We start from the raw sequence: 250,483 nt of genomic DNA, 5'->3' as shown, positions 1-250,483 counted from the left end.
ACTGAAGGTTCATTCACTCCCCCTCACCTTTCCCCCTTCCTCTCAAGTACAAAAGTTGTTTTCTTGCGTTTTTTATGTGAGATAACAGCCCACACACTATCTCTCCTTTCCCTTTAAACAGTACATACATTTCTTGCTTATTAACTCTGCCTTTAAAATCTATTATACCTCCATTTTCAATTCCCTCCTGTGCCTTGTCTATATATACACCTTATAACTGCCCTAATAAATGAGAAGGTTCATATGAGTGATCAGTGTCATCTTCCCATGCAGGAATACAAGCAGTTCAGCATCATTAAATCTTTCATAATTTGTTCTTTCTCTCCACCCTCTCTGTGCTTCACCTGAATCCTGTACTTTAAGATCAGACTTTCTGGTAGTTTCAACAGGAATATTTGAAAGTCCCCTATTTCATTGAATTTACATCTTTTCTCCTGAGAGAGTGCATTCAGTTTTGCTGGGTAGTTGATTCTTGGCTGTAATCCCAGTTCTTTTGCCTTCTGGAATATCATATTCCAAGTCCTATGAGCCCTTAATGTAGACACTGCTAAATCCTGTGTAATACTGATTGTAGCTTCACAATATTTGAATTGTTTCTATCTTGGTGCTTGTAATATTTTCTCTTTGACTTGAAAGTTCTGGAATTTGGTTGTAATATTCTTGGAAGTTTTTATTTGGGAAACTCAGGAGATGATTGTTATATTCCCTCAATTTCTAGTTTACCCCCTGCTTCTGGGATATCAGGGTAATTTTCCTAGATTATTTCTTTTCTTGGTCATGACTTTCAGGTAGCCCAATAATTTTCAAATTATCTCTCCAGGTCTACTTTCCAGGTCAGTTGTTTTTCCAATGAAATATTTCACATTTTCTTCTAGCTTTTCATTCCTTTGGTTTTGTTTTGTTGTTTTTTGATTTCTCACAAAGTCATCAGTTCCCCTTAACTCCATTCTGTATTTGAAAGAATTATTTTCTTCAGTTTTTTATCTCCTTTTCCATTTGGCCAATTCTGCATTTTAATATATTTTTCTCCTTGGCCTTTCAGATTGCTTTTTCCATTTGACCTAAACTTGTTTTTAAGATGTTATTTTCTTCAGAATTTTTTTCTAGCTCCTTCACTAAGCTGCTGACTGGTTTTTCATGATTTTCTTACATTGCTCTCATTTTTCTTCCTAATTTTTCCTCTACCTTCCTTACTTGATTTTCAAAATCTTTTTTGAGTTCTCCTAGGGCCTGAGACCAATTTATATTTTTCCTTGGAGACTTTGGATACATAAACTTTGACTTTATGATCTTCTGTTTTGTTTTGTGTTGTTTTTTTGTTTTTTTCATGCAATAGGGTTAAGTGACTTACCCAAGGTCACATAGCTAGATAATTATTAAGTGTCTGAGGTCAAATTTGAACTCAGGTCCTCCTGACTCCAGGGCCAGTGCACTATCCACTACTCCATCTAGCTGCCCTGACTCTGTGATCTTCTGAGTGTATATTTTGATCCTCCATAGTACTAAAGTAGTTGCCTATTGTTGGATATTTTTTTCTTCTCTTGTTACTCATTTTCCCAGCCTATGATTTGATTTTAACTCTTTGTTAAGGTGGAACTCTGTCTCCAGAGTGGAGGACAGACTGTCCCAAGGTCTCAGGGGTTTTAGCAGCTGTTTTAAGGGACAGCCCCCCCCACCTCAATTCCTTAAGGTCTTATGAAAGACTCTGACTGCTCTCCTGACATGTACTCTGGTCTGTGGACTAACCTCAAGCACTCCCCTCTGCCCTGAATCTTTGAGGAGAGTCCTTACTCTGCTATGGCAGTAAAGCTCCTTTTCCTGTGACTGGGGTTCAGACTGCAACCTAGATCTGAGTATGGGCAAAGCAATAGAGTTCCACCTCAGGGAAAGAAAAGAGACCTTTGTAGTCTTTCCTGACCTCCTTGACATCAGATGTACTCTGTAAGCAGCTGCTAGGAGGCTCCCTGCCAGTTGGCTTCCTAAGACTACTCTTGGTTCCTGGGGCTCAGTCTGCACTGAAGTCTTCACTGGACTGGGCTTCACACTCACTCTGGTGCTGAGTTTTCTTTGGCAATCTGTGGACTGAAAAGTCTGGAAACTGCCTCCACTGCCATGGGCCCAGATACTCCCCAGGACCTTTCAGGAAATTATGAAGTAAGATTGTCCAGGAAAACTAGATTAGGAAGACAAAATAGTCCTTGAAATCTTCAGAAAGAGAGCTCAGGATAAATCCAGAATTCTCAGATAAAGGAGAAAATATCACAAACAGCTCAAAAGAAGCAATTTAAAAGGAAGCACAATCAGAATTACACAGGACTTAGCAGCTTCAGCATTATAGGATCAGAGGCCCTGGAATATGATATTTCAAAGGGCAAAGGACCTTGTACTACTCCTTTTGAAATTTCCTGATAAGAAGACCAGAACAGAATAGAGAATTCAATCTTCTAATCTAAGTCTCAGGAAATGCATTAAAAGGTAAACAGAAAAGGGGAAAAAACCAACAAATGTTAGCCAAGGACATTAAATTATATACAACTCTACAAGGGAAGATAATACTTGTAACTCTTAAGAATTTACTTCTCTTAGAATAGTTAAAGGGTTGAATATAGTCGAAGAAATTGTACTGAGAGGATTTGGGTAATGGCTGGTTTTTATCCTTTGTTATAGAAGAAGACCAAAATGACATCACTTTATTTGAGACAAATTACAGTGTTTCTGACTGTGGCTATTTAGACCAATATGAACTCAGAATGCTCTACTACAGGTTGAGCACAAATAGTCCAGGTGAAAAATCTGAGGTGTTTACTCTAAACTTAAGTATCTCATATTTTCTTTGAGCTACTTTAATTTTGCCTTGCTCATAGAGCTTAGCACTTTCTCTGATAAGGGTACCCTGTGCTGGTTGGTCCTGTGCCAGTGTCTTCCATACCTTACAATCAACTCTAAAGTTCTTAAGAGAGACCTTCAGGGTGTCTCAGTTCTTAAGAATACTTTAAGACTCTGAACATAGTTAAATAAGAAGTGACTTTATTAGATACTTAGAAGTTTATAGTTCAATAGGGGCAGTAGGAGGGAAAGTGCTTAGAAGGGTTGGACATAAAGAGATTAGGAAGTGAGGGTTTTAGTAACATGGTTGGGGTGAGGGTGTACTTCATACTTTGGTTGGGGAGGGCTGTAGGGCTATGATTGAAGTACTACTGGAGGGAGAGAAGGAAAGGACAAGAAAGGACAAGAACATCCTGAAGAAATTTGTTTTGTTTAATACTTTGCTACAATTGGAGGTGGGGGAGGTATAAATGATTCATGAAATGATTTGGCTTTGTGTGATGCTTTGCCTCATGAGGATTGTGTGTTTATGGAGGGTACTTGAAAAAGGGGTAATATATAAAGTGATTATAATTTGATGTGATTCATGACTCTTGAGAAGTGTATTTCTAATGAGACAGAAGAGGGGAAGGTACTTAATGACTATGAGACAATGCTGCTTATCAATCAATCAATCAACTTTTGAGAATAGTACTTCTATCAGGTCATATAAAAGTATCTTTTGACAAAGAGGATGTAAGTATAAGACAGGGTTAAAGCAATAAAAACATAAAAAGAAGGACTGTATTAGGAGAATGTAAGCATTATTTGACTCAGAGAGGGAATAACACACATTCCCAATTGGGTTTAAAACTCTATCCTATTCTACAGGGAAAGTAGGGGGAGAAAGGGAAAGAAATGGAAAGAAAGGACTGATAAAAGGGAAGGTAAAGGTATAAGTGAAAGTAAACTTATAATTAAAATTTAAAAGAAAAGTTAAAGGGGAAATGGAGCCAAACGTTAGTAAGGAGTAATAAAAGGAAAAAGAAAGAGAAATGTACAAATGAGAAAAGATAACATGAAAGGAAATAAAGATTTAGTAATCTTAAACTGTAAATGTGAATATGATGAACTCTCCCATGAAACAGAAGTGGATAACAAAATGGATTAAAAACCAGAATCCTTCAATATAGGAAATACATTTGAAGTAGAGAGGTACATACAGGATAAAGATAAAAGGCTGGAGCAAAACATGGTATACTTCAGTAGAAGTAAAAGAAAAATCAGGGGGAGTGATCCTGATTTCAGACAAAGCAAAAGCAAATATAGATCTCATTAAAAGAGGTTAGGAAGGAAACTACATCTTCCTAAAAAGGCAACATAGGCAATGAATTTATATCATTATTAAACATATATACATCTAGTGGTATAGTATTCAAATTCTTAGAGGAGATGCTGAATGACAAGACATAGACATATAATAGTGTGGGACCTCAACCTCTCTCTCTCAGAACTAGATAAATCCATTCACAAAATGAACAAGAAGTAAGTTAAGATGGTGAATAAAATCTTAGAAAACTTGGATATGATGGACCTCTGGAGACAAATGAATAGGGATACAAAAGAATATACCTTATTCTCTGTAGTACATGGCACCTATACCAAGACTGAATGTGTATTGGGGCATAAAAAACCTCACAATCAAATGCAGAAAGATAGAAATAATAAATGCATACATTTCAGACTATGATGCAATAAAATTATATGTAATAAAGGGTCATGGAAAGATGAACTGAAAATTAATTGGAAGCTAATAAACTTAATTTTAAAGAACAGATGGATCAAACAAATCATAGAACTAATCAATCATTTCATCCATGAAAATACTAACAATTAAACGTCATACCAAAATTTATGGGATGCAATCAAAGTAATTTTAAGGTAAATTTTATGTCTATAACTGCTTATATTAATAAAATAGAGAAAGAAGAGATTAATTGGGTATGCAACTAAAAATGTTAGAAAAGAAGAACAAATTAAAGATCACCAATTAAATACCAAATTAGAAATTCTGAAAATCAAAGGAGAGATTAATAAAATTGAAACCACAAAAATCATTGACCTAATAAAATTTAGAGTTGGTTTTATGAAAAAACCCTATAAAACAGAGAAACCTTTGGTTAATCTGATTAAAAAAAAAGAAAGACACCAAATTATCAGTATCATAAATGAAAAGGGTGAACCCATTATCAATATGGAGGAAATTAAAGAGATAATTCAGAGTTATTTTGCCCAATTGTATGCCAATAAATTTGACAATCTGAGTGAAATGGATGAATATTTACAAAACACAAACTCCCCAGATTAACAGAAGAGGAAGTAAAATACTTAAATAACCCCATTTCAGAAAAAAGAAATTAAAGAAGTCATCAATAAGCTCCCTAAGTAAAAGTGTCCAGATCCAGATGAATTTACAAGTGAATTCTACCAAACATTTAAGGAGCAATTAATTCCAATTCTACATAAACCATTTAAAAAATTGGAGAAGGAGTTCTTCCAAATTCATTTTATGACATCAATATGGTGCTGATACCTAAACCAGGAAGAGATGAAACAAAGAAAATCATAGACCCATCTCCCTAATTGATGCAAAAATCTTAAATAAAATTTTAGCAAAGAGATGATGGCAAATTATTATTTAGGATAATACATCATGATAAGGTAGGTTTTATATCAGATAGGCAGGGATATTTCAGTATTAGGAAAACACTCACCATAATTGAACATATCAATAATAAAACCAACAGAAATCATACAATTAGCTCAATAGATTCTGGAAAAGTCTGATAAAACACAACATCCATTCTTATTAAAAACACTATAGAGTATAGAAATAAAATAGTAAGCAATTTCTATCTAAAACATCAACAAATATTATATACCATGGGGATAAACTAGAAACATTTTCAATAAGATCAGGGATGAAACAAGGAAGTCCATTATCAACATTACTATTCAATATTGTATTAAAAATGTTGGCTTTAGCAATAAGGAAAGAAAAAGAAATTGAAGGAATTAGAATTGGCAACAAGGAAGCAAAACTTTCACTCTTTTCAGATGACAAGTTGGTATACTTAGAGAATCCTAGAAATTCATCTAAAAAACTACTTGAAACAATAAACACCTACAAAAAATCATCAGCATTTCTATATATGAGCAAAAAATCCCTGGAAAAAAAGAAATTCCATTTAAAATAGCTGCAGACAACATAAAATATTTGGGAATCTATCTCCCAAGACATAACTATAAATTATATAAATAAAATTACAAAACATTTTTCATTCAAATAAAGTCAGATCTAAACAACTGGAAAAATGTCAGTTGCTCTCAGGTTGAACTAATATAATAAAAATGACAATTCTACCCAAATTAAATTCCTTAATGAGTGCCATACTTCAAACTACCAAATAACTATTTTACTGAGCAAGAGGAAAATACTGTATTTCTCTTTGTATAAGATGAAAACTTTTTTGAAAAATTTGGGGTTTAAAAACTGGGATGGTCTTATACAGTGGTTGTGGATTTTTTACTTGCATTTCCTAATTTTTCTACACTTGCCTTTGTGCTCATTGTTTCACATTTGTTACCAGTATACTACGTTATGTTTTGTCATGTTCTGGCCAGAAATGACTCAGAAAAGATTTTCATGTAGTGCTGAATTCAAGTTAAAAGTGATCCAGTTTGCAAAAGTGAATGGAAATCATGCTGCTGAATGTCAGTTTGATCCTTCTCCAACTGAGAAAAACAATCTGAGACTGGCTATTGGAACCCTACTGAAGACACCAGATGAAGGCCATGAAGGGCTAGTCAGCAAAATGGCCTGAGTTAGAGAGGGAATTGAAGAACAAAGGGCCATTGGAATTCTTATGTCTACAAGGATGTTTCAGTAGGAGGCAAGAAGAATTGCTGATGAAAAAGAATTGACTAATTTCAAAGGAGGACACAATTGGTGCTTCAAGTTCATGAAATGGAATGGACTAAGTATGCATACATGCATCATACTTTCCTAAATGATGCCTGAAAGCTATGAGCAGAAGGTTCTTGAACTTAATGATGAATAAAAATTGAATTCAATAACTCTTTGCAATACATTTTTTCCCCAAATTTCGGGCCCCAAAATTAAGGTGCATCTTATACATGGGAAAATAAGCTAGTAACAAAATTCATCTGGAGCAACAAAAGGTAAAGAATATCAAGGGAACTGATTAAAATATGTAAAGATCTGCTAAAGTTCTGCAAACACATGAATTGTTAAATAAGTTGTTTTTTAAATTATACCATAACACAGGAGATAGGAGATGTGTGTGTGTGTGTGTGTGTGTGTGTGTGTGTGTGTGTGTGTGTGTGTGTGTATCTAAGTAACTTGCCTCAAGGTCACTCAGCTATTAAGTATCAAATGTCTTGGTTGCATTTGAACTTAGGTTCCCCTAATTCCAGGGTGGCTGCTCTATTCACTGTGCCATCTAGATATCCTTATATATTTTTATTTTCTCCCCTTCCCCAATTTGAGGAATTAAAATTGCAAGGGGATAATAATAAGGTACAACTGGAAACAAGGAACGTAAATATCATGGAAGCATTTTTTTTAATAGCAAGAAAAGGACTTAATAAAAACCTTCAGTTTCATGCACAGCCCTCTTTTCCAGTTCTACTTTGTATATTTTATTTGTCTTTTTTGAGGTCAGAATAAAAAATGGTGTTAAAATATGTGATTTTATTTCAGGGAGTAGCTTGAGGTTATTGAAAGTACTATACAATTTTCCAGATAGAATCTAGTCCACTCTTTTCCTTTTATTCAATCTTGAGTCCATTACTGCAATAACCTCCTACCTGATCTTTCTGATTCTTTTCTTTCCCTGATCCAATTCATACTATGGTTGCCCAATTAATATTCATAATGTACATCTTTGATTATGTTATTTCTTTTTTCCTTTTTTATAGGTTTTTGCGAGGCAATGGGGTTAAGTGACTTGTCCAAGGCCACACAGCTAGATAATTATTAAGTGTCTGAGGCTGGATTTGAACTCAGGTACTCTTGACTCCAGGGCTGGTGCTCTATCCACTGTGCCATCTAGCTGCCCCTCATTATGTTATTTCTTCACATTCTCAATGTAGAGAATGAATGCCTACTGAACCCATTGTTCCTGACAGTTGAACTCCTACCTTCCTTTCTAGATTTGGTTCACTTTTGTCTTCTCCATATACTTCATGTTGCAGAGAAATCGGACTAATCCTTTCCAAGTCCACAACTTTGTTCAGATCTATGCATTTGGTACCATGTCTGTTACTTTCCCCTGTTTCAATTGCTTCAATTCCCCTGTTTCATCTCCATCTTTAGGGATATGCTCATATTCTACCTTCTTCAAGAATCCTTACTGGATCCTTTTAACTGAAGGTCTTTTTTTGAAAAAAAGATTCCTGGAAAATTTTTAAAGAATAAATCAATAAAGTGATACTTAGTAAACATCCAGAAAAGGAAGTGATGGTCATAAAGAACTAACATAGTTTCATCAAGAACAGGCTGTGCCACACTAGTTTTATTTCCTTTTTTTACAACATTAATGAACTAATATATCAGAAGATGTGATTTGCCTATGTTTTAGTAAAACATTTTGATAACATATTTCATGCTATTCTTTTGGAAAAGATGAGAATTTGTGGAATAGTGTATAATACAAGAATTTGGAATTGTTTGAATGTCCAGACTCAAAGACATTTCAGGAGGTCTTCACTGCAACATTGGGATATCTGTAGTTGGTCCTGTGCTCTTTGAATTTTTCTCAAGGACTTGTATAGAGGCATGAATGTTTAGCAAATCTGAAAGTGAAACATATCTGGGAGGGATAGTTAATTCTCAAGATGAAAGGATCAGAATCTACAATGAACTCAGCAGGTTAGAGTACTAGAAAGAATCTGATAAGATAAGTCCAATAGAGATTAATATAAAGTATTCATTTGGGCTCAAAAAATCAACTTCACAAGTACAAGATGAGGAAGGCATGTTTAGAAAGCAGTTTTTTTTAAACAAAAGATAAGTATGTGTCAATAGTGTGATGTGACTGCCCCCCAAAATTGCTAATGTGATCTTGAACTACATGAAGAGAGATATAATTTTCAGGAATGAGAAGGTGGCGTTTATCATTTGTTTCAGTCATGTCCAACTCTTCTTGATCCCATTTTGGGTTTTCTTGAAAAATATACCAGAGTGGTTTTCCACTTCCTTCTCTATCTCATTTTATAGATGAGAAACTGAGACAAACAGGGGTAAATTACTTACCCAGGGTCACATAGCTAGTAAGTGTCTAAGATCAGATTTGAACTTATGAAGATGAGTCTTCTTGGTTCCAAGGCCAATATTCTATCCACTGTGCTACCTAATTGCCCTGAAGATGTGATTGTCTGTATTCCTCCTTGATCAAACTATACCTAGAATACTAATGATTATTTCTGGACACTATAATTTAAGGACATTGATAAAATGGAGAGTGACCATTCCGAGGAGGACAACCAGTTTAGTGAATTTCCTCTAGTCTATGTTACATGAAGATTAAGTTAAAAGAAACTAAGGCTGTCTTTTCATGGGGAAGACTCGGTGAGGATATCATAGTTGTCTTCAATTAAGCCATCATATTTCCATATGCAACTTATTCTTATGCTCCACAAGGAAGAGCCAACAGCAGTGAGTTTTAAGTTGTAAGAAGTTGTTTAGGCTTAATGTGAAAAACTTCCTAACAATTAGAGCTGTTCAAAGTTGAATGAGATGTCTTAAGACAATACATTAGTGGACTCCCCTTCATTTGAAGTCTTCAAACAGAAGCTGAATTATGACTTTTTGGGTATGTCATGGTAAGAATTCTTTTCAAGTATAGGATGGACTGACTGGTCTTTGAATTTCCTTTCAACTACAAAACTCTGCAATTTTGTAAGTAATGATCCATAGCCACTAAGCAGTACAGTGAATAAAGCAACAGATCTAGAGTCTTTCTATCTGTATTCAGATCTGGCTTCAGATACTAACTGTATGACTCTGGGCAAGCCATTTAACCTCTCTTGACCTTAGCTTCCTCAACTATCAAATGGGACTAATAGCATCTCCCTATAAAGGGTAGTTAAGGAGTTCAAATGAGATAATATTTATAAAAGTGCCAAGTTTAGGTGGTTGGGTGTTGTCCTTTGTCATAAAAGAGCACCAAAATGACATCACTATGTTGGATCAAGTAGTACATAATAAGCAATATACTAAAAAACATAACAAAAGAGAATTGCCTTTTCTTCCCTTCTCCCATCTCAGTTGTGCCATTTATTAGAAGAGTGACTTTGGGCATGTACTGTATTTCCCCATATACAAGACACTCCCATGTATAAGATGCACCTTAATTTTGGGATCTGAAATTTGGAAAAAAATGTATTACATAAAGTTATTGAACTCAATTTTCATTCATCATAAAATTCATACAGTTTCTCATCACTGTCAAAATTCCCATCCATTAGCTCATCCTTATTTGTGTTTGAGGAGGTTGGTCTTAGAAGATTGGTCTTAGAAGAGGCTCTGACTGCTCTCCTGCCTATGCTCTGGTCTGTGATCGACCACAAGCTCTCCCTGGACAAGTCTGGGTCATGAACACATGCTTAATTCATTCTGTTTCAAGAACCTGAAGCACCAATTGTGTCCTCCTTTGAAATCAGTCATTTCTTTTTCATCAGCAATTCGTCTTGCCTCATCTGAACCATCTTTGTAGACACAGGAATTCCAATTGCTCTCTACCTCAGGCCCTTTGGCTGACTTGCCTCTCATGGCTTTCTTCTTCCCATAGCCAGTCTCAGATTGTTTTCTCAGTTGGAGGAGGACCAGACTTTGGTTCAGCAGCACAATTTCCATTCACTTTTGCAAACTAGATGCCTTATTACTTGAATTCAGCATTGTACAAAAATCTTTTCTGAGCCATTCTGGTCAGAACATGGCAAAATGTGACCTACTATAAGGGTATGAAATGTGAAACAATGAACACAAAGACAACAAGCATGGAAAAAAGCCAGAAATGCAAGTAAAACAATCTACAACCCTCCCAGTTTATAGACTCCAAATTTTTCAAAAAAAGATTGAGTCTTTTACATGGGGGTAATACGGTAGCTGACTCTGTCTCTCTTTCCTTATCTATAAAATAGGGATAATATTATTAATTATTTTTAATATCACATTATATCCACATAATAACTATAATGTTTATGTGGCCCTTTAAGGTTTACAAAGTGTATTTAAACACATTCTCTCATTTGAATTGTTACTATTATTGACCCAATTTTACTGATGCAGAAAATGCCACTCAGGTAGGTTGTGACCTGCCCAGGATCAAACAGCTATTAAATGTCTGAGGTGGCATTCAAACTCAGGTAGGTCCGCTTGACTCCAAGCCCTATAGTCTATTTTCTGTCAGGCTATCTCTTCATAAGATTATCAAGAGCAAATAAGACAAAGTATAGGGGCAGCTAGGTGGCGCAATGGATAAAATACCAGCAATGAATTCAGGAAAATCCGAGTTCAAATGTGATCTCAGACATTTCCTAGCTCTGTGAACCTGGGCAAGTCATTCAACAATGATTGCCTCCAAAACAAACAAGGAAAAATAATGTATGAAAAATGCTTTCTAAACTTGAAATTTACCCTATCAATGCCAATTATCATTATCACTTTGCATCACAGCTGTTTGAGTATGAGTCATATTCCCTTACTGGACTAGAGACTACCTGAGGACAGGACAACATCTTAATTAATCTTTTCATCTTTCCCAGGTTATTTATACAATATTGATGTTAAATTTAATTAAATCAATTCCTAAACTCTTTCCCAGAAATAAGAACCCAAATTTAAAGATTGGTTTATAGCACCAGTAGACATGCTCAGAAAATATAGTTTTCCCCTAGCATCCTAGGAAGAGTGATGACAAATGCCCAGAAAACAGCTTAGCTTTCCACAAAACATAAATGCAAAACTAAGCATTTGAAGGAGGAATCAAGGAGAAGTGATTTGTGGTGTGGCTTATTTTTAGAATATTTTTCTTTTAACTGAGGTAGATTTAGGGAAAGTGGTATCAATTGTCTTTGTGGTATGTGTGTACTTTTTAACCAGGATTCATGGTTTGGGAAACAAAAGATCCTCTTTGCCTGTATAATTTCGTTCAGTTACTTTATTGCTTTAAATAGGCGATATGTGGTTTGCATTACTTTCAGTGCTAATGTTGTTTGCTTAGTGCTTCAGAACAAAAATAACTTGTAGTTCATATTGTTAGAAAGGTTGTTCAAGGTCCTTACTTCATGAAGTCCATGTTCTGGACTGCAATGGTCTTTGGTACTGTGCATTTTCCTCTCCCTGAGGTAGGAGGGAGAGTTATGTAAAAAACCCACAGTTTATCCTCTTAGACTGAATCTCTCTCTCTCTCTCTCTCTCTCTCTCTCTCTCTCTCTCTCTCTCTCTCTCTCTCTCTCTCTCTCCCCCCCCCCCACTTTTTCCACATCCCCCCTTTCCCACCTCCCCCCATCATAAGAAGAGCTGTGCCTCAGTTCTCACACAGTACCCTTTTCCCAAACAGCCAGTGGTGACCTCCATAAGTTTGACCTCAATAAAGAATTAAATTAAACATGGTGCTAATCTCCAGAATTTGTCCTAATAAGTGACAAACATTAGCCAATAGGACTTTGGTCATGAAAAAGAACAAACAGAATTAGGTTAATAAACACATACATTAAATTTCTCTAAGCTTGCTAATTACACAGCTATGGGTAGAGGACTGGCTAGAAAAGCAGACCCCCAATGGAGTTTTGGAGAGAGATTCTTATACAATTCCATTATCAGAAGGTGGGCATCTGAAAAAGCTCCTTCAAGGTTTGTCCATCAAGGGAATGACTCTCCCCCTCAGGGATGTGCTTTAAGTCAGGTACCCTAGAGGTTCTGTTAAGGTTAGAAATGTCAGTGAGAACTTTGGACCTCAGTGTCTTATCAGTTATGCTAAAGACCTTCACAAAGCAAGTGAATCTTTCACCTCCTGGATGTTGGCACAATGGAAAGATTCATATTTGTTATTAAAGAGGAAGCAGACATAATTTATTTGGTTTTAGATGACATTAATACTAGAATTACCTCTCAGGAAGCAATGACTTGATGTCTGAATTCATTTTACTTGTTTCCTATACCCTCTTAAGTGTTAGATTTGGGGGCAGCTAGATGGTGCATTGGATAAAACACCAGTCCAGAGTCAGGAGAATCTGAGTTCAAATCCAATCTCAGAAGCTTAATACTTACTTAGCTGTGTGACCTTGGACAAGTCATTTAATCCCATTACCTTGCAAAAAAAAAAAAACGAAATAAAAAGTGTTAGATTTGGTCCTGCCTACTTAGCTGTGTACCTCTCTGTCCTTCAGGCTCTTGATCCATAAAATATTTCTTCTACCTGCCTCCTAGAGTTGATATGAGAAAAGCTCTCTATAATGTATAGAATGCTGTAGTGATGTGAATTATCATTGACATCAGAGTGGCAGATCCTTGTAATGGGGGAAATGGATTGAGCATGCTCTCTAGTCATTTGTGGTAACATCTGTTTTGGCCTTTTACTAAAGGGCATGTATTGATTGGTTTGGTTGTGTCCATTGAAGGTTTAGAGGAGGTGGTATGTGACAAAAAGAGCTGGGAAGAGCTGCCCTTTAAGCCATCTTAAAAGGAGAAGACAATCTCTGTGCCTCTCCTCTTTGGAGGCAGCTCTTGTTGGTTCTTAGGTTTAGGGAGGGGCAAAATGGAGAAATCTCTATTCGCTACCCCTTCTTCCCCTCCCCAGGGGAGCAGCTGGGGTAGTGCACATGAAAGCATATGAATTCTTTTCTAAGGGAATCAGAGAAGATCTCATATTCCTGGTTGCCTCTGTGTGAAAGGAAGCTACAGACCTCCATTATTACCTCATGTAAAGGAGAGGATGAAAATGACTGCCTCAATACAAGCAAAATTATCTTTGTGAGAATTCGGTTGTCAAGGATACATGATGCAAAACCAGACCCAATCACAGCTGTAGTCATCAATCAGGCTCAGGACCTCTGCATTCCCCTACTATGAGCCCAATCACCCATGAACTTGAGTGAGGGTCTCCCTGTCAGAAGAGCAATCCCCCTATCCTCCCTTCCTACATTAGGAACAATACCCCCAAAATTGTTGGATGCAAATGCTGGCACTGCCCCCAGCAGGCATAGCTCCTGGCAATTGTTCAGACTATTGTCTGGGATCCTATTTTGCATTTTACAACCTCCTTTTCTTGAGTATTTCTTCTCTGTTCTATTTTGCTTCTTTGCTTTTTAGATTTGTGCTAAATACTTTACAAGATCACTCAGAATTGTTGCTGGACAGGACTCTTGTGCCCCAGTGGAGAACTAGGAACTAAGTCAAACTCAAATGTTCTCGGGGAGTACCTAGGGTGGGGGCTAAAGCTAAGGTGCATTACCATGAAGATTTTAAGGCTGAATTTGATCCAGGACAGCCTAAAGCTTTAACAATTAGCAATTACCTTCAAAATAAAGTTAAAGTGTTCTTTTGCCTGGCACTCGAAAGACTTCTTAAATCTGGTGTTCAGTGTTACTCGAATCTTCCTCTACCAAGAACTCCGTGTTCCAATTGTTGGCCTTTATGAGTTTGGCTTTAATACAGAATTAAGTAAAGTATTAACCTCCAGAGTTTGTCCTGATAAGGAACAAATGGAATTAGGCTAACATGTGTTACCCTCCAGAGTTTGATCTTAAGAAAGAACAAATGGAATTAGGTTAACATACTTGTTTATTAGTTTCTCTAAGCTTTCATTATGCATAAATTGGGTCCAGTTAGAAACCTGACCCAAATTGGGATTTTGGAGAAGCATTATTATAGAATTGAAACAAAGAATAAGATGGGGTCAGAACTGATAATCCCATCAGGGTATTAGTTCTCAATTTAAGATTTTTTTCAGAAATTCCATTAGATTAGCAGGAATGCTCCCTTCTAAGTCAAGACCTTTGTGCCTCATCAATTATGTGAAAGACCTCCACAGAGAATGGGAATTTTCCTCCTCCTGGATATAAGTGCCATACTATGACTATTGTTAGAATGAGAAGATTCATATTTGTTACTAGAAAGAGAGAGAAGCAAACAAAATTTTTATTTGTTTTTCTGTCCTTTTACTGTTGATACAGTGGGGAGATTCATATTTGTTTCTAGAGAGAGAAAAGCAAACAAAAGTTTTATTTGTTTTTAGATGATATCACAACTGGACTAATCTCTGTCTCTGAAGACATACTGGGATCTCAACTCTTTTGCTTTTGATAAGGTTGTTGTGAGGAAAGTATTCTATAAACTATGGAATGCAATAGAGATGAGAATTATCATTGACAAAGTATGGTTAACTGTGTTATCACCTTGATGGGGTGTGCCTCTAGTCATTTTTGTTTATATTTGTCCTGATCTTTTTCTGGTTTATAGAATACTTTCCTTCAAAACAACCCTGCTATGAAAACAATGAAACTATAAAATACTTAGTTTTTGCACAAACAAAAACAATTCGTTCATTTTGTTCAGATGGACCATTTGCCTTGAAAAAACCTTAAAAAAAGAAAGAAAGAAATGCTTCCTCCACCTTCAAGTCTTCCCAGAGAGTAATAATTTTCTTTAATTTCATCTAGTATTTTGTATGTACCTCTCTAATGAAGGCACTTAGCATGTTTAGATTTAGAAGTTCACCTATATTTTACAGATTAGGAAATTGATACCCAGAGAGGTCAGGTAATTTGTCAACTCACAGCTTATGTGTATTTCCATTCATAACCTTTGAAATGAGGGTCAGTTGTATGGTACTCTCTCCCTATTGGTGGGGATTGACCTGAACTTACATAAGAGGTAAATAGAGCAGGTGAGACTTGGAGAGAAAATACAGCTTCCAGCATCAAGAAATATGTGCAAGAAGAAATACACTATAGTAATTTGCTATGTGATAAACCCCCAAATTTCAACTTCTTGGATAAGAGCTCACTCTTTGATAAACACTGCTGAGAAAACTAGAAAATAGTATGGCAGAAACTTATCATAGACTAATATCTCACTCTTTATACCAAGATACGTTCAAAATGGGTGCAAGATTTAGATAAAGGGTGATACCAAAAGCCAATTAGAAAAATAAGGAATAGTTTATCTGTCACACCTACAGAAAGGGAATAGTTTATGACCAAAGAAGAGATAGAGAACATTATAAAAGGCAAAATGGATAATTTTGATTACATTAAATTACAAAGGTTTTGCACAAATAAAACCAATGCAGCCAAGATTGAAAGGAATGCAGTAAATTGGGAAACAATTTTTACAGCTAGTATTTCCAGTTTCTAAAATATAATAAAGATAACTGAGTCAAATTTATAAGACTACTAGTCATTCTACAAATGAAATATAGTCAAAGTATACGAGAAGGCAATTCTCAGATGAAGAAATTAAAACTATCAACAATGAAATGAAAAATGCTCTAAATCATTATTAATTAGAGAAATGCAAATTAAAGCAATTATGAGATAAGTACCAATACCTATCAGATTAATCAATATGACTAAAAAAGGAAAATGATCAGTGTTGGAAGAGGATATGGGAAAACTGGGACACTGATGCATTGCTGATGGAGTTGTGAACTGATTGAATCTTTCTGGAGAGCAATTTGGAATTTCCCAAAGGGAAATAAAACTGTGCATACTTTTTGATCTAGCAATACCACTATTAGGTCTGTATCTCAAAGAGATCATGGAAAAGGGTAAAAAAAAACCACATGCACAAAAATATTTATGGCAGCTCTTTTTGTAGTAACAAAGGGATGTCCATCAACTGGAGAATAACTGAACAAGTGTGATATGTGAATGTGATAGAACACTATTGTTCTATAAGAAATCTTGACAGACAAAATTTCATAAGGACCTGGAAAGACTCTCATAGACTTATGATGAGTGAAATGAGAAGAACAAGAACATTTTTGATACTAACAGCAAAATTATGTGATGATTAACTATGATGGACTTGCTCACTTCAGCAATACAATAATCAAAGGCAATTGTAAAACACTTGTGATAGAAAATACCATCCATTTCCAGAGAAGTAACCGGTGGAGTTTGACTGTATACTAAAGATTACTATCTTCAATTTTTAAAAGTTGTTTTATGTATCATGGTTTTTTCCTCTATAATTAATGGCCTTTTCTCCTTTTTTAATTTGATTCTTCTTTCACAATATTATGAATATGGATATATGTTTAACATAGTTAAATATATTTAAATTAAATTAGATTGCTTTCTGTCAGGGGAGGAGGGAAGGAAAATGTGAAACTTAAAACCTTATGAAGAATGATTGTTGAAAATTATCTTTGCATGTAGTTGGAAAAATAAATGAATAAAATATTTTTGTCTTTATTTATTTACACGTTACTAAAATATTCTTGTTGTAAGAGTAAATATAACCCTTCTTCCCCCCCACCCAAAGAATTTAAAACCTCATGAGAAATAAAGTGAAAGAAAGAGAAAAAATATGTGCTTCAATCTGTGTTTTGATACCATCAGCTCTGTCTCTGGGGTGGATCGCATTCTTTATCATAAGTCCATCATAGAAGTTACTTCCATAGTTGCTGTTGCTGATTGTAATTCCCTCCATCCATTCCTCTCCACTATCATTTATTATATTTTCTCTCTCCTTTCACTCTGACCCTCTTCAAAAATATGCTGTGGGGCAAACAAAAGGCACAGTGAACAGAGTGCTGGCCCTGAGGCCAAGAGGGTCCAAGGCTACATCCCACCCTAGAGACCCAGCAACCACCCAGCCCCATGGTCCTGGACAGGCCACCCAAACTCACCACCTTACAAAAAGTAAAAAAGAAAATGCATTATATCTGATTATCCTCTCCCATGATCTACCCTCTCTTCTATCACCTACACCCCCACACCCCCATCCCCCTTCTCTCCCTTTTTTCTAGATTTCTATACCCTATTGAGGGTGTGTGCTATTTCCTCTCTGAGTCATTTCTGATAAGACTGAAGGTTCACTGATTCTCCCTCACCTTTCCCCCCTTCCACACCATTGAAAAAGCTATTTCTTGACTCTCTATTATGCCTCTCCTTTCTCTTACTTCCAGTACATTTCTTTTTCACCCACTGATTCCATTTTACAATATATATTATACCTTCAATTCAGCTCTCTTCTGTATCTTGACTATAAAAGCTCTTTCTGTCTGCTCTAATAAATGAGAAGTTTCATATGAGTATTATCAGTATCATCTTCCAATGCAGGAATACATACAATTCATCATCTTTAAATTCTTCATAATTTACTCTTCTCGTTCACCCTCTCTATGCTTCACCTGAGTTCTGTACTTGAAGATCAAACTTTCTGTCTAGCTCCTATTTCAACAGGGAACATTTGAAATTCTCCTGTTTCATTGAAAGTCCATCTTGGATGTTCAGTTTTGCTGGCTTTTCAAATTTCTAAGCTCTTTTGCCTTCTGGAATATTATATTCCAAGCCCTATGAGCCATTAATATGGATGCTGCTAAGCCCTGTGTGATCCTGACTGTAGTTCCATGATATTTGAATTGTTCCTTCTGGCTGCTTGTAATATTTTCTCTTTGATTTGGGAGTTCTGGAACTTGGTTATAATATTCCTGGGGGTTATTAATTTTTTTGGATCTCTTTCAGGAGGAGATCAGTGGATTCTCTCAATTTCTATTTTGCCCTCTGTTCCTAGGATATCAGAACAATTTTCCTGTAGAAATTCTTTTAAAATGAAGTCAAGGATCTTTTCCTGATAATGACTCTCAGGAAGCCCAATAATTTTTAAATTTCCAGATCAGTTATTTTTTTCAATGAGATATTTCACATTTTCTTCTAGTTTTTTATTCTTTTGGTGTTGAATTATTTTGTCTTGATTCCTTGCAAAATCGTCAGCTTCCTTTAGCTCCATTCTAATTTGAAGGAGTTGTTTTTTCCAGAAAGCTTTCTTATCTCCTTTTCCACCTGGAAAATTCTGCTTTTTAAGGCATTCCCTTCATTAGCTTAGTTTATCCATTTGACCTAAACTGGTTTTTAACATGTTGTTTTCTTCTGCATTTGTTTGGATCTCCTTGACTAAGTTGCTGACTTGGTTTTCATATTTTTCCTGCATCTCTTTCATTTCTCTTCCCATTTTTTCCTCTACCTCCCTTATTTGATTTTCAAAATCTTTTTTTGAGCTCTGAAAGAGCCTGAGTCTAACTTCTTTATTTTTTGAGGATTTAGATGCAGAAGCTTGAATTTTTTCATCTTCTGAGTCTGTATTTTGATCTTCCATGGGCCAAAGTAATTGTCTATGGTCAGGTTCCTTTTTTTCTGTTTACTCATTTCCCTAGTCTGTGCCCTGGTTTTGGGATGCTTCCTGAACTTTTGAGTATTATTGGAACACCCCTGCAAGGACAGCAGTTCCTTTAATGTCTTATGGGAGCCTCTGATTGCTCTCCTGCCTGTGATCTGCTCTGTGGATGACCACAAGTACACTTCTCTGCCCTGGTACTGTGAGGAGGGTCCCTGCTCTATGACAGGATGGGGCCCAGACTGTGACCAGGGCCTGAATATAGACATAGCTCCAGAGTCCTGTCCCAGGGATAGAGGAGAGACCTCAATGGTCTCCCCCCACCCCCTTACCTTCTGTGGGCTGAGTGCTCTGGGAGCAGCTGCCAGGATGCTACCTGCTGGGGAGCTCTGTGGGCCTGCTTCTGTTTCCTGGGATCTGGGCTGTGCTGAAGGCCATGGCTCCACTGAGGGGGGCCACACTGCCCTGGGTTTCATGTTCACTGTGACAGACCTTTCCTCACTGATCTTCCAAGTTGTGCTTGATGCTCCCTGGGGTGGCAAGTCAGGAAACTGCTTCTGCTGCTGTGAGCTGGGGATCCCAGGGATCAGGTTCCCTGAGGCTGTTCCCAGAAGGCTGGAGCTCCTTGGCTGCCACCCCATCCAGTCACATAGAACAAAGCCTTCTCTCAGGTTACCTTAGGCTAGGGAATTGCCTCACTGGATGTTTCTGTGGGTTCTGTCTCTCAAAAATTTAGTTCATCATAATTTTAAGGTTTTTGAAATATTTTGGAGAGAGCTCCTAGGAAAGGCTGTTCTCCTGACACCATCTTGGCTCCACCCCCCAATTTTTTTTAAAAAGAAAGAAAGATGTGCAATTTTAACCTCTCTTAAGATTGCTAAGGAAGAGAAAGTGTTGAAAGTCTCTGTCATCTCACAATTTCCAGTTTACTATCTTAAGAAACTGGAGAATTTTCCCTTTGGTGAGACCTGGAACTTTTTCTTTCTGAGTGAATTATTTTACTCCTAATAAGAGAGCTCCTTGATATAGTATCTGTCTGGTATTTATTCTCCTATGTATAGTTTTCCTGATTTTTAGTTTTCTATAGGCTTGGAAAAATGAATTTATTTGTTATTTGCTGTGCATGTTCATTATAGAATTGGCATCTGGGTAGGGAAAAGTAGTGAAGCATTGAATCCTCATTTTCCATGAACAAATGGTGAATAGGAGGGTAGCTTGAACCTAAAATTACTTTCTCTACGCTAAATAATATTTAAGGAAGCAGAGATATATAATTCTAGTCCAGTACCCTCTAACTCTATGAAGAAAGAAGAGTTTTCAATCTCTGTCACCATCCTACTATCCATTCTGGCAGAAATTAAACCATTTCTTAGAGAAGAACAGATACTAGAGAGATCTATTCTTGCCACTCTGCAACCCATGTGAACACACAGCCTACATGGATAAATTCAACATTCTACTTAATATTATATCACCTTGGGGAGGCTAGGTGGCGCAGTGGATAAAGCATTGGCCCTGGAGTCAGGAGTACCTGGGTTCAAATCCGGTCTCACACACTTAATAATTACCTAACTGTGTGGCCTTAGGCGAGCCACTTAACCCCATTTGCCTTGCAAAAACCTAAAAAAAATTATATCACCTTATTAATTTTATGAGACTAGAAAATGCAATAAGAAAGTTTTATATCACTGCTAGTAAAAGGCAAAATGTTTTACCTATAGTATGTAATTAATAAAAGTTAATTGGAATGAAAGAAGCACTTGATTCATACTTTCTGATGGTGGTAGCAGTCCCCCAGACTGCCTCCTTTTCTCTTTCCCCCTTGTCTTTGTTTCCATTATAACCAAGTCATCAATTCTCCACAGGATAAATCTTGCATTATAGCTGGATGCAGCAAGTTCATCTAATGAGAGACTCTGACTTCTATACCTGCCCAATTCATTTAACCTGAACAAGGTGAGAGAGGAGTCACTTTTGATTTGAAGAGAAAGAGAAGACATATATATGGCAAAAGAAAGAGCAGTTAACTACTGTTAAGATAAAGAGTGCAAATAAATTAATTCCAATCTGTTTTTGTTTATCTCTATGCTGTGAATTTTTGTTTTTACTCTGCTTGATAGTGCAACTCTTGCTCTGTTGAATATTGAGTAAATTTTGTACTAACAATTCAATTTTCTTTTTTAAATTTTAATTTTTCTCCAATTACATGTAAAAACAATATTTAACATTTTTTTTTTAATTTTGAGTTCCAATTTCTCTCTCAACCTCTTTCATCTCTTCCTTCTCTGAGACAGTAAGCAGTTTGTTATAGGTTATACAACATATTTACATATTGGTCATGTTAAAAAAAAGGCAAAAAACTCAACAGAAAAATAAAGAGAAAAATAGCATGCTTTGGTCTGTATTCAGATAATATCAGTTCTTTCTCTGGAGATGGATAGCTTGTTTCAACATGAATCTTTCAGAATTGTCTTGAATCATTTTATTCCTGAGAACAGCTAAATTATTCACAGTTGATCATCATTCTATATGGCTATTACTGTGTACAATCTTCTCCTTATTCTTCTTGCTTCACTTTTGCATCAGTTCATGTAAGTCTTTCCAGGTTTTTCTGAACTCATCCTGTTCATCATTTCTCATAGCACCATAGTATTCTATTATGATCCTTAATTTCCAATTCTTTGCCACCTCAAAAAGGGCTGCTATAAATATTTTTGATGAAGTTCTTTTTCCTTTTAAAAAAAAAGTCAGTGAAAGTGACTTAGAAAGGCATGTTCTCTGCTTTGTGGTACTTTGTAATTTAATTTTGGAACTTAAATTTTCAAAATCTGCTTTTCTTCCCCAGAGGAACCTAATATATGCTATTATAAAGTACAATGTCTTATGAGCTTGCATTTTGACCCACAGGAAGGAGCTATAGAAAGAGGAAAACTATTTTTCTCCTAAGAAGAGAAATTAGCATTAGTTTATGAGTTGGCAAGAACTATCTTTTGCCTCTTTTTGTATAACCAGCACTTAGCACAGTGCAGAGCAATAAACATTAATAAATGTTTATTGACTAATAGACTAAAGTTAATTAAATGAAAATGAAAGAAAAAGAAATGAAGTCAAAGAGTCAGATGCAAGATTCAAATATTTAAATTCCCATTAGCCAGGCTTTCCTTCATCTACCATCATTGGATTCCATCACCTCTATCAATGTAAATGACTATTTTCATTTTGTGACCTTGGACTAAATCCTTTTTATCTTTCTGTATTTATGTTAACCTCATTTGTCTCAAATGGATAGGACAAATTCTTGCCTGATAGAAGTGGTCTGAGGACTGAATAACATGACTAATTGATACATTAAACTACCAAGGAATTACCAAGGAACATACCAGGAATTAATCCTGAATTCTTTGATTTCTATGATCTCCAACATGAATTTATCAGCAATTAAGAATCTAAAAGTTCCTTTCTAATTTTACATTAAATCTATTTTTTTCTGAGGATTGACTTTCTTCATGGTAGACATTCAAGTGAGTCATGTACTTTCTACTTCACAAAATAATAGAATCTTAAAACTAAAGGAAATCTTAGAGCAGATTCCCTAGCTGATCTCAAAACTGAACAGAAATCCTTTTTATAACAACCCAAAGAAATAAGCATCCAACATGTTTCAAGTAATAGAAAACTAATTTTCTCCTGAAACAGCCCATATATTTAAATGACTATCTATTGGGAAGTTTTTCCGTATAAAGAGCTAAAAATGACCTCCCTGTAGCTTCCACTCATGTTTCATCTTCTGTCCTCTATAGCAAAGTCATACAATTCTAGCCTTTTCTTCATGTGGTAACCCTTAGGACATTTGAAAACATTGGTCATCTCCTCCCACACTTCAAGTTTCTCTTTGCTAAATTGAATATCTTTAGTTTCCTTAACCATTTTTCATACAGCCTATTATTGTAGAGGAATTCTTTTGAAGGACCAGGGACAAGTTAGTATCTTCACTATTACTACTATAATACATTAAATGGTACCACTGTAGCTTAGAGGAGTTAAAATTCCTTTGAAGTAGTAGTCTTTTGGTCTTATACCACTTACCTGGCATTGGTTGGTGATTAAGAGTTTCTTTTAAGTGAATTTCCCAGAAGTAACAGACACATCCTTTTTTACGTGCTAATGTTGTAAAATAAATTTTGAGTAGGCATTTTTTTAAGTATTACTTTCCTGACTTCCTAAACTGAATGTATTCTTCTGTATAATTTGTTTTATACATATATACAGTACTCATATTTAACCACACTTATAATATTTAAAAACAGATGTGTAAAATATATGTATAGGCACACATGTGTGTTGTGTTTATATAACTATATACACACACATAGATGCATCCACACACACATATACATATATTCATGCATGTCTAACTCTTCATGACTCCATGTACCATAGCATGTCAAAAACCATGTGGTTTTCTTGGCAAAAAAATACAGGAATAGGTTGCTATTTCCTTCTCCACTGGATTTAGACAAAAGTTAAGTGACTTGCTCAGAGTCATATAGCTAATAAATTTCCAATGACAGATTTGCTCTTAGGTCTTCCTGACTCCAGACTCAGAATTTTATCGACTGAGTCATCTCTAGAACATATATATATATATATATATATATATATATATATATATATATATATATATATATATATATGTATATATATACACACACACACATGTATATTGTACATATATTCATGCATGTCTGCACATGGTTACACACAGGCACACATACTCCTATATACACACACACTTTTGTAAATTTGTTGGGCAAATCAGTTAATCTCCCATGGTTCTAAGCAATATTTTATACTTTAAGTTTTGCAGAGCAAGTACCAATCTGCACTGGTGGAGGGAATTTGTTGATACCAGGATTGCCTATAAAAAAGAAATTTGAGATCTAGTCTCTAGCTGAATCCCTATGTTCATACTCCTCTGTAATAGAATACTATACTTAGATATTGTTAAAATAAGATAATAAATTCTCAGATTAAAGCTAAAAGACATCTCAGCGGTCATATGGTCTTTCTGTTCTCCTGTCTTGCTAATTCATTACTTAAAAGTTTTTTTTAGGTGTTTTTTTTTTTTTTGCAAGGCAAATGGGGTTAAGTGGCTTGCCCAAGGCCACACATCTAGGTAATTATTAAGTGTCTGAGACCATATTTGAACCCAGGTACTCCTAACTCCAGGGCTGGTGCTTTATCCACTGCACCACCTAGCCGGCCCCTTCATTACTTAAAGTTTTGTGAAAATAGTTTCCACTTGAGAAAATTTCCAATAGAGGGAAAAGGGCATCATGGAAGTAGAGCAAGAAGAATTCATCTTAGATTTGTGGCTGGTTCTGTGCTAAGTGCTTTACAGATATTTTTTTCTCATAACAATTCTCTGAGGTAAGTACTGTTTTCTCCATTTTACATTTGAGAAAACTGAGGCAAACAGTTTTCAAGTTTCTTGTTGAGGGTTACACAGCAAAGAAGCATGTAAGACTGGATTTGGATTTGTCCTTCCTAGCTCCAGGTCCAGCTGTCCATCCATGGTAACACCTAGTTATCTACTTATAAAGAAAAGCAGCAGTTAGAATTCAATCAGAGTAGTCTTCTTATTTGGGAGTTGTGGGGGTATCCACTTTGAAGTTGAGTGTGAACATTTTATATCTATCAGCTTTTCTAATAAAGCATTGGTATAGCTTTTCATGTGTGATGGACTAGTCTCCACAATTATGTCAATGACCTAGGGATTGAGATATGAAATAATGATGGAAAATCATATATATCATCATATCAAATCATAAATAGGCTATACCTCTGTCCCCTTTCCTACAAGAACTGTTATGAATTTCACAGATTTTTGACCCAAATAGTGAAAAATGGTTTTTAAGATGCTATTTGTCAATGTCTAAATTATTCTACCAAGGAATTCTACTATCAGGTGTATATCTTCAATTAGGTCAGTGATTAAAAAATATAGGGAGATCAAAATATTTATAGCAGCACTTTTTATGGTAGGAAGAAATGGGAACAAAGAAGGCAATTGGATAAAACAAATTGTGGTACACGAATGCAATGGAATATTTCTGTATTGTTAAAAAAATGTTGTGTTCAGAGAGGCATGGGTATACTCTAATGAACTGATGCAAAGTGAAATAAGGAAAACCAAAAAAGGCATTTTATACAACAATAAAATTATCATACAAAATTATAATGTTCAAAGTTGGCCCCAAATTGCAGGTGAGATATTCATCTGCCCTCAAGCTCTTTTCCAGAAATGAAGTACCATAGGTTCAGAACACTGTACTTAACATCAGAATTGCTTAATATGCTGAATAATTTTACTGAAGTATTTATCTTCTTTTTAAAAAAATTCTTTATTATAAAGTATGACTCTTTGGAAGGGAGGAAATGTAGATGTATAAAAATAAAATAGATGAATAAACTTTAATAACATTAAATACTATTTGTCCCTTTTGGAGTTTTTTTGAATTTGGAAATCTTCAATCTTTCACAATAATTATTTGCCCCTTTGATACTTTACTTATGGTTAGCACTTTTTCATTTCTGATAATTTTAGAGTTTGGAGGAAAGAACAGGAAATAATCATTTGTGAACAGTTTCTGAATACTTGGACTGTGGGTTAAGAGCCTCCATTCCAATTTACCTAGAGCAGTATGTAATTAATAGACACAGTACATAAGGAAATTTTAACATAGTTTTATTTAGATATTTATATGACCTATCTTAAATTCACTCAAGGAATCTGGGCTCACAAAAATGGGGTCCTATACCTTGGACTATTGTCTTATTATTTCCATTTAAAATTAATTTGAGAAAATGTCCAAAATAGTGTTTGGGTATAGCATGTCTAAATTTCCCCAACTATAGATAAGAGGGATCCTTACTTCCACATAGATACTTATATACATTATGTGGATCAATTGTAGGATTACTATTATGTACACAGAAAATATATGAACTGATGAATCACTAAAAAGCAGCTAGGTGATACAATGGGCCCGAAGTCAGGAGAATCTCAGTTCAAATCTGAACTTGCTACTTTACTAGCTGTATGACTGAGGGTAAGTCATTTAACCTTGTTTGCCTCCTTTTCTTCATCTATAAAATGAACTGGAGAAGGAAATGGCAAATTGCTATAATTATTTTTTGGTTTTTGTAAGGCAGTGGGGGTTAAGTGATTTGGCCAAGGTCACACAGTTAGTAAGTATTAACTGTATGAGGTCATATTTGGACTCAGATCCTCTCTACTCCAAGGTCAGAGCTCTTTCCACTATGATACCTAACTTCCCCTAGAATCTTTGCCTAGAAAACCTCAATGGGTTCTCCAAGAGTTAGACATGATTGATATGACTGAGCAACAACAATGAATCACTAGAGCCATGGAAAGAAATATAAAGAATTCAGCCATCCCTGTGAGAGAACTGAATTTGGAGTTACTTTCAGTGAGTTCCTCTGTCCTGTAGTGTTCTAGATGGTCTCTCCAAGACTTAGAGGAAAAACCTGGATTTTAGATTGCCTTAAGGGGCAGGTGTTGCTGAGTAGCCCGTCTGACACTATTGTGTCCTAATGTTCTCACTCTCTGCTCCTAGGGTAGAAAGAGGTCATTCTCTTTCCTACACTCTTGCTGCACTTCCCAAAAAATCACAAGGGAAAAGTCAATGGGCAAACTAATGAGCAAAAGAAAGGGAAAAAAGAAATGAACTGGCTCTTAAAACTTGTTTTTAGCAGGCAACTATTCAAGAGGCAGTCTCAGTCTCCAAAACTCAATCAGTAGAATGACACTAGGTATATTCATACCCTCCCTCAAAAAAGGTGTTCTTTTAGCTATTCCCCCACTCAATGATCTATATCCTTTAATTTTATTTTTGTTTTTGCAAGTCATCAGGCTTAAGTGACTTGACCAAGGTCACACAGCTAGATAATTATTAAGTGTCTGAGGTGGGATTTAAACCCAGGTCCTCCTGACTCCAGGGTCAGTGCTCTATCCACTGCACCACCTAACTGCTGCCCTTTAATTTTATAAGGCTGATTGGGGAATTCTTGATTACCCCTATTGCATTCAGTTTTGGGTCTATTTATTTTCATATTATTACAATAATCTTGTTGTGAAAGTAAACATAATGCCCCTTCCCAAAAGAGATAGAAAAACCTCAAGAGAAATGAAGTGAGAGGAAGAAAAAAGTGTACTTCAGTCTGTGTTCAGATACCATTGGCTCTGTCTCCGGGATGAATTGCCTTCTTTATCATAAGTCCATCAGAGAAGCTGCTTCAATATTTTTTCTGTTGCTATTACTAGTTGTATTTTCCTCCATTCTATTCCTTCCCACTCCCATTTATTCTATTCTCTCTCTCCTTTCACCCTCTCCCTGCTCAAGAAGTGTGTTGCATCTGAATACCCTCTCCCATGATCTTCCCTCTCTTCTATCACCCACTCTCCTCCTTACCCCCCCCCGTCCCCCTTATCCCATCCCTTTCCTCTCATTTTTCTCTAAAGTATATAGATTTTTATATCCTATTAAGTGTATATGTTATTTCCTCTCTGAGCCATTTCTGATGAGAATGAAGGCTCACTCATTTCTGCTCACCTTCCCTCCTTCCATTCCATTGCAAAAGCTTTTTCTTGACTCTTTTATGTGAAATATCTTAGTCCCTTCTTCCTCTCCTTTCCCTTCCTCCCAGTACTTTCCTTTATCACCCCCTGACTCTGTCTTTATACTATATTATACCATTATGTTCAACTCCCTCCTGTGCCTTGTCCATATATACTACTTCTAACTGCTCTTATAAATGAGAAGGTTCAAATGAGTTATATGTATCTTCTTCCCATGCAGAAATACACACAGTTCAACATCATTAAGTTCTTCAAAATTAGTCCTTCCCATCCACCCTCTCCATGTTTCATCTGAGTCCTGTACTTGGAGATCAAATTTTCTGTTCAGTTCTGATTGTTTCAATAGGAAAGTTTGGAAGTCCCCTGTTTCACTGAAAGTCTATCTTTTCCCCCGAAAGAGGATGCTCAGTTTTTCTGGGTAGTTGATTGTCAGTTGTAATCCAAGCTCTTTTGCCTTCCAGGAATATCATATTCCAAGACCTATGAGCCCTTAATGTAGATGCTGTCAAATCCTTTATATTCCTGACTGTGGTGCCATGATAATTAAATTGTTTCTTTCTGGCAACTTGTGGTATTTTCTCTTTAATTTGGGAGTTTTGGAATTTGGCAATAATATTCTTGGGAGTTTTTTTTCAGGAGGTGATTTGTGGATTCCCATAATTTCTATTTTACCCTCTGCTTCTAGGATCTCAAGGCAATTTTGCTGAATTATTTCTTGAAAAATGAAGCCTAGGCTCCTTCCTTAGACATGTTTTTCAGGTACTCCAAATCAGGTCAGTTGTTTTTTCTAATGAGATATTTCCAATTTTACTCTAACTTTTCATTCTTTTGGTATTGTTTTATTGTTTCTTGATTTCTTGCAAAGTCATCAGTTTCCTTTAGCTCCATTCTGTATTTGAAGGAATTATTTTATTCAGAGAACATTTTTTTAATCTCCTTTTCCAACTGGCCAATTCTGCTTTGTAAGACACTCTTCTCCTCATTTGCCTTTTGGGTTGCTTTTTTCATTTGATATAAACTGGTTTTTAATATGTTATTTTCTTCAGTATTTTTTATAGCTCCTTCACCTAGATGCTGACTCAGTTTTCATGATTTACTTGCATTGCTCTCATTTTTCTTCCCAGTTTTTCATCTATGTCCCTTACTTGCTTTTCAAAGTCTTCTTGAAAGTCTTCTATTGTCTGAGCCCATTTCCTATTTCTCTTGGATTCTTTGGATATAGAAGCTTTTACTTTGTCATCTTCTGAGGGTATATTTTGATCTTCCATGGGACCAAAGTAATTTTCTATGATCAGGTTCTTTTTCTGTTTCCTCATTTTCTCATGACAGATTTATCACATTTTCAAGACTTTGGGTTTTTTTGGGGACACCCCACAGAGACCTTAATTCCTTCAAGGTCTTATAAGAGGCTCTGATTGTTCTCTTGTCTATGCTCTGGTCTGTGGATGACCACAAGCCACCCCCCCCCTTGCCCTGGAGCTGTGAGGAGGGTCCCTGCTCTATGGCAATGGGGTGACCAGGGTCTGAATATGGACAAAGTAGCAGAGTCCCACCCCAGGGAGAGTATAGAGATCTCTGCAGTCTCTCCCCACCCCCTTACCATATATGGGCTGAGCACTCTGGTAGTACCAGATGGATCTGCAGGTTCCCCCTGTAGGTTCCCACTGTAGGTTCCTACCACAGGGCTACTCCAAGGCTGTGCCAGTGGTGCTCCATGCTCACTCTGGTGCTGCTGAGTTCTCTCACTTCCCCTTCAAGAAGTCTCTGGTGATCCCTGGGCCAAGGAGTATGGAAATCACCCCCTCTTCCCCAGACCCAGGTGCTCCCAGGTATCCAGGCACCCTGAGGACTGTCTCTGGAGGCTGGAGCAGGTTTGGTCCTGCCCAGCTATGCTGCTGCTCTTTTCAACCCCCATCCCAGTGAAATAGACCTTTCCTGTGGAACTTCTAAGTTGTCCTGGACTGGGTAATTGTATCATTCAGTCTTTCTGTGGGTTCAGCCCATCTAAATTTTGGCTGGAGTCATAATTTGATGATTTTGGATTTTGGGGGGGATAAATTTCTGGGAATTCCTGCCTTTATTCCACCATCTTGTCTCCTCCTCCTCCTCTTCCTACTATATTTAATTGAAAAATTTACTTTAGCTAGACCATCAGAGTAATGTTTATTAAATGTGGCATGATATCATCATTTCTTCACTTGAATTAGATTCACTATATGGTTGGATCTATGTCTAGTTGTATACAGATGATTAAATTAAATAATCTATAAATCTATATCTTTATATATTAAACAGGCTGCTGTCCTCTGAGTTCTTGTGTCTGCTTTTTATGACAAGTTGTCAACTGTTTTCTCTGTTTAAACTATCACATTCTTATTGGTTACTGCTTTTAATCAGATTTAAGATAAGAAAACTCAACCAAACATTTTAAGAGTTCTATTAAGATAAAGCAAATGGCCTCCGAGTGATGGCTTATTTTTGACAGAAGTGTGGCTTTGTGACATTCATTTCAATAACTTAGAGATCATCCCTGTTTATTTCTCTTCTTGGCTATGGTCCTGATGATTGATATAGTTGGATAAGTGCTCTTTCAATGATTGAGATGTCACTGAAATATGAATTCTTTGCTTTCTTTTGTATAGTCAACTGTTCCAAAACACTTTTATGTCAATAATCTCATATAAACATCATAAGAACTCTATGAAATGGGGAAGTATTTTTATTTTTGTTTCATAGATACCAGTAGTAAGCCTTATTCTGATGTTTTATGGAAGTCTACATGGAAAGACTTATAGGCTATGCTAGTAGGGCAGATTTTATAATAATAATAATAATAATATTTATAATGCCTATGTGGTAAGTGATTTACAAATATTGCAAATATTGTCTCATTTTAGCCCTACAACAGCCCTGAGAGGTAGGTGTTATTTCCCTTCCCTCCCCCCCATTTTACAGTTGAGAAAAGTGAGGCAAAGAAAGATTAACTTTCTTTCTCAGGATCACATAGATAGCAAATATCCAAGGGAAGATTTAAATTCAGGTCTCTCTGTCTCTAGCCTTAGTACTCTATCCATTGCTCTGTCTAGCTGCTATGCTAGCAGACCTAGTATCTAGAATAAAAGTCATGCCCTAGCAAATCCTATCAAGGTAGAGAGTGAGAGTGAAAATTCAATAGGTGGTTTATCATCTAGGAGTCAGTCCTGTTAATTTAAGGGGTTTATTAACAGAGAACTAGTTGGTTGTGGATTTTTCCTCAGACCCAGAAATTTATGAACGTCATCTGCTTAGGAAAGGATGAGGTTGTAATTTGTATGGCTGAAAGAGAATATAAACACTAATGAAATCCTGGAACTTTGTGTTATTGAAGAAAAATTTTCACAAATGAGGAAACAGAGGATCAGAGGAATTGAAATGTTTGCTAGAATTCACACAGCTTTAAAAAATTTTTAATTAACCAAAATTTATTTTTCCCCCTTCTACACCCTTTCCCATTGAAAAAGCAACACAAAGACCTTGCAATAAATATGCAAAGCCAAGCAAAACAAATCTGTTTTCTTGTTTCTTTTTTAAAAGAATTATCTAATGCTTATTAGTTTTTAAAAATGCTTCCATGCTTATAATTTTTTGCTTTCAGCTTTTTTTATAATCTCTACTTTGAATTGCAGGATTTCTATTGTGGTAACTGAATAGGGGGTAGTCCTTTCTGTGTCCTCTTTCATCTTATGAGTGAGTTCATTCCACTAACACTTGCATTTATAATTATTATATATTTCCCTTCCTCACATCTCTTATATTTTACCTTTGCCTCCCAACTCCTCTTTATAAAGAAGTGATTTGTGACTGGAGTATACTCAGTACAAGTGCCTATGCTTGGTACAATCAGTTTTCTCTCCACTCTTGTTTTTCTTTCCCCCTCACTCAAACTCTATCACATGTTCTCACTCTTTCTTCCTTTAAATCTTCATGTTCTAATGTTAGATATTGTTATGCTTATGACTAATCTGTCCCTTAATTATCCTCTCTATTATTCTTCCCTAGTACAAATTTCCTCCTGTTTCCCTGCTGAGATGAATGTATTACACAAAACTGTAAGGAACCTCCAGGGAAGTCATTGATAAGATGTTTGTCCTTTATTCAGGGAGGTGATGCCATGACAAGTGCATGAATTGGATTTGAGGGAGGGGCTGCTATGCTAAGTCACTAGCCTCACTTTCTCTTCCAGAGCCATCTGGGTCCAGTGGCCAGATATGAATCAGGACAACTGGAGATGGAACTGGATGAAAGACAATCAAGGTCAAGTGACTTGCCCAAGATCACACAGTTAGAAAGCATCAAGTGTCTGAAGCTGAATTCAAATCCTGTCCTCCTGCCTCCAAGGTCAATGCTTTATTCACTGAACTATCTAACTGCTCCATTGATAAGAAAAAAAGTTTTTATAGTAACAGAATATTTATAGTAATACTTTTGGTAGTATCCAGGAAATAGAAAAAGGCATATGTCAACTGATTGGTAAATAGCTAAAAATGTGGCATATGAATTTAATGGAATATTGCTGTATAGTAAGAAATGATAAATATTATGATTACAGAAGACTTACATGATACATCATAAAATGAAGTAACCAAGAAAGCATTGTACTCAATCAATACTGCAACAATATCAATTGAAAAAACAACTACCACAAAATAATATAAAATGAATGTCAAAAAATTTTGAAGACCAAGCATGACCTCAAGGAAGAGATATGAAAAAAAACACACTTCTCTAAACTCCTTTGCAAAGGTGGAAGGTCCATTGGATGGGGGGCAAGATTGCATATCTTGTCAGATTTTTTGGATATATTGATTAGATTGCTGATTTATCCTCTTTTTTTTTTTTTTTAGTTTTTGGAAGGCAAATGAGGTTAAGTGGCTTGCCCAAGGCCACACAACTAGGTAATTCTTAAGTGTCTGAGGTTGGATTTTAACTCAGGTACTCCTGACTCCAAGGCCAGTGCTCTATCCACCTCTATCTAGTTGCTCTTTCTCTTTTTTTAAAAATAAGATTTGGTTCTCTAGGAGAGGAAAAGGATAGCAGTGGTGAAATTTAGGTAATTTAAAAATAAATGATTTATTTTTAAAAAAAGATTATCTCCAATCTATTCTATGTGTATCTTAAATCTCTTTTTTAAACTTTTCTTTCTTTGTATTCTCAGTCATTTGTCAGAGTAGTCAGCACATAGTTGATGCTTAATAAATGTCTATTGATATAACTTGATCAATTGCTTCACAAGAATGAGGACAGTGGCTGAGTTTGCCTTTCTTTTTGTCTGCAACACTTATCATATTGTCTGGTATATATAGTAAAAGCTTGCTAAATATTTTTTGATTGACTATGATGGAAGTCAGATACTTGAATGATTATACTTGTGTTTCACTAGATGTCTTGCCTGGATCATAGTTAGATCTTGTACCATTTTGGGGTCAGGATTTAGAGTATGTCTAAGACAGAATCTCAATAGTAATGAAATGTCTGGAAGATTCAATTCAACATTCTTAATCATTTATTATATGCAAGTTAGGTACTATAGTAATAGTATGTAGAGGACTTGGCTTGGAGGCAAGAAGAACTGGGTTTAAATCTTGCTTTAGACCCTTATCAGTATGTGACCCTGAGAAAGTCACTTACCTTTTAAAAGTCTCTGGAAATTCATGTACCATCATAGCCAGGTTTTAACCTGAATTGATGGAAGGGAGTTACCACACCAGAGGTTTCCAACATGGAGAAAATTGCAAGTTCCTTATGTATTAATGTATTATAATTAAAGCTCAGCACTTAATAACAAAGATCACCTTTGAGCCCCAAAACAACCCTCTGAGATGGATATTACTATCTCTATTTTTCAGATGAGGAAACAGATTCAGAGAGTCTAATTGACTTGCTTTTCCCATTACACCATCCTGATTGGTACCATGGGGTATGAAGATGGAAATAATTGTAATGATGATGATACCATTTATATATCACTTTAAAGTTTGAAAAGTACCTTTAACATATGATCTCATTTAATTCTCACAACAATTCTATTGTTTTACAGGTGAGAAAAGTGAGGCAGGAAGAAATTAAATGACTTACCTGCAGTTAGTTAATAAGTACTAGAGGTAGGATTTGAACTCAGGGTTTCCTGACTCCAGGTCCAGCAATCTAAACACTGTCCCACCTAGTCCCCACTGTATTTACAGTACAAAGACCCCTGCCTTGGCTATGGCATGAATACAAATGAACAGGATAAAAAAAATGAAAGGCTAAGAGCAAAAGGAAAACCAGATAAAATGCCATGATAAATTGGAGGAATGGTCATGAAAAGTTACATGAAAGAAGTGACATCTGATTTGGGTTTATATATAGATACCTTATGACTGAGACTGACAAGTTGGAATCATTTTTGAGATATTTGTGACAGAAGGGAGGGCTAAGACGAGGGGAGAATGAATAGGTAATGATGAAGGTGCCTAAGTTATAGAATTCAAATAGATAAGAAAATTTAAGCAAAGCTAGGTGGCACAGTGAATAGAACTTTGACCCTAGAGTGAAGAGGATCTAAGATCAAATCCTCATCTTGGGCAAGACACTTTACCCTTATTAGCCCTGATAAAATACTGCTTCTTGCTTATACTAATATATACTTTCTATTTAAGTTTTTGCAAGACAAATGGGGTTAAGTGGCTTACCCAAGACCACACAGCTAGGTAGTTACTAAGTGTCTGAGGCCCGATTTGAACTCAGGTACTCCTGACTCCAGGGCTGGTGCTCTATCCACTGCGCCATCTAGCTGCCACCTAGCTGCCCCCTAATGCATACTCTTCTGATAAGCTCTAAGACAGTTTAGAATTTATACTGAATTGACAAGTCTCTTCTTTTCTCTGAATCCCAGATTCCTAAGGGGATTGGAATAGGTAATTCAAAGCCCTCACATTCTATCATTGTATGGGATTTACTGGCCCATGGAACTGTGAGTTTCCTGAAGACAGAGACTATGGATTATATTTTGATTAGAGAGCTAGAACACAGGAAAGGCTCCAGAGCATATAATTGACTGACCAATATGCTGGTCAAAATAAGTCTGTGTCTGGGATGTGGGGATTCATCATTTCTTGTAGAAATCACACATAATGGCTTGGGAAGGCCCCAGGCATCCACTCAGGGACTGAGTAGGGGAAATGTAAAGGGAATCAGGTCCTAGAGTTATTGTCCCAATTGGGAGGGGAGATTATGAATTCTTGCCCCTAGGGACTGTCAGTTGATTTTTTTCAATTTTTAAAGAAATCAACTCTCAGGGAAGCCAGAGTAACTCTGAATGTCACATTATATCATATCACAGTGGTGCCTTCCTATTCCTGGAGAGCTACCAGGAAATATAGATGGAATTACCTGGATAGAAATTACTTCCAAGTCCTTTCTCTGGTGCTATTCATGCAAAAGTGTACTATCTCCTGGGGATTTTGAGACATTTCTTAGATATTAATTGCTATTTGTTTTGTTTAGCTTTCAGTAGCATGAAAGGAATTTTTAGTAACAAAGGTAGTTTGAGGTAGTAGTAATAGGTTGGAATAGACTCAGTCTTGACTCTGTTGTATGATCTGGCCAAGTCACAACTTGTCTAAGCCTAAATTTGCTTCTCTGTATGATGGAGATGATAGGTAGCTAGGTCTATAACCCAAAGAGATCAAGCAGAAGGATTTGTATCTACAAAGCTTGGTAAAGATTGCTCTAAAAGAAATGATGAACAGATTTCAGAAAACCTTACATGAACTATTGCTAAGTGAAGTGAGCAGAATCAGGAGAATATTGTATACTGTAACAGCATCATGATATAACAATCAGTTATGACAGACAGCTCTTTTGAGCAATACAGTGATCAAAGGTAACTCTAAAAGACCTGTGGTGGAAAATGTTGTCCATATTCAGAGAAAGAACTGTGGAACCTGAATGCAAATCAAAGCATACTAGTTTCACTTTTTAAAATTTGTTTTTGTTTTTTCCTTGTCATGGTTTTTCTCTTTTGTCCTGATTATTCTTTCATAGTATGACTATTATAAAAATATGCATGCACTATTATATATGTTAACCCATATCAGATTACTTGCTATCTAGAGTGAAGGGAGGGAAGGATGGGAGGGAGGAGATTTTAAAAAAAATGAATGCTGAAAATTATCATTTAATATAATTGGAAAAATGAATAAATAATAAATTTAAATTAAAAACTTAGGAAAGTGCCCATGAATTGGGGGATGGTTGGGCAAATTCTCTTATTTGAATTCCATAGAATATTTCTGTACCAAAGACATGATAAAAGGAATGATTTCAGGAAAATCTGGAAAGACTTAGATGAAATAATTCAGGGAGAAGTAAACAAGACCAAAACAATGTATGTGACAAGAAATAGCTACACATGGTTTAGAACTCTGATCACAATGATTTACTTTGATTTCAGATGTGACCCATTACACATGGGGTCCTGTTACAAATACAAAAGTGATGAACTCAAGATGCAAAATAAGCATGTATTTTTGAATATAGCCAGTGAAGGAAACTTGTTTTTATTCATTATGCAAATTTCTTATAAGTATTTTACTTATTTTCCAATGTTAAAAAAACTAACAGAGACATAGTAAAACAGGAGTACTAACAAGGCACTGATTCCTTCTTACCCTGAGTTGGCTTCTTGTCCAGAGCCCATGGCAGATGTTATAGGGAAATGGCTAATGATACCAGTCTTTACCAGAATGTATGTATAGAAAGCCTTGGGCTACCATTTCTGCATGGACTTTGAGACTTATGTAGACACATCATAAATGATCCCAGTCTGCTGACCATATGGTGAATAGAAGTCTTTTTGATTGGCTATGTAGCTGGAACTGTTCCTTTTATTGACTGCATTTCTCCATGTATGGCAGCATTGTCTAATTCTGTAAGAGGAGATGCAAGTACGGATTTCTTTGGTCTCATTCTCTGAGAGAGACTGGCTACATTTCCTTCTCAGGGTTCTATGGGTTACTCCTGAAAGACTGAAGTTTCTTTTTCTAATATTATCAATTTGAGCTCCCATTCTTGTGTGATTTCCCCTCTGTTAACTTTCAGTGACTAATGTTCCAGTTTTGTTTAATCAATCAATATCAATTAACTTTTACAAAGGAACATTTATTTTGTAGACATATCAAGGGCATAAGTATAAAAACTGCCCTTCAACTGTTCAGCGGCACATGCTTCCCAAGTATTGATCACATCAAGCTCACACACAACCCTGATAGATGTAAACTTGTGTTAACTACTTCTGGATTGAAACTCGAAGGTCATTTTTTGATTCTCAAATTTGGACCATCTGGCTGCAAACCTTGTCACAAACTCTACTCCTGGACCTCCTGGTGGTTAGCTCTATTGATCTTTCAAGAATCTCAAAGCCATAGACATTAATATTTTTCACTTAAAATGAAAACACAAACTAAGAGACATTAACTGAAGCTCATATTCTTGAGGCTTCTCCTCTCATAGCATTGTTTCTTTTCTTAGAAGTCAAAGCAAGAGAAGGGACAGGTTCTGAATAATTAATACCTTTTGAAAGGACTTAAGGTTTCAACTAAGTGACCCATCAAAAAAGTTTCCAATTTATCACATGATTAGTGGAACCCAGCTTCCTTTATATGTCTACATATGATTCAAAAATCCATGTGGGAATAACATCAGCCGTATCAGCTGGTAAGTACTGCTGATAAATACAAGGGTCATTGATCTCTTCCCTTGAACACTTGCCATGGGCTCTCGGCTTCATGTCAACTCATTGCAATTTGACCCAGTTCCCCAATACAAGGACAATAATATTTTTGTTACTTTCCTCATAGTTTTGTTTCTAGAAAGCTCTGAATTTTTTGACTATTTTTGTTATAAGGAAGGAAAAAATCACAGAAGGTCAGGACTCACTAACAGTTCACTTTAGAGATGAAGAAACCAATTAGAGTACTTTGTGCACTATAAAGCATTCTATAAAATGGTTTGTGTGTGTGTGTGTGTGTGTGTGTGTGTGTGTGTGTGTTTGTGTAGAGTGACAACTTCCTCCATTTATAAAGTTTGGCAACTTGTCTGTGACTTACAGGTTTGAATTGTTAAGAATAATATTCACCGGGGGTGGAGCCAAGATGGCGACAAGAAGGGATCGATAAAATTCATCATCTAAGGACTCTAACTAAACTTTCGAGAGACAGAACCCACAAAGGGTCCCAGTGAGGCAGTTCTCTCACTCAAGGTAACCTGGAAAAGAGCAGAAAGGCTCTGCTCCTCGGGATTGAAGAGGTGGCCCTCCAGAGGGGTGGCCCACCAGAGCCAAAGAACCTCAGCCTCCCGGAGGCAGCCCCAGGGCCCTGGGAGTCTCAGCTCACAGCAGCGGGGGAGTCTCCTGAGCTGCACCCCGAGGAGCACTGGGCACAAAGTGAGAGAACAGCAGGGGACCTCTGCCAGAGCGAGCACATGGAGCCCAGCCCTCAGGGCACACAGCAAGCAGATCCCCCCCCCCCACCTCAGCCCCGTGGCAGATGGAGGTGCTCATGGTCATTCACAGACCAGGAGGGAGGACAGAACCTCAAACACTGAGACCCTTGTGGGAGTGTCCCAAAAGCTCAAGAAACACCCCAAACCAGGCTCAGGCTGGGAAAATGAGCAAGCAGAGAAACAAAAAGAAGACTATTGAGAAATATTTTGCAAATGAACCCAAGAAGGACCAAAATACTCAGTCTGAAGATGAGGAAGCACAAGCTCCTGCATCTAAAGACTCCAAGAAAAACAGAAATTGGGCTCAGGCTATGACAGAGTTCAAAAAAGACTTTGAGGGAGTTGGAAGAAAAACTGGGAAAAGAAAGGAGAGAGATGCAGGAAAAACATGAAAATGAAGTCAGCAGCTTAGTCAAGGAAATCCAAAAAAATGCTGAAGAAAATAGCATGCTAAAAACCAGCTTAGGTCAAATGGATAAAACAGTTCAAAAAGTTATTGAGGAGAAGAATGCTTTGAAAAGCAAAATTGGCCAGATGGAAAAAGAGATAAGAAAACTCTCTGAGGAGAACAAATCCTTAAGACAAAGAATAGAATTCAGGGAGATTGATGAGTTTAACAGAAATCAGGAATCAATAGTTCAAAACAAAAAAATGAAAAATTAGAAGAAAATGTGAAATATCTCATTGAAAAAACAACTGATATGGAAAACAGACTTAGGAAAGATAATTTAAAAATTATTGGAATACCTGAAAGTCATGATCAGGAAAAGAGCCTTGACATCATTTTCAAAGAATTACTACAGGAAAATTGCCCTGATATTCTAGCAGCAGAGGGCAAAATAGAAATGGAGAGAATCCACTGATCCCCCAGAGAAAGAGATCCCCAAAAAACCAACCCCTAGGAATATTATAGCCAAGTTCCAGAACTCACAAGTCAAAGAGAAAATATTACAAGCAGCCAGAAGGACACAGTTCAAATATCGTGGAGCTGCAGTCAGGATCACACAGGACTTAGCAGCAGCTACAATGGAAGCTTGTAGGGCTTGAAATACAATATACCGGAAGGCAAGAGAGCTTAGAATGCAGCCAAGAATGAACTACCCAGCAAGGCTGAATGTCCTCTTCCAGGGAAAAAGATGGACTTTCAATGAACCAGGGGAATTTCAAATGTTCCTTTTGGAATGGCCAGAGCTGAACAGAAGGTTTGATCTTCAGATACAGGACTCAGGTGAAGCATGGAGACTGGAGGAGAGGGGGGAAATATGAGGGACTTAATGAGGATGAACTGCATGTATTCCTGCATAGAAAAATGACACTGATAATACTCATATGAACCTTCTCAGTTAATAGAGCATGTAGAGAGAGCTTTTATAGTTGAAGCACAGGAGAAAGCTGAATTCGAAGATAAAATATGGTGTAAAAATGGAGTCAATAGAAAAAAAGGGAAATGGAATGGGAGAAAGAAAAAGGAGAGGGGGAATAGTCCAAGATATTTCACATAATATTTTTTTTATTACAATGAGCTATTGCAATGACATGGAACGGGGGAGGCAAGGGGGAATGAGGGAAACTTTGCTCTCATGAGAGGTGGCAAGGAGAGGAAACAGCAAATATACTCAATGGGGTATAGACATCTGGAGTAAGAAGGAGGGGGGGAGCAGGGGGAAGGGGTGGGGATGTGAATAAAGGAGGAGAGGATGGACCATGGGGGGAGAGTGGCCAGATATAACACATTTTCTTTCTTACTTCTTGCAAGGGGTTGGGATTGGAAGGCCTGCCCAGGACCACAGGGCCGGGTGGATTCTGGGCCTAAGGGGTGGTATGGGGGCTCAGGGCTTCTTGGCCCCAGGACCAGGGATCTGTCTGCTGCGTCACTCAGCGACCCTACAGCAGAGTCAGAGTGAAAGGAGAGAGAAAATAGAGTACATGGTAGTGGAGAAATAAGAAAGGAGGGAGTTGTGATCAGCAATGGCAATGGTGGAAAAATATGGAAATAACTTTTGTGATGGACTTATCATAAAGAATGAGATCCACCCATGACAGAGTTATTGGTTTTGGAACAAAGACTCAAGCACATTTTTTGTTATTATTATTTGGGGGAGGGGGCAGGGCAAGTAGGGCTGGATGGCCTGCCTGGGGCCACATAGCGGGGTGATCTTTGGGTGTCTGGGGCCGGATTTGGACCCAGGTGCTCCTGGCTCAAGGGCCAATGCTCTGTCTGCCACCCAGCCACCCCTACTATTATTACTATTTTCTTTTATTTTGGGTCTTTTTTTTCTTTCTTTTTTTTTTGGTTTTTGCAGGGCAGTGGGGATCAGGTGGCTTGCATGTCACACGGCTGGGTGATTGTTGGGTTTATGAGGCTGGATGTGGACTCGGGTGCTCGTGGCTCCAGGGCTGGTGCTTCGTCCATTGCGCCACCTGGCCATACCTACAATTATTATTATTATTTTTTTTTTATTTTAATTTTTTTCTCTCCCCTTTACTTTTTTCACCCAAACAAGTCTATCTATATTCATGGGGGGAGGAGGGGTAGTTTGTTTACTTGTAAACAAGAATATTTTATTAATGTAAAAAAAACATTTGTACAAAATGAGAATAAAAAATAAATTTAAAAGAAAAAAAGAAAAAAAATTAAAAAGAAAGAATAATATTCACCAAATGGGGTATGGCATGAAGAAGTGTGTGATCAATCTGTGGAAGGGTAGAAAGATTAATTAACATAGTCAATTATGATACTGATCTGCATTGCAACCATATCTAGTCTTATTCACCCCAGTCTTACTATATATATATATATATATGCATATATATATGTGTGTATATATATATATATATATATATATATCTATATATGGCACAGGATTTGGAATTATGAAAGCTGGAGTTCAAATCCAGTAGGGAACATAATAATGCCTACCTCTTAGGGTTGTTGTAAGACTAAAATGAGAATTTAAATTTTGTAATGCATTCTGCAAGCCTTAAGGCTCATAAAAATTCTAGTTATTTATCATCATCATCATCATCATCACTATTATAATTGCTACCCAGGCATCCATAGCAGCAGCTGCTTAGGTATTTCTAGAATAATTCTGGGAAACCATCCTCCCAGTACCCCTGTCCATCAGATCACCTCAAGCTCAGAAAACAATTGCAACTCCTAGGGACAGTAAGTTAAAACTCTGCCCACACTTCTTTTGGTTTTAGGTAGGACAGAATGAATCACAGATGATGAGAAGATTAAATGGACAGATGAAATATCTCATTACATTATCCATACCTCATCCCCAAACTCACCCCTTTTTCCTTCATCTCCATCGATGTAGAGAGCATCACTCTGCTAAGTCATCCTAATTCACAACTCTCATTTTTGATTGCTTCATTTTATTCCACCCCAAACATCCAGTCAATTGCCAAATCTTGTTTTTATATCCACAAGCTTCTCATCTTTCTATCTCCTGTAATTCTTCTTTCTATTCACACAACCACCAACTTAACTGTAAGAATCTCTTAATTGGTATCTCTAACTGTATTCACTCCCCTCCCAAATCCATCTTCTAATTATACCTAAAGTTCAGATCCAACCATATCTTTCCCCTACTTAATAAATTCTAGTCATTTACCACTGACTCTAGAATGAAATATCATTTATCATAATCTAACCTTTAAACTTATCTATTTTTGCATAAATTGTATAATGTCCATAATTATCTGTATCAGTATGGGGGTAAAAACATCATTTATGAATAAGCCTACACATATTGTTGATTTATGCTCAAAAATATTTTATTAATCACATCATCAAAAATTCTAGAGACCGCTGGACTAGGGAACTTAAGAGGTTTGAGTTACTTGCCCATGGTCACTTAATCACAGGTTGTCCAGACCAAGACCTCTATTATCTATACACATGATCAGTATTCAGACTTCTCCCTCCTCTTCTACTAGAACATAAAATCCTGTAGGTCAAGGAATGTTTTTATCTTTGCCTTTGTGTCCCAAGTACCTAATGCAGTGTCTGGCTCAAGTTAAATCATAAATGAGTTTGAAAATTAATTACCTTTTTAAATGTCTTCCTAGGCGTTTGGTATCCTTTAGGTTGTTGATATATCAGAAAGAGACTGGAGTATTGAAAAAAGTTCAAGAACTAAATTAAGAAGATTGGTGCACAAATTCTGATTCTGCTGCTCTCTAGGCATTGGATTTTAAGAACAATATTTTTCTTTTGGGGGGGCTCAGCATCCTTATTTGAAAAGTGATGCTGTTGGTTCTCTAAGGTGTCTTTCAGCTCTCAGTTTTATGATCCCCATAGAATTTGATTATCTGTTTACTGTTAAAATTTGGAATTAATTAATAAGGGAAGGCATGAAGTTTCCTTAGAGGAAGGTGATTTTAAAAGCAAGCCAATTTGCATCTGACAAGTGGTAGTAGAATGGACTAGGTGAATTCTGTCCCTGATTTGGTCTGACTTTATAAGGAAGGTGAGGAACATAATTTCTTTTCATATATACCTGTAATTTCCCTTGATTCAGCAGTCCCTTTCAGTGAGACATGTAGACAGGACAGACAGATAAGCCCCTGTGATGGTGTTGTCTCTCAAGAGTCCTCAACAGCTGGGACATTGGTATGGAGATTTACAGCCTAGTGATTAAAAAAAAAGCATATCTTGGCTGCTAAAATGCTGAAGTAGTCAAGGGATTCCTCCACTTGGAAGACTTAAAAATTCCTTCCCTTTCCCCTCCCCTCTGCCCAACAAGATGTCAGTTTAAAAATATATGTTTGGGGCTGTGAGCATTCAGGCATGTGACAAGGCTCCAAATTGGAAACCCTGTGGGTTACTGCTTTAAGACAGCCTCTGTGTCTAAGGCCATAGGATTTGTGCTGATAGGAGGAGCCTCAAAGCAGCTATGCCAATTAGCAGTGACCCAAGTGGCTAAGATTTCTAGTAATCCAGTAGAGGTAAAGAGCTTCAGAAGAAACCCAAACACGTTTTGTTTACCAGAAATCTACATTTTTGGAGAAAACTCTTGAGTGAATTTGACATCAGATGAGAATATGATTTATTTTCATATTCATTCTCTGGCTGAATAGATGACTGTACTAAGAAATATGGGAAAGGGAAAAAATACAAATCATACAGGTCAGTTCAAATGTTTTGCAGGTCTGCTAATTTTTCAAATATTGCTGCTTATGAGGTTATTTTAACATCTTTTGTTTAAAAAAGTATTTTCCTAAAACTTTCTCCTTCCAACCACAGGAAAAATAAAAAAGAATTAAAAAAATAAAATGAGATGGGAACTTAACTCATGCTTTAAAAGTACTTTTTCCCTATCATATGATATCATTTCACCTTCCTAAGAACCTTGGGGATAGTTATTCTACTCATTGAAGTTAAAGAATCAGATGATATTGTAATACTCATTTTACAGAGGGGGAATATTGAGGTGAGAAGAACAGATCTAAGATTAATTAATTATTAAGAAGTAAACTAAAAAACTTCAGTGATGCACTATATTTACTGTTAGAATAAGAGACTAAAGGAGGTAAACTTGGTTTGTCATTCAAGCTTTTGTATTTTCTATACAAAAGAAGTAGAAGACATCACATCTACTGTTTAGAAATTTATAAGCTACTTTTAAAAGAGACCTCAGACATCATTTAGTTTAGAGTATCAAACTTGATTAGAAATGGATTCCTCTGGTCACATATTATCTCAGAAAATCACAAATTAACATTATCTATGTTGTATTTTATTGATTTTGTTAAACATTTCCCAAATGAATTTTTATCTGGTTCAACAGCATTGTCAGCTACACACACTTATGGATCACATGTTTGTCACCTCTAATTTGGTCTAGCTCCTTCATTTACTCCCAGGATCTGAAGCTTTAACAGGTGAAATGACTTGTCTATGGTCACACAGGGAGGGCATATGAAAGGTGGGGTTAGAATCTAGATCCCCTGACTCTTAAGTTTATGCCCTTTCTTTTTCTTGTTGTTTAGGAGATTCAGTCATGTCTGACTTATCTTGATCCCATTTGAAGTTTTCTTGGTAAAGATACCTGAATGGTTTGCCTTTCCCTTTTCTAATTCATTTGACAAATGAAGAAACTGAGGCAGACAAATTTAAGTAACTTGTTCAGAGTCACACAACCAGAAAGAGTCTAAGGCCCACTTTGAATTCAGGAAGATGAGTTTTCCTGACTACAGGCCTGGCACTCCAATCACTTCACCTATCTGCCCTTTCTACTGTAATGCATTATTTCCTAAAACAGTTAAGGTAAATAAAAGTAGTATAGTAAGAAACTTCTTACAATTTCTGAATTTTTAAAATGACCAAAGAATATATTAAATAATATGTATCAAATATTATATTAAATATACTAAATAACTAAAGTATATACATTTGTTTCTAAGTCTTTTGGATAGAAAGTCATGGGCTTTGAGACATCCATTGGCCTGGTCCCTCAATAGGCTTTTTTCCCTTTTCTTCCTATAGCTATAGTTGTGTTTTAGTGGTCAAAATTTCTGGAAGTCTGACTTCCCGAGAAGTGAAGCATTGAGTAATGAAAGGGGCCCAAAATTTGGAGTCTGAACATCTGAACATCAAATCTTGGATCAATCTTTTACTATCTGTATGATCATGGATGAATCACTTCCTATTGTTGAATCTTTGGCTTTTTGTAAACTCAAAATTTCCTTGTGGATCTAAAACTATGATACTATGAGCTCATATATGTGGGTGACACAAAGAATATAGTTGATAGTAAAATATGGTCATAATTCAGCAATACAAGAAATTAGTTTGGAATGGAATGATAGGGGGAAGATTTTTTTGGAAGAGGTACTTGAGAAAACTTTTTCAAGAGGGCAGGATTTTAAGGGAGAAAACTTCCACAGACAGGGAAGTTTTAAATTGGCTAATAAAATTCCTAGAAAAATAAGGTCATTCTTAATTGTGGAAAGACTTTTAAAGAATTTTTTGTGGTCTAACCTACCACTCAATGCTTCTTATTATATCTTTTATTGTACACAGAATCCTTGCTCCCTTTTCTTGGAAACATTGGAGTAGAACCTCCAGCTTTAACTTTAATACTTCTAGTGATTGAATGATAGATTTCCATGTAAAAAAGATAAGAAGTAGAACCTTGTCATTGAGTCCTTTTGATAAATAGTAATGTAAGATATATAGATAGATCTAAATCTAGATCTATCTAAAGATAGGGAAATAAACATGTTGAGTGGTGGTAGTGCTGGTTTCCCCATTGTCTATGGCTCTGGAAAGATTTTTAGTCCATCATTCTATAGTTTGACCAGTTTTTTCAAAGTCTTCTTTAAAGTTTCTTTTTCTACTCTAGTTTCTTTTCTTTTATCTACTCTAGTAGTGATATGTAAGCCCAGTTCTGGGGTCTCTCTGTTAATCAGGAATCATATATCACTCTCCCTGTACAAAGCACACAGTTTTACAGGGCTGTCCCTCAGGAAAACTTCCACAGGTCTGGATGAAGCTGTGGTTACATTAAAAAATGGAGAGGCACATTTTAGTTGTGAGTACATATAACCAACAAGGAATTCAAGCAGTGAAAAAATGTTTTGTTGAGAGATAAGATGGGTTGATCATGTGGAAAAAATGAGGAGTGAAAATTGAATGGCCAAGTGTTTTGCTGGTTATCTTCAAATCAGGAGAAAGTAAAAACAACATAGTGTGAGAACCTAGAGGACAGACAGTGCAGAAGATAGGCAGGTATGAATGGATTTAAATCTGCATCATTTGGAGGGAGCATTCAGATTGATGAACTTACACTTTCATATGTGTATTTGAATCAAAATTTATTAATCAATCGATACAAAATCCCATTTTTATAATCATGATTTCAGGATGAACCTGGGTTCTCAAAGGTTTTGTTAGTAGTATCTCTTGCAGTTTCTCTCATGCTAGAAAGCAGAAATGTTGACTGAATTAAAAGATGGACTGGTTATATAGCCAGAGATATAACCAATGGACAGTTTACACACATCCTTGTTACTCATACAATGTCAAGTCTAGAGGAAGGCTTCCATGATGTTAGATGGACTCTCTCTGGAAGATTTTAGTGAATGACATGGACAATGGTTGCCCAGGATGGGTAGGCATAAACAATTTGTTATATACATTGTTGGAAGGATTATCTCAATGGGCTCACAGATCCATTGAAACATCAATGTATTATTAAGCACCTGCAATGCTCAAAGCTTTGTGCTAGGAACAATTTCCTAGAGAGGTCTATTATTTGGCATAGTCCAAGAATCCTGGTTATTGAAAACATAATCCAATAAATATGATGGGGGGCTCCTATAGACAATCTATTTCCAGGTGTAGCAAATCCCTTACTCTACAACTTAAGGTCTTAGCTTGTCCTCTCAAACATTTCTGTTTGCTGGGAGTAGATACTTTGCTGAGGGGAGGGAGGCATAGAAGGGGGGACAAAGTGGGGAAGAGAGACAGAGACAGAGATGAGAAACAGAGAGAGACAGAGACAGATAGATAGATAGATAGATAGATAGAGAGAGAGAGAGAGAGAGAGAGAGAGAGAGAGATGGATACAGAGACAGGGACAGAGATAGAGGCAGAGAGACAGCATCTTTCCTCTACAATTACTTCTTTATTCTCATTTGGGGAGGAATCAGCTGTGATATATGGCAACTGTAGAGTACTTACGGAGGGCTCTAGTTTGAAGTCAGAAAACATGGGTTTGAATCTGGTTCTGCTTTTCATGGATCTAGAGCAAGCATACTAACTTTTTTCATACTTTATTGCTATATTGCATTGTTTCCTTTACTTCAATGAAAAGTTTCCATCAGTCAAAATATCTAGACTCCCTTAAGGATAACCCTCTTCTTTTGCTGACCTTTCTATAATTACCCTAGTGGCATGAGTTCTGCATCTTATTAACATCATACGTGTGTAGAGTGTAGAGTACTGTTTTTGCCCACATGGTTGTGTCCACAAGGGTCCCTCTAGCTGTGGTTTACAGGGAAACAAAAAGAGGTATCTCTTATCTCTTTTACTCCTACCCTTCTCCAATGGAGACTTTGATCCCTGCCAGTAAGAAAAATAAGAAGTTGAAATCAAAGTCTGTCCACTCAGAAAGAGGCTAAAATGATATCTATCTGCTCCCTTAAATAGTATAAAAGGATGCAAATTTTAGGTACAAGTTAAAGTCTTGATTGTTTCTTTATGTTGAAAAGAGTGTCCCAAACTATTTATCCAAGGCTTGACCCCCTTTCTACCAATTCCACAACAAACATATATAGAAAATAGCAAATAAACCCATTTATTCAAATTAATAGCAACGGGAATCAGAGAAAATACTAGTTCCAAACAATATATAGAGTATATGAATGAGCTTTTCTTTTGGAACTGAGATAGCTGAGAGAGACAGAGAGGCAGAGGGAGAGATAGAGACACAGAGGAGAGACAAAGAGACAGAAAAAGAAAAGAGAGAGAGAGAGAGAGAGATGGAGGAGGAAGGTCTAGGAAGATGTGGTAAAGGCAGGGAATTTAAATTTGTATATTTATAAAAAGGAAGGCACTGGGGTTCTGATGGAACTAGGTAAGGGCCTGAAGGAGGCGAACTTGTGTTACCATTCAAGCTTTTATCTAGTAGAATAAACAACCTAAAGTAGGAAAGAACCAGATACTAGAAATAAACACCCTTTTGAACTATAGTTGTTTCTTTACTTTTGCTGGTAACAATGAATGATAGAAAGGACCCACACCCAAACACCTGTGGTGGCAGGTTCACTCAAAATGGCCCAGTTGATGATCAAGACTCAGGTGAGACTTGGGACTGGAGGATGATTCTGGATGCCAGTGATCTTCATACCCAGCATCTTCCTCTATAATTAACTCTTTTATTTAGGGAGGAAGCAGCTATGAAATATACCAGCTGTAAAGTACTGCTGAGGACTCTGGTTTGAAGTCAGAAAACAAGAATATGAATCCTGATTCTGCTTTCCTTGGGTAAGTTACTTTTCTTGTGCTAGTAAGGGAATAAATCATGATTTCTAAGGTTTCTTCCAGCTTTAAGACCTCAGATCTTCTGATTGGGCCCTAGGACCTTGGCATTGTCTGCTTAGAGCTGCTCTCCTTGAAAACAAAGGTTTGAGAGAGCCTATAATGGGGAAAAGAAGAGGCAGGTATACCCTGGTGAAGAAGTGGTATAGAATTGGCAAAGGGAGATTACCCAGGTGGCTTCCAGTCCTGCCACTTGAGAAAGTCTTTAAGTCAGAAACCAGAAGAGAAGGGAAGGCTTACTATGAAAACAGGCTTCAGAGATGAAGTCCTGTTCCTGGTTGCTTATGGAGCTCATTTTGAATCTGCTACAGTTTAGTTTTTTTGATAGGTCCTTCCACAGAGGAGATGGAGGAAGGAGAGGAGGAGGGAATGGAATTGAATGCCTTTAAAAATTCATACATGATTAAAGTGATTTTTTTCCCCTCAAATTACCATCCATTGCATAAAAGTGCCTGAAAAATCCAAGTGGGGCCAATGTTCCTTATGCCAGCCTGTGTTTCCTCAGAGTCTGCTCAGTTCAGCATGGTCCTTTGTGAATGCCAAGTTCATTCTGATCTTCCTTTCATCTGGATAGGCCTTTGTAAATAATCATTTCTACCACACTCCACATTTGCAAAGGGTTTGACAGTAGTGCTTAATTAGCTACTTAACAATCCCATGAGGCAGATAAATATTTTTAATCACCTTTTAGAAGCCTAAGTTTCCCAAGCTAATGATGATGATGATGATAATAATAATTTTATTATTATGTATATTTGTATAGTGCTTTCCAAAGCACTTTCCCATATACCTGTCATTTTGAACCTCTAGATGGTGAGTAGGGTAGGTGTGATCACTTTTATTTGCAAAACTGAGAACTGAAGTGACTTTCTCAAAGTGAATTATCAAAGGCACATACAGCTCAGACCTTTCTGACTTCTGATCCACAGTGCTTTTTACTTTATTCAGGGAAAGTTTCTCTAAAGCTAGACATTGCAACTGAATTCTTAGGAATAGTTACAGACTCTGGTTTAGTATTGAAGAGCTCAGACTTTGGTAAGAAAAATTAATCCTTCATTGGTCATTATGACAAGGGATCTGTGTCAAGAATAATTGGCAACTGGTATGAACCAACTCTTCAATTCCTCAGAAAAGAAGAAGTGAGAGATTTTACCTCTATCTTCCTGTCTTTTGAGAGCATCACTTGGGATTCTGCCAACCATCCATTTCTTATATTTCCAATGGGGACAGGGTAGGATTCAGTCAGTGTCTGTTACTCAATATAAAGCCCAAAGAATACTGTTGCTAAAAGGATTAAGAAAGTCCAAGGCATGTCCTGGTTTGCTGGATAATCTAGAATTGCACATTAGACAATGATGAAGATCAAAGGGAAAAGTGAAATATTTGTTCAATAGTGTTAAACAGTTGTCTTTTATAAGAGTATAATAGATTTGTTGCTTCATATCTTAAGTATTTGTCAATGTGTATTTCTGATTCTTTTGTGTTTTAAGCTATGTGTGTATATGTGTATCTACCCTGATATCTATTTTGTATTTTGTACATTTTCTAGACAGGATCCTGTTAATCCCTTTTTGAAGGTGACTCCAGAAATGAGTCATATACATAAGACCTGAGAGATTTTCCCTGGAACTTTGGGGTAGGGACAATGACCCAGAGAGTATGAGAAAAATTGATAATATTTCTTTTAGGGCTCAGACTTCATGAAGAATAAATTTGATACATAGAGTCCAGAGCTGAAGTACCTAATGAGAAGACCTTCTGGATTTTAGGTGATACTGCTATAGTAAATGACCTCTCAAGCTAGAGGGGGACCCTTGAGATGATATTGTCTTGAGTCTTGCCTTTATAGTAGGATCTTATTGAAATTATTCCCCCAAAGAACTTGGCATATTTTAATGTGGTATATTTGGAAATCACCAAGAAAGGCATGCCATAGAATTTCTTAGTAATTTAACCTTCTTTTCTCCCCACCCTGCTTCTCATGCCTCCCCACCCCAATCCCAAGCCCTGAGAGTTAACAGATCAAGTATGACTCTGGGCTAGATCCAAGAAGGTCATTGCTCCCTGGGATTACTGCAAGAAAATTTTCTAGTAGACTCATTGGATTAGAATTAAGGCAGAAAAAGATAATTATCACTGCTTGACCTGCCATGTCCTGAGAGGACATTTTTATGTCTATGATGGTCCAACTTGTACTCAGAAAAGTTGAGGTTCAGGATCTTCCTTCATAGACTTACTGGGCAGTTGCCTCTATAAAAAGACACTATTAGATAATCTGGGAGGGAAGGGAGAAGAGGGAAATTCTCTTTTCTCTTTCCAACAATGGAAGAAGGCACAAGAGAAAAGGTGAAGAAAGAGTCCTGAGAATAGGGCTAATAGCTTACTTATACAGGTCATGAGGAAGGTGGCGCCTCTGATAAGGAGTTCATTGGCTAGAATCTCAATTAATCATTTATCAGGGACTTCCTGTGTCCCATTAGCCAAAAAAAAAGTCCATTGATATTCCTTAGATGTTTTCATGTCTTATAATCTCATCATGTTGAGTAGGGAATTCATCAAAATATTCAGAGACTGCCTTGAGCAATTCCATTTATATCAGTAGATTAAGAAAACTTTACCCTAGCTCACTTTATATAGAAGGGAAGGCAAAAAGAATATGGAACCTTGCAGTAAGTCAGTAGCAAAATCAGTCTGAGAATTTCCTTCCTCCAATTATTCAGCCCACATTACTTCATGGGAGGCTTTGCTAAAAATTTCACTCCCACCTATATTTGAAGACCTGGTTTTCATTGTGTCCCTGAAGGCTCTGCTAACATCAAGCATCCTTGTCTCTCTGGGAGAAAGGTAGGCCCTGAAGTAGTTCATTCTTATATTGCGTGCATTGTAGCTATTTGCAACTGTCTGTCTAGACAGAGTATGTGGTATAATGAAAAGAACCACTCCTAAATTTCAAGTCAAAAAATTTGAATGTCTTCATTGTAACCTACTGCCCATATGATTACAAGGAAGGCCTTGAAACTTGCTGGGGCTCAGACTTTTTGATCTGTAAAAGGAATAGGTTGAACTAGATGAGAGCTTTTGACTAGGACATTATAGGGGAGTAAGCAATGGCTTATGAATTTTGTGAACATGGTGGATCTATGATTTCGTCAGCAAGCCTGGGACAGAACCTATTGATGACTTAGCAGATGTTGGAGAGAGCACTGGTTTGGAATCATAGTATGAATCTTGGCTCAACCACTTATAACCTATGTAATTTTGAACAAGGTAGTTAAATTCTCTAGGCTTTAATTTCCTAATACATTGTTTTTGTATGTAGAATTTGAGGTTAACTTTAAGTTTTTATTTATTATTTATTATCTCATTTGCAAACTCAGTTCTGAGACTGAGAGAGGTGACTTGTCCAGAATCATATAGCCAGTAAATGTCTAAAGTAGAATTGGAACTCAGGTCCTTCTGATTCCAAATCCAGTACTCTGTCTACTGTGCCACCTAGTTTCCTCTAGTTCCTCATCGATAAATTTGAGGAGGTTGGGATAAATAATTCCATGGGTAATTTTTAGCTCTAAAGTTCAACTACCATGTTCCTTTCCAAAGATTTTATCTGACATAAAAGTATTACTCCCCCTTGGTGAGGAACCCTCTATAATCCTGAATTATCTGAAAATGGATAATTCTGAAATGGAGGTAATACACACATTGGGAAGGAGAGGAGACCTTCATTGGACTTTGAAAATCAAACCATCTTGAAGACTCTTTAAGGGAGAGTTTTTATGAAATTAAAAGTCTGTATTTGTTCAAAGCAAACTTTCCAAATGATATAGTCAACTTATCTTTTTCTCTCAATCTTATTTGATTTTCAAGAGCTAGAATGTTGTCCCTCTAGTAATGTCAAAAACAAGATGCCTAGCATCATTGAATGTTAGTAATAAAAGGGAATGTGGAGCTCCCTCAAACTCACTTTCTTCTTAGTGTGTATGAGGAAATCACACAAATAGTCATAGATTTAGGAAAATAATTCAGATTTGACTCTCAGTCTTGAACAAATTTGACTTGTAAGTTTTCTCTAAAATAGAACAGATGTCTATTTGTTAATTTAATTGGCAGGTAATATTCCCTACTCTAAAACCTCTTGCTCATGAGTTTTTTCTTTATGAAAGAGATTCATTAAAGATGCATTCTTTTGGGTCTTGAAAGCTTAGGATATACCCAAAGTCTAGCTTAATACTGCTCAAAGACTTACTCTTTTGTGTAGGATATTGATATGTTTTAGAGTAAAGATATACTGTAAAGAGGACTGTCAGAGAAATTATTCCAAATATTTCTAAACTTTGTGTAGAAAATCATTCCTAAAAAAAACCCTAAAAAAAAGAAAATCATTCCTATTTGCCAAGTCATAATCCTCTTTTTCATAAAAAATCTATGCAACTAAATTTTATATTTAATCAAAATAAAATTATAAATTTATTACAATTTTATAACACATTTTAAACACACATTAAAAATAATATGACATATAAGCTGATTGTAAATAGAATTCTTTATGATTTCCTCATATATTACATAAATAACAGGATCTGGACCTATGAATGCACTAATACAGAGAACTCTTATGTGAAGAAACTGCCACTTACAGACTTTGAAGGTTGTCTAAAGTCATGAGAAGTTAAGTGACTTGTCTAGGGGAGCCTACTTTCTCTCCAGGGTGACAAACCACCTCTTACTTAAATTCCTCAATTTAAATTCCTCAATAGCTCTGTGATGCCCCTAGTCAGTGACTTGTGTTACAGTGTGTATTAGATTGACTGCCTCAATCTGTACCTACCCTTTACTGACAGGTAGAATATGGAACTCCATTAGCAATAGGCAGCAGGAATTGCAATCATTCCTCATCAAAAAGAAATTCCCAGAAAGTCTGGGTTATAACATAAAATAATGATTATATTATTACTAATTTGCTGGCTAAACTATTTTACTGAATCAAAATTTCATGTCATTGATAATAAGTACTATTCAAACTACTTATCAATGGATAGTTTTTTGTTTTAACAGTTATACAAGAAAACCCTAATCTACACAAGTAAAATGTTTCCAGTGATAATAAAATTTGTTTTGCTTTATTTGAGGAACCAGAGAACTCATTATTCCACTGTAGACCAAGCAGAAGAATGTCAGTTTCTTTAAAATAAAAGTGAGAATAGCTTCTGTCAATTGTCAAGAGATTAAAAAGTAGGTCTTTATATTTTCTTCTATTTTCTTTGTGTGGTTGATGTTCTTTAACTTGGGAAAGTAGTAAGAAAATTTTAGAAATGCATTATCCATATAAATGACTTTAAAATGAAGTCATTTTATTTATATGTATCAGAGAAAAAAATCTGAAGTTATTTAGAATATTTAGTTTTTCAAAAACTGATTTGCTTTGTTTTCCTGATTATCACCAAAAAAGGTGACAATTTCTTCTCTTATCTTGAGTTAAGAGAATCCTTTCAAGGATTCTGAGTTAAGCATCCTTCCAAGGACTTTGTCCCAAGAAATCCAGTATTCTTCCCTAATGTAGAAATGCCCTATTTTAATGGAAGATTCAGCTCTCAATCAGTCTTGTAAAGTAGATGTGAATAGTCTATAAGCAACCTGAAAAGATTATAATGATTTGCTCTTTGATCAGGAAAGGCAAGACAACACAACACACAGGAATAATCAGGCATGTATCAGAGCCTATGTATAGAAATGGCAGCTAGTTTGTTGGTAAACTTGGTAAAGAGGTGAACCAATTTAGTGGTGATAAAGCTCCAATTCAGAGGTTTGCCTTCAGAGAATTGGGGATGGAGGGAAGATGAAAGTTTTTAGATAACTAGGTAGCATAGTGAATGAAATGGGTTCTTGGTGCTAAGAAGCTCTGAGTTCAAATCCTGTCTCAGTCACTTATCCTCTGTAGGTCTGAGCAAGTCACTTAATATCTCAGCACCACAATTTCCTCATTTTTAAAATGAGAGGGAGGTTGGAATTGAGGGGTTTCTATACTTAAAATTTATAATAGCTGTCTCACTGATTCACTATCTGAGAAACTGGGAAACAACAAAACCATCTGGGAGAAGAGGAAGAGCCTTCTCATTTATAATTATCTTCCAATACTCCCCCCCCCCCGGAGTTTCCAGCAAAGGTGTATAAGGGGGAATTTTTCTTCCCTTCCCAACCTGCAATGTAAATATGCATTTTCCTAGGTGAGTCTGATTCTCTGATCCTCTTCTACTTTCTGTTTTCTTCTCTGAGCATGTCAATGACTAATGATTTCCAGCTTTGGTGCCTATAACCTGAGTTGAAAAATTCAAGACTTCCAGAGTTGGGTTGTTGACTCCTGCCATGGGTGAAGGTAAAGATCCTTATCCAGATCCTTTTTAAAAAGGGGAACAACCTCTCAGGAGAAACTTGTTAGGGGCCAAAGTTTTGGCAATATTTAATATTCTTCTGTTGGGGGGATGCAGGGGGTGGGGTGGGGGGGTGGGTAGGGGAGAGATTTTGTCAGGTGGGCCAGGAAAGTGGTGATAGTGGTGGTACATGGAGACTCTCAGTATCACTTTATATCCTGGAACAGATTACATGAAAGAGGGCTCTTTATGATTTTGACATACAATGAAGAATTGGTGGTAACTAGAGGGTTACCTATATGTTCCTATACTACTCCTGATCATTATTACCACCTTATATCAAGAAATCTACTGCTATGAGCTTAAAGATTTGGCATCACCAACCAAATAAACCAGATAGTTCAGTTTCTTGAACCCAGTCTTTCCAAAGGGGAGCAGAAAAGGCTAGGATTTGTAGTCTTTGCTCTCTTCCAAATTTCTTCATCACTCCTTCATGTTGTTATTAAAATTACTGCCTATATCAGGTTTCTCATTACCCATGACTTCAGGATTGCCCAGTAAAAGTTATAAATCCATTTAAATGATCCCATTTGCATGGTATCACCTCCCTGATATCATGGTCTTCTTCAAGAATGAACAAACTTCTTCATTGCTAGCAAGGAGTGAGATATAATAGAACTACGATCTACAAGGATCTACACAGGCCCTCTTCCCTTGCCTCTTCTGTAACTGATTAATTTTTTTCCCTTGAAAGGTGAAAAATTGTCCCTGGGACTTAATTATCCCATAGGACTAAGACTCAAGTCTCACTTTCATGGAGGGCAGCTTCCTGGTAGTTTCTGGCAGTGTTAATGTTGCTTCCTGATTGCTTAAGCACATAAAAGACACACTCAGGTGGGATCAAATTCCTTTGGATTTAGTGGATGTCCCAAGACCACCGTCTTAATCTGATGACCAGATACAAGTGCATTTGGAGATGAGAGAGAGGGAGAGAGGGATAAAGGGAGTGAATGAGGCAATCTAAGTGCTGCTGCAGTACTTTTGTTGAATATCTTTAATATTCTTTAGCTTTATAGTCTAAACTCATCTTTTGTAAGTGTTTAATTACCTACCATTTCCTCATTTTGTTTCCTATGTCTAAACTAACTGGACTACCTTTGTCCACTCTGCTCGTCACATCTAGTCATGAGCTGAATATGAGTTTTAGTTGAGAGACAGACAGACAGAGATAGACAGAGAGACAGAGACAGAGATGATCCCTTTTTTAGTTTATCATTACTTCAGGAAGAATACAGATCTGTGTGAATTGTGATTAGAGGAAGCCTCCTGAATTCCCAAGTAACAAAAAGGTCTGTATTTCATCTTGGCATCAATTGAGCTCTATCAGTGCAAAGTCCAATAAAATATTCCATTAGATATCTGCATTTAAAAAATCCATCATTTATATTGAAAATATATATTAATGCAGCATTGTCATCAATATTTTCTCAAAGCTAATTAATTTCAACTGTGTCATATTTATGTAGTCAAGTAACTATTTTTATCTGTATATGATGTATCTTTTACTTTCTTTCTTTTTTTCTTTTGCAAGGCAAATGGGGTTAAGTGGCTTGCCCAAGGCCACACAGCTAGGTAATTATTATGTGTCTGAGGCCAGATTTGAACTCAGGTACTCCTGAATTCAGGGCCGGTGACCTATCCACTGTGCCACCTAGTCACCTCTATCATTTACTTTCTGTTTTTTTAGGTTTTTGCAAGGCAAATGGGGTTAAGTGGCTTGCCCAAGTCCACACAGCTAGGTAATTATTAAGTGTCTGAGACCGGATTTGAACCCAGGTACTCCTGACTCCAAGGCCAGTGCTTTATCCACCATGCCACCTAGCCGCCCCTAGCATTTACTTTCAATGAAGATTTTAGTTTCTTGATTGATTGCAAAGATCTTCAAATATATAGGCAATTCTTCTTTTTACTGTTATTTGCAAATGTATCAACTTGGCAAATTTACTTTGCATATGATTTGCAAAGCATACAAATAATTACCCTGCAGAAAACATTTTTATATTTTGCAATTTTGTGAGCAATCTCATATGATGCAAGAAAATCTTTTGCTTTCATGATTTTTTTTAAAGTTTGTTTTGCTTATTGAAAACATCAAGTTTTCAGGGGCAGCTAGGTGGCGTAGTGGATAAAGCACAGGCCTTGGAGTCAGGAGTACCTGGGTTCAAATCCGATCTCAGACACTTAATAATTACCTAGCTGTGTGGACTTGGGCAAGCCACTTAACCCCATTTGCCCTGCAAAAACCTAAAAAAAAAATCAAGTTTTCTCTGGAAAAGTAATTGTCTTGTTAATGTACTCTGTAATGTATCCTTTTAAGATATTTGGATGTATTTCACGCTATCTGCAGCTTAAAACACTTGCACAACAAAAATACAGGGATCTTTCTCTCTATTAAAACCAGCAAATACAATGGATCTAATTTTCTAGTTTGGAGATATTGTATCTCTGTATTTCTTTTCGTTAAAGTATTTTCTTTTTTTGTACTAGTTTCAACTGTTCAAGCAGAATTTCTTTTTGAACAGGATATTATTTCACTTAAGAAATTAGAGAACAAAATTTTAAGACAACTAAATTTGAATTTAATTGCTGAATATTTCAAATGATTAAAACTATCCTTGTATTATTTCCATTTTTTTAAGTTTCCTTTTTTGGAAACCAAATTATTATATTGTAATTAACTCAAATGAAAAATATCAAGAAATATTCAGATATTATACCTATAACTTTCATACAAAGATTGCTTAATTTTGAGTTTACACATTTCACATTCAAATGAATCCAACAGCATGACAATACAAGTCATCTGTGTCATGATCCAGTTGACAGTGATGGTGGCACATTGTGCCTGCACTGAGATTCACCAATTCAAATTTGACCTTGTTTGCTCATACTGAATTATTAATTACTGGAATGCATTCAGTATAAGTTGGTTGTGAGTACTCTATTAACCTTGTTTTGTTGACTTTGATTGATCTTTATTTTCATTGAAAAGATTAATGGATTTATGTAGGAGTTATGATAGAAAATATCCAATGATTTGGGTCACTGATTCACACCATCCTTTTCCTCTAAGGGTTTTTTTGCCATCCCAGGGTGGATGCTCAATAATTGTAAAAGAAAATTCTGTCAGCATAAGAAGACTTAAGCATTTATTGAATGCCTGCTTTTGCTAGGCACTATATAGGTCCTAGGGATGCAAAGATAGAAAGGAAACAGCCTCTACCTGCAAGAAAACTACATTCTCCTGGAGAGGAACACCTACTAATAAATATAAAATATGTAACACCCTATTAAAATAATTAACATATTAAGCCTAATGGACAATATAATGACTCTAAAGTTACATGTGGTTCCTTCTTCAGCTTTAGAGAGTTTATTTTAGACAAAAATTGAATTCAGTCACAATTGTTCCAAGTGTCCAGTTAAGAAAATTCTTAAATGGAGTCAGAGATTGGACACTTTGCTTAACTTTACAATTACATCTATTTCCAGTTATCCCTTGTCTTCTTTGTGGATGAAGTAAAATTCAGTTTATTGGAAGCCTTTGAGCAATGAAACAGAAGATTATGTTACTGTATCTGTGGATATGTGGGCATTAGAAAGAAAGTTGACCTTTTCTCTAGTTTTCTCCTCTGAGATGCCTATAGAACTGATGAACACACACACACACACACACACACACACAAAGAGATTCTCTCTCTCTCTCTCTCTCTCTCTCTCTCTCTCTCTCTCTCTCTCTCTCTCTCTCTCTTCCTCCCTCCCTCCCCCCCTTACCTCTTCCTCTCTTTCTTCCTCCCTATCCTTCTCTCTCCCCCTCTTTCTCCCTCCACCTCCTTTCTTCACCTTGCTCTCTCTTATTCTGAGGTAGATTCTTTTTTTATACAAATTTCTTAGACTCTGACTAAGTAGTCACACAATGGCTCTGATTGATTCTAGGAGGTATACAGTCTTATTTACAGTCAGTTTTGATTGATTGATTAATTCAAATAGTGGTATTCTTATCTAACAATGTTAGTTATTTTAAAGTGGATGAGCTAATCAATGGAATCATGCACACTCATGCATATATACAACACAAGACAATTTCAGTGAGAATAATGAGGGCAGGGTAGAGATCAGTAAAAGTCCATATGTCTGAGATCATAATTGATCTGAAACTTGAAGGAAGCCAGGGACTCTAGGAGGAAGAGTTTAGAAGGGAAAGCAAAGGCTTGGAAGATGAAATGTGCAAAGGCACAGAAAGGAGACATAATTTTGTGTAAATGGAATAGTAAATGGGCTAATGTGTCTAGAATATAGATTACTTGAAGAGGAGTAGGGTGAAAAAATTTGCAAAGGTAATTTGTTAAGTTCTTTAAATTTGTTAACATCTTCTAGTGGTTACTGGGAGCCTCTGGAACCTTTTGAAGAGGGGAGTGACACATTCAGATCTTTGACTAGGAAAAACAGGTGGGTATAGGTTGAATTGAAAAAGGGAGATTCTTGAGTCATGGAGACTAATTAGGGAGATGTTGCAGTAATCCAAGTCAAAGATGATCAAGAATTCAAGTAAATTAGTGATCATTTGATTGGGGAGAAGACTTATTATGAAAGATTTTGGATTGGTAAATTGACAAGACATGGTAACTTGGATTTATGCTGTAATCTTGACAGAAATAGATAAATTTGGAAGAGAAAACAGGTTTGAGAGGAACAATTACTGATGTTTTGAATGTAGCTAGTTGATGATGAGGAACTAAAGTTTAAGAGAAATGGCTATGTATTTCTGGGAGTCATTTGGTTAAAGATGGTAATTGAAATCATGGAAGTTGATGAGGTCATCAAGAGAGAATCTATAGAAAAGAGAGTTCAGGTTAGGGGTTGGGAAATGAATAACCCAGGAATTGAGTCATAGCTTTAGTAACTGTAATTCTGTAAAAGTCATTTAGCTTCACTATGACTCAGTTTCATCATCTGTTAAATAGAACCTTCTAGGGTTGCTGTGAAGAAAATACTTTGCAAGATTCATATAATAGAGTTAGAACTAAAAAATATGTTAGAAGTTCACTAGTCTAACTTCATTTTGTTAATGAGAGGATGGAGCCCAAGAAGGATTAAGGAATTTGTCCAGTGTCACATGGGTAGAAAAATACAACCTACATCTGAACTCAAGTACTCTAATTCTCAGTGCAATTTCCTTTCTATTGTATCAATAATAGAGAAATGTGAATAACTAGCAATATAATTTATAATTGATATATGAAATTAGTACATGAAATAAAGAGGAAGAAGAACAAAAGTTAGGCATTGTTCACAAATTGATTCAGATTACTCCCTTACAAATACATTTCTTATTACAGCACATTTCACCTTTAAAAAGATATAATTGTTAGAAAGTTTTTCTTTACAACCTCCTTACATGCTTACAACCTCCATCCATTGCTTCTAGTTCTGTCCTTCGGGACCAAGTAGAACAAATTTAATCTCTCTTCCATATGGCAACTCTTCAGATTCTTGAATATAACTATCATGTCTCTCCCAAGTCTTCTCTTCTTCATACTAAATAAAGACAATTTAATTGATTCTCATGTAGATATCATCTAAGAATACAGCAAGACTATCTCCTCACATTATCCACATTTCAGTAATTCTGAACCTTCAGATGCTAAAGTATTTACCCTCTTTTTCATCTCTCCAACTTTATCCTTAGCCCTCCCAAGTGTCTCCAACCCTATCCCCCAAATGTCCCTTTCCAGCTATACTCACTCCTACTTTGTTCTCTGCAACACCTAGTCCATAATTAACAAATTTGCTTTAATCATTTTCATTCTCACTCCTAGTTTTTGTTATTCTCTGAGAACCTTCTTCCTGATGACACTGCATCACTAGACATCCCTATCTTACTTACACTGATGGTATTTTACTTTAGCTCTGTAACTTAAAGGGGAATTAGAACATTCCTTATTCTTGATGATAACTTCCAGACTCTTCCTCTACTATCATCACAACAACCTGTCCTTCTTTGACATTCATACTCTTTTCAAATTTATCACTCAATTTACATCTGGTAACTATTATCTATTGACCCTGCAAGGACAATCTAGTCCCCCCCCCCCCCCCCATGAGTCCAATGTCTGGTTGACAGCCTTTGTCTTTTCCACAAGTTCTGCATTGATAATGGAGGACTTCAGGATAAAAAGCTTATCTTCCCAGTTCTTCAATCTTCTTTATACTCCTTATTCTTCTAATCTGTTACATATAGAGATGGCCATTCCCCTAATCTACAAGTATCACACTTACATGTTTGTGAACTCTGAAATTCCTTTATCTAATTGTGATCCTTTGTCATTCTATCTTTCCCTCTAGGCAGTTAGGTAGTGCAGTGGATAGAGCACTTGCCTTGGAATCAGGAGGAGAGGAGCTCAAATCCTCTGACATTTACTAGTGTTTCACCTTGGGCAAGATACTTAACCCTTATTGCCTTCCATCCAGGGCCAGCTCCAGCCATCTTGCTTCAGATCTGGCCACTGGACTCACATGGCTCTGGAGGAGAAAGTGAGGCTGGTGACTTAACACAACCCCCTCACTCAAGTTCAATTCACCTGCCTGTCATAGTATCACCTCCCTGATGTCATGGTCTTCTTTGAGAATGAAGGACAAACATCATCATCATCATCATCATCATCATTATCATCATCATCATCATCATTATCATCATCATCTTTCCCTCTGGCTTATAATCCTTAACTCTGTTCTCCAATTTCATTGAAGCCTCCAATCCCTCTACCACTCAGCACTTTCCCCAAATCTGCCATGCCTGAGTAGATTGCATTCTTTACCCTTTTCTATTTGAATATCTTGGAGAACCAGTTCAACTCAACACTATACACTATACTTGAATCTCTTGCCTCCTCTAATCCTTAAATCACTCCTAGTATCTGCCTCTACCTTTTGGTCCTTTTCAAATGCTGCTAAATAAAACTGGATCCACTACAAATTTAAGTTGCTTTTCAATTGGCACTCATTACAGCAAGACAATTATTTTATACTTCCTTAATCAATTCACTGTCTTAACACCAAAATAGCTCTTACAAATCTTTTTATCCCTTCCATGGTACCTCCTTCCCACTTTCTAAATAGATGACCTCACCTAGTACTTCACTAAAAATATTGAGGCCATTTGATCTTTTCCCATCTTCCTCTTCTCATATCATCAGATACCTTTTCCCACTCTCTTCCCATTAATCCCTATTTTTCATGAAAATGTAGCCTTTCCTTGCTAAGGCAAACCTCTCTATAGGTATCCAAGATCCTTTCTCATTTGGTCTTCTTATTTAGCTTGTCTCTACTATCATTCCCATTCTGTCAACTTCAGTCTTGGGCTAGAATCAAGATGGTAGAGTAAAGCCAGCACTTTTGCCAAGTTCTCTCAACAACCCCCTGTACAACAATTTTAAAAATTTACAAACCAGTTTTTGAGCAGGAAAGTCAACAAAACGTCACAGGGAGTAATTTTTCTAGGCCATAGAAGCTGAGAAAGACAGAAAGAAAGGTTTGAGGAAACAGGGGAGGGAATGACTGGGAGTCCTGTGCAGCAGAAGTAACACCAGCTGTGGACTGGCCTGAACACCTGATCAGAAAGAGATACCAAGGGACTCCTGTTCTAGCTCTAAGAGCAGAAAAGAGTTTCCTCTGACAGCTCTGTTACCCAGTCAGTTCTGGAAGAAAGTTAAAGGGAGGAGAGAGGAGGAGCAACCTTAGTAATGAGGGAACAATGCTCCAGTAATGAGGATAAGTGCAGAGCATGGTAGTGAACAAAGCCTCTCTCTGGATCATACTACTTTGGAAACACTTGATACTTACAGGCCTCCACTGATCTGTGAAAGCTGCACATGGACAAAACAAACAAATGAACAAACACAAACAAAAGTTCAGATCAAACATCCCCCTCAACCCCAGAGGTAAGTAGAAACCAACAACATAAAATCGAAAGTAAAAAATTAGACTGAAAAATTAGCAAACAATAAAAATAACCTGAAAAAGCTACTATGGCTACAGGGCAGCTGAAGATACAGTTAGAAGAAGCAATGACTTGAAAATATTGAGAAGCAAAAACTCAAAGAACATGCAGATTGGACACAAGCTCAATAAAAATTCCTAAAAGAAATAAAGAGATTAAAGAAGAGTAATTAATGATTTTAAAAATGAAATGAGTGGTAGAGGAAAAACTCAGGAAAGAAATGAGAGTTATGCACGAAAATTAGGGAATGAAAATTAGCAATCTGATAAAAGAGACATAAAAATATGAAGAAAGTAACTCCTTAAAAATTTGAATTGGTCAAGTGAAATTTAATGACTCCATGAGACATCAAGAAATAAAAAAAATCCAATAAAAACCTGGCAAAATAAAAGAAAATATGAAATATATAATAAGAAAAACAATTGACCTGGAAAATATAAGGAGAGATAATTTAAGAATTATTGGACCTAAAAGCTATGATTTAAAAAAAAGCACTTTGACATAATATTTCAAGAAAATGTAAAGAAAACTGCTCGGATATCTCAAAACCGAGAGTTCATGTGTATTGTATATATATCCCCTTCTCTTCATTCATACACATCCCCATTCCAGAATATTACAATAGCAATATTATAATATTACAATTTTACAATACGTAAGGTTTTCTTATCTCAAGTTGCTCCCCAATTCAATTCAGCCTTCATTCATCTATCAATGTTTTTCTAAAACTCAGATCTGACCTTGTCACCCTTTCCTACTCATTCCCAATTAAAGTCCAGTGGCTCCTTATTTCCTTCAGAAGAAGAAAATGACTTCAAGACATCTATCAACAAAGCTTCAAAGAAACATGCTGCTATTTAAATCTCTTCATAACCTTGCCTTCTTTTATCTTTTAGGTATTCTTACACTCTACCCCCTCCGCCTGTCAATGTCTCTTGTTATTCAACCATTTCAGTCATGTCCAAGTCTTTGAACTCTCATTTGGGGTTTTCTTGGCAAATAAAATGGAGTGATTTGCCATTTCCCTCTCCAGCCCATTTTACAGATGAGAAAACTGAAACCAACAGGGTTAAGTGACTTGCTCAGGGTCATACAGTATCTGAGGGTCAGTTTGAACTTAGGAAGAACAGTCTTCCTGACTCCAAGCTTCCTAGATCATTCCTAGCATGATTTCTCCTTCCTTACTTTTCTGACTTTCTTCAAATCTCATCTCAAATTTTACCTTCTGCAGGAGGCCTTTTCCATTGCCTTTTTCTCAATCAGCCCCCCCCAACCAGCATCTAGTACCTTCTCTCTGAGATTACCTACTATCTACTGTGTATATCAAATCTCTACACTTTTACATATTGTCTCCACCATTAAAATATGAACTTCTTTAAGGCAAGGACTGTATTTTTTTGTCTTCCTTTATATCCCTAACACTTTATAATACCTGGGACTTAGTAAAGACTTAAAAAGTGAGAATAATATGCTATTAGTTATAATAGTGGAAATAATAGATAGAAATTGGACCTGGAGTCAGGAAAATCTGAATTCAAATTCAGTCTTAGAAACTTATTATGTGACTCTGGGCATGCCACTTAAACTATGTCTCAGTTTCCTCATCTATACAATAGATATAACAAGGATCTATCTTTCTGGATAAAATGAGATATTTGTAAAATGTTTTGCAAGCCTCAAAGTGTATATTATGTCTCTCTCAATGTAGACCATAATTGAATTAGCTTTTCTAAATGTCAAAAACAGATAATACTGTTAACAGATTGAGTTTGTAATCCACTGAAATCCCAGTATCTTTTTCAGATAAACTTTTATCTAGCTACTCCTCTTCTGTCTTGGACTTTTGAGGTTTGTTTTTTGTACCCAAATATAAAAGATGACATTTATCTCTATTACATTTCACGCTATTCAAGTTAGCCTGGAAAAATCTTTATGGATAGTGATTGTCATCTAATATGTTAGATACCTTTTTTTGCTTTTTATTATCTACAAATAATGTTTGTAGCTAATACAATCATCTACAAACTTAATGTCACTTTATTTCAGTCACTGTTAAAATTGGGCCAAACAGGGACAACTAGAAGGCAAAGTGGATAGGGCACTGGTCCTGGAATGAAAAGGACCTGAATTCAAATCTAGCCTAAGACACTTGATACTTACTAGATATTTGACCTTGGGACACTTACTAGGTATGTGACCTCATTGCTTGGCAAAAAAGGGGGGGGGGATCTGAACTGTATTTTGGGCATTCCATTAGAGACCTCCTTCCAAAAGGACATGAAATCAAAATCATTCCAGACTAATAACTCATTTTCATCTTACCAACCAGTTCCATCTTATTGGTGATAATCAGGTTCACAATTATAATTTACTTACTTGGCTAATCATCCTTTAGAAAGTGTTCAATACTAGTCTACACTCCACTATTCCCTTTATCTGATTTATTTTAAATGAGCAATAGTCTTTCAGAACCAGTCAAGGTGCTATCTAATGAAGTCCCAGTGATAAATATAATGTCAAATTTTCTTCTTCAAATTAGAATCCCTGCATTCTATCCAGTCTTTGTACATTTGAACATGGGCATGGATTTTTATTGCATTTTTGGGTTTTTGTTTTCTGTGGATTTTTTTAAGTGTCTTCTTCTTACTCTCTATGATAGCTAGCTTGATGGATATATGTAGGCAGTTTTCTTCTTCCCTCTTACCTTTCAGTTTAAAGTTCCTTTTGATTAGATTTGTAAGGATCCAGTAAATCAGATTCTTCTTTATGCTTACTTGGTGCTAGTCAGATGCATGCTATTTCTATTATAACTGGTGCCCAGACATTGCTTTCTAATCTATTTAATTTTTATTGTTTTTTCCTCTGCTCCAAGAAAAAATGATAATTTATGAAGAGGAAATGTTGAGTCAAAGGTCCTTTCTTTCATGGCTAGATTGTTGCTCTTTTATTTTGCAATATAGGAAAGTGCTGTCTACTTTGTTGCATATGGGGAGGGGAAGGGAGGGGAGGGGAGGGGAGGGGAGGGGAGGAGAGGGTATTTTAGTATTTATTGTCATGTAAGTCAGGGGAGGGAATTGTTTTGACTAAGTTGTTTTAGTGGAAGATTGGATTGGATGTTTGCTCCTTCCTCCCATATGTTCTTGAGATTTGGATTGGACTTCTTTCTTCAACATAAAGAGGAATGATATTGATTGCTGTATGAGTGAATCTGGGGCACCATCCTCTTGCACTATTACTGATCTGTAAATAAGTAGATTAAAAAAATATAAAGGAGTCTAAGTTTTGGTGGTCCTATTTTACTATGACTGAAAGTATGGGGCACAACTCCATCCTTTGGTAATTGGTATGCACACAGAATTTGAGAAAGTCTTTTCTGTCCTTTGGATTTCATCTTTATCTTTTGTCAAAAGAAGGGTTAACACCAACAGATTTCTGGACCATTGCTTAAAATATAGTGTGACAAATTTGATGTAGGTTGGGTGTGCATTGGGAGGGTATCCCTGGTAACACTTTAGAAACTAACTGTTTTAACATTGCATCCCAAACCTAACTCCTATTCTATTTTCTGAAAGCCTACCCAAAATCATAGGACAGATTAACTAGGGTAAGGAAGTTGGAGTCAATGACTCTAAGGTCATTTTCTGCTCTTGAAATTATGAATCATGTGTTCCTTGTGAACTTATATTTAAGGAAGTTTCACTCACAGAGATTGAACCTACTTAAAATTTTGTCCTTACTCAGTTAAGAAGATAAGAAAAGAGAACTTAAATAATCTTGACCCTAGACTATAGGGTTTTATACTCTTTTTTACACTGCAGCATCAGTCATGTTAAGTCTACTTACAATCACTCCTATTCTTTCACAACTTAAAAACCTATCACAGGTTTTCTTCAAACTTAATCGTAAAGTTTACGATAGTTGATCACTACCTGTTGTTGGCTAAGGGGAACCACCAAGTCCAAGTCCAGAGAACAGAGTCAAGGGAATGAGCAACCAGCTCTCTGGAGCTCTTGGGGAAGGAGCAATGAATGTAGTGGGGGTGATTTTGATGTAGAAGAGTAAACCAGGATTCTCCACTGCTGAAGCTTCTCCCAAAGCTGTAGTTTTAGGCATGGAGCCTGTATATGTCTTAGAGCTCTGAATCCTTTAGTCTGAAAGTAGGACTGATCTATATTTTAAACTCTGTGAGCTTGAGTGCTCCTGAGGAGAATTGTTAGCTGACTATTCTTTGAGTACAAAATACTAATGTTCCCATGTTCTAAATGGGTGGCTCCAAAGACTCAGGAGCATGGAATTCCCAAATTTTTTGCATCAGGAGGAAGCTTATGACACAACTGCTACATTAATTACATTAATTCTTCTTAATAGATTTTAAGCTCCTTGAGGGCAAGAACTGAACTTCATCTCTTTGTGTCTATAGAACCTGGAACTGAGATAAAAGCATATTGTAGATTTTTCATAAAAAAATTATTTAAAAAAATTTAGAGTGAATTGGGAATTTGAGAATGGTAATTATACTTAAATGAATCTATTATCTTATCAATTTGGAAGTTTAATCCAGATTTCAAGTAACTTATGTATGCCCATCATGTGCAACTTTTGTCTAATGGTTTCCTTAGGTTACCCACAAAAAGTTCATCCTTGATGCTATTCTCTCAATTCTTCTTGACAGCACTAAGATACAGTGGAACACTTTGACTATCTAACACATGTTATCCCATGTCCTTCCCTTATAGCTATTCCATCCTTTTTTTTAATCAGACATTTATATCTCTGATGAAATTCTTTCCTCCTGTCCTTTTTTTAGGTTCCTTATTTGTTCTATGTCACGACCTACTCACAGTGATTATGCACCTCTCCATTGCCCTTTGTTTGATGCTCAGTTTCAGTTCTTCAGAGTTTATTGTGTCTATGTTTTACAACTACATAACAACAGTGGGAGAATTTTAATAATAAATACTAATATTAATACATATTTGTTTCAAGAAGAAGTTTGGGGTCATTAAAGGAATATTGTAATTTCTTGAAAACAATCCAGTTTATTTTCTTCCTGTTGTTTAATTCTGAGCTCAACTTATTAATTTGTGTTCTTTGTCTTATGTTTGTATACACATACTGTTGGATGTTATTTCTTATACATATAATGAGAATATTTTTCATAATCTGGGCAATTTCTGTTTTATGTTTTGTTATATTTAAGATCAGTTGATCATTGAACTAGGTTATTCTTGTTGTTGTCTTATTTTTTTTAATTTGATAAGTGTGCATTTTTTCCCTACCTACTTCTATTCCATCCCCAAATAGGAGGTGAGGGACCCAACCTTGCAACGAGTATGCATGATGAAGCAAAACAAATTTCTACCTTGTTCATGTCCAAAATTGTATATCTTATTTGTATATTTAGTCTATCACTTCACTGTCAGGAGGGGGGAAGGGAGAATTCTTCATTACCTGACCTCTGAAATCACGCTTGATCATTGAATATACCAGATTTTCTCAGTGTTTCCAAGTTGTTTGTACATAGTTTTTAAAAATTAAATTTATTTATTTATTATTTATTTTGAATTTTACAATTTTTTCCCTTATCTCACTACCCCCCCCCCCAGAAGGCAGTCTGTTAGTCTTTACATTATTCCAGGGAATACATTGATCTAAGATGAATAAGATGAGAGAGAAATCATACTCTTTTTTTGTTTTTTGTTTTGTTTTTCAAGGCAAATGGGGTTAAGTGGCTTGCCCAAGGCCACACTACTAGGTAATTATTAAGTGTCTGAGACCAGATTTGAACCCAGGTACTCCTGATTCCAGGGCTGGTGCTTTATCCACTACGCCACCTAGCCGCCCCTAGAAATCATATTCTTAAGGAAGAAAAATAAGGCATAAGAGATAGCAAAATTATATAGTAAGATAATTTTTTTTTAATGAAAGATAAAAGTCTTTGGTCTTTGTTCAAACTCCATAATTCTTTCTCTGGATACAGATGGTATTCTCCATCTCAGATACTGCAAAATTGTGCCTGATTGTTGCACTGATGGAATGAGCAAGTCCATTAAGATTGATCAACACCCCCATGTTGTTGTTAGGGTTGTACATAATTTTTAAAGTTGTTCTTATAATATAAACCTTTCTAATGAATCTGCTACCTTCATTCTGGATCAGTTCATACAAGTCACCCTAAATTTCTCTGAAACAGTGTTATCTTTTAAAAGAATTTTAATTGGTTTTTAATGTAAGAATAGGAAATCCCTTTCTGAAAGTGTTTTACTAGGTCATTTTGCTCTATCGAATATAATATTTTTTAATAGCCTATTATAAATAAAGTGGGATCTTGTAATCTCTATAGTATTTAGTCAACTGTATGATGGCAAAGATATTTATTTGTGAAATACTGCCTGTTTGCTACTAATGATGTCATTGAGGTTGCTATGGATATGCATATAGATGATTCTCATAAAATGTTATGTAGATAGAAAAGTAGGTATAAAACTCAGTAATTTATGTTTCCATGGTTGTTTGGAGGATATTAAATAAGTATTGAGGCTTTTTTTCTCAAGGTATCTTCTTTGGTATCTTCTCTTTTAGGAACCTTTTGAATCAATATCTCAATGTTGTCCTAACTGTGTCACTTTAGCATGGTTTTTCTCTACATATTTGCTCAAATCTGACTGTCTTCCCCATATTTGGTTTTGTTTTTTATTTTTAGTGCCTTCTGTGCCTCTTCTGTAAGTGCATCTGAAACTTTGATATTTGATTCGTAGATTGCTGTTTTTGAGAGTTAAAAAATTATTAATACAAATATTTGCAGATTTTTTTTTAGTTTTTTTCCTGCATTTTTTTCTCTCCTTCCATTTTCATTCTCAAATAGTTCTTGAAAGGACTTTGTTTATTTGGGCCTCTCACGAAATTTTCTTTAAGTTTGTTTTTATCCTCCACTGCATTTCTCTGTTTTATAAGGTAACTTTATTCAAAATATTCCACCATTCTTCTCTATAATATTTTACAAGTGAGTTTCTATTCTGAACTTGGGTAACCTTTGACTGTTATCTTTCCTATCTGGCAAACAAGTCAACTGCTGACAATGACACTTGTTAGCCTTCATTACTTCAATGACAAAGTGGGAATATATTAGAAGGGCAAGAAGTATGTTGGAAAACATGGGTCAGGAATAAGGAATGTAAGATCCAAAGGTTTAGAGTTCCAGGAAAATTCCATACATTTATGCCATGAATTCTTTCTTAACAAAAAGAATCAGTAGCCACTGGACACTGAATAACATTACACATGGGTCTTTTCAATGATAAACTTTTGCTAAATTTAACTGTTGCAAGAATTATTGTCAAAGTGACAATGAGAGGAATGGTTATGTTTAGAGTACTGTGAAGTTCCAGGATACTAAGATGCAGTATAGGATAATACTTTTTTTTGAGATTAGATATTATTTATACCAACTTCCTCATTTTATAGATAAAACATCTGAAGAAAAATGATTTGTTTAAAATGACACAGGTGAGATTTGAACCTATATTTCTAGATTCCCAATCCAGTAATGTTTCCATTACTGCATGCTGCCCATACAGATTGCAGAAAAGATTTTGGTAGGTGGCCTGGGCTAGATCCGAAAGTTACTTTGAGAACTGTATTCTATGAAATTCCTGATTCCTATTTCTACAGGCCATCTTGATGCCTTTCTTCCTTCCCCTTTCAATCTGCTCCCTTCTCAAAGTGAAAGTTCCTTCCTGCTTTTTATTACTTCCCTATTACCAGACGGTAGGTTTTCCTAAGTGTGGTTATGTTTGAAATTCAGTTGAAAAACCAAACTTTTCAGAGGTTAAAAATAATGCCAATGCCTCATATGTCCTTGAAAATATGGTATGAAACTCAAAAATGACATAGGCTAGATAGTGACTTAAGGGGTTATGACAGGCAGAGCTATAGCTGGAACATGGTTTGATAGGTGCCATTTAAATAAAGTTACCCTGTCTAGACCTATTGCAAGGCTGACAGATATTCTGGGCATTTGGGAGGTATATTTGTATCTGAATGTCTAGTGCTAGAGTCAATAGCCTCTGGCCCAATGCATTACTTCATTGAGTCTTATTGGATTGGAAGACTACAGACTTGGAAGACTCTGCTTTTGGGTTACTTTGTCTCTTTTTTTTTTGAGGAAGGTAAACTTATCTTTTTATGAGCAATATTTTTATACAGATTAGATGCAGAGCCAAAAGGGTGCAAGAAAAAATTATCCTTTCTAGTTTTCTATTTTGGAGAAAAATTGTTAAACTTCTCTATAGGTGCTTTATTTTCTGTAAAAGGGGGTGGATTTATTTCTCCCCCTTCCTAGGCACAAGGGAAATAGTTAATGAAATATGATGCAATCAATTCTCAGGTGAAATATGGTAGTGGATTATTCATAGGAAATGTTGAATCTCTGGATCTCTTCTCTTTACCATACAATTCACTTCTATACCACCTTCTTATTAAATTAATAAACATTTATTGAATGCCTACTATATCAGAAGGAAAGAATACTGAATAAGAACCAACCCTTGCTCTATGAGGAGCTTATAGTCCAACAGGAGATTTGGATATGGGCACAAAAAACATCATACAGCACATAATCATATAACAATGTAGAAGGTAGTGAATGCATGAGAGGTATAAACAAGATACTAGGGACTTTGAGAGGGAAGGAGAGACAGACAGATCGACAGATAGGGAGAAAGAGTCAGAGAGAGATAGAGAGACAGACAGATGGACAGACAGAGGATGAATTTTTTTCTGTAGATATCAGAAAAGGCTTCAAGAACCTAGACCTTGTATTATGAATATTATTTTACTAGACTGAAGGAGACAGTAGGGGAGCCTCATTTCAGGGAGAATGATGTACACAAGGTGAGAAAGTATGAGACAAATTGTAATGATGTCCTCAGATATTACAAACTCATTTTCATAAAAATAAGTTTGCTTTCTAGTAGAGAAACATATTTGATATGAACCAAACATAAATAATTTGAGAATTAGAACACTTTTACATCAACTATTCATTGTTGTAGATAATTGAAAGCTGACTGTTTAAATCTAAGATATATTTATGGATAACAGGATTGTCCAGAAAGTCAACTATTTACTCTTATACAGTTTTTCCTGGTGGTAGGCTCTAGAGAAATCAAGTAACTATTGTTTATGAGAGCTGCTTAGTTACTGTCCTTGGGGCTGTAGGAGTCAAAACAAAATTCATCTTTTTAAAAAAATTTAGTTCATTTTGACCCCTGGAAGACTCTAATTATAGCCTAGTGCTGGAATGAACACTGTAATTAAGGTTGCATATAGCAGTCCTTTACCATTTCTTTCTTCAGGGAAATTGAACTTTCTTTCAAAGCACTCTTTTTATTAGGAGGTAGAGATTTCCTTCTACATATGTCCTTTCCAAGGAGTCCTTCTTAAGCTTCATTTTCAGACCTCAGGGCAATTTTCATTTGAGTCACCTCTACAGAATATGAGTAGAGGCAAAAGTTGCATGTGATCATTGAATTAGAGATGAAGGAACCTTAGAGATCATCTATTCTAACTCCTTCATTTAACATTGAGTATGCCTCAGAGAATTTTTCTAAGATCACAGAGTTGCTTAATAGCAGAGGTGACACTAGAACCCAGAGCTCCTGATTCTATCAGTGTATCACATTTTAATGTCTTGCAACATTTCATATGGAAAGATTATAATCCTTCATGGAGAGATGTGAAATATATATCTTTCCTCCTATGTCCCTTCCTATAGTCTCATATATTTGATCAACTTTGGGGAAAATGAATTATTAAGTGAATGGCAAGTTTTTACTGTTTTTTTACTGTTTAGGATTGAGGACTCATGAGGAAAAAAATCATGGGAATTCTGAGAGAAGATTTTGGAGTTAAAAAGAGCTAAAATGGTTCTTTTGATCATTCAGAACAGAGTGCATGATACCCAATTGAGAAACTATGATCATTAAATAACAACTTTTTATATTTTTCCTGCATGTTAGCCTGAAAGATAAACTTAGGCATAAATTGCAGGGGAAAATAAGTATTGTCAGAGAATAGGGTCTAAAAATCTCTGACAGTAAATGATTAAATCTACCAGGTACTTGCTAGAGCAACATTAGATAAGGCATAATACAATATAATAAATATTTATTCAGCACCTACTATATGCCTGAACCTTTTAAGCATTGGCTATGTATCCAGTCTTTCTTTGAAGTCCTTCACTGAAAGATAGTTAACATTTTGCATCAACTTTTGAATTCTTGGCATTGATCAGAAAAGGTTGGAAGAAAATTTAGACTTTGCAAGAAGCACAAATTTTGTCCTGTTTGTTTTTTACTTAGAAATGTAGCATCTTGAGTTCATGAAATCTTAGAGTAGGAAGGTACTTTAACATTATCTTGTTCATTCTTTAACTTAATGTTTTTAAGGTGCCCTCAAGAGAGAGTTATCCCCCATAGAAAGCAATTGTTTCCAGGAAGTCCTAACTCCCACAGTTCTTAGTCTTATCACATTACATCATTTCAATTTGAGTTATATTTCAAATAAGTCATTTATAATTTTTAAAAATTTTAATTGTGGCAGAGCATCTCGATCAAGATGGGGAGAACATTTCCTATGAAACCTGGACTTGGAAAACAGTCATTTAATGGGGGCAGGATAGTACAACAGTAGGATGCTTCCTGAAGGATTGCGTGCCTGTGATACAAGTGAATTGTTTCATGATCCTTGTGCAAGTGGTCTATGGAGCTGGTGAATGAAGTGGAAACAGAGCCATGAAGTTGAAATTGCAAGGGGTCTTAAGTTCTTTAAAGGACCAGGAATAGAACTTTGCATTCACTTCAAAGCTTGAAGATTGAACAAAGTATGAGCTCTAAAAATTGTTAAGGTCTATATATAGAAGCTACAGAGAGCATATATCAGAAATAGAGTGATGACCAAAAGGTATAAAAAGCAGGTTCTTATAGCTGCTAAAATGTCATGTTAGTTTGCTAAATTGCTAGCCAGAAACTTAGTGGGGGTTGGTAAGAGAAACATCCACCCTAGATTATGTGGGGGGGGAGAGAATTGGAAGAAGTGTCCTATTTCACATGAAGAAAAAAAAAAGATCTACTCATGTGAGCCATACTTATCAGAAACTACTCTTTACAGTTATATATCCTAGTGAGGAAAAACCAATGTGAGTGCACAAATAACAAATCATTTTAAAAAAATTCATTTTAAAAATTCTTAAGAAATATTATCAAAACTATCTTTCTGTTTATTATAAATACCACTTCAGTGACCCTTTCTCCTCTTTGAAAGCAACATTCTTGCCAGTTTTCCTCCCTAAATCTCCCTGCCATTTTGAAAAAAAAGAAAATCAAAATCTTTATAATAAATAAGCATAGTTAAGCATCACAAAGCTACACTTTAAATGTCAAAAAATGTATGCCTCATGATGAATTTTACCTTGCATTGAGAGATGCTTCATTGGCAGCTCCTCTGGAGTTGCATTGATCAGAATTTGTAAATCTTTCTAAATTGTCTTTCTTTACAATGTTATTGTATAAATTAGTTTCCTCCCTGCTCACCTCACTGAATCAGTTCACATAAGTCTTTCCAGTTTTCTTAGAATTCATCCCTTTTACCATTTTCTAGAGTGTAATAATATTCTGTTATATTCATATGCTATAACTTTTTCAAACATTCCCCATTTGGTGATCACACTCTTTGATTCTAATTATCTGATATTTCAATAAGAGCTACTCTAAATATTTTTGAACGTAGGGTCTTTCCTTCTTCAATATCCAGGGTATAGGCCTAAGAGTTGGATCTCTGGGTCAAAAGTTATATATAATTTAGTGAATCTTTAGGGACAGTCCGAGATTATTTTCAAAATTGTCAGACCAGTTTACAAGTCTATCAATAGTGCACCAATCTACATGTCTTTCTGTAGCTTCTCCAACAATTGTCATTTTGCTTTCTTTGTCAACCTGATGGATGCAAAGTGGAAATTCAGCATTATTTTTACATTTTCTTTCATTTTCCTCTCTCTTTGAAGAATTATTTTTATTTGGCTATTAGTGACTTGGTTTTCTTCCTTTGACAACTGTCTGTTCATATCTTTTGACTATTTATTCTATTTAAGAATGGATACTATTTTGCTCCCTGAGGGTCTATTTCTATCATAATGTAGATCAAATATATCTTTTCAAGTGTGCTATGTCAAAAGTCTATAATCAAGATTGGCCAAAGCTTGGCTCCCAAATGTGAGACACATTTTATCAATCTCTCATAAAACCATTCCAAATGTATTTCAAGTTTCTTGAGCTAATGGTATAGATTTCCTGAGTGCCTCAAGGTTATGTGTTCTTTCCCTAGTTTTCCTCCATACAGTAGGTGCTCATAAAGACAAAAGTGAAACAGTTTCTGTTTCATTCTGAGCTTATATTCTGAGAGAGGTGATAACATGTACACATAGGGATAAAAACAACCTTTACACAATATATAGAAATAACCTTTTGAGAAGATGTGCAGAAAATAGTGACTGAGGATTGATCAGTAATGTGTTACAATACTGGAAAGATACCAAGGGGCCAAGTAGCAAAGAGTTTGAAATTTCAACAGCTGAGTTTATGTTTGAGTGACATGGTAGGATCTGGGCTTTCAGCAAAATAGCTTAAATTGGGGGTTGAGAACAGGCGATTGTTTGAATCTTCATTTTTCTTAACTGTAAAATATGAAGATTGCATTAGATGATCTTTTAAGGTTGCACCGAGCTATAAGAGTCTATGACATTGTTCAGCACAGGACGAATTAAGTTGAAAAGATTTTTTTAGATAAACAAAAATGACCCTGTATGAAGAATTTGAAAGAGGAGGGAGGAAAAAAGCAGGATTGAGTGGCTTCTGTTAAGTACAAAGAAAAAAATTCATGGATACATAAGTCAGGCTAGGTCACTTGAAGACTTTTCAGGATCAGAAGGTTTATTGTTGTTCATCTAGCCTCTTTACTACCCTTTCTTTTGTTCCTCTTCATCTTCTAATAGAAATTCCAATAATGCAGGTTCTACCACTTGAGCAAATTCCTGGTGGCCTGTTGGGGAAATTTCATTCTCAGAAAAAGGTAACCTGGGAAATAAGATGAGTGAAGCCATTCCTTTCCTCTAGTAGGATGACCACCTGTTTGATTGATTTTAAGGGTTACCTGGGTAGTCAGGCACTGCAGTCACTTGGCTTTACTCATATCTAATTTTTCTTGGAACATTACCCAAGCGATATCAGCTATGGAATGGTTGGCGTTATATAATTTTGGAAGTTTGATTCTTTGAGTACTGAGGACTCACTGTCTCCTTACTAACAATGTGTGAGTCCTAGGTGTGTGATACATTCACTTTCACAATGGTAGAAGTTGGGCAAAAAGCTGGATGACAACTCATTTGGATGATTGTTCATGGATTCTTGGTTCAAGTAGAATGTGCTTAGTTATGTGTTGTTCTAAATGATCTATTCCAATCCATATTTTTTTAAAAAAGAAAAAGAATTTCTTTTGTTGTATACCCAGAGAATGATTATCAAGCTTTTGGAGCCTTAAAGTTTCCCATTTTAAGGTCACTCAATGTCTCTTGAAGAAGGCTATTGACTTTTTTGGCCAACTGCAGTCATTAGGAAACTTCACCCTTCCTCCAAACCAAAATCTTCCATTTGGCAACTGTCACCCATTGTTAGTTTTGCTCTCTGGGGACAAGCAAAATAAAAATACTTGAAGAAACTTGATTTTGCTTGAAAGCACCTGAAGACAATCATCATGTTTCCTCATCCTGATGCTCCCTTCCCCTAACAAATCATTTTTTTCAGGCCAAAGATCCCCAGTTCCTTCAATTGATTTTCCTATTGCATGATCTCAAGACCATTCATCACCTTATTTACCCTCCTCCGGATATTATCCAGCCTATCATGGTTACCCAAATCTGAGATCCTATGATTCTAGCTTATCTGGCAAGGTGTTCATGCATTAATATATTTATGGGAGGGAGAGAAAAGAAAAAAGTTCCAAATGATAGACCATAATATTGGGAATGCTATAGAAAATATTTCTGCATTGGGCGGAAAGATTACATTAGATGACCTTGTTTAGGTTCATTTCCAGCTAGAAATTTAAAATGAAATTTAGGCTATGTAGGAAATGCTTTTGAAAGTCACTAGGGAAGAGTTTTTGGGTGGGGGTCTATGGTAGGTTTCATCATCTTCTTAATTTCCAACAAATAGAAAGTGAATAATTTCCTCAGGTCTAGGATAGGAAGCCTTACCAGCCCTGCTCAATCATGCACGAATCTTAGTGCCACATTAAAAAATACCTTGGCACTGATTTACTAAGGGTCTATGACATCACTCTTCCCCCCCCCCCCCCCCACGGCTTGCTACTACTCTGGGTAGCCTCAACCTCCTCCCTTCCCAACCCAGGAAGCTTATGAATTGGATGATTCTGAATAGGAATGCCATGTGAATGCAACACTCTTCTCTCTCCACTCTAAGAGAAGCTGAGTTTGTGCTTGGGGAAAAGCCAAGAAAAGCACAAGATTTCAGCAGAGAATCAAGGAAACACACCCACTGAGGTTCTCATAGCAACATAATTGTGCACAGGCAACAGCCTATTTTGGTGGAAGTCTGTTTCAGCTCCCCCTCCCTATCTGTTAGAGCATGCACGATCTGAGGCAGCATGTTGTAATGGAAAGAACACTAGATGGAATGAGCAGCAGGAGGCCTATGTTTGAATCTTGTCTTTATCATTAATTAGTAGTGTAACTTTAAAATAAATCCCATCACTCCTCTAGACTTTAGTTTCCTTATCCTCAAAATGGTGGGTAATTAAACCAGATGACATTTGGTGTTGTGTGAAGACCCTTAAACTTTACTAGATCACCCTTTATCATTTTGTCTCTGAGAAAGGAAGGTTCTTAGGGTTGATGTTCTTGATTTGGGAAACCACCTTTTCTCTGTCTGTCAACCTCAGCCCCTCTGTGTTGGTGAGATATAACATTTTGACACTTTGAATTATTTTTCATTTCACTGGTTGGGGAACTCCCTTTACCCAATACAGAGTACAATTTCTTGATGTCTGCTTACCCTGTGTGATTTTTCTTTATGTTTTTCCATAAATTCTCCACAGAGGAACCACCAAGTGAACTGGAGATATCTGCTTCTTTCACTATCTTGGGGACAGAAAGAATCAACAATATATACAAGTCAGGCAATCCATTTTTTTTTTTTTGCTTAGATATGGTTATGCAAAGAATGATGTTGGGGAGTGGGAAATAATATGAAGCAAAGGACTTTTATTCCTCCTCCCCCAACATCTAGGCCAACAAGGATCAGAAGGTTTCTTACACTTAATTTAGTTCCCTATCTCCACAAAAAATGTGCTTTTAATTTTAATCCTATTATGACCCATTATCACCTAGCCTTCCAACCCTCACTTGTTCTTTCATGCTGCTATTCTCCATTCTTCTCTCCTATTACTTCAGTCCCTTCCTTTTCCCACTGTTTGTCAGCTTCCATATATGTCCAGATAAAGCAGACTTCAAGGGTCTTCCCCACCTTAGGCAAGGCATCTGACTTGTCACCATGGGACTGAAATGAGGAAGAAGAAAATTCAGTACAGTATTGCCAGAAATGATTTGTAAATCATAATATAAACAGAACAAGTAAAGAACTATTATTCCCAAACACTGGTGGAGAGGAAAGCTGGTGAGCACTTTCTAATTTCATATCATTGTTTCGGGTCTGAAAGCTGTCTAATTTTGAAGACAGTGATCATTGGTAGTCTATTATGATGGAACGGAAGAGAGTTCTGGACTATGATGGTAGTGGGTCTCCCGTTCTCTCAATATCACTTTTTCTCTCCATGCCAACCCTTTTCCAACAGATGGCTTGTGATATGGAAAGATATTTTAAAAGTGAAGACTGTAATGCATTGTATAATGATGCACACTCTTTTGCCCATACTCCTTTCAAAATGAACAAGAGAATATAATTGGTGTACGATACCCTCCCTTTCTCCCAGGGGGGAAAAAGATTCCGAAATCTTGGAGGGGATGGCAGCGAGGAGAATGGGGAAGAGTGTGTGTGTGTGTGTGTGTTTATTGAGGAGGGGTATCTAAGAAGTCTATTGGAGAGGTTGTGTGCGTGTGTGTGGAGCAGGGCTCGGAGATGAGAGGCAAGGGAATTTATATTTAAACTTCCTTCTGTAACTCTCCCCACCCCCATCCCGAGGCTTTTACCCCGTAGTACCTTCCTCTTGGTTTTATAGTGGTAAGGACCCCATCAGCCTTGGATAGAGAAGGGACAAAAAAGAAGCTACAAACCAATTCTTCCCTTTTCTGTCCCCCTAGTTGTAATTCAGTGTAGATTTGGGGAAGGGGGGAACGGGGGGGGGGTTGTTGGGGCGGGGTAGATTCTCCCTCTCCCGCCCCCTGCATATCTTTTTCCATCTAGAAGAGGATATTCGTTCAACTCCGAGAGCCAGACACGAGTCCAGTGCCCGAGATTGCTGATATCTCCAGCTCTATAGCAGGGAAGAGTCCGAGTCTGCTGAGCTATGTCCTCGCCTCCAGCGCAAGTTTTCCAGAGAGCCTAGGCGTGTTTCTTTAGGCAGAGAGAAACAAGAAAACCGGGGGAGGCGGGAACAAGGGCAAAAGATTAGGGGGCGACCAGACCCTGCCCCGCTGCTTCTCGGTGCCCTCGTGGCCTGCCTTCACCACTTCCACCTCCCACCCCACCCCCACTCACCCAGCTCAGCCCCCGAGAAGACGCAAGGAGAAAGGGGTGTTGCTTAGCTCAGTCGAGCTGCAGAAGTTAAGAGGAGTTGCTGGCTGCCTTTGGGCTGCTGTACTTCCCCAGAAGCGGGGCGAGAAGCAGCTGTGCATCTGAGGCTACCTCCTTAAGCAAACCCGCAGCGTGTGTGGAGTGGGGCTGGGTGGGGGTGGGGGGTGGGGATGCAAGAGAAGAACTTGAAAATGTGTGAAGGAATCAGAAGCAAATGAGAAGGGAGGAAAATAAAAGAAAGTGGAGACTGCTGAAAAGACTCAACCGTGATTGATTTTTATCCCGTGTATGCTCCAGAAACAGTTTAGATTTGGGGTTTGTTTTGGGGTGGGGCTTTTAGGGGCCCTTATTTTTAAAGCCACATCAGCTCTCCCTTTCTCTACTATCTATAAATCTCCAACCCCTTGCTGGCTCTTATGGGCATGAAACACTCTTCCCGCTGCCTGCTCCTAAGGAGGAAAATGGCGGAGAACGCTGCCGAGAACACCGAGGTAAGGAGGCGAGAGAGCCAAGGTCCTTGGCGACCCCGGCCGCTCAGATCTGGAACCACTACGCTGCTGCTGCTGCTGCCGCTGCCGCTGCCGCTGCTGCTGCTACCACTACCGCTGCTCCGTTTCAAGTGCCAAACTTTCCCTAGCTCCATCCTGCTTGCTTCTTCTGCTGTTGCTCTCTCTCTCTCTCTCTCTCTCTCTCTCTCTCTCTCTCTCTCTCTCTCTCTCTCTCTCTCTCTCTCTCTCCTCTCTTCTCTCTCTCTCTCTCTCTCTCTCTCTCTCTCTCTCTCTCTCTCTGGGGTAGGAGGAGGGATAAGAGAAAAGCGAGTCAGTGCATGTACCAGTCCCCCTCCCCCTTGAAAAAATGCAAAGAAGCAGTTATCACCCTCTTATACCATTAGCTTGCAAGCTCTCCATCCTCTTCCTTCTGGCTTTGCAGTTCTCTGCAGTTCTTTCTCTTCTCTTTCTCTGGGCTCTGCATCTGTTTTTTTTTGGGGGGGGAGGCAAGGCGGGATGAAAAATCAAGTAATCAGTTTCTCCCTGCTTGTGGTGGTCGAGCTATCTTTCGATTTATCAATTCTGGGTTCTTAGGTCCTCACCAACAGTCCTGCCGCCGGAACTGAATACTCTGGATACTACTTCAGGACCACAGACAGGTCCTTCCCATTCAGAGCCGGGCTGGAAGGATTACAAGTCTGTAATTCGGTATTGGTCTAAAGTGCCTCTGTAAATGGGAGTGATAGTGGGTTAGAGCTAGAGTGGAGCCTCTCTCTTCAGTACCAGGGACAGCAGACCTGCAGTTCCCAGGAACTTGGGGGCTGGGAGATAGTTTGTGACCGCAGCTATAGACTCCATAAACGCTTGGGACCGATGTCCCCTGCCTCTATGCAGTTCTGTCTTTGTTCTTGATTAAGGCCCTAACTCGCTCCCACTCGCCGCCTCTTCTACTCCTCTTAATTTTACCTTTAAGTCGACCCGGAGCGTTAGTCTTCCCTTATGAACCAACCCTCCTCGGCCTGCGATTTCTCCCTACAAGCAGTTCCTAGCTCGAGTGGCGAGCATCGCTGACCTTCACATCTTTATAATGAGTTAAGGGGCATTAAGGCACCTGTGGTCATGAATAGCGTTAGCTTCCTAGAAAAGCGCGGCATAACCAAAGTAATTTGAGTGTGAAGACTGCTCCTTTACTTACCGGCCGGAAAAAGAAAAACAAAACAAAACAAAACTCCAGATTCTATTAATAGCCCGTAATTCAGTCGGACTGCCTCACATTTCACATTTTGCTACCCAAAGGCACAGGCAGGGGTGGGGAAGAGAATGAGAGAACTATTTCTTTATCTCCCCCTCTTATCCCTATATCTCTTGTTCCTTAACACCCGCAGCAGTCCTAGGTAGAACACCCATCTAGATTTCTCCCAAGAGACTGCAAGGGACGCAAAAACCCTTTTTTTCTCTGAAAGATACCCAAAGCAGTATGTATCCGGGAATCGTCTGTCTCGAAATACACACGCTCCGGGGGCTGAAATGTGGGAGGTGGGGGGAGGTGCATGAATGCAGCTGGGAGGTTTGTCAGTAATAAGGTCTTCGTGCAGGGTAGACTCTAGGATACGAACCCTTTTCTCTCTCCTCAACCCCTAAATCCTCAGATAATGAATTTACCAAACGCTCCACCTGCTAAATGGTCGGAATGATCCTTCATGTATGCCCTCTGTTTCCTACATCAAGGAAGCAAAGATCCGTTGGCTCCGTTACTAGCCCTTTAAAGCTCCGACTCTCTGCTTGCCCACCCTTGTCTTCCTGACATTTGTAGCAGAGGTTTCTATAAATAGCGCAGAGCCCGGGACTGCACCTCTGGAAAGTGTGGGCCAGCCAGGCACGTAGCGGGACCCAGCCTCCAACAGGCGGCTGGGAGGGGAGTGGGGGCAGAGGAGGCGGGGCGGTGCGCAAAGAGAATGGGGGGGACGTCAGGATGCCTGAGAAAGAAATTCTCAGAAGCTACTGCCACCAACCTTCCCGCCTCTCCTCGTTTTGTTTTTAAAATAAAGTTTCCGCTTCTATGTAAACTCTCTCCACCTCCCCATCCTGGATGCGCAATGTCTGGCTGGGAAAGGGCGACAACGGCTCCGATTTCCGCAGTCTGCATTGGGTAGCTGACACAAAAGCAACAGCCCACCTTAGTTAGGGGTTACAAGAGGAGCCCGGCTATTTTTACTCCCTCCTCTCTCTCTTTTCTCTCCTTCCCTTCCCTTCCCTTCCCTCTGTCCCTTCCATCTCCCTCTCCTTCCCTGTTCCCCCACCCTTCCCCTCCCCCCCCCAAAAAATTGTGCGCCTTTCTCTTCAGTAGCACATGCTGGCTTTACTTAAGGCTTGGATGAAAACAGCATCTTCTGCATAGAGCCAGCAGATCACTGATGTACCCCAGTGCCAGGGGTTGATGGGTTGACGGGGCAACCAGGGCTGGAGCAAGCTCCAGTGGATTCGAATCAGAGGGTTCAGTTCTTGTCACCTTCTATTGACTAGTGGCAAACTGTCTTCTTTTTTTTTTTATAAGCATAGAACGAATGGCTCATGTTGGGCACTTGGTCACGATCCAAGAGCTAACTAGTTATCTTTCTAATGAGTTGGGTCTGAAGCAAGAATTTCCCAAATGCAATTTCGATGGCTTGTTGTGAGTTCCTGCGGAGTGGGTGGGGTCTGTGAATGTGTTTTTAAAGGGTGACTAGAGTGAATGGAAATAGATCAGGAGGAGGAGCTGTAGGGGAGAATCTGAAGAGAGAGGAAGAGTTGAAAGGAGTGGGAGGGCAAGAAAGAAAGAAAGTGAATTAATGGAGAGGGGGTGGTGAAAGGCCACTCTAAAGTAGTAAAACTCTGGACTTTAAGTTTGGAGACATGGATTTGGATTCTTAGCTCTTTGTGACCTTGGGCAACTCACTGTCTCCGAATCTCATTCTCCTAATTTTAGTTTCTCCATTTGCAAAATTGGAAGAATAATATTTTTAACTACCCACCTATCAAAGTTATTTCAAGGATAAAGGGAATTAATAGTCTTTAGTAAGTGATACAGCTAAATATAACTCTGGTACAAAGAGGAGAAACTGAAGAATTAAAATACCAACAATTTCATCTTAGAATCCTTATCTGATTACTTAGCCAGGAGATTGAGAATTAGTTTTTATATGACTTTTCCATGCCATAATGGGCAAGTTTAAATGAGCTAGAATTGTACATAGTTGACTTATATTTGAATCCTAAATTTGGCTTTGACACTCTTATGTGACCTTGGACAAGCCACTTAAAATCTCTTAGAGCCTTCTTTTGTTATACTTGTAAAATGGGGGTAATATCACTTCTATTTAACTGGCAGAATTGTTTGTAAAATACTTTGTAGAAAATAAAATCACTATGTAAATTCAAAGCAGTACGATATAGTAGATAGAAGTGCTGTTCTGGGAGTCTGGTTGACCTGGATTCAAGTTTAGTCTCTGAAGAAGACTGGCTGGGTAGGCAAGTCAAATGATTTCTTAATTTGAGTGTAGGGTGCTAAATTACAAAGGAATTGCTAATATTCACCACAAAGGAATTTTCTATAAGAGAAATTTCTTTCGCTGTAGAAATAGCAAGTCTACTTCCCTCAAATATAAATGTGAGCTATTACTCTTTTTTTTTCCAGGCCTCAACTCCTCAAGACTTTATTTAAATTACATTTTTCATCCAAACCACCCAAATTTGGAGCTGATAGAGACCTTAAAGAATATTTAGAAAAAGAAGGAAAACCCAGAGCTGTAAGGGACTTGCCTAAGATCTCATAAACAGAACATAATGCTGATCCTCTGACTTCAAGTCAATTTCTTCACTAAACCCTGCTGTCCTCTCCCCTGACCAAATGTACACTCAAGATGAGGAGACAGAAAGCACCAGAGATATCTAGTTTTACTCCGTTTTTGTGTGTCTCCTCCCCTAGACCTAGCACAGAGCTCTAGAGAAGATAGGCACTTAATCATTATTTGCAGAATTGAGTGGAATTGTTGAATATGATCAGAGCTGCCCAGGGTAACACAATGAATGAATGAAAACTCTTTGGTTATTCATACTCCTTTTCAAGATCTGGCAATTACTGACTCCTACTGTGGGGCCCTCATTTGAATCACAGATAAATGGATTAATCACAATCCACAATTTTGAACTATGAGGGCTAATGGCCACTTCTGAGCTGTTCTTTGCTTTACCTAGTCCCAGTGAATGACTGGTGTATTCTTGCTGATGATGACTGCCTTACTCTTTTTCAAGGAGAAAGGAACCAACCCCTAACCCCCTCCAGGGGGTTTAAAACTGGTTTAGCAAAAGAATTGCTATGGAGACCAGATTTAAAAGCAAGTTGAGTATTTTTATACTGACCCTGGGAATTATGGGTAAAAAATATCTAATTTGATGAAAGGACGTTGTACCAAGTGAAATAGACAAAGTGAGGAAAATGGGTTAACAATTCTTTAAACACGTTGAAGGATTCTGTTCTCCCACGGTATCATTATCAACAAGTGACAGCTATACTCTGTGGTCGGCCCCCAGGGAGCACAAATAAGAGTGAGATCAACTCTGTGTTCTCTCTAGGAGTTGTTACACCTACAAAAACATTATTGGCAAAAACAGAATCGCATGTAGAAAATGATAGATCATTAACAAGTGCTTGATCTTACTGGTAGCATGAGGCTTTAGAAAAGTCCCAATCCTTAATTTATAGAGACATCAAAGAAATGACTTGTCCAAGATCACACAGATGGTTTGGCTGAGACTTAAACCTAACTCTTTTGACCTATAGTTCAGTCCATTTCCTATTGAATCAAAATGTACCATAATGAACAGTTTCTAGGCATGTTTTTCTTTTTAAGCTAACAAAAAATTTTTTTTTAAAATGTAATGCATACTTTGGTCAGTTGCTTTGAGTTGAATGGTGTGGGCTTACCCTTGGTTTTAAAAGTTATTTTTTCATGATGGGGAAGACTGAGTCAGAACAACCTCCCACTGGTATTTGATCCATGAGCATTGTTAATAATAATGATAACTCACATTTAAGCGTGGCTAGTTGTTGAAATGGATAGGGCTGGCAGATCCAGAGTCAGGAAGACCTGAGTACAAATTTGGCTTCAGACACTTACTAACTGTTATGATCCTGGGCAAGTCACTTAATCCTGCTTACTGCAGTTTCCTCATTTGTAAAATGAGCTGGAAAAGAAGACATAGAACCTATATAATATCTTTGCTAAGAAAACCATAGAGTCACAAAGTCAAACGCAACTAAAACTTCTAAACAACTAAGCTCATATTTATATTGTACTTTAAGGTTTTCCAAGTGATAACCTCATAAAACCTTTGTGAAATAGGGAGTGATGATATTTGTCCTTTGTTCTCAAAGAAGGCCGTAACATCCAGGAGTTGATGCCATGGCAAGCACATGAATTAGATTTGAGTGAGTGGGTGCTGTGTTAAATCATGAAACTTACTTTCTCCTCAAGAGTCATCTGAATCCAGGAACCAGACATGAATCAAAATGACTGGAAATGGCCCTGAATTCAAGGCAATCTGGGTTAGGAGACTTGCCCAAGATCACATAGCTAGTAAGTGTCAGGTGTCTGAGGTCATATTCAAACTCCCATCCTTCTAATTTCAAGGCCAGTGCTCTTTTCCCTTCAATCACCTAGCTGCCATTGAAATAGGGAGTAAAGTATGAGTAATTCCATTTTACTGATGATATATTGATCAGTATATATTTGTAGTAAAAGAATCTGGTATTAAATTCTAACTTTACTTCTTTGAAATCTTGGGCAAGTCATTTAAGTGTTCTGGATCTCAGTTTTCTCATACAAAAATGGGATTTGACTAGATCACCATGAAGGTCTCCCTTTCATCTCTATGTCTGACTGCTTTTCTACAAGATGACCCTTTCGAAGCCCTGATGTCTTAATCTGCCAAGTAGGTTAATAATACTTATTCTCCCAACAACACAGGATTGAAGTGCCATATAAAAGTGAGATATCATTATCCCTTACTTTCCTATTTCTATTATTGTAATAATCTCCCCATACAAACACTAAAGTTCAAGGTCATTCTCTCTCTCTCTCTCACCATGAGCATTTGTCATACTTCCCTAATGGATTCACAGCAAATGCAATTTTTCAGAGAATTCTTGACTAGGTGATATTTATCAAATACAACACTTCAGTTTCATCCAGGAGGGGATTTGATTTTCTCTTCTTTCCACAATATTGTGTAAAGAGAAAATTTTTTTACATCACATTATATTCCCTACTATACAGTAGCAGAAGAAAAATACAAAAAAGGAAAAAACAAACAACTGAACAGCCCAACAATATATAATCACCAAGATAGTTGGAAACAAACATTATATTTTAGTGTAAAGTGCAAATATGTTTGCTGCTTTTCTATTAATGATGACATGTGATTTTTGGTAGAGGGAATATAATCCTTCTGTAAAGGGAACTTTCAGGTCACATGCATGCCTTTGCCTGCTCACTGGCAACATCTAACACATGATTGTTATGGAAACTGCACTGGATTTAGAGTCACAAGTCCTGTATTTGAATGCTATTAATTTGAATGTATTAATGTATTAAAAGTGTGACCTTGGTAAGATACTCCATCTCTTTGTTTCTTGGGATACAAAATGAAGTGCTCTGAAAACATGATCTCCAAGTCCTTCCTAGCTTGTAGTCTTATGATTGTATGATCCTCTTACAGAATATATTTGCCCTTTTATCAAGAGCAATTTCCACAATCTCAAGGTAACCTACTTACACAATTGTTAAATCAGAAATCTCTGCCTTGCTTCTTTTTTCAAAATAAGTATTTAATCAACATTTTCTGTTTTTTACATTTCCTTAGTATCCTTTGTATTCCTTCCTTCTCCCCCCTCTCAGAAACATATAACATATATAGTGGGCTTTTTGGGAGTAGAAAAACAAAAAAAAGTCAGCATAACTAACACTGAAAAAGTTTGAAATTTGTGGAACACCTGTGAGCCTCCACAAAGGAGAAGGTTAAAATTTTCTTCTCATTTCTATTCATTTGAGTCCACTTGATCTTTATAATTTTGTTCGTTCAATTTTCATTTATTCATTTATTTATCTATCTATTTATCTATTTATTTATTTATTTATTTACTTTTGATGTGTCATTATTCCTTTTGCTTACATTGTTGTAGTTTCTGTGTATATTGTTTTCTCACTCTTTTTAACTGCTTATCATTTCAAATATATCTTTCCATACTTCTGTATAACTATCATATATATATATATATATATATATATATAGATAAAATTTCTTATAGCATGGTAATATTCTATCACATTCATGTATCATAGATTTTTTTTAGGAATTCTCTGATTAAAGATCATCTACTTAGCTTCCAATTCTTAAATATCATAAAAAGTACTCTTATAAATATTCTTAGAGTTTTTGTGGACTTTTTTTCCCCCTATTAAAGCCTTCCTTGGAATATAAACTCAGGTCTGGAATCTCTGGTTCAAAGATTATGGGCATTTTGGTCATTTATTTGCTTGATTCCAAATTGCCTACCAAAATGGTCATACCATTTCATAGCTCTACCAATAATGTATTAGTGGACCTATCTTCCCATGATCTCATCAACATTCACTTGCCATTATTGAGTCATTTTTTGCTAATATATAGAGTATAACATAAAACCTCAGGGTTGTTTGGAGCATTTTTTTTTTCATTTTGTTGTGAATACTTTGAAGCTCTTTTGAGAACTCTTTGTTCATAATCTCTGATTATTTATCTATTGGGAGAATGACTAATAGTCATACTGTTTATGTATCATGATTATCAAATTGTTGTCAGAGAAATTTGATAAAAATATTTTTTCTAATCCAACCACTTCCTTTCTTATGCTAGATGTATTAATGTTAACTGTGCAGAAGTTTTTCAGTTTCAAGTTTCCTCCCCTGATGCAAAAACAGTAACTTTACTTGAATCATTTTTTAAGGTGGTCCCACTCCTACTAATTCTCTTCCTTTCATCTCTAATCACCACTTGTGTGATAGTCTACTTTTTTCTGTCCCCTTCAGCTAGTCTATTCATGAGTTTTTAAATTTGTTTTTTACCTTTTTGCAAAAAGGACTTCTCTTAGTCTCTTCATTATCTCTTTTTAGATCTTTATTCTCTGATTCATGACCTTTACAGTTATCTGGTCTCCTTTCTCCATATTCTTCATGCAATCAGTTTTCAAGATAACCATTTGATACTTTCCTCTCTAGACGTTTTTGTCACCGTCTTGAAGGACTTGTTCCTTGGATTCCTCTTTTCCACTGTGCCTCATTTATAAAATAATGCCATTTATTGGAGGAGTCAGGAGGATATTTCTCCATTGTAAGATCTTTCCTTGCTCTATTTTCTAATTGTATAGCTCGCCATCAATATTCTTTCTTGTTAACCTCTCCCACCCACCCCCCATGGAAATATCTTGCCTATGTCCATGCTCTATCACCCCTCCAGGTGCCAACTACTCCCCACCAGGATAAGAAGACTTTCTAAGCATCATATCCAGTTTGAAGCCCTTATCTTCCTCCACTGACCATCTCTCTCCACTCCTAAAAGTATTCATCAGTGGATTGCATTTCCATCTCCAAAATAAAATGTTTCTGCCCCCATTCTTTTCAGTCTCTCCTCCTATTCACTTTTAGACCCATCTTTTGCTGGAACAAAAGTCACATTACCCTCATTGCTAGCCCCTGATTTGATCTCTGTACATGACTAATTTCTCTCTTTATTCCCCTCCCTTTTATGTACTTCCCATGGTTTAATATATATCCATGCAAAAAAAGTACTGATTCACTTGAAGGTAGAGTGTTATCAGGTTCTGTCTATTTTTTCTGTCCTTTTGTCCATTTCTTTATTGTCATTTGATCAAACACCCACTTTTATCCCTGCTTCCTTATGTACTTTTATAAAGAAGTTTCTTACCAGTTGTCACTGTGTTCTGCTGCATTTATTCATTCTACTTGCATCTCTGTTGTTTGGAGTGTTTGAGAGGTAAATGATCTCCTAAGTTCTGTTTTTTTTTTAATTTACTATTTTATTTGCTAAGTGTAGTTGCATAAAGATGTACTTTCTAAAAATGCTTCAAACTCTTTCTTATTATTGAACATTCTCTTTTGTCCTGTATGTTCAAACTCAAGTTTACAGGTTCGGCCACTGTAGGCTTCATGCTGAGCTTCATTGCTCTTTGGAACACATTCTTCCATTCCTTCCTCCTCTTTTTTTTTTGCCTCCTTCCTCCTTTTTAAAAAAATGGGCATGGAATAGTCTTGTATTTGAATATCCTTTTATCATCTCTTTTCCAAAGGTTTACAGAAATTGTTTCTGGATTTACTTGTTAAATTTAATCACTGTGTGTCTTAGATTTAAGTTTTCCTATTCTATTCAATATTTTTGCTATGCAGGATACAAATTTTGCTTTCAGTCTTCATTTCTCTTTTAAACCATGGTTTCACCAAATTCCAAAGGGCCTTTTTCTCATCAAATGTTAGATTATTTTCCCCATATTTTGCAGGATTTAATCATAGAAGCCTAGAGTCATTTAGTCAATCTGGAGTCTATATTTCTTTCTGTCATTACTGTTTTTCCTGTTAATTCATTAATTCATTTCCTGTTAATTCATTCATTAAGTTCAAGATCTTTGAGTTTTCTTCCTCCTAAAATCTTCAGTACTTTGTCTCCTACTTGCATTTCTCTTATCATCCATTTTCTGAATCCCTCCCCTCTGATTTTGTTTTCCTGGAGAGCAGGATCTCAAAGTATTTCAGTCCCTAGGGTTTTGCATCAAGTGACTTTGGGGTGACAGAATTGACTCTAACAGGTGCTGTGCTTTTTTCTTTAGACTTGATGGAATGCTATACAACCTCCTCACATGCTCAATGTTCTGAATTGGTGACCTGTCTCACTCCTCCTATTCCTTGGTTCTTTGGTTTGGAACAGCAGTTCAGAGCTTGTTTTCCTTGGCACTAGCAGTTCAGAATTTCAAAACATCAATGCTTCCAGGTTGCCACCTCCAGAAGCTTTTTATTTCTGAAGGATAGTGGCCAAGTTGATTGCCAAGGTCTAAGAAAACTTATAGTCTGTTGTCAGGTCTCCCTAGCACTAGAAAGAGGGAAGAGGACAGGGCTGTAAGAGTGGATTTTGATAAAGAATGTATTGTCCTTGGGTCTGCAAGTGCTGTCTCATGACTGGTAGGGTGAGATATGGAGGAAGGGGAGAGGGTGCCAAGTGAGTTTAGGTTCCGTGTGTGTGTGTGTGTGTGTGTGTGTGTGTGTGTGTGTGTGTGTGTCCAACTTTTGGAATTCTGTGTCCTAGAATATGGAGACTGCTGAACTTTCTTATTTTTTGGTGCATAATTTCTGCTCTTTTGAAGAGCTTTAAGAAGTCTTGAGGATCAGGGAAAATATCTACTTCTACATGATCCAGAATTAACTCTGCCTTAGTTCTGAGATCAATCTCTCTTCATATGCAAGTGTGTCATTACTGGATAGAATTTTAGAATAATTTAGTATAAGTCTCTCATTTTTAACAGATGAAGAAATTATATAGCATGCTTAGGGACTAATTAGCAGAGCAAGGAATTGAACCCAGACCTTTTGACTTGTTTAAATGCAAAAAACTGGAATTGGAGGGACCTTAGAGCTTACCTAGTCTAATCTCCTCATTTTGCTGGAAACTGACCAGAGAAGTTAAGTAGTTTGCTCAAAGACCTGACACTAATTAATAATGGAATTATAAATTTAATTCAGATCTCTGGATCCCATCGTTCTTCGACTACTTCATACTTTGAGCCTATTTTTTTTTTCTATTTTATCCTTAAAGGAAATGGGGATCCATTTTTCTTGAAACCGATTGCCATGAATTCACCTCTCAGTCTTCCAGTTTTCTTTTTCTCACAAGCTAAGTATATGAATTCTGTTATACATCATCCATGTTTTTGTTTCTTTTGTCTACGTAGGAATCCTATAGGAGGCAGTGGAGATGACTTATTCTTCCCAAGTCTTTTTTGCTTATTTCACATGGAAAGAGATTTCCTTGTGCATCAGCTATAAGATTTCCCTTGTGTATTGACACTATCTATAGAATATTGGATGACCTATTTGCAAATAGTTCAGAATGATGTTTCCTTCCAGTTTAAAGAAGCCTTTGACTCATAACTTGAGTAAACTAAGTATTCTTCATCTTATAGGTGAGGAAGCTGAGGACCAGAAAAGTCAGGTTACAAGTGACAGAGCAGAAATTTGAAGCCATGTCTTCTTATTTCCTATCTGATCTCTTTCCATTATCTTTGTTCTCTTTAAAGTAGTATAGAGAAGTGGTACGTAAGATAACAAAGATAATAATAAGGATGATGTTGATAGTATTTACATAGCAATGAATTGCTTGGCACTATGCTGAGTACTTTATTTATAATTATTATCTCATTTGATCCTCACAACAACCCTGGGAGATAGATGTTATTTTACAAATGAAGAAACTATGGCAACTGAGGTTAAATAACTTGCCCAGGGTCACATAGCTAGTAAGTGTCTGAGACTTGATTTGACTGGGGTTCATTTTTCTTTATCAGAAGCATTAGCTGGTTGGATCAAATGACCACCCGGTCTCTTAAATTTCCAAATCCATGCTTCCTATTACATCATAAAGACAGAAAAATTCTTTACTGTTTCGATAACCTTTCCAATAGCCAGGATTTTAATGGAAGGATAATCTAATAAACTCAATTCCGGAGTTTCACATTCATTCCATTATTTTGCACTCTTGGGGACCTGGAACACTTTCTTATACAACTTGTATGTAACTTGTACAACTTTTCTGTAGCATGGTGTCTATTTTTTCTTATTCTGCTTCTGTAAAAACGAGACTATTATTATCCAAATGTCAAATATGTCTATGGGTCATCCAATCTGAAACAATAGTATAATTACTTGAATCCACAGAATCATAGAACCTCAAGGATAGAAGGAACTAACCAATATTTGAATATGGCTCACTTCTACAATATTTAGGACAATAGTCATAAAGCTTTTGCCTGAAGACCTCCAATGAGGTCTATAATTTTATTTTGTGATAATTCTAATTGTTAGAAAAATTTTCCTTGCCTTGAACTTAAATATAATCTCTTTATCTTCTATCCATTATTCAGAATTGACTCCATTCTTCTGTCCAAAGAGAAGTCAGTATATGACAAATTCTGACTCTGAAGGGGGTCTCTAGTTGAGTGCTCCAGGGGTTAATCTTGTAATTGTGTTGTTTAATATTATTATATTATTTAAAATATTAATAAAGATACAGATGGAATAATTGTTTATATTTGAAGATAAAGAGAATGTAGGAAGGCTGACTTTCAAATAAGTGTCAAATTTGCTGCCCAAGTTTACAAAACTCTTAGTGCTACTAGAATCAGTAATATAATTGGGAAATGTTTAACAGAATAAATAAAAATACAATAAACCTAGATAATAGAAATGTTAATAATGCTATCTATCCATTGCCAGCACTAAAACTTGAAAAAGAGAATTAGGCTCAAAGATCTCAAGAGATCCAGAAATAGTTTGACTCTAATAAGGTAAAAGTTAATAGGGGTAAATATAAAATTCTGTAGTTGGGTTTAAAAATCAATTCCAAAATTTTAGGATGTGGAAGGATGGTTAGAATTCTGTTCATATACAAAAGGTTTGGGACACATAGCGAACTGCAAGTTCAATATGTTAACAATGTGACTTGATAGGTAAAACATCTAAAATAATTTTAAAGTGCATTAAGAAAGATATTTTATATATAGAAAGTGATCATTCTACTATGTTTTGCCATGGTTAGAACACATTTTAAGTCTTGCATTTTGTTTGGAACACGTATCAGAAATTAATTACCAACATCCAGAGAATGTTGAACGGTATTGGAGACTTTGAGTGTTTCATTCTGGAGAAGAAGAGATTTTTTGGAGGGGAGGGCATGTTAGTTGACTTAAAATATTTTCAGGATTGTCCTTTAAAGGCCAAGTTAGTAGAACTAGAAGAAATGGTTAAAAATTTTAGGTTTGGTATAAAGAAAAAAATCCTAATAGAGGTAAATAAAAAAAGTGAAATTGTCTATCTTAGGAAGTCATAGAATGTTTTCAAGTGGAGCCTGGATGGCACTTTGTTACTAGTCTTAATGAAGTATAGGTTAGATTTAATGGCCTCTAAGGTCTCTTAACCTTATTCTATGAGTCAGCCATCATTGTCAAATATCAAAGGAAAAATTCTCAAAAATTGTGAAAGAAGTTTAGATTGGTGGCACCAAAATGATAATTATGGAGAAAACATCATGAGAGTGAAGACCTACTTGGGATTTACAGAAAGTATACAAAGACCGAGATTCAATTATTGCTTCCTCAATGAATGAAGAAGAGCAGTGGTATCAATTCTACAAAAGTTATTTTGGTTTTAAAATTAATTTGCATGATTTTGTAGCAGTTCCATCAATCACTCTTCTTACAATTTGCTAAGGACACTTTATTACTAGTTTGCATCAGTTTTTACTTTTTTTATTTGGACTAATCAAGAGCTACCATTTTGATTCAGAGAGAATGTTGAGAGATTGGTGGGTAAGAAACTTGAATTTTAGTTCCATCTTTGCTGTTCACTCAGGCAAATTGTTTCCCCCTCTGGGATTTACTTTAGTCACTTATAAATTTAGGGTGTTGATTTAAATTATCTTCAAACTCAAGACTGGTGATCTCGTGATTCTATGATTCCTTGAGCACACATTCAGAAGCAGAGGAAATCAGCTACATGGGGTTAGAGATAAACTGATAATGTGCTATCTGTGTCAACTCAGACATCTCTCTGGGTCTCAGTATCTCTGGAAAATGATAGGATTGGATTAGATAATATCTTCATTTCCTTCTTGCTTAGATTCTATGCTTCCATAATCTTATAATCCTGTATAGTAGATTTTACATTTTGGGTAAGTGAAAGTTTACTGTATTTTAAGAGTTTAGGAGGAGTGAAGGTAGGGGAGGAAAGGAAGAGAAGAAAGCTAGGGAGAAAACATAATATAAGAAACAAGAGAGTTCTCAGAATAGCCTGCTTCTCCTTGCTTTACTCTTCCCATCTCCATTTTAGTTTTACCCTCACTCTGTGACCACCCTTTCTACCATTTCCTTTCCATTTCTTTCCTACCCTCAGAACCCTAACACTTAATCTGGGAAATATCCCAGACTCCAAAGCCCTAGTCATCTAGAAGTGATAGCTGGACCTTTGACCAGCCCCTGCTGGGGCTATAATCATTTGCCTAAGGGCAGATTCATCTTTAAACCTAATTTTAAAGTGGGTTAATTCTTTCTTTGAAGATTTTTGCTCTTCTCTTCTTTGCTCTTGTAATTTTTTTTAAATTGATTTACTTTTACAACCACAAGTAAAGATAGTTTTCCACATTCAATTTTTGTAGGGTTTTGAGTTCCCCATTTTCTCCTTCCCTCCCTTTCCTCTCCATTCCCCTTGAAAGCAAGTAATTACATATATTTTGTAAATGTATAAATATGTTAAATATATTTCCATGTTAGTCCTATTATGAAAGGAGAATCAGAACAAAAGGGAAAAGCATGAGAGGAGAAAAACAAAGCATAAAACAAATTTTAAAAATTGAAAAATAATATGCTTTGATTGACATTCAGAATCCATAATTCTTTGATTGGACATGGATAGTATTTTCCATCACAAGTCCTTTTGGAATTGTCTGTTTATCGTACTGCTGAGAAGAACTAAGTCCAACATAACTGATCATCACACAATGTTGTTGTTAATGTGAACAATGTTTTTCTGGTTCTGCTCACTTCACTCAGCGTCAGTTAATATAAGTCTTTCCAGGCTTTTCTGAAGTCCTCCCCTTCATGAATTCTTACAGAATAGTTGGATTTTATATTCTGGTGAAGATATATATATATATATATATATATATATTATATGTATGTATGTATAGCCTGTACATAAAGCTTAAGGGGAGTTAGAGGGAGACACTAGCAGCTGACAGAACTAAGAAAGTTCTCATGCAGAAGGTGACACTTGAATTGAATCTTTAAAAATAAAAGAGATGCCAAGTAGAGGACACAATTCTAGGCATGAGGGGTGGAGATGGGTGGGGAGAATCAATTCAAATGCAGGGAGATGGGAGTATTTTGTATAAAGAAGGCCACAAGGTATGGATCATAGAATGCACTGAAAGGAAATAATGTATAATATCAATATATAATATATGCAAAGGTAGGATAAAATGAAGGTATTAAATTTTTAAATACCAAAGAGAGAAGTTTATATTTTATCTTAGAGATAATAGCAAGCCAATTAAATTTATTGATGTGGTCAGATCTGAACTTTAGGAAGATTATTTTGTCTAAAAGATGGATTGCAGATGGATGGGGGTTGAGCAATGGTAGAAAGTTAGAAATCTGGGGAAACCAATTAGGAGGATTTTGCAATAGTTTGATAATAGGTGAAGAAAGCCAGAAAGAGTTGTGAGTGGGGGAGGAAGGGGCATATGCAAGAGTGAGAAACATTAAAATTTGACAACTGATTAGATGAGAGTGAGAATGGAGGATCGATCATTATGAGGAGGATGTGAACCCCAGTGACTAATAGAATGATGTTACCCTCAACAGAAACAGAGAAAAGAGAGGTGTGTTCACTGGAAAAGTATTTTGGATGTGTTGAGTTTGATATGCCAGTAAGATATTCTTTTCAAAATGTCTAATAGGCAGGGGGTAATGTGGAATTGAACTTCAGGAAAGAGATTTTGGGTTGGATACATAATCTGGGAGATATCTGCAGAGAAATGATAATTGAAAATATAAGAGTGATGAATTCAAGTGGGATCATGTAGAAAGAAAAGAAGAGCACCCAAGACAGCAGCCTTCTCAGTGCATCTGCAGTCTGTGTTTGATATGGATGATAAGCTATCAAAAGAAACCAACAGGATGTAGTCATATAGGAAAGAGAAGTAGTATCAGGAAAATTCAAAGAATCAGGAAAATTCAAAGAAGAGAAAGTATCTAGCAAGAGAAGATAATTAAATGTGACAAGTACTTCAGAGTCAACAAGGATGAGGGTTGAGAAAAGACCATTCAATTTGGTAATTAAGACATTATTAGTACTTTGGAACAATTTCTGTTGATTGATGGTGTCAGAAGCTTGAACCAACTGGTCCAACTCAATCCTTTTTATGGATAATAAAACTGATACTTAGAAAAGGATTTGACTGTCTAAGGTAACAGGTATACAGATGGAAATTGCAAAGGCAGATTTTAACTTAAGGGAAGACTTTTTATAAATCATACTTATATACAAAAGTAGACTGGACTGCCTTGGGTGGTCTTTGAGTCTTGAGGACAATTGTGAGGGATATTGTAAGGCATACTATTGTATGCCAAACAGAAGCCAATCAAATAAGCATTATGTATGCTGTATTTCATTTTCATATATTTTGTTAAACATTTCCTAATTAATATTTTAATTTGTTTCAGGAGGCACTCTGAAGCTTTGTTGACTGCTTGGGGTCAACAGCTGCATCTCCATTCCAGAGTTTCTAGTTACGTTTGGGTTGGATCACATCTTAAATGTGGTTCCTCACAACTCTGAGATTCCTTGATTTTAGTGGAAGATCCAAGATTCAAATAAATTCAAATCAATACAACAAATATGTAATTGTGTTTACTATGTATAAGACACTATAGTAAACTTTGTGGATACAAGGATAGAAAACAAAATATTCTCTAGACTGAAGGAGCTTTACATTCTTGGAGTGGGTGGAGAATATAACACGTACATCCTCAAAGTATATACAAAGTTAAACCAAAAAATACTTTCAAATGAGAATGACAAATGGCAACTAAAAACCTAGTAAACAGAGACAGAGATGCTGCTGATATGGGAAGGATAGAGCCCATTGCTTCATGGTAGCCTTACCAATTAAAATTGGAATCTGCTGCTGATGTGACCTTAGACAAGAAGTTATGAAACCTATCAGAATCAGATCCAGATTGAGAGCATAGACACTATAGCCTGTCATAACTGTAGTGTTTCAACTCCATTTGTGGACGCATTGAATGTTGTAGAATGCTATCAACCTGCTGTTCCCTGTGTAGAATTGCCTGATACCAAGTCTCACCAAGTAGTATGGACAGGGGTTCTTGGTGATCTACATGTTTCCAGGGAGAAGTGGAAAAATAGGTTGATTTCAAAGTATCTAAGTCTTTCTTCTTTGCTTAATCAAGTTTTCTATTTGGTTTTAAATATTTAAAAAGTTGCTTTTTGGGAAGAGTAAATTTATACATATTGTGACACTGAAAAGGGCAGAGCAGTTTTAGAATAATATAGTCTTAATTTTGTATATGACATATTAAGTCTTTGTTGAATCCAATACCTATTCTCAATTGCCATTCACTCCCCCCACCACACACACACACACACACACACACACACACACACACACACACACACACAAAGACTCAGGTGTCAAATTGTGTAATTGCTAACTTCCCAATATTTCTCATGTATGCTCCCTTCTCTCTATTCACTCATACAGCTACCATCCTAGTTCAGGTCCTCATCACCTCTAGCCTGAATCATAACTGGTTGCCCTGCCTCAAGTGTCTTCCCACTCCAATTCATCCTTAACAGTTTCTAAAAATTTTCCTGGGTCACTTCTTTATAAACTCCAGTGGCTCCCTGGATCCAAACTGTCCTCTCTGTTCCTCACATCTTCTGTCACTGTGCCTGACTGTCCTCTATGCCCAGAATGTGCATTGTCCTCACCTCTTTCTCATAGAATCTCTCCAGCCCTTCAAAACAGTTTTAAGAATCACTTTCTATGTGAAACCTTTTTTCTGATCTCTACCCTCATCCCCTTTCCCTATAAATACTAGTGCCCTCCTCTAACTACCTGGCATTTATTTTAGATATACTTTTATATGACTCTCAGGATAGAATTCATAAGTTCTCAGATAAAAAGACTATTACCTTATCTTTTTATCTCTAAAGACAATATAGGATCTAGTAAACACCAGTGTAGGTTCTCTCTTGTTGGGTTGGTTGTTTTCTTTTGCTCTCGAAGAAGACCAAAATGACATCACTATTTTGGAGTCAAAGGTATAGTTCATTTGGCTGTGACTGATAGGACCAATATGAACTTGGAACGTGCCCCCAGATAGGAAATTATGAATATTCTATATGAACATTTGTAGTGGAGATGTCTCTAAATCTATGAAACTCACATTTTGTTTTAGCTACTGCAATTCTGCTTCACTCATTCACAGTGCTTTCTTTGATGCAGGCACACCATGATAGGTGGGTCTGTGCTAGCATCTTCCATGTTACACAATCAAGTACAAAGTTCTTCAGAGAGACTTTGAGAGTGCAAAGGAGGCTCTTAATAACAGTTTGTTGATGGACTAATTGATGAACCCCATTGTACAACTTCCAGATGATTGATCATTCAGCCTCTGTTCAAAGACTTTGAGTGCTATAGATCTCACTACTTCCAGAGACAACTGCTTGAGTATAAAGTCTATGTCTGATTTTTTTTTTATAACTCTTCTGGGTATATAGAAGTCACTCAAAAATAGTTGATCATTTCTTTTCATAATAAGTCTACTTCTGCACTGGTAGTTAGGAGATATGACTCAAAAATCCTGGTTCTGCCATTTATGAGCTGTTATGATCTTAGGCAGGCTCCAATTTCTCTGAGCCTCAGTTCTGGCAACTATAAAGTGATAAGATTAGCATAGATAAATTCTAAATTCACTTCTAGCTCTCAGTCTCTAATACTTTAATGAGAAAGGAAGCTGAAGAACAGAGTGGGACTTGACCACACTTACCCAGGAAACTGGTGGCAGAATTGGTAACAAAATCCAGTGGTCAGTATTTTACCTTCATATCCATATGTAGGAGGTGTTGGTGGAATGTTGCTGTTGTTCAGTCCATAGAGACTAATGCTGTCCATGGGGTTTTCTTGGTAAAGATATTGGAGTGGTTTGCCATTTCCTTCTTCAGTGGATTAAGGTAAATAGAAATTGAATGACTTGCTAGTTAGGAAGTATGTGTTCTCATTTGAACTCACATCTTCCTAGCTGCCTCTGGGTGTTCACATATCATATTGTTTATGTAAGGAGGCAGCTAGGTTGCTCACTGGATAGAGCACTGGTCTTAGAAATTGGAAAACCTGAATCAGAATCCTGCCTTAGACATTTACTAGCTTATGTGTACCTGGGCAAGTCACAATCTCTGTCCCAGTTTCCCCATTTGTAAAATAAGATAATAATAATAATAATAATAACAATATCTAGGGTTTTGTAGGGAATTAGATGATATTTATAAAGCACTTTGCATACTGCAAAGTAGTATATAGAAGTTCTTGTTGTTGTTATAATATATGTGAGGGCATATGTGGTTTGGCTAAAAAGTCCATCTTTGAAATAAATAAGGAATAGTTCAATAAGAACACAAATAAGGAAGAGCCATGAGCAAGTTAATTAATTTCAGCCTTAGATCACCTTCTTTTTCATCACACAATTGCAAATGATTTCTTAGTTTAAGGAAGACCCTAAGCCTTTTTGAATACCATCATTCAGTGAAAAGATGGAATAAAAGCTGAGAATTGTGTTTAATTGTAGTGTTGTTTAATTAATACATACTTAGAAAATTGAAGTACATTCTCTTTTACTGTCAAGAAGTCATAACTTTAGTTTACTGAGAGAGTGTCAATCCAATGTAACAAGTGAGTATAGTTGGTAATAGAAATTTAAACTGACACTGATTTTTTTATTCATAATTGTCTCCTCTTTACAATCTTAGTAAAGTGTCATCTTTAGCGTGAAACAAACATCTCTCATATTAATTTACTAATTCTTCCCTTCCCAATCAAAGAATCTTTAAAGTATGTGAAGGTGGAGGTTATAACATAGATACATATTGATGCTGAAAACTGTTAACCTTTAATTTTAAGTACTTATTTTTTAGGAAAACTATCATACATGAAGGTAGAAAGTATTATTACAAAGATACAAAGGATTATTCAGTGTTGCTAGATGAAAATAATCTAATGTAACATGACTGGATTGTATGTGCATATGTGGATGTGTAGGAATGAATATCTATATACATACATACATATATATTCATGCCTGTTGGTTATATTTAATAGGTATGGCATATATATCTTGTGCATATAATTATATATAATAAGCAACTATATATTAATATATGGTACACAATAATATATTATCTATAAATATGTAGATAATATACATATACACACATGTGAATGTATATATAATGAAGACTTTGAACTTCAGAATAAAGAAGGATTTATCTTTTTCATAGTATTCTGGGAGTGCCCTTGAGGGGTTTGGAGGTATACTTTCTCTATTGACTTATACTCTCATTTCAATATAGTACTCCCACTGTTAATTCTCAATTATGAATGGCTAGTCCATTTATTTCTTTTATTAAGGAGTATTTTCTTCAAAGACAAAGCAAGACTACTTCAAACATTTCTTTCCAGTGCCTGGATACTGTATCTGAAGAGAGTGAGCTCCAAACTAACTCAGTATCTACACAGCATTGGTTCCACCAAGATGATGTTCAAATGTAGCAAATGATTGGATGAATCTGAGCCTCAGTCTACTGTTGGGTTGGGTCCTGAAGATGGTTTCTCAGAACCTCAATGCTGAAATCTTTGTCTGCAAAAACAGGCTTACCAAATCATACCAATCTCCAATATCTTTTATTTAGAAATGGATTAGACATAACAGAGACAGAAATTACAGCAGAGCTTCCTGCTCTTGGTTTGATTTTGATTCCAGATGAGAAAGAGTCTGAGGTCTTTGGGTCACCAGGATATCCTTAGCAGTTTGTTTTCCTTCTCCAGTGCCCGCAACGTGGAGAGAGTCTAAATTGAGAGACAGTTCCTGAATAGACCAGTGTTATTTTGAAGACTTCTCACTTCTGGTTCTATAGCTAATCAGAGACTCTTTTTCACTATGTGGTTAGCAAAACCAAACCAGTTAGAGAATGCTTTTGAACTCTCCAGAGTCTTTCCATTAGACATCATCATCATGCCTTTCTAAAAGCAAGTCCTACAACCTCTTCCATATGGGGGAAGTCCCTTTCATAATACTTGTATTTTTTTTGCAAATATATATTATATTTATACATACAAGTGTATGTGTGTGTGTGTCCAATAGCTCTGTTCATCTATGTTCATCTAGATCTGCCTTTTTAAAAACTCATGTGTCTTATAATTGGGGTTTTAAAATTTTATGAATGTATAATTTTTAATTTCAAAGAGATCTCATTTTAGGGATATAGCATTTGGTTGGTTGGTTTGGTTGGTTCTTGTTCTTTGTTATTGAAGAAGACCAAAATGACATCATTATGTTTGAGACAATTACAGTGTATCCAACTGTGGCTGATCAGAATAATATGAGCTTCACAAATGTGAACACCTCTTAACTTATGTATGGTGCATTTCCTTTGAACTGCTTCAATTCTGCCTTCCTCATAGAGTGCAGCACCCCCACTGATGAGGGCACACCATGCTGGGTGGTCCTGTGCCAGTATCTCCCATCATGTTCAATCAACTCTAAAGTTCTTCAATGAGACTTTCAGGGTGTCTCAGTATATCACTTCTTCTGACCCCCTTGTGAGTGCTTGACCTGTGTGAGTTCTCCTTAAAATGGTATTTTTGGCAAACGTGTATCTGGCATTCTAAACAACATGTCCATTCCATTGTACTTGCATACTGTAGTAATGTTGGTAGTTTAGCTTGAGAAAAGATTTCAGTGTCCAGTATCTTCTCCTGCCAGGTGATCTTTAGAATCTTCCTAAAACAATTTAAATGAAAGTGATTCAGTTTCCCGACATGGCACTGTAGACTATCCAGCAATGAGGTCAGCACAATGACTCTGTAGATGTTCAGTTTGGTAGTCAGTCTAATACATCTTTTGGAACTTTCTTTTGGAAATTTTCTTTTGGAACTTCCTAAATACTGAGCTAGCTCTGGAAATTCATGTACCAACCTCATTGTCATTGTGTACCTCCCTGGAAAGGACACTGCTAAGATAAGTGAACTTGACCACGCTACTCAAAACTCCTACATTTGCTGTAATCTATGGTTCAACATATGGATGGTGTGGTGCTGGCTGATGAAGCACCTGTGTTTTCTTGGTGTTAACTGTTAGATCAAAATTAGCACAAGCATCAGAGAATCTTTGCTTTCTCAGAATACTTTGCTGCATCTCAGCTTCAGAGGCTGCTTTGAGTGCACAATCTTCTGCAAGCAGAAAATCATGCACCAGCACTCCTTCCACTTTGATCTTGGCTTGAAGCCTTTTCAAGTTGAAGAATTTGTCAGTGTGGTAGCTGACCTTGAGGCCACATTCATCCTCACTGAAAGTGCTTGATAACATGGCTGAAAACATCGTGCTAAAAACTATGGGAGCAAGGGCACATCGTTGTTTCATTCCATTGGTGACTGGGAAATTTTGAGAGCACTGTCTACTATGTCTACATTGTCTACTATGTCTGCATTGTCTACTACTATATGTCTACTACTTGAGGCCTTTGGTAGACTGTGAATATTTAGCTTAGAGAGGATGAGTCTATGATCAGATCAGCACTCTGCACCACACATTGCCTTTGTCACTCTCACATCCTAGCTGTCTCTTCTCCTTGCAGTCACATAGTCTAGTAGACGTCAGTGTTTGCTATGAAGTTTTAATTCATTTAGTTGAATGGAAACCATGCTGATATGAAATTGATGTACAATGTTGATGAACTTTTCCAGGCAACCAAATTTTGCCATAATTTTCCATAAACCCTTGAGACTGATGGTATCAAAGTCTTGGTCACATCTACAAATGTTATATACAGACCCCTGTTCTGTTACTGGCATTTTTCCTGGAGTTGTCAGGCAGCAATTACTATATCAACTTTTCCTTGGCCCTTTCTGAAGCCAAACTGACCATCTCCCAGGTGAAGGATCAGCCTATTGAGAAAGACTCTGGCAAGAATCTTACCAGCAATGACTAAAAGAGAAATTCTCCTATGTTAGAGGATGATGTAATCCCTTTTCAGAGAAGGACAGTGGAGGCATCCTTGAATTCTTCAGAGATAACCTTTTCATGCCATATACCCTGGAAAATTTCAATCAGTTTTTGGATGAGCCATGGAGCCCCCACCTTGTAGATCTCAAATGGAATAGAATCAATACCAGGTGCATTGCCACTTGAAAGGAGATGGATGACATTCAAAGCCTCTTCTTCAGTTGAAACTTCAGCTAGGAACTCATTGATTGACTTCAACTTAGGGTGTGTTCAAGGAAGACTAGTACCTTGATGTGAGAGTTGTCAAGCCATCTTCAGGGTTGCTTTCCACCTTTGATGAACATCTGAGCCACCTAATTTTCAACTATGGCTCCAATAAGCTGTAGAATGCACAGCAGCCATACCCTGGTAAATCATTTCAGCAAGTGGGCTAAGTAACCAAGGACTCAAGCTCATCAATGAGGTGTGTGTGTGTGTGTGTGTGTGTGTGTGTGTGTATGTGTCTACCCAAGCATGTGAAGTTTTCCACTGGTGGAATGGAAGAGAATAATTCCAACAGCCATGAAACCAGTTGAAGCAAGTTCTATGGAGTGCTTAGAACTTGGTTAGACATGGAAGATGCTCAGATCATCCACTGCATCTAGAGCCTTCAACAGTTATCTTGACTCTATCTTGCTATGTGGATCATGATGACTTTGGAGGAGAGAGTGAGATGGATGACTTTGAGCAGCTCTACCTCACTGAAGTCCAATTTGCCCACACAACAAAAGACATCATTCATAACCATTCCTCAAAGACCTGTGGCTCATGACAATGTCAATAGACAGGCTTATGACAATGAGATTGCCACTTCCAGGAAAATGCTATGATGCCACCATCATCAGTGTCTATGATCCCTCCATGACAAATGCTGAAGAAGTTAAAGAAAAATTTTATGATGATATAGAGGCCTTTATCATCAGTGTACAAAAAAGAGGATAAACATAATTCTGGGTGACTTTAATGCTAGAGTTGGCTCAGTTTATCAGACATGGCAGGGAATCCTTGGGAGAAATGGAGTTGGAAACAGCAACAGTAATAGTCATCTACTACTGAAGACTTGTGCACTTGGTCTTCTCATCACAAACACTGTCTTCCATGAAACTAAATGCAATAAAACTTCATAGCACACATTGACATCTACTAGATTATGTGACTGTAAGGAGAAGAGACAGCTAGGATGTGAGAGTGACAAAGGCAATGTGCGGTGCAGAGTGCTGATCTGATTATAGACTCATCCTCTCTAAGCTAAATATTCACATTCTACCAAAGGCACCAAGGCAAAATGAATACTAGAAGAATTAATGTCAAGAGATTAGAATGTCTCTCTGAGTATGAACAGTTAACAAACTAACTTGAAGGGAATACTAAACCATCACACAATTGTCAAAAGTGGAGCAGAAAAAGAGTGGACCGCTTTCAGAAATCTAGCGGTCAGCACTGAATTTGCTTATCTGGGCCAGAAAATTATAGGGAAATATAGATGCTGCTAAATGAAAAATGGGAACTGCACAGGGTCCATTTCTAAGAAGGCAGTATGTAATTCCTTCAAAAGTAAAGTACAAGTGAAGTTTAGAGAGATGCAGGACTCTTGGCTCAGTAAGAAGGCAGACAAAATTCAATTTTATGCAGACAGTAACGAACCAAAATGCTTTTATGATGTCCTGAAGTCTATTTATGGGTCAAAGACACATGATGCATCTCAACTGCTTAGTGCTGATGGAGCCACACTAATCAACAATGATCCTAGAGATAGAGGCTGAATACTTCCATAGTGTTCTTAACAGACCATCATTTTTCAATGTAGAAGCCATTAAGCATTTATATCAAGCCTATATTTGGATCAAGATGACATATGTATATCTCTACTGAATAGCATATTTTCCCTCCATACCTTAGTGCTTTATACTCTCACTAGTGTAGATACAGACTACTTTGGAGATATTGTAAATTTGGTTCTAGATTGCAACCATAAAACAAATATCTCAATAAAGTGAGCCACATGAATCTTTCCCACATGAGTGATTTCCCAGTGTGTGTGTGTGTGTGTGTGTGTGTATACATATATATGTTACATATGCATATATATGTTATGTTGAACTATAAACATATATGTATATATATAAATGTATGTGTGTATAATAGTATTATGTCTAAAAAATGAATATGCTTTGATTAAAAATACTTTGTTGCTAAAAATTGCTAACCATTTTCTCAGCCATCAATGAGCCATTATAGTTTGCTATGTAGAGTCTTGACTTGATGTTGATGGCCACGGACTGATCAGAGTAGTGATTACTAAAGATTTCCTAAAATTTCTTAAATTGTCTTAAATTTCTGAAAATTAGGCAATGAAAGTTTACTGCCTGGTGTGACTCCACCTTTCATTGGGACTCTTAGAAGCCATTCTAAGGTTATTAACTGGCTTAATTTCAATATTGTTGTGTCTCAGGGAATAGGGAGTACTGAGGAGAGAAAAGAGATTGGTGATGGAGCAGATGGGAGGACAGTCAGAACACATACAATACATATTGATTAGGTTTGCAGCCTTATACAGGTGCAGTTTGTGGCACTTTAAAATAATTACAATATTAACATCGAAGAACTCTGATCACTGATTACATAACAGATATAATAATAATAATGAAAAATTTTAAATATTGTAAGAATTACCTAAAGGGGACACAGAGACATTAGGTGAGCACATGCTGGTGGAATGTAATATAGGCAAAAATCTTCAATTTCTAAAAAAAAACCATAATATCTGTGAAGCTCACTAAAACAAAGCACAATAAAATGAGGTAATCCTTTTTATAGGGCAGATTACAACTTATAAAAGCATTCTGAACTTGTGGAATCCTTGTTCATGTCTTTTCATAAATCCTTCATTGAGATTGAACTGCACTACCACAGACCTTACTTCAAAGGCTAATTCTACTACTTGCTGCAATGTAATCTTGCGTAAATAACTTCAGTTTTCTTGGCCTCAGCTTTCTCATTTATAAAATGATGGGATTGAGCTACATTAAAGGTTCTTAAACTGAGATCCACATGCTCCTGAAGTTGGACATACCTGTTTCTAAGGAATCTGTGAACTTGGACAGGAAGAATTACATCTTTATGTTTACTAACTTCTAACTGAAACTTAGCATTTTCTTCAATTATTAAAAAAAAAACCCACATTATTCCAAGGTACCCATAGGTTTCACCAAACTACCAGAGGGGTCCATGATACAAAAAGTTAACAATGTCAGAACTAGATAACCACCAAGGTCTTTTCCAAAAGTCAAGCCTATGATTAGATGAGAATAAGAGTCTGTTCCTAACTCTACCAATACATTGTTGGGTGACCTTGGGCCTTATCACTTCTGGTCTCTGAACCCCAACTTCTTTATTTATAAATGATGAGGTTGAACAAGATGACTTTTCTAGCAGTACGTTTCAATATTTTATATTCATTCTGGGTGTTATAATTTTGTCCCATTTTAAAATTATGAGATCATGGGGCAAGGGATTTCTGGGCAAGAGAATGGACAGAACTCTTTATTCAAAGTATCAAGAGGACTTTGGGGATTTGAAAAAGAAAGAAGAAAAGAAAGGATTTGTGTTTCTAAATTATTAGGTTTATTTCCTCTTTGTTTCCTTGATCATGAAGATGATTGTAATTTGTAAAATGCCTGGAGCAGATTTAACTCCCAGGATACAGACCTGGGCCAGCTTATCATCTTGCTTATTATCACTGGCAGTTAAGATCAAATGAGATAACAAGTTATGATTGAATGAGAGAATATACTACATTGTGCAATCCTTAAAGCACTATGTAAATCAGGGGTAGAGAATCTTTTTTTCTGTTGAAGGCCATTTGGATATTTATAACATTCCTATGCTATATAAATTATCTACTTAAAAAAATAGCCTGCAATAATTCACCTCTAAAAAGTTCTTAGATTTATTGAGTTTCGAGCCCCACCTGTGATTGACATGGCAGTTTGGGGCCAAATAACTTTATGGGTCACATAATCCAACAGGTTGGACATTCCTTGCCTCTGACATAAATGCTATCTATTGTTGCTGTTATTGTTACTATTATTGCAGACTTTGAGATCCTGTGTCCTTGAGACCGTGCAGAGGCAGCCTTCCTACATTGAAGATGATTTGGGATAGTTACTTAGAGGGAAGAGGGGGCAGTTTTCTCTAGGGCTTTCTCTAGAAAGGTATCATGAAGCAGGGAAACAGCAGAAATAAGGGATTGTAAGATGTGGTGGACATTAAACACAAGGTCTGCAGTTAGAGGATCTGGGTTTGAAGTGAAGCTTGGCTACTTCTTATGTGATCTTGAGTCAAATCATTTCCTCTTACTGGTCTCCATTTTCACATCTGCAAAATAAGAAGTGTTGGATTAAATCAGTGGTGTCAAGAGCAAATAGAAATCGATCCCTGGGGATACAAATTGACTTGGGAAACCTCAAATTAACAATATCTTTGTTGTTTTGAATTTTTATTTCATTAAAAATTTCTCAAATACTTTTTAATTTGATTCTGGGTTGCACTAGGGAGCTCTGTGGGCCTCATGCTTGATACATCTGGATTAAAATGTCCTTGGATCCTTGGATCCTCTGATCTTAAAACTTGCCCAAGGTCATCAAGTGAGTTGCTTTTTAATTTTTTTCCCTGATTCCTTATATACACTAAACTATACACTAAAACCTATATTTCCATTTTCCTGCTAGACTCCTGTCATTTTTTTCTACTCTGAAAATTCTGTCTTGTGCTCCCTGAGGAAGAGAGACAAAGAAAGTCAATTTCCTTTAGGGAAAAAGACTTCTTGGTTCAATCTCAGAAGGAGTACTTGGTATCTTGCTCTGGAATTCCTCTACTTTTAAGAGAGTCAGTGCCTCTGCTGTTCCTTCTGTCTCAGGTTGTAAGATATGTCTAAGTTATATGGTATTCATTGAATCTAAGGGTATTTTCATGAATCTTTTAGTTATTAACATTAAATGTTAGTCAGTCTATGAGTGATACTTATTCAACATGAGAAATGAAGTGGGTAAAACATTCCCCCTCTATAAACCTCAGTTTCTTGATTTGTAAAATGAGGGAGTTGAACTAAATGACTGTTAAGGTCCTTTCAATTCCTAACATTCTAAAGATTCCACCTGTTGAAGTTTGGGAAATGAACAAGATGAACTCTGGAGGCCCTTTTCAGTAAAAAAAAAGATCTATAATTGCTTACCCATTTCCCATATGGACACCAAGTAATTTCTTTAAATGAAGTTCATTATCTCTGCCTTTAAAGTGGCCCTTGTGGGGTTGAAATGAGCTCTGTAACATTTCTAGTTACTACTGGGAAATAAGCCACCTGTCAGGCCTACAACATTTTTTTTTTTTTTTTTTGCAAAGGCAGCATGGTATAATGGAGGAACTGAGTTTGAATTCTGGCTATCTTTGGCACTGCCAGCTTACCACCTGTGTTAACTGGACTGAATCAATGACTCCCTCCTTGCCTCAGTTCCTTTATTTGTAAGATTTGGAGAATAATTCTTCTGTTAATTACTTCACAGAGTATTATGGATAAAATGTTTTGTAAATATCATATCGCTATGTAGTTAACATTTATAGAATTCATTACTTGTTTTTCAGCTATATCAAATGTCCTGGGCTCCATAATTTTCTTTGTCTCCCCTTTTTTATATTTCCTCTCAAAACTATAGCTGTGTAGGCTAATGGTTGAGATGAAACAATGCTCATGATTTCTGGTCAGACCACATCTAGAGTATCCAGTTCTACGTGCCTTATTTTGGGGAGATATTAGTATGGAGAGTATTCAGATGAAGGTACTTGGGAAAATATCAATCGAAGACACTAAAACTAGAGAAGGAAAAACTTAGGAAGAAAATGAACCCTGAATTTTCCGTCTCACTGATGTTGGATAGTTGTTCAAATCATAGCCCTTTCCTGTCTTCTCATTTTATGTCCCTAGTTCATGACACATACACCTTTCTCCATTGCTTTTTGTATGAGGTGTAACCTTAATTGTTGAGGGATATGCTTGACTGTGTTGTAGCATCAAAAGAATATTTGTGTTAAAAAGATTGACTTTTGTTCAAGGGATAAGTTTGGGGGCCATTTTAAAAAACCTCATAATTTCCAAAATATGATAGAATTTGCTATTCTCTGTAATTCTGGGCCCAGCTTATCCTTTATGATGTTTTTATACTTTGATGTATGTTCTTCAACATCATTGTAACTACTAATTCTCCTCTTCCCAACATATTTTTTTTTGCTTTGATTCTCCCCCATTATAGTGTAAGGTCCTTTAGGGCAAGGATCCTCTTTCTTTTTGCTCATATTTGTATCCCTAAGTGCTTAGAAAAGTGCCTAACACATGATAAACACTTAATAAATAAATGCTGATTGCCTTGCCTTCTTGCTTTGATAGACTAATTCTATGGGCTATTTATGCTACTGCCTTTCATGGTCTGAACAATAGCCATTCTTCATCCAATTGGGTTTTCTTATTTGTATAATTAAGATTATATTAATGTCTGTTCTTTAATTTATTTTCCATTTTTCAACTTTAATATTTCATTTAAAAATGTTGATTTGGAATTCTTTTAACTGAATGCCAAATCTTTTTCATTTTCATTCTTTTTTTCTGCTCTCAAATTTTGATCTCTGCTCTAGCAAGTTAAAGTTCTGATTGTACATAAAGCAACTGACTTATAAATGACTCCCACATCAGTTAACTATTGTTTCCTCTTTTAAGATGGTGAAACAATCTGAAAACATTATCATAGGAAAATTAATCAAAGGAAGTAAAACTGTTTAACCTAGAGAATGGAAAACTTTGGAGAGGTATAACCACTATCTTCAAGTATTTAAAGGATTTTTCTGTTATGGAATAAGATTCAATTAATTCTCTTGGTGTCAGGTGGCTAGACTAGGGTCAGTGGCTGAAAGTTACAGGGAGGTAGACTTTTGCTTAGTAAAAAAATAAACTTTCTAATAACTAAAGTTTAATAATGAAATAGGCTACCTAGGTAAAGTGGTAGTAAAGCTTTGAGACACTAGTTGTTTTTAAGTGAAGTCTAAATGAGATTTGGAAAGAGCATTGGACTGAGAGTCAGAAGAAATATGATCCCAGAGAATCATATTCATACACATTCATCGACAACATGAAGTAATGATTTGAGTTAGAAAGTTTGTTTGAATCCTGGATCTGTCCCTTACCAATTTTGTAATCTTGGACAAATTGGGTCCTTTTTCTGAGGTATAGTTTCTTTTACAAAATGATAGAAATACACTAGATGAGTTAGGTTACTTCTAATTCTAAAAAATTGGTGATACTTGTACTTGAAAGGTTGTCACAATGAATAAAACCAGCTTATTTTCATTTGGTCCCAGTGGGGCAGAACTAGAAGCAATTAGATGAATGAATGAATAAGAATTTATTAAGTGCTTACTATGTTCCATTACTGAAGGAACTTTTACCCTGACAATCAATGACTCTCTCCTTGCCTCAGTTTCTTTATTTGTAAGAAATGGAGGAGAATGCTTCTACTATCTACTTCATAGAGTTATTATGGTTAGTGCTTTGTATATATCAACTCACTATGAAGTTAACATTTGCAGAATTCATTTCTTGTTTTTCAATTGTATCAGATTTCCTGTACTTGAGAATCTTCTTTGTCTAGTCTTTTTTATATTAACTCTCAAAACTGTAGCAGTGCCAGCTACTGATTGAGATGAAACAATGACCATGTATTGCTGGTCAGACTGATCTATTCAGTTCTGAATGCCTTACTTTGGAAGTTAACATAGAGAGTATTCAAATGGAGGTACTTGGGATAAGATCAATTGAAGACACTAAAATTAGAGAAGAAAAGATTTAGGAAGAAAATGAAGCCTGAATCTCATTGATATGGATATTTTTTCCCAAGTGTCAGATCATAGTAAACAAGTAATCAAGATAGTCCCCAACATCAAGAAGCTCTACATTGTAACAACAGAAGACAACACAAACAGCTAGAATTGGGAAATGAGGGAGAGGGATAGAGAAGTGATTGGAAAGTGGCACATTTGATTAGGAACAAGGAATAGAAGATGTGAAAGGTCATCAGTCGAAGCCTGTAGTAATAATATGAGTGCCAGGTAATAGAAATTGTAGAGACAGATTTCAGCTTGATGCAAAGAAAACTTTTGCATCAGGAAATTTGAGGAGTGGGGGGGATGGTGAAAGGAAGCTTTGTAAACTTAAATGTGAGTTACTATTTTATACCTTTAGAAGTTCAGTACCTTTCTTCTACTATTATTTTTAAATGACTAGAAATTTGTTGAAATGGGTATGCTAAAAAAGAACAAATAAAATAAAACTAAGAAGATTATATCCACTCATATGTGTAAATTGTTGTCATTTTCAGTCATATCTGATTCATTGTGATCACATTTTGGGTTTTCTTGACAAATACTGGGTCAAAATTTGCTATTTCTTTCTCTAGCTCATATAACAGATGAGGAGATTGAGGCTAACAAGGTTAAGTGACTTGCCTAGGGTCATACACAGTAAGTGTCTGAGGTCAGATTTGAACTCAGGAAGGTGAGTCTTCCTGACTTCAGGCTTGGGACTCTATCCACTGTGCCATTTAACTGTCCTCATATATACAAAAGGCAAGTTAAAGGCTTCAACTATAATATACTAACTACATGGCAGAAAGAGTCTATGTCAGAAATTTTGAGAGATACAAAATATTTCTGGAAGATAGAATTTGTCTTCAAGGAGCTTATAGTCTAGACGAGACAAGCAAATATTTGAAGCATTAGGGATCAGGGCTACAATTTCATCACCTCTAAAATAAGAGGCAAAAAACTATACACATAACTAGGAGATGCATAAAATCCTTCTAGCTCTTCCATCTCTGGGTCTATGAGTCTCTTTCTAATCAAGTGCTAAACTGTGAACCAAATTATAAAGCCCTGAAGAGCACAGAAGAATCAGAAATTTAAAAAGTAGAGGAGAGAGAGAAGTGGGGGGGGGGGTAGGTGGGAGAAGAGAGAGAGAGAGAGAGAGAGAGAGAGAGAGAGAGAGAGAGAGAGAGAGAGAGAGAGAGAGAGAGAGAGAGAGAAGTGGGGAGGAGAGAGAGGGGGAGAAAACAAAAACTGAAGCTTTAGAGTGACATTTCAAGGAATTGGCTCAGGGTCAGAGTCAAGAACCTACAAAGAATCAAACTACTAGAGAAGCAGATAATAAAGGGGAGTGAGGGCATTATAAGTAAAACTTTCCTTAGAACTTTATGACAAATAGAAAAAAGGGTGTCTGTGTATAAGTGTAGAGGAGAGGAGGCCAGGAATTTCAGTTGAGAACCTGAAGAGTTTATGTAACCTAAACTTGGAACTTTTTCAAGTTTTTAGTAGAGTGAGGATAGGAGAAAGCATCTGGATCATTCCAAACATCTGCTTACTGAAGGAAGATGAAAAACACTGGGGCATTTTATAACCTTCCCTAGGTCCCTAGTGAGAAAAGAGGCCTCTCCTGCCTCAGGGAGAGTAGAAAGGAGTGGAAAAAGGGGAGGGACAGATGAGAACACGAGGATGTCTGTTTTTTAAGCCCATTAAGGAGGAAGAACCAGGAGCCAAATATCCAATTAACCTGACATCTCTCTCCGACAAAATATCAGAGGATATAAGAAGGGAATTTAATATGTGGAGACTTGGGAGAAAAGTGACTAATAGCTGGAAAACAGTCCCAGTTTATTTTAAAAAAATAGGTCAGGTCGAACAAATAGAATAAGTTCTTTCCTAGCAATTATTGAAAGGGGATATAGTGTAGGTGCAAAACCCCTTTGATTTGAGGCAGGTGTTCCTCATTGAGGTAGAACAGGAAAGACATCTGACCCTTTGAAAGTGTCCTTGGACATTGCAGAAATTTAACCAGAAAATCGCTTTGCCATGATTACAGCAAAGGAACCAGTGTGACCTAGTGGGAAAATGACAGGACTTAAAACTGGAAGATCTAGGTTCGAATTCTGACTCCTTTCTCAGCCAAGTCTACTCTACCTGATTTTCCCATCACTGGACAGCCAACTTCCCTCATGCCTGAACTGCTCTTTTCTTCACCTTGCCACTTGGAATGTCTGACTTTGCACAAGGTTTAGCTCAGGTGGCACTTTCTACACAAGGCCTTGCCTGATCCCTTTGGTAGTTAATTTTCCCCACTTCCAAATTAGTTTTTATCTATTTATATGAAAACTATATGCAAAGCCTTATACTAAGTGCAGAGAATAGAAAGATAAAGAGTTCCTACTCTCAAGGAACTTATAGTCTATTGGGAGAATATAACACATAAGTAAAATATAACCACATATAAATAACTCACAAGACAATATTAATATAATATATAATAACACATAAATTATTAATGCACACATAAGCAATTAATATATATGTCACAATATAACTATATAAACAGATTAAATAATTAATGTAAAAGAGAACATAATTATAACATACAGATAATAGTAAATAAATAATATAACATACATAGCATAATTAACAGAACACCTAAAATATAGCACAATTATTATAATGTGTGTAAACAGTAAATAGTATATATGTTATTTGTATGTATATACCTATATATGAATCAATAATGTGACATACAGAACATAATTAGAATCTAAGCTTCTTGAGGGCAAGAGCTATTTTTGTCTCTCTATCTCCTGGACCTAGTGAAAGACTTTGCAAATACTAGATCAAAGGATGGTATTCAGAGAATCACAGATCTAGAGATTGATATTGACTTCTAATTTTTCTAAAGTGTGGTACCCTAAACCCAATATAATATTTCAAATACGGTCTATCATTTCCCCATTCCAGCCTACTGCTTTTCAGAGAAGCTGACTAATGTCAGTACATGAGGTGATCTGAAAAGGTCAAAAAGCTAGTCAGTGGCAAACCTAGGACTTGGCTCCTGCCTTCCTAAATCTCAGGACAGTCACTGTTCTTTTACCTTGGTTACCCTGCCTTTCAATTTGACTTCTTTAGGGATGTGATGATTGGTTTAGAAAAAAGCTCTTTTGACATTTGGAGAAGGAGGAATGTTTTTTGGCTCTGTTGGCAGGGCCTCTTGTTCTCAGGGAAATCATTTTTACAGCTTGGACTGGTGCCAGCAGGAACCATTTATAGACTCGTTGGCTCGAGTTGACTTCAGTCAGCTTGGTGCAGTGAACAGGCAGCCCTCCTGCTCCCTCTTTCTCCTCCCTTCCCTCTCCTTCCTCACCTACCCTTTGCTTCTCCCTTCCCCTCTTTCCTAGAGGGGAAACCTGCCTCTTTCTCCTGTCTTCTTTTCCCTCCTCACTCTCCCTCTTTCTCCCTTACTATGTCTCTGTTGGTTTGCTTGTTTCTTGATGCCAGTTAGCTCCACAAATGACCTTGATCTTTTACTTTGAGCACCATATCTACCTCTCTTGATTTCAGTTTTCTCCACCTAGCAAAAGGGTTCTGATAACTTCAGAGACGAATATATCAATGAACTACTTTCTAGGCATGTACTTCAGATTCAACCTCTTCATTTTTCAGATAAATAAACTGAGACTCAAAGAATTCATATTAGGGTCGTGAACAATGGAGGCAGCATTTGAAGCTACATCTTCTGAATTCAAACACTATATTCTTTTCATGACATAAGGGATCATAAAAATAGTATGACTATTTGTAGGAGGGGTAAGGTAGAATGCAAAGAAGAAGTCAGAATTTGTTTTTCATGTAACAAAGGACAACAAGGCTCTTTTTAAATATTTAATCTTGGGAGACTCATTATTTATATCACTAGGGATATCATTAGGGTTAATTTGAATCATTCAAAGAGAGGTCTGTGTCATTTGGAGAGAGGCCAGAGAAAACCAAAGGACTATCTTGGGGGAGATCTGATCTGTCTATTGTCACCTTATAGACAGAGCCTGTCCCCTCTTCCTGAGAGGTGGAACAGTGGAAAGAAGCACTGGCCCTGGAGTCAAGAAGACCTGAATTCAAATCTCAGATATTTATTAGCTATGTGACTCTGGTCAAGACAATTAACCCTGACCACCTCACATCCATGGCCATCTGCTGTCATCCTGATCTGTATCTGGTGACTGTATCCAGATCAGATGACTCTGGAGGATAAAGTGAGGCTGGTTTCTTAGCATAGCACCCCCCTCACACTCAACTCCATTTCACTTGCTTATCATGACATCAACACCCTGATGTCATGATCTTCTTTGAGAACAAAGGACAAGCATCAACCATGTAACTATTTATCTAATACCTTGTTTGCAAAACACTTGACATATATTCTTTCATTTGATCCTTATAATATTGCTCTGAAGTAGTTTTTTAAGTTTTTTTTTTTTGCAAGGCAATGGAGTTAAGTGGCTTGCCCAAGTCCACACAGCTAGGTAATTATTAAGTGTCTGAGGCCAGATTTGAACTCAGGTATTCCTGATTCCAGGGTTCATGCTCTATCCACTGTGCCACCTAGCTGCCCCTAATTTTTTAAAGTTTTTATATCCAGATTTTTGTACCCACATTTTACAAATAGGGAAACTAAGGCTTAAAAATATTGAACTATTTTCTCCATGTCACATGACTAGTGTTGTCAGAGCCAGGGTTTCTAGCTCAGGTTTTCTGACCAAAATGTCAACTCTATTTCCATCAAAGGTAGATTACCACAGGTCACCAAGGTAGATGCTCTATTTCCCCCTGTTGAGGGGCTACCCTGCCCACTCCATCCCCAGAATCTTTTTGGGTTTCTGTTTTTACTCTGCTGTCTATAAATCCAATTAAGTGTGTACTGTGTGCTATTCTCAGACTTGTGAGACCTAAAAGGGCAAGGGGTCAGTTTTGTGTAAGGCATCAGACAAAGTCAAAGACAATATGTTTATAATAGTTCTGGACTCAAGAAGCCTGAGTTCTATTTCTGGCTTTCTTCTATACTGGACATATGATTTTGGACAATTATTACAATCACTTTGAATACCAGTTGGCTTTATGAAATGGGAATAATACTAGAATACTAGAACTACCCTGTGGTATGATTGTGAAGCAAGTATTTTGTGGAATGCCATGCAAATATGAGTGATTATTAATCAAGTGGTCAATCAATCAAGAAACATTTATTAAGCTCCTACTATGGTAGCCTTTGAGAATATAAATGAAATAAATGAAACAATCCCACTTACTCCCACAATCACACTTCCTCCTCCCTCCTTTTGTTTTCCCTCTGTCTGCCCCTCTTCCCATGGGCTATCTCTGGGCTATTGGCATCAATGTCTATGAGAACTTTGCAAGGAGCTTACAAATCTAATGGGGAAATGATGGTAAAAGATGTACAAGGGGAATTAGAAATAACACTCAACTCAACTCAAATAACACTGAAAAGAGATTTTGATTCTACTATTTACTAGGTGAGCAACTTCAGTCAAATTACATAATTTCTCTCATATTTTGTTTTCTCATATGTAAATTAGCAATAACAATACTTCCTTTAGCTACGTCTTGCAGTTAATGTGATTAACAAGAAGGGCCCCAAATATTAGAGAAGAAAAATACTTGTAAACCATAATGTAGGATAAAAATGGACCTTGGGATATTTTCTTCCTTGTAGTGGTGTGCTAGTAGATGTTTAACTCTGAGCTTGGGGCGGTGGGAGGAGAAAAATATATCTATATGCATATTTATATCTGGAGCAGCTAGGTGTTGTTAAAAAAAACCTCATCTTCCCAAGTTCAAATCTGGCCTCAGACACCTGGACAAGTCACTTAGTCCTGTCTGCCTCAGTTCCCTCATCTCACAAATGAGCTAGAGAAGGAAATGACAAACCATTCCAGTATCTTTACCAAGAAAACCCTCAAATGGGGTCATGAAGAGTTGAACATGATTGAAAAACAATTGAAGATTTATATTTATATATAACAATATTTATATCTATATAATATATAACATATTTATATCTATATACCTATATCTGTATCACTATATCTCTACAATTCTATCATAAATGTGTATGTATACAAATACACACAGTTTAAAGTTTTAAATTTTAATCTGTATTATAGATTATATTTATTATATTATTATATATCATAAATATTTTCTCCATCAGTTCCTTAGACAATCAACAAAACAAATGAGGTTCTCATTTATAGCATTTGTAATTCCCAGGAGTAAATGTGTTCACTGAAAATTTAACCATTAGTTCTCCAGGGCTAGTATGAGTTGGTTCCAGCCCATTCCTGCTACCAGGACACTTTCCAGAGGAAACTGTGATCTGATGTGTGTGACAACCTTCACAAAGTCAAATCCAAACTGTTGGAATCATTTAACAGAGTTTTTAGGATTTCTGTCTTCTATTTCTTCCTGGAAAAGTGCTCAAAGGGCAAATTCCTCCATAGGTTACAAGCACCTCATCATTTCCTCTGTCTGTCTCTGTCTCTCTTTGTGGTCATCCTGCCTTGAAGGAAGGGAGATGGGGAAATGAAAGAAAAACAGCAGAGAGAAACCTGAAAATACTGCAAAGGGACAGAAATCCTTGTGGTTGGGATTGAGATATTTGAAAAAAAAAAAGAGTTGAACAGGTCTTGCAGGTATCTATGACCTTGACAGATCAGAACCATGGGACATTCTTTTTTTTTCCCTTTTAAATACATTTAAATAATCGAATGGATATTGGGGTCAGTCTCATCTGCAGGCATTGCCAGTGCTCTGAATGCGTGCTCTAGAGGTGACTCCTGCCTCCTGATAGAGCGCCAGCATAATTGACACAGTCTATTTTTAGCCTCCTGGAGACCGTGACCAACCTCCCAAGCGCAGAGTGGCCACACCTGCTGCATTCTAATGAAGCAAGCCCAGCTTCTCTCCCTATTGCCTTTTGCTGCCGGGCCAGGCCCCAGGAACTCATCAGCTTGAAATATGATGTTGCTAAACTGGGAAGCGCTGCTTATTTCCCAGAGGCCATAGCCTAGATATACAGGGAAAATGGGACAGTCACATTTCCTCCTCCCTCCTTTTGTCTTCCCTCTGTCTGTCCACCCCTCTTCCCATGGGCTATCTCTGGGCTGATGGCATCAATGTCTATGAGAACCTGGAAGGGATAGGATGGCAGTGTCAGGAGTTTGGGATCTGCATTCATGTCCTGTCTCTGCTACTTATTAGCTCTGTGACCTTGTGACCTTCTAAGAACCTAGGTCACCTTGAGTGTAAAATTACAGCAGTAATTTTGACACCTATTTTCTTTCTATTTCCCAGTGTGCTATTTTGTTTAAGACTATAGAAATACAATATATCACTATATTAGTTCTCCAGCAAAAGAGTATATTATCTGAATTTCTCACAATGTGATACTCTACTTGAACCACCTTCCCAGTGGTCTTATTGGAATCTTTCTATGCATGGAAAGGGGAGGTCATCTCCATTTATCCTGATGTTTATCTGGTCACTAGACCCAGATGGCTTTGGAGGAGAATGAAGCTGGTGACTTTGTACAACCCTCCCTCATTTAAATCCAATTCACTTGCAAATCAAGATGTCACCTTCCTGATGTTATTGGTCCTCTTGGAGAGAAAAGGACAAACAACAATCTAAGCATGGGATAACCTTCCTAAAAGTTTTAGTCTCACTACTGGTCATCAGATGGTTGTTGTGGCTTTTCAGTTATTTCAGTTGTATTTGACTCTTTGGAACTCCATGTGGAATTTTCTTGGTAAAAATCTTAGTTTGCCTTTCTCCAGACAATTTTACAGATGAGAAAACTAGGGCAAATAGAGTTAAATATCTTGACCATTTTTATACAACCAGCTCATTTTACAGATTAATAAACGAAGGCAAACAGGATTAAGTGACTTGTCCAGGATCACAAAACTAGTAAAAGTATGAGGTCAGATTTGAACTTGGGAAAATGAGTCTTCCTGAACCCAAGACCTCAATCCACTATATAACTCTGCCATCCCATTACATGGTACTCATCCTGTAGACACATCAGTTATTACTCATCACATGGTCAGCTTGCACCTTCTAGTGATGGCACTGGACATGTCTAGAATTATTTCAGGAGAATAAAATGGAATATTGATCAAAATGTGAAAATCTACAAATTGCAATTTATGTAGATAATATATTTTAGAACCCCTTATCTTTCTAGAGCCTTCATCCCATCTTTCCAGGCTTTCCTCAATCTGGTCATAACTCCAATCAGATGCATAATATTCAGTTCACATAGTTTAATCAAAAAGCAAAAAGTGAAAGGAAATATATGGTGTGTTCTTGTAAGGAATTATTTATTTTCTGTTATCTTCTAAACCTCTTCCCACTTGCCCTCCTAGATCTTTAGTTATGGTAGGGAAAAATTCCTAAACCACCTGAACCCATAGAGCATAGAAAATAACAAGGGGGAGGGTGGCTAGGTGGCACAGTGGGTCGAACACTGACCTTGGAGTCAAGAGTACCTGAGTTCAAGTCCAGCCTCCGACACTTAAGAATTACCTACCTGTGTGTCCTGGGGCAAGCCACTTAACCCCCATTGCCTTGCAAAAATTAAAAAAAAAGAAAATAACAAGGGAAAAGTGTTTCTAGGTTTTGAAATTCCTTTCTAGATCATGCTTTATCAGGGCTAAATGAGGAAATTGATGGTGAAAAAATGTGAGAGAAATGAATCTTCCCCTTCTAGCCCAAGAGTCAGAACTTATGATTCTCCTTTCTCATTCTCTGGTGTACCATTGCTCAAATATAGCTTGTCTCCACAATGTGGTCTCTTACAGTCTCAGTCACTAGTTCATTAAATTTTGAGCCAGGGCAGCAGAGACCCCTGTAGCCACAGTCCTGACTATTCTGGACTATATTAAGTAGAATAGAAATGTATTTTTGTGGACCACATATTGACTCTGTGTTATTTAGTTCTTTGAATCATATCTGATTCTCTATGACCTCATTTGGGATTTTCTTGGCTAAGATACTGAAATAGTTTGCCATTTCTTTCTCCAGCTTATTTTAAGATGAGGAAACTAGGGCAAACAGGGTTAAGAATCTTGTCCATGTTCATACAACTAACAAATACCCAAGCCTGAATTTGAACTTCTTGACTCTAGACCTGGTCTCTATTCATTTCATCTTGATTTAGAAAAATCCAATTTAACATTATCTATGTTGCATTGTATTTTTATTTCTTTTGTTAAACATTTTCTAATTATATTTTTCTCTAGTTTCCTGTATGTGGGAATTTTACTGGTTTCATCTTGGGTCACAATTTTGACACCTTTGATCTACTGAAACTCAAGGAAATAGTCATCCTGATAGTGATTAATCCAGCAACCAAACAATAAGTTTTTATTAAATGTTATCATGTACCAAGAGGCAGAGTAGACTAGTGAATACAGAGTTGACCTTGGCATCAGGAAGAGCTAAGTTCAGGTCCTCCCTTTGACACCTACTGACTGAGGTTTGTCACTTCACTTCTTATTTCTTTCTTAAGATTATACATTTCTGAGGAGTTGTGAATCTATACTGGTGGAGGACATTCCTTTCTAACTATGTCACAAATGAATGAAATCACAGATGATTGACTAGCATAGCTCTCTCTTAAGGAGCTCCCATTCCAAGCACTCTCTTAAGGAGCTCCCATTTAAGGGCAGCAGAACTAAGAGACAGAATATGAAAGTCAAAGTGATGCTCATTCTACTTCCTGCTCCAGAGCCCACTTGGGGCTGTACAGCCTCCCTGGCTTCAATCTCTCCTTCCTAAAAAGAATCATACTTTCCAGGGAATATTTCATGTCTCCCTATGTGCAAATGATTAGATCCCTTGAGTCCTTACAGTGATGAAACACTGTGATGTGGAAGCACTAGTTTCATCCTTTCCCTTCCTCCCCTATGTATATCCTGAGCAACATTAAGAACCAACATTAAATATATCAGAGCTAATGATACCATCATCACAGGTAATCATCCCCTAGTACTGTTTATATTATATCCACATTAGTCTTATAGGCAACAAACACAGCACAATGCAAAGCTTTGTCTGACAAGTTCCTTCAGTGACAAGATGTCTAAATCACACGCCAGGCATATCACATGCACCTGTAACAGAGATGCATGTGTACATTCTATGCATAAGCAAATAAGCACCAAGCAGCAATAAAAATACACAGCCAAATTGTGCATGCATAATGCAAACATAACACAATCATCAACATCAAAATAAAACAATAGCAGAAAATGCACAACAATTAAGTTGACATCTATACCAACATATTTGTTTAAATCTGAACTATATGTGTGTGTGTGTGTGTGTATGTATATATATATATATATATATATATATATATATATATATATATATATATATATATATCTATTACATCCATGAACCTTGGTGTTGCCTGGTAACAAGTAATGCTATCTCTCTTGTAGCATTTTAAGCCAATTTGGTAACTGGTGAAATAGTTCTCTCTTTTTTTTGTCCTGATGACTTTTCTGCTTATTAAATTTGTCCTCAGACCTTTAGACACACAACCTATGCTTGACAAACCTATGCTTGTAGCTAGCCCAGGTTAGATGTTAGCATTTTCTCTATCTTTCTTGGTCTCTGTCTCCCTTTCTATCTCTTTATCTATGTCCTTTTCTGACAAGGAGATATTCACAGATATAGCAGAAGCAGAATACCTTCTTCCTTATTTTACCTCATTCCCTTAGGATAATGGGCTCAGACTTAACCCAATTCCTACATAGCATTTGCCTCATTAACTTACAAATGCAGCATGGCAGATGGATAGATGAGTCCATCCTCTGCTCCTGCTGGGGCTGGGTCAAGCAAGTAGCTTGGTATTTTGCTTCTGGCAAATCCTGGTATGGACTTGACTGGCTCTCTGGCAGTTGACTAGCCTGACCTTTCGATGCATACAAGGTCATAACTTCTTGGTCTCCATCTAATACAGGAAAGAGTAAATTCAAAGAGGCTAAGAAGCCTGTGTTTACAGCCTACATAATTCAACTGGACAAGAAAAAGACTGGTAGTCTCAAATGCCATCACTATAGCTGAAGAACTAGGCAGAAAAGAACTGTCTCTGGGTTCCAGTCTCCCCCTATTATTGTCCATGTATAGGATCAGTTATAGTCCAGTATAGCAATCCATTGAACAGCTCCAAATTTTTTCCCCTAGAAACAATAGTATGGTACTTATTTGAGAAATGAAATGGCTCCCTCAGGTGCTTTGTTAATTGTATCATTTTTCAATGTATTTCAGTGTCATTTGTTCTTGATAACAATCAAACAAAGACTGCTGAGGAAAAGAGGGTGTGTTTGGTGAAATAAGGCTTAAGAATGCTACTGGTAAAATTGTCTGGTGAAAGGAGCAGACTTTCAGTAATGCTTTCATTTGATTTCAGTTCAAACTCCTGGATAACATAAATAGTCATTACTAGTTTCATATGGCCCTCCTTGGTTAATAGTCTATTCCGAAATCATAGCTGGATATTATTGCTACCTATTTCTGGTAAGCAGCATTCATTTTGGCACTGGTCAAAATATAGGTCAGTGGATTGTTGTCTGTAAAGACCTGAAACTTATTTCCATGCATATGGAGTGACAGCTCTATCTCAGTAAGATCCTACTTCAAAGCCAAAAACTCTAGTTTTTGTAAAGGACACCAGGGTCTTACAGTCAATAAGTCTTCTGCTGGCACATGTAGTTGTTTTCTGATGATCTCTGCTTTTTTGATACAAAATGCTTCCTAAACTTTCTAGGCTAGCATCCAAATGTAAGACCAAAGATTTGCTCAAATCTGTGGAGTCCAGCTTAGTACATGTGAAAGGCAGTTAATCTTCTGTATGAAGGCCTGTTCACATTTAGTGGTCAAATGGTTTCAGAGGGTTCAGGACAAACTGATTTTTCTTTTCCTTATGTTCTAATTCTTTTCAGTCATGCACTTAGTGGGATCATTCAATGTCCTGGTAAGGATAGTTCAGTTCTTTATAAATTTGTCATCATTACCTCTAAATTCTACAAGTATTTAGGTTTTGAAGGTTCTTTGGATGCAACCAGTTGGGAAATATTCTATTTTTTTTAATTCCTGGCTTTGTGCTCCCTCCTTAATGAAATACTATATAATGTAAACACTTGTTGAAACTTCTGTGAAACTAGCACTTGTCGATTGACAGCTTTAAAGCAGCAATTTCTAGCTGATGCAAAATTTTGATCAGTCTTTTCAAATACAATTAATTTATCTATCCACACCAATACTTTCACATAGTTCATCTCTACATAAATTATTGAAAAATATCAGAAATCAAGGTATACAATCAAATTGGTAAAATACATCTAGGTAGATGAAGGCTGACATATTTGTCTTCCACTGTCCTAAGGATCTGATAGTATCCAATCCACAAATACAATACTGAAAGCTACTAGTTACTTAGCAGACAGTCCAGGGTACCTTGAATTTTTGATATATTATGAAGGAAGAATTTGTATTTGATCCTAGAAATAATAGGAAATCATTGGTATTTATTGAGCAGAAAAATGACATGATCAGACCTCTGAGAAGAATGAATTATAGAGGGGAGATATTTGAAACATGGAAACCACTTGAGCTATTAAAAGTATCCAGTCTAGAGGTGATGAGGGCTTGACTTAGAATGGTCATGGTGTGAATGGAGACAGATAAAAATATGGGAGAGATGTTAGGTAGGTAAGTGGGTAAGTAGGTGGTTCAGTGGATGGAGTGTTGGGGCTGGGGTCAGAAAATGCTGAGTTTAACTCTGGTCTCAGACAATCTTAATCTCTGTTTCCTCATCTGTAAAATGAGGGCAATGATAGCATTTACCTCTCATGTGGTGAGGGTCACAACACAGGACCTGGAACATTGTAAGTGTTATATAAATGTTAGATATCATCATTACTATCATCTACAAGACTTGGCAATTGCTTGTATGTGTAGGTTGAAGGAGACTGCAGTGTTGAAGGTGACATTGAGGTTGCCAACTAGGTAACAGGAAGGAAGGATTTTGGGGTCCTGGAAAATAGCAAGGAAGTTCAGAAGTATTTAGAGGAAAGATAACAAATTCTGTTTTGTATATATTAAATTTGAGCTGATGTTCTGGACCAATGTGATTCAGGTTAGTTTTAGTGATTTAGATACAGATTTAGAACAAAATTAAGACTCATAACAAAATGAGGACTAACAATCAACAAAAGGAAGTTTACTTATATTGGCAATGAAAAGATATTCAGCAAGTCCTTTGAAACCATAATTGCCATGATGGCATGTAGCTGATCAAGCCTAATAAACTTCAACATCTCATTTGAAACAGATGATCAGAGAAGTACAGTTGTTCAAACCTTAGTCCAATGAATCAGTTAAAACTTGAGGATGATTTCATTACTTTTGAAGGGAAAAAGACAGCCTGACTTAGATTGCAAGGATTTTAGTTGATACTACTCTTCCCATAGAAGTCTATGGAGCATCCAATTTGAAATGTCCTATAGAAAGCTGGTGATGTGTGACTGGAGCATGGAGAGAGTACATGAAGACTGAACATATATATATATATATATATATATATATATATATTTATATATATATATATATATATCTTAGTGTTAACAACATAGAAATGATTATTGAATCCCTAGAAACTGATGAGATCATCAAGAAAGAGAATATAGAAAGAGAAAAGGGTCCATGAGCTTTCTGGCAAATAAATAGATATGAGCCAATGCCCTAAGCATTAAACTCCTGATTTTAATAGCTAACTACCATCCCTGGACTTATTTATTTTTAAAAGCCACTCTAGCAATTCTTGCCAGAAAAAAATCAGCATTCACTTCTCAAGATAATCCAACATATGGATGGTCATCTAGACAATGTCTGTAGTGTAAGGAAATTCTATTCTTTGACTGTTCTATGCTGGTGGCATGCTAGAATCACTAGCAATAGTCTCCCTTCTCTTTGCACATATTATTATTTTAGTCATGTTCAACACTTTGAGGCTCCATTGGGGGTTTTCTTGGTAGAGATACTGGAATGGTTTGCCATTTCCTTCTCCAGTTCATTTTACAGATGAAGAAATGGAGGGAAACAGGTATAAGTGACTTGTTCAGGGCTATATAGCTAGTATCTGAGGTCAGATTTGAATTCTATTCACTGAATCACCTAGTTGTCCTTACATGAGTTACGCTAATTTTTTTTCTCTGAAAGATGACAAAGCTGTTCTTGGTACTAAAGTTCAAATTGTACCTCTGTAGACAGCTTCTTGGTAGCCTCTGACCATATTGATATGACTTTCTGGACACCTAAGTGTTTTAAATGACCTACCCCCATGAGGTCAAGGACTTTCACATTAGGAAGAGGTCATGAGACTGCAAGAGTCACTATACCCTGTCCTGATTGACCAGATTATTTTTTCTATTTTTTCCACATGTGTGTGGGGGGGGAAGCTATGCCTACTGAAGGTAAGACCTCCATTATTCTTGTTGACTATCCTTTCTATGCTATAGTGATATAACTTTCTTTTTGTTAGCTGCTGAATGACCTATGAGCATCTCATTTTATTCTAACACTTAAAATATCAGGGTATCATCTAAAACCAGTTTCCCATTCTCAATGGTGTTCTTTTTTTTTAAAAAAAAATTTTCAGTGGTGTTCTTGAATCAAGTTGCTGTGAGTTCTGGTCTTTGAATTCATTATCTCTCCAAGGGGAATAATTTTATCTAGGATGTTTTTTCAAAAGGTTTTATATAGACTTCTGATTTCAAGTCTTGGTCACCTTTTCTTACGGTGGAAAGTTACATTCTCTTTTCTCAATTCTGTGTACCATAATATAATTCAATCAATAAGCATTTATTAAGTACCTAATATGTACCAGCCATTGTGCTAAGTACTAGGGATACAAAAAAAGAGGCAAAAGACAGTCCTTGTCCTCAAGGAGCTTACAATCTAATGGGGTAATGACATGGAAATAACCATATATAGCAAGCTAGATACTGGATAAATAGGAAATAAAAGAAGGAAGGCACTGGAATTAAAAAGGGTTGGGGAAGGTTTCCCAGAGAAGGTGGGATTTTAGTTGGATCTTAAAGGAAGACAAGGAAGTTAATAGTCTGAATAGAGAAAGGAGAGAATTCCAGAGATAGGGGATAACCAGAGAAAGTACCATTTGTAAAATACCCAGGAAATCAGAATCCCTTCAAAGAGAGGAATAAGGTATAAGAAGACTGGAAAGATAGGAAGGGGCTAAGTTCTAAAGTACTTTTGAATGCTAAATAGAACATAGGGAACTATTGGAGTTTATTGAGTGAGTTAGAGGTGTAACGTCAGACTTGTGTTTTTGGGAAATCACTTTAGTGGCTGAATAGAAGATGGATTTGAGTGAGAAGATACTTGAGGGCGGCAGACCCACATGCAAACCATTTTAATAATCTAGATGTGGGGTGCTAAGGGTCTGCATTGAATGCTGACACTGTCAGAGAAGAGAAAGGGGCCATAAGTGAGAGATTGCAAAGGCCCTGGAAGCAGATTGGTTCTAGGGGGTGAGAAATAGTGAAGAATCTAAGACATAACTCTTAGATAGCAAACTTAAGGTTAGTTGAAGGTGGATTTTTCCTGAGCTTTGACCACTCTTCACATGTTGCATCCATTTCTTATAAATAAAACAGTTTCATCTCATTCAGTAATTACTTATAATTTGGTTGTTTATCAGTATCAATAATATTTTAAATTGATTATTTGGCCCAATCTAATCCTGTCTGCTTAATTAATGTAATGCTTCTATTTTTACCCACCTCTATAATTAAAGCCCATAAGTACCACAAAGTAAGAAGGCCTCTCACCTTTTTTGTCAAATAGTATCTATCTGGAGGGGCAATTAGGTGGTGCAGTGAATAGACTGCAGACCCTGGAGTTAAGAGGACCGAATTCAAATGTGACCTCACATGCTTCCTAGCTATGTGACTTAGCTCTATTTGTCTTAGTCTCCTCATCTGTGAAATGAGATGGAGAAAGAAATTGCAAACCACACCAGTGTCTTTGCCAAGAAAACCTCAGATGGGCTCATGAAGAGTCAGATACAACTAAATGACCAAAAAATATTACAGGGAAAGGAATGCTGAATTTGTAATCACTGGTCTTGAGTTAAAATTCTGACTTTGCTACTTACCATCTAGGTAATCTTGGGCAAGTCTTTAAGTGAAATTTCACCTGAGTTTAGTTTCTTCATCTGTAAAATGAAGGGTTTTAGACAAGATGAATTGTATATTTTCTTCCAGGTGTAGAGGTCTGATTCTGTGCTCTCTGACCACAGTGTCCTTCTAATCTTTACAGGCATTGCTGCCATATGATGCCAGGATTTGTGGGTCATTAGGCTCTGCATAAATAAAAACCCTTTAATGCTTTCCAGAAGACAACTCATTTTGCCTGACTCAGGAGTTTGCCAGTTATGAAGTAATTTCGTAGCATAATTCTTACTGGTATTTCTTCCCTGGAGAGATGGGTTTTTTGAGGAAAACTTGAGGTTTGATTTTCCTCCTAAATAGATGATCTAAATCCCGTACTATCTGTGAGAGAAGCTTCTCTTATCAATTCAATATTTTTCAGCTTATCCACAGGAAGACTTTTTCTGCCCATTTAAAAAACTCCTAACTTTTAAAATCACTGCTTCTCTTTCAAATTGGAATGAAGTGATCAGGTTTTAGGTACTATCTTCTTCTGTCACTGTATGAGGAATTTTTGAGTGGCCACCTGTCTGGTAATTCAGACTGATGGGTGGTCAAGTGGGTAGAGTACCAGCCCTGAAGTCAGGAAGCCCTGAGTTCAAATCTGACCCCAGCAGTTAGTAGTAACCTTGGTTTTTTTTTTTTTTTTTGCAAGGCAATAGGGTTAAATGGCTTGCCCAAGGCCACACAGCTAGGTAATTATTAAGTGTCTGAGGCTGGATTTGAACTCAGGTACTCCTGACTCCAGGGCTGGTGCTCTATCCACTGGGCCACCTAGTAACCTTGGGAAAGTCATTTAATCCTGATTGCCTCACATCCAGGACTATCTCCAGTCATCCTGATTCATATCTGATTAAAGGTACCAAATAACTCTGGAGGAGAAAGTGAGACTGGTGACTTAGCAGAGCACCCCCTTATATCCAATACATATCATGATATTGCCTCCCTGTTATCAAGATCTTCTTTGAGAAAAAAGGACAGACATTGTCAATTCATACAAAAACAGATTGAGAAGTTTCCCAGTTAGAATTGGTTTTTGATCTCTGCACATTTGAATGAGTAATTCATAACTTTTTTGATGTTTTTATAATATCCTTATTTTTATACACAGGATTTATTCTAAGAAATAAAAGGTCTCTGGGGTTCTATATCCATTCTTTATATCATTTTTTCCAAAATGTTGCTCTCCATTTTGTTCAAATTCCACTTAAAATGTTATTCAGCAAATCAATAATGCGCAAGCAAAGAATCAAGTGGTGAAATGGTTATTCAAGTTTGATTGACAAAAACTTAATAGTAGATACCAACATTGGCATACCAAAAGAAGCAGTAAGAATGAATTCATTGTCACATGCAAATAAACAAAGATGCTGTCAATAGTACATTAAATCCAAGCAGTGCTGATGGCCAACAGTGCAATTTTACTGTAGGCAATAGGCATAATGCATTCGTAATCAATAATATTCACAAGCACAATACCTTTGGGATCCTGAGGAATACAGTGGGTCAGTTATAAGAGAGAAAAATCCCATGTGGGAAAATGAAATTTAAAAAAAATCATAATCTAGATCAGGAAGAAATGATTTCAGTTGGAAAAAACAAGATGTTCTAAAATCATTCTCTAGTGACATTCTTATTGTTTCCAGGATAAAATACAAACTATTTTTAGTTTTTAAAGCCCTATTCAATTTGTCCCAAACCTATCTTCCCATTACTCTACTTCTCACACTCTGAAATCCAACTGGCCTTTTCCTTGTTCTTCACATAGGGTACTCCAAATGTTTTTTTTTCTGTCTTTACATTGGTCACCTCATATACCTGAAATAAACCTCCTTTCCTCTTCTCAGAGAAGGCCTTTTTTTCCCTTTAGGACTTAGCTCAAGGCTATCTTCTGCATGATGCCTTGGCTGACACAGTCTCTCCCCTACCCCCAACTTCTCTTCCTCCTACATTATTTTATATATAACTTTAAGTATATTTGTATTTATTCACTTTACACTTATGATGTATATATTTTTATATGTACTTGTCTCTCTCATTAGTAAGATCCTTGTAGGGATTGTTTCATTTTTTTTGTATTTATATCACTAGCACTCAGAATAATTGGCCTTATAAGGGATGCTTAATGAATACTTATTGATTAATTGATGGAAAGGAATTTAAGAAAAACCCCTTAATAAAGTTCATTTGGAAAGGAAAAATCCATCAACTCAAAATCTTTTTAAAAAAAAGGTTTTTAAATTCACAGAAATTACATCCCTACATTTTATACTTGCAATGCTGGAGCAGGGAATTTAGATCCTCAAAAACCAAAATAAGCAAATAAACAATCCCATCCAGACTTGTTCATTAAGCCAGTGTCACTGTTTTATTTACTCAGCAAAGAGGTGTTATCCACTACCTGAGTGGAATACCAGGAGGTGATTTACTTGAACTACCAATCAAGTGGTATTATTCTATATACTAGGAATTGGCCTATAGATACCCATTCCTCTCTTCTTCATACCAAGACTGAAACTTCAGTACTTTGTAGAGGACCAAGCTTGTGGATGAGTTAAGGTCTGAGTGATATTTAACAGTACCATCTATCATTAAATTAAAAACTTTCTTCTTCTGAACATATTAACCATTTAAGATGAATGGACAAATGTTGTTGGGTGCAATATCTCAATGATATGAAGCTAGTGTCTTAAAGGTGTCTTGAAGGAAGATCATTTCTAAAAGAGGGCAAACTCCACATGTGTTATATATTAAAACTATCATTTTTTCCTCCCTGATGATTTTTCTTGCATGGAAATTCCCTTCATCAAAGCAGCAAGGTTTTTCGTAATTTAGAGTTTTAGATGGTTGTCTTGAGGCCCTGAGAGATTATATGCTTCTCCCTTAGTCACATTGTAGCATTTTAAGTCATTGCTATTTCTGCTATACCATGTTGCCTTCCAAGGCAAATAATATCATCTCCGTTTTGCAGATAGGGAATAACAAAGAAGCTATGTGACTTTTCCAGAGTCACAAAACTAAAAAATTATCAGGATCAGAATCTGAATCTATGCTTTCATACTCAAAGACCAGTGCTTTCTACAAAGTGAGAAGACATTTAGAAATGTGAGGCTGTGAGAATCTTTTAGGTAGAGACCCAGCTCCTTTCCTCTTTTTCACCTTCTATAATTTTACCTCCTTGAGTCTTTATTTTCTGAATCATACACTTGGAAGAAGTGTGCAAAGTAACCACACAGTGGCAGGCACTGGGCATAATATCCAGGAACTCTTATGAGTTAGATTTAATTTATTTGTATACTTGATAACATCAGTGGTTCTAATTTCATTTTTTTGTTTTGGATTTTTGATTGTTTAATTGGTGAAGGATCTAGGAATATGCTATAAAGATGGAATAAACATTAATTTTGTGCATTCTTGCTAATTTTGGGGGGAAACAGCATCGCAACTCATTTATTAATTTCAGTCAAATCAGTGATCTGTTTTGGTATGATTTTCTAAATATAATTGTGAATTAAAAAATGTAATACAATTACATTTCTAACGAGATATAGTATGTCTGTTTTTGTATCTCATGCTTCTTTTTTTTAACACTTTACTTAGGTAATATTTTGCTTTGGTTAAAAGATGACTCAAATAAAAAAGCAATCCCATTCAATGTCTAACATTGTATATAAAATATGTACAATGAAAAAAATGCCCTGATGTTACCTAGAACAATCTCTTCATAGATGTTTTATGTCTATTATACAGCCTTCTAATGTCCAAATAGAATTACATTTGTCTGTCTTTTCTCACCTCTGAATTTCAACAAAGTTGAACTAGGCAAAATAAGGAAAAGGGATCATAGTATCCTTACCACAAAGCTATCTTTCCTCACCCTTACTTTCATCACATTCATGACTACCACCACTAGTAAAACTTACGATTACTAAATAACCATGAACTTTACTATATATGCTTATACTCATCACCAACTCTACTCTCTTGATCACTATTCTTATTATATCACCATTCTCAATTATTGTCATCATCCCCTTCATAATCAACATATTCCCCTCCCCTCCCCATTACCATCTCTTGCATCTTCATTTTCATCTTCATTATTATATAAAAGCTTCATTAAATTCCTAATTTTACACAGTGTTATACTGGCTTCATAAATATACTATGTATACAAAGGTAATTACACAGACAGAACCTTTGTACTCTAAGGATTCACAAGCCAAAATAGGTTTTTCTTAGCCTATTTTGTCACCTTTGTCTTTATCTACTTCGTATTACATTTATTTGTGGGCAAATTGTATCCTTCCTAATAGACTGTAAGCTACCTGAAGGCATACCTGGTCTTGCTTTTCATCTCTGTTCGCAGACCCTTGCATATAGGGAACAAAAAATAAAAAATTGAATTGAATTAAAACATTGGATAAATTACTAGGCAATTTCCAGGTAAATAAAATTTATGTCATCTCTAGGAAATCTAGGGTTACTTTTTATGTATGGAAAAGAATGGGGAGCATAAGAGCAGTAGAAAGGGAAAATTAGTTATAGGAAATTCATTATCTAGGAATTCTTCATTTTTTTTTCTGTTCAGGAAAATCAGAGTCCTTGGGAAAAGTGGGATTACAGTAGCTTGAATGAAGGTGAGATAATTTAAATGATGAAGGTTTTGGAAGAGTACAGGTTGTTTTAGTTTTCTAAAATATTTCTTCTATTATGGATGACCTTTATATGCTTTTGTAAAACAGTAACTGGGGGATACAGAACAAGGACTAGGAAAAAGGGGCTGGGGGGACAAGGGGAAGGAAGAACTTCAGGGTAGGAACTTTTTTTTCCCTTGAACCTTATCTTTTGCTTCTGTTTAACACCAGGCCCTTTGCTTCCAGGTCAGCAGTGCACCTTCACAACCTCCTCAACCTGTTGTGGTACCCAAGCCTGCCCAATGTGTCCACCATGTATCCACGCAGCCCAGTTGCCCTGGACGAGGAAAGATGTCTAAACTGCTGAACCCAGAAGAGATGACCTCAAGGGATTACTACTTTGATTCCTATGCTCACTTTGGAATTCACGAGGTAAAATCATCCTTGCCTAGTACAAATGTAGAGAGATTACAGTGACTTGGAATGAATGAAATCATAGAATGGTAGAATAGTAAAGGAACTTAGAAATCATTTTAGAGATGAGATGAGGAAATTGAGGTTTAGAAGGGGAAAGTTATTTGCTGTGAAACACAGTGAGGGTTAGTTCTAGGATTGGCACTGGAACCTTGGTCTAAAGCTCATGAATGTCAATAAGTTTTACATTTTCACCTCACTATTTGAAAACTTGAATGGCTGCTTCAATTCTGCAGGGGATTCAAAGTCTGGGATAATAACATGGTGGGAATTTATGGGGAGATTTTGATTCAAGAATGAGTTGGGATACATTTTTCCAAGTGTCCTGAAAATCCATGATGTTAGGCAAATTGTTTTTTAATTTCTTTTTTAAAATTTATTTATTTAGAGTTTTACAATTTTCCCCCAATCTCTTCCTTTCCCCCCACCCCCCACAGAAGGAAGTCTGTTAGTCTTTACTGTTTTCTAATTTCAACAGAATAGAGTTGATACTCTATCTTCCATGATTGGATTATTAATCTAGAAACCAGATGGATTTCAGACAATGCATAAAGTATCAGAGTAGAAAGAAATAAATGGAAAGTCATAGAAATGGAGTGTCCATAACTAGTTTTATGAATGTGTGTGCTTGTAGTATTCCAAGGACATAGAAAACTGATTATGCAACTCAAAGGCAAAGAGAAAAGATTTTTGCATTAATTTGTATTCCACTGTGTCTCTTATCTCTGAATTCACAGATACTCCAAAATTATTTGTAATAAGCCGTAGTACTTTACAGGTGAGAGTTGTAAGACTAAAAGCAATTCTTTTCCATATGAAAAAGATGTTTCCTCTATTTAAATAAAAAGTATTTAGGGAATAAAATCGAACAACAGCAGTAATTCAAGGATCTGTGATATATCATTAATATGGGCTCTCTTCATTCACACAGATCAGAGTTTCTAAATGACTTCATGTACTCCCTGAAATATTTATCATTCTATATCTAAACTGGGCTTGAACCTCCTTAACAAAACTGGTTCTTAGATGACATTACCAGGGTTGTACTTGAATTTTTTCCAAACTTGTAAGAATTGCCAGGTCTTGTACATTATTGATGATACTTTCAAGAACCCAAAATCACTGCTCTCAGCAAAGCACAATACTTTGGTATGGATCACAATTTCTCTATGTCTTCTCAACCTGTGTGATACTTGTCTATTATTTCCATAGGATTTGAAGTCAAAGACTTAGAGCTAAATTCAGAGATCAGCTAGTCTGACTCCATCATTGAGAGATGAAGACCCAGGGAGGTTAAGCAATTTACCTACTGAGACATGAGAAATAAAGGGCAAAGAAGAGGGATTCAAACTCAGGTTATCAGAAGTCAGCCTCAGCTTTTTTTCCCAGTACCCCAAATCTTTCAAAGAAGATTGACACAACATTCTGAAGACTTTATTTAGAATGAAGAGTCACAGTCTGAAGACTTTCTTCTGGGTCTTTACCCATTCAGTGGATATTAGTGCAATATTTAGACTAATAGGACTTCTGGAAAAGGCAGTGATAATGATGTCCTTGCACAACATTCCCCTCACTATGATAAACATAATGTGTAAATGATGCCATCATGTGTGTGATGTCATGGTCCTCTTTGATTACAAAGGGCAGCTACTACTGATGATGATGTTTGTCCTTCATTCTTTAAGGAGACTATGACATCAAGGAAGTGATTCCATGACAAGCATTCGAATTGGATTTGAGTGAGAGAGTGCTATGCTAAATCACTAGCCTTACTTTCTCTTCCAAAGTCATCTAGGTCCAGTAGTCTGATACGAATCAGGGCAATTACACTACCATGACTACTACTAGATCAATCAAAACCCTATAGGATTGTGGTGCTATAGATTTGGAGCTGAAAGAAAACTAGAACAGAATCTAAAGTTGTGAAGGGGTAAACACATAGGGGCACATATAGCCAGGAACAACCTATGCTTCCATTATTTACAAGACTACCAATGTCTTCTAGGAATGTCATGAAGCTGGAGGTCTCTGTTGTTCTTGTCTCTTTACCACATTGCTTTGTCTTGGGTGTCTCTGTACTGTACTCTTTTGTCTTCATCTCTTGCAGCTCAGTTTTTTTCTCTACCACCAAGGTTTGACAGTTCTGTAGTATAGACTGCAAAGACTGTTATTCTTCATTTATGGAATAAAAACCAGTCAGGCCTACTCATCTAGATAGCAAAATGAAAGGCTTGGTAATTTTTAAGCCTGCCCTTTTAATATTTTGTGTATTCTGTTGCCATTTAAGTCTCTTAGTCTTATCTGATATAGTCAGAAAATTCCTTTAAATTCCCATTTTCTGAGGTACAGTAAATTAATCACTATGATATGTTATGGAGAGCAGGGGCATATTGTTGACCATGTTCCATGCAAATCTTGCCTTGAATGAAGAATTATGCAGGGGATGTGTGATTTTGTTCTGCTCCCCCCACTCCCAAGAAAACCGCTGCCTTTCTACAATCTCCTCTGAGTAAAAATTTGTAGACTTGGCAAATCAAACTAGTGCATAAGTACAGTTCTTAAACAGTACTTCCTAAACAGTAATTATATCAAATAGTGAGGAAAAATATTGATCCAAGCAAAACAACAAATAGAAATTGGAGATATTATATAGGCATATTCTAACCTATAAAATTTCTGCACTATTCTGTGCAGAAAATGCACAGAATGATGAGATCTTTAGATGAGATTTAAATGAGTTCTCAGGTTAATCAAAAGCTCACTGAAGGGGAGATTCTTCAAGTCTCTGGGGAAGTAAACTGGACATGGCTCTTCAACATAGCTAAACTTCATATGTTTGCAGCTTCCAAAGTCTGTCTCCATCTATTCATGTGTTTGGAATTGGTCCCAAAGACAGTCTGGGACCATGTGTGTCCTCTCGAAAAAAGAATAAAAAGAATGTCTCACTATTCTACCAACTCCACCTCTCCCTAGACACACATTCTCTTCAGTTGTTCTGGGTTAACTCTAAGCAACAAGAAACAAAATGCCTGAATGAGAAGCTTGGATTACATTTGTATATAGCAAAATCACAAAGTAGATAGTGCTTATAATAATAGTAGTTCATATATAGTGGTTTTTATAATGGTTTAAGGTTTTCAGACTTCTTTTGTATCACACATAGTGTTTATATATAAACTATATAGGGATTATATAAAGGAGAACTCTATTATTCTCCCTTGCCATATGACCATCTCATTACATTTCTCAATCATACATTTCTCCAATTATACCTTACTGCCTCCAGGGTGCATCTCTATCTACATTGCTCCTTAGGGCACTCACTACCTTTAGTCTTCAAAGATTGTAGTGTTTTAAGATTCACAACCAGGGATCAACTCAAGGATATTGTGTTAAAAATATTCTTTTATTTTTTTAATTTTTTTTTATTTTTTAGGTTTTGGCAAGGCAATGGGGTTAAGTGGCTTGCCCAAGACCACACAGCTAGGTAATTATTAAGTGTTTGAGGACAGATTTGAACTCAGGTACTCTTGTCTCCAGGGCCAGTACTCTATTCACTGCACCACCTAACCACCCCAAATATAGGCTTTTATAGCAGAGAGCAGTTTGAAATCATTATCAGTACTGTGTAATTTCCCAAATATAATCCAACCCACTCTCTTCCTATTCAGTTCAGAGCTTAACTCATTGTCCATCTATAGTGCCTGCCTAAAATATATGTACTGAAAAACTAACTCAACAGATTGACTAACCAACTGCATGGAATAAATAGACTGGATAATGGACATTTTTCATCCATTTAAGTTTTCTTGTACAATTCTAGTGACAGGGTGAGTATGCTGTTCTCTAGCAGATTGGTCATTAAGTAAAAGATTTTTTGAATATGAGAGAGGATGGGACCAACAAGGTTAATCAGTATCCTGAGACTAGAGCAAAGGAAGAGATTTTGTTTGAGGACATGAGAAATTTTGAGATGTAGAGGATGGAATTGAAGGAGTTCACAAGGATGGTTTCAGGCTTCTCAGTCAAGTTAGGAGGCAATATCATCTGCTGAGAGCTAGAATGAAGTTGAGGTGTTAAGAGCAGAAATTTCAAAGAATCACTTTGAAAAGAAGTAAATGAGAGAAAGTTCAGTGAAGGCCCATTTAAGAACAGGTAGCACTAGTTTGTACTGTAAACAGTTATCAGTTTCATGAATCACTCCTCCAGCATCCAGCAGTTTGGAAGTAGAATTGGAGACATTGAATGGTTAGGGTGATTGAGAGTTGGGAATTAGCAGGGTAAGAGCAGCAGAAAGATAAGAAAAATAACTTTGTTGAAAAACTAAGAATAGTATCAATACTGTGAAGGGAAAGAATTAAGGTCAGAAAAGTGGTGGTGGCCTGGAAGAAGAGCAGAATTGAAGAACTGGAAATTTCAGGTAGAATAAGAGCAGGTTGAGGAAGAATGATACAATCAATCAATCAATAATCATTTACTAAGCACCTATGCATTGTACTACAACAAAAAAATGAAACCACCTTTACTGTTGAGGACCTTATAGTCTCTTTGGGAAGGCAATATGCACACAATATAAATATATACTGAATAATAAATACAAATATATATATATTAATTAACTAAATACTGGGTAATTTGTGGTGGGAGAGCATTAGCAACTGGGAGATCAGAAAAATCTTCATTGTAGATTGCAGAGAGTAGTGTTTAAGTTGGGTCATGAAGGAAGAAATGGATTCTGTGAGGTAGAGGTGAGGAGAGAGTCCTTTTTTGGCATGGAAGACAGCCAGTGCAAAGATTCAGAGTTCCTCATGTTAGAAAGAGAGAGGTCAATCAAAGGTATTAGAAGTTAAACAGAGTGGTTCATATTATATCCTAGAGGAAATAGGGAACCACAGGAGCTTACAGAATAGAAAAGTGATAAGATCCAATGTTCACTTAAGGAAAATAACTTTACAAGTTGAGTGGAAGATAGATTGAACTGAGGAGAGACTTGAAAGAGAGAGAGGGAGAGATCACTTAGGAAGTCATTTTCATAATCTGAATGAAGAAGGGTATCTGTGTAAGCAGAGAGAGGGGTTAGATGTCAAGGATGTTGTGGATATTGAAAGGAATTTAAATGTGGGAAGATATTGGAAATGGGAATATTTACTGGTCTTGGAGAGTGTTATGTAATGCTCTTAGTGTTCTTTCTCTCCAAAGCACTGGACTCATGATACATAATTAGGAGATGATCCGGAGCCTTTCCTTTTGAAAATGTGGTGGCTAGTCTCTTTGAAATGTTTTTTTTGGGAGCCTCATTCCCCAGCAATCAGTCAATGCCTGGTTTATGTGATAGATTGGAAAACCAGGAAACAGAGCCAGGTCTGCAGTTGGGCTAAAACAAATGTTTTCAATAAAAAGTAGCATTGTTTTGCCTGAAATTTCTTGGGACTATTTTGAGCAGATCTCCCATGGATGATTTAATTAAGTTGGACTTGATAGGAATCACTGGCCATCCTGGTAGTTGGCAATCTGTTCTCTGGAATTCTCTTTGCCCAGAGATATATAAGACCTACATGGAGAATGTGAGATGGAAATGAGAAATCTTTAAGGCACTGAGGAATGAGCAGATGTTCATCAATTAAAAAAAAAGCAAACCACTAAATTATCTGGCATCTTAGGATTTAGAAAGCCCATTCCTCACAATTACCTTGTGAGATAGCTGGTAAATGCTTCCCCATCTCCATATCTCTCTCTTTATCTACTCCAATCCCATTTCATAAATGAGGAACTTCAAACTCAGAGAAGGAAAAGTAATTGATCAGGGACATAGCTAGTGGTGGTGGTGAGAATTCAGATACAGGGTTCTCTTGTCTCCAGAGTCAGGGTTCTTTAAACTTAGTACTCAAATCACTGGAAAACCATTCTCAGACTCCCAAGAATCTTCAGGTATTAGACCTTCTGATAAGATGGTAGGCCTACCGCAAAGGGTAATTGTGCATTGAGTCTAAGAGATAGCTTGTATTTTTTTACACATTTTCAGAGTGTGTGTTGCCTTGTGTAGAAGGGCGTATCTGGTTTATACTGATCTGAATCTTTGGAAGAGGCAGGGAATGCAGCGGAAAGAGTACTAAACTTTATTATGGGACTTGAGTTCACATTCTACCTCTATATATACTAATACTGAAATTTAACAGTCAGCTTCAGCACACCAACTGCTTTTGGCTCTAAACCTATGATCCTGTGAAATTTTGCTTCTTGATTTGTCATTTTTAAGGTTTGTCCCATTTGTTTGACTGCTCCAAGTTGTAGAATTTCAATTCCATCCTATCCCTTTTTTTGTATCAAAAAGAAAGGCATTGCCAATCCCCAGAATCTCCAGTCCTCAAGGCTGTGCTGAACAGTATTTCAACTTGCCCATCAAGGCTGGAAGAACATATAGCTGTGGATTTCAACAAATAGTTCAGTAATTAATACAAGAAACCTCCAGGAAAGGTTGTGATAATGGGTCAGCTCAGGAACAAAATATGCAATTACTTAGGACCCCATGATTGACATGTCCCATATTGGGAAGCTGGAACGTGTCTAGAGAATGGGTTGGTAATGGAAGACTAGGTCATAATATATTGTTTCCAAAGAATTTAAGGATTTTTTTTGCCTCAAAAGGAGGGGGAAGAATATCATCCATTCATTCATCCTATCCCTTATCCCTTGAGGTCAAACTCCAAAGCCACTTTTATTAAATCTTTCCTGATTCTTCCAAGAGGAAATGATATTTCCCTGTCACCCTAACCTCCTTTGGTCCTGACCTATTATTTTGTTGATACAGGGAACTCTTGATTTTTATCAAAGCTACTCATCAATTTATGGTCTTAGAGCTAGGTGTGATGGAGCATGCTTGTAGAACCCTGTTGTTGGGGAGCTTAAGGCTGGTGGATAACTTGAGTCTTACAGACATGAGCTGCAATTGAGCTAAATGCATTCCAGTGTCTACATTAATCCAGTACCAACATGGTAAGCCATCTAGCTGCCTTAAAAGCAGCAAACTAGAAACAAAGTAGGTAAAAAATTCCCATGTTGGCTAGTTTATTCACTGAGTGTACTGTCTGATATACTTTCGGGTTTTTTTTTTTGTTTGTTGTTGTTGTTGTTGTTTTTTTTTTTTTGCAAGGCAAACAGGGTTAAGTGGCTTGCCCAAGGCCACACAGCTAGGTAATTATTAAGTGTCTGAGACTGGATTTGAACCCAGGTACTCCTGACTCCAAGGCCGGTGCTTTATCCACTACACCACCTAGCTACCCTTTTCTGATATACTTTCTCTGATTCTTGTTTGCTATTGGTTTGGATGAATGCGTTTATTTGCTATTTGCTATTAGCTATATGTGTTCATTGTAGAAGTGGCATTTAGTGGGAAGGGAGTTGATATATAGCTTAGGGCCCTCTCCTCATTAAAAACAATGATTAGTAACTCAGCTTGAACCTCAAAATTATTTTCTATAGACTAGCAATATTGGGAACAAAGAGGAAGCAGGTAATAAATATAATTCTAATTCAGCATCTCCTCTCTTTGAGGAGAGCAAAATGACCAACCTCTGGTTCAAAATTCTTTCTCCCTTCCTGACCAGAATAAAAGCTTCTTTTAGAGAAGGGTGAGAAGTTTCTAAAGATATCTATGCATTCCTCTCTCCAAGTCACATTTAGATCGACTCATGGGAGCACATATAACCTACATGGGCAAAACACAGAACGTATATTTCCCTTTTCCAGGATCATAGAATATCAGAGTTCAAAGTTACTTTAAAGTCCATCTTGTTAAAGTCTCATTTTTCTCACATGAAAAAATGAGGCACAAAGAAATAATTTGTTCAAGGTCATATAGTTGACAAGTGACAGACAAAATCTCAGGTATCCTAACTCACAGGTTCATGTTCTTTCCATTTCACTAGGGTATCTGACATAGGTGAGATGGAAGCTGTAGAGAGGTAAAGGTCTGTGAGTAATATTCAAAAAAATAAATCTTTTAGATGAGAAAATTTCATACATGAGGTGAATGTTGAAGTCAATATTTTTTCCCTGTTGATTGTCAGCTTTTGGTGATATATTTATATTAGTGTTGACTAAGTTCAGAAAAACGTTTAGTCAACCTAATTAAGACAGAGCCTCCTACAATGCATTTCCATTAAAATTTTCTTAAAATGCATTTCTGTTCCATGGAGTGGTACATCTATTTCTGAGTTGGATATCAGTTAAATTTTTTCTTTTAATGGTATAATGTCTTTATTGGGGAAAATAACCAGATCCAGATGGTAAAATTTTCTCTAAGCAATGTTTGTTGAAACAACTATTTATAATCCATCTACTTTGCCCAAAATTCTCAGAGCAACCAAAACACCCAAGGTCTTAAATCCTTCTTAAATTTATTCAACTAACAATCTCTGTGGTTCACACCCTTATGATCTTTGAGAGTTGTGATAAACAATGTTTTCAATCTTGTTTAGGTTGTTGGTGTGTTTTGATTTTGGTTTTTTTTTTTTCATTCACCTCTAAACCTGGAATGGTTGAAGTTCATCACTACTTTACCCTCATTTTCTCTAACATTTCCTTGGAAACCATTACATGGATGAAGTCTAGAAGCTTATGTGGCTGCTGTTTATTTCCTTTATAGCCTCTTCCCTAGTACTCTTGGATCATGTAACTCAAATGCTAGTATCTTTAAATCTATAGAAAGAATGTGTGTCCAGCAAAGAAGCTAGATCCCAGGTAATGGGATTTGTCTGGAGAGACTGATGTATTAATTGGATGCTTAATGATCAAGTTAGATTTTTAAAAAGAAATGTACAGAAAATGAAAATGAGACTAGATGAGAAAATGACTATGATTTGGTACTATAAAACTAGTGTTAAAGAGAGCTAAAGCTCAGAATGAGCTAAGACTGGTGAGGGAAACAGACAACTTTAGAGGGCTCTCAAAGGTATTCTAAGAGAGAAAAGAGGAACAAAGAAAGGATGATACTTTTGCTTGGAGTAAATGAGAGTGTGATAATTGACAACAGAAAGAATGGTTATTCAGTTACCACTTTATTTTTGTTTTGTCTGCAAACAGGGCAGCTAGGTGTCACAGTGGAAGATTATCTTCCTGAGATCAATTCAGTCTCAGACATTTACTAGCTGTATGACCCTGGGCAAGTCATTTAACTTAGGAAGATTCATCTTCCTGAGGTCAAATTTGGTCTTAGACATTAATGAACGGTGTGACCCTGGCAAGTGAGTTTCCTCATGTATAAAATGAGCTGGAGAAGGAAATTGTAAACCATTCTACTATCTGCCCCCAAACCCTAAATAGGGTCATAAAGGGTCAGACGTGACTGAAAACAACTGAATTTGATTATTCCTTTGCCAAAGAGAATGGCCCTTGCACTGAAAATAATAGAACAAGAACAATCTAACAGGAAATGGATATCCAAATTAAATATAGAGGCAATAAGAGAGAACCCCGAATGAATCCAAGTCACATGATCCAGAAGAACTACATCTTTAGGCAGTTTAAAGAACTGGCAGATGTGCTAACCAAAAACTTGGAAGATCAGGGAGGAGGGTAGAGCCAAGATGACAGATTAGGGACTGTTACCCAGTTGAACTTTCTCAATATTTTCCTCCAAACAACTTTAAAATAATGCCACAAATCAAATTTTGAAGCAGCTGAGCCAGAAAAAAGTTTTACTGTCTAAGACAACTTAAGAGATCAGCAGAAGCTTGTATGGAAACCTGTTCACATTCCATAGTAGCAGCAGTACCTGCACCTTTGAGTGCTTCCAGTTCAGAGATAGTAAGGAGGTAAAATGTAGAAAATCTTTGTTGGCAGAAAAATCTTATCCCCATTTTGTAAAAACACACACAAACACACACACACACACACAAATGGAAGAACATAATACCTTAAAAAATTAGAATTGGTCTAAAGAGGTACAAAAAGCCACGGAACAAAATAACTTTAAAAACAGAATCGGAAAAAAATGCAAAAAGAAGTATAAAAATATCGCTGAAGAAAAATTGTTCCCTAAAAATTAGAATCATGGAAGTGGAAGCCAACAACTCTATGTGACATCAAGAAATAATAAAGTCAAAAGAATAAAAAAGAGAAGAATATGTGAAATAGTTTACAGGAAAAACAACTGGACCTGGAGAATATATTGATCAAGGAAAGATCATTTAAGGATAAATTGAATATCTGAAAATCACAATGAAAAAAAGATCCTAGACATCATATTTCAAGAAATTTTCATGGAAAGTTGTCCAAATATCTTAGATCCATAGTGTAAAATAGAAATCAAAAGAATCTATGAATCTCCTCCAAAAAGAGATCCCAAAATGAAAACTCCCAGGAGTCAAATTCTAGGGCTCCCAGATCAAAAAGAAAATACTTCAAGAAGTAGAAAGAAATAACTTAAATATCATGGAGTCATAGTCAGGATTATACACTAAAGGAGTAAGAGGTTTGGAATATGATATTTTGGAAGGCAAAGGATTACAAGCAAAAATAACTTACCCAGCAAAAATGAATGGGAAAAATGACTTTTTAAAAGAGGACTTTCGAGTATTTCTCAGAGTTAAATAGTAAATTTGATATTCAAACACAAGACTCAAGAAATATTAAAAAATAAACATGAAAGAATAATGATAAGGGATTTAACAAAGTTAAACTGTTTATATTACCATATGGAAAGATGATACCTGTAACTTCTAAGAACTTTATCATTGCTAGGGCAGTTAAAAAGAGTTTACATAGACATGAGTGAGAGTCAATTATGTTGGAATAATCTCACCCCAAAAAAATGGAGTGAGAAAGAGGGAATACACTGGAAGAAAGGTTAAAGGAGAAATAGAATGGGTCAAATTTTCTCACATAAGAGAGGTACAGAAGGAAGAGCTTTTACAGTGAAGGGGGAAATGGGAGAGAGAGAGAAAGAGAGAGAGAGAAAGAGAGAGAGAGAGAGAGAGAGAGAGAGAGAGAGAGAGAGAGAATGAGAATATAGGATGGGGGAAATATACAGTTAGTAATCAAAACTGTGAATGGAATGAGCTCACCTATAAAATAGAACTAAATAGCAGAATGGATTGGAAACCAGAATCTACTAAAAATCAAAAGATATACAGAGCTAAAATAAAGGGTTGGAGCAGAATCTATTATACTTCAAACTGAAGTAAAAAAGGCAGGGGTAGTAATCACTATGTCAAACAAAGCAAAGGCAGAAAAAAAATAGACCTAATTAAAAGAGATAATCAGGAAAGATACATTTTGCTAAAAAGGTACCATTAGAAATAGGGGACACTAGGCTGCAACAGTGCATAGACTCATCTTCCTAAATTCAAATCTAGCCTCAGATGATACTGACTACGTGACTCTGGGCAAGTCATTTGAACTTGTTTGCCTTAGTTCCTTATCTGTAGAATGAACTGGAGAAGGAAAAAGCAAATCACTCCGATATCTTTGCCAAGAAAACTTCAAAAGTGGTCACAAAGAGTCAGACATGTCTGAAATTACTAAACAAAATAACAACTATAAAAATGAAGTAATATAAAAAATTACTCTGATAAAGAAATTTCCAAGTTTCTCTGATAAAGGTCTTACTCCTCAAATATATAAACTTAATATAGAACTGAGTCAAATTTATGAAAACAAGAGCTATTTTCCAATTATTAATGGTCAAAGGACAAGAACAGACAGTATTCAGAAGAAATAACAAGCTTATCTATAGTAATATAAAAATGTTCTCAATCATTCTGATCAGAATGGAAATTTTCTTATTTCTATTTTTTAGTTTCTTTTTTTTGTAAGGCAAATGGGGTTAAGTGACTTTCCCAAGACCACACAGCTAGGTAATCACTAAGTGTCTGAGGCCCGATTTGAACTCAGGTACTCCTGACTCCAGGGCCAGTGCTCTATCCACTGCGCCACCTAGCTGCCCCAAGAAATGGAAATTAAAAAAAAAAAACCAACTTCTGTGGCAATATCTTGGACCTATCAGAAATGACAAATGCTAGAGGGATAAGGGAAAAAATAGGTACAGTAATAGACTGCTGGTGGAGTAATGAACTGGTCCAACCATTCTGGAGAACAATTTGGAACTAGGCCAGAGGAGTAATAAAACTGCTCATACTCTTTGTCCCGGCTATATCATTGCTAGATTTGATTCCCAAAGAGATGAAAGAAAAGGAAAAAAATGTGCATAAATATTTATAGAAGCTTTTTGTGGTGGCAAAGAATTGGAAATCTAGGGGATGATCATCAATAGGGGAATGACTGAACAAGCTGTGCTATATGATTGAGATAAATACTATTGTTCTTTAAGAAATGATAGGGTAAGGGGTGGTTTACAAAAACAACACAAGACAAGTCCTATATGAATTGAAGGAAAGTGAAATGAAAAGAACCATGAAATCATTATGTAAGGTGACAGAAATATTGTATCAACTGCAAAAGACTTGGCTACTTTAATCAATTCAATGATCTGAAACTACTCCAAAGCACTCATGATTAAAAAAAAATGCTGTGTACTTCAAAGAGAGAATTGATGAACCCAGTACAAACTGAAATATAATTTTCTCATATTCTTCATTTTTCTTGCTTTTTGGAAAAATATGGCTAATGTGGAATTATGTTTTGCATGATTTAACATGCATAATTGATATCATATTACTTGTCTTTTCAGTGAGAAGGGGAATGAATTGAAGGGAGGGAGAGAACTTGGAACAAAATTTTAAAAAGTCATAAATAAATAAAGATTGAAAAATAATCATTAAAAAGTTTCAAGTTAAAAAACCACCATGGAAAAATGGAAGAAGAGTCATAAGAATGCAGAAGGGCAGATGTCTCAGTTTTCAAAAAAAAGAATAGAATAGAATTTGTTAATTATAGTCTAATGAACTTAATTCCTCTCTGGGAAAAATCTAGAGGAGGTCATTAAAGAGGTAGGTGGTAAATATTTGGAAAGGGAAGGGCCAGCAAGGCTTCATCAAGAACAGATCAATTCAGATTCCTTTTCAACAGAACCAGGAGAAGACTATGAAGGTAGTTTATCAAGATTTTAGCAAAGCCCTTTTTTAAAACATGATTTTAAAAATTCTGATTTTTTAAAAAAACTTACATTTCCTAACCCTAGTCTTATCTCCCTCTAAAAGAGCAATGCCTTGTAACAAAGAAAGGGAAACAAAACAACAAAAAATACCAGTTCAGTAAAACTAGTCAATAATTGGAAAGAGTCTGACATTTAATTAAGCATTCTATATCCATAGTTCTCTGACTTTGCAAAGAAGCATTCTTCATTTCTCTTCTTTAGGCTTAAAGTTTTTCTTTTGTATTTTTGTAGCAGTCAGCTTTGTTCCTGCTATTTTATATTGTTGAAATATTTGCAGGTGCTTTTTTTACATGATTTTAAAAATTCTGATTTTTTAAAAACATTTTCTGGTTCAGTTTATTTAATTTTGCATCTCTGCATACTTTATATTCATAGTTTCTTACAGAATGATAATACTCTAGTGATGCATGTACCACAATTTGCTTAGCCATTCCATGATTCATGGATGTCAAATTTGTTTCCTATTCTTTGTATGTGTGTGTGTACATATATATATATATATATATATATATATATATATATATATGTTGCTTTTTGTCATTTGCCTCCTGGTGTATTTTTCAAAGCATAATAAACGCACACACACATGTATCTATATGCAAAGTGTAATCTCTGGTTAAAAAAGAATGGACATTTTTTTTCTTAGGATTTTGCAAGGCAATGCGGTTAAGTGGCTTGCCCAAGGCCACACAGCTAGGTAATTATTAAGTGTCTGAGGCTGCATTTGAACTCAGGTACTCCTGACTCCAGGGCCGGTGCTCTATCCACTGTGCCACATAGCCGCCCCAAGAATGGACATTTTAATTACTTTCTTTGCATAACTCCAAATGACTTTCCTGGTTTCATCAATTTTGCATTAGTGTGTTCATTTTTGCACAGCCCTTTCACCATTTATTTTCCCTCATTTTTATTTTTTTCAATTTATTGGATATGAGGTAAGACTGCACATTATTTTGATTTCTGATTCCACTATTATTAGTTGTGCCAGGACCATTATCTATCAGGTTCCTCCCCCTACAACCTTTTTTTGCTGAAATATGAGTTAATCTAGAATTTCCCAAAAGGTTCAAAGTTAGGACTTGATTGACCTATTGATAGGGCAAGGCTCTCTGGAGGCAATTTCCCAAGGTTCTCTGGCTCCAGTGCTCTCATCAGTAAGGGTATAAAAAGACACGTTCTAAAATCTTCATATATATACTAAACCCTTCAAATTTAATGAATATCCCTAGATCACTGGAATCACCATATTCTGCCATGCTAATCAGACACATTTCCATATGATGAATAGAGAAAGGCTTCAACCAAAGCTAATTACTATATATCTTTGTTGTATGTCCATGTTAATTATTTAATAACCTATGAGTGCTTCATGTTGTCTTTACACTGAACCTGAATTAACAGTGCTCTAACCATAGGCCTACTACTAACAATGATTTGATGCCTTCTTTTTTGTGTGATTGTAAGTTTGTAAATCTTTTGAAAATCGTTTCTTATATTCTTTTGATCACTTATGTATTAGAAATTGCTTTTGTTCAAAAATATTTGTCAGTTGTCTCTATCTTTGTATCCATATATCTTTCTATATCTGTAGCTACTACTACAGATCATGCCCTTATCAGAAATATTTAACCCAAAAGTTTTTTCCTAGTGAACCATTTCCCTTCTCTTCCCTAGTTGTATTAATTTTGTTGATGGAAAAGTTTTTCTGTTTCATTTATTCAAATTATCTATTATATTTTTATAATCACTGTTATCCTTCATGTAGCTAAGAATTTATTACCTTATCATAGCTATAAAAGACTCTCTGGATTTTCTAAGTATTTAATGGTATGTTTTATGGATATAATAATATAGCATTGTAATCATATAGTATTGTAATATATTATAAAAGATAAAAGTCCAAATCTAATTTGTATGAGGCTGCTTTCCAGTTGTCTCAGGGTTCATGTCAAATAGGGAGTTCTTTCATAGATTATTTATGTTTTAGGACTTATGGAACTCTGAAGTATTGAGTTCAGTTATTTCTGATTCTTCTTTGTCTACTGAGCTACACAGATCTATTTTTCTATTCTTAACCAGTACCAAATAGTTTTGATTATTACTTCTTTATAATATAGTTTATTAGCAGAACCATTTCCTCATTATTCCTACTTTCCCCTCATTTTCCCCCTTGAAATTTCAGAACTTTTCCTCTTTCAAATGAATTTGGTTACTATTTTCCGTAATTGTTAAGTATGCCTTTGGTAGTTTGATTGCTATAGCACAAAATCTGTAAATTAATTTTGGCAGTATTGCTCAATCACGCTAAGTATCTCTGAAATTATTAAATAAAATTTTAAATTCTAAAAATAGTATTTACTAATTGTAGCTATTTAAATAAAAAGTGTAGTGAACTGAAACAGCACTGGGAAACCTTTTAAGTTCATTTTGTAGCCTGTGAGACCCACTGTACTCCTACACTTGATGATAAGTATTTCACAAAAAAAGTCTTTTAAAAATGATTTTCATGTACTTTTTTTGTTATTTCTTTGGAGATTTCTAGTCAAAGGTATTTACTGGCCTTTTTAACAGCATGAAGATCTGGGTTCCAGCCTTGTTTCTGACACACACTAGCTTCTGACTTTGGAAAAATCACTTGACTTCTCAGTCTTCTGAGAACTCTTGGAATCACATAGAAGGTCTTGACCATTAATGGCAGAGTGACTCCCTTATATCTGAGAAACTATGTTTAGTCTCTATCCCTTTCCAAGCAAAGAATGTGTGGACTGATAGGTTAGCTAGAAAATATTTTATGGCTTTTATAATTATTTTGAATGGGCCATCCTTCTCTGTTGTTTCCTTCTAGGTTTTGTTGTTTCTATATAGAAATGCTGATAATTTTTGTGGATTTATTTTGTGACCTTCTACTTTGCTAAAGCTATTAATTGCCTCAATTAGTTTCTTGGCTGATTTCCCAGGATTTTCAAAGTTAACCATCATAGCATCAATAAATAAGGATAATTTTTTTCTTTTCTGTCTATCTTTATATCTTTAATCTCTTTCTCTTGTCATTGTTTAGCAAAGCACTTAATGAAGTGTCTGAGACTTCACATGGATAAAATTGAGAGATATGGATTTGATGATAATATAATTAAATGGATTTAGAAGTAATTTGATGGACATACTCAAAGAATTATTAATGATTCAACATCAGCATATCAAGGGGTCTCCTGTGGAATACCCCAAAGATCTATTCCTTTTTATGAATTACTTCTATAAATATATGGATGGAGTGCTTATCAGATTTGTGGATGACACAAAGCTAGGAAGAATAGTGAACATACTGGTGAGAGAGGATCCAAAAAGCCCTGGATTTAGTAGAGGAAATTTGAAAAGGATAATTTGGGTCCAAGTCCATGTCAGAAAATCAATCTTACTGGTAAAAAGTAAGAAAGACATAGTTAGATATTTTCTAAAAAAATCTGAGATTTTTGTGAACAGCATTCTCAATCTAAATCAGCCAAAAGACCTTGTTCAAATTTGAGTTATTTGGAGCCAGGCAGAAGTGAAAGTTTCTCTGTCTTCTTGAATCTGACTTCATCTGGAATATTGTCATCACTTCCGGGGGCATTGATGGGCAGGAGAGTCTCCTATCAGAGGAGGAAATCAGCCTGGTGAAGGGCACTGTGAAGAGTTGTTTTCATACGAGAAGTGATTGAAAAAACTGAGGTTGCTTTGCCTTGAGAAAAGAAATATGTGTGTGTTTGTGGATGTTCGTTGTGTGCTTTTGTGTATGTGTGAGGTGATTGTGGGTATGGGGAGAGGGAGTATGTGTTTATCGTATATGAATGTGTGATGCATATGAGGGGGTAGGTGGTATGAGTAGATTAAAGGGTGATATCTTTCTTCAAGAGGGACTAGATTTATGTTATTTTTGTCTCATCAGGAAGATCCAGGAGCAACAGACAGAAGTTGAAAAGAGTTAAACTTAGCATTGATGTCTAGAAAGTTGATAATAAAAGCTATCTGAACATGGAATAGGTTTTCTAGAGAGGTCTGGGATTCCCCTTCATGGGGGGCGGGATTACTTGTTCAATATGTTAGATTTAGATCTTTTGGGGATAGATGGCTACTGAGGTCATTTCCAACTCTTAAATTTTCTGATTGTAAGTGTAATATTTGAGTTGATCAGTGGTCAATAGCATCTCAGTTGCATGCCTTCCTTAAATGTTTAGAATGCCCTATGGTCACCAGAGTATTGGTGCCTAGATTATTCTCTTCATTGTCAAGTCCATGCCCTTATGGGATGCTTTTGGATAGATCCTGAATTAATTTTGGGGGTAGTGAAATAGAATGATATTCATATAATTCAAATATAAACTCTATGTTTATACTTAGCTCATATGCTCCTACCCTATCTGTTTATACTCCCTTTTTCACAGCTCTCCCAATAGGTCTCAATTTCTTATTGTACCGTGATTGAATAATTTATTGAATAAAATGGGAAAAAAAGGAAATTTATCTCACACTCTTATATGGACTTGTCTCTTGTCATCTCCTAAATCTCTGTTTGCCTTCCCAGATATTAGGGAGAAGTAGCAAAGGAAAATTGTTGAACCAACCACATCTGCAACACCTAGAAAGAAGGAAATCTGAGGGATCTGGCTAAAATTATATCTAAAACCTGGCTAAAAACCATGATTCTCAGAAAAGAAGGAATCAAAACAAGCCATTTAGTCTATGTTGACAGGTTATCAGCCAATCAAACAATCAACAAGCACTTATTAAATACTATGTGCTAAGCACTATGTTCTGTGTTGGGGCAGTGAATCATTTCCTGTTTAGAACAAACAAGCAAAAAGTATGAAACCACATGCAAACATATTTCCTTCTTTAGTGATCTCCTTCAGCTCAATTTTAGCAAGCATTTATTAGTCACCTGCTTTAATCCAAGTACAGGGTTAGACACTGGGTATTAAAGAATGAATATTTAAAACAACCCTTATATTTAAAGACTTTGGATTCTACTGGAAAGAAACAACATGAACACAAACAAGAAAATATAAAATATATACAAAGTAGATTCAAATATAAAATATATACAAAGTCGATTCTGAGGAGAAAGAGGCAAGGGGAAATCAGAACTCAAGCTTGAAGCCCTCCAGCCCCAAATATCAGGTCCTTTCCACTGTACCATAATGCCTGGATCACGTATCAGAAATATGGGACCACTCAAGAATATGTAGGGGAAGCCTAGAAGAATTATCTATTGGAAGAAAGGAAAGACATGGGCAAGAAGCCAAAAAAAAATAAGAAAGAACAGAGAGATGTGATATGCATGAATAGAGTAAATTCACCTCATGAATGAGATCCAGACTTAAGCAACATGAGTGTCTAGGTTTATGTATCATCAGATCATAGATTTTAAAGGCCTTAAGATGTTATCTAGCCCATTTTGCTCATGAGGGAACTGAGGCCTATAGATCAATTAGGAAACTAGTGGCAGAATTACAAAGCTGGTCTGAAGACAGTGATCCAGAAAACAGACCTTGGTGATCTTTTAGTATAAACCTCTTTAGAGTTGACCTTAAAGGAGTAATGTTGACTTGGATATTTGTAGATGAATAAAGATAATGCTGTAGCAACTGACTGCTCTTATCAAATTTTTAGTCATCCAAATAGTAGGTGGTTCTTTTCCTTCAAGAGAGGCAACAGTAATAGTATAGAAATGGCAACTGTCAATTCTTCCAACAGGTATAGTATTCCATGAATTAAAGAGGTAACACTAGGCTGTGGAAAGAATGCTTAAAAAGAAAAAAGAAAAGGAAAAAAGATTATGTGATGACTTTATAATATATTTAAAAATATTAACAAGTTGTAGATAATAGATTTACAGTTTCATGTGAAATCATCTCTTTTCTTTTCTATCATGTTATGGAAATAATTGTTTTATTTCATAAATTAAAAATAAAATTTAAAGGGAAAAAAGGATGGTAAAATTGAAATCAAATATCTGGATTAAAATCCCTATGTGGAACCCTACATCACATCCTCCATCTTTCTGAATTTTTCACTCAGCTGCCATTGAGATATTTATGAACATCAATTTTACAAATTCCTCTGTTAGGCATTTCAAGGTTTTCACAATCTTGGTCCAGTCCATCTTCCCAGCCATTGTAGATCAATACTTTCACCTACTATTTGGTCTAGAAAGACTGATCTTATTGCTATTTCTCCTATGCTACATTCATTTCCATGTTTTTACATGGAAAATTTATGCCTGAAATACCATCCTTCCTTCCTCATTTCTGCCTTTGAAGTTTCCCTCCAAAATGAGCTCAAAGGCTCCCTCTCAGTCCTTTCCTGATTTGCCTGGCTATTAGTGTCTTTTTTTTTTAGGTTTTTATTTTTTTGCAAGGCAAATGGGGGTAAAGTGGCTTGCCCAAGGCCACACAGCTTGGTAATTGTTAAGTGTCTGAGGTTGGATTTGAACCCAGGTACTCCTTACTCCAGGGCTAGTGCTCTACCCACTGCACCACCTAGCCACCCCATTAGTGTTTTTACCCTACATTCTCTTGTTTTTTACATGTGTGTATGTTGTACACATTGTTTCCCCCTACAGAATATAAACACCTAGAAGGTGGGTATGACTTCATTTTTGGTTTTGTATTTATTCCCAGCACAAAATTTCTGGCACACATTAGGTACTAAAATGCTCGTTGATTAATCAATAAAGTCAATCTAACTTCTCCCTTATATGAATAGGAGGTTGGATTAGATCATCTTCTAACTCTAAATCTATGATCTGATGAAATTTTTCCTTGATGTTTAATAGAATTTGTTCAACCCTGCTCTTCCAATTTTTAATATGAACTGATTTTTCTTTTCCTGCAGAGACTCTTCAGCTAATCAATTTGTCTCATACCATGCAATCTTATAGACTCATAGACTATTTGAGCTTCTTTTAGGGTATCAACATCATTTAGTACAAAGTTAGGGAACTGAGGTTCTGAGAGATAAAACAAATCATTTCATGACAAATAATTAATATATAGCAGTGCTCTAGAATCTTTTATTTATTGATTTTACAACTCTTTTATTTTTGCTTCCCTCTTCCCATTACTGTCACTTTCCAAATTCCATTTCACATCCTTCCTTGTAAAAAAGAGAAATAGGTAAATAAAAAGCCTTCTGAAAGTCACAGATGAAAACATGCAGCATTCTATATCTGTAGCCCACCACTCTACATTGAGAAATATTTGTTGTATCATCTTCCTTGGAAATCAAGATTTGTTACACTATTTGCCTAAATTCTGAGGAAACTGACCTATTTTTCAGAGGATGAATGTCTATCCAGGGTAGGAAAGCAATCTCTGGAGAACCTTACTCAACTGGTGTATGAATCTTTGCTAGGCAAATAATTTTCTAGAAGAATCTGGTATGTTGCTTAGACTTCAAGGATTGGTGGTTTCATTGGTAAGGATACTTTCCTTAAGAATGTTAATCACAAACACTCATTCTTTGGTAGATTTGACCTAGGATAGTTGCTGGGGGTCCAAAATTCCTCACCCTACAGCAAACCTGGTGAAAAGCCTCTTAAACCTTGGTCAAGTTTGTCTCAAGACAATCTGTCCTGGGGCACTATCAGAGCTTGTATGCTTACAAAATAACTTTTAAGAACTTGGAGTGTGTGGGGGGGAAGAGTCAAGATGGCAGTATGAAGGCCAGTATTTCCAGCTCTTCCCCGCCAAAGAAAAACTTCAAAAGTCTTAAAATTATGACTCCAAACAAGATCTAGAGGAGCAGAACCCACAAAAGACTAAGTGAAGCAATCTTCCAGTCAAAGACAGCTTGGTGAATCCATGGTCTGTTCCATCAGGATTGGAGGTTAGAAAAACCATGCCCTCCCAGAATAAACCAGTTTCAGGCTTCCAGGAACATCCCACAAGTTGCCTGGGTCCCTGGAGTACTTGGGTCCTTGGCAGGGGGAGTGGTTTCCAGCCTAGGCCAGCCACAAGAAATTATGGAGCTACCCAGCAGCTGCTTCAAGAGCACTCAGTCTACAGATAGCAAGGGGTCAGGAGAGCCTGCAGAGGTCTCACTGCTATGCCTGGGGGCCCAGTTTGGGGCTCCTATTACCTTAGAGGAGCAGGGACCTTCCTCACAGCTTCAGGGTAGAAGGGAGTGCTTGTGCTCATTCACAGGCCAGGAGAGCATTCAGAGGCTCTCATAAAACCTTGAAGGATTTAAGTTCCCTGAGGGAGGAGGGGGTCCAAAAAATTGAAAGTGAGGTAAATCAGTCATAGGCTGAGGAAATTAGCAAACAACAGAAAAATTATTTGACCATAGAAAATTACTTTGGTTCCATGGAGGATCAAAATACACACTCAGAAGATGATCAAGTAAAAGCTTCTGTATCCAAAGCCTCTGAGAAAATTAGGAAATAGTTTAGGAAATAGTCTTAGACTATGGAAGAGCTTAGAAAAGACTTTGAAAAGCAAGTAAGAGTGGTAGAGGAAAAATTGGGAAGAGAAAGGAGAGTGATACAGGAAAATCATGAGTACCAAGTCAGAAACTCAGTGAAAGAGAAACAAAGAAACACTGAAGAAAATAATGTTAAAAACAAATTTAGGTCAAATGGGAAAAGCATTTCAAAACGCAAATGAGAAGATTGCCTTAAAAAGCAGAACTAGTCAGATGGAAAAGGAAATAAGAAAGCTCTCTGAAGAAAATAATTCCTTTAAATGTAGAATGGAACTTAAAGAAGCTGATTACTTTGTGAGAAATCAAGAAACAATAAAGCAAAACCAAAAAAATGAAAGACTGAAAGAAAATGTGAAATATCTCAATGGAAAAACAACTGACCTGGAAAATAGAATCAGAAGAGATAATTTAAAATTTTTTGGCTACCTGAGAGTTATGACCAGGAAAAGAGCCTAAACTTCATTTTTCAAGAAATAATACAGTAAGATTGCCCTGAGAAACTAGAAGTAGAGGGTAAAATAGAAATTGAGAGAATCCTTCAATCACCTCCTGAAAGGAATCCCCCCCCCAAATACTCCCAGGAATATTATGCCAAATTCCAGAACTCATATATCAAAGAGAAAATGCTACAAGCAGCCAGAAAGAAACAATCCATCTACTGTGGCTCTATAGTCAGGATACACAGGATTTGGTAGTGTTTACATCAAGGGTTCATAAGGCTTGGAATATGATGTTCTGGAAGGCAAAAGAGCTTGAATTACAATAGAGAATTAACTGCCCAGCAAAACTGAACATCATCTTTCAGGAGAAAAGCTGGACTTTTAATGAAACAGGGTACTTTCAGACTTTCCTGTGGAAACAACTAGAACTGAACAGAAAGTTTGATATTCAAGTTCAGGATTCAGGCAAAGCATAGAGACAAGGGTAGACAAGAATGCTAAATTATGAAGGACTTAATGCTGCTGAACTGCATGTATTCCTGCATGGGAAGAAGATACTTATAACTCATATGAACCTTCTCATTTATAAGAACAGCTAGAAGGAGCATCTATAGACAATCCACAGGAGGGAGTTGAATATAATGGTATAATATAGTTCAAAGATGGAAGTCAAGAAAAAGCTTTTTCAAATGGAAGTGTAAGAGGGGAAGGTGAGGGGGAATGAGTGAGCCTTTATTTTCATCAGAAATGGCTCAGAGAGGAAATAACATGCACATTCAATAGGGTATAGAAATCTATCTTACCCTAGAGAAAAATGAGAGGAAAGGGATGGGAGAGAAGGGAAAGGGGGAGTGTTGTGGGGTATAGGTGATAGAAGAGACGGATGATCATAAGAAAGTGTTGTCAGATATAACACACTATGAGAAGGGACAGGGTGGAAAGGGAGAGAGAGAGAAAAAAGTAAAATAAATGGGAGTGGAGAGGAGTAGGACAGAGGTAAATACAGTTAACAATAGCAACTGTGGGAAAAAATATTGAAGCAACTTCTCTGATGGATGTATGATAAAGAATGTAACCCATCCCAAAGACAGAGCTAAAGGTATCTAAACAGAGACCGAAGTACACTTTTTTCTCTATCACTTCATTTCTCTTGAGATTTCTAAATCTTCTTGGGGAGAGGATGGGGCTTTATGTCTACTTTCACAATAACATTATTGTAGTAATGTGAAAATAAATCATTTAAAAAATAAAGAAATCGAAGTCACCTCCATGTTATGATAAGACATCAGCATAACTTCCTTTGCTGAATGGGGAAATATTATGATAGTAATTAAACTCATAGCTTATATGGTATATTAGTATATCTATAACTTATGGTACATAAATAAGTCCACAGGATTATAGATTTGGGATCACCAGAGACCTTAGTCTGTCAGTATCTATTGAAGTGCTCGCACTATGTCAACCAACATGTTAAGTGAAAGGTAAAAGCATGATCCTTTCCCTGAAGGAGTGCACATTCTAATAAGAGGGATCAACAATTAAATAACCATATATATACAAAATACACACACTATTATGCATAAATGTACACACACACACATATGTATATGTTGTGCAGATGGAAAATAATCTCAGAGAGAAGGACTGGGGAGTGGAAAGGGACTAGGAAAGATTGAGTTTTAAAGGAAACCAAAGTATAAGACATAGGTGAAAAAAGAGAGGGAGCAGGAGATCACCTATGTGAGGAAAAAGAAATAGGCTAGCATAGATGGACCTTAAAGTGCATGGTGGGAAAGAAAGTATTTGATAACTGGAAAGATAGAAAGAGTCCAAGATATGAAGAACTCTCAATGCAAACAAAAAGTTTTGTATTAGATCTTGGAGGTAATAACAGGCTTTGAGTATGGGAGTCTGACCTACACTTTAAGAATGATCTCTTTGGCAGCTGAATAGAGGATGAATTGGAGTTAGGAGAGGCTTGAATCTAGTTGGTGAAAGATTAACCTTTCTAAATACTGTAGGTAAGAGATGATGAGGACATGTGTGAAGGTGCTGTCTGTGAGAGAGATGTTCAGAAGATAAAAATGAGATCTGTCAACATGTAGGATCTGTCAACATTAATGGAACTGAGGAATCGAGAATAACACTGTAAGTGTAAGCCTAAGTGAATGGAAAGTTGGAAAGATAGGAGGGTCTCAGGGAAAAGATAAGATGTTTTAGAATTTGGAACTTTGTTCTCTTTCTTAAATTCTGGACTTTGTCATGTATACGTAACATTCCTTTTGAGATGTTCAAGATGCAGTTGATGATATAGGACTCCAATTCAGGAGAGTTACTAGAGCAGTATCAGAGAATCAACTTCACAAGGTTGCTAATTAAAATCAAAGGATCTAATGAGATAACCAAGTGAGATAATATAAAGGAAAAAGGTGGCATCATAGGATTATAAAATCATATTGGAGGGCACTTTAGAGATCATCTAGTCCAACATTTTCATTTTATACATGGGGAAACTGAGGCCCAGAAAAGTAAAGTGATCTTGCCTAAAGTCACAAAATAGTAAATGAATAACAAAATTGGGAACAAAACTTGGGTCCTTTACTCAGGGGAATTCCCTAACTTGATTTCTCTCTTTCCTCTTCTGCCACAGGAAATGCTGAAAGATGAGGTGCGCACACTTACCTACAGAAACTCCATGTATCACAATAAGCATGTGTTTAAGGACAAGGTGGTGCTGGATGTTGGGAGTGGCACAGGCATCCTTTCTATGTTTGCTGCTAAGGCAGGGGCCAAGAAGGTGTATGGGGTAAGGGTATCATTTTTTTTTCTTGCTTTTATTATATAAATATTTTATTTGTTTTCCAATTACATACAATGGTAGTTTCTACCAATCATTTCTTTGCAAGGTTTTGAGTTTTACAATGGTCCCCAGATACTGTCTCTTTTCTTCTATCTGATCCTATCTCATGTCCAATCTAACTTTGCCAATCCCTACCTCCAGCCCAAAGCAGACAAGCAGTATTATAAACACAAAAAATAGCCATTTGTTTTTCATGCCTACAACATAAACCTTAGACTTCGAGGAAGCAAGAAAACCAACTTCTAAGTCCTGAGCTTTAAGAAAGATTAGGAGTGGGCATCACCCAACTAGTGACAAACTCCTATAGAATAATTGCTCATATCTTTATAGGGTTTAAGGTTGACAACTAAATGGTACAGTAGATAGAACCCTGGAGTTAATTCTGTTACTCACTAGTTGTTTGACCTTAGGCAAATTGCTGCACCTCTTGGGTCTGAAGAATTTCCCCATCTGAAATATAAAGGGATTGGACCAGAAGATCTCTTCTAGTCCTGAAAAGCATGAAATTATAAAATAAATCTTGTGAAATGTGAAATATAAATCTTGTGAGGTATGAAATAATGTAATACTAATACTAGCAGCTAGTATTTTTATAGTGCTTTAAGATTTGCAAGGTATTTTATGTATTTCTCAGTTGATCTTCACAAAGACAGGTAGGTGCTGTCAATATCTCCATTTTATGGATGAGGAAAATGAGGCTGAGAGAAATTCAGTGACTTACCCAGCTAGTTTAGTGTGTGAGGCAGGATTTCACTTCCAGCCCTCTATTCTATCTTCTATACCACCTAGTTTCCTATGAAAATATACTTTATATGATTAGACATTTGTAATCAATATAATCTTGCTTGCCTTCTCAATGAAGGGAATGAGAGAGGGAGGGAGAGAATTTGGAACCACATTTTAAAAATGAATGTTGGAAATTGTTCTTAACGTGTAAATGGAGGAAAATAATATATTGCTAAAAAAGGAAATATATTTAATAAAAACTTCATTATTCCATTAGATGAAGGCAAAAAGTAGGATTTAGAAAGGAAAAGTGAGTTGCCCAGGAACAGGGTTAACAAAATTAAGTGTAAGATTCAAAATGGAAGCTTATGTTTCCTAACTCCAAGTGTAATGTACTTTCCAATACCTTCTGCTGCATTCCAGGATATCCCAGTCACTCTGCAGAGCAGTTAGGAATGTTCTCTCTCTTCCCTGGGAAATACTGACATTCATACACACTTCAAAATGCTTTCACATAATTTTACCAGATGCCCCCATATCCCTCCTGTGAATTAGATAGGAATAAATATTTCATTACATCATTCTTCTAGTTCCTTGCCGCTCCCCCTCCCCCAAATTTAAATGTCTTCTTATTACCTACAGAAAAAGTATAATATATAATCTCATCACTCTTCTATTAAAAAAATCAATGGCTTTCTATTATCTATTGAATGAAACTTAAATTTCTCCACCTGACATTTAAGTATCCCTTATAAGCAAGCTCCAACCTAACTTTCCAACTTTACTTCACACTATATATTCTATATTGTCAAACTGGTCTATTATAATATAATAAAACAAAATAAACCTTGGAAAATATGAATTCTAAATCTTGTAAGGTATGAAATGATATAATGCTAAAAAAAAGAGCAGCTAGCATTTATATAGTTTTAAAGTATTCAAAATGTTTTACATATTTCTCAGTTGATCCTCACAACAATCCTGTGAGGTAGGTGCTGGCACTATACTCATTTTAAAGTTGAGGAAACTGAGGCTGAGAGAAATTCATGACCTGCTTATCACCCATTCTCGTTCTGATCTCTCCATTCTGTCTCATTGCTGTCATCCTTCATGCTTGGAATGGACAACTTCCACAACTCTATGATCCAAAGTCCCTCCCTTATTTCAAGATCCTCTATAGGGTTCATCTCCATCATGAAGACTTCCATGGCCCTCCCTCTCCTTCCAGGTGAAAGTGACTTCTTCCTCCAATATCTCAGAACTCTTTGTATCATAGTTATTTGTGTCCGTGTTCCCCCATCTTAGAACTTAACCTCCTTGAGGAAGGAATCTATGTTGCATTTGTCTTTGAATCTTCAAAGTCTTGCACATAATGCTTAAGAAGTATTTCTTGAATTGATGTGAGTAGAGATAGGGGGGACAAAGGCACAGGCAGGGTGAGTAGTGGAATGAGAACTAAACTTTACTTCCCCTTCCCTCTTGCCAGCCTATCTCTCTTCGTTTCTCCTGTTTTGAGAATTTTGCAGTGACCTATACAGAAAATGTAATGTTTGTGTTTCTGCCACAGTCAAGTAATTATTATTTATGGTTGAAATGCAAGAAAGTCTCCCTCCTAAAAGAGGAAAGGAATAATCATTTGTAGAGTAGCTACTGAGTGCCAGGCATTATTTTTTTTAATAAATATTACCTTGTTTGGCTGTCATAAAAAGCCTACAAAGGTTTCTTAGTTGAGGAAACTAAGGCAGAGGTTAAGTGACTTGTCCAGGGCTTCTTGATTCTAAGTTCAACAACTCTCTGCCAGTAGCTGGCTTCAAAGAGGTAGAAGTAAAGGAAATGGAGTTTTAAAAATGTTTCTCTGCTTCCCCAACTTATTAGAGAGATAATTATAGTGTTCTTTTATTTAAAAAAAAAGATAGAAGGGTTTCAATGTGATAGAGAAGAAAAAAGTCCTGACCTGACCTGTCAGGAAATTAAAGTTTGGAAGAGTGTTGAAAGGGAAGAAGGAGCACTAGATATTGTTGGCTAAAGCATGTGAGATTTCTTGAAGAGGGGGCTGGGTCTTCTGAAGAATGAACAGCTTCTTTCTAAGGAAAGGTGCTGCTGTCAGGTGAGAGACTATGAAATCAAGGGAGGAGAAGAAGAGATGAATATTGATGACTAGTGACATCCTGGTGAGGGATACTGAGGTAGCCATTGTCAACCTGATGTAAAAACAAGAGAAGTCTTTTCTCTTTCCTGGAGGTATGTATTCAGTACAAAAGGAAAATCTTTCCAAGACTTCTCACACCTACAAATTTCTGCTGATTCATATGGGCATGGATTATACTGCCAGAAGCAGTTTAGAAAGCAAAGCTAAGGATATGAGACCTTGGAGAGAAACTGAAGGCCCCAGGTCCATTAGGTGATGTTTTTAGTACTTCTGCTGATTTAAGGTAAATGCTCCAGAGACATGGGACGATGGTTAAAAAGATAGAATTTGAAAAAATAGGATTTATATTTCAGGAAAACAGATTAAAATATAGAAATGACCAACTACTAGTCACAGATGGAACAAATCTAACAAGAGCTTGTAAGAATGTATGTGTTTGAAGTCTTGTATATCTTTAGATGTTAAACCAAAAATGTTTTGGGGAAGGAGAAAACAGCCAGAGTATATGCCTCAAAGTACACTGTAAAGAGAGCAGCTGTGATCAATCAACCAATCAACAAACATTTATTAAATGCCCGTTCTATACCAGCATCATTCTGTGGAGATACAGACAAAAATGAATCAGATTCTGACTTTAGATTTCTTATATTCTATCATAGGAGAAAGAATAGAAAGAGATGAAATTTAAAGATGAAATCTAAGACATTCAGATGTCTATAGAAAATGACCCAAAATGTGGTTTACAAAAAAGAACCAGAGATCCTTAATATAAGGAGGCAAGCTTGTCATATATGCCATTGAAATTTGGTGGTATAGAACTTATCACTGGAATACAACTCTTAAAAAATGGATAATGCAGAAGGGAGAAGTGAATAATAGCATTATATATAAGATATATCCATTTAAGGAAAGTCAGTAATCTGAGTTGGGGCGCATTATAGGGAACATTTGGCAAATAATGATACAGACAGAAACTAATATGACATTGTAATTGGGATGCATTATGGACCCTTAGAAGGAGGAAATGGATGGTAGAATTTATTGTAGTTCTCTCTTGTTTTTCCCCTCATTCTTTTTCTTTGTCTCTCTGTCTCTATTTCTTTATCTCTTACTCTTTCCCAAAAGAAGAACAAATAATCATGTATGCCTTGACTTAATAATTTCTTCCTCTAAAAGATGGAAGAGCCTAAGAATGGAAATTCTACTCATCAACAAAAACTGGATGCCAGGGTAGAAAGGATAGGATACTTGTTGAAAAAAGACCACTCCATTTTAGAATTTTTGATAATGAAGGAGAAGAAAGTTAGGTATTTTCAGGAAGTAGATGTCAAAGGATTCAGAGGAATGGTTGATAGTTTCTTATGTCCTTAATTTCTACTAGTCAGTCCAAGACAGAGAAACTCTCAAAAATGAAATTCTGAGGATTGAAAAATACATTTACATTGAAGAGGAAAGAGTAGTTTTTTAAAAAAGAGAGTGATATGAAAAAAAATAGAGTGATATGGATGTTCATAACTAATCTCAAATTTTACAAATATATATATATATATAGATATAGATATAGATATATAGATATAGATATATATACAGAAAGTAGGGCAGATGATTAAGGCTAAGTAGAAAAGCCTGGTGTTATTCTACATGAATACCATCAGTAGTAATACTGCTTAGAATGAATTATTGTGAGCAAGGAAAAGTAAGTTAAGGATAACAAAAAATGTTTTTTAATTTGTTGTTCTTAAAGCTATTTAGGTGTAAAGACAGAGTTCAAAAGGAAGAAACAACTCATTAGAATGGATAGAATAATGAGAATTGAACTATTAGTGGAAAACAGAGCAGCTTATCTCTTCTATTGCTTCTGTTGTCCTGTGCCAAGTTAGAATGGTCTTTAGACTAAAACTGACAGCTCTTTCCTTTGTACTTGGTCTAAGAATAATTTGGATCTCATTCCTTAAAAAGAATCAGAAAGAGATCATGTAATCTAACTTTTCAAACCAAAATAACTAATTGAAATTTGAAATTTGAAGTACAAGATAGAGAAAAAGCAAGGGAATGCCTCGATATTCTCTCAATGAGTTTAAGTCATTTAGCCCAGTACACTTGCAGAACTAGTGAATATTATTGCTGAACTATTATCAGTGATTTTTGACAAAAATCATGGAGAATTGGAGAGATGCTGAAAAATAAGGGGAGGACAAATGTCCTCATTTTGAAAACCTCATTTGAAGAGAATGAAGTTTTCAAAATAGATGTGAGCTTGATTTAGATGCCTGGAAAGATTATAGAAAGCATTATTAAAGAGGAAATAAAGAATTAGAAAAGGAAACAGTCATCATAATGAACAATATAGCTTCATCAAAAATAGGCAATACCAAATTAACTTCCCCCTTCTTTCCCTTCCTTCACTCCCTTCCTTTCCTTCCTCCTCCCTTCCTTTCCTCCCTCCTCCTCCCTTCCTTTCCTTTCTCCTCCTCCTTTCTTCTTCTTTTCTTCTTCATCCTTTTCTTTCTTCCTCTTCTTCTTCCTCTTCCACCTTCACCTTTCCTCTTCCTCCTACCTTTTCCTCTTCTTCCTTCCTTCCTTCTCTTCATTTTTTTCCTCTTCCTACTTTTGTCCTTTCTCTTCCTCCTTTTTCCTCTTCCTTCCTTCCTTCTTTTCTTCTTCTTCTTCTTCTTCTTCTTCTTCTTCTTCTTCTTCTTCTTCTTCTGGTAAAGGACATAGATATAGATTAGCTAGATTTTAGCAAAGAATTTGATAAGTCTCTTGTGATGTGTTTTTGGACAAAATGAAGGAAGAGATATGAATGATAAGTGGATCAATTTGGACCTGATTCAATGACCGGAGCTGAAGAGTAGTCAGCAATTCATAGTTCAAAAGTAACTTGGAAGGGACTTTCTTGTAGAATGTCTTAAGAACTTGGTCTTCATGCTGTCTAATATTTTTTATCAATGGTTTGCAAAAAAGTATAGATGTCACACTCACCAGATTTAAAGATGATACATAGCTAGGAGGGATAACTAATATGTTGGATAACAAAGTCACAAGCTAAAAAGATCTTGGCATGCTTCACTTTTGAGCTAAGTCCAAGAAAATGAAATTTCATAGGGCTAAGTGTAAAGTCTTGTACTTGAGTTAAAAAAATCTATTTCACAAGTATAAAATGGAGGAGGTGTGATCAGACCACTTCTGGAGTATTGTCTTCAGTCTTGGGGAACACATTTTAGGAAAGGCATTGATAGGTTGAAGAGAATCCAGAGGAGGGTAACTTGCATGCTGAAAGAACTTGATATCATGCCATATGGGGATCAGTTGAAAGAATTGAGGATACTTAATCTAAAAAAGGAGGAGAATTTCAATCAATCCAAGCCAATCCAATTAATCAATCCACAGCTACTCACAATGTACTAGCCACCTTGCAAAATGCTGGAGATATGAAGTCAAAAGTGCAACATTACCTTTCCTAAAGGAGTATCTATTAGAGAGATAATGTGTATATAGAATAATAATAATTATTATTATATTTAGAATATATGAAAAATTAATGTAAGGTAATCTGTAGAGGGGCAATATGATAGGTATTTATTAAGCTCTACTATATTTAAAGTACTGTGCTAGAAGAACCCTGGAGTTAGGAGGTCCAAATGAAAAGCAGTTCCTACTCTCAAGTGGTTTACATAATTGCTTTCACATTTTGGAAGGACTGTTGCACCACAAAGGGACTACTTGCCATTTTTTATTCCAGAGGACTGATCTGGGATCAATGGGTAGAAGTTGCAAAGAGGCAAAGATAAGCACGTAAAGAAAAACTTGCCAATCAGAGCTATGTAAAAGTAGAATGGACGCCTTAGGTATTGGCAGGTCTAGCTAGGGGACTCCTTCAGGAGGAATTTATATGAGGAATTTCTTTTTAGGGACTGGTTGGACTAGAGGGCTTCTGCTCTCCCTTATAGCTCTGACCTCTGAGCTCCATGTTGTTCTGTGATTCTATTGTAGTCAGTGGGAGGGAGAGCATAAAGCAAGGGAAGCTACAAAATGAGCCACCCTAAAGAAATCCAGCTAAATATGGTCGAACTATTTATTTGAAAAACTGTCATTAAAAACAAAAGAGCAGAAGGGAAATGAAATGGGGGAAGATAGATGGAATAACCTCACACTGTTAGAATGCAGTAGTGTAGGGGCTAATCTACAATTCTTTGGTTAGAACTCCTAAGATGACTGTATCCAATGAAGGGCAGAAAGTGTAGGGCTTCTTTGCTAAATTCTTGAATCTTCACAATTCCAGAAGAGAGGGAGAAGAAAGGAGGCAGAGACGGAGAAAGAAAAGGGAATAGAAATAGACTGGGATACTGACTGAGATAGGATGACACTAAAGAGAGAGGCGGCAGACTATTAATAACTCACTTAAAATAATAATAAAAATTTAATGCATTTTAACATATTTATGAAAAAATAACCATATTTTCCAAAACAAAAAAAAAAAACATTTAGTGAAAAGAGTGTCATTGTTTTACATATTTTTGTAAACCTCTTTAATGTCTAAGAGACATTAAAATTAGCCAAAGAAACTCATAAAAGCTTTACAAATCACTTTAGTCAGTGATCTCAAAGTGTGTTCAAAAGAAAGTAGGGCATCCCTGAGACCCCTTCAGGATGTCCACAAGATCAAAACTATTTTTATAATAATGCTAAGACATTGCTTGCCTATTAAAATATATCACTATTTTCAACTTCTTGTGTGAAATAAAATTTTTTAATACTTCAGTTCAAACCATATAATATAACAGACTAAATGAAGAAGCAGTTATGAAATCCAGCTGTCTTTCATTAAGCTAGATATTAAAGAAGTTTGTGAAAATATGTAAAACAATACCACTCTTCTCAATAATATTTTTGTTTTAGAAAATATGGTTATTTTCATAAATATGTTATTTATGTTAACATGTAATGGTTTATTATTGTTGTTTTTAAATGAATTAATATATAGATATTTAAAAGAGATTAACCCCTTTAATTTCTAATACAAGATATACTGATAGCTATAACCAACAATATGCTAGTAAATATTTAACAACCAGCTCTCCAGAAAAAACGTTTACATAACTCTATTTTAATCAGCATTATTCTCACTTTCTCTACCATTTTCTTAAGTATAGAACAGGTCACCACTTGTACCACAACACCTCCTCTACTTTTGAATGTAATCTGAACTAGATTAAAAATGTGACTGGAAAGTAACAGCAAAATAAGCATCCAATAGAACACAAATAATAATATATAGTTATTTAAGTCAATATTCAGCAATAGGTATCCTTATCTAAGGTTAATGTCCTGTTGCTATTTGAGTTTGACCCCACCAATCTAGATAATCAATAAAGCAATAAATCAAGTCCTGATTTGTAGTTTTTACTGATATCTGAGGTATGTATAAATGCTTACACTGAAAATTTAGTAATACATTCTAACTTATTCCAGCATACAACTAGATATGAACTACATAAGCAAAAACTCTTTGGTGTCTTTGGTAATTTACAAGAATATAAAGGAGTCTCAAGACCAAAATATTTGAGAACTTTTCTCTAGAAGAAAGGAAGGGAGGAAGGACAGAAGGAAGGAGGAAAGAAGGGAAAAAATAAAAAGAGAAAAGGAGGAAAATAGGAAGGAAAGAAGGAGAAAGAATTTCAGAACTGGAAGGGATCTCAGTGGCAGCTAGTCCAACCAGTACCTGAAAAGAAATCTGCGCTATGACATCTCCAGCAAGGGGTCATTCAACCTTTGCTTGAAGACCTCCAGTGAGAGCGATGTCTTTGGTCCATTTCATTTTTTTTGCAAGGCAATAGGGTTAAATGGCTTGCCCAAGGGCACACAGCTAGTGTCTGAGAGGATTTGAACTCAGGGACTCCTGACTCCAGGGCCATGCTCTATCCATTGTGCCACCTAGCTGCCCCAGTCCATTTCATTTTTGGAAAGTCCTTTATTAAGTTCTCTTAAACAAAACCTAAATTTGTCTATTTGTAATTTGTATGCATTGTTCTTAGTTCTTCCTTCTCTGTCATCCATTATTGTTATTATCCTTTAATTACAGCATAACATAAAAATAAAACACTTTTTTTGTAGTCTTCCTTAGCATTAGCAACCTTTCTTCATTTTAGGATTTAGGTCCCATTTTTGCAAGTCTTTATTGTATTTTTGTATTCATTCTAAGCCTGCCCTTCCTTCCATCTTCTGTACATGAGATGAGGTGATAAGGAAAAAAAGAAAGATGTACAGATTTAAAATAGAGACAGAGAGAGAGACACAGTCAGAGAAATAGAGAGGCAGAGAAAGAGAGAATCAGATACACAGAGAGATGCACACACAGATACACTCACAAAGAGATAGAAAGACAGAGAGAAAGCTATAGAAAGATGCCAAGACATATGAGTCAGAGAGGCAAACAGAAATGGGATGTGGGTGCCATGTGGAAGTAATATAGAATACAGAAGATTGGTGGGTTTTAGGTCCTTGTTGCATTGGAATTTAGCCCTAGATTTGCCACAGTTAAGATCTAGATAAGAGTTTGTCTAATGGAACTGTAACTGTAAATCCAGGCCTTGAATGAGGTGTGATTCTGTTGCTCAGACTATTGCTCGAACATAGAGCTGGATGGCAGCTAATATCCATTATTACTATTAGAACCTGAGGCCATACACTAAAGGGAAAAGTGCATAGGTCTTCAGAAGACCTATTTATAACCTAATAATAATTTGCTGTGGTGTAAGAGAAATCCTTTGCCCCCCTGAGTCTCAGCTTCACTTCCTCATCTGTAAAATGAGGGGGTTGTACAAGATGAGCCATGAGCTCCCTCCCAGCTCTAACACTCTACAGTTCATCTAATACCTCTCTCCTTTGTCCCACTCTCCTTTTAGATCGAATGCTCCAGTATTTCTGACTACTCAGAGAAAATTATCAAGGCCAACCACTTGGACAACAGTAAGGCAACTCAGACTTTTCCCTGGAAACGTGGAAGCAGTGGGTGCCCCTGATTTGGTTCTGTCATTTACATGTAAATGATGGCCTTTTACCTTCAACTGGCTATAGGGTATGGTGATGTGGTCAAGCCCCCAGTACCCCCACTAAGTAGCAGTATTTCTTTTCTGGGATGGTAGGTAAAGGATAATAAATAGCCTTTTCAGTACTAACTGATTCTAGAAGAGTTTTGAACCTGTGGTATGGATTATATTCTTAAATCTTATATCCCATCCAACTGACCCTGGGAACCATTGATATTAATCATATTCCTATTTCTTTAAGAAGCAAGCTCAAGCCGGTTTTGTTTATGCCATCTTCAGGGTTCTGACTATAGACTGCCCAATGACCTCATGTAGGATATCACCAATTTCTACTAGTCTCACTCCCAGAAATCTCACTTCCCTCCTATAAGAAAAGCTACCAAGTGACCTAGAATCCAGAGAGAAGGGGAACCTTCAGAACCACTGAATAGAAGTTTTCCAACTCAGCCTACAGGTTTTCTCACTGATCATGTTGCTATGGTCTATGGTCCTCTTGATACTTTGAAGATCTACAAAAAAAATGTCTTTGGTTAGGAAAAAGAAAGGGGAACCATTCCTTGGTTCCCTAAGTGAGATAACTTTATCAGGTTGGCAGGCAGGCAGCAAGATTGGATTTAGCCTTGGCTCAGTACAGACAACTATTCTAGGAGATATGAAGTTCTGAAAATGAAGAATAAGGAGGCCTTGAAGGGCAGTCTAATGGGGAGAAGAATGGGATGGTAGGACACAGACAGACTCAAATCAAAATAAGATTTGAAATAATTCAAAATAAATAATACATAAACTGATATTCCAAATTTCTAAGATTTATGATTTCTTCAGTGTAACTATTCCCTCTTTAGGGGATTTAAGCTTTTAATGGCTTCATGAGTTGCTATGTCTAAGAAAAAGTTGTCATCTCATGGTCATCCCTTTGGTGATGAGTATTTTTTACCTTGGCAAGATAATCTTCAAATAATACACACATAATTAGTCCCTGGGGTCATGGATTTAAAGTCTTTTTAACTTATCTTCTGGTATATGTGATGTTTGTTGTTCTCTGGTATAGTCATTCATGCTAAGAATAAAACTTTCTGAAGGAACTTTAGAGGAGAAAGATAAAGGGAAAAAATTCATACAAGAACAGATAATTTTTAATTGTACAAATATATTTTAATATAATATAACCATTATATGTATTTATATGTACATGTTGATGTAATGTTTATGTATATACTTATGTAGATAAATATACATACACATGTATATATATATACATATATATACATATATATATATTTACTTTAGGGACTAGGGATTGAACCTCTAATTTAAATGATATATGAAATTTCCAGATGAGGAAACTCCCTATACTGATGCAGTTCAACATGTTCTCTTCAGCAACTTTTTAGAAAATTTTCTAGGGCATTTAAGAATTCATTGACTTGCTCAGGGTCACACAATGAAAATGTGTCAAGGGTAAGACTTGAATCTAAATCTTCTTGGATCCAGAATTTTTTTCTTTCTTAATGTTTATTTTAAGGGACAATGGGGTTAAGTGACTTGCCCAAGGTCACACAGCTAGGCAATTATTAAATATCTGATGTCACATTTGAACTCAGGTCCTCCTGATTCCAGGGTCAGTGCTCTATCCACTGTGCCACCTAACTGCCCCCAAGAGTCATATCTCTATGTACCTTGTCACCCTGCCTCTCATACTTAGAATTCCTATAAGTCATGTTGTGAATAGAGCACTGAGCCTGGAGTTGGTAAGACTAGAATTGAAATCTGTTCCCAGACATTCACCTCTTCATTAAATGTCTAGCCATCAGAGTGGAATGACCATAGGCAAGTTATTTAACTTTTGTTTGTACCAGTTTCTTCATTTATAAAGTGGGAATAACAATTATATCTATCTCCCAGGGTTGTAAGGATAAAATGAGATTTTATGTATATATACTTTGCAAACTTTAAAGTATTATACAGATACTATTTTGCATGCACACACACACACACACATTTACAAACAATAAATCTGAAGGAGCACAGAGACTCCTTCATTCTGGACTCTTACTTAACTCTCTCAGGTTCTGTATATTTTGTGGGTTAGAATCTTTTCTATAGTTCATGAACTCCTACTTAGGTGTAGATTTTTACTGGTCATCCTGAAGACATGCAGTTCACCATAAAGGCATTTAATTAAATAGGACAAGCATATAGCATGACCCCTATAAAACTTGAACTCATTCTTCCATATATGCAAACATAATTAGTGAGAAGAGTGTACCTCCAATAGGGTACATACATGGCACATCGACATTTATAGAAAATGGGTAGCTGGTACACATGAGTTGGAGAGGCAGCTCATGCCTCTAATACTACAAAGCTGTCAGCATCATATTCTGTTATTTACCATGCTGCCTTCTCTGGACCTCTCACTGTAAATCTTTCACAAGTTTCACATATCAATCACTCCCTGATGGCAAGGTGACCCATCTGTTCTCTACTAGGTACTTTGTTTCAATGTTTTTCCACCCAAGATTTTCTTATGCCCTGTTCAATGTCAACTAGGTTACTATGGTCAAGGAGGACTATGTTTTTCATCTAGCTCCACAATTAGTCAGAAGCAAACCTTGAAGAGATTTCTAGCTCTTTCAGTATTCTGTGCCTCAGCTGCAGTCCTCAAATGAGTACTCTATACATTATGGGGCTGTGGTTAGTAAGCTTTTCCTCAACTAGTGACCATGAAATGCATCTCTCCTCAGTCATCCCTTTCAGTCAATGAAATCTTAGGTCTTCCTCTCAATTGGAATATACAGGAAGGTAACAGAGGCCAGTTTAAGATTTTATCAGCAACAGTTTCACACATTTTGATCCTAAATAATTTTTATCTATGTCTTTTCATAATAATATTATAAATTAAAACACTGATGTAGTTTCTAAGTCATTAATAATCAATTTATAATTAGGCCAGCTAATAATCAATAAATTGATAGTTAGATGATTCTCTTAGTAACCAAAGATGAGAAGGGAGATTCTGAAATGGCTTTAAATAAGATGTTTATCTTCTGAAAAGAAACTTCCCTCAGAAGAGAAACTCCACTCTGATGGCTAGACATTTAATGAAGAGGTGATCTAAAAGGTGTTAGTTCTTCCTGATAAGAATGTGGTTTGATCAAGAGACTCAACACGCTCAAGACATCTGGGAGGGGGAAGCAATTTATATGTGGACCTCTCTGGTTATTTTCTGTCATAAATTTGGTTGTCCTAAACTCTAAGGGAGGGGATCAATGTAGAACTTTTCTCACTTATTTCTATGCATTAAATGATTTTCAAAATAAGCAAACAATAGACAAAGCAGAATATTCTTCATTTTTTTCAGATCATGCAGATATATTCTGCTAAAGAAAACCATCTTCAAAAGATTTCCTATTTGCCTCCTCTGTTTTCAATAATTAGATCCTCAAAGTATGCATGAAAATTTTTTAAAATTTATTTTTATTAAAGATATCATTTGAGTTTTACAATTCCCCCCCCAGTCTTGCTCCCTTCCCCCCCCCCCCATGGAAAGCACTCTGTCAGTCGTTACTTTGTTTCTATGTTGTACCTTGATCCCAATTAGGTGTGATGAGAGAGAAATCATCTCCTTAAAGAAGAGAAGTCTAAGAGGTGACAAGATCAGACAATAAGATATCTGTTTTTTTTTCTAAATTAAAAGGAATAGTCCTTGCACTTTGTTCAAACTCCACAGCTCCTTATCTGGATACAGATGGTGCTCTCCTTTGCAGACAGCCCAATATTGTTCCCCATTGTTGCACTGATGGCATGAGCAAGTCCTTCAAGGTTGAACATCACTCCCATGTTGCTGTTAGGGTGTACAGTGTTTTCCTGGTTCTGCTCATCTCACTCAGCATCAGTGCACGCAAATCCCTCCAGGATTCCCTGAAATCCCGTCCCTCCTGGTTTCTAATAGAACAATAGTGTTCCATGACATACATATACCACAGTTTGCTAAGCCATTCCCCAATTGAAGGACATTTACTTGATTTTCAATTCTTTGCCACCACAAACAGGGCTGCTATAAATATTTTTGCACAAGTAATGTTTTTACCCTTTTTCATCATCTCTTCAGGGTATAGACCCAGTAGTGATATTGCTGGGTCAAAGGGTACATGAAAAACTTTTTTAAAGGCTTTTTATTTTTTACAGAAATTAGAACATGAGATCAGTATATTATAATATCTTCTTGGTACTCTCTGTTTTTTAAAAGTAATATTTTTGAGCTTCCCCATTCTTTTGGAATCCTTCCTCTTTGAGATATTTTGAAAATAAATGCCTAGATACCTTTACAATTTTATTGCTTTGTTGCTTGAACTTCTTTGATCAGGTCCAACATCATGATATTCATGACTTCATTTTTCTCTATAAAGTGGAGATGTGACCCTTTCACTGTCATTGTTGATGAAAATAGATGAAGCCAATTCAGTCCCTAAGCATTTATTATATATGTAAAATGCCAGCACAATTTTTTTGTAATTTTGCTATGTGCTAGAGGCACAAAGACAAATAAAGTCCTTTGCCCTAAAAAAACTCATGACCTTACATAAAACAACTTAAATATATAAATAGTGAACACAGACAATTCTTCAGAACGATGGCTGATCTCACATACTAGAAAGGAGGGCAAGTATAGCTAGTGTTGTTTGCTCTCCTCTTTGCCTCTGGCATCTAGTTAAAATTAAGCATTCTAATTGGTTTCTATCATCTCAGTCAAGAAAATCGATTTTGCTTGAAATGATTTTTGGTGAACTGAAATTCTCCAACCTCTTTCAGTAATTCAATCTGTTTTTTAAAGTCCCTGATCCTCTCCCCCCCTCAGATCTTCAATACAATTTGAATAGATGAGTATTCAATTGAGAATGGAAAAAGTGAGAGGCTCAGAATGGAATACACCAAGAGATGGATGCCATTGGTTCTTTCTTCTTTGTGCTTACAACCTGAAAACAAGTCATTGTGGTTATCTAGAAATTCTTTGTCCTTAGTCAAAATTATTCTAGACATCAGGCATAATCCCAAGAAAATAATGGGGTGATTAATCCCATCACTCTTTTGCCTTTTAGCAACACATACATACATTCCAAAGGGAATGAAATACTTCCTAGGCTTTCAAAGGACAACAGCAATAGTGCTTTTTGGTTTCTCAGGGGAGAGGTAAGTGAGGAATAAATTTCCTATCCCACTGCTCTTTTCCTATCATCCTCACTATAGTCACAATATACAGTTCTTTTGAAGGAAAGATCATCTAGTCTAGCTCTTGTCCCCCCAGCAAAGATAATATTTGTTGAAATTAATTGAACCCTCATTTAAATCATGGTTACCCTTACCAATATTTCCAATAAGTGACCTTAATCTTTCTTTCTGAAGGCATCTAATAATTATAAATTCATTTCTAGACTAGAAATTCACTTCATTTTTGAAAAACTATAATTATAAAGAAATTGTTTCTTATATTGACCCAAACTTTTTCTTTTATAAGTTCTGCCATTGGAAGTCAAAAAAATTGAATGCAGTTTTCACATGATATCAAAAGTTATAGCTGAAAGGCACTCTAGAGGACATCAGTTTAAACTCAAATTTGTAATTTGACAAACTAGGAGACTAAGGTCTCTAGAGCTGAAATGATTTGCCCAAAGTCACAACTAGTTATTAATTGTTGCTGCTGCTGCTGTTTGCCCTTTGTCCTTGAAGAATTAGGTCTTCTGTTCTATTCTTTCTACTTAGAACCCAAGTTAAAGTAATGAAGGAATAAAGAGGGGAAATTCCTTGGAAAGCTTTTAATATGCTGAATTAGCACTTGGAGTGGATCTCGGATATGTGGGCACAGAAACAAATATAACAGTATGAGTCTTTTAAAAATACTTGCCACCCAGAACTCTTAAAAAAATTTTCCCATAGAAAATATAGTTATAAAATTTTAGAACTAGAAAAGGGACTCTGGTTTAACATCCAACCTGATCTCATCATAGATTTTTATAATCTTGTCATTGAAAGGAGAATCAACAAATTGATCTAGTCCAAATCTGGAGTAAGAATCATCTCTAAAGTATCCTTAACAAGCAGTTATCATTTGGACAGATGAGGAGACTGAAATCCCTAGGGTTTAAGTGATTCACCCAAGGTTACATTCTCAGTTAGTGGAAGGACTGGAATTAGAATTTTGTTCTCTTGATTCCCAAGTTAGTGTAATTTCTATTCCATGAAATTGACTCTGACTTCATTTGAACGCCAGTGCCTGCATGAACAATCCTAAATACGGAAATATGATTTCTAATATGACTCCCTAAACATGCTTATAACAAACAATCTGCAATGCATCTGACAAATATTATAGAGGTAGAAAGAATGGGCAAGAGGGTATGGATTCATCAAAAAATATATCATGCTAAACTAATTCAATGATACTTTCTTGGGGGGGGAGAGACAGACACAGAGACAGAAACAAATGACACAGAAGACAGATAAAGAGAGAGAAGGAGAAAGAGAGAGAGAGGTGAGAAAGAATCAATTTAAATGGTTTGGACCATTTTGCTCACTATTTCACATGGTAAGTAAATGTGCCTCTTAATACGAATATCTGATTGGACTGAGTGAGATTAGAAAATCTCTTTTTCATCATAACTATTAGCAACTTCTTTATTTCACTTAGGCTTATAAAGCTAATGAGAAGGATAGCCTTCTTACCATTCCTGGTCAGCCAGAAGCCTCCTGTTCTGTTCCTTCTCACTTCCTGAGACTCTTTCTTCATGGTGAAACAGTTTAGTGGCGTGATCACACTCTAACATAATCACACTTAGGTGTGAACCCTTTTAAGAATATTTTTCCCCTCATCATCTGCTTTCCTGTCTGCTAGCTTTTTTTGCCTAATTTTGTTTCCTTCCATATGAGTAGAAGTCCTGGTTTCCACCTTCTTTTCTGATCAAACTTAGCTGAAAATCAAGAAAAATAAAGCTTCCATTCAACTATTTTGATAGCAACCATCTCAGATCCATCTGTTCTCTAATACAGACTAACTTCCTTTAAAGAAACCCTAGTTCATTTCCAACTAAAACTGTTTAGTAATACTCTGATTTACTTTATGGTTGATATAGGAATTTTCTAAAGTAATTTTGACTCCATGTCAAAATTTTATATACTTTATATGCTGACGTATCTTAGAACTTAAGTCTTGTGTAAGGTGAAATTCCAATGTATTTCTTTGTTTCTTTTGTTCTTTAGATAGGAACAAAAATAGATTTATTAATGCAGTTTACAAAATTTTCTTGTAGTCTGCTTATCTAAAGATAAGTAGAATTAGACAAGCTCATGATTGAATTGACCAACAAGATTAACTTTGAATCCAATCCATGTCTACTCAGTTCTCTGGTAGAATATTCAAAGGTCCTCTTATTGGTCCTGATTTTTCCAAAAATTTAATCCATAAATTAGAATTTTTAAAGATAATAAAATTAGGGACGGCTAGGTGGCGCAGTGGATAAAGCACCGGCCCTGGGGTCAGGAGTACCTGGGTTCAAATCTGGTCTCAGACACTTAATAATTACCTAGCTGTGCAAGCCACTTAACCCCATTTGCCTTGCAGAAACCTAAAAAAAAAGATAATAAAATTGAGATGGTTAGGTTTGCATCAATTGAAAAAATTGGGGTCCCAAACAATTTCAACAAAGTAGGATGGTGAACTAAAGCAAAATATATGAAATTTAATACAGAGATTAAGTAAGGGGACCTTGGCTACCTAGTAATTTAAATGAGAAAGCACTTAGCAAAGTGTGGTATAGCAACTAAAAAATGAATATACTTTTAGACTAAATTGATAGAAACAGAGTATCCAGAGTAATGGAGATGATAATGATACTATATTCTGATGTTGCTCAGATCACATCTGAAGTACTGTTCTTTTTCTAGGTGCTACATTATATAGAAAGAACATTGACAAACTGGAAAATATACAAAGTATAACCACCTAAAGGGAACTGAGGTTACTTAGTCAAGAGAAAAAAAACATGGGGAGGGAGGATGATACCTACCTTGGGTTATGAGTTGTTATGTCAAAGGGAGATCAGATTTTCTCTCCTTGATTCCAGTGAACAATAGATAGAAATTTCTGGAAGCCATATTTCATTAAGAAAAACATCTTAACAATTAGGGCTCCAAATTAGATGGGGCTGTTTCATAAAGTAATGCCATTGAAGGCTGGATAAACCAGAGGGTAGATAACCACTTTAGTGTCTATAGATTAATGTGTGGGCTAGGGATTAAAATGAAAATGACCTTTGAGGTCCCCTTCTCTTTAATTTGATGATTTTTTTGATGGTCTTTGGTTAATTTGTTGCTTGATTAGTCCAGGAAGGATTAAGAGTAGTAGGTGTTTGGTGTGGGGGTGATGGGAGAGGTTAAGAGAGGAAAGAAAAAAATTATAGAGTACAGGCCAATTGTGAAAATTTACTCATGAACAATGTGACAGATATCACTGTGGTAAAACTCATGTCCTTGCCGGCAAACTCAGGGATGGCAAGTTTATTTTTAATTTCTCTCTTTTCTATGCAAAATATAGAACTGAGTTTCTTTGTGCATATTGGCCCACAATTCAGACATAGAAGGTAGGAATGAAACCTAAGTCAGAGATAACAAGAAAAACCAAAAAGACCCTTAAAAGTAACTGCCCAACTCCCTCATTCTCCCATTTTCCTAACCTAAGGACTTGCATCGTTTGGCCAAGGCTACATGGGTGCTAAGCAGAAGAAGTGGGAACCATCAAACCTCTCTGATTACAAATCCAGGTTTGTTTGGGTTTTTTTTCCCTCTTTACTATGCTGCTTGATTTAAAGAGTTTTTGAAAATCTATCAGTCTAGGATAACCTTTGCTTGCCTTCTAAACTTTGTCCACCCTGCTCACCCTGTGCTTCCAGAACAGCTTAGAGATCTAGAAGGGAGCTTAGAAATAATAGTATCATTTTGTATGTGCGTGTGTGTGTGTGTGTGTGTGTGTGTGTGTGTGCGTGCATGTGTGTGTGTACCACATGTTTATGTTTTACACTCACACACACATATACATATATATATATGTATGAGATGTGTATGTGGTTATTAGGTCTATATGTGCATATATCTATGGGTGTATATATATTTACACATGTTTGAAAGGAAAATTAGTGATCATATTTTTTGATTCCTTCATCTGACAAATGAAGAAATGAAAGTCCAGAGAGTAAACTGACTGCAAATCACATAGCAAGTTCTTCTTAGAGCAGGGACTAGAATGAAGTATTCCTAATGCCTGGTTCAGTTCCCTACCTCTTTTGGGTCTGGGGAAATTTCTATAGGGTTTTGGTTCCTCTCATTAGCAATCCATCTCACAAATGGCTCAGACAATTCTCTGAGAGGCCCATAAACAACCTGACAGGAAAATCCTAGCTTGGACACAAGTAAGACATTCCCTAGGTATAAAAGCAGATCATTCTTATTCCTGGCTTCTCTGGTAGAAAAGAAAAACTACAGCTATTTCTCCACTACCTGTGTGGCCACTCTCTATATTGAAAAGGCTTTTAAAAAGGGTTGCAAAAGGGAGACACCAGTTGTACATTCAATGAAGAAGGTGGAAGGAATGGTCATTTCAATTTCTGTTTTTCGTGAAAGGAAACTCCTATTTTGAGAGGCATCTCATTCCATTGTTGGATAATTCTAGTCCCTGAATCCCCCCTCCCCTCTCCTTTCTATTGAACCCAAATCTCCTTCCCCCTTCTTTAGTTTCCACCTTTTGGTCTTTTTTCTTTTTTGCAAGGCAAATGGGGTTAAGTGGCTTGCCCAAGGCCACTCAGCTAGGTAATTACTAAGTGTCTGAGACCGGATTTGAACCCGGGTACTCCTGACTCCAGGGCTGGTGCTTTATCCACCTAGCTGCCCTCCACCTTTTGGTCTTAATTAGGTTCTTTGTGACCAAAGAAAATGTTGACTCTCCATTTCCACATGACAAAGCTCCAAATATTTGAATACACTTATCATTGTCTTCCTTAAGACTTCTATCCTCCAGGCTGAATATCTCCAATTCCTTCAACTATTCCTTATGAAACATGGTTTTGTGTCCATTCACAATCCTGGTTGTTTTCTAGATATTCCTAATCCATCCCATGATCTCACTTTTACCTCCATTTCACACAGTATCAAAAGCAGATTGGAGTATTTCTCTGTTTTTCATTGCTCCAGTAATAAAATACGTGTTCAATATATCTGTAATGGATGGTTTTTCTGCAGTAATCTAATTAATTTTATATTGTTCTATTTGGCAATTGAGATATTTTCTACCATCCTGCCCAGACAAATTCTCTTATCAGGCAGTGGATGGAGCCTTATGAGGAGTAGGACTTAAGTCTCATTTATGAATATGAATCTTGTAAGGACTGATGGCACCATTTTGAATTTTATCATTGGTGATGATAGGGAAGGGAAGGAAAGTAATGAAGACAGAAGGCTGAGAGGAAGTTAGAGACCAAGATGATTCTCTTCAGGCAGTTGAAATGTGACTTAAACTTATAATTGTCAACTCTGGTAACAAATGACCAAAGAGTCATAGAGGTTTAACAACTGCAATTAATTCCAAAAATACCAAAGAGCTCACAAAGTTATAAGCAAAAAATCTTCTTTATTGCATTGAGGGAGAGAAGTTAGATACATATATCAAATGGACAATAAGGAACTTCAGATAGATATTCACAGGGCAACGTCTTTTGTTTGTGATGGTAGAACAATGACTCAATGCTGAGCATACAGGTTTGCTTGCCACTATCTCTTTAACAAAATACAAAAGTTTTCCATATGACATTGAAAGCCCTTCATGGTCTGAGTCCAGCATAATTTTAAGTTTTATTACACATTAGTGCCCTCCATACACTATTCATTTCAATCAAGCTGTCCTATTTTCTGTTCCTTGTGCATGCTATTTCAACTCTCACCTCTGGGTCATTTGCACCTCATGCCTGAGGAGAAATCCTTGGTCATTCTACCTCTTAGAATCCTAGTTTGTTTCAAAACTCAATTCCAGTGCTATTTTTTTTATGTATGGCCTTACCTGATTCCTTTAGCTACTTATGTACCCTGAAATTACTTTTTACTTATCTTGCATATATTTTGTATTTGTTCTGATAGAATTTAAGTTCCTTGAAGTCAGAGACCTTTGATTTTTATAATGCTTAGATTTCTATGTTGCCAGAAAGAACCCAAGAAACAAGACACTCAATGTGCTTTTGCTTTAAGGGATGGAGAAAAATTTACCAATTTAGAGTCTATTGTTCCCTATTGATATTAATTATTCTAAAATCTGCAAATGAGGGCCCTGTCATGGTCACTCAGACAAACTTTCCATCATTTTTGTAGTTCTTTACAGTGACCTCAATCTAACCTTGAGTTGACATTTTAGTGAGGGCAGGTTCAGATTGGAGTCAGAACATAAGGGAGGGAGCTCTCTCATGCCACAAAACCCTCACCACTTCTTCATTTCAACAGTTGAAGAACAGTTTCACCTTCTGTCATCATACTACCCCAAGCAGCAACTTGGTAACAAAAAGTACACTTTTATTCTCCCATAGGAGAGAAATTCTGCAAGTCAGTCAATTACCAAAGCTTTGCAAAGTGTTAGAACACATTTTTTCCCCTAACAAGATAAGGGGGATAAGTGACTTGTCACACAACTAGTAAGTACCATGAAAATGTGGATATTTAGTTCACATAATGTTGCCACTTAGCTGCCCCTAGAATTCTTAATAAATTGGTGGAGACCCATACTGGAAGAAATGTCTACATTATATTGATGAAACAAAGCATCAAGTTTAAGTTAAACTGATTAGAATATGAAAGCAAAAGATAATAGGAGGTCAGAAGTCTTGGGGCCTGGTTCCTGTTCTATCACTGACTTTGTGAATTTGGGCAGATCATTTCCTCTCCTCTTAGACACAGCTTCCTCATATATTATATAAGTAGTTATTCTGTGTAGATAATTTCCAGACCTGTATACACAATCCAAGTCTTTCTTGAGTCCATTCTTGGATTACTAATGGTCTGCTAATGGATATTTTCTACTGGTTGTCCCATAGGCATCTCAAACACATCTTTAGAACAGAACTTATCCCCTATCTCCCAAAACCTTTATATCTTCCTAATGAAACCTCAGAATAATTCTTGTCTGTAAGTGATTGAATAGCCCTGTGCATAGAATACTGGAACTGGAGCCAGGAAGACCTAAATTTAAATCCAGCCTCATATAATAAACTACTTATGTGATCCTAGGCAATTTGTTTTAATCTCCATTTGCCTCAGTTTCCTCAAATGCAAAATGGGGATATTAGTCTCTAACTCCCAGAGAATTGTGAGGATATTGTGAAGATAAAATGATAAAACCTGAAAATGCTGTATAAGTAATCATCATCATCTCTCTTTTCTTATCCAGTATTTCCAAGTTGTCATGCCTTATTGATCCCTAACATCCCTCTCATCTATTCTCTAGCTGTAAAGTGCTTGGCATATGATAGGTCCTTACTAAATTATTGTTGCTTTCCACCCCTTCTCACTGCTCATGTCACCATTACTCCAGTTTAGGCTTCCTTCATCTTTCATTGTTGCCTCCTAACTTGTCTCCCCTTACCTTCATACACAAATCTGCCTAAGTGATATTCCCCAAAAATGAGTTTGACCACTTTATATACCTCCTTATAAAGTTTCAGTAGTTCCTAAGGCCTTTGGGATAAAACACAAAGTCTTCCAAATGAATTGAATGCCCTTCATGGTCTGAGTCCATAATGTTGCAGGGTTATTACACATTAGTCCCCTTCACATACTCTAAATTTCAATCAAACTGTTCTTTATTCTGATCCTTGAGCACATTATTCCATCTCTCACCTTTGTGTCTTTCATGCAAACCTTGATCATGTCTACTTCTTGGAATCTGAAACTCAGTTCCAGTGCCACTTTTTAGGTATGATCTTTTCTGATTCCTCTAGATATGTCCCCTGAAATTATCTTGTATATTTTTTGTATTTGTGCTGATAGATTTGATTTGAAGGCAGAGACTTTTATTTTTGTCTTTATATCTTCAGAGTCTAGCATATATTAGACATATAGTAAATGCTTGTTGACTGATTGATTTTTGAGTCAATACCTCACACATCTGTTACTTTAAAGTTTAAAAAAATTTACTTCAAGGATTATTTTGTGTGGCCAAGGTTACATAAAATAGTAATTTTGTGCACAAAATTCACCATAACCCAGGTCTTCTGATTATTATATAGTCTCCTTCCTGCTATGTAATGAAACCTCAAGTCTATTTGGTGATTTTTATGGCAATACAGCTGTGGGCTTAATATGGCAATAGTCAGGCAGCTCAGTGGTGCAGTGAGGACCTGAGTTCAAATTTGACCTCACAGATTTTCCATTTACTAGCTGTGTGACCTTGGGAAAGTCACATAATCTGGATTGACTCATATCTAGGACCAGCTCCAGTCATCCTGTTTCATATCTGGCCATTGGACCCAGATGACTCTGGAGGAAAAAATGAGGCTGGTGACTTGGCACAGCATTCCCTCACTCAAATTTAATTCACAAGCATGTCATGGTATCATCTCCCTGATGTCATTTATGGGCAGCTAGGTTGTACAGTGGGTAGAGCACTGGTCTTAGAGTCAGGAGGACAGGAGTTCAAATCCAGTCTCAGACATTTAACTCTTTTTTTAAAAATAATTTTTATAGTAGCAAAGAATCGCCAACCTAGCAGTTACCCTTTCATTGGGGAAATGGTTGAACATGTTGTGGCATGTGAAGGTAATAGAATACTAATATTCTGTAAAAAAAAGGAATAGGAAGAATTTAGAGAAATTTGGGAAGACAATGAATTGATAGAGCAAAATAAAAAGAATAAAGAAATCAGTTTATACAATGACTATAACCATTCATCTATGGAACATCTTGGAATCTGCCTTGCTACTGTACCTCTCTCCCTTTCTGGAGTTACCAGATAGATCATGTCACCATCTATGGGAGAATTTAGACATTTGACTCTTACTAGTTGTGTGTCCTTGGGTAAGTCACTTAACCCTGATTGTCTCCCATCCATGGCCATTTCCACCCATCCTGATTCATATCCAGTCACTGGATCCATATGGCTATGGAGAAGAAAGTGAAGTTGGTGATTTAGCATCTCTCTTACTCAAATCCAATTCATGTACTTGTCATGTCACTGATGTCATGCTCTTCCTCAAAAATTAAGGACAAACATTATGGCAATAGGCATAACACAAAAGAAATAATATTTAGAAAGGGGATAAAGGAGAACAAAAGTTAAAAATAGAAATAAAGTCCCCCTTTTCTTTTTTGTACTAATGTCCAGTGAAATCTTTCCCTCCTCCCTCAAGCAATGATGAGTGTATATGGATCTGCTCACATTAATCTCAATTAAATATGAGTTTTGAATTTACCTTTATAAAGCACTTCTCATCCCTTCAGGCATTTTTTCCTTTCAGTGCAGAGATGATTTAGGGCTAACAACTGTGTCATTCTAAAATATAAATTTGTGTTGGTTCTTTCATTATTGGTTCCCAAATTCTGATAGTGTTACACAAGAGTGTATTGGAACCAAAGCTGATGGTATATTCAATATTTGTCAGTCTATTTAGGACATACATCAAAAAAGTCTATTTGATGGCTAATGCATAGGTTACAACTATAGAAGAACTGGGCCCTGAATGAGACAGAATGTATTGAAATCAGACCACTGAGTGGAATTGAAAATGAGAGTAGCTTCTTAAATTGAAATATAAGCAAAGCATACCAGACTACTTCTGCCTAGATTTTATTGTCTCATTGGGAAGTTTAGAATCCTCTTCTCTAGGGGTTCAGTACAAACTGCCAGAGTTTGAACTAAAAGAGTCTCATACCTATATCACCCTCACTCATGTCAACATACAACTTGTCAGGAATCTCTTTTGTAAAGTAGTACAGGTTTTCAGAACTGAATTCATTTGCACTGAATCATTCACTCTTACTGCTATTCTCATTCACAATCCTGGTTGTCACATTTCATAATCCATTTTCAACCCACACCATTACACACATGCTGGTGGCCATTTTACATTCCTGTCTGACTTGAATCAAGGGTACATAATCACACTTTGTAAATAGAAATAAGAAATGGCTAACATTACAAAGAGCTTCAAAAAGACCCCCAATGTCTTCCTTAAACAGCTATTGTTTTTTAAATATGTTATCCCCAAGTTTAATAGTATGTTCCTATAATTCTCCCTTTTCCCCATAGGAAGGTGGGATTCAGAAAGTCACCTCAGGGTTCCTGGACAGGAACCCTCACTATCTTCCACTTTATACTTGAAGGTACTAGTTGTTAGCATGTTCTTTCCACCGTGATAATGGGAGCTCCTTGAGAGTTAGGACTGTTTTTGCTTTTCTTTGCATCCCCTGTCTGGAACTTAGGAACTACTTAATAAATGTTCATTGATTTGACTTCATTCCTTCTCCCCATTCCCCCCCTCCCCACAGTGAATCTTACAATGTTTAAATGACAGTTGTTTGGGTGAAAGTTTTCTCAGATTTTCATCTTCACTGGGTGCCTCTTTTTCTCATGATTACATATACTTTCTTCTTTAACTCCAGTTATTCATCCTGTTCTTTCCAAGTTTCAGTTACCTGTATGTTCTACACTTTTTTTATTTTTTGAATTTATTGTGAATTTTATTTTATTTTTTCCACATACTGCAATAGTCTTGTTGTAAATGTAAACATAATCCTCCCTCCCCCCTCCACAATGAAAGAGAAACCTCAAGAAAAATAAAGTGAGGAGGGGAAAAAGTGTGCTTCAGTCAGTATTTAGACACTATCAACTCTGTCTTTGGGATGGATAGCATTCTTTATCATAAGTCCATCAGAGAAATTGCTTCAATATTTTTTCCCACAGTTGCTATTGTTAGCTGTATTTTCCTCCATCCTATTTCCCCTCACCACCATTTAATCTATTTTTCTCTCTCTCCTTTCACCCTGTCTTTCATCAAAACTTTGATCTGACTACCTTCTCCCACAGTCTTCCCTTTCTTCTATCACCTATGTCCTCCCTCCCCTCCCCCTGTCCCCTTTATCCCACCCCTTTTCTCTCTTGTTTTCCTCTAGGGTAAGAGAAGATTTCTATAACCAATTGAGTGTGTATATTATTTCTTCTCTGAGCCACTTCTGAAGAGAGTGAAAACTTATTCACTCCCCCTCTCCTTCCCCCTCTTCCACTCAATTGCAAAAACTTTTTCTTACCTCTTTTATATGAAATAACTTAGTCCATTCTATCTCTCCTTTCCCTTTCTCCCATTACATTCCTTTCTCACCCATTAACTCCATCTTTACAATATATTATACCTTTATATGCAACTTCCTCCTGTGCCCTGTCTATATATGCTCCATCTAACTGACCTAATAAATGAGAAGGTTCATATGAATTATCAGTATCATCTTGCCATGTCGGAATATAAGCAATTTATTAAATTTATTAAATTAACTCATTAAATCACTCATAACTTGTCCTCCCCATTCACCCTCTCTATGCTTCTGAGTCCTGTACTTGAAGATCAAACTTTCTGTTTGGTTCTGGTTGTATCTATCTAAGATAAATACATTTTTGTATAATATCCCTCTTTGGTAGACTGGCAAAGCCTATCCTCAGAATAATGCTGGTTGTTTATATTCATAATGGAAGGAAATGCTAAGTTCCATTAGAAGCTTTTGAAAATAAAAATGTAGGGGCAACCAGGTGACATAGTAGATAGAGCACTGGCCTGACAGTCAAGAAGACCTGAGGTCAAATCTGACTTCAGACACTTAATGCTTACTAGTTGTGTGGCCCTGGGCAAGTCACTTAACTCCATTGCCTTGTAAAAAACTAAAAAAAAAGAAAAAGAAAAATCTATATTATTCCTAGCAAAGTTCATGGACCCACTGAAATTTATCCACAAGCCCTCCAGGTTCATGGACCTGATCTAGAGTCTCTTCAATTCAGGTGCAGTTCTTCCCTTATTCCCCTCCTCCCAGGATATAAAAATATTCATTTCTAATCCAAATCTTATTTTAACTACTAATTAGATCTCCCCTCTCAAAAAAATATGGCATTAGAATTTGTTTTAGAGCAATTAGAAGGAGATCTATCAGACATCCCTCCAAATTTCCCAAGAGGGAAATCACTCAAATTTCAATTCAATAATTGGTTGTCATTCATAAGTCAATAATTAAGCAAACATATTAAGTACTTTTTATGTGCAAGACACTGTGCTAGACATTGTAGATATGAAAACAAAACTAAAATAGTCTCTGTCTTCTAGAGCTTCTATTCTCCTGAAGGGATGCAACATGCACATAAATAAGTATGAGATCATTTGAAGAAGTGGAAAGCACTAAGAACTAGGAGGGATCAGGGAAGACTTCAAGGAAGAAGTGGCATCTGAGCTTATCCCTGAAGAAAGCTAGGAATTCTAAGAGATGTCATTTTGAAAGGAGAAAATTCTGGGTATTGGGAACTGTTTGTGAATAAATACAGAGAGAGGAGACAGAGTGCTCAGTTCAAGGAATAACAATGTCATGTGAAACAGCAGGAACAGAAACAAGACAAAAGACAGGAGGTGCTTGGTTGAGAGGTGGTGGGGAGGGAGGTACATTTTTATTGAAATAATATGAGATGTTAGAGAAGTTGGGTTGGACTAAGACTTCAAAGAGTTTTAGATGCCAGGTCGAGAACATTTTATTTTCATCCTAAAAGCAATGGGGAACTTCCAAAGATTTTTGAGTGGAGAAACAACATAATTAGAATTGTGTCTCAGGAACGTGATTTTGGCAACTGTGGAGGCTGAATTGGAGAGGGAAGAAACCAGAAATAGTGTAATTAATTAGGAGATTAAACAAAATAGTGCAGGTCAGAGGTCATGAGGGTCAAAATTAGTGCTATATTACATGGGTTAGATTTGAGAATTGTGGTAGAGGTCTCTTATTGAAGTAAAGATAGATTTTCCTATACCAACAAGTCAACAAGGGAAAATATGGGACATGTTAGTTTAATATGCCTTTATTCTGAGAATTTATGACCTTTGTCCTTGAAGACATTACTATTGCTGCTACTCCTTTAGAGGTTCCTGTTTTTCAACCATAGCCCAGATTCCAAAACATTAGAATATCTGCTTGTGCCAAATAGTTCCCAACTGCCTAGGTTGCAGGCTAGTCTGGTTGTTGAAAAACACTTCCGTTGGCTCCTATTTCTCCTGAAGCACTGCCACCTGGGAAGTAGTCTATGTTCTGGCCCAAACTCATCTGCTGCTCCACCAGTTTCCAAATGGCCAACTGACAGTATCCCAACTGTTCCCCTTGGCTCCCTTACTAGATCAGATGCTTTATGAAGACCGGGTAAGGGGAAGGTTGCCTCTCTTCATGGTAGAGTTTGTGATGATGTTGTTCTGAACCATTTGATGTTACAGTGATCTCAAATCCACCTGAGCTCTATGTCTATTTGTGCCCCCAAACTTCCCTCCTTGGGGAAATGACTAGAAGCTTAGAACTGTGGTATTTAGACATGTGTTTGGCAAGGATTTTTGTTATTGCTTTCCAAATATTTCTTTGTGTAGGAATATTAACATCTCTACCATGACACTCAGAATTTTAGAAAATCTCTGACCTCACAGCATTGTCTCTTTTAGTATCCAAGATTTTTCACCTTGGAATTCACTATAAACTGTTATAGTTTTTGCATTTTTACCTCTTGGGTTCCATAGCTGGACAACCAGAACTTACCCCAAGAGGGAGTGGCAGGAGGGATGACCTTCATATGGTAACATATTCTGACTCCCACCTTGACTCAGTCTTGCTCCCCTTTGCCCTCTTCATTCACAGTCATTATTCCTATACCAATGAATACTCAGTTCTCAGATCACTCTTTTAATCCCTTCAGGGACTGAGTTTACCACTACTAGTCCTATATTCAATCACCAGTACCAAAGACACATTTTCATGATGGCTAAATAACCTGGGAGAGAGAAGACCTTATTAAGTACTAAAAATAGCTGCCTGTGCCCTCCACCCTTTCTCCCTTCCCCCCAGGTCTTTATTTTCAAATTTTGTAGTTCTCAGAGTTTAATAGAAACTTATTTTTTTTTTTGCTCTTATCTGAAGAACCACATTGTATTGTATTACATTGTTGATAAGATAAGATAACTGACATTTATATAGCATTGTAAGGTTTGCAAAAACCCTCACATGCATTAAATCAATTACATTTTAATCTAGTTCACTTGGGAATATTGTGGGTCACATTGGCCCACAGGTCATGGTTTTAGCACCTCTACATTAAATCAGCTCCATCAATACTCACAATAACTCTGTGAGGGATATTCTACAGGAATTATTATCCCCATTTATGCATGAATAAACTGATAAGGGGACTCAAAAAGGTAAAATGACTTGCCCAGTGTCACACAGTCCATGGATGCCAAGGGCAAAATTTGAATCCAGGTCTTCTTAACTCTAGTGCTTAATTCATGATTTCACAATGCCAATTAGTAGAGGTTTTATTTGACTGATCAATTTTTCTACCTTCCTGCTAAGATGAAATAACCTAAGTGAACTAATGTTAACTGCAAATGGTTTCCATCTATACAGTGATCTGGGAAGTTTGGGGAGCAGTCATTCAGTTAGCCCTTGTGATAGTATTATTGTGTGCAATACTAAAACCAAGGAGGTGATGTAAGGGCAGGAAGGGAATTCACTATCCAGTATAGGCCAGCCCATACCCCTATGCCTCCATCTGGCTCTTTTGAATATTAAAGGTAGCCTTTAGGGTGACATTGTGGCATTAGTGCAAACATCTCTGAACTTGGAGTTAAAAGACCTTGCTTCCCATTTCCTTGCCCTCTCAGTTTCCTTATCTAAAAAGTGAAGGGTTGAATTATTTGATCTTTATGGTCCCTTTTGCTCTTAAGCCACATAATTTTTTACAAGTGCCATTATAATTTGGAAAAAAAATGTTAACAAACCTCCTCTTCAAAAAAAACAAACTGTAGGTAAAGTGATAAATGGATAAAAGCAAACATTTGTTGGTTCTTTTCAGAATAATAAGTTGATTAAGGATTTATATCTCTAAACTTATTTGAATACTTCTTTGTCAGTGTTATGGATGAGTCAGATCAGGTTGACCTGTCATGTCAATGGTTCCCCCAAAAGTTCCCAGAGCTTACTTCAGTATAGTTCTAGTGACCTAACTCTGTAAAAGTATCCCCCAAACCTTGCTTAGAGGAAACACTCCACTTTATCTTTTCTTTCTTCTTCTTTTTCTTCCTTCTTCTTCTTCCTTCTTTCTTTTCTTCTTCTTCTTCTCCTTCTTCTTCTTTCTTCTTTTCTTCTTCTTCCTTTTTACTATGGGTGGATAAGTAGGGAAAGGATCCAATGATAAGTAAGAGTAGAGTTAGATAAGGATAAGAAAAAAGCCTAAATATTTGTTACACTGTTCTTAGTCTCCAAATAACAAAGTGGACTGTATTGGTCTTTGCTCTGTATGGTTTATATTCTAAAGGAAACTCATTGAGCAAAACTTTATTAAGTTTTTACAAAAGTATTTCTCTCATGATTCATCATAGCATAGAACTGATCCTAGAGTCTTGAAGGATATACCAAAAGAGCATGGTGGCAAGTTTTGACAGGTTGCAAAAGCATTAAATGTTGCCCTAGCCACAAACTAAGCCTGTTTTTTGAGTACCAGTCTAGGTAAGGGGAAAGACTCTTCACCAAATATTAAATTCTTTAACCAAGACAATCCATAAAACAAATTAAAAACAGAATACTTCTTTTGCCTTCGTAACCTTTTTTATCCTTTGTTATGGTGGTGGCAAAGTGACAGAAAGTAGAAAGAATAAACTTTTTTTTAGAACTTTTACTCTATAAACATAAACTTGTACATTCTGTCCACAGACTGACATTTGGCAGACTCCTGGATATCGTTAGCAGTAACCTCTTGGCTCTAGATAAAAAACAGACTCAACCCTCCACAATCTGGGTCCCATCTTCCTTTCCTTATTTATTTTATATTATTCACAGGATGATATGGGAAACAATTGTTCAGAAGACTTGGATGGATTGCCCCTTTTTGTAAGGGAATAACTCACATTGAAGAGACCACTGAAACATTGAAGTCTATGCATGTTCTCAGATCATTAACAATTCTAGCTGTCCACAAGTAGAATGGTCTGTCTTGGGAGGAAGCAGGTTTTTTATTTATTGAAGATTACTTATTGGAGTAAACTTATTGATGATCTAAATATACAGCTATCTAGATGAGTGTTCATCAGGTATGTTATAATAGAAATTCTAATTCTTGTGGTGGTTGTACTAGACAGCTTCTAAAGTCCTTTCCAGCTCTGAGATGCTACAGTTTTATGGAATATGTGACAATGATCTAAAGCAACATATCTAAAAAGTGTTAGTTCCCCCAAAGAAAACTGAATCTAGGTGGGCTGGGAGCATACTGCTTATAGAATCAGAAGGGAAATCTTTTCTAGAGAGAGCCAGCCTTGACATCGACACCTACAGTTTACCAGTTGGGCCTTCTGCAACTAACTTCCTGGAATTTAAATAGATTTTTTTTTTCTCTTTTCTTTTCTTCTAACAGTCATCACCATATTTAAGGGTAAAGTGGAGGAGGTGGAGTTGCCAGTGGAAAAGGTAGACATCATCATCAGTGAGTGGATGGGTTATTGTCTTTTCTATGAGTCAATGCTTAACACAGTGATCTTCGCCAGGGACAAGTGGCTGGTAGGTGTCCTGCATGTCGCCCTCCTTGTTGGATTTCTGGTTGACCCACAGCTGAGCCTCAGTCCTTTGACTAGAGAGAGGCAAGACCCTCTTGTGCCTCTGCTCACTGGGACTTCCTGGATGCCTCAAGCCAGAAATGCTTTTTAGTGATTACCTCTTTTTGGCACCCATCCCTGAAGCAGATCTTTGGAGAAGGGGATAAAATACCACCTCCTTTGCCTATGAAGCCCAATGCGATATTTAACTAGTTTGATAGCTTTAAAGCATGTTTGTATATTTAACTCTGGCCACTTTTTGAAATTGAAACATTTCACATTCAGATAAAAGTCAGGGCAGCAAGTATTATATATTAATTAATTTTAAGCATCCAGAGGACTGGAAGGGCGCTTTTGACATCTGCTTCCTCCTAGTGAAAAAGATCTATTTCCCCTCCATGGACTTATTTTTTCACCTCACCGCCCCCCTTCATCCTTTCAGTGCTCTTGATTCTTTCTAAAGTTTCCACTTCCAAAAGTTCTCCAGGTAGAGTTAAAGAATAAACTTTGTACTTGGGGATAGGGAAGGTAAGGAAGAAGAGGAGTCTGTCTAGCCTGTGATAGTCACTTGATGCATGTTTTGTCCCAAAGCTCCACTGAAGGCCATCACTGTCCTCACCACAAACCAGGAGAATTCAAAGCATTGGCAGTGGGGGTGCTTTGTCTAGTTCTTCTATGTGCAGTTCAAAATGTGATGTCTTTGTCAGGTGAATAGATTACGAGATCCATTTCCCCACAATTCATCAACAGAAACCTGGAGGGCTTATGTTTCCAGACCGGGCAGCTTTGTACATGGTAGCAATTGAAGACAGACAGTACAAGGACTTCAAAATTCACTGTAAGTAACCCTTTTCAACCCAATTTTTTTTTGTTTTCTAATTATTTAGTTTCTTTTAGGGGTCAGGTCAGAGTCTCTTATGCTATGAAATTGACCTTGCATTGTTCAAATGATTGTTGGGAATTGGGGTTTTTTTTTGTTTTTTTTTTGGTTTTTGCAAGGCAATGGGGGGTAAGTGGCTTGCCCAAGGCCACACAGCTAGGTAATTTATTAAGTGTCTGAGGTCAGATTTGAACTCAGGTACTCCTGAGGGCCAATGCTCTATCCACTGCACCACTTAGCCGCCCCAACTGTTGGGAATTGTTAGTTAATAGAGTAAAGACTTTAGAAAGTTCAGGGTATAATGTGCCCATTCTTTGGATTCTCATAGGGATTTAGCCAGGGATCTGAAATAGAGAAGAGACTTATCTTTAACACTTTCTGACTCTTGTCTCATTAAAGTGCTCTTTCTCTTTGTATGAGAAATCATTAAAGAGTTTTTTTAAAGTACATTGCTCATATGTTGTCTGGATCTAAATATATGAACCTCGAATAAATGAATGAACAAATACAAGGATAAATGAATGAGTGAATGAAAAACTGCACAAATAATCAAATGAATGGATACAAAAGTGATGAAAAATGAATTGGAGCAGATGAAAGCTTCAGATTTGGTAGTAGATAGATGAAAAATTCCTGGAGATAGAAGACCCAAATGCTCTCATTGTCACTAACAATGGGTCTTTGGACCAGTGATTTCTTGCCTTTGTTTTGTAACATTCCAAGGATATCAAAAGGGAATGTTGCAAAATTCTTACAACCCTTCCTTTTCTTTTTTTTTAAATTTTTTTTGCAAGGCAATGGGGGTGGGGGTAAGTGGCTTGACCAAGGCCACACAGCTAGGTAATTATTAAGTGTCTGAGGCCAGATTTGAACTCAGGTACTCCTGACTCCAGGGGTGGTCCTCTATCCACTGTTCCACCTAGCTGCCCCAAACCCTTCCTTTTGTAGTAGTGGAAATCATTTATCTTTACTTTTGAATACATAATGAATATGATATTGTTTTGTATGGACTGAAGGTCAAGTTTATGGGGAATATTTTTTGGTGACATGTAGATAAACCACATCAGAGTATCAAGTTAAAGCATTTAATTGGAAAAGGAAAAGAAATGAAACAAACATTAGAAATATTCTCAGCAATTATTGCCCTGAATGATGGCATTCTCATTCTTTGCTTCTCTAGTTCAATGCCCTTTATCCAAGTTCTCACATATAACTGGGGGGGGAAACTGTGAAATCTTGACTATTCTACTGGTTTCCTTCCCTCTCCACCCACCAATAACTTGGTCACCAACCTGCCCACAGAGTAGTTCTATAACTAGACCCCTTGCTTTCCCTTGTCATGATTTAACTTTCCTTCTTTCTTTTCCTATCTCCATCTTGTGACAATATACCCTCAACATCATCACAGTGTCCTTTGATCACTCAAAGTCTTGATCCTCTGCCCTCTAAACTCTTGAGTTTGAGATTTCATATGAAATGATTGGACAAGAGTATGCATATTGCAAAGGACATTGAGAAATAAAGATTAACCCTTGAGACAGTGTGGCTATCCCTAAGTTAAAAAAAAAGCTATGCTTTCAAATTTTACCAAATGTGCAAATTATAAGCCACACTAAAGACCAACATGTTTGTCTTATCAAAATAGAAAACACATAATTTCCCATAACAAAGTTATATATAGTAGATAAAACATAAGTGACATGCAAATATATAAATCTATAAATAAATATCAGCATGGTTTCTAGATTACCTGCATTCATGATCTTCAAACCCATTATAGTAGATTATTAATTTAACTTCCCTAACCTTAGTTTCCTCATCTGTAAAATGAGGGGATTGCACTAAATGACAGCTGCAGTCCCTTCTTTTTCTATATAGGGGCTATCATATTCTCAGATCCAGTAAAAAAAAAGCTTTTCACATGGACCATCATCAAGTACTGGCTATCCATTTTTATCTAATGGATGGTTCCTTCATTGACCTTTCTTCTTTGATTCTTCATTACTCCATACAACAGATGATTGAGATGGATCATCTTTTTTCAGGGACCCAACTATTCTCCAAGACTTTTCTGTAGGCAAGCAAATTAACCCATCTTTCAACTACTGGAGGGAGTGCTAATTCAATCCATTTTCTTAAATTTTTCCCTGGACACTTACATTCTTAGTAGGATTCTATCCTCTTGCTAGCATTCTGACTGTAAATTCTAACAGCATATCTAGCTTCTAATTGATATCTCCTCCTTATCCAATCTCTTAACCAAGTGACATATATATTTTTTAAAGATTTTATTTATTTTGAGTTTTACAGTTTTCCCCTAATCTTACTACCTTCCCTCCCAACCCCCATAGAATGCAATTTGCCAGTCTTTGCATTGTTTCCATGGTATACATTGATCCAAATTAAATGTGATGAGAGAGAAATCATGTCCTTAAGAGACAGCAAGATCAGACAATAAGATTTCAGGCTTTTTTCCTAAATTAAAGTTAATAGTCCTTGGTCTTTGTTCAAACTCCACAGTTCTTTCTCTGGTTATGGTATTCTCCATGGTATTCTCCATGATATTCTCCATCACAGACAGCCCCAAACTGTCCCTGATTGTTGCACCGTTGGAATGAGCAAGTCCATCAAGGTTGATCATCACCTCCATGTTGCTGTTAGGGTATACAAATTTTTTCTGATTCTGCTCATCTCGCTCAGCATCAGTTCATGCAAATCCCTCCAGGCTTCCCTGAATTCCTGTCCCTCCTGGTTTCTGATAGAATAGTGCTCCATGACATACATATACCACAGTTTGCTAAGCCATTCTGCAATTGAAGGACATTTACTTGATTTCCAATTCTTTGCCACCACAAACAGGGCTGCTATGAATATTTTTGTACAAGTGATGTTTTTACCCTTTTTTATCATCTCTTCAGGGTATAGACCCAGTAGTGGTATTGCTGGATTAAAGGGTATGCACATTTTTGTTGCCCTTTGAGCATAGTTCCAGACTGCTCTCCAGAAAGGTTGGATGAGTTCACAGCTCCACCAACAATGTATTAGTGTCCCAGATTTCCCACAACCCTTCCAACAATGATCATTGTCCTTTCTGGTTATATTGGCCAGTCTGAGAGATGTGAGGTGGTACATCAGAGTTGCTTTAATTTGCATTTCTCTAATCAGTAATGATTTAGAGCAATTTTTCATATGACTATGGATTGCTTTGATCTCCTCATCTGTAAATTGCCTTTGCATATACTTTGACCATTTGTCAGTTAGGGAATGGTTTTTTTATTTTTTATTTTATTCTTTTTTAGATTTTTGGCAAGGCAAATGGGGTTAAGTGGCTTGCCCAAGTCCACACAGCTAGGTAATTATTAAGTGTCTGAGACCAGATTTAAACCCAGGTATTCCTGACTGCAAGGCTGGTGCTTTATCCACTACGCCACCTAGCCGCCCCATGGGAATGGTTTTTTTAAAAAAAAATTTGACTCAGTTCTCTGTACATTTTATAAATGAGTCCTGTGTCAGAAATACTGGTTGTAAAGATTGTTTTCCATTTTACTACACTTCTTTTGATCTTGGTTACAGTGTTTTTGTCTGTGCAAAAGTCTTTTAATTTAATGTAATCAAAATCATGTAGTTTGTTTTTAGTGATGTTCTCCATCTCTTCCCTAGTCATAAATTGCTTCCCTTTCCAAAGATCTGACAGGTAAACTACTCTTTTATCTTCTAGTTTGCTTACAATATTGTTTTTTATGTTTAAATTACCAAGTGACATATATTGATAGTGAGTCTTCATAACCCTGCCATCTTCCAAAATTCCAAAGCATAGATCAAGAAGTTTGTGGTGTCACTCCTGGAGATAGTATACATATATACCCAAAGGTCCCTTGCCTAACTCTAACTTAACAATAATGTCAAAATAGAATCATTTAACCTTCCAAAAAAGTGCACAGAAGAGAACAGGAGGCAGCACAAAGAAGTAGGACAGCTTTGAAAGCAACATCTTAAGTGAGCCATATGAAATGGAGGTTTCATGGTTTCATATGAAATTCTCTTTTTTGTAGACTGATGTGTATGGATATGCCCTTTTTTGGTGTTTAAATTGAAACTAAAGAAATTATAAAAACAATTATAAAAATCAGTACTGCAAATGTATGAGGCTTTTACTATGACATTAAAGACTTTTCTTGCCTTAAAAATTGCCAAATGGCAACAGAGGGTCCAGGCCAGATTGCCTTTTGGTCTCTCTATTTTTGGTTCTCCCCAACCATTTATTCATGGTTGATATGACTGTGACATTTGGAGATAAAGGCACAGTTCTTCATTAACTTCTAATAGTAATCATCAAATCCTACAAATCTTTAGCTTCTCAAAATTTTCTTAATATGGCCAAGATAACAAGTATTTCTTTCCTCTTTGGTTCAATGTTCCTTCTGTGATGACATGGTGTGTGACTTTGGTGCTTGCCAGACTCTGTGGAGCTAACATTTATCAACTGAAACCTTTAGTCCTGCAGCTTCTTAGATAAACTATAAACTCTTGGTATTCAACATCCTTCACAGTTTGGCTCCGGACTACTTTTCCAGACTCATTACACATTACCCTTTTACATGAATATATATTTCCCCCAAACTGGCTTGTTACTTGCTGTTATAATACCCAACATTCTATCTTTCATCTCTAGGCCTTTTCACAGGCTCTCCATATCCCCAATGCCTAGAACATGCTTCCTTCTCACTTCTTTCTCTTAGAATCCTTCTCTTATTTCAAAGCTCAGCTCTGGCCCCATCTTCTACATGATTCCATTCCTGATCTGCCCAGATACTAGTGTCTCCCCCTCAAAATTATGTTATGTATACTCTTTATTTATACCTGCATGTGTTATTTTCTCAATTGGCATTTAAGCTCCTTGAGGCAAAAAATATTTAATTTTTGCTCTCATATTTTTAGTACCTAACATAATTTCTGGAATATCGTAGGGGCTTAATAAATGCTTATGGATATATTGGTTGATTTTTGTTATCTTCTGTTGTTGAGATTTGATAGTGTTCAAGACTGAAAACTACTGACTTTTTAACAGAGAAGCTAGGGCATTTCAAATTTCTGATATGATATGATATCCAGGGCCACTTCAACTGTCTTATTAAAAGTCTGATAGTATACTCACTATCTTATCTTCTGTATTTTCTTCTGAATCATCATGGGCTGAGGAAGAGGGACTACATATGATTGCATTGATATTAGGAACTCCTAAGTAAGGAGACTCCTACATGCAAGTGTGTTTGCATCTTCCCCACAACTTGCAGTCATAGAGAACACTGTGGAATATTGAAAGTTCAAGTGACTTGCCCAGCCACATAGTCATTATGTGTCAGAGGTGAGACTAGAACCCAAATCTTCTCAGCTCTGAAGTGAGCTCTCCATTGATTATGCCACAGTTGGACTCAAATAGGTATTAAATGCTTAATCAGCTAGAACTAAGTATCAATCTAGCCTCACCTCACAAAGAGTCTGAGAACCAATGATTTACAACTTTTCTATTATGGAATAAGAGTCCATCAAGGCAGGTTGGGAGTCTCAGTTCTGCCATTTACTGGCTCTGTGACTGAGCAAATTAGTCAAACTTTCCCTCTATTTCTTCATGTGTGAAATGGAGGTACTAATTCTACTTGTCTTGCAGGGTGTGTCTGAAGACCTCACTAATGGGTTATTAGGTTGCCCACTCTTAGATAGTTTCTAAGTGTCGGAGCTGGAATTTGAACCCAGGTCTTTTGATTCCAAATCCATTATTCCTTCCCTTACTGCAAAATGCCTCTTACAGTAAGGCAACCAGAGTAGAAAAACTGCTGGGGTCAGGGACATCATAAGATCATAGAACCAGGAAGAATCTTACACAATTTTTCTAGTTTCAGTCCTCTTGTTTTATAGAGGAGAAAATTGAAGCAGAAAGACTTGTCCAAGGTTACACGCGTAGTGTAATTAGTCTAAGATAGACACAGTAGAATAAGAAAACTACAAGCAGTTGAGGAATAAATATTGATCTAATGTATAAGGGAAAATTACATTGTTGCCTCACTATGAAGCTACTGTTGGGTGGGGAGGGATTTGTGTTGTAGGTGACACAATGCTACAAGATATAATTTTGATGCTTTGTTCAGTCATCATCAAATATTTACTGAGTACACAACACTGAGTGTATAATGCTGCAAAAAATCACTTCTAATGGACTTCAAGGCAAATTCTGTCAATTGCCTTTCAGTTCATAAAAACTCCCAAATGCTGATTATGTGCAAGGCATTGTGTGAATCAGGAGAGATACGAAGAGAAATTATTCAGGGTCTCAGATTTCAAGCAGCATAGAATCTAACCTGGGGTGGGGTTAAATAATATGGCAGACACAAACAACTAGAATACAAATTACTATATCAATCAATAACCATATATTAAATACCTACTATAGTTAATATTCTAAATGTTGGAGATATAGAAAGAAGCAAAAGGTAATCTCTACCCTTAAGGAGTTTACAATCTAATGGAGAAGACAGCATTTAAGCAAATATATAGCTACTAATGCTAATTATCTCTAGAGTAAGATAAAAAGAGAAAAAAAAAGAAAAAGAAATTTTGATAACTACCATAAATATCAACTATCATAAATATCAAGTATCACCCTGAATAATTTCTCTTTGTATCTCTCCTGATTCACACAATGCCTTGCACATAATCAGCATTTGGGAGTTTTTATGAACTGAAAGGCAATTGACAGAATTTGCTTTGAAGGAATAGCAAGTTTAACAAAAAAGATTTTCAGTTCAATATGCAATCATCGTTTTTAAAAATATATAATATGTCATAGAAATGCTTGTTTTATTATATAAATTAACTTTTTTTAATGTTTTAAAAGTCCCCAAAGAAAGATGCAGGATAATTTAGAAATTCACATAAATACCTAAAAGAAGTACAGTGTTAAGAAATCAAATGATGGAGGATGGAGTGATCTAGGTCCATGGAAAAAGTAACATCTGGGTCTGGATTTTGAAATAGGTCTACTCACACATTAGAGAAGATTATGTTAAAGAAAACTGCTAATGTTTTTAAAAAATATAATACATCAGTCAACTCATATATGAGATAATTGATGAAGAGAAATCATGCTGAGTTTCAGTTAGACAGACCAGAATCATGAGGAAGTTGTTACTTTCCATGTAGCAACACAGACAGAACATGGACCAAGTGGCTCATTCAAACTCTTCTTCTTGCAACTTGCACCACTTATAAAAACAAATTTAACTCTCCTGAATTAGTTTTTCAACACAGTATTCTCATCTCAGGATCTCCACCACAAAACCAGTTGTGTTTTCTCTTTAATTGCTATTTTGAAATCTTACCTCTACCCAAGTCCTCCTCTGACATTGCCACATGGCATGGGGATGACTTTGAGTTCTCAAAGGCTATGATGGCAAAGCACAAGCTCCAGCAGCTCCTACCCAGCTGGCAAAGCTTCACGCGTGGGACTGCCAACTGTGTCTGTTTTCTAAGAACCAACCCAACCAAGTCTAGAAAAGTTCATAATCAGAGGGTTGACTATAAGGAGATGATTTTTTTAGCCACAACCACTCATGAAGACAAAAATGAAATAAGATATCCTTGAAGTATTGAAAATTATATTTAACATTCATTGGCAATGGACCATATAAGCAGGGATGTGCTGATAAATGTTTAACTGACTGAAAAAAATGTATTCATTACACATTTTAAAGTTTGTTCTGTATTATTAGTGTTTTCTCTAATAGACAATGAAAAAATTCAAACCCTAATTTATAGTATTTGCTGATTTTTAAGTACATAAGTAGTATAAGTATTTTTTGTATACGTACCTAAGTAAAAGAATAAGTTATTGCTATTTTAGTTTGTATTAAGTATCTATTTGTTGATTTGATGTAAATGCCCACTCTGCAAACTTAACTCTTCTAAGCCAATATGAAATGACAATGTACACATAGTAGGTGAAAATAAGTTGTAATATGTTTCTAATGATGGTCTGAAGGCAAGACATAGAATGAAAAATAATATGTAAAGGGGCAGCTAGATTCACAATGGATAGAGCACTGGAATAAGGAGGACCTGAGTTCAAACCTGACTTCAGCTAGTTACTAACTGCATGACTCTGGACAAGTCACTTAACAATTGTCTATAATAATAATAATAATGAAATGTACAGTTGGGAAGGACAATAGGTCATAACAAGAGCAAAGACAAAGAAGCTATGATGACTACACTCACATCCCTGTCATGACCCAAAACTATAAAGAAATATCTTCTGGATAATGAGTGGATAATTTATGGAGGATTTGTGAAAGACCATAAGCAAGAGTGATGTAGACTGAGAAGGTGTAGAGGGAATGGGAATTTTACCTGCATGACAACATGGAACCACTAAAGATATGGTGATTAAGATAAAAGGTTTTGTTTGTTTTTTTAAATAACTAGTTTCTCTTATAGGTAGAGATTTATATAATGTAAAGCTGTATCAGAAATTGCTAAATTTGTTAAGGGAGAGCTGATAAACAAATTGCAGTAAGCACAAGACAGCTAAGGAAAGTGGTTTTTAAATTTAAATTAAGGGGGTGGGATGATAGAACAAAACATTTCAATTCCCTTCAAAAGTAGAGCTGACAGGAAACTGCTAATTAGAAGAGTAAGGGATCTGGGGAGAATAAGGAACGTTAGGAGAATCAGGGATATACATATGTATTTAGAAAATATTGACCAAGGAAAAATGGACCATATGACAACAATCTGTCTTCCTGATTCTGACCAGGATAGAGAATGAACCGTTTTGGCAGATAAGGAGATGGGGAACCTCTGCTAGGCTCTGCTTTGCTCTTATACTTCACCCTCAGTTATATAATAAAGCTGACTTCAGTTCAACCAGCCTGCTCAATGGACTGTAGTCTCTTTTCTGCACAGTCTCATTCCACCTGCTGAGCACCAAAGGCTATTGCTAACATCTGGTGTTGCTCTCTATCCCTTTCCTTTCCTTCTAAAAAGATTTCTGCTGATGAGGCATACACGGTGCCAACTATCAACAAATTTGTGCTCTCCTCATTTCCTTCCTACCTGTGGCCCAGGGCCCTATGTGATCTGAAAGCAGATATCGACTGAAAGGCTTAGAAATTCTGTGATTCTGGGAATTCTGATTCCTCTAATGCCTATATGACTACTTCTGACTATTTAGATCTAGAAAAAGAGATTTGGAAGCTCCAGGTAAGGTTGAAGTAGAAAAGCAAGGCAGGTAATCAGTAAGGTGGATTGGTTTTTTCTTCCACTGGGTCTGGAGTGAGGAACACCTGAGTGGTTTCAGATATTTACTAATAGTGTGCTTGTGGGTAAATTCCTTAATCTATTTGCCTCAGTTTCTTCAACTGTAAAATGAGGATAATAAAATTACTGACCTCCTTGGATTGTTATGATACTCAAATTAATTAATGTTTGTAAAGAGCTTAGCAGAGTGCCTACATAAATAATAAAAACAGGAACTACATAAATTCTAGGAATTCCAAATTCCAAAACCTTTCCTCTTTTGAGCTTCATTCTCTCTGTCCACATCACCCAATTCAGATCCCATCATCCACTCTACCTCTTCATCCAAATCATTCCCTTAATGTTTGGGGACTTTAATCTACCAACAACCAACAGCAAGTATCTATTAAGCAACTTCCATGTGCCACATAGCACATAGGGCAATTAGGTAACATAAAGGATAGAGGAGGTCTTGCCTGTGTCAAAAAGACCTGAATTCCAATTGAGTCTCAGATACCAACTGTGGGACCCTGAGTATGTCACTTAACTCTACTTGCCTCAGTTTTCTCATCTGTAAAATGAGCTAGAGAGGGAAATGGTAAACCTCTTCAATATGGGGTCACCAAGAGAAGGACATGGCTGAAAAACAGCATATGTGCCAGATAAAGTGCTAGGTAATGAAAGACAAAAGTAAAATCGTTTTTTTTTTAATCATTGAGGTGCACTATATAATTTAGGGCAATGGTTCTCAAACTTTTTGACTTCTTTGCGCTCTTAAAAATTGAGAACTCCAAAGAACTTTGGTTTATGTGGACAACATCTATCTTACATTACAAAAATACCTTAGTATTATTATTATTAAAATAATTTTGGGCTTATAGATCTCTTGAAAGAATCTTGGGGACACTTGGGAAAATTCAGAGAGAAAGAGATGACAGGTATACATACATCTAGAGAGTATATTAAGAGATTCAGCAACAAGGTTGTTAGCCAGATAGCAGAGTAGATAAGAGTGAGAAGAAAGGAAACGTTTTTAAGGGGTTTAACTGAGAAGTGGAAAAGAGATATAGGACAATAACTAAAGTGACTGGAAGGATCTAAAAGAGATTTTTTTTAAAGGATGGGGGTAGACTTGGATGTGTTTGTAGGCAAAAGGGAAAGAAGCAATAGATAGGGTGAGATTGAAGACTAGTGGGGATGGAAATGGTGGATCAAAGGGGCAATTGTTGATTAAGATGGAATAGAATGTGATGGAGGTATTCAATATATTCATAACTAATATTAATGAATAATTAATAATATTCCCTTGAAAACTCAGTCTTCTTAGCTCATTGAACTATTTAGATCTTCTCAGATCCACTCTACTTTATGTCACCCTGGCTATCCAAAAACTCATCATTCTTTAGAATAGTTGTGCTACCTCCATGACCCAGAATTCAGAAATTCCTCTCTTAGATTATAACCTCTTCAAATCCTTATATAATGTCCTTATAACCTTCCATCTCTTCCTCTGTCACATTCCCTTAATATGTTTGTCAACTAGAATTTATTAGGTGGTCACTATGCCAGCACCATGCTATATATTAGGGATGCAAAAGAAAGGGAAAAGACAGAAGTACATAGCCTGAAAGAGGAAATATACCTATGTACAAACAAGATATATACAGGATAAATTGGAGATAATCAATTTAGGACTAGCATTTGGGGAGACTGGGAAAGGCTTCTGGAAGATGAGAATTTATCTAAGGTTAAACCTTTGTCCTGATATTTTTCTCTAGTTGTTCCACCTCTCCCTCTTCTCCCAATCACCTCTCTCCTTCCCCGTCTCTTACCCTACTTTTGTCTTTTCACAGTCTTGACCTCATTGTTATATCCTGTTTTCTACCCTTGAATTCCTTGGTTCCATTTGCTACTCAGAGTTTGTCAAAACTAAGCTTTACCAAAGACAAATGAATGTGGATGGGGAGGAATTCACACAGTCATACCAAACAGATCTTTCATAAATTTATTTACCTAATTTAAACTGAGTTGTCAGTGTTACATGACAATGTTTTTCTTTATTACATTTCCTGCCATTGTTTTTCCAGACCTTCTCTTCTTCTTTCAAGTTCCTTTCATTATTTCCTTCCCCGTCACTTACGGAAAAGATTTTGCCTCCTACTTTATTGCTTGCTCTCTCTCTCTCTCTCTCTCTCTCTCTCTCTCTCTCTCTCTCTCTCTCCTAATCTACATCTCAAAACCATTCTAGATTGATGTCCATTCTCTTTACTTTGTTCTAGCCTCAGACAGAAAAGTGTTTCTTCTTTTTTATAACAAGCTCTCTACCTGTACCTCTCATCTTCTTTGAGACCTTTCTCCTCAATCATTCTCTCTCTCTCTCTCTCTTTCTCTCTCTCTCCCTCCCCATCCTGCTGTCTCTCTCTCTCACACTCCCCTTCAATTTCTCTCTATCTGCCAGTTCTTTACCCACTGTCATCTGCTGCTCCTGAAAATATTTCAGGACTCCTTCACCCTTAAAATAACCTTCACTTGCATCTATCATTCCTTCAAACTGTCACATTATATTGTTTCTTCCTTTCATTGCCAAACTCCAAAGGAAAAAAAAAGTCATTTAAGCTTGCTGCTTTCACTTCTTCACCTCCCACTACTCACTTCCCTACCTCTTGCAATCTGGCTTTGGGGCCCATCAATTAAAAGAAATGGCTCTCTCAAGCTTACCACTGACTTCATACCTTCTAGGTTTGATTTTCTCTGTCCTCATCCTATTTGACCTCTGTACAGTTTTTGGTGTTGTTAATGAATCCCTCCTTCTGGGTACACTTTCCTCATTTGGCATCTATGACATATGATTTTTTTCAGGTTCCCTTTCTACATATACGACTGCTTCTTTTCAGTCTTTTATTGAATCTGCTTTTATCCTCCTATGCCTTTCACATGGGTACTACTGAAGACTCTGCTCTGGGCCCTTTCTCTTTCTATATACTTTCTCTTAGTGATTTCATTTCCCATTGCTATTTTCAGATTGTTCCATTGCTACTGTCATTCATCAACTTCTTCATGTCATCTAAATATATCTCCCAATTCAGATTTCAGAAGCTATTATCTATTGACCCCTAAGACATTCTCCTTCTCTTTTAGATGACTGGTTCACAATCTTCCTCTTGACCCCAACTCCTGCCCTGTTATTAGGAAACTTAGACATACATATTGGTGTTCCCTGAAATACTCCAACTTTCTGAATCCTCAGTCTATCTAATCCTTATGATTTCTTCCTCCAATTAACCCCAATTACAGAGAGAGAGATATGATCCCATCTTAATCCTGCTATCACTCACTAGTGTCCAAGAACAAGCAAAAGAACACAGAAATTCTGAGCAGAACCTCTATCATTCCATCACTCCCTAAATCTATTCTTCATTTTAGTGAACCAATGTCATTCAACTTTATCCACTACCCTAGGATCCCTTGTTTCTTTGCCTGAAACTTGCTTACCCCTTATCAAACTCGGTACATCGATTGCTTTCACCATCTGCTTCCTCTGCTGATATTTCCATGCTACTATAAAGCTGAAGGGAGTAATGAAACCATTCTGACTGGTTCCATTAGAAATTTATATAATCTAATCTCATTCATGCACTCATTGAAGCAAGGCAAAACCTCAATACCTCCTTAATTGATGAGCCCTTGTTCTGCTACCACCCCACTTCACCCCAATCTTCTGAATACTTTTTCCTCCCTGAATTTTTTCAACAATGTTCTCTCTTATTTCTCCTCCTGCCTGACTGTTCCTTCTCATCTCCTTTGCTGAATCATCACCCATGTCTAGATTACTAACTATGAATGTACATTAAAACTCTATCCTGGGCCCCATCTATCCACTTTGTGGGAACTCATTGGGCACTCAAGAATTCAGTTATGTCTATACAGATGATTCCTATTCTGTGATCCAATCCTATACACCCAATTGGATATTTTGAATTGGATATAGAGAGCTCAAATCTAACATGTCCAAATCATTAGTTTCCCCTCAAACTCACTCCTCTTCAAAATTGTCCTATTACTGTCTAGGGCACCACTATACTCTGAATCACTCAGGTTTGCAATCTTAGTATTATCCTTGATTTCTTACTCTCATTCCTCCCACAAATCTAGTTAGTTGATATATCTTATCATTTTTTTCTCTACAACATCACCAGCATACATTTTATTGTTGTTCAGTTATGTCTGTTTCTTTGTGACCGCATTTGGGGTTTTCTTGGCCAAGATACTGGAGTAGTTTGCCATTTCTTTCTCCAGCACATTTTAAAGATGAGGAAACTCAGACAAAGAGGTTTAAGTGACTTGCCTAGGGTCACATAGCTAGTAAATATCTGAAGTCAGATTTGAACTCAGAAAGATGATTTTTTCCTACTCCAAGCCCAGCACTCTATCCATTTCACCACCTACCATCTTGTACTCACATCCTGGTTTAACTCCTCATCATGTCTGTCCTATGCTAAGGACTAGCCTCTTAAGTTATTTCCCTGACTTAAATCATTTCCAGCTCTGTGGTACTGACTGTACCCCATGCCTGGAATAGCTCTCTCCTCATCTCCTTCTTTTGGAAACCTAATAATCAAAAGTTAGCTAAGTGATTTTATTTTTAATGAAGCCTCCTTGGTTGTCATATTTACTGATTGACTTTCCTCTTCAATGGGTTTAGTATACTTAGATATATACACACATTATCTTGTCCTTTAAAATATAAACTTTTTTGAAGGCAGAGACTGTTTGGATTTTGGTTTTGATTCAAGAACCTGGAAAGGTGCCTGTAACAGTGAGTGTTCTACAAATGCTTACTAGTTTGATTGATCATGGTGTTGTATTAGCCTCTTACCTATGAATTCTTCCTCCTTCCTTCTAATCCATCTCTTCTCCACTGCATCCTACATCCAACTTCCAAAATAATCTCCTTAAGGTACAGGTCAGACCCAATTGCTCCCCTGCTCAAAAATTGTCATTACCTTTATGATAAAAATGAAAGTCCATTGTCCAGTATACAAAGCCTCCACCTAACTCCTAATCTGATTCTAATCTCATTTCACATGATTCCTATTTTGCAGTCAATTTAATAGCTGTTCCCTGGCATTCCATCTTCTGCTTTTCTTAGGACAGATTGTTCTTCAGCCTTGGAGTCTATTTCTCAGAATCTTTACATTAATTTAAGGCTCAACTTAGATGCTACTTACTACATGAAGTTTTTAACAATCCCTGTTGTTGTCTCCCCCAGTTGCTGACCTCAAATTATATTGCATTTATGTGGCAGTTGTACAGGTCCTTCTACTTTATATATTTTACTTCTCCTTCCCAATAGAATGTGAGCTCCATGAGGGCAAGAACTACTTTCTCTTTGTATCAAAAGAACTTTAATGCAGTTCTTTGTACATAACAGATGCTTTATGTACTTTTTTGAGTTCAGAATTTTTTTAAAAATTCCCTTGCCCACAGAAGTTGACAGTATGTAGGACTGGATTATTTGTAGGATTTAGAAAGAATGAATTAGTGAGGGGTAGAGGGATAGGATTTAGGCAAGGGGAGCAGCATGAGCAAAGGTTTGGAGGTAGGGATAATGAATCTTTTTTTTTAGTTTTTTTTTTTTTTTGCAAGGCAATGGGGTTAAGTCACTTGCCGAAGGTCACACAGCTAGGTAATTATTAAGTGTCTGAGGTCACAGTTGAACTCAGGTCCTTCTGACTCCAGGCCAGTGCTCTATCCACTGCTCCACCTAGCTGCCCTGGGATAATGATTCTTTACATTTTTATCATGTCTTATAAAATATACATCCATCAATTTGTTCATTCATTTATTTCATCCTCACAAATTCTGTGGATCATATTTCCATTTTTCAAATAAAGGACTCAAGGCCCCTATAGATGAAGTGAGTTTTCTTAGACTAATTTTTAAAGCATTTCAAGATGTATAAGGGATTTTCTTTACAACAATCATATAGAGTTACTATAATTATTCCCATTTTGTAGTTGAGGAAAGTGAATTCTATGTGATCACCCAATGTTGGAAACTCAAGTCAGTTAATTAGATTCCAAGAGCAGCCTTCTTCCTGCCACACTGTGGATCTTCTATGATCAGGATATACACAAGAGATATATGCTACTGCTACAAATGATCCAGAGAGAGAGTATGAAGTTTCCTAAATGAAGCAGTAATCAATAAGTATTTATTTGACTCCAGATACTGTGCTAAGCCCTGAGGATATAAAGGGGAGAAGATAAAGTAGAAGGTGTAGGTTGTCAAGTGATACTGGCCTCTTTGCTTTACCATGAATATGGCACTCTATCTCTCAACTGAGCATATTTACTGTCTGTCTCTCATGTCTAAAATGCTCTCTTTCCTCCTCCTATCTCCCCTGTTTTTCTTCAAGTTTCAACTAAAATCCCAGCTCCTTCTAGAAGCCTTTGCCAGCCCTTACTCTTAGTTCCTTTCCTTTGAAACTGTACTCAATTTACCCTGCATTTATCTTGTTTGTACATAGTTTTCAGTATGTTTTCTCCCCCCATTAGTCTGTGAGCTCCTTGAGAACAGGGACTCTTTCCCCCTTTCTTTATATCCTCAGGGTTTAGCACAGTATCTGGAGCATAATAAATGCTTGTTGATTACTGATTCAATTAGGAAACTTCATACTCTCTCTGGATCACTTATAGTAGCAGCATATATCCTGTTTGCACTTCTGGTCCAAGCTCCAAATAGTGCTGCCTCTCTACCTAATCTTTGATTTTTCCCTCTGCTCCAACAGGGTGGGAGAACGTGTATGGCTTTGACATGACCTGTATCCGGGACGTCGCCATGAGAGAACCCTTGGTGGACATTGTTGACCCAAAGCAAGTGGTGACCAATGCCTGTTTAATAAAGGTCTGGTATCTTATAACTGTCCTGATTGGGTTAGAGTTGTCTTAGGGAATCCAACTATGCTGTCCTGGAAAGGGAGCTTGCTTCTAAGAGCCAAGACCTCAGGACAGACCTTGAGTGGACCATGTGGACAGAAAAAAGAACAGAAACATGTTCAAAGTCCAGCTATCCAAATAACCCCAGTTTCTTAAATCCTTAAGTTAGTGCTTACTCTAAAAATTATAGTGGATCATTCTTGATCCTTTAGAATTTTAAGTCTTTGAGATAAAGTTTTGAGATGACCTGGCCACCCCCTTCACTTTATAGCTCAGATAACTGAGCCCTAGAAAGGTGAATTAATTTACCTGGTATCACATAGTAGCAGCAGTTAGGTTTAATTTTTGTCCTTCTGATTTCAAATCTAGTACTATGACCCAATGTTTCAAACAATTGACCAGTATTTATTTTTTATTTTATTCTGACTTTGTGTCTAGTTTCTCAGGGATAACAGAGGTGTCTCATGCTTTGTGTTCCTTAGGTTATAGCAGCTCTAGTATTATAATGTTCAGTATGTTTCCAGATTCCCTTGCTTTTATTTACTGATGATCCAGGAAACATTTCTATCAAAGAAGGAGTGAACAGAATTCCTTCCTCTGGTTTGTTGAGAATTATACTCCATGATGGTGTGGTGATACTGGGGGCTCTAGGGGATGGATAAAGGGAGGAAAGAGGGATTCAACTTATTCTATTTGGCCTTAGAGGTTAGATCTATGAACAATCAGAGGAAGTTGCAGACATAGGAGTCAACTTGATGTGTTGAAGAACATCCCAATAATTTGAAGAGTCCAAAAGTTCATTGGGTTTCTGGAAAGGGAGGGAGAGAGTAATGAGCTCTTCATGCCTGGAGGCAGCTGGTATTTGTTTAATAATCAGTACTCTAGGATAAAAAAAGTTATATCAAACTTTTAAGTGTAATATATGTTATTTACATTTTATTCCCCATTTTATTAAGTCTAGATAATTAGCAAGACAAATTTCAAGGTATAGATGCTTACACTGAAAATTAAACAAATCAGCTCTTAAGGACAATTGAAGCTGTCTCCAGTACCCCTCTGTCTAGAGATCTTCAAATGAAGATTAGATGACAGGGATATTATAGGGAAGATTCATATTAAAGCGCTGGCTGTACTTTGTGAACTTTGAGAATCCTACCATTACTGACATTCTCAGTTTCTATAGGAGTCAGTGGTAGGAAGTAAATTAGGTTTACTCTAGGTCTCTTTAAAACAGAACAAAATCAATCATGTTAGAGGCACTTGGAAAACTTAGAACCAAAGAGTGCTAATAATAGTTCAGGTGTCAGTATTAGAGATCATCTAGTCCCAGGTCAGGATAGTAAAATGTTTAAGGTCATAAAACTACTGTATAATTGAGCTATACTCTACCACCAAATCTCTTGATTCCCAGACCAGTTGTTTTTCTCATTATACTATACTGCAGCCTACATCTCTAAGGAGTTATTTTTGTTATTGAGAACATCTCTCAAGTCACATGTGGATTACCATTGGATAGATGCCACATTAAATAAAGAGAGTATTTCTGCTTTTTGGAGGGGAAAGAACTCAAATATTCCCCAAATAGGGGAAAGGTGAAACAGGTACTGTAATTCCCCTACCTCTCAATCCAACCCAGATAAGAAGGGATAAGAAAGGTTGCTTCTATTATTAAAAGTCAACAGGCACAGGAATCCTATGTTTTTCCTTGGTACTCCTCATAGAATTTCAAAGTCAGGGGGATTCTTGGAATCATTTCATATTACTCATATCTATTTGTTCTTTTTTTCTACTTTATTTTATTTTATTTTTAATTACATGCAAAGGGAGTTTTTCAAGATTTTCATTTTCAAGTTTATGAATTCCACATTTCTAACTTCTTCCCTTCCCTCCCCCTCTCTATGGCAGCGACCAATCTGATAAAAGTTGTACATGTATAATCATATTTAATGTATTTCCATCTTAGTCATGTTGTATAATATAAGAGGGTAAAGCCATGAGCTCTGCATTCAGACTCCATAGTGAATTTTGTTTTTGCTTTTGTTTTGTATTCTGGATGTAGATGTCACTTTCTATAATAGGTCTCTAAGGATTGTCTTTGACCATTGAACTGCTGAGAAGAACTGCATCCTTCATAGTTGATCCATCTCACAATGTTGCCATTAATGTGTACAGTGTTCTCTTGGTTCTGATCACTTCACTCAGCATCAGTTCATGCAAGTCTTTCCAAGTTTTTCTAAAGTCCAATCATTCATGATTTCTTACAGAATATACCTATTTGTTCTTGATAAACCCTATCAAATCATAGTGATCATTTCCTTTTAAAGTGCTAAAAAACTATTCCTTTAATTATAATTTAATAAGTTCTGGAATTTTTTCTAAAGCTAGGTTTTTTATTGGAAATAAGCATTTCTTATTCTCATGAAATTATTCATATCTAAACTTAATGATTCTTAGTATGAATAAAGCCTATTTTCTCTGGTTCAGGACTCTCTGGAAGTAGAGAAGAGCTGGTCAATATCCCCCTTAAACCAATCCTTCTTATTAATGCATTACAGATATTATATCCCAGTCTCTTTCAGATGTGCCACGTCCTTCCTAAAATATAGGACAAAGGAATAAGCAGGATCATTTGAAGACTTCTCAGAGGTATTTGAGATTTGAAAAAAAGTGAGAAGGCCTTTTCTGGCCTTAAGGATAAGTGGTCAATGTCTTAGATGACTACTACTACTACTACTACTACTACTACTACTACTACTACTACTACCACCACCACCACCACCACCATCACTACTCGATAACTTAGTTGTTTCTTTCCCAGATGTGAAAGGAGTCATGGTGTAGTAGAGAGCTAGCTGGTCTGAAAGTCATGAAATCTTGGGCTAAAGCATTACCACTGACTCATCCTAGCTTTGTAACTTTTGACCAATCATTTAATTTCTTAGGGCTCTAGATAATTCTCTAAGTCAATGGCTCTTAACAGCCCCAGTAGGTCTATGGATACATTTTAAGAAGTTTAATTTTTTTCTTTATATAGTGGTAACTGTATTTCAATATATTTCATTTCTTTTGTAATCTGTATTTAATAAATTGTTAAGTTAAGAATCTATAATTTAAGATCATTAGTTGCAGGTATATACTGGTAGAATAAAGAGAATTCTTTCTCACTGAAAAGTCTTTGCAACAATGAAGTCACAGGTTTGCTTCAATGGGAGAAGGGGAATTAAAAAAAAAAGAACTTCAGATCCCCCCCAAAAACCCCTCCCATAATGTACATTATTTAGATTGATAATAATTCCCATTTATGTAGCACTTCACACATATTATCACATTTGAGCTATACAACAATTCTGAGAACTAAGAAGTATAAATATCATTATCACAATTTTACAGGTGAGGAAAATTAGGTTTAGAGCAGATGAGTGAATTCTCTAAAGGATAGAAAGTGATAGAACTGGAAACCAAATGCAGAATTTCTATAACCAAGTTTTGTGTCCTTTTACTAAATAACACTAGCCTTAGCTATATGGAACTTTCCTACTTATATATAGGCCCAATGCCTGCCTTTCCTTTATGGATGCATGTCATGAATGGTGAAGGATATCAAAATGAATCACTTGTATCCAGTCTCTCTCCAGATGTAGCGAGTACTTGGACAATAGATACTTAATCCATCCCTGGGATTTTATTCAAAAACTGGTAGAAACTTTTTAGGACTGAATTCCATTGGCATAGTTTTGGGAAAAAACTTGGCTCTCCTCCAAATTATGATGAATTTTCTCCATTTAAATAGGTAAACAGTCAAGTCAGTGCAGAAAACACTGGATTGGCATCAGAAGAGATGGTTTCATCTTGCTTTTGCCATTTCCTACCTGACTTTGGGTAGATATCTGGACCTCACTTTCCTCATTTATAATGTAAGGGAAGGTCCCTTCTAGTTCAAAATCTATGATTTTTATTATCTATTTAAAAACAAAACTAGCTAAATATAGATCAATAAACAAAAATGCAAATGTCATAATTAAAATGTTTAAACATGACCTAAAACCAATAGAATTTTTGTCACTCTACAAAGGAATAAAAATATTCTGAATCTTTCTTGACTCTCTATGATATTTTTCTCTGGTGGCTCAGCAGGAACAGGCCTCTGCAGCTTAAAGATGACAGTTCAGCATCTTCCTGGACTCATAACCATTAAAAGATTTTAGGACTGTCTTTAGAGATTGTCTATTTCAACTCCCTTATTTTAAGAGTTCTCTAACATTTACACAGTTTTCAAATATGGGTCTTTTATTTCCAAATACAATTAATCTCTTCAGATAGGCATGCTGTCTCCCAGAGGAAATAGATCATAGTCTTAAAGGATCATGGATTTAGTGTTGGAGGGGATCTTTCAAGTTATCTAGTCCATCCTCCCGCTTCTGTTTTAAAGATGAAGAAAACTGAGGTCCAGATTCATTAAGGAACTTTGCCCAAGGTTACACCAAGTAGCAGAGTTAGAATTTGATCTTTTATCTCCAAATCCAGTGGATTGTACTACCCAAGACTATACTTCCATTGCCTGAGACAAGTACTGGAAAAATATCTTCCCTTAGTAACACTGAATACACTGACATTTTCAAGGACATTCTAACCAACTTTGAATCAAAAAAACTTATAGAAATTTTAAAACCTTATCCCAATTTTCCCAAAACTATTAAGTTATAAGATTTAAAGACATGATTAGGCCCTTCCCCTCCTTTCTCTTTGTAACCCTCTCTGCCATTGTTTTTTGTACTCTCTATTGGTTTACTACAAGAGGATAGGATAGTGATTAGCTGGCTTAGTTTGGAGGTTTGAAACCACCAGCGACCTCCTGTTCAGCTGTCAGTAATGTGCTAAATAGTTTTTTGTCTTGCTGCTGGGCTAGGAAAATATTTGCCCTTGTTCACATCCTTAATTGCCATTTTCATGCTATTAATGTTTTTGGTGCATTAACCTTTATTATAATTAAGCCTGTGTTTTGACCAAGCATGCTGGGACACATCCATTTGTTACATTACTTGGTAGAGGCCAAGAAAGGCCAAGTCCATTCTGTTTAATTTATGCTGATGGGACGCTAAGTTACCTGGGGACTGCCCTCAGCACAAACTTTAAGTTCTCTAAGAGGCCAGAAAGGATCTTTCTCCTCCCAGGAGGAAATCTGGGAGTCAAAGGAAATTTGGTTCTGCTTCATCTTTGGATTCTAAGAAGGTTCATAGGATTTAAAAATTCCAAAAGTCCTTAATAGTCATCTATTTCAACTCCTTCATTTTATAAATTAGGAAAAAAGGAGGCCAGGGAGAGGAAGTGACTTGGTTCAATTACACAGATATTATTAGGCTACAGAACCAAGGTAGAAACCCAGGTCCCTTGGATCTGGGGCAGCTAAGTGGCACAGTGACTGGAGTAGACCTAGAGTCAGGAAGATCTGAATACAAATCTGGTCTCAGATACTAATTGTATGACCCTAGACAAGTTTATTAGCCTTGTCTCCCTCAATTTTCTTATCTGTAAAATGAGATGGAGAAGAAAATGGCAACTCACTCCAGTATCTGCTAATAAAAACCCACATGGAGCATGACTGAAAAAAAGGACTAAACATCATCCTTGGATCTAGGTCTAAATCTGTGAACCTATTTATGAAGAGAAATATCTTCAGCAGGTGAAGAGTGACAAGAATTAAGGATACTTTGACCTTCAGGACAATGGTACTGAGTGACATTTCATTAGAGATCCTAGATCATAAAGTCATAGGGAGCAATCCTAGTTTGCTCTATGGGGACTCATTTAAAATGAAACCAAGAAAATGAAAAACAAATGATCTAAAAGCAATGAAAAGAAAAGGATTCCATTACACCAGAACGAAAACTTTCTATTATTATATTACTAATGTTTCAAGGAGTAATATTTAGTGTTGGAGTGAGGACAAAGAGAGACTTGGACATTTTATTAGGAAAGAAAAGATTAGCAATGGTATGGAAGAAGAAATCATAAGACATAGAATTATCATTGTTGTTGTTGTTTGTTTGTCCTTCATTCTCAAAAAAGACCATGACATCAGGGAAGTGATGCCATGAAATGCATGTGAAATGGAGTTATCGTAGAATCAAAGGGAAATAGGTATCCCAAAGGGTCATATCCAACTTTATCATTTTCAGCTGATTACACTGAAGTCCACAGACATGCTCAGAGATATAAACAACAGAACTAAGATTCAATGTTCTGAATCACTGAATAGTCCACCAAGGTAGAATAGTAGTTATGGATGGGAATCAGTCGGAGAAGAGACTGACAATGCCTGGGAGAAACAGGTTGTTGAGGGCCTTCCATGTTAGGTGAGTCGACTAAGGGGAGTCATTGATGAGTTCTGGGCAGAGCTGTCCATTAAGAAAGTTACCCTGGATTTGGAGATAGGCTGATTTGGAGAGGGGGAGCAGCTAGAGGCATGTTTTGAATAGATGAGAAATGATGGTGAGCTAAGGCTATGGCCATGGAAATGGCTGAAAGAGGAAAACTGAGTTTGAGTCTCACCTTTCTTATTTATATCCTGTCTAACTTTGGTCAATAATAGTTAATGTTTATACAATGCTTTACCAATATTATATCATTTTACTCTCAGAATATCTTTGGAAGATGGTGCTGTTATTACCACTATCAGTTTATTGCTGAGGAAACTGAGGCAAACAGAAGTTAAGTGGGTTTCTCAACATTCTACTGCTAGTGTCTGAGATCAGATTTGAACTCAAGTCTTCCTGACTCCTTGTTAAGTTCTCTATCCACTGTGGCACCTAGCTGCCTGACATCTAGCTGTCATAACTCTGAATATCAGTTTCTTTGTAAGTAAAATGAAGAGGTTGTACTAGATGACTATTAAAATTCCTTCCAATTCTAAATCTGTGAACCTATTTATGAATATATGAACCTATATAATGTAGAAGAATTAATCTGGGAATGACTGAAGGGAAGGGAAAGAGAAGGAGAAGAAAATCAATATTTATATAGTGTCTTCTATATGTGCCATAGCTAAGTGATTTACAAAATTTCATAGTCAAGGAAAACAGACTCCCATCCAAAAATGTCTCATTCCATGTCTCAGATGCATCATCTCTCTAGTTAGATATAGATAGAGTTCTTCATTATTGGTCCTTTAGAATAATAATTGATCAATGTCTTTTTTTTAGGTTTTTGCAAGGCAAATGGGGTTAAGTGACTTGCCCAAGGCCACACAGCTAACTAATTATTAAGTGTCTGAGGTTGGATTTGAACTCAGGTACTCCTGACTCCAGGGCTAGTGCTCTATCCACTGCACCACCTAGCTGCCCTGATCAATATTTTTTTAAGTTTTCTTTATTTTTACAAAATTGTTGTTATTATTTATAGTGTAAATTATTTTCCTGGCTTTATTCACTTCACTTGGCTTCACCAGTCCTACAAGTCTTCTCAAGTTTCTTTGAAATGATACTCTTTATCTTTTCCCTCAGTATAAAAGTTTTCTCCTATATTTTAAATGCTATAATTTACTCAACCATTCCCCTGTTGTTGTACACTCCCTCAGGTTCCAATTCTTTGCCACCATAAAAAGAGCTGCTTTAAATGTGTTTTGTACACATAGTACTTTTTCTCTTTCTCTTTTGATCTCTTTGGGAGTGTTGCCTGGCTTATTCTTAAAGAGATCCAGGAATAGAAAATCCACAGATCCTTCAGTACCAGTGTAACACACTTGACAGGTGGGAAGTTCTTCCTTATGCCTAATTTAAATATCTCCTGCTGTGTTGTAAGACCCTTGTAAGTTTTTGTCTTATTTTGACTAGAACTGGCAAATAGTTGGAAAGCATCATTCACCAAAAAAGAATGGTACATTGTGAAATCTTTCAATTACAATTGTTCCTCATGCAAGATTGATTTTCATCTACTTCCTGCTGAAATTGTTATAGCTATTAGTTCTCCATTTCCCAGTTGGAACGGAAAGTTCTATCCTTTTCTTTTCATTGCTTTTAGATCATTTGTTTTTCATTTTCTTGGTTTCATTTTAAATGAGTTCCCATAGAGCAAACTAGGATTGCTCCCTATGACTTTATGATCTAGGATCTCTAATGAAATGTCACTCAGTACCATTGTCCTGAAGGTCAAAGTATCCTTAATTCTTGTCACTCTTCACCTGCTGAAGATATTTCTCTTCCTAACTTGATCTCTTTGGTTGTGTACTCACCCTTAATTTTTGTAATAGTGATTTCTTTTTTAAATTTAATATTATATTTCCCTTCCAATTACATATAGAAATAATTTTTACATTCATTTAAAACAATCTGACTTACAAATTCTCTCTCTCCCTCCTTCACATTCCCCCCATTGAAATGAAAAGCACTTTGATATAGGTTATAAATGTGCAGTCATGCAAAATACATTTCCATGTTAGTCATTGTAAAAGAAGACTCAGACTGCCCCCCTACCTCTCCAAAAAACAAGGAAAAATGAAGCAAAAAAAAGGATACTTCAATTTATATTCAGACTCTATCAATTCTTTTTCTGGAGATGAATAGCATTTTTTTCATTATGAATCCTTCAGAATTGTCTGGAATCATTTTACTGTTGAGAATAACTAAATCATTCACATTTGATAACCATTCAATATTGCTGTTACTGTGAACAATTTCTTCTGTTTTTGTTCATTTCACTTTGCATCAGTTTATATGTCTTTCCAGGTTTTTCTGAAAGCACCCTGCCCATCATTTCTTAAAGCACAATAGTCTACCACAATCATATACAACAATTTATTTAGCTATTCCTCAGTGGATATCTCTCCATTTCCAATTCTTTGCTACCTTTAAAAGAACTGCTATTACTATTTTTGTACATATAGTTCCTATTCCTTTTTAAATAAATCTCTTTGGGATATAAAAATCAGTTGTGGAATTGTTAGGTCAAAGACTATTCATGGTTTTATGGACCTTTGATCATGGTTCCAGATTGTTCTGCAGAATGGTTGAATCAGTATATGTTGTGATTATTCCTTACCCTCAGCTATTGCCAGAACCCATTTATAATAATGACCCTTGTGGTATTTGACAGAAATGTGATTGGCTCCCTGGCTAAGACAAGGAAATGAGCACGATCTAGAAATATCCATAGATCTTCCAGGTCACATACCCTAATCATGCTTCATATTCTACCAAGGCCATTTTTTTTTGCCATCACCTCACCTGTTCCTTTATTCTCCAGACCACTGCAAACTGCCAGTGTTAGTGACCACATGGTGGACTTAACCCTTTAAACTCTGGGACTCCAAGGGGAACCCCAAATACCAAAATATATTAATCACATTATGTACATGGATGGCAGCATGCCTATAAAGCACTGCAAAATAAAAAAACTAGTTACTTCTCTAATGGAAACCTCCAATCACAATAAAAATGTTATTTCGATTTTAAAATTATAAAAGTTCAAATATTCTCCAAGGAAGAATAAAACATAGCTTTTGAACTTTAATCTCTCCCAGACTGGAAGTGCAATTACCATCCCTGAACTCAATCCTATTATTTATTGGCATGTATGCTTTTACCTGCTGTTTTTCTGACTTGGATCAATTCATCCCTCCTAGGCAGTCTGATTCTGCTCCTCCCCCCAGGGGCTCATCATAGTGGTACCAGATTTAGTTTAAACATCTAACTGGCATTAGCCCTACTGCAGATCAGGATTCCTGATCTCAAATAATTCCTCCATAGGAGGAATTAGAGAAATATATCCTCAGTAGCAAGGATCACAGGTGTGCCACCTCTAGTTACAGGGATTACAAGTTTATGATCAGCTGGAAATAAAATTGAACTAGTGGTTGAAAACAATACTTACAAATACCTGATTCCCAGAAAGACTATTAAGAAGAAAATTTGTTAAGAAATTGGTATCCTGATGTCAGAACCTAATGCAATAGCCCATTTAGAGGAATGAACACCTATTCAATTCTTTTGGCATAATGAAATTAACAAAATGCATCCAGGGGACATCCAGTTGAAAACTCTAGAATGTTAATGAAATGCAGAATTCTTTACCTTGAGGCAAATATAGCAAATTAATATTTTCTTACCTCAAAGGAAGAAAATGATTAATATAAGTTCTCAGAGCACAAGATAAATAGGTCAAACATTTACCTAAATATTTTTGCTCTAATCACTCAGGAAATATTTATTAAGAGTCTACTATGTGGGGTGGCTAGGTGGCGCAGTGGATAGAGCACTGGTCCTGGAGTCAGGAGAACCTGAGTTCAAATCCTGCTGCAGACACGTAACAATTACCTGTGTGGCCTTGGGCAAGCCACATATCCCCATTACCTTGCAAAAAAAAAAAAAACTAAAAAAAAGTGTTTACTATATGCCAGGCACTTTTCTAAGTATGAGACATACAAAAAAAGAGACAAAAGGCATTTCCTGCCCTTGAGGAGCTTGCAATTTAACGTAAAGATGCAGACAAATATCAAGCAAACTCTATAGGATAAAAAGGAAATATAGAAAGACGGTGCTAGAATTAAGAGGGGTTGGAAGGAGGCTTTCTGTGGAACTTCTACTTGGAATTTAAAGGAATTCAGGGAGGTCAGTAGTCTGAACAGAAGAAGAAAGGCATTCCAGGGGTGGGGAACAGGCAGAAAAAATGCCTGGAGCTGAGAGATGGAATTGTTCCTGGAATAGGCAGAAAGCTAGTGTCACTGGATTGAAGAGCACCTGTTGGGGAGTGAGGGGTAAGAAGGCAGTAAGGGAAAGGGAGTATGCTTTGAATGCCAAACAGAACATTTTGCCTTTGTTCTGGAAACAATAGGAAACCACTGGAGTTTACTCTTGGACATAGTTGGATTTGCACTTTAGAAAAATCACTTTAGTGGCTGAATGGAAGATGGCCTGGAGTGGGGAAAGATTGAGGTAGGAAGACCAAACTACATGATATTGAAATAAGATGTGAGGACCAGAAGATCTTCATTAGAGGAGAGAAGGGGGTTGAGATATTGCAAAGGTTAAGTGGACAGATCTTGGCAACAGTTTGGATATATGGGGGGTAAGAGATAGTGGGGGAATGTAGGATGACTCCTAGGTTGTGAGCCTGAAGGACCAGGAGAATAGTATTGTCCTCTTCAATAAGAAGGAAGTGAGGAAGTGGGAGAGTTTGGTTTTTTTTTTTTGGTTTTTTTTTGGAGGGGAGATAATGGCTACTGACAAATCATCCATTCCCAGGTTTAAGACTAAAACCTGGTAGAACAGCCACTTTTCTGACATATTCTTTGTAAACTCAGGAGAACCTCTGCACAATGGTAAGGTATCAGAGAAAGAAGTTAGTGCTTGTATTATTAGCCACACTTTACAATGAGGACCTGAAGCCTAGAGAAACAAAGCACTTGTCCACAGTCATGCAACTTGTAAATGACAGAAAAGAATTTGAATTCAGTTCATAGGACTATAAATCCAGTGCTCTATGATCATCTAACAAGATCATCTAATAATAATAACTAGCATTTATGCAGTGTATTAAGCTTTATAAAGCACTTTATAAATAACTCATTTTAAATTTACAATAGCTACAATAAAATAATTAGCATTTACACAACTATGGCACTTTAAAGTTTGCAAAACACTTTACAAATATCTCACTTTATCCTTATTACAGCAATAACAACAGTTATCATTTCCATAGTATTTTAAGATTTGTACGGTGCTTTAAAATATTAACTCATTTTATCCTCCCAACTCTATTATTAACCCCCTTTTATAGGACTCAGGTCTTCCTGACTCCAAATCCAGACCTTTATTCTCTGTACCACCTCTCAGGTGCTATTCTAGTTTTCATGGTTTTGACATAATTAGACTCAGCAAAAGAAATTTAAATGGGAATTGGAAGGAGATTTGTGGAAGCCACAATTGATATGTAAAGGCAGAAGATCAAAATCTTAACCCAAATTTTATAATAAGGTCCTATAAACAATCCCATACAAGAAAGAGAAAAAAAATCTAGACTTTCAGATTTTCCAGATCATGGGGGTACCTTAATCCCCATGATGTGAAAGGAATAATTATATAATCCCCATTTTACAGATTAAGAAACTCAGGTAGAAAAATGATTTGGCCAGGGTTACATAGCTAATAAGTGCTTGATATTGGATTTGAATTCAGGCATTTATCAACTTTAATGCAATGCCCTTTTACTTTCAGATAAGGAGTGCCACCTTCTAGACTCAACCCTGTTCTCCTAATTCTGGGGCCAAAAGCTCTTTCTACTCTACTAGGTTATAGCCTCACCAGGGTAAAGGGAGCCATTTTCAGCTTGGCAGACTCTGCCAGAGTTTGTTGTGCTGGGATGGAACTGAAGAACCCTGGGTTACTTCCACATTGGGATGACTCCTTGGGCTAGGACATGGCTACAGTATTTATACTAAAACAGATCACCCCAACTCCATTTTTCTTGGGTTTAGAATATATTCATCTTTTTTTATTTAGTATTTATTCTCATTTTGTACAAATAATGTTTTTTATACATTAATAAATATTCTTGTTTAAGAGTAAATGAAATACCCCCTCCCCCCCATAAATATAAACTCACTTGAGCGATAAAGGGGAGAGAAAAATATTAAAATTAAAAAAATAATAGTAATAATTGTAGGTATGGCCAGGTGGTGCAATGGATGAAACACCAGCCCTGGAGCCGTGAGCACCCCAGCCCACATCTGGCCCCGTATACCCAACAATCACCCAGCCATGTGACATGCAAGCCACCCAAACCCCACTGCCCTGCAAAAATCCCCCCCCCCAAAAGAAAAAAGACCCAAAATAAAATAAAATAGTAATAACAGTAAGGGTGGCGGCATTTTTTTAAACCTCCTTACTCACCTCTCTTCTCTAGACCTTGGTCACAATAAGTTTGCATCACCCCCTGAGCCCTGGAGCTGCAGAGCCAATGGAGCATATACCCCATGACCCATGCAGCCCTCTGGGGAAAGGGGTTAAGTGGCCTGTGCTTTCTCTTTCCTATCCCACTGCAGGAGGTAGACATTTACACTGTGAAGACTGAAGAGCTCTCATTCACATCTGCATTCTGCCTCCAGATTCAGCGCAATGACTACATCCATGCCCTGGTCACCTATTTTAATATTGAATTTACCAAGTGCCACAAGAAAATGGGATTTTCCACAGGTAAGCAGACTGTTCTTCTGCTCTTTCAGTCAGAAGGTCCCTCTCTCCTAAGACTCTGATGACTCCTTAGTAGTTTATGAAAAGTGATCAAGAAAAGCATCTTGGACTCTCTCCTTGGAGGGCAGGAAGCAATAGCTTCCTTCCTCATTATCAAAGCAATAATGAGGAATTCCACCATCTGAAGAAAATTCATTTGAGTATGGGTGGGGAAGGAACAGAAACCCTAGGATACCTTAAGGATAGTGATTATGGGATTATGGGATTATGGCTGTTTAGGAAGACTTTGTGAATTCAAATTTGGCCTCAGATACTTATTGTGTGACCCTGGTAGGTCAGTTTACCCTATTTGCCTCAACTTTCTCATTGATAAAAGGATCTGGAAAAGGAATGGCAAATCACTCCAGTATCCCTGTCAAGAAGACCCCAAATTAGGTCATGAAGAGAAGGACAGGGATGAAAAACAACCCCAAATAGTATTCTTAGAGGGATCTCAGAGATCTAGTAAACTTAACAAATAGCCCTCTAGTCACTGCTTGCAGACCTCCAATTATGGAGCAGTCCCTTCTCCTTTGGGTCAGTTCAACTTGTAAATTCCTTCTTCATGGCTAACTTGCCTGTTTGCAGCTTCTTACCTATAACTGGAGGCATCTCAGGTGAGGGGACATGGAAGTAGGAAGCCTTGAATCCAAATATGACCTCAGAAGTTACCTGTTGCAATCTTTTAAGTCATTTCATCTTAATTTATCTCAGTGTTCTTCATATGTGAAATAGCAATAATAATAACAACTACCCCTATAAGGATAAAGTAAGCTTATAAGACACTATATAAATTCTAACTATTCTCCTATTAGTTCCTAGTTCTGCCTTCTGAGGCCAAGGGGAACAAATTTATCCCTTTCCCACATGGCAGGCCTTCAGATATTTAAAGATGGTTATCATCTTTTTTCCAGATTAGTTTCTTAAACTAATCTTTATGTGGTAGAGTCTCTTTTCTCACTGTCTTTATTTTTCCTAGTGATTTTTAAAAACATAACTAAGAGGATCTACAGCTACTGAATCTTAAGCTTGAAAATATCTGAAGTATTCTCAGTACTTTAGTGAAACAGAAATCTCTTTAATAATACTGAAATTTGAGAAGAGGGGTGGTCTGATCTTTTTTGGCAGGCTAGTGATTCTCAGAATTATGGTTTTCATGCATAAAATGAAATACATAGGACTAAGAGAATCAGTTATATTGAAATGCAATTATCAAAATAAACTAGTTCATGTACCCAGATTAAGAACCACTGATAATAGACTTATAGATAAGCTCCTCTCACTCCTTCCAAAGGAACTCATAGTCAGAATAATCCTTTCATCTTTGAAGAGAGACAAATCCAATCAGGAGAATGTTCTTGCTGGATGGGATAGCATATGCAGAGGTGTGGATAGAAGAACATTCAAGTCATATTCAATAGATACTGTGGTGATCTCTTGACTGGAGAAGGTTGAAGATAAAACTGGAAAGGTAGATAGGGACCATATTGTAACCAGAGCTTTGACCATCAGTCTACACAGGGTGACCCTTGAACCTTGGTGCCCCTATCTATCTATATGTTACTATTCCCCCTTCACAGTGATGATGAGTAGGTAAAGTGGAGAAAGAACTGAAAGTGTGTCAATTCAACATTCTCTTCATCAAAACGGAGTCACACGTTCTTCTACATACCACCCCAAACACCCAATGCTTAGTTGGAAGCCCAGGTGACTCATTGAAAGTCAAGTCTAATCAGTGGTGGGATTTAGCTGGTTCTGAAGGTATTAACCTAATTTTATGTTGAGTTTGGTGAACCATTTGTTAAATGTCACTTATATCAAATCAGAGTTCTCTCTAAGGTGGGCACCTGGGTAATGGTCCAATAAGGACATCACAAATTTACATTCCTTACTCTTTTTTAACATTCATCTGTGCAACAGCTTTTTCTTTCTTTTTTAATTTTAATTTTTATTGAATTTTACAATTTTCCCCCTAATCTTGCTTCCCTCCCCTCTACCCCCGACAGAAGACAGTCTGATAGCCTTTACATTGTTTCCATGGTATATACATTGATCAAAATTGAATGTGTTGAGAGAAAAATCATATCCTAAAGGAAAAAATAAAATAAAAGAGATAGCAAAATTACATAATAAAAATGACTTTTTTTAAAAAAAAATTAAAGGTAATAGTCTTTGGTCTTTGTATAAACAATACAATTCTTTCTTTGGATGCAGATGGTATTCTTCATTGCAGATACCAAAAATTGTCCCTGATTGCAACAGTATTTCCTAAGTGCCTTCAGTAATGTTCATTCCATCCACAGGTGAAACAAATGGACAATAATATTAATTTATTCATTTCTTAAAACTCATTATGATGAAAAACTCATTTTGATGAAATATTACATTTTAATTCCTTTGTTTTGTTACTTAGTAAGCAAACATATAACATAAAGAGAAAAAGTGCCAAACAACCGGAGGGTGACAAGCTGCCATTTGTTTCTACTTTGTGTTACATCTAAAATTCCCCAAGAGATATTTGAGTATGCTGGTTTCTCTGAACAGTGAAACCAATAGGAAGCTGGGACACAATGAACCAAAAGAAATATAGATTTCAAGATTTATTTTATGACCCATTTCAGAAGCCATGGAAGTTGAAGAACAAAATAATTAGAATAAATTGTATGAGTTTTGATTCTATTTATATTCCAACATTGGCTGCTGTGGTCACATGACTGCTCACTCCATAACAATATGCATGCTTATTGTGAGTAATATAACAAAATCTAGTTTGTGTACTGCTTTTAGTTTTCTTATTTGGGTTTTAAATGCATAATATATTAAATTACCTTTTGGTATATCTTTTTGTATACTTAAAATGGTCATTAGGGCAGAGAACTAGTTGTATTACATTAGTAATACATTAGTATTTGGATCCCACAGATAATCAATGATGGTAACAGCAGAAAGGTAGTAGAATTTCTGTGACTCCATTGAATAGAGCACCAGATCTGAAGTCAGGAAGATGTATCTCCCTGACTTCAGATCTGGCCTCAGACACTTACTAGCTATGTGACCCTGGGCAAATCATTTAACACTGTTTGCTCAGTTTCCTCATTTGTAAAATAACCTGGAGAAGGGAAGGGAAACTACTCTAGTTTCTTTGCCAAACCTCAAATGGGATCATGAAGAGTCAGACATGACTGAAAATGACTGAACAATGACCAAAAAAGTATGGAATAGAAGAAAGAACAATGAAGAGTGAGTCAGGAGTCCTGGGTTCAAGTCCTGACTGCTAGCACTCAAATGCAGGCAAATCAGGTTTTTCCATAAACTTCAGTTTCCATGTCTGTAAGATGAAATAAAAGCACTTGTACCATCTGCTTCCTGGGGATGTGGCAAAGATGTTGGAAGGAAACCTATATCGAGGATCAGAGGGTCCTGGATTCTGATCCTGGTTCTTCCACATAATACCTGTGTGATCTTGGCCAAATAATTTTATCTCTGTGGTTCTCCATTCTTTCACTTGGAAAATAAGAAAGTTGGACTCAGCTCTAATTCTCTTAACTCAGAAGTTCTTTTTAACCAGAAAATATTACATTTACATGAGGCAAAATGATGAAAATGATGACTGAACAAACAAGTTCTAATCGGGTGCTTACTGTAGTCACTGTGCAATTGTTGCTAAGAATCCTACTAAACCCTGCAGGGGGCTTCCTCAGGAATGAGGGATTTCAGAGAAATAGTTTTTCAGAGAAAGAGTGCTTTGTAGTTAACTATGGTCAATTTGAACCCTGAACTCTGGAATATCATCTGACATTGTTGGCAGAATTCTTTGGTCCTAATAACAACTTTGTGAAGAAAATACTATGATTGTCTCCATTTGTCAAAAAGAACACTGGGGTTAAATTACTGACCAAAGGTCAGTAATACCTGGGTCAGAATGTGAATTCAGATCTTCCTAACCATAAATCTATTGCTCTATTCATCACTATACATCAAGCTACCTCTGCACAAGAGAACTTCTCTGATAAGTTGTCTGTTTGCTCTTGGGTGTCTGCCAGCACTACAGGTTATGTCTATAACCTATGCTCTGTTGTTCTTGACATTTAATGTCCACCCTCCTACCCCCAACTTCCATAGCCACGTGTCTTAGTTACTCAGCCCCAAAGATTTCAGATGAGTAACCCAGGGCTTGAAATAATTCATTGTACATGTTTTAAAAATCTTGAGCTCCAGGATTTGCTCTACTATTGCCTTAGTTTACGACTGATCAAAATTTCAATGTTTTCTCCAAGATCCCTCACTATCCAAGATAAATTCTGGAAATGATATTTGAAGGTTCAAAATGCAATAAAAAGAGGTTCTGACCAAGATTACAGAAAGAAGTCAGGAACTTTGTTAAGTAAAATGCAATATATGTCATTGGGTGGATCTAATTCTATTTCTCCTTTTTTCAGGTTGTCCTCTGTAGGTAGTGTAGGGCATAGACTCTCAGTGTAGTAAATTGTCCTAGGGGGGGAAAACTCCCCAACAGAACTGGATTTGGAGTCAAAAGCTTGAACTTTGCTTGGGTATGGCCCAAGCAAGGAATTGCTTCAATTCCTTCACTGATAAAATGGAAATAGAAGAGTTGACCGCACGAGAAAATCTCTTGTAGTGCTAAGTCTGAAATGCTATGATCAACTAAATTTCAGACTTTTTGTTCTACTTGGTTCAGGGAAATCTATTTCCTTTTCTTTCATCTTCTAAGACTCTCCCTCCAGTGATTATTGCCAGGGCAGCTAAAATCTGACTCTGTCTGACTCTGTCTCTCTGTCTCTCTCTTTTTGAGGCAATTGAGCTAAGTAACTTGCCCAGGATCACATAGCTAGTATCAAGTTGGATTTGAACCCAGGTCCTACTGACTCCAGGTCCAGTGCTCCATCCACTCTATCAACTAGCTGCCTACTTGACACACTTTCCAACAGGATCTTGTCTCATACTAATGAACCTTGAAGACCATCCTATTAATGACCCTTTTGTAGCTCCAGGTACAAGTTGAGTGGGGTATGTCCTTGAGATGAACACCAGTTAATGGGTGTCCCTTCTTGTTTTGGTACCTCCTCTTTTTTTATCCTTTATCTAAAAATCAATCAGTCACATAGGGTAGTGAGTGGAGGCTCAGTTTTAGAATGAGAAAAGATTTGGGGTCAATTCTAATAAATCCTGACTGTGTAACCCTGTTCAAATTATTCAAACTTGCCCCAGGCAATTCCATAGGGCTATAATTGCAATTAAAATGTCAATTTGTCTTAGAGGAGAAGTTTACATTCTAGAAGTTCCCTATGACAATGGAATCATACATCTTAACCAAATTTACCAAGAATTTTTGAGAAGTAAGGTAGGATTCGATCAAGGGAGCAGGGAAGCTGGGAACCAAGCTACTGATTCCACAGGGAATAAATAAAACTAAAAAAATTCTGGACTATAAGGAAATGGAAGTTCTAATTTTGGTTCTTGTGTGATTATAGGGACATCTGCTTCCTCTCTCCCTTTGTCACAGTTTCATTATATATAAAATAAGACATTGAGCTGGGTAATCTTTCAGGAACCATCTCTAGTTGTAAAATAATCAGATTCCATGATTATCTAGGTCATTCTTTCTCTTTAACTTCCTTTGTTCCAAAAGAATATAACCTCCTTGAAGACAAGGACTATTCAGGAATTCATAGCATCTAACCCAAGGCCTACCATATGGAAGCAAATAGCACTTTTGCTAAACAGTTTTCAAGTCTCCAAAGCACTGTCAAAACCAAGTGTCCTGCTCTCATCCCTTGTGCAGAAGAATAAGACAGGTTATCCTAAGTTGCAGCAGGAAGGATTTTATTTAGGCTGCCAGAAGAACTGTACTGGGGGTAGTGTTTGTTAAAGAAATAAAAAAAAAACCTAGCACTGGCAAAAGCATGATGCCTATCAATCAATCAATTAATAAGTATTAATTTAACAACTATTATGTTCCAAGAATTGTGCTAAATCCTGGGAATATAAGTACAAAGAATGAAATAATTCCTACTCACAGTGAGGTTCCATGATAATTAGGAGAGATAAGCACCTATAATGATATATTAAAAAACCAGATATATTTCTTGTTGTTCAATAATTTCAGTTATGTCTGACTCTCTGTGACCCCATTTGGGGTTTTTCTTGACAAAAATATGCAATGGTTTGCTATATCCTTCTTTAACTCATTTTTTACAGAAGAAGAAACTGAAGCAAACAGGGTTAAATGATTTGCTCAGGGTCATACTGCTAGCAAGTGTCTGAGGCCAGGGTGTTTGGAAGGAAGGGCACAAGTATTTGGGGAGGAGAGAGTGGAAAGGCATCATTGGAAGATGTTGCCTAAATTGCAACTTTTAAGAAAGAAAGGGACTTTGTGAAGTAGAGATAAGGAGGAGTGCATTCCAGACTTGAGCAAAAGCCTGTTTGTAGCCTCACAGTTGAGAGATGGGGTTTCCACACATAAGGAAGAGAGAGGGAAAGCCAGTTTTACTGTTTGATAAACAAAGAGGTGTAATAATGTCCAATGAGTCTGGAAAGGTTGTTGGGGTTTTAAAAACTGAAGCAGGAGAGTTAATCTTTTATTCTAGAGGAAACAGGAAGCTCCTGGAGTTAGTTGAGTTGTTTTAGTGATTGCTGCTTTTCTTATCTAAACTTAAGAAAATTACAAACCTGCAAAGCTGTATATGGAGCTAGAGATGGAGCAAGGTTATATAAATAAACTCGGATGACTGCAAGAATGGAAAAGTCATCTGTTGTAGGAATTCAGATTAAAATCATTAGACTTTCTTAAAGGCTGAAGAACAGACTGAAGGCAGGAAGGATGGAATTCTATCCCATCTCAGACCATGTATATAGGGATGTGTTCATCAAATTCTGGAGCATGAAGACCAAAACAGCCTCTGATATAGCTTATTTTATTAGCCAGGCTCTGTTCTTGATCCATTACCAGAATACCAGCCTAGAGCAACATTCCTTTGAAATCTGAGAGAGTTTGAAGAGGAAAAAAACCATATGCTGCTTCACACACAGATTAATTAGTTTAAGGAACTCATTAGCTCCTGTTAGTATTCACTGAACACTTCAGGAAGTGTTTTGAATATAAAGGAAAGGGGTTAAACGAGATGACCTCAAAGATCTCTTCGAGGTCTAATTTTCCATGATTTTCACATAAAGGCAATGCTGATGATTCCCTAGTGAATTATCTTGAGGCATAGAGGATATTTGGGGATAGGGTAGAGTGAATACAATTTAGAATTGGAAAACTTGGATTCAAGTCAAGTCCCTTACAATAAGCTGCCAATGTTTCTTTAGACAAGTCATTTTATCTCTATGAACCTCAATTTCCCCATCTGTTAAATAGAAATAGAGACTAGGACTGCATCTGTGATATAATTAGTATGGGGAATGAAGTGTCCTCTATCAATACAGGGTGATCTTTCTCTGTCAAATGTCTTAATTGTCTAATCCACTGAGGAGTTAAGTGAGTTGCCCAGAATATGATATGGCCAAAATGTGTCAGAGACTTTAATCCAAGTTTTTCTGGCTTCCAGGTCAGCTCTCTATCCAAAACATCACACAGACTTTTATGCAAAATGAGGACCTGAAAATATATATTTGCACCACCTAAGAAGATTGCCATGAACAGAATCATAACGAGGAATCCTGGCACTTGGGACAAATTCAGCTGCGATGATAGCATTGGTGCAGAGAGTATCTAGAAAATTCTGCTGGAATATGCAATAGAAAGCAGCCTAGGAAGGGAGTATCACAATGGTGGTACCATGGACAGTGGTTGATCAACTGGCAGATGATTACAGATGGAGTAAGGGAAGCAGGTTCCCTTGATTTTTGAAAGCACCCTGGTTCTAATTCCCATTTGTCTGGCACTGGTTAATTCTCTGTTTGTGAGGAGCAGATAAAATAATGCATGAAAAATGTAAACTTTAAAGTATTAAAAGTCAGAGTTTTGAGGGTGACATCTACAAAGACAACAACATGCTTAATTTTTGTTGAATTTAATTGAACCATGCCCTCCCACTGTGTTCTGTGCCTCTTTCAAAAAAAAAATTCTGTCTAGGCTGGGAAGAATTGGGTCTGAGCCGGGTGAAGCATTTCTTAAATTCTCTTGGGACATAATAATGGATGATGGAAAGAGGCTGATTGAATCTTCTTGTTTGAAGGTCTTTGAGAGCAGGAAAGACACCTGTCTATCTGAACTAGTGTAGGTGGAGGATGGGGGTGGATAGTACTATCAATCATTCCTTGAGTAATTCTCAAATCAGAGCATAAGACAAGACTGTCTTTGGGAGAACTTTTTTCATAGCCCATTGGCAGAGAAGGGAGCTGGGAAGGTGGACTTCATTTTGTATATATTCCTCCCCTTATACCACACTAAGAGCCATTATTTCTAGTAAATAATAAAAAAGAGGAGGGAAATAGTTTGGCAAAATTAACTATTATAACAAAAATAAGTCTGATATTATATATAATTTTCTATAACCATGGTCCCTTACTTGGGCAAAGAAGTGAGAGAAGTAACTTCTTATAACTCCTATTTGGAACTAAAATTTACCATTTTGGAGCATTCAATTTAAATTGTTTTTAGTGTTATTCTTTCCATTTATATTGCTATAGTCATTTTATACATATATATATGTGTGTGTGTATGTAAATATGTATATTTACATGTATGCATTACTCTTTATGTTTCCATTTCTAGTCATGTAGATTTATAATTTGAAGGATACCAATCCTATCCAAACCATTATCAGTTGGTTAAAACAGTTCTTACAAAAGACATTGAAAAATAGAATCAACCATAGGTGTGCCTACTTCCCACAGTCTGACTATTCCTATGATTCAAACCATTAACAATATAAATATGATGAAACCTACCACCATTGAGCTCTTATAATAATTGCAACTCATACCTTATCTGTTAATCAATAAGCTTTTGTTCAGCACCTACTATGCACTAGAATATATACCAAATCCTTGGGTTTTTGTCTCATAACTTGCTCTCAAAGGGCTTTACATGTAATTACTGATGTTCTTCAGTCATTTTTCAGTCATGACTCACTTTTCATGACCTCATTTTGAGGTTTTCTTGGCAAAGATACTGAAGTGGTTTCCCATTTCCTGCTCCAGTTTATTTTACGGATGAGGAAACCAAGGTCAAAAGGGTTAAATGACTTTCCCAGGGTCAGAGACCTAGTAAGGGTCTGAGGTCAGATTTGTTGTTTTACTTGCAATATTCAAAGTTTACAGTATTACAATCCTTGAAGATAGACAGTAATACCACCCATTCTATAGATGAAGGAACTTCAACTAGGGACTGATTGACTTGAGGTAAGTGGTCAGTGGCTTCTGTATAGATTGATTATGGTCTGTTAAGAACACTATGGAAGTGTTCAGCACATCTCTCTAGATTCAAGTCCCTATCATTAATCACTGTTGATCCATCAGTACTGAGTAGTTGAGATGCACCATATGTCTTTTGCCCATAAATAGATTTCATGGCATTATAAAAGCATTTTGTTTTGTTACCGTTTGCATAATCCTTTGCTTGGACTTTACTTTTAATGGCATTAAATTCTGCCTTTTTAGAGATAAATGAACTATCCTGCTAGTAAACCCTGTGGAGTTCTTGTTTTTCGTTTAGTAGCTTCAGTATTTTCTAATCATTTTCATCAAGCCAGTCTTGGTGTTTTGAGTGTTCTGGCCCAGATGAGGAAATGCAGTAGCATACACAGATCTCTGAATGCTGCCCACTCCTTTTTGAAGTTAGAACTGAAGAAGAGGTTTTGAATGCCATTGGGCTCCTTTCAAGTGGCAAAGCACCTGGTGCTGATTCTATTCCAGCTGAAATCTATAAGGTGGGGGGTCCATTGCTCATCCAAAAACTGACTGAACTTTTCCAGGTTATATAGCATGAAGAGGTTATTCCCCTAAGAATTCAAGGATGCCTCCATCCTCCATCTCTATAAAGGTAAAGGGAATAGATTGTCCTGTGACAATCACAGAGCTATTTCTCTTTTAGTCATTGCTGGTAAGATTCTTGCCAGAGTCCTTCTCAATAGGTTGATTCTTCACCTGGAATTTGGTCACCTTCCTGAGAGTCAGTGTGGCTTGAGAATGAGTTGCAGAACAGTCAATATGGTATTTGCTGCCTAACAACTCCAGGAAAAATTACAGAACAGAGGTCTGTATACAACATTTATAGATCTGTCCAAGACCTTTGATACCATCAGTCACAAGGGGTTATGAAAAATTATGTCAAAATTTGGTTGCCTAGAAAAGTTCATCAGTATTGTACATCAATTTCATGATGGCATGCTTGCCTGGGTTCTGGATAGGGGACAATGCTCTCAAGATTTCCCAGGAAAACAAAGATGCGTCCTTGCTCCCATACTTTTTAGCATGATGTTTTCAGCCATCTTACTAAACACCTTCAGTGAGGATGAACATGACCTCAAGTTCAGGTATCATGCTGATGGCAAATTTTTTAACTTACTACAAGCCAAAACTGAAGTGGAGGGAGTATTGGTGTGTGATCTACCGTTTGTAGATGGTTGTGCATTCAATGCAGCCTCTGAAGCTGAGATGCAATAGGGTATGGATTGATTCTTTGCTGCTTGTGCTAATTTTGGTCTAACAATTGATACCAAGAAAAAACAGGTGCTCCATCAGCCAGCACCATATCATCCATATATGGAACCATCAGTTACAGCAAATGGAGAAGTCTTAAGTACTGTGGACAAGTTCACTTTCTTTGGTTGTGTCCTTTCCAAGGAAGTACACAGTGACACTGAAGCTGAAACATGCACTGCCAGAGCTAGTTCAGTATTTAGGAGGCTGTGAAAAAAAAAGTGTAGGAGAGAAAAGGTATTAGACTGACTATCAAACTGAAGATCTATAGAGCTGTTCTGCTGACCTCATTGCTATATGCCTGTGAAACCTGGGCAGTCTACCAGCACCATGTCAGGAAACTGAATTGCTTCCATTTAAATCATCTTAGGAAGAGTCTGAAGATCATTAGATGGAAGATACCAGAAACTGAGGTCCTTCTAGCACTAAACTGCCTAGCATTCCAGCATTACTACAGAGAATGTAATTATGATGGGACAGACAAGTTGTGAGAATGTCAGAAGTACACTTGGCCAAACAAAAACCAAAACTATTTTATGGAGAACTCACACAGGGCAAGCACGCACAAGGGGGGTCAGAAGAAGTCATATAGAGACACCCTGAAGATCCCATTGAAGAATTGAGGGAGACGCCGATGTCAGTGTGGCATGCCCTCATCAGTGAGGGAGGCAGAATTATAGCAATTCAAAGGAAATGTGACATGCATAAGTTTAGAGTACCCACCCCAAGTGTTCACATGGACTATTTGTGTTCAAACTGTAGTAGAGAATTCCAAGCTCTTATTGGTCTGATCAGCCACAGTCAGACACACTGTAATTTTTCTTAAACATTGTGATGTCATTTTGGTCTTCTTTGATAAAGAAGAGCAAGAACCAATAGATGAGAAAACTGATTCCACAGCAGTGAGCAATATCAAGTTGTCTTCAGTTGCTACAATTTATATTATAAAACTTTAGCTTGGTCCTTGCTATTGTTCTATTCTATTCCTATATCACCCCACCCCACCCCAACTACAACTGTCTTAATCCTTTTCTTTTCCTATGCAACTTTGACCTCACCCTTAAGCTTTTAGTATTTCAGCTTCTTTATTCATTAAGACAATTGAGGTCATCTGATGATAGTTCCTTCAATTCTTTCCCACCTTCTTTATTCCTTAAAATTTCTAAATGTCATCATTTTCTTCTTCCTTTCTAGTTACAAAAAAAGAGGTATTCCCCAGCTTTCCCCTAAAGCTAATCCTACTACTTGAGTTCTTGTTGCCATTCTCTACCCCATCCCATACTATCCAGCACTTAATTCAAGGTCATTTTGTTTTATGTATTTTCAATCAATTTCTCGTTCTCTTTTTCCATCTATCTATAAACATATACATAGATAAAAATCCCTTCTCCTTTAAAAAAAGATAAAAAAAATAATCCTTCTTTCGACTCCACCACCATTTTATCTATCTCCATTGTTCACATTTACGCATCTTGAAAAAGCTATCTGAACATCATGGCTCCATTTCTTCATATGAACTCTGACCTAAGCCTCCTGCTATCTGACTATCTGGACAATATTCTGCTGAAATTCTCACATAGATCAATAATAACCAAGTGATAAATCCAGTGACCCCTTTCTCATTCTTCTTGACTTTTCCACAACTTTTGATACTGTTTACAATCTCACACTACTGGATGACACTCTTCTAATTTTCTTAGCTGTTTAGTTAAGTCTATTTCTCTATGCTTTTTCCTTTGGAAATTTTGTTCAATCCCATGATTTCAATTAATCATCTTTATGTCAATGACTCCCAAATCTTACAAGACCTCATTTCTGAACTTCAGATTTATATCTCCATTCATTTCTATGACACAACAATTCACCCCATCTTACTTGTTTTTAACCTTGTGGTGATATTTGATCTTTCCTTTTCACCTTTTATATCCAATAAAAAACTAAGCCCTATATTTTCTACCATTTCACAGAGTCTCTCCTCTCCTCCTTTCCCCTCCTTTCCCCTCTTCTTCCCTCTCCCCTCCTATCTTCTCCTTCCCTCCATCCCCACCTCTCCTTTCTCATATTCACTTTTTCTTCTCTCTCTCTTCTACTATTCACTTTACTCTGATGTACCTTCTAATTATAAATTTATGAAACTATGATCCACTTTTAAGCTATGTGATCATGAGCAAGACACTTAACTGCTCTGTACATCAATTTCCTGTTCTGTAAAATGAGAATAATAATACTTGTAGTATTAAAATCATGGAATTAATAGGAGGTTCAGAGTTATTTTCATTGGTAATTTCCAAAATTTAGAGATTTATAATTATGTGTTATGATTATGACTTCTTCAGTTATATCTTGTACTTATTCCCCTTCATATTGGAACATACTACATTCCACTCAAACCTTGCAAAAATTCTCTTGACATCCCCATTTCCCACCTCCACACCTTTGCTTATGCTATTTTTTGTGTTTGGAATTTTACATTTCCCCCCTTAACCTGTGGAATGACTACCTCATCTTCAAAGTCCAACTGAATTGCTTGACCCTTTCCTCCCCTCACTCCACCTCCCCAATTAAGTCATAAGTCCTGGACCTCAAAACATAACAGTGTGTAGCAACTTTCTAATGAACATATATAATATTTTGTACTGTAATTATCTATTTATGTCTTAAACTTTTATTAGACTACAAATTCATGACTCAGTAACTTGATTTTTCTTGAACCTTATGACTTATAATGCCTTGAAGAAGGTGCTCTGCTTACAGTAACTCTTGAATTTTCAAATGACTCAAGGTACTTTTTCAGAAGTACACAGCTATACTACTTGTGTTGCTGATGGGATTTGGAGTAACCAGATAAGCAAAGGAATTTGGGGACCACTGAAAGATGAATGAATTTGAATGCTTTCTCTCTGGAATATCAAAACTGCTCAGGATTTTATTATGGAATACAGCAAAGTAAATAGATTAAAAAACTTTGCCTCCAGAAGGGTCAACAATCACTTAAGACAGAATGAATAACAAAAATCTAGGTGTGGTTGCTTGGTAGACAGAGACTGAGACTGAGACAGAGATAGGGAGAGGGAGACAAGGAAAGATATTCAGAGAGAGAGCTGACTGGGTCAGAGAGAGAGGTCCCACTCAGGTTTTATTTTGTCTGGGCATCTCCCCTCACATGACTGAAACCAAGTGGAGGGTTGAAGACTGGGAGATGGAAATGAGCAGGATACAAATTTTACATTAAACAATGAAACACTAGGAGTAAATTTACATCTCAAGAGCAAAGGACTACACCCTTAAATAGATTCCCAGATTGTAACAGCATTAAAAGATTACAGATTTTCTTTCTGCTATATTCATAATTCTTTACATCACTTACATACTTAACTATTTACACATTAATGGAAATCAATTAGATTGGACCTATTGAAGAGGAAGGAAGCAAAACTTTTAGGGTAACAAGATAATAATAATACTTAACATTTATCTATGATATGCTTATCACATATCATGTCCCAGGCACTGTGCTAGATGCTTTACAAATAATATCTCATTTCATCTTCATAACAACCATACAAAGTAAGGTTATTGATGCTACATTATCCTCATTTTACAGATGATTTACCCTGAGAAAATGATTAGTCCAGGGTCACAAAACTAGTGACTGAGATTGGAATTGAACTCAAGCTTTCCTGACTTCAGATCAGGCACTCTATCTATCTACTGTGCCACCTAGCTACCCAAGAGTTCCTAATTAGGATCATAGTAACATTTAGAGGTGGAAGGAACCTTAGTAACTGTTTACTCCAACTTTCTCACTGGAACACAGAGTCCATGAGAATGATTAAGTTAAAAAAAAAGCCATGTTATGAAGGGTTTTAAAAGCCAAATAGAAGATTTTATATTTGTTTTTGGAGATAATAAGGAGCCACAGGAGGTTATTGAATGGCAGGAATTATGGTGATATAGTTAGATCGTTATTCATTTCATTCTCAAACAGGACATCAAGAGGCAATGTTTTTACTTGCAAGTGAGTTGGATTTAAGTGAGGAAGGGCTGTACAAAGTCATCAGCCTCACTTTTTCTTCCAGTATCCCTGGAGTCCAATAGTAACAAATGATTAGATTTATACTTTAGAAAGTATAGCTGAGTAAACTGAAGTGGGGAATGATTTATGACAGGTAGATCGGTCTGAATCTACTGTGATGCTTCAGATATGAAATGATGAGAGCCTAATCCAAGGAAGTGTCAGAGGAAGGGGCTTGTGTGAAAAAGGCTGCTGGGGTAGTATGAAGACTGAAGAAGTGTAGGTGAAAAGAGAGAATGTTTCTAGGCATGGGAGATGGTTTCTGTAATCATAGAGAGGTTCTAATTTAAGGAATAAATATAAAATTTTATATTTGGCTTTCAAGAATGAATTTTATCATTCCAAGATGAAGAAGGAATAGCTAGGTAGCAGTTGTTTTAAAAACTATCTGTTGATCCTGGTGGAATGTAAGCTTAATATGAGTCAGCAGTGTGAAGCAACAACCCCAAATAGCTAATGTTAGTTACCTCAGGCTAAGTTAGGTAGAGACTTAGTTCCCAGAAACCAAGTGACAGTTGGGCTATACTCTACCCCTGACATCTAGAGTATTATGAGTAGTTCTGTATGACACAGTTTGAGATTGATATTGATAAACTGGAGAGTGTTCAGAAGAGGTAGGGAAAGACTTCAAATCCATGTCACATAAGTGTCAGTTGGAGAAATGGAGAAGATTTTGGAGGACTATATGTTAAAATATTTGAAAGACTAACATATAAAAAAGGGATTTAATTTGGCCCTGAAAAGCAGAATCCAGAGAACAATATGGAAATTGCAGAGACCAATTTTAGGTAGATATCAAGAAAACTGTCCCAAATGGAATGGGCTGCCTTGAAATAGAGTCATAGAATGAGACTGTGACTTTCCCAGAAATACCCAATTAGACAGCATTTGAATGGGGTCTTCTCTATTGCATGTGACTTTTATTGTATTATGATCTGTGAAGGAAACTTTCACTATTTCTGCCTTTCTGCATTTGTTTTTAAGGTTTTTATGCCCTAGTACATGGTCAATTTTTGTGTAAGTGCCATGTACTACATAAAAAAAAAATATTACTTTTTATCCCCATTCAATTTACTCCAAAAAGTCTCTCATGTATAGGTTTTCTAACATTCTATTTACCTCCTTAATGTCCTTCTTGTTTATTTTATGGTTAGATTTACCTAAATCTGAGAGAGGGAGGTTGAGGTCTCCCACCAGTAGAGTTTTGCTGTCTACGTTTTCCTGTAACTCATTTAGCTTCTCCTTTAAGAATTTGGATGCTATACCACTTGGTGCATATATATTTAGTATTGAAATTGCTTCATTGTCTATGGTACCTTTTAAAAGGAGGTAATTTCCTTCCTTATCTCTCTCTATTTTTTTAGGGTTTTTTTTGGCAAGGAAAATGGGCCCAAGGCCACACAGCTAGGTAATTATTAAGTGTCTGAGGCCAGATTTGAACTCAGGTACTCCTGACTCCAGGGCTGGTGCCCTATCCACTGCGCCACAGCTGCTTTGTCTGAGATAAGGATTGCTACCCCTGCCTTTTTCACTTCAGTTGAAGCAAAATAAATAAATATATTCTGCTCCAGCCTTCTACTCTATATGTATCTCTCTGCTTCATAGGCATTTCTTGTAAGCAGTATATTGTAGTATCTGTTTTTTAATTCACTCTGCTATTTGCTTATGTTTTATGGGAGAGTTCATCCCATTCACATTCAAAGTTTTAATTACTAACTCTTTATTGCTTCCATGCTATCTTCCCTCTTTTTGTATTTACCCACTTTTTCCACTTTATTCATATCCCCCAGTATTTTACTTCTGAATATTACCTCCTTTAATGTGCTTTCCCTCTTATATCCACCCCCTTCCCTATATTTTCTCTTTGCCCCTTCTTCCTTCCCTTTCTTCAATTAGTTCCTGTTTTCCTTCCCCCTCCCTCTTTCCCTTTTTAATTTTTGGAAGGAAAGATAAGTTTCTTAACTGAGTGTGTGTATGTTAATCCTTCTTTGAGCCAAACCTGATGAAAATAAGATTCAGGCAGGTCTCACCTCCTCCCTTCTTCCCCTCTATTGCAATAGGTCCCTTGTTTCTCTTCATGTAATGTGATTTACCCTTGAATGGGATCTTTTTGACTTCAGGTCTGATGCTCCATCCACAAGGACATTTGCTCTCTCTGGGTCCCATTAGAAGGCTCTTCACGGCCCTTTGAATTTACAAATTGGTTTTACAAAGTAGTGAAATGACTTGGTGACAAGTCACTGCGATAGAAAGAAATAGAACTAGGATATGAAACCTAGAGGTTCTGAACTGAATCCCATGCTTCCCCACTTCATCATGGCTAGTGGTGGATTACATACAGTAATATGCCACCTCACCCATAAAGTCCTCTCTGATCTCAGGAAGAAAAATAGTTTTATCAGATCTGATAACAGTTTCACAAAGAATGCTCTTTTGCATATATATTTTTTTCTCATCTGTGTCATTCCACCAAGGTCTTCCTCCAAAGCCTCATTGTGGTGTTAAGGTAATGACAGACACATGTTTTTGAAGGTTCTGCAGAGCTGACTAGGTTTCAAGTACAAGCCAGGATTTTTCATTTGATTATCTAAAGGCTAACCTAATTAAAGGTTGAAAAGGTCTTATCAACAGATGAATACCTACCACGGAATGATTTTATTTTATTTTTAGACTACAGCAACTCATGAAGAACTATTGGGATCTGCTCAATAGAGGAAATAAGCACATTTATGAAATAGGAACTCTTTAAGTTGAGAAACCAGCAATATTGATACATAGGTATCTTATCTAAGCAACTTGAGGACAGGGAGGGTATCTTTATCATTGTCTATATTATACCAGAACTTACCATTACTTGTAGTAGGTAGTTTTGGTTGTTAGTCCTTCATTCTGGAAGAGAATGAATGACATCAGTAAGATGATATATTAACTTGCAAGTTAATTGGATTTAAGTGAGGCAGAGCTATGCAAAATCTTTAGTCCCATTCTCTCATCCAGAGTCAAAAAGGGGACTTCCTGCCAAGATGGCAGAGAGAAGACAGGCGCAGTTCTAAAGTCTCCTGATCTTTCCCCATCTATCATATGAGACAAACCTCTTAAAAGAAATCTGACCCACAAAACCCAGAAAGAAAAACCAAGAGAAAGAGCATTTACCTCAGGATTTGTCTCCAGCAGCAGCATTGGAGGAATTTGGGTGGGTGAGTCTGGGCTCAGAGGGAGGATCAGCCTGGGATCAGCCAGATTAGCAGCTGAATTGGAGTTGGGATTCTGAGGGCCCAAGAGCTGGACCTGCTGGATCAGCGGTGGGGCTAGATGGCAGGGGCTTGAGTCAACTAGGGAGCAGAGGCACTGGTGTTGGTGCTGTCCCTCTGGAGCTTGTGGACAGGGCTGGGGGGAGAGTTCTGGTGCAGGAGAGCTGCGGACACCATCCCTGGGCTCCTCTGATCTGAGGAACTCACAGTCTGTACCTCCATTACAGCTGAGAGCTCTCCTCAGAACAAACAATTGCAGACTACTTCTGCCTCAGGCCCAGGTGTCTGAGCAGAAGAACCGGCCCAGCTGACAATGGAGAGAGGAATGACTTCAGGCTAGAGTAAAGCCCACCATAGATTGAAGGCAAAAGAATTCAATAGCTCCAACTCCTCCCTTCAAGCAAAGGGAGAAGACCTCAATCAAGGTCACAGATACTCCAGAGGAAGCAACCAGCACCTCCTACTGGCCAGCCAGAGAAATTGCATTCAGTGAGTAAAGCCTTAGTGATCCCAAGCCCCTGTGAACCAGCCCCTCCCAAACTCAAGGTCTTAGTAAAATGAAGAAGGGTCAGCAGAAAGGTGGATCCATCAAAAAATTCGTTGAAGGGAAAGACACTAACTCAGAAAGACCTAGAACCTCTGAGGAGAATACAATCTGGTCTTCAGCACAGAAAGACTTCCTTGAAGAAATAAGGAAGGAGCTTAAACATCAGCTGGAAAATTTGGGAGAGAGAATTAATACCTTGCAACAAGAAAACAAATCCTTAGAAAGTACAATTGGACAAATACAAAAGGAGACTAAATCTCTCAGATCCTCAATTGGACAAATACAAAATGAGAATAAATCTCTCAGATCCTCAATTGGGCAAATGCAAAAAGAAAATAATTCTCTCAAAACCTCAATTGGTCAAATGGAAAGCTCTTTCAAAAGTAGAACTGACCATTTGGAAAAGGAGTTGCAAAAGGTTAATGAAGAAAACTCCTGCCTAAAAAAAAATGGAGTCTGCATAAACTAATGACTCCATGAGACAGCAAGAGCCAGTTAAACAAAATCAAAAAATAGAAGAAAATGCAAAATACCTCATTAACAAAACCACTAACCTTGAGAATAGATCAAGGAGGGGCAACCTGAGAATTATAGGACTTCCTGAAAACATTGAAGAGGAAAAAAGCCTGGACTTAATATTACAGGATCTAGTGATGGAAAACTGCCCTGATATCATGGAACCAGAGGGCAAAGTAGTTATTGAAAGAATACATTGATTCCCTCCAGAAAAAGATTCTAAAATGAAAACACCAATAAATGTTGTGGCCAAATTACAGAACTATCAGATAAAAGAGAAAATCCTGCAAGCAGCCAGAAAGAAACAATTTAAATATCAAGGAGCCACAGTAAGGATCACACAGGACTTGGCTGCATCAACATTAAGGGATCGAAGGGCCTGGAACAAGATATTTCAAAGACCAAGAGAGCTTGGAATGCAGCCAAGAATTTACTATCCTGCAAAGCTGAGCCTTCTCTTCCAGGGAAAAGATGGACATTTAATGAAATAGAAGAATTCCAAAAATTCCTGATGAAAAGACCAGAAAATTGGGACATCAAACAGGAGGTTCAAGAGACACATGAAAAAGTAACAAAAAAAAGGGAGGGCGGTAAAAGGAAAAAACTGCTATCCAGTAAGTTGAAACTGACTATATCCCAGCATGGGGAAAAAAGATTCTCATAAATCTTGAGAATTGTAACTCTAACAGAGAGAATATACCTAGCCAGAAATGATGGACATTCATGATCTATCCATGAGACTGCTATCTAATGGGATGTAACTGGCTTTAACCCCACTTGGGAGAAAGACTCTAATAACTCAAGAATTTTAACTCTATTACATAGAATTTACTGAACTAGAAGTGATAGACATTCAGAATTTTCTATGACTCAGATAAAATGATCTAAAAAATGGGGGACAGGAAAGGAGGGAGGGGATTGAATGGGGTAAATCTCATTACATTAAGAGGTACAAAATACCTATGGTAATAGAGGAGAAGGGAGCAGATGAGAAACACTTGAATCTTCTTCTCATCAGATTGGCTTAAAGTCAACCTACATATTAGCTTATAAAACATCTAACCTTTCAAGTATTAAAAGGAGAAAAGGGGAGGGGGGGATGGAGAAAGGGAAGGGGAGTGGGGGAAAAAGAGGAACCAACCAAAGGAAGGGAAGGGAAAAGGGGAGAAAAAGAAAAAAAAGAAAGGGGAGGGGTGATATAGGAGGGCAAACACACTGAAGGGGGTGGTATTCAGAAACAAAATACTGGGGAATATGGATAAGGGGGGGAAGGGGAAAATATGAACAGAGGGAAGATAGCATGGAGGGCAATAAAGAATTAGTAATCATAACTTTGAATGTGAATGGGATGAACTCTCCCTTAAAAACCTAAGCAAATAGCAGAGTGGATTAAAAACCAGAATCCTACAGTATGCTGCTTACAAGAAACTCATTTGAAGCAGAGAGATACATATAGAGTAAAGGTAAAAGGTTGGAGCAAAATATATTTTGCTTCAGCTGAAGTAAAAAAAGCATGGGCAGCAATCCTTATCTCAGACAAAGCAGCAGCAAAAATAGATCATGTTAAAAAGAGATAAGGAAGGAAACTTTATCCTCCTAAAAGGTACCAGAGTCAAATAGGTTCAGTGTCAAGATCTAGATCAACTAGAAATGGCCCCAGATGCAGTGGAAGACCTTGACCTTTTTAAGCTAAGATCTTTGCCAGGTTTCAATTTGTTTGAGGCAATACTCTTTCAGGCTAGATAAGAAATGAGACCAAAAAATGTTTCTTTTTAAACTACTCAAACAAAAAAAAACATCAATCTGGGAGGGTAGGGCCCTAAGTATCTTCTATTTACTCTCTCTTCCTGTCATCTCAAGCATTATGTTCAGTTCTGGATGACACAGTTTGAGACTGACCTTGAGAAACTGTAGAGTGTCTTCTATTTATATTTACTCTCAGCCAGCAAAACCCAATGAGCAATGGAAAGGGGGGCCAGACTTATTAATTAATCAAGAAAAGCCAAAGTGATTTGGGTTTAAGGCATTCTCAAGTACCCCATTTGAATCTCAATGAACCTTACCAAAGCCTGGATTTTCAGAACTCTTATTTCAAGAAATTCACTTTCTTTTGGGCAGTAGGTATTTTATAAATGTTGAGTGAATAATTGAATTAAAAGGAAGCCTTGCCTATAAGGAAATTCTAGACTCCAAAATAGTCATATAATTAATTAATTAAGTTCCTGTTGGAGTTTAGTATTCATTTGTTCAAGGAATTGAGTCAAATACCTATGTTACCAATGGGATTTAGGGGTCTCCAATTAAAGATAGAAATCAAGGGTTACTGAAAAGCAAAGGAATTTGCATGCTCCCTGGGATTTTAAAACTGCTCAGGATTTATTACAAATCATTACAAAAAATATAGGTTAAAACTACTAGAAAAGCAGTAAGTAAGCACTGAGGACATGTTAGGTGAAGTATGAGTGAGGGTGAGAGAGGGAGAGAAAGAGAGAGAGCCAGCCTACTCTAGCTACTTGGCATGGGGACCCATGGTAGACCACCAGGACCTAGCATAGGAGCACATGGCCTAGGAAAGAAAGAAACAGACATCCTGGAGTGGAAGGCAGAGTCAAGAAGGGGTGGCGCTTCCTCTTAAATGCACTTCTATAGTAGGTTGGACAAAGGGTGGTGCTTGGGGAGTGATTTAGCACAGGGGCCAGGTATTCTCCAATGGGAAAAGACGGATGGGTCCTTCCTCTCCCAAGGAATGTGACCTCTAAGTTCAACATGTCCTTTCCTGTCATGTCAGTCAGTAGTAAAGGTCAAGTAAATTGGAAACAAAAGTTGGGTGAAGGTGAAATGGGGAGATATCAGGAGTCAGTTTTACATCTCAGGATCAAACAGTCTTCTATACCTTAACAAAATTTTACAGTATTAGAGATTACAGAACTTGTTTCTGATTATAAGTTTTCTACATTCATAATTCTCTGCATTACCTATATGATGGTTGATGTAGGTGGGTTTATGAAAAGAATAGCTCTCTTTCAGATATCTGATCACAGTGAGATAATAGATTGCATTTGTCTGACATCTTGACTGAGTTGTCAAATTGTTATGTCATCACAATTTGGGATGCAAGGGATGGAAACTAATATCTGACTTTATTTCATTTAGTCAGAAAACTTAGAGACTGGAATGAAGGTACAGAGTAGGGTCTGGTCATGGGTCTGGTCATTAAGGTCATGGGTCTGAACAGTATAGGTTAGTTGTATTGGGAGGGTTAGTCCTAGACAATTTAGTCTAATCTCTCATTTGCTCTCCTAAAGCTCTTGTAGTGCATCACTGGATGTTAAATTTCTAACTAGAAGAAATCTTTGAACATGGGTTCTCAATCTTTTTTTGGTGTAGACCCCTTCAGCAGTCTACTAAAAGCCTATGGGTCCCTTCTCAGAACATGCATAAGATAAAATACATATAATTAAAAAGAAAAAAAAAGAAAACAGTAGAATGGAAAAAAAATTATCAAAATATATTTTAAAAAATTCCAAGCTCACAAACCCCAAGTGAAGAAATTATCTAAGACTCTCTAATTCAACTACCTTCTACTGATATAGAAACAGAAATTGAAGGATGTTCTCCCAACTGCCATTTTTTCAAATTTCTACAAGTTTGAGAGCCCTAGGCCACTGAACATAGGGGTAGTTTAAATAACATTCATAGGGTAACATAGGCAGCCAGTGGTAGAGTTGGGATTCTAATTATTATAATTTTGAAGTTCAGTCCTTATAGTTGCGATTTGCTTTTAAGTTATTCATTCAATATATAAATTCTATTTTTAATCTAAACACAGTGGTATAAGGATGGTAGACTTTGAATTTAGGTCCTCTCATCATTAGATACTTTTCAGCATATAGGCAAAGCAGGATAGGTAGCTTTGAGGGATTAAATCAGGATCAGTTTTACTCAGATGTGAATTTATCCTGTGGGAGTACATAGTAATTTAAAGATATATATATATATATATATATATATATGTAAAAAATCTATATATGTATGTAGACTCTATATATGTATATATATATATATAATATATATATATATATGAAGAGTCTCTTGTCTCTAAGTTTGTCTCTAATCTTTTCCTAGATACTTTCCAAAATTCTTCATTTCTCTTTATCATTTTAATTAAAATTCTACCAATTAGATTCTTTTGCATTAACTAGATGTGCTGAGGGTATAGAATTAAGAGTTCTGATGTGGGGTAGAAAGGTGGGTAGGATAGGAAAGAGGTTATTTTTTTTAACATGCTCACTAGTGATGGGTAGGACAGGTCAAGATGTCAGAATAGGGGCTTTAATTGCCAGAATCCATCTTATAGGTACTGGTTAGGATGGGAGAGAGTATGGGTAAGAAAGTATTGAGTGCTATAATATGCTAAGAGCCATGGGCTAAGACTCTTCCAGTTCTCTGAGTGTGTGTGTGTGTGTGTGTGTGTGTGTGTGTGTGTGTGTGTGTGTGTGTCTTTCTGTTTGTTTTTCAGTTTTTTTCCTCATACTTCATTCTTGTTTCTTTTGTTTATCTTGCAGCCCCTGATGCTCCTTACACCCACTGGAAACAGACAGTTTTCTACTTAGAAGATTATCTCACTGTCAGGAGGGGTGAGGAGATCTATGGGACCATTTCCATGAAACCAAATGCAAAAAATGTGGTGAGTTCAGGGTTGGCAATTTATAAGAGAAACTGTCTAGCCTAGAGGTTGAGGAAAAGAAGGAGGGTTTAAAAAACTCCTTCAGAGGGACTTGAACAAAGATTCCCATGTTAGACTTCAGTACAGAGAGTAAATCACTAGCAGGGTGTTAGACTTCAGTACAGAGAGTAAATCACTAGCAGGGATCTTTATGTAGCTTGAGCTGTTGTTGTGGTTCACCAACAACAACCTTGAACACAGTCAAAAGAAATGGAAGGAATCCACAATAAGTTCCCTTTGAATGTAGTCCAGTGGGAAGTAAAGGGATGAGCTTGGGCATTTTCATTCTTGATAATAAGGACCTTTTTTCAGAGACTCTTTTGGTCCCCTCCTCTACTCTCCCTCTCTGTGTCAAATGTTTAGAAAATAGTTTTATTGTTCATCCATGTCTGATTCTTCATGATCCCTTTGCCATTGTCTCCTCCAGATCATTTTACAGATGAGGCAACTGAGGCAATCAGGATTAAATGATCAGGGTCATAGAATTAGGAAGTGTCTGAGGTCAGATTTGAATTTAGATCTTCCAGACACCAGGCCAGTTCTAGCTCTATCTGCTGTGCCACCTGGTTGCCCCATTAAAAAGAGTACTGACATTTAATCATTCATTCCTTCCACAAACATTTAGAGTTTATGGTTTGCAGAGCACCGAGTTAAAACTATGTAGGAAAAAGAAGTACTTGGACAAGACCTCTTCAGTCCTTTGTCCTTATGATGTTTAGTACCTGGTAGGAAAATCAGACATTAACACCCATAGCTGTGATATATTACATTATATGATAAGTGGGAGGCATGATATAAAATGTCACATTAAGTCCAAGAGAGAATGCACCCTTTTTCTGAGAGTATCAGGGAAAACTTCATGGAGGAGATAGCATTTGAATGACTTATTAATTGGGAAGAATCCATCAGGCAAAGATAAGGACAGAGAGTATTTCTGGCAGTCAGTCAATCAACATTTATTAAACACTAAGAAATGTTACAGGCACTATCCTGGAATAAAAAGAAAGGCAAACGATTGTAATTAACTCTCAAGTATAAGACAACAAAAGATAAATAAGAAATATTTGATAGAGGGAAGGCTTTCAAAATAAGGGACTCAAGAAAGGCTTCTTCCTATAGGTGAGGTGTGATTTTAGCTAAGACTTGAAGAGGCAGAGATAAGGAGGGAGAGTATTCCAGGGATGGCAAACAGTTATGGAAATGCCCAGAGTTTGGAGATGGGGTATTTGTGGGAAGAACAGCATAAAGACCAGTATTAGGTCAATTAGTAAGGTGCAGGAAGCCTGGAAAAGTATTTGAAGGAGGTGGTAATTTATGAAGGTCTTTGAATGATAAAAATTTTTTAAAATTTGATCTTGGAAGAATTGGAAGTCATTGAAGTTTATCAAAGGGGTGTGTGTGTGTGTGTGTATGAGAGAAAGACAGACAGATAGACAGACAGACAGACAGATATGATCAGATTCATGCTTTAGAAAGATCTCTTTGAGGGAAGGACAAGAATAGGGAGGTGTTTGAGGAACAGAAACCAACAGCAGACCATTGAAACAATAGTCTAGGCATAAGGTGATGAGGACCTGCTCCAAATGTTAGAAAGAAGGGATTGTATTAAAAAGATGTAAAGGTGACATTGAAACTGAGAAAAGTAAAAACAAGATAAGAGTTTCTGGGCAATTGATAATCAATTTATTAATTATGTAGGCTATTAATCAACAAATTGAGGATCAGTGATCTCTTTCAACCAAAGACACTTAATGGGAATGCCAAATGCTTTAATATACTTTTAGAAAAGGAGCTGCTTCTAACAGGTGAAAAATCAACCCTGATTGTTGAAGAATTAATATGGGGATGGACTTTCAAATGGGTAGATGGGCTGAAATCCTTCACTTCCTTCTGCTGAGAAAAGGAGGAATATGAGATTCAGCTGCTTCCAGGATTCTGGACAAAGGAATGCATCTCTACCCAGATTACTGGGTTACCCTAAACTCCAGTGGAAGTGTACAACAACATGGACTTAATGGTTTTGGACTGGAATTTACATAGATTAGATTCTGTTTACACTCTAAGCAGAAATAAGGTCTTCTAGTTGAGTGGTGTCCTGCCCAAGATTGGAGGAGCATGTTCTGGGTGCATTTGGGCAATTTCATCTATCAGTATTTGTCCTTCAGAGACTGACTGTTTTACAGGAGCTGGTCTCTAAATTAGGAAATAAAGAGAAAAAGTCTTAATCCTAATTTAATAATTAGGTATTAATATAATAGAAAAAAATAATTTCTTTCAAAGTTAAATTCAACAGGACTTGGCCACAAATTGGGTGAGAAAGAGTGATGTGTTTGGGTTCACACAGGCTGTGATCCTAGGTGACTGGGTGACTTTAATAGAAGTAAGGAAGCTTGGAAGAAGAGAGTTTGAGGGTAGAAAATCATAAGTTCAATCTTGCATATGTTGAGTTTAGAGGTCAGGAGAGGGGTTAGCTCTGGGTAAACAGATTTCAAAATTAGTAGCATAGAGTTAATAATTGAATTCATAGGAGTTGATGAGATCATAGGCATGAAGAGAATCCTGGACAGAGGCTCAAAGGTGATAGAGCATGGTTTAGGAAGGAAAGATTAGTCCAATATGGTTGGAATGTCAAGTCTATAGAAAGACATTGTACTAGATAAGACTTGAAAAGTGGGTTTAGGGCTAAATTGAAGAGGGTTTTAAATAATACAGGAGAGGAGTTTGAACTTGACTCAGCAAGCAAGAGAGAACCACTGAACTACTAAAGAAAATAACAGTTCATGGTCTTTTGATGCTTCCTGTCTACAAAGCATTTTCACACATATGATATTGTTTGTGTTTCACACATGTGATCTTCAAAACAACCTTGTGACATAGACAGGGAAGTCTTATTCCCCTCATTTCACAGATGAGGAAATGGTCCCTTAGAAGAGTTTAGTGACCTGTCTAAGGTCAAAGAACTAATGAGTGTCTAAGTCCACTTCATAGCCCAGTTCTCTTGGAACCAAATACCAGGTCCAGACCATTTCCCAGTAAAAGTTGCAATCCAACAGAGAAATTTTTGTTTAAATATTTTGGAATAAATGTGAGGAGAATAAGATATAAGGTTAGGTTATTGGGTGCTTGCCATAGTTTGCCTTCCCTAGAAAGCTTAAGAGCTAAGTACCTACTTGTGCAGGAGAGGTTTGATGAATTCTGTCTGCAGGAAGGCAGAAGGTGAATTGACCTTTTCTCTCTCTCTCTCTCTCTCTCTCTCTCTCTCTCTCTCTCTCTCTCTCTCTCTCTCTCTCTCTCTCCCTCTCTCTCTCCCTCCCTCCCTCCCTCCCTCCCTCCTTCCATAGCGGGACCTTGATTTCACAGTGGACTTGGACTTTAAAGGACAACTGTGTGAAACATCTGTATCTAATGACTACAAAATGCGTTAGCACAGAAAGGAATTTGCAGAAAGCAAAAAAAAAAAGAAAAAAAAGAAGCACTGTCTCATCTCGATCTGCTGCATTTGCCCACCACGGAAAACTGTTTGCAGGACTACACACGTGGACCTCAGTGTGTTAAATCGGCCCAGAAGTTTGGGCACCTCAAGAGGTTCCTGGCAGGCCTTGCTCTAGGTTGGAGATTCAAAAGAACCCCCAGCTCAGTTATGAAAGTCCATCCTAATGGCCAAATAGGCAAAGAGGCTCTGGTGCTCCAACAAAACCCCCCACAGATGGAAAAGGACACATGCATACCAATTGTATTCTTTAACTGTGAATCTCTGGATTTTCCAAGTTTTGCATGCTGCAGGCAATTAGGGCAGACTGTTTACATTAAATGCAGAGACATAGTGTCTTTGATAGCTTCACCAAGATTATCTGTCTATCTGTGGTGTGTGCGCGTGTGTGTGCAACATATATATTAATTTATATATCCACATTTGCCTGTATATGCATGCATATACAATCAAGTGGGTATACCTAGACATTAATGCAGAATGGTATGTAAGTATGTCTATATGTGCATATATACATATATGCATATATGTGTATTTATATATATATATATATCTCACTTGGAGGGGGTTCTGTTGCTGTTGAATAAGGAATTTGTTTTGTGGTTAGTTTCTTCCCTTAACAGATGTTAAGCAGCCAGTGAAAGTTATCTGTACTAGCACTGGTTTTCCTTTAACTGGACCTGGCTCCTAGTGCCTAGCATAGTAACATATGTCTAGGAGGCACTGAATAAAAATGGATGAAAGTGAGATGGACTGAAGTTAAGTGCATCTTTTGTTCAAATTATCTTGGTCCTTAGGATTTGGAGAGAGGACCCACCTAGATAGCCTTGAGATTTAAAGAGAAAAAGAAAATCAACTACTTCATCTTGATTGGTTGTTGTCCTCTGTTCTTGAGGAAGACCATAATGACATCATTACATTGGGGTCACATTATACTGTGTCCAACTATGGTTGATCAAACCAATTAGAGCTTGGGATGCTCTACTACAGGTCAAGTACATATGAACATTTGAGGGATTTTTTAAATTTACACATTTAATCTTTTGAGATACTTCAATTCTGTTTTTCTTATAGAGCACAGCACCTTCTTTGGTAAAGATCATTTCACTCTAGGCAGTCCTATGCCAGTGTCTTCCATTTTACCCAATCAGTACCAAAGTTTTTCAGAGACACCTTAAGAGTGCTATGCCAGGAAGCTGATTCATTTTATTAAAAACAATTCCTCCCCTCAAAACATACACCAAAGCAAAACACAAGAGCAACTTGGTTGTGTACCTTTTAAGAAAATGCTCTGTGGGATCATCTTCAAATCTGTATTGGACTTTAGTGTCCATAAGAGGTACTTGAGTTGTCTTACTCATGAAGAAAGTCTTGAAAGTGGGCTTTGTTCTGTATAATTCTATCCCATTAAAATGGATTTTCCTTCCCTTTCTCACTTCTTTTCTTTCCCAGCTGCCATGACTTTTCTGAAAATTTAAGCATCTACCTCCAAGTGCCAATTTTATCATTCATCTGCAAGTCTTAATATTTAATGTGCAGCAGCTATTGAATAAATGGGGAAAAAAGACCCAAATGAGTTGGAAGGGATTTGGGGGATCATTTAGCCCAGTCCCACTATTTCTCCTATAAGGAAATTGAAGCTCAAAGAAAGGAAATGATTTTCCCACAAGTGGTAGAACAGGGATTCAAATCCTGATTTCCTAGCTCCAAGCACCAATATGCTTTCTGTTTTCTACATATCTCTTATGATTTCTCTAGACATACTTCCTATAGTATTTTGAAGTCTGATTTAGTTATGCAACAGGATTTGATGGTAGAGTAAGCAAGGTAGACAACTTCCTTGACTGGGGGTAGAGTATAGGAATCTAGGGAGGTTTGAATTAGGCTTTTAAAAATGGATAGGAACAAACATGCATGTTACAATATAAGCTAGTTTTTAGATAGACTCAAAAAGCAAAACAACAGTACTAAATAACATGAATAATAAAATTAGTGTAATGTCTCCCAAGAGACTATGGACCCACTGATCTATGCAATGTCTCCTAAGAGACAATCCACTAAAATGAGTTTAATCTGAGCCTAGGATTTCTAGGATTTGTATAATTTGATTTTATTTCATTCCCTATGACAATATCCCCTGTGAGTGGTAAAGGAGTCTCAATAACAGATTCCACAAGATAATTAGCTATTTCCAAAGGACTGACCATTAGTTACAGAGACAGAAACTCAGAAGAAAGTTGGCACTTTGGATTAAATGGTAGAGGAACGTGCATCTGGACTCTTAAGAGAATCATTTTTCTCCAGATTCCGGCTTTGAGGTTGTTGTTAGTGAGGACTGCTGAGTGTTTCTGACCTTGGCTAACCCATAACAGAGCACAGTGAATGGACTCAGCAGCCAGCCCTGGCAAGGAGTAGTTTCTTCATTTAATAATGGTATCCTGTCTGGTTTTGTCCTTATGCATTGCATCTCTTATTTCACTAGGGCCCAAATCCTATGCCTCTGAGCAGCAGAAGAGGCATACTGCATTTCTTAAAATTAGCACTCCAAACTGAACATTCTATTCAGATGTGACCTGGTCAGGGCAGAGAAGAGTAGGACTAACAGGTTTGCACCTGAATACTCTGAAAGCCTCTTAAATTGTACTTTCAGATGCTTGACTGTAGAAATAATAGCTAGTAGTAGTAGTAGTAGTAGTAATAGCCATGGTGCTTTAGGTATATAATGTCTTTTGCAAAGACCTTTACAAATATTATGTCATTTCCCCCCATTAATCTTGGGAGGTAGATGCTATTATCATTCCCTTTTTGCACAGGGAAATAGAAGCACAGATAGTGCAAATGATTTTCCCAGAGTCACACTGCTAATAAGTATCTGAGGCTGGATTTGAACTTGGACATTCCTAACTCCAATGCTCAAATCATGCCACAATCAGCCTTGCTCCCTTCATAATGTTATCACTGCCTGGCAGAGAGAAGTCTACTCTCTGAGAACTATAGAAAATTCAAAACTTCCTTAGTTCTTCCTCCTAGTCAAATCAGTGCATATAACCTCGTTGTCTTGGAAATACCAAGATCCATGAGTATATGTAACCTCCTTGGCATGGAAATGTCAAGGTCCATATTTCCATGCTGAATAGCAATGTGGACACCCCCCAAATCTCTTTCCTGGGTCATCTTCTCTTTCCACTTCCCTCTCTTGGTGATCTTATCAGCTCTCATGGTTCAGTTACTTACTCTGTGTAAATGGCTCTCAGATACCGTTACTTGTCCTGCCATCAGGTAAGTATCACCTGGCTTATCCATCTGCCATAAACTGAATATGAACAACAGCCCTTCTCTATTGTCTCCCCAAATTAGAATTTGTGTTCTTTGAGAGAAGAGATTATCTCAAATTTCTATTTGTATCTCCAACATTTAGCTTTGAAAATGTTTTTGTATTTGATTCCATC

General features: G+C 36.7%; 1 protein-coding gene across 1 annotated transcript; it reads left to right on the top strand.

Annotated features, from left to right (window-relative positions):
• The first annotated feature begins 80,060 nt into the window (after nucleotides 1-80,060).
• On the top strand, nucleotides 80,061-246,969 carry PRMT8 (protein arginine methyltransferase 8). The gene is made up of 10 exons (XM_074195191.1): nucleotides 80,061-80,212; nucleotides 132,502-132,702; nucleotides 157,415-157,570; nucleotides 167,405-167,468; nucleotides 189,255-189,397; nucleotides 190,183-190,270; nucleotides 206,394-206,509; nucleotides 219,575-219,725; nucleotides 243,384-243,505; nucleotides 246,886-246,969. The coding sequence occupies exons 1-10, from the start codon at nucleotides 80,138-80,140 to the stop codon at nucleotides 246,967-246,969; spliced, it is 1,200 nt and encodes a 399-aa protein (XP_074051292.1). The 5' UTR covers nucleotides 80,061-80,137.
• Nucleotides 246,970-250,483: the final 3,514 nt, after the last annotated feature.

Source organism: Macrotis lagotis, chromosome 7, assembly GCF_037893015.1.
Source record: "Macrotis lagotis isolate mMagLag1 chromosome 7, bilby.v1.9.chrom.fasta, whole genome shotgun sequence".
NCBI classification, from domain to species: domain Eukaryota; kingdom Metazoa; phylum Chordata; class Mammalia; order Peramelemorphia; family Peramelidae; genus Macrotis; species Macrotis lagotis.
This window is presented reverse-complemented; position numbering and strand designations above follow the sequence as displayed.

Bases quoted from the DNA above. Each gene is read 5' to 3' on its own strand.
- PRMT8 (XM_074195191.1), top strand. From the start codon at position 80,138: ATGGGCATGAAACACTCTTCCCGCTGCCTGCTCCTAAGGAGGAAAATG. The intron at 167,469-189,254 runs GTAAGGCAACTC...TTCTTCTAACAG, and splicing joins GGCCAACCACTTGGACAACA to TCATCACCATATTTAAGGGT. The intron at 206,510-219,574 runs GTCTGGTATCTT...ATCCCACTGCAG, and splicing joins CCAATGCCTGTTTAATAAAG to GAGGTAGACATTTACACTGT.